The following is a 288358-nucleotide window of genomic DNA, read 5'->3' as shown; positions in this document are numbered from 1 at the left end:
TTCGCTCACCCATATATTTAAGTATGCTCTCGTTGCGTCGAATGGGTTTGCGATGGTCAGGTTAACTCGGTGAACGTGTATATATCTGTTGAACGGTGGTATATATCTGTTTCCGGGTCATAAATATAGAACCCCTGTCACACATTATCCCCCAATATATAGCCATCCGTATAGCAACGGATTTCTACGGCTATTTGCTCTATGTTCCACTTAACCATATCTGGCATCAGCATTTCAAAGTTTCCGACATATTCTGTGTCTGGTATGCGATCGGGCACTTCCGATGACTGTGTATAGACTTCCAATGGGTCTAGTATACATTGACGATGAGTGTCCTGTAACCGCCTTTGGCCAGTTCGGCTGAATTGCCGCCTGATATCTTATATATCGTCACCTGAAACGCAATCGGCTCTAACTAACCAAAAATCCAAAATCGATTTTATTGCAGATTCTAATGTATTGCATCAAAACAAATGTCCAAAAAATAAATTAGACTCCACCGACCAAAATTATCGATTTTATTGACAAAAACCAAAAGGACCTATCTACAAAAATATTTAAATATTAAAGGTAAAAAGTCCAATTTATCCATTTTTATGTACGCCAATGTCAACTATCATAACAAATAATTCACCATTAAACAATTAGTTTATTTTATAAAAATAAATAGCGCTGATAGAAACAAATTTTTCAATTTAAATAGATTCTTGCTTCTCATGTAAATGTATGTATCAATGGGCGCAGCCTTGGTAGTTCACTTACTTACAATAAGACTGACATAACCCAAAAACATCCTTTCGATAAAAACGGATAAAAAAGGCCAATAATGTTTTATGACGATTTTCATCGGATGAGAAAAATTCTACTTTCTCATTTGAGAAACTGGAATTTGTGCCCTTTAAAAATATCAAAGAATGGTTCCTTGTTTTCGTAAGTGTACAAATTGTCGTTTTCGTTTAAATAAAATCTCTTTAGTGTTGTCATATAATTAATGCAATACTTGTATCAATTTGAATAAAAAATTGGAATTGTGTGTCGTCGCAATTTATTTCAATAAGTTTATTAACATAAAATCCAGTTCAAATTAAAATCAGGAATATCTTTAGTAAAAGGCTAAAACAGTTACAAAAATTATAAAAACAGATTAACTGAAGAAGTCAAATTCGACAAAAGAATACTCTACAGTGATAATTATTTATTTTATAAAATTTAGTTAATTACATTAAATACATCTATGTAGCTCACAAAATATTGACAGCATTTTTGAGAAACGATATCTTTTAATGAATTATACTTTTATTTTCGTTGGAACATCAGTGCCTTATTTGTTCTCCATACACACGGGGCCACTCTACTCCACATAATTTTTTTAAATCTATTATACTGCGTTTAAATGTAGATTAATATTGTATGCTTTATGATGCTATCAAATATTAAACACGACTTTAAAAATAAAAACAAATCAGGTGCAATCTTTTCATTTAAATTTCCTGTATAAAATGTTTCATTTTTTTTTTATTTACAAAAAAGTACATGAATGCATCATGTTCAATATTTATATCAGCGGAAAGGAGATTTGATTTGAAAGTAACAGGTTTATTTTTAAATGAATTTTAATTACAATCGTCAATTCATTAGTTGTTGCTTTCATTCTATTTGTATCTGCAAAAATAAAGAATTTTAATTAAATATTTTTTTATAATCCAGTCAATTCTTAACAGCCCAACAATGTAAATATAAATAGATTACAAATGAGATTGAAATGAAATGTTAATTTAATAATAAATCTATAAGAATGTGGAATAATTTCATAAAAAATATACCTTAAATTCACAGCATATTTTATTGAATCAAAATTGATTGTTTTTACAAATAATACATTCTAAAATCACAGTTTAAAAAATTAACGCACTACATCCGGCATTCCGGCATTTTAATAATTTATAATGGAATTATTGTATTAATACCTGCTATACTCGTATAGTATCAGTATGTACTATATTTGTTATGTATGTATGTATGTATGTATGTATTTTAACATCTGTCGTATCTTTTGTTTTTAAACAACAATTAAATACACGTTTATGTTATTGTTTATTTTTTATTATTTGTATCTTTATTAAAGTGTCACAATCGATATTAATATGATAATGTGGAGTACAATATACATTATTGTATTTGGATTTAATGTATTTTTTTATACTGGTCTTGGAATTGCAAAATGAGTCATCATCTTCGTTGGGGATAAAATGTGAGAATATTTATGTACATACATACATATGTATGTATGTTTGAGAGTAAGTCGATATTTCAAAAGAAACAAGAAAAGTACGTTTTACCAAACAACATACAGAAAGTCCAACGACATTTAGTTAATGGGGATATCCCCAGTCATAATAAATAGAAACAGACTTCAACAAACAACAACAAAAAAAGAATGCATGGATGTCTTGTCTGAAACTGATACACACTGTGACGTAGTTAATTTTTCCGCTAACTTAATGCAATATCGTCACATCTAAAAATTTAATTTTTTGAAGCGTAATATCTACAAAATGTAAAGTAAAGTTATTGTTTTTATAAATAATAAAGGCCTGCACAAGACAACAATAATCCGACAATTTGTTAAAAAAATATCGTGTGCGCCGTCACGAAATTTTTCAATATTAATATACCTATGAGTTGAAACTTTAAAATGCAATATTTCCAAATTGTGGTACAGGCAAATCCCGGTATAACGAATGATATAATGTCAGGCCCTTTCGTTAAATCGAAATATTCGTTATATCGGAATTATTTTTTCTAGTAAATTTCTTTATTTAATGGACAAAAAACCATTCAAATTAATGTATGAAATTATTACTTCAAATTTTATTTCAAACAACTAATAACAACGCACACGTTTTTCCATTTTGAACATCTGAACGGATTGAAAAATTTGATTTTAGTTTTCTAACAACTTTAATTTCCTTCTATTTCCTTAATCTTATTTTATTATCTAGAAGATAGAATTAAACTCTTTTGAGGAAAAACTGAACTTGAGAATCGATAACTGAGTCTCATGCTGATAATTTCAAAACCCTGGAATATTGCTATTGGGGTATCGAAATAATTTATTTTGCTGTAAAATTTTATTATTTCAATGTATCCCTTTTAAACACTATTCAAGCTAAATTTACCATTAAATTCACATCTAACAGATTTATGCTTTTTAGATTATAATGTAAGGAATTTTGATCGATAGGTCAGATATGTAATATAACTAAAATTAGGAATAAGGCCGACTTCTTTCATTTTTACATTATATTCTAATTGCTCAATCAAGTTTTTGATATTAACAATATAAATATTTGATATTAACAATATAAATATAAAATCAAAAGCTGGATTTTTTTAGGTATTTTTTCTTTTTATTCGTTATATCGAGTATAAAATTTCTTAAACGTTCGCTATATAAGGTAGTTAATGTTAAAAATTTGGCTATTCGTTATATCGGATTTTCGTTAAAGTGAGATTCGTTATACCGGAATTTGCCTGTATTTAGAATTTAAAAAACTAGCGACCAATTTTTTCCCCGCCTATGACTTCTACTTTTAGATTTCATACATGTAATTTTGGATTTAACATACAAAATACGTTCAAAATAATAATAATTAATACAAAGTTGTATTTTTTACTTAGGACGATTTCACTTTAAGTTGTAGATATATAATTTTTCATTAGATATAGAATAACAGTTGTGGATACCAAACAAGTGTTGTTATTTTCCTATTAATTGTTCTATTAGATTATAATATTTACTACTGTAGTAATATTCTGTGTTAGAATAAACTTTTCCTTTTTGTATTACGTCTTTGTTATAGGAAAATTTCTGTAATCCAAAATATTTCCAATCTCATTCAGGATAAAAATGTTTCGTTCCAAGACCATTATGTCTCGGGTCAGTTTTCCCGTTTTTCCTACTGAGCGCGTCCCCGGGTGGCGGATAGGGGCTGGTGATGGACCATCTGTCCTCCCCCAGTTTTAGTTTCACTCTAGCTGAGGAAGGGAAGATTGTCCACCACCTAGGAATATTATATTCCCCACAGACCAAAAAACTGGAAAAAACAAACATGGAAAATAAAAAGATAAAAGTTACGGTGCAGGGCCTAAATAACCTAGTACCGGCGACAAGTGTTGATCTACTCGCGAGTCACGTGTCGTCGTCATGCAATCGTGAGCAAAATACTACTACGGAAGTGGGTACCTTGGCCTCCGTGACGAACAATGCATCAAGTTTACAGTATGCCATTGGCAAAAACATAGGAGTGAAAGAAAAGGATGTACTCGGAGAGAGCTCTAAGCTACCTCAGCCTTTAAATATAGGTGAGGGTTCCGACTCTGAATCCTCAGATGATAACAACAACACCATTATAGCAAATCCCAAGAAGGATGAAGAAGAGCAAATGGTGAAAGAGGTAAGTGATAGCATAGCTAAGCTACCTATTACTAAAAAAAAAAACTATTCCAGTAGACCAGCAGAGTAAGATAGAAGATCTGGTGAACAATAAGATAGTGGACCACGCAATCGCTTCAAAGGGCAAACAACCAATAGAGAGCGTGAGCTGCGAGTTCAGCATGGGCGTGATGTTGATGAGGTTGGCATCCCACCCTAAAGAACTTGGTGGAAAGCATCCCTCCTCCCTGGGACGGCGCTAAGCTGGGACTGGCAAGAATCGACAAGAATTCCATGGCTAATCTTGCCAAGAATAAAGGTATGGTTTACTTCGCCTCTAAAGCTGTCATATTCAAAATTGGGAAGGTGCCGATTGGAAGGGCTGTTACGGTAAGCCCCGAATAGGACGCTAAAAACCCTAAGATCACAGCATCAGTAGCCACTACTGACAAGGTTGAGGAGTCAAATACTAAAATCGACTAACTCCTATGGGCTGACCCTGATGAGAGCAAGACGAAAAATCTTCTCAAAATGAGCAAGTCTGAAGTTAGTATGATGATGATTCAGATGAATGTAGAGCACGTGAAGATGACAGTGAAACTCAGGAGCACTTTCTTTGCCACTGCCAGGCATTCGTCGAAGTTAGATCCAAGTATCTTGGAAGTGATGTTATTCTGGAAATAACATTCCTGACTAACACTGATTGGAAGATTCTTAGGAATTACGTCCAGGAAACTGAGTTTCTGAACACTGAAAAATAATTCATTCAGTGAATTTGTTTTTTCTTCGTGAAAAGGAGCACACAACAGGCCCGATAGTGGCCTAGGTGTATTTCTTCGGATTTGATGTAGTATACATCCTCCTATCAACCTAACCTAAACTAAGACCATTATGTCATCGTTATTAATACTCCCCTGTAATTCCCAAACATTTTAAATTATTCCAAAAACATGTCAATTAGAATAAAACAATTTTTGTTTTTTTTTTCAACTTTTGTTTTTATTATTTTATCATAATGTTTGCTTCTTATTCTAGCATTTGCATTTATTATAACTTTCTCTGGTAATTGTTTAAAATATTTGTATTACTATAATTAAATTTTTTTAAGTTCATTTTATATTTTCAATTTTGTAATTCAATTGTTTATAGGAATTTGTGGTAAATTAAATGATTCGTATTCATTTTTCCCATATTTGTAACATATAATTTAATTTTTATTTATTTATATAAATTAGTGTCAGTATATAGTATAAATATTTACAATAAGTTTTCATCTTTTTATTAATATTTCAATTTAAATGTTTCTTTATTTTATAATTTATAAAAAAGAATGAAAAAAATGTTACAGTTTATATAATAGGTAATAATAATATTAATAAAATAAAAACATAGTTATATCTTTTTTAAAAGATACATTTTACGTTAAAGCCGAATAACAAAATGCTTTTGTTTAATCACCGACTTTAATGTCACGTGCTAAACAAAAAGTATTTATTAATTAATTATTATTTATAAGTCAGAGCAAAACATTTAACAAATTTTTTTTACATTCATGAATTCATTGATTTGTTTTTACTTTAACATTATATTCTGTTTAAAAAAGTTTTGATAGTGTTTTTTTAGTTTTTATTTTGGATTCAAATTTTCCACCAGGAAAATATTTTAATAAACGTTTTCTTAGAGCTTGCAACTGTAAAATAAAACATAATATTAAACATACAATATATTTTATATTTATAAAAATCGAAAAAGTGATCAGCTTATCAAAAATTAAAAAAAAAATTATGAAAGGATCTGAATTAAGATTAAAAAATCTATTAGATGTATATAATTTTTTAATATTGTTTTACTATGCGCAGTGGATCTGAGCGAAAGGTACAATATCAATTGTTACAGATTGACAGACATAACGTTTGTGGAACAATATCAGTATGATGGTGGAATCGTTGGCTTTATTGCCATGCCATGAAATTATTCACGTTTACTATAATTTTTAATAAAAACTTATTAAATTTCATCTTAAAATGAATTAAATTTTGCAAACCACTGTGAAATGTTTTTCCACGTTTGTTGCATTTTTATCTTAAAAACGAAAAAAATTTGTTTAATATTAGTTTCGTATTAAGTGAATAAAATAATTTTGTTTTAACTGTATTTGACATTTTGCTACGCAATGTTGTCTGTCTATTTATATACCTATTTTCGAGAAGGTAAACTGATGGCCAAAGTAGGCATTTTGATGTTAAAGTATTGTATTGCAATACAGGAGAAACATTTTATTAAGTTTATCATCTAAACTTATCGCGTGATCTTTCCAAACTACTGTGGTTTCATTAGTTAAAGAATTCTATTATCGAAACTACCGCTACAGAAATCGAAAGTAATTGTTTTTGTTTCTCCCTCTTATATTTCTTTTAATATATTTAAACCTTTGTTGTAAGGTTTTTTGTTTTTATTTTTTATATTATGATTTTTTTTAAGATGTTATTTGTTGTTGCTTATATTATTTTAACTTTTTATTTTTTTTTTTCACTCTTAATATTCTGTGTTGAAGTAAGTTTTTTATTATGGCTTAGATTAAGTTTTCTTTCTAAACCCGATGTTGAAAATAAAAAAGGTTTAACATTAACTTTGTGTGTGTGCAACAAATACATTTAACGTTTCAAATTTGTGTTTATACCATTTTATATTTTCATTAATGGCTACTAATTTATTTAACAAAGACTTCTTTCTGTTTTTGCTTTTATTTATTTTTCTTGCATCATTATCATGTTTAACAATTTCAATAGTAAATTTTAAATATGTATGTCTTAAGTATGTAATATGTAATTTTTAACACTTGTTTGTTTAACTATGTTTGTTTCAAAATTATGTATGTTTTTGCTTAAAAGTATTTGTATTCCTTTAAAATATTATTATTAAATAAATATATGTATAAATATTTATTTTAGTATGAATGTATTCACGAGTATTTATATATATATATATATTCCGTTATACGAATATATATGTATGTATATAGTGGATACCGTTGCTTCTTATAACATTTATGCATGTTTAATCTCTGGCGTTAATTTGGTTCATCGGTGCATAGCTAGTGTTTGGATACGAAAATCTTTCTCTCTTATATTTGATTTTCTCTACATATAATAGTAGTTTCTATTTAAATATCAAGGACACTCACTGAGTGTGTTCGTGTGTGAATAAGAGTTAGTGACAGAGAAAGAGAGCTGTTCGAGAAACAAGTTTTTAATCCTTTTTCAAAACTGTTACACTTAAAACTGTAAATACAATTAAGTAAAAATTTCAATTAAACAGAAAGTTTTACTCAGGCGATGACATTTATTTTGTAATTTAATTAATTATTATTGATTGTAAGCGAAAATATAAAGTATGACAAATTCGTTGGTTGTTGAAATGATAAATTAATACATTTAATGTTAAAAATTTTTGCAAAACAAAAAGTAAATTGTATAAAAATTATATATTTACTTAAAATTCAAATTATAAACAAATATGCATAGCAACATGATCCAGCAACAATTATTGACAAAGATTTTATGTCAATTATCTCAAATTGATTACAGTAGATGAACATGATCGATTTGTTAGAAACAGTAAAACAATATAGATGCTGCTGGACTTAATTTAAATGCAAATGTGATATTAAAGTACATATGTATGTATGTAAGTATGTATATAAATTGAATTGATATACATTCTATTTTGACTGGGGTCACATAAAAATGTAATTGATGCAGACATCCAGCAAAAAAATACTAAGCAAACTCCCATTAGTACATAATAAATTCATTTCACTCTTTTGATAGTTATATTCATTCCATTATCATATACATTTTATATGTATGTATATAGAGCTTGCTCGTACATAAAGCTTGAATATTTATGCAGCGAGATACATATACATATATTCATTGTTAAGTACACATATGAAAGGTTGAAACTATGAACCTAATTTTTGCAATTATTCGAAAATGGGAAATTTTGTGAAATTGATATTTCGAATATCGAAAACGACAAATGCAAATTCCTGTGTAATTTATATTCACCCATATTCTGCATTTCGATTACGTATACGCATTCAGTTACGCTACGATAGAAAAATAGTATTCCAACTAAAGACTGAATCTTAAAAAAAATCAATTCCATTTCGTTTCAACACTTTACGATTGTGTGTATTCTGCATTACGATCGTAGATACGTTTTTGTAAGTTGTTGTTTATGTGACGGAGAGTCGAATCGAAATGCAGAATACCAAAGTTGCCAAACGGAGAAATATTCGATTCGAATTGAAATGCAGAATGTTAAAAATTTTAGATGTTAATCCTCATTGAATATGACAACAACACTCCTAATTTGTGAAATTGAGAAAAATGTAAAAAAACTACAGCAAGGGCACTTGTAATAAGGAGTATTGCATATAATAATCTGATATATGTAAGATATCTGTTATTACTAGAACTATCTCAACTTGGATCCTCACTGTTATAAATTAATTGACATTGCTACATAAATCAAAATTATACCTTAAAGAAATAGGCAATGATCACCAATAATAAACACCTGATCAAGCCATTAAAGAGCCGAAAACAAAAGTTTAAAATATTATAGCGTTTAATAAGCTACGTTATTTTAAATATCTCACTTCTTTAAGAAAATTTGTAAAAAGGTCTTTGGTTTGGATTGTGGTTGTGCGAATATTATAAATTTTATTTATCTTTTGAATTAAACACAAATTATTTCCTTAGGCCTTTTAATGATTTTAAGATCAGATTGACACCGGACATATCAGAAACATCTTAGAATTATTTTACCTATTTTCCTTAAAGTCGGAAAATTTTAATTAAATAAAACTTAATTTTTCTAAAACTGTATCTCAAAAGTTTTAAGGCACTGGAATTACGTAACATTATCTTCCCTCGGTATACTCCAAAGCTAATTAATTGATGTAATTATTTAAATTTTAAGAAATTATAAACAACTTATAGTCAGTCCATTCGTCAGTTTTCTTTACTTCAAATTGAAATTAAGTATACACCGAAATCTATTTTTTTCCACTGAATAAAATTTTCATCTACATCATTTTTATTTATCCTTTTTATATAAATAAAATATTTTAATATGTTTTTATTCACATTTTTTGAAAGCATATCAATTCAATTTGAAAAAAAAAATAAATAAAAAATTACACATAATTTTTGTTGTTTTTCTATATTTGATTCTCAACATTTATAATGTTTAACGAAAACAAATAATTTTATTTCCAATTACTAATAAATACTATTTAAAAATGTAAAAATTTATTGCCATAAAAATATAAAATAAAACAATTTAACTAAATTATTCGACGTTGTGATTTTTAATTATTAAATTTCAAACGTCTTTGTATAAAAAAACTGTGGGTTGGTTTGATAAATTTATATCCTTCTTAAAAACAAAAAAATATTGAACTTTTTCATGGTCATTTAGTTTTTAAAGAAAATAAACTAAAAAAAACAAATAAAAAAATCTAAAAATGTAGAACGTATTTCTGTTCTGTTCCTTTTCATTTTTGTTATTAATGTTATATACAAAATGTTATATGTATATATTGTAGTTGTATATTTAATATGTATGTCAGCTAACAACGGGCAGAAGTAGGAGGAGGAGTAAATGAGTGAGTTTAGAAGCTTTTTAATAAAATTTTAGTAGTCATCATTATAATCATCATCGTCATCATTCGATTCATTCGATTCTCCAAATAGTAGGCTCATACTACTTTGATGATGTATCTGAAATATTGAGCAACGTAGAAAAGAAAGAAGAGGGGATACTAAAACTTCAGGAACTATTTCATTTTAAAAACATTTTTTAATGAATGAAACCAAAACTAATCTCTAATCGCTATTACTTAACAAAATATGGTGGTAGTAGTGGTAGTAAATAAATAATATTATGTACAATCATATCCCTGATGTTGGTAATAAAATATATGTATATTTTCATATGTATATATTTATAATACTGACAACATTATAAGTATTAAGGAAAATATGTATGGAAACGATTAAAAATCCGTCTAAAACCATATTTTCAGTTTTTATTAAAATCCATAACCAAATTAAAAAAATCCAAACCAAAAACAAAAATAAATAAAAAAATTAATGACTTAATACCATAACCAACACAACAAATATGTATATAGAAAATGTAATATCCTTTAACTATTAAAATAATCATCATCATTATAATTGTTATCATTATGTTACACCTTTGTTATGAACAAGTTCTTTCGACATATACAATATTGGCTAAAACGAAACAATTTTTTTCTCTAAATTTATTGTTATTTCAACGCCTCCATACTATACTATTCTAAGCCGACAGACTTTGAACATTGTTGATGTATTTGTGATTCTATGTTATATATTCTTTACTCCGGCCATAACTCCGGCAATCTATTCAAAAGTTATAATAAAATATATACAAAAGTTATATAAAAAATTATTCATAGCATACATTGATTTAATGAAAGAAAATGTACATCGTTCATCTACTATAAAACTGACATAATCTAAAAAAAGTCGTTTCGAGAAAAACGACTTTGATTGAATATTGACATTTACTATTTTATAAATAAATTTTAAACAAATCAAGGGATTTGAAAAATTAAACCAGATTCCGATAGTAGAGGTTAATATATTTCTCATCTAAATTGAAATTTAATATTTATTTATTTATAAGAGACCTAGTAAATGACCTATATATATACTTCTGTAGGTTATAATTATAGGTATAAAAAGTTTGAGAGTTGCTCCTGAAAACATGGTTTCTCGACTTAGAACAGTTTCGTTGAGAGGCGTCAATTTAACACATTTTCGAAAAAGTCACAATTTACGATTATTTTTTTATTAAACTTATCAACTTATTTTAATTTAACCGACAATAAATTTTAAAGTAATTATTTCTACATTGAATTTCGAAATTTTATAGATCGAAGCGTTTTTCGATATCAACAATCTATGGTTCTATTGTTGGCATGAAACTTTCGTATTTTGCAATCAAAAGCAGAAATAAATAAACTTGTGGAGAGTTTTTTGTTTTTAGCCAATATTGGAGTTTATGTGGGAAACACAGAATGAGGAAACATTTTAAATGTGATTTACGTTTGATGAATTTGTATGTTGTGTGTATGATGATAGCTTTTTATAATTCACTGATCACTGAGTTTTTTTTTTTTTTTGCTCCAAAGAAAACAAGTTATTTTTGTTTTGTGTAACGATTATGAATGAGTATTTTACATTTTTGCGAGTATGTGTTTAAAACATTTAAAAATTATTTATATTTTTTTGATAGCTTTTTAATTTTTTTTGCATTTTTGTTTTTTAAACTTAAATATTAAACTAAATTGCATAGTACACTGGGCCATAGGTAAAAGACAACGAGTTTTTAATGTTTGTCTTTTTATTTATCTAAGGCCAGCGATTCATAACTTCTAGTGAATGGAAAAGTGTAAGAATAAGACAGAGAGAGAAGGAAAGAGATGATGAAAGTGCTTATAAGTATGTACAGTGTCTCTCATAAGTATTCGAATTTAGGTAAACTATGAAAAGAAACCAAATTTAATAATATATTTTGTGTGGAAAATAAATAAATAAATTTGTTATATTGTCTAGATAGTCCTTAGTTTTGATATCACGCCCCTTAAAACTTGAAAACTTTACATTTACTTAAATTAGTTGTGCTTTTTAAAAAAAAGTCCATGAAACTACTTCACAAAAGTATGCGAATTTTCCTGTATTTCATATTTGATCATATTATACGATACACAAATTTTAGAATCGCATGGTTTTATGCTTAATATTGTTTTAAGGGGTTACTATCAACCGCATGGATATATTTTTGACCCATTTGGTCCACAATTTTGGGGGATTTGTACCCTCTTTTCATGTAATATCATTAAAATGGTGATTTTTGGCTATACTTGTAATGTTTTCACCCTTTTTCCAGAGATAAAACCAAAATTTAATGTTGGAATTTAATAGAACCCAAAAATAATATTTTTTGTTATAAGGATCTGTACTTAAACGTTCCAAGATGTATTTTTGGTATCGTTTTTCAGTTTCTAATTGAATTATCTGGATCATAAGTCCCTTTTCGTACCTCTAGGGACGATATTTTTCGACAAAGTTGTCTAGTGTATATTCATGTACATATTGGCACTAATGTATTTTAAATTTCCAATATATTATAGCGGTATACAACCCCAAAACATGCCTTAACAAAACGTCATCCTATATAGTAGATTTCAGTTTTTACTACTCGTAACTTTCACGCTTATGTTGCCCGTTACAATAACACTGTAAGTCCTAAATTTTGGTTTTAATTTGATCATAGTAAATAATATTTAAACACATATCAACATTTTTCATGTGATCATAATGATATCGTGCCATGCAGCATGGAGGCCATTGGTATATAAAAATAATGATTTTACTATTTTGAATGGTGCTTCTTCGAGGCATGTTTTGGAGTTGTACACTTCCACAACACTTTGAAAACTTAAAATGTATAAAAGCTGATATCTAAAAGAATATATACCAGAAAACTTTCCTCGAAAATAGTTGATCCTAGTATTATAAAAATGGACTTAAGTTCCAATATATTGAATTAGAGACAGAAGAATGATCCGAATAATTTATCTTGGAACGTTTAAATACAGATTCTTGTAACAAAAAATATTATTTTTAGATACCCCAAGGGGTCTTTTAAGTCCCAATATCAAATTTTTATTTTATCTCTGGAAAAAAGGAGAAAAATTTACAATTATGGCCAAAAATCGCTATTTTAATGATATTACATGAAAAGAGGGTACAAATTCCCCAAAATTGTGGACCAAATGGGCCAAAAATATATCCTTTCCGTGGATAGTAACCCCTTAAAACAATATTACGCATAAAAACCATTCGATTCTAAAATTTGTGTTGCGTATAATATGATCAAATATGAAATACAGGAAAAATTCGTATACTTTTGTGAGGCAATTTCATGGACTTTTTTTAAAAAAGCACAATTAATTTAAGTCAATGCAAATTTTTCAAATTTTAAAAAGCGTGATATCAAACATAAGGACTATCTAGACAATATAACAAATTAATTTATTTATTTTGCACACAAAATATATTATTAAATTTGGTTTCTTTTTATTGTTTACCCAAATTCGAATAATTATGAGAGACACTGTATGTATGTATATATATAAAAAATATAAAATGTAAATGTAATATATGTATTGTATGAATAATGTTAATGAATGTTTTGTATGAATTAATGAATTTCATAGGTAAGTAAAATGAATGATCGTTTTTTGTTTGTTATAGCCATGTATACATTAAAATAATATTTATTGTTTGTTTTGTGTTTGTAAAAAACATTAACAATTTACTATACCTTGCTGGAATATTGCGCTTTTTGTGTTGTACTACTGCCACTGTTATTAGAGTTAGAGTGGTTTTGTCCAGCAATTGAACCATTTGTTGCATTTGAAGCAACTACTCCGGCAGTCATTAAACTGCTGCTACCACCACCGTTTGATTTCGAAGAAGAATCGTGATTGCGTTTCTTATCCTTGTCTCTCTCGCGGTCCTTTTCGCGGTCGCGATCTTTTTTCTTGCTACTGCTGCTGCTACTATGCGTCGTTGTTGAGAGGTTGGAGTGTGATCCTGCGGCGCCGTAAGAAGAATATGCCATAGATTGGTTATGGGCATATGATGGATGCGTTGTCGCTGCCAAACCGCCGCCCATGTCTGTTGAGCCACTGCTATAGCTCTCCAGTTTATCCTTGGATATTTTGATTTTTAAAACCGGAGGAGCATGCGATGGAGCTGAATCTGTATTTGTTTGGCCGGAAGAACCTGTATTAAGATCTCCCATTATACGATCTTTAGGTATTTTTATTTTAAACCCAATTGGTTCTCCAGCAGCCTCCAGCTTTTCTTTAGAAATTTTTATTTTAACGTGTTCCGCAACTCCAGCAGCACTTGAATTTGCGTTGTCGTTGTTGTCCCGATCACGCTCCTTATCTTTATGGCGGTCTTTATCTTTTTTGTGTTTCTTTCTTTCTTCCCGATCTTTCGACTTGTCCTTTTCTTTGTGTTTATGTTTGTCCTTTTTCTTCTTCTTTTCCGACTTACTACCCGACGTGCCATGATCATCGGTCTCCATGGCGGAAACATCGGAATTGCCGGACAGAACATTATTGCTAATCGATGTTATAGAGGTGTTATGTTGACTTGTTGATGAGGTAGTGGCAGAGGGTTCAAACAATTCGGCAGGTGGCTGTAAACTTGGTGTGACAATGGAAGGTGTGCTACATAGACTCTCCTTTAACAGATTTCGTACTAGATCTGGATTGGTTTCTATGCCGTTCACAACCTGATGCTTACCATTGTCATTGCCGGCAGTCGTATCAATCTTTCGTATTTTGCTGTCACGCATTAATAAATCGTCTTCTTGCTTAATGGTGACCGTTTCGTTGGGACGTTTAATACCGCCAATCGTACCCATATTACTTGTACCAGCAAGTTCGTTAAGGCCTGTTAATGAATTTGATAATGACGAATCAAGTTTTTTGGGAATTGTAGTTTTAGGAATTTGTTGCTGTTGCTGCGTTGAGGCATGACCAACAGCCGACCGTCCGTTATCTTGATTAGACGAATTAGAGCGATTCTTTTCCTTCTTGGAAGGAGTGTCTCGTTCGCTTTTTATCTTTGGAGGACTACTTTCCTTATTACTTATGGAGCTAGAAGGTATTTTATAGCCGCTGGCTGCATAAGCCTCAGGATTTTGTGTCAAATTTCCGGAACTATTCATGTAGTTGTTAAGACCGCCGCCCGGTACCGGTGGTGGTTGCACCTGTTGGACAATTTGTTGCTCCTGTTGTTGCCCTTGCGGCTTATCATTCCATTCAGGGCTAAACAATGAATTGACAGCTTTGGGCGCATGTTGAGCTTGTTGTTGTTGATGGTATTGGTTTGCAGGATGTTGTGGGGGTTCTTCGGAATGATGTAGAGGTTCAATTTTACTATAATTATTGCTAATAAGAGAGGAGGCGACGTGTGACTGTTGTTGCAGATCATGAGCTCCACTTAAACTGCCATACGATTGATCTGCAGGTAGTGGTTGTGGCTGTTTGTGGTGGTGGGACGCATTTTGCGACTGTTGTTGCATATGGACGGAAATTTGTTGTTTGGATTGTTCATGCTTAAGACTGCTATTATTATTGTTATTGCTGCTATTACTACTACCGTGGCGTGATCCCTGCTGTTGCTGTTGATGAAAGTTGAGTAGAGGTGCTGCAGGACCGTTTGTGGCAGATGGAGGAGGTGGAGGATTGTTATAACCACTTCGCGATGTATGCATTAAGTTACGTGTTATATCATGCATTGTATCAAGTTTAGACGATAATTGACTGCTACTACTGTTTCCTGGCGGCAATTGTAAATTGTTGCCACCATATTGCGAAGACACTGAAGATGGAAACATTTTGTTACTGCTACTGTTGCTGTTACTTTGTTTATTAGCTTGATCTGCAACCAAGCGACCTGAATGATCTTTGGAGGACATCGAACGGCTTCCGTCTTGTTTTTGAGGCAGTTTATGTGGGATAACATGCGGCGGCATGTTGTGACCCGATGATGGTGGTGGCACTGCCATGTTACGCTCTCTTGACTTGTGGTAATTAACCTCCATGGGATGACCCTGTGATGAAGACTGTCTTAGGGGTGGACCACCTGGCAGGCTATTCGACATCGACGACCTAGAAGAGGAGCTGGATGATTTATTGGATGAGGGTGCCATCATCGATGAGGTGTGCTCGCGAGGTGGTCTACTAGGGACCATATTGCTGCCACCGTAAGGCTGTGCTGATTGTTGCTGCTGCTTGCTGTGTCCGGAACTAAGCTTGTGGTCTTTAAAATCAAAACCGTTAAAATCTGTTTAAAAATAAAACAAAAAAATTTAAATTATTACCGGGTACATCGCCAGGTGAATAGCCGATTTTGGCGGGATGATGTGAAGACGAGGATGATGAAGAACTGTGGTGAGAACGGTGTTGACTGGATGAATGTAAATCGGGTTTGCGCATTTGTTGGGGTTGGTGAGGCGGCGGTGGTAACATGGGTTGTGATATACTTCCACTTTGTTGTTGCGACATCGCTTCGCCTGCGGCCGATCCTTGACTCGAGTACTGGGACGAAGATGATTGGGACTGGCTACCTGTATTTACTCCTGTCTCAGCTGGATGATACATTTTCATATTCATCATGTCCGATACCTTCCAATCTTGATCGGCCTTTTTATCTTTAACTTGTCCCTGGCGATTACTGGCTCCTTGAGCCAGTGCCTTAATTGAATTCAATTTCGATTTAAGGCGAGCCGGACTCTTTTCATAAATGGCAATAAATTCATCGGTTAATTTTTTTAGTAGATCCATCGTCACCGTCTCATCCACATAATGGAACCAGTGTTTTCCCTCTGTGGATTGGGGAATCTAACGAAAGGAATGGGACAAAAGTTTTATTGTTACTATAATTTGTCCCAAACGCTATGAAAGATAATAGAAACAGTTCAAGTGAAAAATAATTTACCTCCCAACGCGACCATTTACAAGCCAAATAAATGCAAAAACATGCCACAACCGAGGGTTTGTATTGCAAGCACATCGAAGTCAAATGCAGACTGTTGGAGGCCAAAAAGTAAGAAGTTTGAGCCAAATCCTTGCAAGCTAAAATTTTAAAAGGACATTATAAGTAAAGTGAAGCTGTTATTACAGCATTTAATATGAAAAGTAAATTTAATTACCCTTAACCAATTGACATGTTTTCACAACATGAGTGTGTGGATGATCGATGGCAACGTCGAAGCCCAATGTCTGTAGTAAAACATTTTCATTGAATACCAAATCTTGGGCCTGCTCAAGATAGTAGGTATCTGTGGTGGAGGTAGTTGGCTGATTGAGGCACTTGTTTGCTGCCTTTATAACGTGTTCCAACTTGCGTGGTTGCTCTTCGACCTTTGCGGCCAAAAAGAGACTGGCTGCCGCAATGCCGTTCCGATGAAAATGTGTAAAAGAATGAAATGCATAAAAACGATGCATATACACAATGGCAGTGTTAATGCATAATTGAGAGCTATAAGAGAGTAGAAGGGAATAATAATAATAATGGTTGCCAATAATAAGAAACTTTCAAATTTTTACTCACACTTGAAGTCTTTGACCCATTTCCTGTATAAGATACGCAGTCATCTGGCGGTAGGACAGTTCTTGATCTGGTGAAATTCCAGCTTTACGGCTTGGAGAATTGGCTAATTCTTCGGATGAAAAATACCACATAGAATCCTTGTCCCTGTCGCCACCATTAATGCGAGCAGGTGAAGGACTTGGTATGCCACTCATGGTGCTTGTGGTATTGAAATGAAAGTGGGAAAAGCTTACCAGAAAGTAAACAAAAGAGATGCTACCAACAAAGAATATTTCGGGGAAGGAAAACTAAGAGCAATTGGACCGGATTACTGCCAACATTTAAAACATAACTTTTGAATACAATTTCGTTTGTTTTTGTATTATTAGTTTGTTTGTTTTTCTATGTATTTTCAATTTCTTTCCTATGTGTAATATTCAATAATATTGGCAGGCAGGCATACGTTCAAAAGTACAGGTATGCTGGCGGTCGTCTACTATTACGACGTTTAATTCGCGTTTTTGCTGCTGCTATTTCACTGACAATGAACAGTGCAGTGTCTGCCGCTTTCTTTTCTCTGATGCTGCTACTTCGACTTCTGCTGCTACGAAATTTTTGCGTCGACGCCACTTAACACTACACTACATTTGTATCCCAAGTCAGTCAGATGTGGTTTTTTGTTTTCTTTGTCAAAACAATGACAAATATTTTCACCAATTTGACGGAATTTTTCGACACAATATTCAGTGTAATTTTTTTCTAAAGGATTTTTATTTGGTAGAAAAGACGATGCTTACTCCACGAATTTTAGGAAATTTCCGAAATTTTTTCAGTTTGCCATGAAGCCACGAGTATTTCGAAACGTACACATACACACGCTCGCACACACTTCACAGAAAAATGGAAATGAATTTTTCTTCTTCGTTCACAGAAATCACTTTACACATTTACCGCCTCAAAAACTCCACAAATTATGCAATAGGAGATCTCAAATGAGGACGCAACATTTAGATAAAGTATAATAACACATTTATTTTTGTTTTTCGTGCAAAATATATGCACCAATTGTGATATTTTTCCAGAAAAAAATCTAAAAATTAACACTTCACAGAAAAAATGTATTCACTCACGGGAATGGCCGAACGACAAAGCACAGTGATGTAAACAATGCGTAGTAATGGCAGAGTTGCATTCAATAAAAACACTTATATGCAGAGTTGCTAAAAGTTCAGTAGCTCAAACAAAAAAATAAATAAGTGGTAATAAGATTTGAATTTTTTGTCACGCGTTTTTAAAAGTGAACATTAGATGTTCATATAATGGTGCTTATAGCTTAACGTATCTAATATATATGTTATTATCTTATTTTTTCTGTTTCACACATCTATTATGGTACAATTTTGAGATTTTCTATCAATATTTATTTGATACTTTGGAAATACATTTTTGGAAGTTGCGACTTAACTTGAATTCTACAAAAGAGCAATACGAACTAAATTCACCAATTCTTGCAATGTAATATTTTTGAGACAAAATATGACAAATGTATATTTTATTATCCACGAAAATTAAAAAATCCCAATTTATGATCTTTACGTGGAATTAGGAAACACTGATAAAGCATTTTGGTGCTTCAGGTAAGAAATAAAATGCATATGTTTTTCTTGAAGAAAATTATAAAATACTTAAAACCATATGTGTAATTCTAATCAGGTACATAAATAACATCTTGCTGTAATAAAAAATGTTATTGGCAAATCATACTTATATACAGGTATAAATTTAATAACTTAAAGATCAATCAGTTATGAAATCCGAGTGCAAATCGGACTATTTTTCTTAAGTCCACTTGGGTTACTTCGACAAAGGATTCCACGAAAATCAATAGTCTGTTAGTTTCGAAGAAATATGCTCACTTTCTCAAGGATAACAAATAAAAACATATACATACAGTTGACTAAGTGAGGTGAATTTCTTATTTGTTGAAATGATGTGGCAACCCTACATATATAGAGAGACAACAACAAAACAAATGTCAAATGTATGTCATTGATATAAAAACTAGAAGAAGCATTTATAAATGGTGGTGTAGATTTTTGTTATTTTGCTGATGAAAATATAAAATTTCTTATTTGTAAATTAAATATTCTATCGGAAAATATGTCGAAACAATTGCCACGACAATGTGGACGCGGCGGTGTAGCTAATTGTGGTGGTAACAGTATTGTTGATAAAGATTTACGTGATCAATTACATCAGGAAATTGAAAATAAATCCAAGTCATGTTCCAATCCGACCTATGAATGTACAATACCACGCATTGAAGGCTACGACTATTGTATGCGACACATTTTAAGAGATCCTCGGGGAAACTTCCGCCAGTGTTCATATACCTATTTCAATGGAAAGAAATGCCCAAATGCTCTGCCAAAACATGACTTGAAAAAGGATCCTAATATGACTACGTTATGCTTCGAGCACAATCGACAGGTACAGTTGCAAAAGACGCATGCCACTGTTGGTAAACTGAAGCAAGTGGATACTAATGAAGTGCTATTAAATAGTCTATCACATCATTTACATGTAGAAGAAGTGGTTGGTAAAAATTCTGCAAATAGTGAACAAGATGAAGAAATTGATGTGGTATCACCACATGTAACACCATTTGGTAATTGAAATTGTTTAATTTTTTATTACATTTGCATGTACATATTTTATTGTTGTTTTAATTTTTAGTAAACAATGACCAAATTCATAATCTGAGTGATATTGTCAGGACTATGCGGAAACGTCGACGTATTTTAGACTATGCATCAGACAGTACATCCGATGAAGAAGTTATTTGCATGAATAACACGTCACGAGGGCATGAGTGTAACGAATCCGACAATGAAAGTGTTGACTCTCAAGATGATGATTTACTCAAACATGCTGGCATTTACACGCGACAAGAGGCCATTCGTCTATCGGAGGCTAAACTTACCAAACTTCAAGGCCTTTACATAGATCAAATAAATCGCTTACATCATATTTTACGTGAAAAAAGGCGTCGGTATTTACATGCTATTCGACGGGAACGAGAACATTTATGCAGCATTCATGAGCAATTAAAAGAGACACCCAGAGAACGTGCCCTCTACGAACAATTAAAGGCTTTAAACTCGTACCATAGAAGACATGGCGTAGAAGCGGTCCTTTATAAAAAATTCAAAGAAAAACGTAGTAGAGCGGGCGATTCGAGTTCTGTTTCAAAACATTCGGGTTTCACGAAGTGTATTTTTACCGAAGGCGGTGTTAAATGCGGTGATCGCTCATTGCCATGTTGTAAATACTGTCGCAAACATATTTTGGAAGACAAGAAGCAAATACTTTTCAAAGCTTGCGAAAAAGAGAAATCGGGTGTGGTTTGTCAGGAAGCCATACCTTGTATTTTCGATGATTCAACATGCATATTACATTTAACAATACCACATCAACGCCAATACGTACAAAAGGTATGGACATATTGTTTTAATTTTATTCCACATTAAAATTTTAATCCACTTTAAATCTTCGAAGTATATGCGATTTTCAAAAAAATTAGTATGGAAAAATTTGGATATCAAATAATTCCAGTAACTTCCCAATTGTTTTGTTTGTGAACACTATTGTAACCCTACTGATATACATATGTATATATGTTTATAATTAAATTCTATAAAATTTATCGTCACCTACAGTTTTTTGAGATTATGTGGCACTGTAGATCATATATTATGTTAAATGTTGGCATATTCTAAAAAATTTTTTGCAAACTGTGGTTCCCTTAAAGGATCAATCTAAGGTTCTGCTTTCAATATGCAGCCTGTTTTCCAAAGGATTCTTGACTATTTTCATGAAAACAGCGCCAAATCTATAGAAATCCCTGTCAAAATCTTATGAATATTTCGGCTTTTTCACTTAAGCGCCAGGAAATTCGCAATAGAGAAATAAAATTTGACGTTTAAGCAATGGAAACTCGCATTTCAGATCTATTGGTTACATTTACAGTTAGTGTGAGCCAACGGAAAGCTCCAATTAAAGAAATACTAAAAATTCATTAAATTTTTGAAGTATGGTTTTTTTTGATATGTGTTTGGTTTTATGGTGAAGTGTTAGGAATCTTAAAAAATTGGGCGGAATATTGAGAACAATCTCCTATATAGACACTTTAGGGGAAATAGTATCGTGTAAACCACACTGAACACAGGACGATGACCTAAAGCAAAATATTTATATAACCATTTAGTAACTTGAGCATCACTGTATTAACTGTTTGCAATGACCCCAACAATAAACAGGCCGAAATCGAACCGAAAATGTTTCGAATAAGAAAAATATTACAAAATAATGAGATTTCTAGTGTCACATAACCTAAAAAGCATTGCGTGGCAATAAATGAAGAATGAGCTAAAATTGACACATCTTAGACATAAACTTTTAATTATAGCAAAAGTACAGACTTTTTGTTTAGAACATATTACACTTATATGTATATAAAAGAGTACCGTTACTGACTGACTGATTCATCATCGCACAGCCCAAACTGCTGAACCTAGAATCATGAAATTTTGACAGTACATGCGTTTTTCGTTATGTAGATCCACCAAGGAGGGATTTTTGGAAATTTGTACATTTTGTGGCAAAAAGGGAAAAAAAGGGTAAAACAGGTTTTCGTAATTAAAATAAGCAGATGGGTGTCTGGTACTTTTTTGAAATTCGTACTTTTAAGAGGTGAAAATGTGTAACAAAGGTGATTTTGGTACCTTCTTTGGCCCTTTATAACTTTTTAACAAATATATCTTCCAAAATTATGAGACACCTGTTTCGTACTTTTTTAAAATTCAGTCCTTTTTGCGTGTAAAAGGAAGAAAACTGCATTTTTGGTACTTTTTTTAGCACATTAAGAAAACTTTTTCGATTTATTGAAGTATTCCTATTGAATTACGGACTAACTCTATAATATTTATTGAAACAAAATTTTGCTATTTCACTGGGGAAAAAAGTACCAAAAAGGGGGGAAAAACAGGAAAATTAATTTTATTCAAACTCAAGACAATTTTTATAAAATTTGAAAAAGTAGTATATCGTTATATACTACTATAATATACTATAATGGTTAACCGGAGCACTTGACACACGGTCCTTATTAAATGAGAATTTAATTGTACTTTTTCGTTTTTCCGATGGTACTTTTTGATATTTTTACGATTTTGAACATAGAAATATAAAATATAAAATGTAGGGACCTTAGTGAATGACAATCTACTGAAACGGACTTTTGGTACGTTTTCTTCCATCAAATTATATATTTTAAATTGTATATAATATTGAACACAAAAACACAAAAATTTTAATTAAATGAGAATCTATAATAGGTATTTTATAGTACATTTTGTTTAAATAGTACTTTCAAAATTTTCTATAATGTGGAAGCTAAACGAATGAAACTAAAAATAAAAGCTTCTTCCTGAATGCGAATTTATTCACGTAATATTGAACGTAAAAAAATTAAACATTAAAAAATGTTTAATCAATTTTAATTTTCTATAATAGTAAACAAAATTTTGTATGTATTTAATTTTGATTAGGGTAGCGAAGCACCCAGGGTATGCTAGTAATTCATAAAATGATGAGTGAATGTTGTTTATACCCTACACCACTTTAGTGGGGAGGGTATATTGGATTTGTGCTGATGTTTGTAACATACAAAAATATTCGTCCTAGACCCACCTTAAAATATACCAATCGGCTTAGAATCGTTTTCTGAGTCGATTAAGCTTTGTCCGTCCGTCTGGCTGGCTGTCCATGAAAACCTTGTGCGCAAGGTACAGGTCGCAATTTTCAAGATAATTGGATGAAATTTGGCACGCACGTTTTATTTGACCCAAGGACGAAGCCTATTGAAAATGGTTAAAATCGGTCCATTATTTCACCTAGCCCCCATAGAACAGAACCCCCCGAAAAGGGCTTTTGAGCTCATAATTATGTTAAATATACAGATATATCGATAAAATACGGCACAACTAAGTTTTATAGAAGTCTTGATGACCCTGCCAAATTTCATAAAGATCGGGCCCCATTTGACCCTAGCTCCCATACAAAGTCCTCTTCAGAAAATTACTTGAATGTCCCAAATTAACTTATAAACACAAATATCGCGATGAAATTCAGCACAATAAAATATTATGTAAATATAAATATATTCACAAAATTTTATCGGGCTTGGTCCATATTTGCCCGTAGCCCCCATATAAAGCCTCTTTCAGAAAATTACTTTTTCATCCATAAATTGCTTAAATGTATCGGAACAAGGGAATATTGAAGATAAATGCTTTATTATGAAAAATAAATCACATTTAATATTCATAACTGGTGTAAGGTATCATATGGTCGGCCACGCCCGACTATACTTTCTTACTTGTTTTATATCCAAAATGGGCAATATCCCTACCAAATTTTATGAAGATCGGTCCATAATTGACCCTACCCCTTATAAGGTCCCCTTGAGAAAATGACCTTAACGCTCATTACTGGCTTAAAATTACGAGCATAGTGATGAAATTGGACATACATAAGTTTCAATGTAGCTAAAATTTCTCTATCAAGTTTTATGTGGATCGGTCTATAGTTGAACCTACCCCCACCCCCCATATAAGGACCCATTCAAAAAATGAGTTTAACGCTCATTACGGGCTTAAAACTACTATTATAGCAATGAAATTTGACATAAGTATTTTATGATCCAAAACCTCTCTACCAAATTTTATGTTGATCGGTCCATAATTGACCCTACCCCCATATAAAGTCCCCTTCAGAAAAAGACTAACACTCATTACTGGCTTAAAAATACGACTAAAGTGATGATAAGTTTCGATGGAGCCAAAATCTCTCTATCAAGTTTTATGTGGATCGGTCCATAGTTGACCCTACCAATGAAATTAAGTTTCTTACGAGCCAGATCCTCTCTACTGACTTTTATGAGAATTTGCTACCCTTCAGAAATTGACTTTAAAGCTCATTACTGGCTTAAAAATACTAGAAAAGCGATGAAATTCGACACACATACATATGTTTTATACGAGTTAAGATCTCTCTACCAAATTTATTGAGGATCGGTAGATCGGTTTGAAAAGTTATGAAATTTGATATAAGAAACTTTATAGGAACGTAAATCTTGCTATCGAATTTCATGCGAAAAGTGTCGGGAAGTGATATTCGATGTAAAATGTTTTGATCTAAAAAAATGTATAAAAAACTTTATGAAAAACGGTCAATAATTAACCCTATCTCTCATATAAGGTCCTCTTCAGTTAATTTGATGAGTAATATCACCCTGATGTTTATAGGGGAGCATTCCTTTTAAGGCATACGGTTTGATGGTGGGTATATAGCCGAATATAACACTCTCACTTGTTCGCTTTTATAAGTGATCTTTTGTGAAGGTATAAAAGGTATTGAGATGTTCCCGCTTGCTTATCTTCCGTTGTACTTGTAACAACGAGTAAGAAATTATCTACACTATAAAATCCTAACTTTAGTTATTGGCAAGTTGTAATAATGGAACTGAAAGTACTTAAAATTCATGAAAATATTGTAATTATTCATAAAAAGTTTAGGTTCAGTTTGGAAAATGCATACATATAATGAAAAACATAAATTGTGATAAGAGATTAGTTTTTTAGAATCATTATGATAATTTTCAACAAATGTAGATACATATGTACATATAAAACAAAACAAATCAAAATAAAATATTTTATTGGTCACTTATAGAAATACGAATCGGAAACTGAAGAAGATGAAATTGTTGATGTTAAAACCGAAACAGTCGAGAAACCCTTGTTGGATATAAAATCATCACCCATACTAAATAATGAGATCAACGCTGTAGCTCAAGGAAGCCAAGCAACCGTGACAAAGTGAATGATGTATTTTTCTTTTTCAAAAACAAACACTTTGTTGATTTTAAATTTAATAAATTTTTTACAAATAAAACTAAAAACCTAAATCTTGTTTCAATTTTCATTTAACGTTAGCTGCGAGAAAATTTGAACTCAATAAAATAAAAGTCATTTATATTTTTTAAGAATCTCTTATACATATTAATGTATTTTATATTTTGTATTATTAAAGACATATAACAAAACTTATAGATATAATTTTCTAGACATTTCTTAAGCTAATATTTTGTTTATTTTTTATGATTTTATAGATACAAATTTTATAAACGCGGTTTTGTCATTTAAATGTATTTTTTCTTAAAAATTAAGACTAATGAGGTTTTTGGGGTCACTTTTGTTTTTCATTTTTTATTTTGTATTGAAACCATTTAAAACTAATTTTAATTATAAAAGGATTAATAAATTACTTTCTACTTGATTTTTATACAATATTAAATTTAATAATAACTTTTATATAAACATTTGTTGCAATCTAGGTTATAAAAAGATGACTAACTATTAATGTGATGGGTATTTAATTTAGGATATAAACAAATTTCTTGTAAAACATTTCATAAAGGAATTGAAGGATTTTAATTTCCCAAGAAAAAAACTTTTTACGTCTGTAATTTTACATTTACAAATACATAATGTGTATGTAATGTATACTACAGTTTTAACGTGTGTTTCAGTTCAGTAGAATGAAATGTTATGGCCCAAACGGACGATATACATTTGAGACAATAGTGCGATAATTATAACTTTTATTGTAACATTTCGAAGAAAAAACATCTTTGCAAAGCAAGGAACTAATAATATTGAAATTGCTGATTTTTAAAAAGTTCAAAAGGGCTAATTGAGTTTAATAATTACCTCATTTTCTAAAATAAAATCGAAATATTTGGAAAAATTGGCTAATGATAAATACAATGCTTTAAAATCTCTTTGTTTTATGAACGCATTGGTTTTATGTCACATTAATCTCTTACAAATTTTATAATTTTTTCTGTTCATATATAATTTTCCGTTTTCGTTTAAATTAAATTTTTTATATTAAGTATGAGGTCCAAATGTTGTATTTTTTAGAATGTTTTGTATTACTTTTGGTTTTCTAAATATATTTTTTTCAATCTTTTCAATCTTTAATCGCCATTAAATTATGAAATTTATAATCGTATTTTAATTGACGTTAAAATATTTGAAACATAAAAACGATTTTTTCCTTTTCATTTTGAGGTTAATTTTTTTGTTAAGGTATTTTGAGGTTATGTTTTGTAATAATAATATGTATATCTTTTTTATAAAATATTAATCTTATTTTTCGTTGTACTTATATTTTTATATTTATTTAATAACTTTATGGTTGTACATATATTTTCTTTCTGTAAGTACTTTTTTCGAAAGGGAATTGTCTGTGTGTAAATATAAATTCTTAGTATATATCGTTAAAAATACTTAATTTTTAGATGTTTAGTAAATAAAAATCTCTTAACATTCTAAATTTACTAGTTTAAAAAGACATGGTGTATTTTGCTAAGGAAACCTCCAATCTGAGACTTCACACACAATTTTGTGTATCCTAAATAAACGCATCGACATTTTTCTAAATAATTAATTTAGCTAAATTTTATTTTAATTAATGTATGTATGTATATGTATGTATGTATGTGAACGTTCATAACATTTAGAAATTATACTTACTTGCTAATAAGAAATAAATCAATAACACTGTGCTTCTATACCGATTTGACGATTTCAGAAGGAATGACATGAAAAGTGAAATAATAAATTTGAAATATATTTATTTCAAAAGTTCTCTTTCTAACTATTTTTGGTTTTAAATTTATAAAATGTATGTATGTATATAAATTGGAAACTGAGTATAGAAACTCTTAGATAATATTTTAAATTACAATTCAAATCAAAAATAAGGGTTAAAATCTCTACCAAGTAAATTATTTTGTTGTCCAGCGAAATTTTACGAAAATGTGTAGAGATTTATAGAAAATAAATTAGAATTGTAGAAATTTAATATCAATATATTTATAATAAGAAAAAACATAATTACTGCTTACTATAGGCTTCACTCATGGTCTTTAAAGTTTTAAATTAAATTTTTCAGTTTAATTCTTTCTTTTACTTTTTTGACATAAAGCAAGCTCAGTTTAATATTACGCGACAACTCAAAATTATATATTTTAAAATTTTTTGCTAAAAAAAGTAAAACAATATAAAGTAGAAAGAATAATATTTTTAATTTGTTGTTAAAAAGTTAAGACATCGATGTTTGCTTAAAAAAATAAAAAATTATTTAAAGATTTTCTAATAAAAACAAAAATTCCTTTAGGGTTTGTATAATTTTGCTAAAATTGTTCAATATCTCTCACTCTCTTTTTTCGTCCAATTTTCTATTCTATTTAATAAAAAAAATATATATAAAATAAAAGAAAACCAAATTTATTTTTTAAATAATATAAAGTACTTTTTATTACACAATTTAAAATATATAAACATTTTATTTTTTATTGTTTTTTTTTTTTAATTAAATATAAAGAAAATAATAAAACAAAATAATAAAAAAGAAACTAAAACCAAATCACTATAAAAATATATAAAAAAACAAACAAAAAAATTAAGAAATAAATTTTTGAACATTTTTTTATTTTCATTTTATATGTATGTATGTATGTATGTATAAAAAAGAATAGACTTAAGATTCTTAACAGATTGCACTTTACATAAATAATTTATGTTTTCTTTTTCGGTTTTTTGTTTTCTTCATTTCATTTAATTATTTTTATTGAGTGTAAATTGGGCAGTGTAGGGCAGTTGTTTTCTTTTATTTCATTCAATGTACAAACATTTGATTAAATTTACTATTAATTATTTTATTTTAAAAACAAAATTATGATGTATAGAAAAGTTCTTAAAAACAATTTATTCGAAAGGAAAATTTTGAATTTTGTAAAAAATACAAGAAATTAACAAAGAGGCAGTGCTAAAATTAAGTTCAGGAATTTCAAAATATAAAATGATCTGAAAGCTTTCCAAAATATGTATAAAAAAGTCTTTGAATTTCGTCTTATAGGAAACTTAGAAAGAGAAGTATTAAAACAATTTTGCTTGTTTAAAAACTAATATTGCTATAAAAAATAAAAACTTAATAGAAATTAATTATTGCCATCATGCTTATACCAAAAAAGAGTACGTTCATATTATGTAATTTTGTTATTTAAACAAATTAAGAGAAAATATTTCAATAATACAAATTTTAGATGTATAAATTATTTCTATGACATAAAGGCTTCATATTCAACAATTGCAAACCGTTTTTATTTTATATCCAGTTAAAAAGCATTAATAGCGAAACTTTAGAAAACGCATTTAAATATTTCATGATTAAAAATGAATTATTTAAAAAATTAAATAAAATTTTGAACAATTTTTATAAAAATCAATTATTTATTTACAAAAATTTTGGAATAAATAAATTTAACATTAAAAAAATCCAAAAGAAAGAAAAAATATAGAATTTAAACAAGTTCCATATACGCATTGATAATCATGAAATTTTAACCTTTATTTTTGTAAAAAATTTGGGTATATGAAATATTAACAATTTTTCCAGTTGAATGCATTATTAGAAAAATTATTGTTAAGTATATGAAGATAATTTTTAAATTAAATTGAAGCCTTTTTAATATAGAATTTATGGTTTTTATTGTTGTTTCTCAATTATAATATGGAATTAAAATTTCTGTTAAATATTTGTATTTAAAATATCACATCAACTATATAAAATGAGAGATCATTTAGTTTAATCAAATAAGTTTGTTTCAACAGTATAAAGTAAAATATTAGGAAGATAGTTTTTTATTTTTTTATTTGTCCAAATAATCATAATGTATGTACTATTTTATTTTATCTAAAATTTTGACAAGATTTTTGAAGTTATTAATTTTTAATGCATATTGTGCATAATTTTCGTGCTGCTTTTTAATCAAAGAAATAGGAAAGAAATTGAAATTAAAAGTTTTTGAAATCTTGTTTAAAAAATAAATAACATTTTATAATCTCCTGTTATCTTTTCCATTCGTGTAAAACTTTTGCTGAAGACATTTGGAAGACATTTAGTATTTTTGAATATTTTTTTTTCTTAATTTGTTAAATTAACAAAATAAAAAAATGACATACTCCTTTCCATTTGGTTTATAAAAAAATTTAGTTAAATATTGCATTTTGTTTTTTCTTTTTCTAAAATTGATTTGTTAAACAAATACGATTTACATAATTAAAAAAATTAAAAAAAAATTAATCAACATTTGAAATATATCAAATTTTTTACTTTTAAATAAAAATAAGCAACAAAAACAAATAAAAATTTACAAAATATTATTAATAAAAATAATTACATGATTAAAATTATGATTTATAATTTTAATCATTCATCATCCGCATCATTCAATCAATTATTCAATATTAACATATTACACTCAGAAAACTTAGAAACTATAACTTAAAATTAACCAGAAAAATAAAATACAAAATGGGGGGAGGGGGAGTAAAAATATTTATATAAATTTAAACTAACAATATAATAGAATATTTATACTATTTTATAGTAATAATAATAATAATATAATATAATAATAATTCTTAAACATTATTAACAATTACAATACAATAATCATAAAATTTTTAAAAATAAAAAACTGTATGAAATTATAATTCCAAAATTGCATTATAATCCCTTATATTGGTTGCTCTTACAAATTAAATTAAATGTTCATTACATTTTATTGTTTATGAAAAAATTTACACTCTTTATTACTATGTATTTATTTATTTATAGTTGTTTTGTTAATTATTTCTTTTTTAAATAGTAAACAATAGCATAGCACAGTTTACAAAACAAACAAAAAAAAGTAATTTATATTTATAATAGCAAATTTAAATTTAGAAGGAGAATTAAATTTTTTATACTTTTTTAAAGTTATTAACACATATAGTTTTCCATTATTACAAATTGTTTCTTAAAAAATAAAAAAAAAACTTTTTACATTTTTAACTCTAACTTTAACAACGTTGAGATTTGTTGTTTCCCAATTTCATTTTTGGCCATACGTTTTGTTATAGAATTGTATTTTCTTTTATTTTCTAAGCTTAGCTTTTGAAATTATAATGTTTTTTAACATACAAAGTGGAAATTTTTAAATTTTCATTTTATTCGTATTAGGGGAGTACCCCTGTAATTTCAAATTTATCCAAATGTTTTTGTTTTGGTAGTTTTTTTTGTATGTGTTTGTTGTTGTGTTGTTAGGAAAATAATCCGATTTCGATCTACACTCATGTACAGCATGTTGCAAAGATTAATTTCAACTTTTGGAGAAAAATAATTTCGCTTGAGCTTTTTTGAGTTTGAGTTGCACAAAGCGCAAGTATTTTTCTAGAGTGCAGCACCATCCAGTGTTTTAACCCATTATAGGAGAATAGCTAAAAGAGGGATAAATTAAAAAAAGTTTATTATTTATAACAAATTAATTATATTTATGTATAGTTATTAAGCTTTGTTTCAAAAATTGTTTAAACATAATTACTTCTGTGTAAATATTACATTAATCATATCCTACCTCGTATGAGTAATATTATTTGCAACAGTTAACACTCATACGTCAGTATTTGTGACTTGTTTTCGATCTAAATATGAATCTGTTTTTTTTTTTCTATCGATCTTAAGAAATAAACTATTTTTTAATTATACTATAACTTACCTATTTTGGGGATCGTATTTAATGATTGGTTACAATTAGAGAATTTGATTTGTTTTATTGTTATTCACCAATTTGTGGAGTAACAATTTTATTCAATCATCAAATGGTCCGATACACTTTAATTTGCTTGGTCTCCTTTCTATTTTTTGTCGATCTGTTTTCTTTCTTTTATTTTTTGGTTTGTTTCATTCTCGTTTAAACACCATTACAATCAATTTCCACAATGTCTTTGGGTACATCAACAAATTGATAAACTAAACGTTGACCATCCACTTTTGCCAATATGCCTCTTTGATAGTAGTAGCGTAGAGCTCGTCCCATTGTCTCGTAGTTCATGTCGGGTTTATTCTTATGCATGCCCCAGAGGCGTGAAACGGCCTTCGAATCGACCAGCTTAAAAACACCTTTCTCACGATTTGTCCACTTTATGAAACGTGGACAGTACTCGCGATCTTGCAGGAGTTTAAGTAGAAACTCCCACAGATAGGTAGTGGAACCTTCTCGACTGCGTCGTTTAACGCCCATTTCGATTTTGGGTTTGCGGGGCTTTTTAACTTTACGCTGTTGGAAACCGCCCAACTCTAGCATGTAGGAGAGATCATAGTTAACACTCGATGTGGCCGGTTGTATAACACTTTGTTGATGCGTCAACACGCCATTCGTGTTCAGAACGCCATTACTGGTCGAGCCGACCGTTGGATTGGAGACGGAGGAATGCTGCTGGTGCGTATGCAAAGCATGTTGTTGATGTGGATGTAGGGAATGATGTGAAGCCAAACCGACGTTTGTACGAGGCGGAGATGGAGTTGTAAAGTAGGGTGCACCTGTATAGGAACCATTGCTGGTCAGACCATTTGGCGCCGTAGAACTGCAGGAAACATTGTTATTACCAACTGGGCCATTACTGGAAGTATTGCCGCCATTTGTGGATAAAGGTAAATAGTAATTTTCGGGCACTATATGTATAGGTTGGGGAGAGAGAACAGAGAGAGAAAGAGAAATAAGGGAGGGAAATTAAATGTATTTTTATTTCAATTACACGTGTACTTAATTCGATGTTCAATGCTAATTATTGTCTTGGACTTTTTGTGGGATCAAAAACATCAGTTGATTTATAGGATGCAAAAAATCGAGTCATGAATTTGGAAGAAAACTCCAAAGCGAAAATTTTCTTATTATACATAGTGGTAGACCAGAATTTTAGATAGCTAAGTGAAAATTGGCTCATACATAGCTACCCCTTAAAAAGTATATGTACATACAATCATATACATTGCTACATATGTTTATGGACCCGAGAGTGATTCTTAGATAATGATTGATAAAAAATAGCATTAATTATTAAGAAAACAGAATGCACTACTATAGTTGATCTTTATCTGGAATTTACTTAAAACAATTAAATGTGTAAATTATGGTATTTGAAAAAGCATATAAAAATATGTGTCTTCTTATCTGTGTTAAAACTAACATTTATTCCTGGCTTACTCTAATACGGCACGAATGTACTTTTTGCATTGCAATAGACATTTTAGAGTCCCCAAATAATGTAGAGAAGATGCTAAGCGTCACTTTATTGACTCAAACTAATTTCCCAAATTCAAAGAGTCAATTGAAAAGGTAAGTTTAGGCACTGATTTCGGACTTGGTAAATTATAAAATGCGCGTACTATTTAGGAAATTAGCACACAAATTTTATAATTTATAATACCTTTTTTCAAAAGAACTTTTCAACTATTGATTTCTTAATATGTTTATGTCGTTTAAGTGAATAAAGGTACAAATAAACGATTATACGAACATACATTTAGGTAACACTAATATACATAGGTATTTAAGTAAAAATTTTATTCTGCTCGTAGTTTTACAAGCTTTTCTGTTTTTATTTACTCTCGTTCGTATGTTATATGCATTCATGTATATATGTTGGCGTTTGTACATACATACTACATACGAACATTTCTCGTTTAGTTGGTTTACATCCGGCGTCAAAATTAACGAGGAATGTTACAAAATATACTGCAATAAAAACAAAAGTGTTTTTGCAATTCTCGTGCACAACAGCAACAACAACAACAACACATACTTATTTAAAATTAAAAACAAAAAAATAATAATAAACATGTTAGTATTACTCTCGCTTAAACAAGAATGCATATAAAAAATTATACTAATATGTATAGCAAACAAGAGAGTGTGAGCAGGAAAAATTATTTCTTTAATGAATAAATAACAAACACTACAACTACACAAATAATCTGGAATACTCGTACGCCAGCATTAAGCTTCATAATTTTCTACAAATGGGAAAGGGGGTTAAGGGAACAAACGCATCGTTGGTAAAATACAAAGCACCAACACATGTACTTGCACTCGTTTCCATTCAAACAGAGAGTTTTTAAATGAGAACTACTCCAAAAAGAAATAAAGAAAAGAAACCGCCATACAAATGCAGTTTTTACTTGGAGCCCCTGTATTGTGTGAATTATAAATTTTACTCACTCGCTCTTTTTGTCGTATTTCATACTCTTTTAGTGGATTTTGTGCTCCAACACCATTAAACAAAATACTATCCATGTGCATACGGAGATGCATGTGGTTGTGACCTTCAGAATTTGTGCAAAGGCAATGTGTCGATGACCACAGATTCATACATTCATACGTAAATATGTATAAAAACAAAAACAACGACAATAACAATACTATACATACCGACGTATGTATGTTTCGTTCAATAATAATAAAAAACAGCGAACAACAACAATACGAGTACAAACATTAAGTGCAGTAAAGTCGTTCATTTTGACGTACACATTCACATGTACAAACATACAAACATATTTGATCATTTTTGCATTGTTTACATGCAAACATATGTATGTACATATCCGCACACACTCTCAAGCACACATGCATAAACATTTATATTTAACTCTAGAATTTCTACATAAAGAAAATAATATAAAAATGATGCTAAATAAATACGTATACGTACATGTGTATGTACGTTCATTAGATGCTTTTAATACTCGTTAAACATTTGTTTGTTTGTCTGCCTGTCCGACTGTCTTTCCGTCCGTTAGTCCATTTGTTTGTTAGTTTCTTTGTCTTTTTCCTTTTTCTTTTTTCATTTTAATCGTATTAGTTTAGTGAGACATTAGTGAAGTTTATTTGTTTTTGTTGTTAGTTTTGCCCAGTACGCGACTAAAGGGTGGGAGAAGACTTAATCATCAATTCAATACCATTGTAGTATTGTATTCCGTTTGCTTTAGTCATTTCAAAAGATATGTATTTTGTTTTTCTTTAAGAAAATTTAAACGTAAATACTTATTTTAAGGAAACCCCAATATACTTAAATGACTCAACTTTCAAGAACATAATTCTAAATTTGTTCTAATATTTATTAGCTATTTTTTACTATACATATCTACATATTTCTATTAAAGTATGTATAATTTTTAATACATAATATATAAAAATCCGTTTTTTCAAAATTTGTTTTAATAATAGCTTATTTATTTAGTAAGAACTTTTTGAATATGGTGTCTCGAAATATGTATTTAAAAATTTGTTTTAAATAATTTAAATTGAATTCCAAATTATGTATGTTAATTCTAATAAATTTTGTCATATGTATCTTATATAAATTTAAAAACTAATTTTAATTTAACATGTATGTATATGTATACAAATATTCATGTTTCGCATAGATTTGTTTAAATTAACTTAAGTTTGTTCAACATTATTTGAAAATAGCTGGATTTTTATATGAACCGTTAATTTTGAAAGTGGTATGAGTTCGCTTTCCAAAACAAAAAAAGGGTTAAGGTTGCAGTTTGGTATTAGTAAATGGTAAATACTTTTTATTAAAAATAATAAATTAAAACAAGTAAGAGTGTTATATTCGGCTGTGCCGAATCTCATATACCCACCATCAAACGTATGCCGTAAAAGGAATCTTCCCCTGTAAACATCAGGGCTATGTTTGAAATATGGCTTAAGTCAATTATCTCTTTTGAGCTAACAAAATACATATTAATTTTAATTTAATTTAATTTAATTTTTTAAACTGTGAACATAAGAGTAATTTTCTGTACCCATAAAATGTTGTATATAGATATTGTTTTGTATGTAAATAAGGAAAACTTTTATTTTAAAAAGCTAAACCCTTTCCTGAAGAGAACCTTATATAGGGGCTAGGGTCAGTTATAGAATAATCCCAATTAATTTCAGAATGAAGAATTATGTTCCTAAGTAAAAACATTTTAATATCGATTTTCATCGCTGTACTCGTAGTTTTCTGAAATTTCCTTATCAAATTTTCTGAAGAGGACCTTATATGAGGGGTAGGGTCAATTATGGACCGATCCTCATAACATTTTGTAGACCGATTTTGGTTCATATAAAATTTGTTTACCTTGAATATTATCGCTGTACTCGTATTTTTATACCAGTAATTTGCGTTAAAGTAATTTTCTGAAGGCGGCTTATATGAGGGGTAGGATGAGTTACCAACACATTTCACATGAAATTCGGTAGCAAGATTACCGTTCGTATAAAAGTTTCTTATGTTCATAACTGTATTCGTATTTTTAAAGCCAGCAATGATCATTTAAGTAATTTTCTGAAGGGGACCATATTACTAAATAAGGTAGAGATATTTTGGCTATTATAGAACTTATGTGTGTCGAATTTCATCGTTTTACTCTTATTTCTAAGCCAGTTAAAGTAATTTTCTGAAGGGGACCTTATATGGGGGTAGGGTCAATCATATGTCAATTCTCATAGCGGACAGTAGAGAGGATTTGGCTAGTTAGGACCAATTATGGACCGATGTACATAAAATTTGGAAGAGAGATTTTGGCTCGCGAGGAAATACTTGTGTCGAATTTCATCGCTAAACTCGTATTTTTAAGCCAGTAATGAGCGTTAAAGTAATATATGGGGGATAGGGTCCATTATGAGCCGATTCTCATAAAAGGCAGTAAAGAGGTGTTCTCTCGTAAGAAATTTCTTATGTCAAATTTCATCGCTATACTGAGGGGGACCTTACATGGGGCATAGGGTCACTTATAAGCCGATCTTCAAAAAAATGGTAGAGAGATTTTGGGTCGCATAAAACTTATCTGTGTCGAATTTCATCGCTATATTCGTATTTTTAAGCCAGTAATGAGCGTTATAGACATTTTTTTTAAGGGGACCTTATATGGGAGGTAGGGCCAATTATAGACCGATCCTCATAAAATTTGGTGGAGAAATTTTGGCCCATATGACGAATTTCATCGCTATTCTCGTATTTTTGAAACAGTTATGGGGGCTATCCAAAAACGTGGGCCGATATTGCCCATATTCAATACCAAACAAACCAATAGAGAATATTTATCCAAAATTTCAGCTGTTTAGCTCCTCCCGTAGGGTCCCTATCGTGATTTCAACAGACAGATGGACGGACATGGCTTGATCGACTTAGAATTTAATAAGGACCCAGAATATATATAACAAGTTATAACAAGGGAATTAAAAAAAATATTAAAGGGATTAAACAAAATAAAAATATTGAGAAAAACGATTTTAAAGTTTTGAAAAATTCTAAATTTATATAAAATTCGTATAAGTAGGCCTTATAATTTTCGCTATGGGTAATTTCACGATTATATTAAACAAATAGTTTAGAAAATATACGATGTCAAATTTAATGCTTGTTGAAAATAATCTTAAAAAATGTGATCTTTGAACTTTGATAAAAACTAAACCGTAATAAATTTGGAAATTTTGAGAACTTTAAACTTCGTATTTATACAAAAAATGTATGTACCAAGTTTCATTAAAATCGGAAAATTCTTAAAACGCCCCTATATAAAATAATTACATGTGTAAATATATTAAAATTTTATGAACATATTTTTGGTAAGGGTAGCCAATATGGTAATGCAATTAACACATAAAATTAATTTTCAATATCGAGTGGCTTATCATGTTAAGAATATTATATTCGGCTGTTCCGATGATGTTTTATACCCACAACCAGATCATAGCTTTAAATAAAAAATACTGACTGAGTTTTATAAGAACCCACTCTTGATTTCTTCGTAATGTTACAAACGGAGTGACAAAATTAAAATTGGACCCCTCTTTGAGGTGGTGGATATAAACAAGTAATTTAAAAATTTTAATATTGCGGTAATTTTATTGCATTTTTATAGATATACTACAGATGTATACGTATAGGTAGATATATACTATGTATTTATATTATATCATTTTTTTTTACTTTTCTTTTTGAAATACCAACAGGATTTATGTACAACTCAGTATATGTATATATTATTAATTAAATTTTTCGATTAATATTGTTAGTAATAAATTTCGAAATGTAGACTGGTTTTAACCCGTATTTTGTATTTGTTTTATGTACACGTGTTTGGAAATTAATTATTTATTCATTATTATTATTTTTTGAGTAAAAATTAAAAGAAATGTTCTGTATTTATATTTTTTCGGCCTAGTATTTGTCAATATTAAACATTTATATAAACCTTGACCCAAACCTTGTCCAAAAACAATATTTTTACATTTTAAATTATATACAAAGGTTTTCTTCAATAAGGTTTTACTCACTTCCAACACCACGATTCCAAATATTCCTTATTTGAGAATTTTGATAAAGATTCGGATGTAGAAATGTGCCCGATGTTAAATGGTTTGTATGCGTATTACAATGTGGTGGCAAACCCAGACGAGCCTTAAGCTCATCACTGCACGGTTGGCCACCTGAACTAGAGCTATCGACATCGGAAACCCCACTATCGGCCGGACTTGGAGGAAATGAACCTGTTATTTACACAAGTGAAAAAGATAAAAGAGAAAGAACGGGAAAAACAAATAAGGGTTTTTGGTGGTTTAAATATGGGTTTTTGAATTTGATTTTGTTTTTTTTTTCTTGAGCACATTAAGTATTTTTTAAAAACACACATACAACAAATGAAGACGGAAACACGATTTATTTAAACTACCTGTTGTTCCTGCACCATAACTCCTGTGATGTGTTGTATGCAGTGAGCCACCGCTTAGTAAATTATGCAAGAGTGGCCGGTGTGGTATATTCAATGACTGTAAATTGGTATTGGGTCCTGTTAAGCTGCCATGTTGCAAATTGACGGCACCAAGTTGCGACTGTTGTTGTTGTTGCTGCTGTTGATGTTGCGGTGAGGTCAAAACATTTTGTTCTGATTTAATATTAATGACAGTGGTTGATCCCGTGAACGATGTTTGATTTGTGGTCTGCTGTTGTGTTGTCACATGTGGCTGTTGTTGTTGCTGTTGTGGATGAGGCGTTTGTTGTTGATGATGTGGAGGCAGGTGTTGCAAATGAGGTCCCGGACTTGTTGATTGTTTGATAATAGGAATTTCTGTATCTGAAATTAAATAAATTGGAAGGGAATTGTTATTTACATTTACATATCATAAATTTGTATGGTATTTCAACATTTTAGGTCATTTACTAAGGCCTAATAGTCTCCAATGGTTTAAAGGATTCTTGATTACATCTCTTCGTAAAGCCAACACCCTAAATTGGACTTTTAACTAACTACTATTGTTATAAACTACACAAATATTTAATATTTATTTAAAGAAACATTTACAACCAAAAATAGATAAAAAAGTTCCATAATAGAAAACCCTTACCAATATTTGGTTTAAAGCTATTTTATATAAAATTTAAATAAATTTAGTTTTTCTTAAAATAAAAAACAAATTTTTTGTGGTTTAATTATTATTTTTAAATTTAAAAAACCTCATGACTAATTTCGATTTCATTTTCATTTCACTAGTGACTTTCTTTTACAGTTTATTGTTGTTGCAACAACAATTTTTACTTTTGCTTTTCACCGCATGCAACAACGATGGATGGATGGACGTATGGCAAGCGATGCAGTGAAGCGACACTGCAACGGAAAAATGTTTCTTTAGTTTTTTTTCTGAATAAAAGTAAAAGTGCATTTTCACTGATTTCTTTGGCTTGGCAGATGCATAAAAATGAATAACAAAAACATAGCTATTCAAAGGTAAAACTCAAAAACATTGTAATAGAATCAAATAAAAAGAAACAACAACAAATCAACCAACCAGTCAGCCAGCCAGCCAGCCAGCCAAACAACTCGTCATTTTCAATTTCAACAGTCAGGTTGTATGTTGCATGTACTGACGAGTACGGCTATAAACATTGTTGGAAAGGCTTTTTTTTCTTCGTTATTTGCTGCTGTTTCATGTGCGAAATAAAAGTTTGCAATAAAGTTTTTTAACTCATTCAGCCCCTTCAATGATTTGTATACACAAACACATAAATTACATACATATGTACGTACATACATATTTACACATACACAACACCCTCTCTTAAATGCCCTCTTTTGTGCGAGTCCTCTCTTTCCCCTTCTTAACCTAAAAATATTTGAAATGTATTTTCGCTGATGTTGGTGTTGTTGTTAGTAGAGCTTTACAAGCAACTACAACAACAGCGGATGCTTGTTATTGCAGCGATAGTGTACAAGTACCAACTACAAATGCAATAACAGGCAGCCGCAAGTACGCGAGTGTAAAACAAATTGCTGTAAAACGCTTTTTTAACTCTCCATTTTTACATGTATGTATGTGTATGAACACAAGTAGCGAGCCTCCCCAAAATACTCCACCACACTGCCGATCCCATCATGTGGTTTAATTACAAAAACAACTATAAAACAACAACTATAAAAACAACAATTGGCCGAGAGAGAGGAAGAGAAATCAGGTCAAGGCTCGCTGTCGTAGTCGGCATAGTGTGCACACGAGTCTAAGGTATAAGTTTGTTTGTATGTTTGTTCGTATTTAGCAGCAACAGCAGTAATTCACTCGTTTTCTTACAATTTATGCTTTGTTGGTTGCATTATTATTGCATGTTGATTGCTATTGTTGTTGTTCATGTTAGTTTAGGCACATATTTCTTGTTGTAGTTGTTGTTAGTTTGCTTGTTTGCTATTCTTGCTTTGCCAGTTAGTTTGGTTTAGTTTAGTTTATGTTTTCATTAAAAGTCTCCAAATAAAATCAAATCAAATGAAAAAGATTTAAATAAATTCAACAAAATTAAAATGCATGTTAGGAATTTTTTACTTAATGCATTTGTTTTAATGTAAATTCAACAATATACATACATTTGTATTTTTATGTATTTTTAATCCCAATGTTTATGTAAATTTCTTAATGTTGTTTGTTGGGGATTTTTTATGAGTGTTAATTAAAAACCATTGAAATTAATAAAAAATTAACTAAATTTATATTTTTACATACTAAATTATTTCAAAACTTAAAAAAGTAACTTTTAAATGTTAATGCGATATACGTATTGTCAAATATTTAACTACTTTCAAAAGGTTAAAAATGGTGTCCATTAAATGTGCACGAAAGTGTAAAAATATGATGTTACGAGACTCAAGAATTTTTCATACTTCTTCCATATCTTCTCATTCAAAGTTCGCCTAATAAGGACCTGTTGATGTTTATAACTATTTTATAACTCCATGATTCATAATATAATTCTAATATTTCAAACCACATATTTAACATGTTAATAAAATAATAAATTAATACAAACATATTATTGTTAAGAACACAATTTATATAAGAGAAATCATTTTTGGAATAACAATATCTAGATATTGCTAAATCAATATAAATTGATTATCAGTTTTTTTTTAATTCTTCATCTTATGGTATAAATATTATGTTTGTGGATTTTTTGATATGACTGTTAAACAAAAATTCGTGATATTTTATACAAAAAAAAAAAAAAAAAGATTTTAGCTTGAAACCAAAAAACACCTTCTACAATTCACATTTTATTAGTTATTTACTTTTAAAAATGTGCAGCACGTACATTTTTTCAATAGTTTCAATTTAATTATATTTCATAATAGATTACAATCATTCATATAAAATACAAGTATCTTTGACAAAAACAAAAAAACAAACAAAACAATGCACATTATTGTTTTTTTTTGCAATTCTTTTTGTTCACTTGTTGGTAATTTTACCCAAAATACTGTCACGTGTTAGTCATGATTTCTTAGAAAAATTTTGCTGTTTTTTAATGGATGGATGTTTTTTATGTAGTTGGTGGCGTTGCTTACCCTTGAAGTTGTTTGTAAACAATTAACCTTTATTTAAAATAATAATAAATAAAAATTAAAAAAGAAAAAAAAAAAAAAATAACACAATTACAAAAAAATTTGCAAATTTGTATAATTTTAATTTACTAATATTTTCGGTTTTAAATTTAGTCACATAAATAATTACAAGCATTGTATATGACAACATATAGATGTGATCTTGATAATACATATATTCGATTTTATAAACAATTTTGAAAAAATATAAAATTTTGAAGATTTGCGTTCTACAAAGATTAGAGAGTTAAACTTAAACCCCTAATCCTAAGTATAGATAATTCACAAGGAACCTGTACCGAATACAAAACATTGGTTTGAAGCGAACATTGGCCGAAAAAACGACCAGAATTCATTTAATCATTTTTAAAGCTCAATAAGGCAACCTAGTTACTACTATCTGCTATATAAATCTTGTAATATATTCCTTCAAACTGATGATTTTTAAACAATTTTTAGATTTCGTGTTAGACAAAATTTTTAATTTTAACTAACATTTAAACTTTTGGTGTATATTACACACTCTCTACACTATCTTAAGAAAAAAAAAACTAACATCTGTTAAATTATTGCAAATTTCCGACAATAATAAAACTAAAAACAAACAAAAAAACAATCGCTTAAAATTAATCAAAACCAAATTTAAAGAAAACATAAAAAAATGAACGGAATAAAATGAATTTTTTATTATTATTATTTATACTCATATAAATAAATAATTTTTTGTTTTTAGCTTGGACTTGAAATTTGTTAAAAAAAACACTACGAAAGAAAGAAAAAATATAAACTGTTATGTATACAATTTGCGGTTAAGCCGGTTACATCATATCCACACACAGTTTGGATAGTAGGTCAATGAATAATACGTATAAAACAGAAAAAAAGAAACAAAACAAAAAAAATATATTTTATTTATTTTGTTTATTTTGGCTATTTTAGGGTTTAGTAGTTTTTTGTGAGTGTGAAGTAACCAGAGAGCACGCGCAGAAACTTTAAACTCATTTTTGGCTTAAACCGAAAAATATACGACGAAGAAAAAAGTGGCGCAACATATTGACACATAATTTTTATTTAGTGGAAAGAGCGGAAATGAGCAGAGTAAAATAGTTCGCTGGTTTAACATTTATTTAGGCAATAAATTAAGCCGAACTTTGCTTTAAACCGAGTCACAACAACTCAACTAGTTGGTTGTTTATAAAAAGATAATGAAGGAGAATAGTTCCAGTTTTTCAGTAAAAAGAAAAGGTGCTAATTTTAATAAATATGTATTTTATGTTTAATTCCATTACAAATTTAATGGTACATACTAAATAGATTTGTTTTTCTTATGCCACGCCCTTTTATTAGAGGTGTAACAGGAAGTTTTGTTGAGGCTCTACTCTTTTTGCATAACGACAGTTAATGTAGAAAACATCTAGTTGTTTTTGTTTTAAAAGATTGTGTTCTCTTTTTTAGCTTTGATTTTTATTTTTAAACTTGTAGTTAGAAAACTATCAAAGGGCATTATCGAAGCAACAAGTTCATAATACTTAAAATACAAAATTCATTCAATTTCAATATTGAAATTCAACTCAAATTTCAGTATTTTCGGGTATTTTACACTTATGTACATATGTATGTATATACATACATACATATTTTATATACTGATGTTGATCACCACACTCTTAATTTTTGGTTGCTGTTGATATTTCACTTGACTTTAAAATTTAAACCATTCCATACCACTTAATTTATTAAAGTTAAGTTTTATTTTGGTTGTTTTGGCTGTTTTGGTTATTATGCAATTCTACCTCAACATATCAACAAAACAAAATAATATGGTAAAAAAATATACACACTCTCAAACGACAAAAAAATAACATCAATAATAAATTAAAATTTTGAAAACAAAAATAAAAGAAACAACAATTTTTAAATATAGACTACTTTGGTATATTGACCTGCCATTAGACTTGAAAAAATCGCAACAAAAAAAAAAAAAAAAAAAAAAAAACGAAACGAAAAAACCGTTAACTTTTGAAACATGCTACAATAAAAAGCAACAGTAAAAAACACATACACTCTTAATCGAAAACGTCAAAGTGAATTTCAAATTATCAAACTATTTTGATGGTTAAAAAACTTGATTTTAGTCGTTACTCTTTGAATGGCAAATATTTGCCAAATTTTTTGGTTTGTTTATTGTTTAAAGGTATAAACAGAAAAGAGAAAGAAATAATCAAAGACACAGATACACACGTCCAATAAAAAAGTTCAATGATATTGATCTATATTTTGATTCATTATAATCAAATAATAACTCTTTTGCTCTTTGTTTGTTTTCAATTTATTTATTGTTATTATTCATTTGCTTTTGACTAGGGATGCCAAACGGGACTGGCTTTTACAAATCCCGGGATTCGGGATTTTGAAAATTGCAATCCCGGGATCCCGGGATATTTCGGGATCCCGGGATTTTTCGGGATCCCGGGATTTTTCGGTATTTCGGGATTTTACGGGATTTCGGGATTACATGAATTTAATTATTTTATATATGAAAATCTTTAAATCATCATATTTGTAAAGAAAATTGTTTAATTTTGTGGAAATTTAACAGACAGAAGATATATTTAAATTAAAACAATCCAATTAATTCCAATTTTTAAATAAAAACTTTCAGAATTGAATAATTTCTGAAACTTTTTAAATACATACTTACTTCCTAAATAAAAATAAATATCAAGTTCCGAAATTAGACATAAGCACTTTTTAAAACCTCATACTGTTCCATGTGAACTAATAATTATAACAGATACCAATTCAATTATTCGAACATCAATTTAGAACCTATTCTTTGAAAAATATTTGGAATTTTACTCAAAATACATATTAGTTTTGGAACATATTATTATATTCGTAGTATTAATTTAAAATTTTAGGTGCATTCAGAACAAGGTAATTTACCTTTACCGGTATCATTCAGATTTGTAGAAAGTTAGAAATGTAAAATCCTCTAGTATTAAAAAATAAAGTTTGTATTCGACTGTGCCGAAATTAAATACCCACCATCAAAATATTGTAATGTATTGATATTAATATCAGCATCAATGTGATTTTCAGAGGAGGTCCAATTAGGTTTTTTTGTGTCAATTTTGTTCCAAATTTGCAGCCCAAATAGAATGAGTCTTCTAACTCGTGTTTTCAGCTTACAGACACAGAATGTGTATACTTTTTGGGTCGGTCTACGACCAACATTGCAATGTGCTAACAAGTAAAAAGTTATAGTTGGGCGAAGCCTACCATACCCTACACCAGTTATAAAAATAAAATGTGATTTATTTTACACGGACGGACAGACGGACGGACATAGCTAAATCGACTCAGAAAATGATTCTGAGCCGATTGGTATACTTTAAGGTATAGGACCAATATTATTGTGTGTAACAAACATCAGCACAAACCCAATATACCCTCCCCACTAAAGTGGTGTAAGGTATAAAAACGAAGTGAATAAATAAATTTATATGTGCTATGTGTATGGACTCATACCACTTTAAAAAATAAAAGGTTCAAATATGTATAAAATTAGCTCTGCGGAATTTTGTTTTGCATGAGTCAAAAATAAAATAAGATCGTAATTTTCAAATTAATGAAAATTATGGCTCAAAAAAAGAAAATAAAAACAGTTTTTTGAAACAAATCCTAATCCCGAAAAAATCCCGGGATTTATTTTCCAAATCCCGGGATTCAGGATTTGCCAATCCCGAAAAATCCCGGGATTTTCGGGATTTCGGGATTGGCATCCCTACTTTTGACTAATCTAATATTTTTTGCCTATAAGTAAATAATCACACATTCTCACGAACATTTTGTTACGCACATTGCAAGTGTTTTTAAAATTGGTTAACGAAATTTTACAATTGTGCAATAATTTGCCCAATTATTGATTTTTTCAATTTATTTTAATAATGGCAAATATTATAAATTTATTTGCAAATTAACCCTTAAAGGTATAAATACATTTTTTGGGGGTAAAATTAAAAATCTAATAATAGTAATAAATTTTGCAACGCTCCACCTTTTTAGTTCTAATGCCGTTACCACTCAAATATTGCAACCAGAAATATGCAATGTCATAGTTGGTTTCCATTTAAAATTATTTTTTCTATGTACAATTTAATGTCAGTTGGATCAGCAGGAAACTCATGTAGCAACATTTTGATTGTGTCTTCTATATTTTGTTAAGCCATTATAACCATTAAACCAATCTTATAGTTCTCTTCCGATATCGTTAAAATAGCGTAAACAAACAAAATTGGCCAAAATACCGTTACAGCATCCTTTATACATTTTCGAATCGTTTGCATACCTTGACTTTTTATTAAAAAGAAGGAAACGGAAATACATATATGTATGTAAATAAACACATTTGAAAATGAAAAAAAAAAATATAAACAAAAAATAACCATAGTATTGTTTACCATTCCAAATTTAGACAAGCAATAGAAATCTATAAATAAATCAATTCAAATATACTTAATAAGAAAAACAAGGAAGAAATTATATTCGGGCGAGGCCGGCCATATAATACCCTACACCTTTTACATAAATAAAAAGTTTTGATAATAAAGCATTTAAGTTGAATTTTACCTTGCCTCAGATATACTTAAACCATTTATTGTTGAATAAAATTGTGGTCATTTAAGTGAAATTTTGATATAGGGGCTATAGTCAAATGAGACCCTATAATTATAAAATTCATGAGAGTCATCAAGGCTAGTATAGAACTTGGTTTTGCAGCCTTTTGTCGAGTATATTAAATATAATTATGAACTTAAAAAAATAAAAAATATAAAATGAAAAAAATTCGTCGGGTTCAGTTGTATGGGGGCTAGGTGAAACAATGGACCAATGTTAACCATTTTCAATAGGAATTGTCACCGGTACCATAGAATTGTGTCAAATTTCATTGAATTATCTTCAAAATTGCGACCTGTAGTTTGATTAAAAAGCCCTATTCAGGGGTTCAGTTGTATGGGGGCTAGGTGAAATAATGGATCGATCTTCCATTTTCAATAGGTTTCGTCCCTGGGACTATAGAAGATCATGTATCAAATTTCATTGAATTATGTTCAAAATTGCGACCTGAAGTTTGATTACAAGGTTTACATGGACAGACGGACGAAATAGCTAAATCGACTCAGAAAATGATTCTAAGCCGATTGGTTTACTTTAAGGTAGGTATAGGACCAATATTATTGTGCGTCACAAACATCAGCACAAACAAAATATACCCTCCCTACTAAAGTGGTGTAGGGTATACTAATTATAACATACACTCAACAATTAAGAAGCAGTTGTATACGAATTTAATTACTGGAACAGAATCAAATTAAGTATTAGAATTCAAGAAATTGTGCTTCTTCTTTTGTATATACAAATTTTTTTGATACATATCGCTCATTTACTACAAGACTGGTATAATCTAAAAAAGTCGTTTTGAGAAAAATAGCTTTGAATATTTAATAACTTTTATATAAATATATTATATACATACATACATACATATGTAGATACTAAAGTGAGAAAAATTGATAGGTATTTAGTTTAAAATACTAATAAATAGATAATGCTTTACTTTTCAGCAAATGAGGGATTTCCAAAACGTTAAAATTACATAAATTTCCTTTTATTTACTACTGCTATTTTCTTATCCCCAGCTGTATAATTATTCACTTTTAAATATTTGCTTTTAATGACGTACATATACATACGTTTGTGTCAATTAAATTTGTTTAAATATGACCGTTTCTTTCCTTTATTTATAATAATTACAAAAAAATAAAAAATAATAATAAATAAATATTTTAAAACTCAAGTTAAAAAAAAATTAGGAATTAAAAACACAATTCCTGTTTTTTTGTTAAATTTTTTATCTTCATACATATTTTTTGTGTGGTGACGTTGATTGTTTTAGTTGTTTATAATAAATTAATATAAATATTACGATATATAGTATAGATGGGTTATAGTATAAATCCCGACAATGAAAAGAAATTTCGTGAATTTATATATTTTACGTTATTAAATAAGTTAATGTACATATTTATGTACATACATACATATGTATGTATATGCAAAAAATATATAATTTTATTATTCCTACTCATCAGTAAATTTATTTTTTTTGTTGATTTTTTTGCCCAGAAAACAGAAATTGTTTCGTATTTAAAGCCTGTCTACCAAATGACAACAACAATACAAACAAATTTATTCCGTATTGTCAGACATACAAACCAACAGAACTGACAGGCTGACAGACAAACGGACAGACCGAAAAAAATTAAAACAACTAACCAACCAACCAAGTCAGTAATTTTCTGTGGTTGTTGCTGTTGTTCTTCTGGTAAAATAACAACAACAACAGCAGCAGCAATTTTATTTTTATTATTATTTATATTGTTGTTGTACATGAGTTATAAATACACTGAGGTGTGAGTGTATGTAGTATCTGTGTGTGTTAAAGCATTTTGGAAATTTAGTCTCAAGTTCAAGGCCTTACGGATAACGTATAAACGAATAAACAAACACACATACCATACATTCGTACTTGCTTACGAACCGAATACACAAATATTTGCAAAGTCAATGTGTGTATGTTTGCGTGTGTTCCTCCGTCTATGGGAGAGTGTACACAAACAAACATACATATTTGTATATAAATACATTTTTATTATGTTAAATACGGACGATATTGTCATACAACAACAGCAGGCTGCCAACAATCAGCAGCAGTCAGTGTTTTAAATATTTGCACTCTTCTGCAAGATTAATTGACTAACTAACTCCAAGTTCTAATAAACATTTATATATCCACCGTTAGTACCAACTATTGAAAGCACAAGAGGCCCCAAACGAAAGGAGCCATAGATAAAATTTTCCAAAAAAAATTCTGTAAAATTGACAATGATTTCATTCTTTAACAACTCTGTGCTGAGTTAAAAACAGGCATTCATTTTGCGCATTTATTTGTTTTTGTTGTTTTTTGATTGCGATAAATTGGGAAATGGGGAGAGCTTTTTTCGTTTAGTTTGGGGATACAGAGCGGAAAGTGGGAATAAGTATTTTTGTTTAATTTTTGTGTGTTTGTAGGTTTAAGAGTATTTTGTGTTACACTTTCCTCTTTTTATCAATGATGTTTGCTGCTGTTCTTTTATTTTAATATAATTTATATATTGTTCTTGTTGTTTATTTTTGCTTCTTATAGGGAAGAACCCTCTTTGTTTATTATGGAAATAGCAATAAAAACAACAACAACAAGTATAGAATTTACGAATACAAAATAAAAAATTGTGATGTATGAAGTCCCTCATTTTATTTGCAGATTATTGTTGTTATTCGCATACAAATCAAATGGATGTACATATATGTGATTATGTGTGTGTGTATATATACGCTGGGTGTAATTTATAGCACTTCCTGATAAACACAATGAGACAAATTATATAGAAATTGTATATAAAGTATATGTACATACATTTAAGAATTTCTTTTTTGTTGTTTTATTTTTTGTTTAATAAAGATAAATTTATGACTTTGTGTCTGATTGTTTGTCAGCCCGTCTGGTTTTTAGTATGTAACCTGTGTGTAATTATTGCACATTTTCATTTACTCTGGGTTTTTGTGTCATTTGTTAATTTTTGTTTTTTTTTTTTTGCGGGGGAATTTAAAATAACAATACGAATATTAATTTAACAATATTAAATTTGCTGTAAAATTGTTTTTGACAAAAAAACCTTCTATTAATTAATAACATTCAATTTAAATTTTATATTAAATTATTGCCAAATATTAATCATGTTCCTATGTACATTTATAACGCAAAATATTTATGTATAAGAAAAATACAATGGAAAAATAAAATCAAAATGATTTTTGTTTTTGTTAATAAAAATTAAAATTTTAAAAATAAGTTATATTTTTATAATTTTGAGCTTAATTATTCCAAAAATATTTGCAATGATAATTGTTTGTATAAAACAGGAAATATGCAGTATGTTGTTAAGATAAAAATATAATTTTATTTAATTTATAATAAAAATAGGATATTTTATTAATTTCTTTTGGGTAAAAGTAGTATTTTTTGCTCAAAAGAAAGCATAGGCTGATGTTAGAGTGCCTGCTATAAGCGATGCTAAGCTTTGCGCTACAAACTTTTGCTTGTGTTTTCTCGCATCAAGCATTGCTTGCAGCGGCCACTCTGACATCAGCCTGAGACCTTGGAAATTCTCTATCTTTTAAAAAAGTGACCACAGAAAATGGTCTAAGCTTTCTTTTGAGCAAAAAAAAAAAAAAAAAAATGCCATAAAAACGTCCATTTTGGAAAAATAGGGGAAAAATAAGTTCCAAATATTGAAAAAAAAATTATTCTAATTTTTAAACAAGTAAGAAAGTATAGTCGGGCGTGGCCGACCATATGATACCCTACACCAGTTATGAATATTAAATGTGATTTATTTTTCATAATAAAGCATTTATCTTCAATATTCCCTTGTTCCGATACATTTAAGCAATTTATGGATGAAAATCTAATTTTCTGAAAGAGGCTTTATATGGGGGCTAGGGGCAAATATGGACCAAGCCCGATAAAATTTTGTGAATATATTTATATTTACATAATATTTTATTGTGCTAAATTTCATCGCGATATTTGTGTTTATAAGTTAATTTGGGACATTCAAGTAATTTTCTGAAGGGGACTTTGTATGGGAGCTAGGGTCAAATGGGGCCCGATCTTTATGAAATTTGGCAGGGTCATCCAGACTTCTATAAAACTTAGTTGTGCCGCATTTTATCGATATATCTGTAAATTTAACAAAATTATGAGCTCAAAAGCCCTTTTCGGGGGGTTCTGTTCTATGGGGGCTAGGTGAAATAATGGACCGATTTCAACCATTTTCAATAGGCTTCATCCTTGGGTCAAATAAAACGTGCGTGCCAAATTTCATCCAATTATCTTGAAAATTGCGACCTGTACCTTGCGCACAAGGTTTACATGGACAGCCAGCCAGCCAGCCAGCCTGCCAGACGGACGGACGGACGGACGGACGGACATAGCTTAATCGACTCAGAAAACGATTCTAAGCCGATTGGTATACTTTAAGGTGGGTCTAGGACGAATATTTTTGTATGTTACAAACATCAGCACAAATCCAATATACCCTCCCCACTAAAGTGGTGTAGGGTATAAAAACGAAGAAATAGCTATCTGAACTCCTTTGTACAATTGCTAGGACCAATAGGTGAAACGTTACTCTCATTTGAATAAATCCATGTATGACCAAAATGTCCTACTTTGACCCCCGTTAAGTCCGGCAGTTCTTGACCGATAGAGCTGGCCTACTATCCAATAGTACTAACCATAGTTTTAAAAGTTTAGTCTCTTGACACGAAATTGCACATACATACATATTTAAGTAAAAAAATTTTTGACCAAGCTAAATTTTAAAATCTTAATTTTCCTTTGAAATTTTAAAGTCCTTTCAAATGAAGAATGAGAAACTAAAAATATGTATATTTTCCAACGTATATGGTAATTAAGTATAGTTAAATCTTTTTTCTAATTTTCTTTAAAATCGTAGATATTGTTTACAAAATGCTCTCTATTCCTATATTTTCAAAAAGTAGAAGATCTAATTTTTATAATTTTCTTTGCTTTTACTCTATAGATGAATTTAACCAAATACAATGATCGTATTATTCATACGCCTCCTTACATTTTACATTCGAGATTTGGTTGCTTATTGTTTTTATTTTTGTTGTAGTTGTTTTGTTTCTGTTCCCGTTTTTTGTCAATGTCATTTAATTTGTGTGTGTATTTTATTTTGTCAGTGAAAGTGAATTGTTTTTGTTCTTTTTCTAATCTATTCATTTACTCTCTTTTTTCAGTTTTTTTGTACATTGTTTTTGTATTTTCTATATTTTGTTTTACTTTGTGGTAAAAGTACTTAGTTTTTGTTGTTGTTGTTTGTGTTTGGTATTCGCTTTGTTTTGTTTGAGAGTATGTATGGTATTGTGTATTGTAAGGCATCGTTATAGTTCTCTTGTTGTAAAATTTACATACATACATTCTTACATTGCTGTTGTTTTTGCCTTCACTTACATTGTACTCAAACAAACACACATACATACATGCATAGTCTAGCAATGAGCTTAATTCACTATAGAAAGACAGCAGCAGCAGAAAAAAAGAAAGAAAAACAAAATATTATAAAAAATATTCAACAATTCCCAACCTACCTCAAGTTATTCTATGTTGTGTTTTTGTTTTTTTCTTTATTTTTTAGACGTATGTATGTATGTATGTACTTTATTATTAGTTTTTTTCTCTGCTTCTTGTTTTTGCCTTCTCTTTGTTTTCTGTGTGTGACTCTGCCTATACAAGTTTTTTTGTTAATATTTTCTCCTTTAGTGCTGGCTTAGATTTAGTGTTTATTTTTTAATTTTTAGATCTTTTCAAATTTAGTTTTGTAAATGAAAATAATGTTTAGTTTGGTTTAGTTTAGTCTGTTAGGCCATTTCCGTAGTCTTACATATGTCTGTGTTAGTCATGGTAATAAAATTAAGTCTCCTTTCCTAAAATAAACTGTGTATGTACTATGTTATGAACTAGAAACATCAGCAACATTTATGTAGATTCTCTTGACATCATTTTTAAACATTTTCTGCTTTCATTCTGTTTAGTTTACATCACTCTGTATAAAAAATTATGTACAGTAATTTAGAGCAAAACATTTTAAATGTTGCTGATGTATGTATGTAATGTGTGTGCTCAATCAAATGGAGGAGTTCATGGGAATCCATAAATTGTATTTAGGACATAAAGTAGTTTTTAAAATAAAGGCAAGGATATGATACAGATTTCAAAAAATAAGATTTCAAGAATAAACTAATTTTTATAGTATTTATTAGCATTAACATGTTCTCTATGCTAGGATATGGTTGTACTCTTTTCTGGAATTGAAAAACAATAATTAGTTTTAGAAAATGCGCCACCGTGTTTTTTTAAGCCACCGTTAGCTATAAAATGCCTTTTCAGTTTACTAAAGTTACTGAAATAATCTTAAATAGGGTTACCGAAATCGGATAGGGTCTTGTTCAAAATATTTTAAAATGAAACTGTCAAGTATAGTCGTACACTCAAAAAAGGAATTGAGTTATCCGTACTCAAATTATCCGGAGCTGCTTCAGAACCAAAAAAGGCCTAATTAAGGCCTTTTTTCAGATAAAGATTATGAATGTAAAATATTGAATTAATCCAAAAATGTGCATGATTTGAGTTCGATTAGTTCTTGATTTTAAAATCCAGAACACTTCAGCAAAAACTTCATTACAAAAAAACAAAAATTAAATATTAAGTATATTTTAGGCTAAAGATGAGAAAAATATAATTAAATTTAGAATGTTATTCTACTTCCTGAGTAGAGATACATTTTTCAGTTTTTAAGATAATATAATAATTTTAAGAATTTAGTTTCGCCGATTGTAGAATCATAAAAGCGTTTAGAATTTCAAGTTGTTTATATCATCAAAATGGTGAGATCTACATACATACATAAATATGAGATCATTCATTACTTTTAACAGCTATAAACAATATTTTTGTTGTGAAATAACAAAAATTTGCCTATGAACTTTAAGTGTCTTAAATTCTTAAAAAAAAACTCCATAACTAAAGTCAGCCAAAGACATTTTTCCCACAATTCTTACGAAAATAAAACTGTTTGTATGTCTGTTTATATTAGTGGACATGCAACTAAAACTATGTATGCATATTTTTTATATTTCGTTTTGTTAAACAAAGTTTGGAAAAGTTTAAATGTTACCAACCATACCAACAACAAGTGATAGTGAGGAAATGTCGTCAGTGGAAAAACATTTTAAAAATAAGTAATAAAAAAACTAAAGAGCTGAGTATCAAAACTAAACAGTGTTCATATTTATCACGAAGCAATACAGAGAGTAACTCACGAAAGAGAAAGAAAAAAGAACTAAAAAAAATACAAAAACTTGTGCTGAAAATCAAGCTTAAACAAAAAATTGTTTGTAGTTGTTGGTGATAAAAGACAAACAAATAATAAAAAGGGAGAAAAAATCACTAGAAGAGAAAGATGAAAGGAAAACTATTAGACCCTACAAAAAAGAGTTCTACCCATACTTAAAAGAAAATTAACTTAAATACATACACAAACTTACATACATATATACGGAAATGAGCATAAGAAGAGAATTAAATGGTGGAAAAAATCACCAAAGAGGCAACCAAAATAAAATGTTGAGTCAACCAGTTTTGCGCGCCCATTAAAATTTATAAAGGAAAAAATTAAAATTTTCATCAAAATTTTCTGTTGTTTTGATTTCTGAAATTACTCTGAAAAAGCTCTTCAATAGATTTTGTTGTTAGTTAATCTCTGCTAGAAGTGTTATTTTTGGTCTGTATGTTTGTAAGCACGTGTGTGTGTGTATGTGTAATTGTTTTTGTATATAGACCATAAAATGTGTGAGCGTTTTTTTGAGCAAAATGCCTTCTTTTTATTGCGGGCTTCTTGTTGTTGGTTTTGTTGAAATTTTGTTTTGCTTTTGAAATTTATGGCAAATATACCGGGGTACTACTACTGCTAACTGCCTTTAAAATCAATAAAATTGTTGAGGTGGGTTAGGAAACTGTTACGCAGCTAAGCAAAAAATAAAATAGAAAAATAAAACACCGAAAAAGTCATTTAAACGCACACATTTATAAAAATATATACATACATACCCAGTCAATGAAAATAGAGAGATAGTTTATTTGGGTTGAATTGTATTTTTGGTATAGACAGTAAGTAATACTTATAATAATGCATCCATCCACTTTTAATTTCAGCGGAAATTACAAATTCTTGTTAAAAAGGAATTTATTTGCGATTGCAAAAAATAAATAATTGTGAAAGCGAAATGCGTATTTGACAATAACGAATTTGTAACACTCTAAGTAATAAAACAATCAAATACTATGGATTGATAATCAGTCAATTTATAGTATTTGAACCCCTAATGGAATTCATGATATCATATGTTGATAACATGACCTCAATATTCGAGGCAACATAGGAATTTCGATAGTGAAGCGGCACTTCTCTCACTAAATTCTTATACTACCATTCCCCTATTAGTTAGACAATGCAAGAAAGATCTGTGAAGGCTGGGTCGACTGTCTGACATTACCCTTGTTTGGGTCCCTGCGCATAGGGACTACTATGGAGCTTGCCAGAACGGGATCTGCTGTTGATATCTTCATCGGCGTATTGTGGCCCTTCTTCAATGAGAAACGCACAACCGAAGTAGACGGGATATATCGAGATTGATAGCAGTAATAACAGGACACTTGGTGCTGTGCATACATACAAGTCGGCTGAGGCTCCGCTTCAATGAACACTGTCGCAGTTGCAAAGACAGGAAAAAGGAAGAAACGGTCTTCCATCTTCACTGCGAATGCCCTGCTCTATCCGATAAAAGAACCGTTTTCTTGGCAGTCACTTCATATCTAATCTTGGTCAGATATCTGGATCTTAATGATATCCAGAGATTTCTCACTGCTACAGTATGGATCTAATACTATACAATACTACATCTGACGAGTGGAGTGGTCCGGTCAAAACCGAGTCTCTTCGACTCTACTTGACTGTTCGCGCGCAGTGAACTACCACTTTAACCAACCATGATAAATGAATCGATTACTTTGTTCCTAAATTGTTTTTCTTTGGAGTATGAGTTTTAATTTCCTTTTATAGTTGTAGTTGTTGTTGATGATTGTTTTTTCGTTTCGCTCTTTGCAGGTAATAGTAATTTGTTCGGCGTTCTATATATTCAAAATATGGTAATGTGTGTTTATTGTTATTGCAATTTCACAAGAATTTCCTTTTTTTGTGCTTTAAGGGAAATTTCTCATTCGGTTGCAGTATGTTGTTGTTTTATTGCCATAAAATACCGGAAATTGTAAAACTGAAGTTGATTAAAAAGTGCATGTATGTTTAAACTACTGTTGCCAACAATGACAGCAGCAACTACAACAACAAAACAACTATGACTACCTCTGGTTTAAATGCATCAAGATGTTGTTGTGTTTGTTGTTGGGTGAGAATGTTGATGGCCTAAATTATGGCATCACATGACATATAATGTTTGCCTTGTATTACCAACTGCATTTACACATGCACATACACACACATACAAATATAAGTAAACTCTGACACAACACTTTTTCACATGCATACATACATATACATACATATGTACATATGTATCTGAATGTGTATTAACATGGCACATGTCATGCAATGCCTTCCTTCCGCATTGACCCAGATTTTATATAAAAAGCACTTTTTTGCTCTTTATGTACAACTTTTTTCATTATTGTTGTTGATGTTGTTGTTTTTATAGTTCAGGTCGGTCATTGTAAAAAAGTGTATAAGAAAAAAGGATTGAAAATATGTTGCTGTAAGGGTTGCATGTAGGTGAACTTTTAAGTATGTTGCAGCAGCAATCAGAAAAATAAAGAAACCAAAAAAAAAAAACTTAAAAAAAACTATGTTAACAAATTTAACCTAATGATGATGACGATGTGGATTTCTATTTTATTAGATCAAAAAATAAAAATATGTATATTGCGTATACGTAATGAAATTATACATACGTAATGTATGACTGATTTGGATTATTTACAAAAAAAGTAAGAACTTTATGATAAATATTTCTCAACCAGCCCTTTGTATGACCTGTTTATAATTCTACAATAAATTTTCCACTAATATATGAGAAATATATTAATTTTTTAAGTTGTACTAGAAGTTCATTCTGTAAAATTTGTCTATATAAAAATAAATTACTAAAATTTATTTTTTTAGGAAAAACATTAAAAGTTTGATATTTTTACTAAAGATAGAGTAATAATATTTAAGTTTTAAAGAGTTTCGAACATCTCATTAAATATTTAAAAAGGATTCCAAAATTTTCATAAATTTCTATGAAATTTTTGTGGATATTTAATTTTTTGATTTGGTTACATTTAATTTTCTACTCACAATATCTTTTCATTAATGATTTTTTGTAGGCCGCTTTACGTTCTTCAGGTTTTAAACGTCTGCTTGCTTCATGGTGGTGATGATGATGAGAATGATCATTGACACCTGAACCAGAATCATCTGATTCCGTACCCGAATAGGTGCGTGCACGATTTCTGGCAAGTTTTGTGGGTAAAGATAAATCCAAAGGGACTTCGTCATCGAAATCTTCATCATCACTGTGATAGTGATCGGAGGGAGGTTGTTCCTCCATTTGTTTGTCGAGATTTTCCGATGATGATCGTTCTTGGGAAAGGGAGTCTTCTTCCTCCCGACTCGTAATAACAGAACGTCTATTTTGCTGCTCCATTTCATTGCTGTTGTTATCCTTCTGATGAGGATGATGGGGCTGTGGCGACGGCTGTTGGTGATGATCGTTAAGCACGTTAAGACGAGAGGCGGGAGGATGTTGTCGAAGATGGTTGTAAAGTACGGTAAATTGTTGACGACAATCTTGACTGTTGGCTGTTGTCGTGGGTGAGTGTTGGGGAGAGGGTGTCTGTTGATTTAAGGAATTTGCCGATAAAGCTGGCGACGAAGAGGGAGTGGGATTAGAGGGCGAAGTTGTCGATTGTTGTTGACGATATTCATGGTCATGGCTTAACCTCTCCTCTAACTCCTCATCCTGATCTTCCTCTTGTGGTGATCCTTTATGTATGGCACTTGTCGTTTGATTAATGGTGGCTGCTGTTCGCTGTGTTTCCAAATCATCTTCTTCCTCAAACATTTGACTTTGTGTTTGAGACCATTCCGGAGTTTCAACTTTGTTTTGCAGAGGAGAACAAGGGGATCGATTACTGCTGCTACGTTGTGTCGCATCCATGTTGCACGGAATTTTTTGCATATTTAGATCTCTATCATCGCCGGGTGAGGATAAGGGCGAAGAGGCTGTAGTGGGATGTGATGATATCGAGGCTGTGGGTGATGCTAAGGGTGATTGCAGATTATTTGCGGGCGGTGAAGGTGACGGTGATTGGGTGGTAGGATTTACAAATGTATGAGCATTTGCTGCCACCAAATGTTGCACCATAATCATGTTGATTGAGTTGTTGCTGTTGCAGGGTTTGTTTTTTATTTTTCACCAAAAATTTTTAGTTTTATATTTCTGTTAATTATTTAATCATGTTCAAAAATTTCCACTAATTTTGGTATAAATTTAACATATTAATTTTTTTATTTATATTTCTTTAATTTTTTGGTAACCTGAGACCACTTTTAAAATTTTCAATTTTAATTTAAGTTTTAATTAAATTGTTGTTGTTAAATTTTTTTTAAATAATATATTGAGGTAACTTTTATTTTGTACATTTAATTAAACGGACGATATAATTTTGTTCCAAAGTAGGGAGTTTATATTTTGAAATTTTTAATGAAATCCAAAAAGTTTTTTTAATGTTTTGTTAAAGTAATTAATAAAAATTCGTCAAATTTAAATCTTTATAACCATCTTTTGTTGTTTTGTGGAATGACACATTAATTTTTTAATTTTTGTCAACTTTTTTTATACAATGTTGAACAAATTGATTTTTATTAAATATTATTTTTTAAAACCAAAACACAGTAACTGTTTTATCCGTTTCCGTTAGATTCATTTTATTTAGATATTTTATGTATATAAATATTTTTAAAAACGTTGTTTAAATATATAGATTTATTTATTTTTTGTTTAATTTTAATACAATATTTTTCTTTCTGTTGTTTGTTTGAAATATTTTGTTGTATTAATTTTTTTGTTGGTTTTCGCTTCGAACGTTTCAACACAAACGTCGTTTATCTCTTACGGTATCAGCGAAACTGAAATTTTTAGTTTTTGAAATAAGTTGATTACGGTTGAAGTGGCTGCGACTCGATATAATTTTTTGTGTTTTTATTTTTTCTGTTGCTGTTTTTTCTTTAGCTTTATGTGTTGTACATATATTTGTTTTTGTTTTTGAATTGTTCGTGTTGTTGTTTGGCAGTGAGTACGTATAAGCATGCGCTGCCGTTGTTGTAGCTGTTGTTAGTGTTATTATTGCTACTGCTGTTGCTTATGGTGTTGTTGATGGTGCTGGTGCTTTAGCAGTTTTACTAACTGCCTAACTGATAGACTGGTTGGTTGGTTCGATTTGGCTTATTGTTTATCTTGGTTTGTTGTTGAGGCCCATACATTCGCTGCCTCAAGTTGCCAAAATAATGTTTATTTTGTTTGCTGTTAATGATTTAAGGGCGCGGGAGGATGTTTTTCCATCGCTTTCGTTCTTACTCCAATATCCACTTTTTAACTTTTTGCCAACAACAACATTAACATTAACGTACGTTCATAAAGCTTATTGTTGTTATACTCATGTGATTTAGCGTCGAATTTGTTTAACAAACCGTCGTGTATGTAAAAGTGATGACGACTGTTTGGCTGCAAACACACAACAAACACGAAAGAAGACGAAATATACAACGTTTCACAGCTCCCAATGAATATCGCAGTTGTAGAAGTAGAAAAATACACAAAAAACATTTAGCAACAACACCAGCCATCCATCCATCTAGTCAGCAATCATACCGTAAAAACAATGTTGTTTGCCTGCTTCTCATACCCGAAAAACAACACCAACCATACAAACAATACGAAAAGAGAAAAATAGATAACACACAGATACTCTACTACAGATACATAATTACTCATTCGTTCACTCACATGCACCTAAACATTTTTCTCTTTCTCTTTTAACGTTTTGCCCCACTCCCACAGATAGATCCCAACACTTCTTTTTTATATTTACAAAATAATTTTCACTCTCACTTATAATTGTTTATAATTTTTTTCTTACTATGTGTGTGAGTAAAATATTCTCTCTCATGCGCATTTGCATTCAAATCTTGTGTGCTAATAACAAAACAACAAACAAATAATTTTTTATTGTTGCCAAAATAAACGGTGTATAAAAATACATACTCATACAAGAAATACATACATACCTATCTACATAAAATTAAAAAAATCAAAACAAAAACTTTGTTTTTGCTGTATTTAAACGCAAGCGTTAAATATTGTTCAACACGACCCAGACCCACTGCATGGAGTGTCTAATTCTGGTACGCATTATTTTAGGGTTTGTTGGTCGCTCGGTTGGCACATTTAAAGAAATAAACAAAACATTTTTTGGCCTACCATGTGTAAAGGCCAGATTCTTAATTGTTTTAATATATATACATCCGCTATTGATGGTTTACCCTCTTTTTCCAAATGTTCATATGGATTTAAATGTTGCCAGTGTAATATTTGATATTTCTTGTATATAATTCATATAGGAGAAGTCGTGCCCCCTACAACACGTACAACATTTGAGGATTCTTGTTCCTATATTTTCTCATGTAATAAATGTAATTCATATGGGAGGTACCATGTCCCTCTTGCTGGTCCTGTTATTTTTTCGCAAATTGTTCACATGGATTTCAGTGTTGATCGTGCAAAATTTGAGGATATATAATGGTTTCCTAGATATACGAATTTTTGTATTTAATTCATATGGGAGGGACCACGCTTCCGTAATCGGACAATTTATTAACAAATGTTTTCACGAATGTCAAAATTGTTCGTAAAAAATTTGAGCTTTCTGGTTCGAAAAGTTCTCCCGATATACGAATTTTTGTATTTAATTCATATCCCCCTTTTTCTATTCCGCCAATATTTGTCTTTAATATTCATATTGATATCAAAGTGGTGCCGACAAAATTTTAGCACCCCAAATTTTATAGTTTTCCACTAACTTTATATGGGGGATGACAAGCCCATTATTTCTTATCCGCCAATTATTGCACAAAATTTTCATATTGACACTTAAGTTTATCGTACAAAATTTGGAAACTGTAGCTGTTATAGTTTTCCAAATTTACATACGTCATTTAGTATTGGCTAGCAATATAGGCGTGGGATGTGCCACACCCACTATTGCTAGATCGTCCATTTTTCCCCCAGAATTCATATATGTGTCAAAGTTGTTCGCTCAAAATTTGAGGACTCTAGTTGTACCAGTTTCCGAGATATACTACTTTTAATAGTTATTTAGTAAGAGGTTGTGGCACCTCGCCCACTTGGAAATTCAAAATAAAAGGTAGCCTATTTTTCCTTCTATGCATGAGAAAATTTGAAGAAAATCGGTTTAGTCGTTTAGACGGCTATAGACTTCAAACAAACACACATTAATTTTTATATATACATACATATAGATAATAGTACAGTGGACGTCCACTAGTACGAATTATATAGTGTCAGGCCCTTTCGTAATACCGAAAAATTCGTATTATTGAACAACACATTTTGTATGTTTAAATTCAAATAATACACATAAAATATTGGATTTTATTTATTTTTGTTTTATTTTTCATAAAAATTACATAACGGAACAAAATATAATAAATGTGTATTATTTTAAATAAATTTCTTGTACATAAACAGGCATAAAAGGGACATATTTACGTATATGAATTGTTAATTTTGAAAGTATCGTGAGTCCAATGGTTGAAATGAGATATATGTAGAAGGTTTTAAATTTTAATGTTTTTAAAAAGATGTGTGCCAAAGACAATTTGCAATTTACATATGTGTTCTAAAATGTGTTAAAAAGTTCAGATTACATAAAACTTTTATTAGAAACTTGAATGGAATATACCACAATTCTCTAATTTATAATTTTCTCTTAAAAATTAGAATAGTTATCCTTAAACCCATTGTTTGGAATGTGGAGTCACACTACTTTCAAAATTAACAGTTCATACATATGTATATAAATATCATTTTACTTATTAAAAAATCCATCATTTAACATCGATGTTTATTACTTTGTAAAATGATTCCTACGGCTTTTTCAATAACAGCGCTTTTGAGGCTTCAATATTGTTCTCAGCAGAGTTATTGTCGGGAACTAATAAAATACTTTCCTCATTGGCGTTATCATCCAATTTAATTTCTTCTCTTGGGTCATCAAAATTCCAATAAAATAAATTAATAACACTAAATAATTGTTGATTTGTAAATACACATGCAGTAAATTGTGTGTATAGGATTTTTAAAAATACAAAACACTTGTAATAAATACAAAAAAACTTCAAAATTACTGAGCTTAAGGTGAATGATACCGAAATAATAAAATAAAAACTTCATTCATACGTAAATACAACCAAAATTCCCATAAAAAATGCGTTATTCGTACTATCGAACAGAAAAATTGTGACTTTATTCGTACTATAGAGTAGACAATGCAACAATTTTGCCATTCGTATTATTGGACATTCGTAATAAAGAGTATACGTACTATTGGACGTCCACTGTATATGTAAATATTTATTTAATAAGAGAAACGATTTCTCCATTTATTTTGCAAAACATATGATTATAATTTTGAATTAAAATAAACAATTGAGGTTATAAATCATAGTTTTTTAAATCACATTTATTATATTTATCCTATAGGATCTTCAGAATGCCTGCAATACCCACAAAGTCTACATATTGGAAAAAAAATATATGTATATAATTTCCCTACTCTAACAATAATAAACACAGAAAAAGGGAAAACAATTCACAAAGTAGAACATTCATATTTATTTCCACAAATATAAAAAAACGACAAGAAAAACTACATGAAAATTGCAACAACAGTATCGTTAAAATAGAGAAATCTAATTTCTGTTTTTACTGCAACAAGAGAATTCTCTCTAATAATTGTTTTAGAAAAATAAAAACTCACTCATAAATCCACAACTATGAGGAGAATAACAACAATTTTTACAAAGGTTACGAGAATGCAAAGTACAATGCAAACACACTGAAAATTACAAGTTATACCCATACAAGCAAATAATGTGTATGAATGTATGCATGTGTGTTCGTCTGTGTGTGTACATAATAGATGATGGGCTGGCTGCATTTGAGGATTTAATGGCGAGGAGTGCTTTTTACAGGGGGAAGGCCATCTCAGTGGTCGACGTCGTCGTAACTTTTAGATGTTGTAGCCACAAATTTTCACTTTCCTTTCGGTACATTCTATACAGTTGTGTGAAACTATTACTATCAACATTAAAATTTAACAAATACAGATACAAATATTCGAGACTACGTCTATTACCAAACACAAACCATATGGATGGATAGATGGATTATAACGACGAGTAGGTAATATAAAGTAGAATAGAGAAAAACAAAAACAACAACCTTAACTCACTAAAATGATGTTAATAATGTTGTATTGGTATTTGTGTAGGTTCACAAACCAACATTCATACAATATGTATGTATGCATATATAATATATTCATAGAGGAGCACTTTATTAATGTAGAAGTATTTTATTTGGGAATTGGATTCTATGATGAAGGCAAATATATAGGCGAATATTATAATGATGATGTGATATGTGTTGTACTGTGCAATTGCTGTCTTCCTATAACAGCACGGCACAGTTAACAACATCCAAATAATAATCCCCCCGTCCGCGCCACAGAAACAAAACTTAAATGTAAGAGGGAACTCTAGGAAATCAACTTGTGTAACGTGAGGCGGCATCACTTCATGCTATGGGAATGTTAATAAAAGAGGAGCCCAACAGGAGAGTTAGAGAGAACGAGCAGAGAAAAACAAACCAAGAAACAAAAAAGTAACACAGAAAGAGACTTCACTTCCTTTTTGTAGCAGCATGAGTTTTGGGGGTCAACATTTAAACACAATCGTCGTATAACGAATTTTGTTGAAAAAGCAAACAAGTAAAAATATAATAAAGAAAAAAGTTAAATGTCTGCAAAAGAAGACTTGTTTTAATAGACTACACACACAGTGGGTCCCAAGTCGCCTAGCCTATTTATAACTAATAGAAACACTTAATTACAACTTGTTAACTGCATCTATTTAAATGTAATACGCAATTTTCAAAAAATTCTGCGCAATTCAAGTTGAAAGGAAAATATTCGTAAAACAAATCTGAAGGGCTTCGCCTTGAGGTCATAAATAGGTCACCACTGATCCCGTGTATGCCAATTGGTTTATCCGAGAATCAATCAGAATCAATCTCTAGCCCACAGTGTCTATCGGAATCACGGATTATAATCAATTTGAAGAAAATTAAAAAAAATTAGTGGACATATGTATATTAGGGATATAACTAATTTGGCGAAATTTTTGGCATACCACCACGTGATAGCCAATGTTGTATAAGTAGTGAAAATAATTTTTTTATGTCATTTGGAAGCAAAAACATCACGCACCAACACCGATTTCTAATATAAACCAAATTTTTTGTTCAAGTTTTCATTTTTTTTACTTTTAAATACTGGTATTTACACCGATATGATGTGACAAAAGCAGACTTTTCGGTAGAAATATGTATATACATACAATTGGGTTGACATTTTGATGTTTTTGCAAATATAAAATTTTACATCCCCTAATCAAAAAGTCCATAAAAAATAATAAGATACACAACACTCCCGCGCCAAACGAGTTGAAATTTGTTGATCGTATTTGTTTTGATCATATCTTTGGTACTTATAGACCGATTTTACTGGTTTTACACAGAGAAATTTCTAAGAGCATATCTAATAAAATAATCCAATATTTGGATTCCAAGGACATATTGGGCCCTCAAAAAATTGATTTTAGTAAACAGACGAACAGACATTTGGTGCGTGAACTTTTTTAATAATCGCGAAAAAATAATACCGTGGTTTGTCATATCTTTTAAAGCTCTATTCGACTTAGCTATGCCAACTTGCATATTTGCAAAATATGTCAATAATTATATCCCTAATGTATATACATAAGTGTTTAGAGAAATATTCCCAACAAATTTGATAACCACTTATGAATTTTTATAAAATTATACATTAATAAGTAGGACTATGTAGATTATGTCCTCTATTGTTATGTCCGATACTACTATAGTATGATGCGTATGATGTGTACTTATCTTGAAGTAAAGTAACAATTGACTCATTTGATAAGTCTATAAATTTTCAGATTTGTAATAGTAATAATAATGTGTATTATTTTAATAAAACTGGTCCCATTCTGATATTTTTATATATTGTTGCTGTCACTATAAGTTAATTTTAGTGTATGTATTATAAAAAAGGTCCCAGAGTTATCCATTAGCTCAAGGACTTTTTAATTAATAAAAAAATACAAAAACAATATCTTTAAATTTTGATTATGCAAAGTATGAGTGTACTAAATTATACATATTGAAAATCGGAGAATGTAATGTTTAACATTGGCCTAAAATAGTTGTTAGTTTTTCATCATTCAGTAAAACTGCTATCAATTTTCATAAAACACTTTTTTTACAAATACCCACTGTTCAAAGTATGTAAGTCAGACATTTACACAAACATAAAAAAGCAAACAAAAACAATAACAATAAAGAACAAAAAACATCAAACCTAAACCAAACTAACTACATTATGCCAATTCATTCCTCCTCGTTCATAGTAGGTTCCTTTCTTGTGTCCCCTTGTGTCTTTTTGTTGTTTTCCTTGTAAAAATAGAAAAGAAGGAAGACTGTGTTTTTGTGTAACGTAGACAAATAAACATAAATACAACCAGATACGTATTTATCTTTTCTATGCAGTATGAGAAGTAACAACAACGACGACTATGATGATGATGTTGGTGAGGGGGGTAGTGGTTTTGATGTACATAGGTGCTACATACTGTCGGCATGTAGGAGCAGGGAGGTGGATGTTGTCTGTAAGAATGTATGTTTGTTGGCTGTATTAGTAAATAGTCTTTATAACTCATTCCATATTAAAAGTGGCTGCTGGTTGCAAGTATGTACATATGATTATTAATATGAAGACCCTACAATATTACTGAGACGTGGTGTGCATTATGGTGTAGCCTTCCTGGCTGCCACTTCCTCTCTGGATAGATTTTAAAGCATAATTCTCCCTGGCTGTCATCATCATTCCTTCATGTAATAAGAAAACATCGACATTTGACAATTTTTAACAGTAAGAGTGTGTTTGAATAGTAGGGTGCACATAGGGTGTATGTAGGTAAGGTGTATGTTTATAATTTTTTATGTAAGTATGTAAGTAAGTGTGTAAGCTTAGTCGAAATGTCGATGAACAGACAACACCTTTTGCTCTTTCTACATATTTCCTCTTTGCAACAAACAATCAAACAGCAAGGCAGACACACAAACGGACGGATAGTGTATAGAGTGTGTTGGTGCAGCAGCAGCAAGTGCGCAAAGGTTTATGATGATGGTTTCTTTTTGGGTTTCATTGTTGTTATTTTGTTTCGCTTTTGTTTGTGTTTAAATATACGAGTATAAAAATTGTGTATTTTTTCGGTTATTGCTGCTGACTTCTAGATATTTTTGTTGTTTTTGTATATTTTATTTCGTTTTTGTTGGTTGCTGGTTGGTTTGTTTATATACATATACAAAAATTAAGTGAATCATGAACGAGACAACATTCAACACAGTGAATGACCTGAAAACGATCTAACACGCGCCATCCTCTGACTGACATCTTTCCAAAATCAAAAAAAAAAAAAAAAAAAAAAAAACAAAAATTCTAAAAAAATAAACATCTAAAAAACTCTTGTTGCTTTCATACTCTTGTTGTCGTTGCTGCTGTTGTTGGTTCAGTTCATGCTGTTGATGATGCATTCGAATAATGAATCGAAATTTAAACTCTCACATATAATAAATACATATTTTGTTTATACTTTTTTGAGTGCTGCTATAAAAAAACAATTTTATTCTTATATGCGAAACTACGTTTTATTTTATTTGACAAATTTTTTTAAGCTTAAAATAAATAAAATTGAATAAAAAGAATTGAATGAAACAAAAACAAGATTAAAGCCACCCATACACAAAGACGAGAAATTTGTTTCCCTAAACAATATTTTGAAGATTATTATTTTTCCATAAACGAAACAAATTCTTTAGAATTCGATTGGCTTAAAAAATTTTAAGTATAAATATAAAAGATTTACATACATTTTTTTCACATTATCGTGGTATACATACATACTTACATATATTATAAGATTTACATGTAATGGAAAATCTTTTGTCATTTAAGGACAACAATTAAGAAGGTTTTGGTCAATTATGGATCTTTAGTCGCACTATTTAGTTCTTATAAGGATTTGCTTATTGAGCTTTCTATATAATTTCGGAAGAGGATCTAATGTTCTAATTATTTATATTGAATTTTTATAATATTGGTATCAATACAAATTTTATGGGCATTGAACAAATCTTTGGACGGCGAATTTGCTTAATTACTATACAGAATTTTAGAATTTTAGAATTTTAGGGGATTTGTTGAGGAATGATAGGAGGAAGTCTTTGTATGAAAGAATATTGTTAAACCGACTGAAGGAATTTCAAAGGGTGTAGGTCATTCTACAGTAGTTTTGAAATATTTTCCAAGATATTGCTTTATAAGAACTGCCTTTAACAATTCTACACATGTTTCTACATTAAAAATCAGTTTAAAACAGTATATGTATGTAGTTGTTAATTTGTTGACACAATTTCGAAATTAAGGCATTAAATTAAATATTGATGAATAATTATTTTTTTTCGAACATAAATAGGGCTGGACATAAAAAAGAGTTGAGACAACAAAAATGTCATTAAAAATAAAACAAATTGTGACAACGAAATTATTTTAAACATGAAATTGGAGAAGTTTGTTATCTATATTGAAATTATGTTTGTAGACATAATTGTTGACTTTCATAAATAAACGGAAGCATTTTTACAATTTTCAAAACCTCAATTTAAAATTATTTTGTTGGCCTGTGCAGTTTTTGCTTTTGTTGTTGCTTAAGCCCTTGAAAAGAAATTTAATCCACTTTTACATTGTTTACATTTTTCACTTTTCCCATTGTCTGTTAAGCTGGTTTAATTTTTGTCTCTGCTGTTCGTATAATGTATGTAGAAATTTACACAACTTTGCATTTTTTGGTTTAAGAAAAAACTACGCTTAATGTATGTATGTATGTACAATAGGGTGGCCCTGTATGTATGGAAAATATGTTCTTACCGAAAATGAAACCTAAGTTTCTTCTAAGATAGGTTTTCTGAAAAATTTTGTCCTGGGGTTGATATTTTTTGAACTGGGTCAAACTAAAAAAATAATATTTTTATTGTTTTCCAGTGTTTATCTAATTTAATTTTGAAAAACAGAATGACACGGAATTGAATTCTTTCAAAAGCCTTTTAAATTATATAAAATTTTTGTAAGAAATATGAAAAAATTATATTTTTATGTTATGAACCAGCTCATCAATAATTGAAATCGCATTTCAAAACGATGTAAATTTGTAGAATGAACTCAATCGGCGGAACATTACCAATTTACATTTTGGTTCACCCTAATGTACATACATATGTATATGGAAAAATTGACTGAAATTTTTGTTAACTTAAGGTTTTTTTCTGTTAAAGTTAATTATTATCTGCATACACATACACTACTAACATGTACACATACATATACGATAAAGGTAAAAATAATAAATTTAACCACCAAAAAAAAACAAAAAAAGAATTAAAAATACAATTTAAAGATTCAATGTCATTGCTACAGTAGTCGCGCGACTTTACCATTGACATTGCGAAAATTTTACAAACAAATGAAAAAATTGTCTGATTTGCAGAAATAAAACTTTACTTGAAAAAGTCTAAAGAACGCGAATAACCTTTTGAAAGAAGTTAGTATGTATTCACATTTAAATAAACACTTTTTCTTATTAAAACAATAATTGCAATGTGCGTTTTTTTTTTTTTTTTTTTTAAATTCTAATAAAGAAAAGCTCAGATAAAATAAAATTATATAAAATTTGTAATCATTCAAATGATTTTTATTGACGTCAAACTGCGGGTACTTAATATTAAATGTATGAAATAATTGTTATCACTCATACGTCATGATGTTTTTTCCTGTGCGACAGGAAACCAAATTGATAGAGGAGAAAATTTAATTTTTGTCTGTTTTATGGAGTGTTAATTCATTTATGGACCGAACTTTTTTGAAATAAATAGAGATATTTGTTTTTTGGAGCAACATATTTATATTTATAAATAGGATATTTTTTAATGCTGATATATTTGATTTATTATCTTATTATTAACTTATTATCTCAAGAAGGGTACCTATTGAGTGATACCTTTAGTATATTGGATTCATTATTGAGTTTGTCTATAATTCAAAACCGGAGATTCAATTTAATGGAGATAACCCCAAAAAGTAAAGTAATGATATGAATACTTTACTTTTGGGGTTATCTCCATTAAATTAAATCTCGGCAAAAGAGGAAACCCACCAATTCAAAGTTTTTACTGACAATTTTATACACAAATCTGTAAAGCAAATAAATTTCTCCTTAATTTTATTTCGTAGTTTAAGGAGATATGCAATAACAACAAAAAGAAAAAAACTTTAAATGTGTAAGAAAAAATATTATCTTTGCGTGTATCTCTATCTAACTAAACGTTTGAAATATTTTCGAAATACACTGCAAATACACAGATACATACATATATACATGTTGCTATTGTTAGCAACAACAACAATGACAATATCACCATCATCATCATACTCAAACAAAGTCGAAAAAATATGAAGAAAATTGTTGAAAAAGGCATAGATTTTCATTTCATTTTCATTTCAAAAGAAAAACTATATTTATAGGTTAGTTATACCATCGTTTCAGAAAGCAGAAAATGAAAAAGAAAAAAAACTTTTAACCACAACTGGTTTATAATAGTAATCGTATGAATGTATAGTTGTTGCTATTGTTTTGTTGTTGCTAGTTACAAATCGTGTTGTTGCTGCTATTGCTGTTGTTGATGATGGTGGTGATGTTGTTGTTATTGTTGGTGCTGCTGTTGATTAACTGGATATTATAATAATGGCTTGTTGTTTTTCTCTTTTCGTTTTCATTTGACCGACTTACTAACTATCGAACGCACGAACTGTCTGTCCATCCGCCAGTCTACGGCACTAGTGAGACACTGCACTTGCACTTTCTATTTGCATTTATGGGCATTGAGTTTATTTGTTTGTGTGTTCGTTGGTTCACTCGCTCGTTTGTTATTTGATTTAAATGTTTGTGGAAAAACTTTCGTTTTTCATTTTCATTTTTTTTCTTCTGCTTGTATTTATTATTTTTAATAGTTTTTCTTCGAATACTGGTACAGCAATAACAACAACTATTTAATTTTAAATATGAAATTAAACCATTTCTACATACATACATATATTTCGGCTTATTGATAAGATCTGTATCGCTTTTCATTTCTAAACATTACTTACTAAAATGTGGTTTCATTTAGTTTAGATGTGGGCGTTTATTTAAATTGAATTTCTTTAGAAACTAATTTTAACATAGCTGAGGTAAGAATTTTTTTTTTGGTTGTCAATAGCATTTCAATGAAGTATATGGGCAATTTCGTGTCAAGTGACCCAATTTTTAAAATCGATGTCTTCCAATTTGAATGAAATTTGCTCAAAGTTTAGTACGATTGGATAGTAAGCCAGACACAATTTTTCAGCTCTATCTGCTATGTCAAGAACTGCCGGACTTAGAAGGAGTCAAATTTGGACATTTTGGTCATACAGGGTTTTATTCAAATGAGTGTAACTTTTCATCTATTGGTCCTAGCAAAAACTGTGCAAAGGAGTTCAGATACCTATTTCATCATTGTATTAAGTTCGGCAGTTCTTGACTGATAGTGCTGACAATTGGTGTCTGGCCTACTATCCAATAGTACTAACCTTGATGTAAATTACAACAAAATCGATTTTTTGTGTTGGGTCACTTGACATTAAAGAAGGGTCACAAGCAAAAAAAAAAATACTTAAGTAAGGGTCGTTTTAAAATATATAATTAAAATCGAAAAACTTGTCAAATCATGCTTTTTAGAAATCTAAACCGTAACGAATATTGAAATTTTGGAGAAAGTTTGTGTGAACCGAATTTCATTTCAAAATTTTATTTTGCAGTATTTTTATGAAACTTTATCTAATTTTATCATAGTCAGATCCTTGTCCTTTTGAATCTTGACAGAATATAAGTGTGACTAACAATTAAACTTTTATATAAATTGCCAGCAAAAACAGTTTAATGACTTATACTTACTCAATAACATACTTTTCAATGGCTACAAAATACCGTCTGCATTACTTAGAAGGACTCTACTAATGACTTACAAATAATTAAATATGTAAGTACTTACTTTTCAGCCTTGACATATTGTTTTCGAATTTTATTTTTACACAAACGAAAACTAATATATGACGCAGTGGAGGTATCGTCATGGGCAATTTTTTTTTCTCACAAACAAAACTACTTATTTAAGATATTATTTGCATGCGATCGTAATCGCCTCTCTATTTGCAAGCGAACGTGTTAAGTACTTGCCTCCAATATCATCACCGTATTAAAATAAAGTTTTAAAATGAAAAAAAACCCTTACTTGTCTATGTAAGTTTTTGCTGGGTTGTTTATAAAAATGTACATTTCATCTAGAATATAATATTTCGCTTTAACCTAAAAAACATATCTGGCCTAAAAAATATAGGTCTTAAAAAATATTTTCCGAAATGGTGTAATCAATTGAACAATCATTGTTACTTGCACATGCCCCTACATCATCAACAGATTTTTTCATATTTTTTTTTAAATTTTTTTGTTGCGTTTCAAATGAAAACGAAAAAACATGTATTTTTAACATGCAACATAAGCTCAGCATTTTTCTTTTTCATTCATTTTTTAATAAAAAAATGAAAATAATAATGAAAAAAAAATAGTTGAGAAAAATGTTTGAAATAAAAAATTACTTCGTTAGGTTAAGTTGTTGCATTTTTTTGTAATAAAAGCTTCTTCTAAGCAATTTTTCTTATTTTTTATTCGTATGAGCGACAGTCTCACATATAAAGAAAATCCACTTACTTGGCCAACATTACTTTTCAACTATAAATGGGTAATAACGTGTTTTAGCTGATTTTTTTTTTGTTGCAAATTGTTGTTGTTGCATTCGAAATTATACATTATGTTGTCGTAGGATATAAAACATACATACGTTCACACATTTTATACATAAATTTATGTGTGAGTAATGTTTGCATTTATGTATGTATCTGTGTGTGTTGGCATATTTGTCGTTTTTTTTTTTATTTTTTTTATTTATGGGGTTTTCTTTCTGTGTGTTTTAAACACGCATCGCTTCATAATGAAAGTGAATTGAATTGGCGTTAAACTTGTGGTAAAATGCAGAAAAAAAGACACATAAAAACAAAATTAAATTTTGCAACAACCATGTTTGATGAGTGATTGGTTCGATCCTTATGGAAAGAAAATAAAAGTGAAATGAAATATTATATCGAGATTTACAGAAAATTTTTGTATAAGTGACTAAAAAGACGATAGCTAGATAGCTAAATGAAAATTGACACATAGCTTCTCCATAGCATAATTAGTAAGGGATTAAAAGTTACCGAAAATATAGTTTGCGCTAAGCGAGATATTGGTGGTCAAAAATCTGTTTTTGGTGAATATCTTGCTTAATATATAGAGAATTGAATTCACGCTTTATCTCAAAATCGCTCTATGACCCATAGTGTCTATCAATAATTTCAGTCATATTTATGAATAGAATTAGAAACCGTATGCCGTAAAAGAAATGCTCCCCAATAAACATCAGGGAATGTGGCTTAAGTTAATTATGGACCGATCAATTTTGAATTAATAAAATATTTTTTTAATTAACAAAATATTTACTTTTCTGAAGGGGACATAATATAAGGGAGGATAGGGTCAAGTATGGACCGACCCACATAAAACCTGTTAGCGAGATTTTGATTCGCAAGAAATTTACTTATGTCGAATTTCATCACTATACACGTATTTTTAAGCCAATAATGAGCTGTAGGTTCATTTATATGTCGATTCTCATAAGAGTTAGTAGAGAGGTTTTGGCACGAAAGAATGTTACTTATGTCGAATTTCATCGCTATACTCGAAGAGGACCTTATATGGGGGTAGGGTAATTTATAAGCCGATCCTCCAAAAAATTGGTAGAGAGGGTACCTTATATAGGGGTTAGGGTCAATTATGGACTGATCCACATAGAATTTGGTAGAGAGATTTTGGCTCGCATAAAACTGTATCGAATCTCATCTCATTATTCGTTATTGTATGCCAGTAATGATCGTTAAAGTCATTTCTGAAGGGGACCTTATATGGGGGGTGGGTTATTAAACTTAGACTTTATTTTTAAATATTTGTAAGAATTTTTGAATTTTCAAAAGAGTTTCTATACAATAATATTGAAAACAAATTAAAATCGCTTGCCTACCACTATTTTTTTTTTTTTTTTTCAAATTACATTAATAATTATGACCATTACACTATGTGCCAGAAAGTGATGCTGTAATAAGGGATGTAATATTTGAAAGAAAAATTGCCATAAATCAAAAAACTATTAATAATAAAATCATTAACTGAATTCTACAAACATGACATAACAAACGCTATTTACATGTATAAATTTGTTATTTTGGAAATTTTAGTAACTCATACCTTTTTATAGCTGTTCGAATTACACATTTTTAGTATTAAAACTATGATCAAAATATTTACCTAAAAAGAGAAAAATAAAATTGATAAAATTAGTTAAATTATTCTAAAAAATTAAATATTAAATACCAAAGAACTGATTCAGAACAAATGTTGAAAAAAAAAAAACAAATTTTAGATGATATATTTGTTTAATAAAGCTTTGATAACAAAACTCAACAAAATTGAGCTTTATCGGCGGCTTTTGATTAAATATTTATACTAAAAACATTTTAGTATAAATAATATACTAATTAAACATGATGTATCCCTCTTCATTTCATTTGAGTTATATTTTTAAGGAATTTCTAATTTTTAGAGAAATTTTATAAGAAATGGGATTTATTGTTATGCTGGAATAGTGAAATTTCAAACAATTGTATTCGTATAAGAATTGAGGCAACAGTCCAATTTCAACTTCGGGTATCGGAATAAAGGGTTACCGATAGGTAATGACGAAGATAACTATGCACAATACAAAATAGAATTCGAAGCAGCGGCGCATATTTGATCGGTGTAAATCAGGTGGGGATTAAAAAAAAATTAAAAAATCCGAGACACTTGCATGCTTTTCACGACACTTGAAAATGCATTTATACTAGAGGGCATCACACTGTATTCTCAGGTGATGATAGATTGTAACCATGTTTTGCCTCATGGCCACAATCTACAAAGGACTTGGCCTATAATTAATAAATAAGAATGGCAACACTATCTAGATTGGCGAAAGAGTATCTAGATAGTATTGGATATTTAACAAAGAAGTCAGTCGTTCACGAAAATATGCTACTTTTTTATAAACATTTTTTTTCGAAGGCAATCGAGGTTTTTAGAATTACTCAACCTTTAAATATCTAGATTGATTCAAAACATTTTACTCTTAAAAATTACAAAACACACCCACTTTTGTTTCTGTTGAAAAGAAAACAACCAAATTGTTTAATTTAAAAACAAAATCCTTACATATTTATTTCAGAATTGTATATATGCATGTACATTAAAAAGGTCAATGTTCTAACAAAAACTGTCTGCCCACTCCATTCTAAAAATATTTATTTAATATTATTAAAATTTCTTTCTTCTCCTTCTGCAAAACAGCACGTAATAAGTATTATTCATAGAAATAAAATAGTAGAAAAACAACAACAACAAGTTTTAAAACCAGCTAAAACGGAAATTTAACTATTAAAGGATTATTAAAAGTGAAACTTTTTTTATAATTTTCAGTAAAAGTGAAATAAAAAATGCAAAAAATAAGAAAAAATAATAAAATCATCTCATGCATGGGATACAAACGAACACTTATGTATGTGCACCACAAACACATGTACACATGCAGAAAGAAAAGAAGAAAAAAAAAATAGAAAAATATAGTTTTCATTTTCAATGGGAAGCACTTGGCCATGAGCCCAATTAACTTGGTTGCATACAGACAGAGATACATACACAAATATTAAATGTATGTTAAACATATAAACAAACAAACAAACCACTGCTGCACAATAACAAACAGCAACAACAACAACGGACTTTGCAAAGTATTTTAAATCATACATGATCTAGTGTGCTGCATGCCTCAATGTATCACTATATCAAGAGGTATCGTAAAAATATAATTTGATTTGATTAAAATGTATGTATGTAAAAGAGTCTGCTGCAAGCCGGTTGCAAACTCTTTTTTTACATAAAAACATATGTATTTTTACACTATACTATATATGTTTATAAATATTTATATAGAAAATGAAATTATTTCACAAAAATAATAAAAACTAATAATAACAGTTGATAGAGAGCAACGCAGCAAAATACGAAAGAAAAATATTAAAATAAAAAAGTGAAAAAAAGTTTCGTTTTCAATTTCTATTACAAGAAAATTTTTCCAAGAAAGTTTCACCGATTATAAAGCATATATGCAACACTATCAACAACATCATGCAATAATTACCACCACAGACTGTATTACGCTGCAGCAGTTTTTGTTGCTGCTGCAAACCAAATAACAGCAATAGTAAAACAACAAACACAAAAAATGCAATAGTAAAGCAGCATTACTGCATCCAATAACATGCAGACCTGACGAAGAATTAATTGTAATTAAAATGATTTTTTTTAAAGAGGAGCTCCTATGGAGAGTTAATTTTAGACTGAACTGTACTGAATTTGAAACAGTCATTAATTTCCTAAAACAAAGCATTTCTATCTTTATAACAGGGCCCAAAGAATACACAAAACTAGTTCATACTTAATTTGATCGCTAAACTTATATTTCATATTTCGTGTCAAGTGACCCAACTTTTAAAATCGATGTCTTCTGATTTTGATGAAATTTGCTCCTTTGGATAATTGTTGCTAGAACCAATAGGTGAATAGTTACACTAATTTCAATAAAAACCTGTATGATCAAAATGTCCAACTTTGACCCCCTCTAAGTCCGGCAGTTCTTGACCGATAGATGAAAATTTGTTTCTGGCCTAATATTCAATAGTACTAACCTTGGTGCATGTATCATCAAAATCGATTTTTTGAGTTGGGTCATTTGACAAGAAATTGCCTATATACATATATATAACCCAATGAATTCGATTCTCAAAAAGTTTTCATGAAGAAATCTTTATATTTTGTCGAAAAAAATACCAAACGTCAAGTTTGAATTCTTTAAAACACTGATTTATAGTAGCAAAAAAAGCCATGCCAATGGAAAAAATCATCAATGACAGCATTATTCGTTGTTTGTAATTTGTTTTTGTTGTTTTTGTTTGTAATAGCAGCAGCAAGTAATGGTCGTTGTCAGTAGTCAGACGCTGTCGTCTTAAGTATTAAAGCAGAAGTTTGAAGTATTCAATAATATTACAAAAATGGAAAGCAACGAGAGGGAAAGTGCTTTCTGTTGTATGGCTGGTTTCTTGTACTCGTATGATCATAATGATGGTAAGATGGAAACTGCAACAACTATTCATGCATGTATGCATGAGCATGATGAAGATGGTGGTATTTTTTTATAAAGAAAATTTCATTTTCATTTCAACAAATAGTATTAAGTAAAAAAATAGAAAAACTATGTTTGTAGTAGCAAAAACAGAAAATTATTGCATTTCATAAAAAAAGACTAGACAATGAACATGATGGTAAATACAATCAATGCTACATTGAGTCATTCCTAAAATCAGTAAGTTGTAATCGACTGAATGAATGAATGAATGACTAACTAAAAATGTAAGTGTTTCAAAATTCAATTCAAAAGACACATAAAAAGATGCTTAAATATAAATACCATGATTAGATAGTTGTCTTAGCTGATAATGGTGTTGCTTCGACTCCTTAGTGTCCCTGGGAGAAAATGCAATTGGTAAGAAATAACCGCCTCAAAAAATTATATGTTTAGTATGTCATCCAAAGAAAAACACACACATACTCACTTGCAAACAGAAAATTCAAATAACAATTGTTAAACCATCTACTTAAAATAAATATATATAGTTAAAAAATAGAAAAAAAAAAAAATACAAATAACATTAACAACAACATCAACTAATAGACATGGTGACACTGAACATACAAAGCTGTTAGTATAAGGTTGAATGAGGTTGTTGCTGCCTCTCAACTGGTTCGCATGACAACGACGTCAAATAATTGGTTGACAAAACAACCGACGGCCAGTCAGCCAATCTGCCACATACACGTAGAACGTTGTGACAATATTATGCTACTAGTATTCATATGTACATGTATGTATGTATGCACATCGTACGTATAAAGACGTAACAATAAAACGTATCTAATAGTGAACATTTGCCGTACACACTGAACAGCAACTCACCGCCACCACTGTCATTTAGACAGCCATTCAGTCATTCTGTCAATCATTAGAAAAAAAATGCAATGTAAATAGCAATTTTAGTCAATAACACCACACTACAGTGCACCAAACTACCGATAGACAACACACTCAACAGAATCATTTCGTATTGAATTGTATTGAATCGATACTGTGGTTTTTAAAGAACTGATCATGTTTGTGACTTTTTCTCTATTAATTTTAATACTTTTACTTTTTTTGGGGAAAATTATAAAACTAAATTCTTTAAATGATTTAAATTATTGATTCAATTTTGTAAATTTCAATACCATTCGAAATGAAATATGCCTTAAATATTATTTGAATCAAATCTTGCAAAATTATGCTCTTATAAATATATTATGCACAAAAATGCTCTAACAAATATATGCAATTCCAAAATTCTTAAATTATGCTGACGCGTGTAAATATCTTATCCATGAGTCCATAAGATGTACCATATAAAAAACATGCATTTGCATATCTTGGTTTCCTTGATCATGACCTTCTCTGGTTTGTTCGTAGTTAATCGATAAACTCAGGAACTACGGCGCCTGATAGGACAATTCTTCAATATATTACAGGGATCGTGAGAAGTGTTCCTGTAAAGTTTTAAATTTATCCGACAGATGGCGTCGAAGTTTTATTTTTTAGTCAATTAAACCACGAAACCGATTATTTGAGGACTATATAGATATTTACGTGTAGAATCCACATGTCTAATCAAGGGCCTGTAACGCGGACAGGGGGCCACTAGCATACAAATAAAATAAATCTTTTCGCTGTATTCAATATTGTTGACTCAGTTAAAGACAAATAGAGTAACCATAATCGGCACCAAATAATCCTGATTGGTTTTTGTCATTTTCGAATAAGGTTGTCTATTGTATTATAGAGAAGAAAGCTAAATTTCTCCATACTTAAAAAAATAATAATGGATTAATAAAGTTGCCTTTCGAAAGTCAAAGGATAATTATGGTAAAGGATATTTATGCTTTTATTTATTTTAAAATGTAATTCTACAAATATTACCACTGTTCTATAAAACTACTGACTATAGAAAGACAATTGCATTGGACATGGTTTGCATTTAACGTACAATACATGTACTTTTTATTAGAAATACAAATATACATATGCATATATCGCATGTATATATGTGCAGACACACAGACATTTACATAAATATAAACAAAAAAACACACACTACAGAAACAACAGCAATAGAAAAAATGATAGTGCAACTAACTACGAGCAAAAATCGTTGATTGTCGTTTTTATGCGTTAAATGCAAAAATATTCGCGCGGTTGGCATTCAAACACAAAACGGAGTCAAAGTTCTGAGAGAAGGCGACAGATAGCACGTCACTTGACTTAAATGGGGACATGGACATCAAGCTTTATGAGATTCCCGCTGCACCGCAACACCGAACACCACACCATGCAATTGTTTACATCATCGCTCTAAGCATTAGTTGTTTGTTTGTTTGTCTTTCAGTCAGTCCGTCCGTCCGTCAGATGTTATTGTTATTATTATTTTACTGGTGTTGTAGTTGTTGTTGATTTTTGTTGTGCTATTTTGTATGCATATTGATAAGTGTGTGTGTGTACTAGAGAAGAAACAAAGTAAATAAATACACAAACGAATAGACAAATAAAATTCTAATGCCAGTCAGTCAGTGTAAATGCACTTCTGCCCCTGCCATTGCTTTTTTTTTTTTTTTGTAATTGCACTCGACACTGCAGCAATTTATATTTTTCACTTTGTTGTTGTGATTATAAATACGTTTGTTGTTGTACGCAAAAATACTATTAGAAAACAAGAACAACAAATCACAAATGCACAGCTAAACGAATGTACCGATAATCATACTTTATGCATATGAATACGTTATTTAAAATTAAAATTTTCTTATTTTTTAAATTATACAAAATTCTTAAATTTTATATATTTTTCGCTTCGCGTTTGTCATTGTAGGCCACACACATAGAATATATTTTATAATGGTGTGTTGTTATTTTTGAAGAAAATACAGGGTGTTGTTGTTTTTTAGGTTAAATAACTTACATTACGATATTGCCTAAAATGACGTAGACCTATGTTTGAAAGTGGCCTTTAAAATATTTTAAAAATTTAATTGAAAGTCTCCTTATTTTATAAAATATCAAATAAAAATAAATCCTAACTTCGATAATTCATAGTTAATAGCTTACTTAAAAAACAACGTTTCGAGAAAAAGGACTTTAAATTTAAACGAAATTTTAATATTTCTGAAAGAAGAAATAAATATATTTCTCATCTGAATTAAAAAAAAAAAAAAAATATGTGGATGATTTTCAAACGGTTATATTTTTTGATACTCAGTTGAAGAAACTTAAGAGTAAATATAATACATATAAAATTATATGTATTTTTATACCATCAAAATAGTGGGGATGTTGAAATAATTATTGAAAAGTTAAAAAAGTCTAATGGCCAATATCTCAAACTCCGGTTATCGCTTTACCGGTTGATATACTGCCGATTAAAATTATTTTTGTTAGAAAACTATCAATTTATCGTTAGGATAAAAAATAATCAAACATAGAGAAAATGGGGGTAAATGTACATATATTCAGATTTAAGCTTGTTAGTTAGTTTGAAGGAATAAAGGTCTGAAGGAATAAATCTAGACTATTATCGAGCCTGTGGCGCGCTTATTACTAGAGTGTCTAGTGGAGATCGTAACCGTGATCTCCAGACTTATTAGAACACTACTAAACCAGATTATCGATTTGGAATTTTGTATAAAAAAACTGAGAGTAAATATTTTATCAAACCTAATTTTAAAATTTATAGAGATGAATAGTGTCTGATCTTGAAAATATTCTATTATAATTTGTAGTGTACACAAAACATAAATCTATTATAATTTGCATGTATTCCTAGAATCCTTTTGTTATTTCCTATTCTTTAATACCCAGTATATAAATTAAGCATAAAAATAAGTACATACATGTGTATGTGCAAAAAATCTAAACCAAAAAATAAAAAATACTAACAGTGTTCTAGACTGTAAATTGTCGATATTTCTCATAGTTGTTGCATGTTCAACATCCACTTCCACTTTATTTATCGTATGAATGTACATATTTTCAAAATACAACAAAAACATAGATTCGCATATATATATATGTACACATACATATACATCAATATTCTATTCACACTATAGAAAACAGCATTTTGTAATAATAACAAGAACAACAAAGACTATTACACTCTATGTATTGGTATTTATAAGCGAGGAAGGAGAACAAACAAATAAATGAAACGAGTTGCTAATAATAATAATGGCAAAATAGACAAGCAACAACAACAACGATTGCAATAAATACAACGATTGCAGCAGCAGCAACAACAATATTAGCACGAAAAATTTCCTTTTCTAGGTCTAGGCCAGGCGCACAATTACATTCTAAAATATAAATAAAAAACTAAACAGAATAACAGCAGCAACAACTACAACAAATTATACAAATAAATAAATATAGAAAAAATAAACTTTAAACGTACAAAATAAAAATAAAACGTTCTTATGTTCGTTCATTCGTTAAGTTCTACAACATTCGCAATGTAATTTTTATTTATTTTTTTTTTTTTTCAATTTAGTTCGTCCACAGAAGTTGCAGAACTTTAAAAGAACGTACGTTCTTATTTTTATGCTATTTTCATATAAGTAAGAAAGATGATCCGGATTATTGCGACTTTTATAAGAGGCAATCTAAAATTTATGCTTGAATCAATCGGTGAATCCAGATGTGACAGCTTTTATTATAAAAAACAGGTAAAAGAAAAGTAAATTTTACTATTAATATTCATGGCATTTACTATACTAGCGTATGAGTATTACTAATATTAAGTAATATTCATAACTCATACGTTTAAGTGTTTGAAAATATCATTATGTCCTATACCACTATATTGGTATGTATGCGTTTGTATTGATATATAAATTAAGCTTAGAACAATTTTCTGAGTCGACTTAACAATATTCGTATGTCGGTTTTTCGTCCTTACATGTAAACAATGTAATAAATCTACAAGTCGCAATTAATAAAACGAAATTTTGGTGTACGTATTACAAACAAATGTTAAACATATAATTTCAGAAAGCCCGATATCGATTAGTCATTGGAGGCAATTTGACTCTGAGATTTTGGTTAGTTTAAACTAGGACCGTATCCTACAAATGCGATAAACTATAAAAGCGAAACAAACAAATGTTCTATAAGCAGTTCGGATAGGATTTAGATAAATTTAAAAACATGTTATAACCACTGAAATTAAAGAAATTGATGTCCCTTATTCCAGCTTTAAATGAATGAATGAATTGATACTTTAGAAAACCTGCATACAACGCATTTAAAAACAACTAAATTTATTTATAAATATCTAAGTATGCAAGTATGTACGTTTGTCCGTCCTTTCGTCTATTTGTATGTTCGAATACAATAATAAACAAATGCAATGCTAAAAGTTGAGTGTTCTAGCCGCCTTCATTTGGCTTCACGTTTCTCGTTTCAGACGCCTCTGCATTCTAGTCTCTATATCAATCTTTCTGAATATTTTCCACAGTGTGTCTATGTGTGAGTTTGTTTGTGTTTAGTGCGTGTAGATAGAATGTTATAGAATGTTTGTAGTATGCCACACATTCACACGTACCTCTGATATACGAACGTACAAAATAAATTCTATTATAGTTGTGCTGCTGCTTGTTGCGGTTTTTATTGCTGCTGTTGTTTTTGTTGTTGCAGTTGCATTCAATTAGCGACAACAAGTTTCCTTTTTAAATGTTTCTTTTTCCTTCAATTTTTATCAAATAAATAAGCGACGACAACAGCAACAACTGCAATATTCTACATGTTGTATGTGAATTGTTGTGTTGTTTCGTTCGGTTCAACAACATTTCAAGTTGAACTGGCATACAACTGACTAAACTTTTTTTATTATTTTTTTTGCAGCAACAGTAGTAGTTTAAGTTAAATAATATAAAAAAATACTCGTAATATAAAAAGCAAACTAAGTAAGTATGTGAATAAGTACGTTTATGTACATACGAGTACTAAATAGTGTTTGTACTTGATGTTCGAAACCCCAAGCCCCCCTCTTGCTGCTTCCCACCCTAGTTGTGTTTTTTTTTATTCTAGATTGGTGTGTCTCTATTAAAATGTACTACTATTTAATAAAGTAATCATGTGTACATTTGTACATATGTGGGTATATGTATGCTAGTATATACATACATACATACATTAATAGAAGTGTTTGTAAATGGATACTCTATCAAAATGTAGAGGGTCAAGATTAAGATTACTTTCAATTAAGATTGGTTTTAAATATCATTGTTAATTTTTCAATAAATCATTTTTCCATGTTAAATAAAACCCATTGATTTGTAAAATTCATTGAAGAATTCAAGGTTGCAATTGAAATTGGAAAACAAAAGTTAGATTTTGGCAGAACGTTTTTTTGGTTTAACTAATTGTGTAAATAAAGGATATCAATTTGAAAATGAACATTAAATGCTTCAAGTTACCACAGCTAAAATGTAATTTTAATTCATTCAAAGGGACTGTTTCTCAAAAATGTTATAAAGGCTTTATTATTTGGAGAGTGTTGTTGTTGTTGTTTTCATCAGCAAATTTCTTGTGTATAAAAACCAACAACAACACATAATAATGAAGCTGCATATTCGTGTAGTATCCCAGGAGTTCGACAAAGAGTCAATGCATCCGATAGTAATTTCCACAAACGTCTAACCACTTGGATGAATCTAATTCGTCTTTCGTCACGGATGTACTCTTTGTAAACGAGGGTGAAAATAATCGTCACTTTAGTGTCCCCATTGTAAATGAGAGAGTGGGCTCTTAAAAAACAAACTTAATATATTTGTCCGTCTCCTCGTAATCTATGGGGTGACGATTGACTTCATCGTAGGACAAGCACATGGTAAAATAGCTAGTCACCTGGACAATCGTTGACTAGGGTTAAATAGGTAGTTCGGGACTGTCCGACCGAACTTTTGGAAATCTTTGTGTTTTGCTTTGTATGTAAATATACGAAAATTGTACTTTAAATACTGAAAATTTTTTGGAACTAACCTAATTTGCACATTTTCTCTTCATTGTACAAAATTCATAGCATACAATAACTAAAAACAAATTATGTATTTTGTCTTTAAGGCCTGAGGGAAGATTTTGAAAAAGTTAAAGTTTCTGTTTTTTGTTTTTTTAATTTAAAAAATAAGTTAAAATTATTTTAATTATACACTAACTTCCGCTATAAATAATAGTAATCAAAGAAAATATACAAACATACAACAATTTGCAACCTGCTAAACAAATACAAATCAATACCAAACAAATAAAACTATAGAACTGTGCGCTTTCTATATAGAATAATAAATATTGTATATAAAATATTTTATAAATATAAATTTATATATGTATGTACTAAGTATAATTTAATTTATCCCAGTTTATAAACATTTGATGGCATCAGCAAATATTTTATATTGTTTTTATGGATTGAAACAAACAAACAAATAATAATAAATGATTATAAGTTAATGCAATTCAACTGTCATTTTGTCATTCCCTCCGGTAGTCCGCTGGAAATATCATATAACATCATTCAACTGTAGTTACATTTAACATTGAAGATCGTTTCATTAAAACACATTTAATTCATGCAAACGAATGTACAAATACGTTCAACAAAACGTCTTAAATAAAATAAACATAAACTCAACATTGTTTTTGAATGTTTGTTGTTGTCTTTCTGGATTTTCTTATATTTTATTTGTATAATTTAGATATTTAAAAAATATATTATATATTTTTTATAATTTTGTTTTTCTGTACGTATTAATAATAATTAATTAATTTAATCACAATTAATATATATAATCACAAAAATTTAGTTCGTACGCTGTTGTATTGTTGTGTCTTTCACAAAGTTAGGAATTCGATTCAGAGTCCTGAAGTTTTAGTCTCTGATATACATAAATTGATAAAATTTATTTACAATAAAGTCTATGAATCCAAAAATATTTTTGTTTAAAAATTAATAAAAATTAAAACAAATTTTGATAATGAATAAAAATATTTAATGGGAAACAATTCAATACCAGAAGATGTTATTGTGCAAAACAATAGTAAACACTTCTCCAAATTTTCGCTCATCTTCAAACAAAAAACGACAACATCAACACAAAGAGAATATTGTTAAAGTCATACAGTGAAAACAAGGAAAAAGAACAACAACAATTGCATATTAATTCTTCTTAATTTCTTTCATAATTCAACAACTTTTTGTCACTTTGACATTATGTAAAAGTGACGAAATGTCGCTGTCGTAGTCGCCGTAATATTGTTACAGTCACTGTCGTTGTCGTTATCGTCATTGCTGTCATTGTCGTTCAGTTACGCGCGCCACATTGAATCAGGGGTGGGGGCGTGCGAGGGACCAAGAGGGAGACCCAAAGAATATAATTTCATATACAACGGAGGTAAAGATTTGACTGTTTGTTTTCTGGTTGCGTTATTAAACTACCAGTATAACTAATAAATGCATGGATGTTTGTATGTATGTATTAAGTATGTGTAGATGTTTGTTTGTATGTATACCCATCAATCGTATTATGTATGTATGTAAGAGTATCGTCACGCGAGTGCACCGAACTAATTCAAGGCTGCATACCACACGAACACAGTATCTATGTGTAGGCCTTCTCAGTCCCCTTGTATTGGTGAGCGAATTTAATGTACTCTTGCTTTTGTTTGTGTTTTTGTATGTTCCACAATTATGTCTTTATCGTTATGTGCATGTAGTTGCACTCTCACTATCGTTCACTCACTCACTTAGACACTCCTCTCACCTCACGATTTCATTTCAATTGAAATATTTTATCTAGATGCATTTGTGAGTGTGCAATTTCATATGTTCAAACGAACGAACGGTAGTAGCATCCGTATATCGAAATGCTTTCATATTCGTTTAATTTTTATTCTGCTTTTTTTTTGCTTTTCGCACATGATTTTCTGTGGTTGTATGTATATTGGTGAGTATTTTTTTGTTTTTACTTTTACTACAAGAAAAGTTGATGAGTACGAGTAGATTTTTCATTCACTACTTTGGAGCTCTTTCAGTTTTATAGCTTATTCTCTAAGCATCTGCTTGCACTTAAACTAGTCTTAACGCAGCAACTGTTCGGTAAAGATGTTATAACTTCTTTGCTGTTTTAACGGTTTTTAAGACCTTTATGCAGTATGTGCTCAACGTATTTCTCATGAGTTTTTTTTTGATGTTAGGGGATTTGGTTTAATGTAAAGAAAACATAGAGACAAAAAATAACTTGTCCTTTATTTAACTTTTACTATTAGGTTGCAATGTTTTTTAGAAAACAATTTTTTAATATGATTTCCTTAGGGCAGATGTAAGAATAAAGGTTTCTTCTTGTAAAAGTAAAATGAGTTTATTTAGAAAATCGTATGATATGTATTTGGATCTTTGTTTGGTCTACGGAAATTATTTAAGTTTAGAATGAACAAAAAGAACTTATTAAGTTTACAATAAAACGAGACAATATGTATTTTGCTTATTAAAGAAATACCTATTACCCTGGAAAATAAGGGTTTTGCTGCGAAATTTTAGATAGTAAATATGATATTAAAAGTCACCATAAATATTGTGTGCGTTAAACGAGTAATTGGCGGTCAATGGTCACAAAAATCAGTTATTTACGAATATCCCACTTGTTATGCGTCGTACGCGTTTTGACTCTATTATAATTTCTATAGGGAATTAAATTTCTACCTTTTAGTTACAGACTATTTTTGCACATACTTAGTTGTTTTAAATTTTTTCAAATCACAATATTTTTAACTCTGATACAGATATGTCACATTTTTTTCTAATATTAGCTAAAGATACATAATTAATTTCTCCTACATCCGGCAACACTTTCTGACCCATAGTGCATAGTCCGAAATTTTCGAAAGGGCCAGAGTTCATAATTATGAATATAATTCTAAAAAGTAATCGTCAATCAATCAATTTTTGTCGATTAATCGCTCGAATAAATGAAAAATGCCAAATTTCAAATAACAAAAGTGTTATATTCGGCGAAATTCATATACCATTAAACCGTATACCGTAATATAAATGCTCCCCTATATACATCAGGGAATATGGACAAATATGGACCTCATTTGAATTAACAAAATATTCGTTTTTAAAAACAAAATATTGTTGTTCCGTGAACATACATACATATATGGGCAGTAGGGTCAATTATGGACCGATTGTTAAATTTTATAGGAAGATTTTGGTTTGTATAATACTTATTTGTTTCTAATTTCATCGCCCTACTCGTATTTTCGACTCAGTCATGAGCGTTAGAGTAATTTTATGAAGGCGACCTTATATGGTCAATAATGGACCTCTCATAAAATTTTGTACATAGATTTTTATTTGTATAGAACTTGTTTATGTCGAATTTCATCGCTATACTTGTATTTATTCCCTACACAACTATTATGCGTTTGTGCTGATGTTTGTAGCATCCAAAAATATTGGTCCTACACCCACCTTACAGTATACCAATCAGCTCAGAATCACTTTCTCAGAACATTTAGCTATATCCGTCTGTCCGTTTGTCTACTTTGTTTAAGGACTGATATATCCAAATCCCAAATATGTCTGGATTCTCTCTCCGGTGCTGTTGCCATTTCAACTTATGATGGATTCCTGAACTCGTTAAGTATCTCTTACTCTTCGCGTAGTAGGGCGCCAGTATATGTTGGGGAATTTTCAGGTTGACACTTGGTAGTTGCCTGAACTGATGTAATTAGTGAACGATCGGGAAAGAATCCTCTGTCCGACAGAACTCTAGTACTGATTTAGTAGACCTTTTACTTCAGGGAAGTTCTCGGGGCTGTTGCCATCTCAACAGGATTCATATTATTTCATGCTACGCGACATATGGTTGAGGTCCGTTCCCTCAACTTGTCGGATCCTGGGAGGGATCCTGATTTATTGGCTGGATATTTCGGACTACCAAATACGTCTCTAGGTGCTGTTGCCGAATCAACAGAGCCATCTCAGTAGGGTAGTTGTGTGGGCTTTAAGAGGTTAAGGAATGCACTGGAATGGGTCATTAGTTGATGGGGATTGCATTTTAAATAATGCAATCTTGCATGATATCATAAGGGTGTCACCTTCCGCTAAACCGGAAGATTGATTTCACCTGATGTTGGGGTTTGTCGCCCCTTCTATTGACTTTAGACCAGTGGTTGCTTTTTCCTTGACGGGTTTTGCATTGGGATTGATCCCATGCTGCCTGTCATTCCGCAACGGGGCTACTATGGGAAGAGATTAAATAGCTCGAGTTCTTCAGCAAAGTGCTTGTACATAGACCGGCTCAGCCATGTACAAAAATTGCTACCTGAGTTCTTCATAGAAGGATTCAGGGGCGCGTGTTAGACCGTCTCTAGTCTACCCAGAGGATGAAAAAGACCACCGTGAAATAAGGCCGTCAAGACAGGTGTTCACGTTAAGCACTCGACATTCGTGTCCGTTTGTCTGTGTGTCTATGTAAACCTTGTGTGCAAGATAATTTGATGAAATTTGGCAGTTACTCTTCTTTTGACCCATGGACAAAGCCTATTTGTAGGCTGTACTCGCGTTTTTATTTAACTTATTTGCTTTAAAGTAATTTTCCGAAGGGACCTTATGGGGGTAGGGTCAAATATTTACAGATCCACATAAAATTTGGCAGAGAGATATTGGTTCGCAAGAAACTTACTTGTGTCAAATTTCATCGCTATACTCGTATTTTTAAGCCAGTAATGAGCGTTAAAGTAATTTTCCGAAGTGGACCTTATATGGGGGATAGGGTCAATCATATGCCGATTCTCATAAAAGTTAGTAAAGAGTTTTTGGCTCGTAAGAAACTTACTTATGTCTAATTTCATAGCTATATTCTTACTTTTAAGCCAGTCCTTATATGGGTAATTTATGTGCCGATCCTCAAAAAAATTGGTAGGGATTTTGTCTCGCATAAACTTATGTGAGTCGAATTTCATCGCAATATTCGTAATTTTATGCCAGTAATAAGCGTTATACTCATTTTCTGAAGGGACCTTATAATGAGGGTAGGTTAAATTCCATAAAATTTGGAAGAGAGATTTTGGCTCATATGAAACTTATTTATGTTAAATTTCATCGTTATACTCGTATTTTTAAAACAGTTATGCCCGTTAAAGCTGTTTTTCGATGGTCCACTTGTAGGGGGGCTATTCGAAAACGTGGACCCATATTTTCAATACCAAACAAACAAATGGAATGACAAAATCAATATACCCCATTTCAGATTCTTGAACAGTCATAGAAATAACGACATCGCCTTTATTTCTACAACCAGTTTTGAGGGATATTGTTGCGTTTAGTAAGTTCTTCGGCAATAGTTATACACTAGTTCATTGGAACGTATGATTTCTGGAACTAGTTGAATAAATCTAAATGAAATTAATTAATTATATAAGGATTTCATATGAAAAGAAATAATTTCTAATATTCGAAAAAAAATTTACATAGAACACAACTCAAATAAGTTTAAAATTAACTGACTTAACTGGAAGAGTAACTACCAGTTAAACGATAACTGTGTTGAAAATGCGGGTTAAACAAATAAAAATTAATTATACATAGGTCAAAATTGAGAAAAAAATAAAAAATTGCTGATAACTAATTTGGTCAATTAGGTATCCCTGTGACAAAAGTAATTTTAAATTCGTATCAACATTGCAAAGTAAATTTTTGTTTCAATTCTCCGATTTTTCCTCTGTTCCATTCACTTGACATTGGTGGTGCAAATGTTGTTTACTTTTTTTGGCAGTAACTTTAAATATTCTAATAAAAAATAATCAATTTGGCGCAGAAAAGAAAATTGATTATTTTTCGTCTGCGCAAAAAATGCACGGCTGTCAATGTATTTGTGTTTCTTTCTTGTTTCTACAATAGTTTTAGATAGATTGAGAGATATGTACTTAAGGCGCTGCTTGTTTTGCTATACAACAAATAAATATCGTTGATACCCATACAACAGCAACACCAACAGAAACAACAACTCGACGACAACAACATACCAAACGTACATATAGCGTTTTGTATTTTTAACAACATTTAATTGATGTCAAGGTGTACCGCATAATTTAAAGTGCGTTTTGATTATTAAATACAAACTTATGGCAGCTCAAAAACTCTCGGTGCAACAATATGAAAATACACAAAAACAACACTAACAGCAGCAGCAATAAATGCATAAAAAACATTAACAAGATAGATAGACACACGACCAGACGGATGAATACATAGACGGGTGGTAGTGCACATAGACAAAAAAATATAATGATATAAAAAATCAATGCACTAAAAACACTAACACAACAACCATCATCAGCTTTTGGCAGTTAAAAATACCAGCAATACTGACAAGCACCAACCAATAGCTACTCCACTACCTCCACAGCAGCCTGGCTTTTGTCTATAATGTAAATAAAATCAACCATTTATGATTAAATTTGCTGATTAATCTGCAAATGTCTCAAAAACGAACGCACTCACACACTCACTCACTCACTTACAGACATAAACGACTGCTATCAATTAATCGTCTGTCCTCTCGAACAGAGACCTTTTGCCTCGAAAAAGTCTTAATAATTATTACGAGAACGAAAAACAAAAATGAACATTAGAAATACCAAAACACCGAACCTAAATTGTGTGAAACCATTATTTGCAATAGAATTCAGAGAACAAGATAAAGGAGAAGAGCGGTGCACGGTGAAGTGTGTAGTTTTGCATTGTAACTGCATACACATCAACGCACTTTCATGACAATTTCAAACTGTGCCATGCATGTATTCATATATACATATGTATGTATGTGTCTGTACGAGTTAGATGCATTTATATGTAAAATATCATGGTAATGACTTTTTGTTTACCTTCAAATTGGCGGCAAACATAGAAAAAATACTCGTATAGTCACTGAACGCACATTTGACTGTACATGAACTTAAAAAAATTACAATTCTAAATATTTATTTATTTTATTTTTTCATTCTTCGAAAATGTTGTTTTTCTCTAATAATTGTAACGTGGGTTAATCGAGAAGTACATATTAACATTAATAGATGGGATTATAGCAAAAATATAAATAAATATTATCTTTGTGAATAATCTTCTGTATAAATTTTCAATCATAATACACTAAATTTCAAACCTTTGGTCTTAATTTAATTTTTTACATAGAATTATTTAATGCAAATAATTTAAATTATTTTTTAATATCATATTAAATTATTATTTAATATCATATTATTTCACCGAAATGTTTTTCCGGACTATAGGCCCTATTGTGAGCTCCCTTTCATGGAAAATGTTTGTTGGTAAAACAAAAATCTTATATACATATTATTCACTGATGTTCAGCTGAGTTTCCAGGACGTAATTCCCAAGAATTCTTCAATCAGTATTCGTGAGGGATGTTATATCCCGAATAATATCACTCCCAAGATATTTGGATCTAATTTCGGCGATCCAAATCCGATTACAAAGCTTTTATATGCCATTAAATGCGCCTCTCAAAGACCTTTTACAAGATATCAATATTTCTTATCATTTCTTAACGTGAAATATGAAACAAGTAAGAGTATTATATTCGGCTTTGCCGAATCTTATATGTCATAAAAGGACTGCTCCCTTATAAACATCTCAGTGATATTTAGAATAGGGCTTCAGTCAATTATGGATCGAAGTCTTTCGAATTAACAAAATATTAATTTTTAAATACAAATAAATTTTGTCCAATTTTTATAACCATAAACTGGATTTCTCTAAGAGGTATTATATAGTGGTTAATGACCGATCATCATAATATATGGTAGATAGCTTTTGTTTCCCGAACGGTACCTTACCAGTTACCGACCCATATCTTACGTCGAATTTCATAACCGTAGGAACCTTAGACGGAGGGTAGGGTCAATTATGGACCGATCCTCATAAAATCTTGTAGATCTTGCTTGTGTCAAATTTTATAGCTGTACTCGGATTTATTAGCCAGTAATGAGCATTTAAGTCATTTTTAAAGGGTACCTTATATGGGGGATAGTGTTAATTATGAACCGATCCTCATAAAATTTGACAGGGAGTTTTGGTGCTATGTGTTACAAATAGAATGACAAAATCAATATACCCCATATCTTTTCTGAGAGTGGAATACAAACTGTAAAAAAGGAACCCAGCATAAACATTTTGAGAAGCGGTATCTTAGAATGAAATGTAAAACTGTTACACAATACACTGAAATGTTACACTTACATAGAGTGATAATCGGAATTTTTGTACACATACTTCTATTCTACTATTTTCTAGACAATTTTTTTTCTTTTTGTCTTCCATAGTAATCCGCGGATAGAATAACTTCTAACATAAATGTTTTTTTTAATATTTACACCATACTCCCTTAAATGCGACAAAGTATGTGAAAATAAAACAGAAAAACTTGAGACCAAAATTTTATTCTTGGTCGTATACCGTTTCGATAGATAAGGTATTGCATTTTGAAGTTGTAATAAACGTTAAACTTATTTTCTAATGGAGATTGCTGGTTGCAAACATATTCAAGGCTGTTTTAACTTTATATCGAGGACCACTTGTATAGAGTATAGATATCACGGGCCAATAATGCCCACTTTCAACACCAAATATTTCTGATCAATAATATTTTGGAAACATTTCATCTTCCAAGGACCTTTTAATTTGGATTTTTCTATCATTTTTACTTTTTTACACTTTTATTTTTTAATTTAAAATTAAAAGAATTTTCAATTAATTTAAGTTACTTAAATATCTACCCACGTTTGTATGTAAATCACCAAATACTTTAGACGTGTGTGTTTTTATGGTGTTCTTTATTTTATTAGTTTAAATTTAATGTTTATATTTGTTGCATTTAATACAACAGCAACAACAACAGATAAATTACCACCAACAAGCACACATACAACAACATCAAAAATTAAATGCTGCCGCACCATGAGTATGTCAATCGATCCGGTTTTTCCATTAATATTTATCATCAAAAATCGTTTGTAATTAAATACTTTTAATCCTAGATTTTAAATAACCGATGTTGTAGTTGTTGTTAGTGCTTGTGCTAGTGATTGTTGTTGGTTGTTTGAAAAAAGTAGGCCTAAATTGTTTAATATGGTGAATGCATGCAATTTGTTTGTCAATGACTTTTTTGTTTGCCATTTGTTAGAATTTTGTTGTAGTAGTTGTTTGTTCTTAATGGTATATCCGGTTCATATTGAAGGTCTTGGGTTGCTATAGTTGTTGTGTTTGTCTCAATTTACAAGTAAATGTTGCTCATACGCACTGGTTTTACAAGCAATTTATTAATCAATGTGGGGTTTTTCTTGGCTTTAGTTTTTGGCTTTTTCAATATGACTGTGATTAATGCTAAATAAATGACCTTGAATATTTAATCTTTGAAATTAAAATGGCAAAATTATTGTGCTACTAAAATGATTGATTTGTTGGTGTTGCTGGATAGTAGTATTATATTTATTAAGAATACATAAATACATATGTACGGTGGCCCCAAAATGGAAGTTGCTGATGTTCCCAACGAAAATTAATATTTAGTTCATTCTAAGATACTATTTCTCAAAATTTTTGTCCTGTCAATATTTGCTGAGCTGGATTAAAGGATAAAAAGGTAATTGTTTAAGGTTTTTATGATTTTTATGATATTTCAGTCAAATAAACCATATACAAATTTAGTATCATATGAAAGGTCTTTGGTAGACGATTTCAATGGCTTAACACAATTTTTTATTATTTTATTACAAATGTCGTAATTTTTCGGAAAATCTTTAAGTTTTTCAAATTTTTACGTAGAATGTCCTGTCAATATTTGCTGAGCTGGATTAAAGGATAAAAAGGTAATTGTTTAAGGTTTTTATGATTTTTATGATATTTCAGTCAAATAAACCATATACAAATTTAGTATCATATGAAAGGTCTTTGGTAGACGATTTCAATGGCTTAACACAATTTTTTATTATTTTATTACAAATGTCGTAATTTTTCGGAAAATCTTTAAGTTTTTCAAATTTTTACGTAGAATTTTTTTAATTAATTCAATTAATTGAAGTTATTACATTACACTATGCGACAAAAATAAATACCTGGGAAGTGATATTATTTTTCTAAAAGGTGGATCCGAGAACAAGAATATGTTTTTGAAATTTGCCAAACACCTCCAAAATCTTGAGTAACTGGTAAAAAACCGGGTTTTCGTAGCTTTAGGCACTTATAAGTCAGTAACTTAGTTAAATCTGAACCGATTTTAAGCATAAGCTGAGGCCTTTATAATAACATATATTATGTTTAAGTAACCTGGAGAGATATATGTGAATTTCATCAGCATTAATTTTAGTTTTGCACCTTTCAGAAAAATAGTATCACTTCCCAGGTATTTCAATTTTCGTTTATTTTATCTCACTGTGTTATATATAAACCTTCTAAAATTTCACCGAAATGGTTTTTTCTATTTTTTCGAGATTTGTTAGCTTTTGTATTTTATTTTAATATTTTAAACTCTATATTGTCCCAGGTATTCTGCTAGCTATAATGTCCTTAAAATGTACATCAGCATATGTATAATTGCATTAGCTTTACAATGGTATATAACATTAATTGATTTTAATCTACTATCAATGAAATATTAACACAATTTATTCCAAATAAATACTTATTTGTTATGTTTGCTTTGCAAATAACGGCTTCTATGTTATTGTTGACATTATTTTGCAATGTTTTGGTAGCGTACATAGGCTTAGATAAATTTAAATAAAATTTGATCTAGATGGAATTTTGAAAAACGGAAAAAACCATTTCGGTAAAATTTATTGAGGATTATTGTGTATTAATTTCATCGAATTGTATTAAATTCATCTATGTTAAAATATAAAAAAATGTTTAAATTTTACGAAAAATTAGAATATTTCGATTACTTTTACTAATATGCCGTTGAAAGCGTCTCTCAAGGGCTTTTCTTATGATACCAAATTTTTATAACTTTTCTTTTAAAGAAATATGGAAAAAATCACAAAAACATCAAAATAGGACTTCTTTATCCTTTGATACAGCTCATATTGACCCCAGAACAAAAATTTTGAGAAACGCTATCTTATAATCAATTAAATTTTAATTGTAGTCGGGAACATCGACACCTTATTTTTCCTCCATACAAACGCGGCCACCATAATATACATGTGTTGTTATTTTTAAGAACCGAAAAAATTATTTTGCTTAGCTTGTCTTATTACACATAAGTACAATGATTTTTTTAATAAAATAAGTAGTTGATTGTGTTATATATATATACATTAGGGTTGGTCGAAATACCTCCTAGGATCGAATCAACTTAGTGAAATTATTTATGTATCTGAAAGTCAAATTTAAATATGAAAAATGTCATTCAATTATTTTTAGGTTTATTGCCAATTTTCTAACCAAATTATGAAAATCTATCTATCTATCTATCTATCTATCTATCTATCTATCTATCTATCTATCTATCTATCTATCTATCTATCTATCTATCTATCTATCTATCTATCTATCTATCTATCTATCTATCTATCTATCTATCTATCTATCTATCTATCTATCTATCTATCTATCTATCTATCTATCTATCTATCTATCTATCTATCTATCTATCTATCTATCTATCTATCTATCTATCTATCTATCTATCTATCTATCTATCTATCTATCTATCTATCTATCTATCTATCTATCTATCTATCTATCTATCTATCTATCTATCTATCTATCTATCTATCTATCTATCTATCTATCTATCTATCTATCTATCTATCTATCTATCTATCTATCTATCTATCTATCTATCTATCTATCTATCTATCTATCTATCTATCTATCTATCTATCTATCTAAATAAAATAACTATGGTGCCTGCTAGGACAATATTTCTAATATATGTTTCAGCGATCGTAAAAAGTGTTCCTGTTAAGTTTTAAATTTGTCCGATAGATGACTTCGAAGTTTTGTTAGTCAATTACACCCAAACTGTAGAGTCCACATGACTAATCAAGGGCCTGCAAGTGGACCGGGCGCCACTAGTTAAATATACAAAATTAGCTTTTATAGTTTTTTAAATTGATTCATTTATGAATGCACAGCTCAAACGCTTTTAGCTAAAAAGTTGAATATTGGATTACAGTCTGAACTCTCTCATTTTTGGAAATTGGAATATGTAGGTAGAAAACTATGCGCTCAATTAAAATTTAACGCACAGAATTGATGAATTTTAAAATTTGGTTACGGCTCTAAATTTATAATTAAAAGGCAATTAAACAATTTAAATGAAATAAAAGGAAATAATGTAGATTTATTTCAAACAACAAATCGATGTTTCATAAAAATAGGACCAAGTGAGAAGCAATTGGATGATTTACTTAATAAAGCCATTAAAACTACTTGCAGGGTTTTATTATATAAATATTTGTTTTAAAAATAGAATTAATCGATTTTGTTTTAAAGTAAAATTTTTTAAATGACAACCATACAACTATGTTTGTTTGCATTTAAGCATTTGTCTCCCAGAAATTAAAAATATATACATATTTTTGTCTGCTTCCATAGAGAGACTGTTTGATTTATTGCCACATCCTAGGCGTCAATATCAGTAACGAAAATACTTGAATATAAATGTTTACTAAGTAAAAGTAAATTGATTTATTAGTTGTTCGTCATCGCAACTATTTTATGTAACTAATTATACCACAATCAATAACTTGTTAAAACAACATCACTCATACCATCTGTTGGCCAACCCGGCTAACTGGCCGGTCAACCAGCCAGCTAACTATTCATTGAGCTTAGCTAGTAGACAGTCAGTGAAGACATGAAATAAATAAATACAAAAAATAAAATTGCCAACAAAATCTGGCTGTTTTATTTATTTTCTTAAAGCTCAACTGACTGCCAGCCTGCTGACTTTAAATGTCTTATCAAATATAATTTTCACTTGAAAACCTGCTGCCATTAAAAACAGAAAAAGTTGTTAAAAAAGGTTTTTTGTTGTTAAATGTGTGTGAAAGAAAACTTTTCTCGAGACGGGCGGTAAGACATTTCCATTTTTCACATAAATGTGTGAGTTTAAATGTATATGTACATATGTATGTATATGTATTTGATGTTTTTCCATTTTTTTCATCATCAATTTTGGTTGTTTGTCTAGTTTTATTATTACTTTTTTTCCAAATGTTGTTGACTACATTTTCAAGTTCAAGGTTAGACACAAAATTTTTTATTTTTATTTTCTGTTTTGTTCGAGTAGAAAGAAGTACATAAATGCTTGTTTATATACAAAATATGGAGAAAAAACCAAACCAAAACCTTAACGCACACACACTCCAGAACATATTAAAAGTATTACGCACCCTAAAAGCCCACACCAGATTTGGTAGACTACTTATATACACGCATACACTTAAACTCGAAATGATTCACAGACACGCAAAAAATTCATACAAAAAAACTTTTTCCGTTACATTCCCTCTTAGTTCTTGTATATTTACTGGCACATGTACATAGCTGATTTGTGTCTATATGTGTTTTGTCTTCTTGTATAGAAGAAAATTTTTGGTAGGTGTATATTTGAGTTTTATATAAATGACATTCAATTTTTATTCGAGGTCTCAGGATGTCTGACGAACTCATACTGCGGTCACACACCCACATACACTTACACAAATACGGCCTAGTAGCCTGCTTAACTCCTAGTCTGTCTATAGTCAAGAGCCAACAGTTGCTGGAAGCAGAGGCTGCAGTAGCAGCACAACGACAGCAGCCAGTAGAAGGAAAAAATAAGGCCATTAATACAAATGAACGATTTCAAGGACAAAAGCATTATTTAACTAACGAACTTTTGCCTAAACAAGGCTGGCTGGATGGCTGACTAGATGACTGCTCCTCGCACTCCAACCACCACCAAATGTCGTCTACATACGGAAAACCGTTACAGAAAACAAACTTTTTTAATGATGCCTTCTTCCTTTTTATTTTTTACTCTTCCCTTCGGCTCCTTCGACCGTATACGCACCATATTGCCTTTAGAGATCCCGAAATTTCTGTCGCTGCATGTAAATGGGTTTGTTGGCAGCCTTCTTTTTTCAAACGCTTTTTCAACAAAGGCAATATCCTTTTGACCTTGAAAGTATATTTCCATACTGTAGAATTTATTGACCCGACGACTAAGCCTGCAGATGGATGCGGGTAGGGTAATGTGTGTGTGCGTGTGCTTCGTCTGAGACTATGGAGATTGTTTTTGTTGCTGTTGGTGTTTATGTCGTTGTTAGGTTTTTTTGTAGTTGTTGTTATTGCTATTGTTGTAGTTGCTGTTTTCCGTTATTTTTGTTGATTTGGTTTTAGTTGATGGCTGATTATATGGAAGATGTTATTTGTGTTTACGTATGCCTGTGTATGTCGCCTGTATAGATGAATGGATAGCTGACTGACTGTTTTACTGGGAAGGTGTATGATTTTCTGTAATATTTGCAGAGTAGTATAGAATACAGTTAAAGAAATTTGTGTAGATTAGTAAAAACGTTGTAATCACTTTTACAATCTATGAAAGGTTCTTTTTAAATAATTATGTTGTTACACCTCTGATTGAGCAGGTATCGAAAGTGATATAATATTGTTTAAAATGGTTAACAAAATTATTTAAACAACAACAAAACTATTTTCCCAAATTTGATCTTTCTGGATCGCTTTACTTAGATTCTACTACATTTTAATTATTTTTGGATTTCTCTCCGCGAACTGAAAGTATTTGATTAGTGTACAAAAACACTTAATGAGTTTAACTGCCACCGGCAGTAATACCGGCATTGATCGAAAACATTGTTCGGAATCTAAACCAATAGTCAATTTTAAATTGCATTTAATCGGTTGCCAACTTTCATGTATAGGTAACAAGCAGAGGCAACATGCATTTCAAAAGAAAATTATTCGGAAGGTTTTTCTTGCATTATGTCTTGGAAAATTATTGAACCTGTCATTTCGAAAAGGATATTAGTACATCAATACAAAATAATACTTACCCACCAAAATAGTATCCCATAGTAAATAAACATTGTTTGAATCTGTATATACATATTTTCTATATAGCGAAATAGTAAAATTACAATATTTTGAAAAACGTAAAAACCGGATAAGCCGGTTAACCGAAAATATTGTTAAGTTAACCGAAATAAATGAATTAAACAGGTTAATATACACTAACCATATATGTGATCTTAAAATGTGTAAGTTTTTACATGTTTGAGGCAAATTTTTCAGTGTTAAGCGACTATTTCTTTAACTGTATTCAAACAATATAAGTACAAAAAATGAACGAAATGCGCAAATCCCCTACTTAGTCGTTTTCATACTTTTATAAAGTTCTGTTCATGTATTTTCTTTCCTTTTTACAAAAAAAAAAAAATCAAATATATTTGTAATGGGTGTAGAGAGTTGAATGTATGAAAAATATAACTGTTGTAAGCAATAATAAATATAAAAAGAAAGGAAGGATATGTCTGCTTCCACAAAACAATTTTTACAAAAAAAGTAAAAAAGAAAGACATAAAATTTGTCTCTAGAAATGTTTGATTCTATAGACTCCCTCCGATACAAACACGCGTACAAATTTAAGGATTTGTGATTTGTATTGCGTAGAACAAGAAGCTCCTCTACATGCTGCTACACTTTTCATATTCGGATATTTATTTTCTTGTTGCTGCAGGTGGTGGGTAAGATCCTTTTAGGGCTCATATACAATGAAATATTCTCTTACTCTAAATTATATTTTCCAAATACATGGAGAAAGAAACGAGAAGTGAATATACACGCATGGAAAAGGTGTGGAATTTATTTTCAGTTGCAGAGAACGAAAGAGAAAGATCATTGTACTTTTGGTGGCCTTCGAAAGGTTATTCCTTTGGACATGTTATGGGTATTGGAAATTTCTGTTTCATTTCTTCTACTGGTTTCTGATTAAGGCAGACATTTTTTATTCGTACAAAAAATGGCATTTATATAAAATTACGACTCATACCTTCAAACAGATGCTCTGCATGTAAAATAAAATGAAACGTGTACAAATCTAATAACTTTTAAATTATTTATAAAACATATTTTTAAAGTTTTTGGCTATGAAAATAATTCCAGAAAAATCATTTATTAATATTCCTTAGGCTTTACAATTTCACAACTTTTTGATTTATATATGTAATTGCATAATAATGTTTTAAATTGAAATGGGCGACATTTCTGTTATAATTTCAAGAAATTTTCAACTTTTACGTTAATTTTTAATAATTTATAATAATTTCCATGGCGTTGGGATGTTATTAGAAATCAATTGTACTGTGAAAATGAAACGTTTCATTACACGATTCTTATATTTATTGATACAAATGTAGACTCGAAATTTGTTTTTAAAGGTATCAATTTTTGAAATATATGGATAACTATCTTGGCGCGATGGTGTGGCTTAAATGTTGCCTGAGGATCTTCTTTCTCAAATAGACTCTGCACTAGCAATGTCTTCTCGAGAGGAGACGAACTTAAAAGCCTTCACGATCAAAGGTTATCCGCTCTTTTCTAATCCTAAGTACCTTTGAAATAACTTTTCCCAATTATTCCATTCCCCTCTTGTAATGTTAAGGTGGTTGGTAGAAGTGCCAAGAACCTGAATGACAAATTAGTGGTAAAAGAAGATTAGTCAAACAGCTCCCATCCAATGCTACGACAAGTAATTCCTAGTCTAGTCCATGTTCGTCATCACTGCATGGTTCGTCCTTCCCATTACGTGCATACTCGTGGAACCAAAATATGAACCTTAATCACATCAATCAACCTAAATAAAACAAGTTAGAGTGCTATATTCGGCTGAGCCGAATCTTAAATACCCTCCACCAGCTACTTTTATATTAATACTTTTGTAATTGATCAAATATTTGTAGAAATAAGTTTTCTCATGTCTTAAATAGAAAAAATCCCAAGATTTAAACAGCTTAAATCTATTACAATTCCAAGATTTATTGAACATTACAAACGCCATTTTCTTTATATATATTTTTATAGCGCTTAGCGATATTTAATAATTTGCATGTATGCGTGTGTGAAAGATTTAAGGATTTTCCAAATACATATATATAATATTTCATAGTAAAATTTTTGTATATAAGAGCAATACTTGTACCAAATTTTATATGGATATCTTAATTTAGTAATGAAATTTGTGCGTTTAAGTGATTTTCGGGAGGGGACCTTGTATGGGAGCTATGACCAATTATGGACCGATCGGAAAAAAAATTCATAACAATATTTCTGTATGTGAGAGCAATACTTGTACCAAATTTTATATGGATATCTGAATTTAGTAATGAAATTTGTGCGTTTAAGTGATTTTCGGGAGGGGACCTTGTATGGGAGCTATGTCCAATTATGGACCGATCGGAAAAAAAATTCATAACAATATTTCTGTATGTGAGAGCAATACTTGTACCAAATTTTATATGGATATCTTAATTTAGTAATGAAATTTGTGCGTTTAAGTGATTTTCGGGAGGGGACCTTGTATGGGAGCTATGACCAATTATGAACCGATCGGAAAAAAATGTCGTAATAATATTTCTGTATATAAAAGCAATACTTGTACCAAATTTTATATGGATATCTTCATTTACTAATGAGTTATGTGGTTTTAAGTGATTTTCGGGAGGGGACCTTGTATGGGAGCTATGACCAATTATGGACCGATCGGAAAAAAAATTCATAACAATATTTCTGTATGTGAGAGCAATACTTGTACCAAATTTTATATGGATATCTTAACTTAGTAAAGAAATTTGTGCGTTTAAGTGATTTTCGGGAGGGGACCTTGTATGGGAGCTATGTCCAATTATGGACCGATCGAAAAAAGTTTTTCTCTGGATCAATTCTGTTGACATAAGATTTTAATTTGTAAAATTTTGTGAAGATATCGACATTGTGACGGAAGTTATTAACAAAAAACTAATTTTCCGGGAATATGTACTTTTGTATGGGAGGTATATGAAATTGTGGACGATTCTTACAATTTTCAGCAAGAATCAAGATCTTATACAGAAACGAATGTGTGGTGATTTTCATGGAAGTACCTTGCATAGTTTTCGAGAAAATTACATAAAAATGTGTAAAAAATGCTTATTTTTTTCGAGGTTGTTTTAAATTTTGATTCATAACTTTTCCCGGTGTGAACCGATTTTGCTCATTTTCAATACCAAACTGCTTAGGATAACAATGAATATTTTCGGTGAATTTGGTTGATTTACTTTGCTTCGTTTTAACGTGAGCGTGTTTTATACAGACAGACAGACAGACGGACAGACGGACATAGCTAAATCGACTCAGAATTTGATAAGGACCCAGAATATATATACTTTGTTGGGTCTCAGATGAATATTTCTCAGTGTTACAAACGGAATGACAAACTTATATATACCCTCTATCACCACTGATGGTGGTGGAGGGTATAAAAAGTGAGAGTGTTATATTCGGCTTTGCCAAATCTCATAAAACCACCATCAAACCGTGTGCAATAAAAGGAATGCTCCCTAACATCATGATCACTCATCAAATTTACAAACCGTTTTTCATAAAACTTTTTAGATCGATTTTGGTTCATATAAACATGTTTACATCGAATATCATCGCTATACTCGCATTTTTATGTCAGTAATTAGCGTTAAAGTAATTTTCTGGAGGCAGGCTTATATGGGCGGGTAGGGTAAGTAACCGACACTTTCCGCATGAAATTCGGTAGGAAGATTTAAGTTCCTATACAATTTTCTTTTATCAAATTTCATAACTGTACACATATTTTTAAGCCAGAGATGATCGTTATAGTCATTTTCTGAAGGGGATTCCATATACGGGTAGGGCCAATTATGGACCGATCCTCAATAAATTTGGCAGAGTGATTTTAACTTGTGTCGAATTTCATCGCTTTGCTCGTATTTTTAAGCCAGTAATGAGCTTTATAGTCATTATCTTAAGAGGAGCTATATGGGGATCAATCATATGCCGATTGTCATAAAAATCAGTAGAGAGGTTTTGACTCATAAAAAACTTACTTATATTGAATTTTATGCTCAATGCTCTTACCTTTAAGCCAGAAATGAGCGTGAGAGTAATTTTCTGAAGGTAGGGTCAATTTTGAACCGATCCACATAAAATTTGGTAGAGAGATTTTGGCTCGTAAAAGACTTATTTATGTCAAATTTCAGCGCTATAATCGTATTTTGAATCAAGTAATGAGCGTTAATGTTATTTTCTGATTTTCTGATCAATCATATGGCGTTTGTCATAAAAGTCAGTAGAAAGGTTTTGACTCATAAAAAACTTACTTATGTTGAATTTTATCTCAATGCTCTTACTTTTAAGCCAGTAATGAGCGTGAGAGTAATTTTCTGAAGGGGACCTTATACGGGGGTAGGGTAAATTTTGAACCGATCCACATAAAATCTGGTAGAGGGATTTTGGCTAGTAAGACACTTATGTCAAATTTCATCGCTTTGAAGTCATTTTCTGAAGGGGACCTTATATGGGGGGTAGGGTCAATTATGGACTGATCCTCATAAAAATTAGTGGAGATTTTGGCTCATATGAAACTTATTTATATTGAATTTCATCGCTATAGTAACACTTTTCAATATATATATATACAGTGGACGTCCAATAGTACGTATACTCTTTATTACGAATATTCAATAATACGAATGGCAAAATTGTTGCATTGTCTACTCTATAGTACGAATAAAGTCACAATTTTTCTGTTCGATAGTACGAATAACGCATTTTTTATGGGAATTTTGGTTTTATTTACGTATGAATGAAGTTTTTATTATGTTTTTATTTTATTATTTCGGTATCATTCACCTTAAGCTCAGTAATTTTGAAGTTTTTTTCTATTTATTACAAGTGTTTTGTATTTTTAAAAATCCTATACACACAATTTACTGCATGTATATTTACAAATCAACAATTATTTAGTGTTATTAATTTATTTTATTGGAATTTTGATGACCCAAGAGAAGAAATTAAATTGGATGATAACGCCAATGAGGAAAGTATTTTATTAGTTCCCGACAATAACTCTGCTGAGAACAATATTGAAGCCTCAAAAGCGCTGTTATTGAAAAAGCCGTAAGAATAATTTTACAATGTAATAAACATCGATGTTAAATGATGGATTTTTTAATAAGTAAAATGATATTTATATACATATGTATGTATGAACTGTTAATTTTGAAAGTAGTGTGACTCCACATTCCAAACAATGGGTTTAAGGAAAACTATTCTAATTTTTAAGAGAAAATTATAAATTAGAGAATTGTGGTATATTCCATTCAAGTTTCTAATAAAAGTTTTATGTAATCTGAACATTTTAATACATTTTAGAACACATATGTAAATTCCAAATTGTCTTTGGCACAAATCTTTTTAAAAACATTAAAATTTAAAACCTTCTACATATATCTCATTTCAACCATTGGACTCACGATACTTTCAAAATTAACAATTCATATACGTAAATATGTCCCTTTTATGCCTGTTTATGTACAAGAAATTTATTTAAAATAATACACATTTATTATATTTTGTTCCGTTATGTAATTTTTCATGAAAAATAAAACAAAAATAAATAAAATCCAATATTTTATGTGTATTATTTGAATTTAAACATACAAAATGTGTTGTTCAATAATACGAATTTTTCGGTATTACGAAAGGGCCTGACACTATATAATTCGTATATATATATATATATATATATATATATATATATATATATATATATATATATATATATATATATATATATATATATATATATTGGAAAACGTGGAGCGATATGGCAATAACAAACTCTATAACTCATTCCGTTCGGATTCTATCGTGTTCTCAACATAAAGATAGATGGACGGACATGGGAAACTTTGGTCGCATCGTTAGGAAATAATCATAAAAAGCAAGCCTCAAGCAGAAGCCAAGACCTACGACCTATTGACAAAAAAAGAGTACGGAGTAAAAATCAGGAAAAGATCCTCAAAATATACCATATATATGGGGAATTTCATGTCAAGTGACCCAACTTTAAAAAACGATGTCTTCCGATTTGGATGAAATTTGCATCAAGGGTAGTACTATGGGGTAGTAGGCCGGACACACTAAGTAATCACAAAGCTCTTAATGGCCTGTTTTCTTTTGAGCCTAAGTTTTCTTTTGAGCAAAAAAATACTACAAAAACGACAATTTTGAAAAAATAAGAAAAAAATATATTAAAAAAAAATTTTAAAAATATTTAAAAAATTATTTTTTTTTTTATTATTTTTTTTTTTTTTTTTTTTGAAAAAATTAAGAAATAGCTATCTGAACATCTTTGGACAGTTTTTACTAGGACCAATAGGAAAAAGTTACTCTTATTTAAATAAAATCCTGTATGGCCAAAATGTCCAACTTTGACCCCCTCTGACTCCTGCAGTTCATATGTATATAAATATCCTAAGATTGCTAAGAATGCTGCAAATGGTACCCTACATGACCGAGACGAGAAAGATCGCATCAAATATCAAGCTGTGGTAGATGAATATCAAAAGCTTTTGGATGTAGCCCAAAATACAGAGAGATCCAACCGATCTCAGACAGAGGAAGGTAAATCGCTAATAAATGGAAAGGAAGCCAACATAAAAGCCGCTCATGGGCCCTCCACAATTGCCAGATGATCATCTCATCATGACCCTGGCAAACTTCAAAGGAGATTCATGTCATTAGCCCCAGAACAGGGTGCCATCAAATACAAATTAACCGAGGAAGTTATGGATGACTTTGCTTCGTTTTGACTCCACTGAGATTCACAGGGGATACAGGGTTATCAAACGTCTTGAAGAATTCTCAAATGTATTCCTTGATAAGTTAGGCTAATCCCAGCTGAAGAAATTGTAATGAGGCCTCGCGCAAGAATTTGGTTACCAAAAACGACAACCGAAGCACCGAAAATGTTGGAATGTTTGAAGCTATAAAATCCCACCCAACATACACATGGATGACTGGTCCATCATCCGTATCCAAGGCGATGGCCATACATACGTGAGTCAATATTCAATTTCATTAATACAACTCACAAACTAAGTATACATATGTAATTCTGTTAAGACACTAACATTCATCTTTTCGAGTTCGGACAACTATAGTGGGTGGGAAGAAGTACTAGATATTGCACTCAATAACGACAGATATTAGTTGATAGGTGGGGGGAATTCAAAAAAAGTCATTCTCAGGCCACAATTGAATTATCTTTGATAGGACACTTGGTCGGAATCATCTGAAGAATCTCTTGACATCCTACTGAATACACATTTCCCGGGCTGCAAGAATGCTGTCGCAGAAATTGCTTTTGAAAGCCGGACTCTATCGGGAATCAATAGTGATATAATCTCTCATGACAGCATTTCTTGGGCGATTGATAGCTTTCCCCATTCAAATAGTAATTTTCCAAAGATGTTACAAATTGCAAAGGAATATATCATCCCTTGGCTTTATAGAATATTTACGCTCAGCCACTCTCTCAACCATGTTATTGTCAATTGGAAAAAGGTTAAGGTCGTTTTCATTCCCAAAGACAATTAGTATTTCATCTTTTCAGCTCAAAACGCTGGAAACACTTATCGACTTGCATACTAAACTAGAAGGCTTAACTCAGCTTTCAACTAGCTATACAATCAGCTATACAAAGTTCAGAGATCAGCATGTATGGGAATAACAGGTGCTCTGAGATCTAGTCCTTCAGAAGCCCTGAATACTATATTGCACGTTCTACCCATAGATCTGCATGTAACTAATCCGGAAATTGGGGATCAATAACATATGGACATGCTAAGATTTTAAGCCTACTACCTCTAATCTTGAACCAAACATCCGACTATATTATCCCAAACACGGACTTTGATAGAGTTTTCAAAGTCAGAGTTCCTTCTAGGAGCGAGTGGTGTACCGAGTGAAAATATGGCAGGAATCTTTACGGATGGTTCTTAAATGAACTGCGGTGTTGGTCTGGTGTCTTTTGTGAAGTTAAAATAAACAATTTTATCTGATAATCAAGCGGCGCTTCCCTCACTAAACTCTTATTCTAACATTTCACTATTACTCAGACAATACAAGAAAGATCTGTCAAAGCTGGGTAGCCTATCTGATATTACCCTTGTTTGGGTCGATTCGCATAGGGATTATTATTGAAATAAACAAGCAGATAGTACCAACTCCGAGTGAATCGATTCTTTCATCGAGTGAATCAAGAGTTTACCTAACGAGATTCACGCGATTATCACATGTGATAAATTCGCTTATTTTGCTTAATTCACTCGTTTATCCCACGAGAGTGCGTGGGCGTTATTTAAAGTTAAAAATACGTATATGAACTATTTGTTTATATGTAAATACAACTGATACTTCATGCCCACCACAGTCCATAAAATTCTTATGGATGGAAAGGACATAACATAACCAGCAGAACTTTCTGTAGTAGAACTGCATGAATACTGATGTTTTGCATCGCTTGCTTGCACCATCTGATGCTTATATAAGTAGTATAAGACGTCAACCTCGTAAACATCTTTTGGAACTAGATGATGTAGTAAAAGAAATGATAATTGACGAATAGAAAGTTTAAATATTTTTGAATCACTTTGTTTATACTCCAATAAAAATATTCAGAAATTTGTACAAAAGTATCCGAAAGGACAAATCGATTTCAACCCTATTTTATCATATTTATTGAGAAAACCTCGATTTAAATCCATGTGTCGTATGGACTCATACGCACAATTCGGAACAAATACTTGTTGTCTGAAATAGAACGCACTTGTGTATATGAAAATGCGATCAGTGCGTAGGGTTTTCTCTAGATATTTCTTAAGCAGTCGAATGACGAATAAATTGGTTTAAAGTGACTTTTTTCATTTTAGATTTATTTTTTTAAGTATGTACATATGTAAGCATAATATAACAATATTGGTTGTATCATGGAATGTAAGCACTTTTATCGTTAACGGTTTATATTTTATAAATTAACCCATTAGATCCCAACCATCTTAAAATCAATAAATTTAAAATTTTTGTACTTTTCTACATAAAATTAGCATTGCTAATTTTTCCATTAGATTAATTATGAAATGAAATTCTCTGTGAATTACCGTATTCAGTGCACTTTTTCTACACTTTATTGATATTTGTGCTAAAATAAATAATAAATTAATTAAAATTCAACTGGGATGTACTCTTCACTGACGCAACTGTCATGCAATTCCCATTCACCAAAAATGTTGTCTAGTAGATCCTCAAATAATTAACTGTATACATCAATTCCTTTTTCATCAATTTCTTGGAAATATTAAAAAAAATAATGAAAAAAATTAAATGTGAAATGATTTTATTATAACGATAATCAGTAGCACCTACAAGGCTTCTAAAATATTTACCGAAAAGGACATAAACATCCTTAAAAGATAATTAAGATACATATATGAAAAAATAGGCATGGGTTCAAATTGTGCCTAAGCGAGTACACCAACATTTAAGCTTATAAAAATAAATTGAAATACTAATTTTTATTTTTTTTCAACAAAATCCCAATGTTATGATCTGTTTACTTTATTTTTCAGTAAAAAGTTAGACATCAAATTACAATGAATGGTTCGAGAAATCGTTGACAAAAAATTATTTAAAATTTACCGTTATGTTTTTATGACTTTATAATTCGATAAATTTACTCTTTAGATTCTAAAGTAATGTTCCAAATATCTAATTTTACAAAAAAAAAAAAACTCAGTAATATGGATAATGTAGCATTTTAAACCGATTATTTTGTTTTCGTACTCGCTTCGTACTCGCTTGGGTACAGTGGGAACGAATGGGTTAATTAAAGTTTTCTAGATTTATAAAATGTTGCCTATATTTGTCAGTACGAAAGCTTTTCCCCTCAGTATTTCATTAATAAAAGCTTTAGTGAAGTACTGTTAATACAACATACCTAAATGTATGCTATACTTTTTATACTTTGTTAGTGGTTAACCATTTTTTATCAAAGACATAAACCTTTATGGAATGAAAAACAGCTTTTTAACAATTCTTTTCAAACTGTTAATAAATTCCAATGAATTTTAGAAAAAAAGAAAAAAATTATAGAAAAAATAATAATTTTAAATAAAAAAAATTTTTTTGAAATTTTAGAATTTAATAAAAATTATAAAATTCTAAAAAAAAACTATATTTTAAAAATATAAAAAAAAAAACAAAAAAAGTTTGTTTCCACGTTGTGGAAACTTTTTTTCGATAAATATAAAATTATCAATAAATGTGGAGACTTTTCGATATTTTTGTCTTATAAAAATTATCGTTTTTGGAGAAAAATTAATTTGATATTTAAATTTTTTATTAAAGACACAAACCAAACAAAAACCAACAAAGGTGAATCGATTACAAGGTGCTATTAATTGTCATATTTAATTTTTTTTAAATCAGTTAGAAAATTTCCTTCAGTTTACATTAGGAGTAAGCAGCGTTGCCACTTTGGTCCAATTGGACCAAAATTGGTAGTTTCAAATCTCTGAAATGACTTTTGGTTGTTTGGTTGGTAGGTTTAAATTTTGGTCCAAATTTGGTAGGATGAGATAATTTTGATCTCATGCATATGAATTTTTAAACATTTCTGACCTTGTTATGGCAAAGTAATAAGAATTTCAATAAATACGTCAATCTTAAGTTTATCCTTGTTAAGTTTATATTGTTTGTTCTAAGAAAATATTAAGTTTCTATGTATTTCAACATTTCTGATTCATGAAGTTAGTTAGTTTGAAATGAGGATGTTACATAAAATCCGAAGGAATACTTCTAGGCCTGCATCGGTACCGTTGTGAACTTCCTAACCAATGCTTCAGCTATAACATAAACCACTAACCTACTGGGGGTCACACTAATTCATTTTTTTTTTTCTAAGAAGCCAGATTCATGAATGAATATATAATTTGGGGTCTACTACCTTACAAACGGAATCACAAAATTAATATACCCCAATCTTTTTTGATGGGTATAACAATGTTAGGGTATATTGATTTTGTGATTCCGTTTGTAAGGATATATTTTTTCTAGCTTCTTATTAGATTCTAAGACGATATAGCCATGTCCGCCCGTCTGTCTGTTGAAACAATTTTTTAAGAACCGAAATCTATGTCGATTGGTCCACAATTGATCCTATTTCAGCCATATAGCCCCTTTTCAGGAAAATAATTTTATTATCAATAAATAGCAAATTAGTTAACCGTAGTATAATAAAAGGATTTATCCATAAAGTCCTCAATTTATACGATAGATGCTGATGGTGGATATACATTTATGATTCGTCATAGCCGAATATAATACTATTACTATTTTCTCGGGAATGATTTTGGTACAAATTTTGTCGAAAACAGCAATTATGTATTTCATAACTAATTACGTAAAAGTAAACCATTGATTCTTTGGAACAAATCATTGTATGATATTACATATTAGTTTTAAAAATAATGAAACTCTAAACAAAAGCAATTGTCCCTAAGGAAAAATTTGGTAGTTTTTGGAACGTTTTGGTAGTTTTTTGTCGGAACTTCGGTAAGAAAAATAAATTGTGAGTGGGAGTAAGTACAAAATTTCTAGTGATATGAGGGTACGTACGTCAATTCTTTAGTAAAAAAAGTGTACAAATTAAAAAATAAGAAATCGTCTTGTCGACTTTACCACCCTATAACTCGTCATTAGTGATGGTACTCTAATTTATTATAACTCATAATTTTGTCTAAAGATCTAAACAAATTGTGGAAGAACACACTTAATCAAAATTTGGAGATACGCTCCTACAGTACTTCAAACAAGGACAAATTTTTGGTTTGTCACAATAATTTTTTTTAAAAGTTTTCACTGCTCCTAGCTTTTTAAAACTATAACCATTTAAAATGTCGAATTCGCAAAATCTATGAGCCAAAGTAGCATAAACTCAAATTTATACAAATTATTGAAATAATTTAATTACCCAAAAAACACTTGCTGATTTAAGTCAGTCGCTGAGTTAAAATAATTTAAAATTATGGAAATACTCATATGTATCCTCTAGTTTTAAAAGTATAGTTTAAAGGTTATGACGTTTTTAAAGCAACGCATAAGAAATTGGCGTTACAAAGACAAATGACAAAAATTATACAGAAGTCCAACTTACCTTTGAAGTCAGCTATTGTTTTGTCGTTTTTATTGAGTATTAAACTTTTCGACATCAACTTTTCCGCCAGCAGTGGGTTCGCTGCAATCAGGTAGCGTGATGAGCTGTCATCGAATATATTGGTACTGTCGTTGTTGCTATTGTTATTATTATTGTTACTTAAATTAGAGTTGCTATTGCTGTTGTTGGTATTTTGGTTAAGAAATGTACTACTATTGGCCTGCTCCTGGGTAGAAGAAGCTGCAGTGGGTTCCAATGTTAGCGAATTTGTACCTACAGAACCCAAAGCAGAATTTTCACCCGGCAGCTGTATCGCATTTCCCGAGATTAAATTATTGCCGGAGGTAGTGACATTGCCACCACCACCCCCATTAACCATGCCATTTACGACACCGCCAACTCCACCGCTGCCATTGACTAATGCAACGAATGTATCATGTTGACTTCGTCCCACAACATCACTGGTAACATCACTGATATTGTTGTTCTCCTCCTGTGAGTCATAAAAATGGAAAACAAACAAAAAGTACAATTAGTTTGAGACCTACAAATAATAATAATAAGAATAACAATGGATTGTAATTGTTGCAAATATTCAACAATAAAAAAGGAAAATACTTTACTTTCACTTCAACTGTTGCTAAATCGGATAGAAGACTCTCAATTTCAAAATTGCTCTCTGATAGTTGACGAAACAAGTCATCGGAGGAATCATTGTTGCACAATGAGGGCTCCAAGGCATTTAACTCTGCTGTTGTGCTTTCGGCAAGTTGAGTACTTTCGCTAACATTTTCATTAGATTCGTTAACTTCATCCTGTTTGGTGGAAATCCATCATAGACATAACAGACGCACACACAAACACATAAAAAGGAAAGGAAAAATAATCAATGTTTTATTTTTTAAAATTTGTTCATTTAAATGATATAGGCATATAGTAATATATAGACGGGACTGAATCAATTGTCAAACAAAAATTTGTATTCTCTTCACACAGACGAGTTTTGAGAGAATTAAACACACTTTTGCCAACAAATTGTTTATGTTTTTAATTAATATATAAAAAATAATAAGATTCATAAGTCCTTATATTTTATCAAAGGTTTATATACCAATTTTACAAACAACATTTTTATTTTATAAAAGGTTTATAAAACAAAATTTTCATACAAAATCTAATTTATAAACCGTTTATAAAATAAATATTTTGTTTGTGAATAAGGGGATTAGGGTATTATTCATAATTATTTAAGAATCAAATTTTCACACATATTTATACCCTACACCACTTTAGTGGAGTGGGTATTATGCGTGCTGATGTGCTGATGTTTGTAACACTCAAAAATTTTGCTCCTACACCCACCTTAAAGTATACCAATAGGCTCAGAATCCCTTTATGTCTGTCCGTCCGTCTGTTTGTCCATTTAAACCTTGTGCGCACGATACAGGACGCAATTTTTAAGATAATTTGATAAAATTTGGCACATACTCATCTTTTGCCCCAAGGATGAACGCTATGGAAAATTGGTCCATTATTTCGCCTAGCCCCCATACAACCGTACCCCCAGAATAGGGCTTTTGAGTTTATAATTATGTTTAATGCTGTAGGACCTATACAAAAATCTGCAAATCTTGATTTTATATAAGTTTAAATGATGCTTCCGATTTTCGTAATGATCGGGCCTCATTTGATCCTAGCATACAAAGACCCCTTCAGATTTTTTCTAGTTTTTCTATAAACTTTTGATAAATTATTATGAGTAAGTTCCTCAAGAAGTAGTTTACACTTCCCCCTAAGGGAGAAAATTATACATAAGTTTTGAGAACTTCCTAAAATTTTTTTCTTCTTTATAATCATTTATCAAAGGTTTATAATTACTAAAATTTGATTTTCAAACCATTGGTGAATTATTATCAAGCTAAGGGTTTTCATGCACTGAAAATGTGAAAAATATTAGGCAAAATATTTTTGTGAAATTTAATTACAACAATTACACTGGCCTGGACAAGGGTTAATGCAAAAATTTTAAGGTTTTGTATATGGGCAATTTCATGTCAATGACCCAACTCAAAAAATCGATTTTGATGAAATTTGCACCAAGGTTAGTACTAAGTAACCACAAGGCTCTTAAAGGAAATGGTCTCAGCTGTCTTTTGAGTAATAAAAAAAAACAACAAAAACGGCCATTTTGAAAAAATAGGGGAAAATTAAGTTCCAAATATTGAAAAAATCTTAATCGTGAGTTAAAAAATCTTTTTTTTATAGATATCGCACTCGTATCCCATTATGGGACTATAAAGCCCTTAAAGAAAATTGTTTTTCTTTGAGCAAAAAAAAAGGACCATGAAATGAATCTGGCCTACTATCCAATAGTACTAACCAAGTTGCAAATATCATCCAAATCGGAAAACATCGATTTTAAAAGTTGGGTCACTCATTTTAATATATGCAATTCTATTATAATTTTTTCTAAAGGAAGATTACATTTCAGTCCAGTATTTCGTATAAAATACATTTTTAGGGCAAATTTTTATTTTATATTTAAAATATGATTCAATTAAAATAATGGCACCTTGGTGTTGATTTTTATCTTAACAACCTATATATTTAAGCCTTTTTATGGAGAAAAATTTCTTTTTGAAGGTGGTTACAAAATTACAACACTTTTTTAATACCGTAGTGCAAGAAATTTAAATGTAGTTTCAATGATTCTTAAACATTTTTAATTTTCATATCTGAAATGTATGAAGTGATGGGAAAAAATAAAAAAAAATTATAAAAAACTAGTAATAGTTCTATGTATATTCACCATGTGATATGTTAAAAAAATCAGCCAGTATGAATTTTATTAAAAAATGCCAGTTGTAAAACGAAATAGTACCAGAAAGTCCACTTTTATAGATTTTCATTCAATCAGGATGCTACGAGTGTGCATAAAAACCAAAAAGTACCAGTCATAGAACGAAAATTCTTTCTTACCGGTATTCATTAAATTAGGGCTCTTAATGTTCAATTTTCCTGGTTCAATATTATAAAAACCTTTTGAAGAACGAAAAAGTACCAAAAAATCCCATTTTATAAATTCCTATTTACTCCGGGCTCTACATGCTTGTTTTTACGTTTCCAGGATCAATATTATCAAAAATTAAAAAAAAAAAAATTTGGAAGAATGAAAAAGTACTAAAAAGTCGCATTTTATATGTTCTCACTTAATCCGGGTCTACATTCTTAATTTCCTGTTTCTAGGATCAATATAATAGAAAATTCAAAAAGTACCTTTGGGGAGATGAAAAAGTACCAAAAGTCGCGTTTTATATGTTCTCACTTAATGCGGGCCGGGCCCTACACGCTTAATTTCATATGTCTAGGTTCAATATTATATAAAATTCCAAATGTATCTTTTGAAGGATCTATCATTTCTAATTTACTCCTGTACCTACATGTTTCAAACGTCTCTTTTTACCCAAGGACGAAGCCTTTTAAAATCGGATCATTATTTCACCTAGCCCCCATACAACCGTACCTCCCGAATATAGCTTTTGAGCCCATAATTATGTTAAATGTTTTAGTATATTAACAAAAATAAACAAAACTTTGTTTTATATAAGTCAAAATAATACTGCCGATTTTCGTAAGGATAGGGCCTCATTTGATACTAGCCCCCATACAAAGTCCCTTTCAAAAAATGACTTGAAGCTCAATAATTCACTTATAAATATAAACAATAATAAACATTACGATGAAATTCTGTATAAATTTCTCTATGAAAATTCATAAGGATAGGTCCATGTTTGCCCTTAGGCCCATATAACCTCTCTTCTATAAAATCACTTTTTTGTCAACAAATTGTTAAAATTTTTCGTAATTAAGGTGAAAATAATCCAATTTTTAAACATACAAACTGGTATAGGGTATCAATGGTTGGCCATGACCGACCATATGTTACATAAAATTAAGCATATAGAGTCCAGAGTAAATGAGAACCTATAAAAAGGGACTTTTTGGTAATATTATGTTCTTCAACTTATAAAATTTCAATTTATTTAATATTTCCTACTCTATCATTACTTTAGCAACAGCAAGAAACAACAAGAACGCCAAACGAAACAAAACACAGAATGGACGGGTTTTGCTGAATTTAAATAGGGAACTTCTCGAAAGCATGTCTGACAGAATTATTGAAGATTTGGATCCCGAAGATATCTGGGGTCTTCAGAAAATTAATTTCACAGACAGACAGACAGACATGGCCTAATCGACTCCGCTACCTATAAAGATTCGGAATATATATACTTTATAGGGTCGGAAAATTATAGTGTGGAAAATACAAACGGAATGACAAACTTATATATACCCTTCCCCGAAGGTGAAGGGTATAATGAAGTGGAGTTTTTGGTACCTTTTCGTCATTCAAATTGTACTTTATTTGATTTTCTGAATAATTGAACATATAGGACACTGATAATATTTATAAGAGCAAACTGTTTTGTACTTTTTCGGTCTTCAACTCGTACTTTTTGAAACCTTTTTAATATTAAACCTAGAAACATAAAATTAAATACAGATCTTCCTGATTGAATAAAAACCTATAACTTTCTTTTCATTTTTCCAATTTTTTTCTTTTTTTTGTAATAAAATACATACGGACTGTTTTTTTAAATACAATATGGTGATGGGTATATAATATTGGCACATTTTTGTATCTATATAATTAATAGGCAAGACGATTTTTTGTGACCCCTTTTACTCTTACAGTATACATCTGATCTTGGCAAAAAATATATCATTTTAAAGGTATTTGTTCACAGATGTGCACAATATATATATTAATGAGATCGGTTCAGAATTTTAGGAGCTATAAACGTTTAAAGTTGTTACTAATACATAGAAACAATAGTCACAAGTACGTATTCTTGAAATTAAAAACAAACAAACAAAGCAAGAAACAAAACAAAAAAGTAAACAACACGGCTTTTTGAAAAAAGAGAGGAGAGTGCAGAAACGTTTAACTTCTCTGTTGCTGTTTTCTTTTTGTATTTTGCATGATGTTTTGTTTTTGTCGTTTTTAATAAGATTTTTGTAAACAAATAAGTATGCAAACAGGCTCAGGTAATGCGAAAATAGGATTTTATTGTTTTATATTTTTATGTAAAGTGCTAAATTGTGAATGAGATAATGATCTATTTTGTTATAACATCGTTACGATTGTTACCAAATCGAATATTTCTATAAGAAGTAGGACTTCAGTTTTATATTCAGAGTTTTCGATTGAAGGTTTTTCGTTATTTAAACTTTTCAAAATAATTAAATTGAAGGACTTTCCTGAGGAAACAACGAACTGGGAATATAAAAACATGTGCAAATAATGCTTGGGGACACCTCAAGATATGCCAAAAAATGTACTGATATTGGTGTTTGACCTGGAAAAATATTGGTAGGACATCAGTACCGGAATTCAGTAATATCGTAAAGTAATGACAAATATCGGTTACATTAACGAATTTTCAATTCCCTAACTTTTTAACGACCGTAGAATATTTTAAAGACAAAGATCGGAAAACTATAAGAATGTCAATAGTTATGTATTGGAATATTTTTAAATTATAAAATTATTAACGTGAACTTTTTATTGGTCGTTACATTATTCGATTATGTTTAACGAAAAAAATCGGTGAAATAAAATACTGAATTGCGATACATAATTATTAGTTTTGATTGATTTGGAAGATTTAAATGATGGATTAACGAAAATCGGTGAAATAAAATACTGAATTGCGATACATAATTATTAGTTTTGATTGATTTGGAAGATTTAAATGATGGATTAACGAATTGATTCACTGTCAGTAAGTAATAAAAAAGCCTGTATAAAATATAAGTAAATTTTAGTTCGTCATGCCGGTACATGATATACCGCAATAAATGGATAGGTATATCGCTTATATGCAGGTTTAGCACAGCGAGGATTTGATGATATTCTTCTTTTTTGGGTTATTCTAACCAATTAGGAAATGGTAGTGTAAAGTGAAAACTGTAAGTTGAATAGGTGATGGTTATATGCTATATAAAAATAGATAAAACTGCTAGATGAAACTGCTAAATATAAATCATGTCTTTTGGGATGAAGAGTGTTTAACCGTACTTAGCAATTTATCGTTTATTTAATAAATGTAGGTCTGCTGAAGTCTTTGTCGAGTGTTATAGGGGAGAATTTATACAGCATATACTTGATGGAAGGACTACTAATGACATCCAAATAAAATTTATTTATAATTAGATAAGACATTATTTATTTTAAATATTTTTATTGATTTGACAAATTATTTAGAACATATCCACTCTGTAGTTTGAACAGGGGATAATAAGTCGATAGAAGAAATGTTCGTTATTTTTTATTTTTAAAATATTTGAAATACTTTTGTAAAACAAGTTGTATAACTAATTTTGACAATTGAGGTTTTAAACTTCTGATGGGACTTTTACTAAAACCCATCACATTTTCTAAAAGAAAACATTAATCAAAGCAAATTATACACTTTGATAATATCAATAAAGTTATTTTTTACCATAGATTTAAACTACAATAATATGGTTTTATTTTACACATTTATACAATTTTTCCAGCATTGGTTCTGGTCGAATTTCGACCGCTGGGCGAACTCTAGTTAAAATAAAACATTGTTTGTTTTGTTGCAAATATATGTATGTATGTATATGTATGTGGTACATATTTAAAAAAATTTAATACTCACCTGCATGCATGTTGCAATATCTAAGCCACCCACAATACGACCATCGTTATCCGGACACCAAAGTAGTGCGTCATCAATAAATGGCATCGCTGATAAGGCAAAGCCACTAAGAACTTCGTTCACCAGTGCCAGCGTGTTTTTGTCACCGGTGATGGGAAAAGAAAAAATTTTAAAGCTGGAGACGGCGACACACACCCAACTCTTTGGAGTGTGTATGACCGTGTACGATTAAAGTCTTTTTGTTTCGAAAAAGGGAAATTCCTTTTTTGTTGGAAAATTTTAATTGTTTTGTTTAGGCACTTGTTTGTTTTTATTTTACATTATAAAATTTAAAAATTACTTTTTTAAAGCCAATCAGTTGTTGTTTTTTTAATATAAATTCATATTAAAAAATGGACGTATTTAGTTAATTTATAATAATTGTTTGGTTTTTGTTGAATTGTATAAAAAATTTTGTTTAACTACTTTTTACTACTATATCTAATATTTTATAAAAGTTAAATATATTGAAAAAACACACAATATTTGTTTATTTTTTTATTATTTGAATAAAATTTGGATTAAGGCAACCAGTTGGTGTATAAAAAAGTGATGATAAGTCTGCAAAAAAATCAAAATAAAAAAAAAAAAAAAAAAAATACAGAAAAAGAATTAATAACATTTTAATAATAAATATAAATAATGTTTATTCATAGTTTTTTCTTATATATTAAAATATTTTTGGACAAAAAATCATAATTAAAAACACAAAGCTCGTGTCTTAATTTAAATTGCTGAATAAAAACAATAAATTTAAAGATGGCGAATATTAGTCAGTTTCCGGTTAACGCATTAAATACATCAAAATAAAATTTGATTTATCCGAAAATTTAAATCTTATTTGTTTTTTATATAAAACTTTACATAAAATTTCAGGGTCGGTTTAAATGTTTTATAATTCATTTATTAAATTTTTTTTTTAAATAATTTTATAACTAACAGGTTGATAGATAAATATGTAGAGATTTCGAACAGAATTAAGAAAAAAAAAAAAACTATTTAAATGTTGTTATTTTAAATTACAGAATTTTATTTATAAATTATGAAATATTAATTAAACAAAAATCCTAAAATCAAATTCAAATACAGTGGACGTCCAATAGTACGTATACTCTTTATTACGAATATCCAATAATACGAATGGCAAAATTGTTGCATTGTCTACTCTATAGTACGAATAAAGTCACAATTTTTCTGTTCGATAGTACGAATAACGCATTTTTTATGGGAATTTTGCTTTTATTTACGTATGAATGAAGTTTTTATTATGTTTTTATTTTATTATTTCGGTATCATTCACCTTAAGCTCAGTAATTTTGAAGTTTTTTTTGTATTTATTACAAGTGTTTTGTATTTTTAAAAATCCTATACACACAATTTACTGCATGTATATTTACAAATCAACAATTATTTAGTGTTATTAATTTATTTTATTGGAATTTTGATGACCCAAGAGAAGAAATTAAATTGGATGATAACGCCAATGAGGAAAGTATTTTATTAGTTCCCGACAATAACTCTGCTGAGAACAATATTGAAGCCTCAAAAGTGCTGTTATTGAAAAAGCCGTAAGAATCATTTTACAATGTAATAAACATCGATGTTAAATGATGGATTTTTTAATAAGTAAAATTATATTTATATACATATGTATGTATGAACTGTTAATTTTGAAAGTAGTGTGACATTCCAAACAATGGGTTTAAGGATAACTATTCTAATTTTTAAGAGAAAATTATAAATTAGAGAATTGTGGTATATTCCATTCAAGTTTCTATTAAAAGTTTTATGTAATCTGAACATTTTAATACATTTTAGAACACATATGTAAATTGCAAATTGTCTTTGGCACACATCTTTTTAAAAACATTGAAATTTAAAAACTTCTACATATATCTCATTTCAACCATTGGACTCACGATACTTTCAAAATTAACAATTCATATACGTAAATATGTCCCTTTTATGATTGTTTATGTACAAGAAATTTATTTAAAATAATACACATTTATTATATTTTGTTCCGTTATGTAATTTTTCATGAAAAATATAACAAAAATAAATAAAATCCAATATTTTATGTGTATTATTTGAATTTAAACATACATACAAAATGTGTTGTTCAATAATACGAATTTTTCGGTATTACGAAAGGGCCTGACACTATATAATTCGTACTAGTGGACGTCCACTGTACATATAGTAATAAAACACCGTTATCCATAAGATATTTTAATATGTACAAATCAAACCATACGAATAGATCACATCATACCAGGTTAAAAAAAAGTAAAAACTATAAAACATTAACGAAAAATGAAAATAACATTTTTAGTGGTTCCTTTCTTCTTCCGGTTAATTATCATTATCAACACCATTAACAACAACAACATCATCATCGTAATACTACACTATAAACATCGGCAACAACACCAAACAACCAACTAACAACAACTACAACATCTGCAACAACAATGCAATAAAGTTCAATAACATCAAATCAAATAACATCTGTTGTTGTTGTTGCTGTTGTTGTGCATGCTGCTGTTGAGTTAGACAAAAGAAAGAAAAATTAATATTGACTACAACTAACACATACCGACCGACAGACCGACCGACTGGTGCTGGTTGCATTTTACTCTCCCAATAATACACACGATACTTACTCGAAATTCAGTGTTTAGAAATGGTACTTAATATTAGTACTATTGTTAGAGTAGTTGCATGGGGATATAATTTGGTATCTTTTAGATGTATTTTCTATATAATACTTATGTTAAATAAGATATTACTTTTGGTCTTTTAAAAGTGTCTCTTTGGTTATTAATTTATTAGTATTTGAGATGGCTCAGACTATAGAATCCCTTAAGGTAATATTTTTAATTATTTCGTACTATTTGAAAATTATTATTGTGTCCCTGGCGTAAAATCCTATTGCAAATTTTCTTACTTTCATTTCTATTGTTTTATGTGCAGTATTTTATACGAATAAAATGGATAAACTCGAAAAAACCCACGTACCACAATTTGCGAAAAAATAAAAGTAATAATCAAATTTACTTTACACTCATACTCACTCAACACCAACATCATAATCATAATCATTAAAAATTGTAATATATGTATATGATGACGACAAATGCTGGCTTTTTTTTAAATAAGTATGAAACATTTGAATATTGAAGAAATGAAATAACTAGTAACAATTTCAATTATAACATGCCATTCACAAACAGATACAGTGTGAGTTAGTATAAATATATTTATACTGATACATACAAGTCAATTAGATCCCCCTGCTCATCTAAGTGTTAATTTATCGATGAAGTTATAGATCGACCGAACTAAATAACTGACTAGCTAAATATCTAAAAATAATGATGAAGCAAATATTGACGATGGTGACTGTTGACGACATTACCAATGAGGATGATCATAATGATGATACTTGTATGATCATAGAGTTCATCATGATTACCGTTGTCATTATTATGAAAAATATGTATGTATGCATGATGGATACTTAATTCCACAGTCAATTAAAAGTTGTAAACACTGTTTCTGTCGTTATTTAATTTTATACAAATATTTTTAAAGTACTCAGCAACTCAATTCAGCAAAAAAATAACTTCCAAAGAAGCATAAAAGCATTTACTTACTTTACTTATAGTCATTTTTTGAATCGGACCTTATATGGATTGAGGAATTATTTTTTTCTGATCTGATCTTGATGAAATTAAGCGGGGAGATTTTAGTTCCCATTAAACTTGTTTATGTAGAATTTCGTTGCAATACGGGTATTTTGTGGCAAGTTATGGGGCTGGGGTCAATTATTGACCGATCCTCATAAAATTTGAAAGAGATTTTAGTTTTTGTAAAACATGCATATGTCAAATTTCGTTACTATACTGGCATTTTGAGGCAAGTTATGAGCATTATAGTAATTTTATTAGGGGGCCTTATATGGAGCCTAGGTGAAATCTAGGACCAATATTGCTCATTTTCAATTCCAAACAAACTGCAACTTGTCCCTTTTAGACTCTATCGTGCTTACAACAGACAGACATACAGACGGCCATGACTAGATCGTCTTTGAATCTAATAAGGGCCCAGAATATATTTGTATTTATGGTTCTTAGACGAATATTTCGTAATGACAAAAACAATATACCCCCGTCTTTTTTGATGGTGTGTATAAAAATGGAAAAACTGGTGGGTAGCTCTAATAGTGGTTCGTTCATCCCAGAATTATTTAATTAGAGTGATTGATGTTAATAAACCTTAAATTACTTATAACGAATTTTATAATTCCTCTGACATTAATTATTTGCGATAAACTAATTTTATATAGGTGGATTTAGAAAGAGACTACGTCCAATTATTAAGGCAACAAATTAAACTTGAATTTCATTACAATAAAATTTATACCTTCCTAGTTTCTGATTATACCTTCCTAGATACGTAAAATTTCACAATTACTATAAAATAATACTTGGATATTAAAGTGCAATTTCGGGTGCAAATTTTTATGTGGAATCATGGACCAGTTTTTATTTTTGTGTAAGAAATCTGTCTAAGGAAGGAAACGGAAAAAACTAGTTGATACAAGTTCTAGTTCCAACACTTGCCATGAAGTGGAAGTTCTCTATAATACAACAACACCCTAAGATAATATCAATTACAGACAATAGAATAAAAAAATATTTAAAGAACTCGGAGGTTGAGGCCTCATGATCTTAGAACCCATGTTATTTATATCCTAAGAAACAGTGTATTAGAAAATAAAACTTCAATAGAAATGAGCAAAAAAGTGCAAACCCCAAAACTAAAACAAAAATAGAAAATGAAAAGAAAAGAAAATCTGCTGCTGTAATGTTTGCGAACCAGATACACCAGAAGGAAAATAGGAAAAAAGTGGAAAATATAAAACAACTGCAATAACAACATGAAAATATTTTACATAACATGTTATTGAACTATGAAAAATAAAAACAAAATTGAAATAAGATAGAAAAAAAGCCAACGACAACGGCAACTACTTTGCCACCACTTTTTGTTTTTAAAGTTATTTTTTTCTATTTTAGACATTGTGCTGTGCCACAGTTGCTGCCGCTTCCAAATGGAAAATGCAACATAAAGTTTTTTCTGCTTTCTGACTTCATACTCACTCGTACTAGTATAAAAATGCATTTTTGTAATTTATTTAATTTTATTTTTTATATTCGTTGTTGTTGCTGTTTTTCCTTCGTCATACGTTTTAGTATTATTTTTCTAATGTGCATATTTTTCTATTACTTGTTGTCGTTGTTGTTATTGCTGCCTGCTTGCTGCCAACCAGCCAGCAACTGAATGCAACAATTGCTATGGTTGTTGTACTTGTTTGTTGTGTTTTTTCCTTCTTCTTCTTTTTTTTTGCTTTTCAAAAAGTAACTTCACTTTAGCAGCGAACCACAGCCAAATTCATTATAAGTGAAAGTCGAAGCGCGACTACAGTTCGTTAACATTGAACTACGTGAGTGCGCCAATAGATTACTACATAGCAACAACAACAACTGCAACAATAACAATAGCATTAGAAGCAATATTTGCAAATGCACATTTTGCACAAACACACACACATTTAAACAAATATGCAATGTTAAATTAAAAAAAAAAAACAACTAAACAATCAAATTGTACAAAATGCACTCACTAGAGTAGAGTATAAAATATGATGATGATGATCGTGTTCATAATGATTATGACGATCATTAGTATGATGTTATGTGTTTGAGGGAAACAAAGTGGATAGACGTGTTTTAAATCGCTCTCACAGGAAAATAACATTGTGAATATAAATTCTTAATAAAAATATAAAAAAGATAAGTAACAGCGAATGGACGCTAATTAAATACATACTTATTTATTTTTAATATTAAAAATACATTTAAATTAAATAAATTGTCGTTTTTGTTAATGCAATTATTAACAAAACAATTTATAAAAAAGCAAAAAGTATACAAAAAGAAAAAAATAACAACAAAACCTTAAATAGAGTGTAGTGTGTGTTATTGTGCATGAGTTTCTCTAACTCTCCAACAAGTGAAAGGAGGCTCAGTAGCAATGGAAAAAATGCATACTTTGTTATGAGCTCTCCATGCAACAACAACAATAATTATGACCCAAAAAATCATAAAAACTATTTAAGTGTAAGAACAACAACAAACGAGAGATCTCCTCTCTCAAGTGCGCCAAAACAGAACAATTGTGTAGATAATAGCGCAAAAGAAAAAATAAATAAACAAACAACAGATTCAAAAACAACAACAAACGAGAGATCTCCTCTCTCAAGTGCGCCAAAACAAGACAATTGTGTGGAAGACAAAGCAAAAGAAAAAATAGATAATCAAACAACTGATTCAATGGTTGATGTAAATAGTAATGCTAATGTGAACAATATCACAAATAGTACCAATAACAATATTAACACTGTGAAAACCATTAATGATAAGGAGGGTCACTCAAGCCCAATGTCAAAGAATACTGGTGCCATACCAAAAAATACTCCAAATTTATTGAGCTCGCATAAAACGCAAAAGATCCAAACGGGAATGGACCGTTATGTCACTTATGCAAAACGTAAGTCCAGCCCTAGGACTTCAAAATTGGAACCAAATCCAAAACAAGCGAAAACAAATTCCGTAAGTCAAAATCGTTTTGCACTGCTTGATAACCAAGAAAGTGAAAAAGTACCATCCATGACTTTAAAAGACCAAAAGCCACCTCCCCTCTATTTGCGCGAACCTACCACCAATCTATTGGTAAATAAGTTGTCCCAACTTGTAGGCAAAGAAAATTTCCATGTAGTCTCTCTACGGAAAGGAAACATTCAGGAAACAAAAATACAGACTTATTCAGAAAAGTCTTTTAGAACAATAGTTGATAGTTTTGATTCTGAGAAAAGAAATTATTACACGTATCAACTAAAAAGTGCAAAGGGTTTGACAGTAGTTATCAAAGGTGTAGACAGCTCTGTACCAACTGATGACATTAAAAAGGCGCTAGAGTCTGAAGGTTATGAAGTGAAGTCCATTCACAATATATTTAACAAGGACAAAATTCCCCAACCAATGTTTAGAGTTGAAATTACTTTTAACTCTTCACAATTGAAAAAAAAGGGTGATACTCATCCAATATACAGTTTAAGATATCTTCTCAATCGCAAAATAACTGTAGAGGAACCCATTAAGCGCAGAGGTCCTCCTCAATGCCTAAATTGCCAAGAGTTCGGTCACACCAGAACTTTCTGCAAATTACCATCTGTTTGTGTGAGATGCGGAGACATCCATAAGAGTCAAGATTGTCCTTACCCAAAAACAGATAACAATAAAAGAAAATGCAGTAACTGTGGTCAAAATCACACTGCTAACTATCGCGGATGTCCAGTATATCTACACATCCAACAATCAAATAAGGCCAGAAGACCTTTATATGCTCAATATAAAGCTTCTAACTTCCCAAGCCTTCCTAATACTTCTAGTGCTCAATATAGAAGTATCACAAATAAAAGCAATCAGAATAAATCGTATGCCCATACGACAAAAGAGGGTTCCGTTACCCAAATGAATGCAAATCAAACTTCTAGTGCCCAATATAGAAGTCTTACAAATAAGAATAATGAGAATTTGCAATCAAACAATGAAAATAATGCCCCATTATTTTCATATGCACATGCATTAAAAGAGGGTGTGCCTGCACCCGAAACAAATTCTCAAAGCTCTATTGAGAATCTAATTCAAACCATGAACAGTTTCATGGCAAATATGCAAAATATGTTTCAACAATTAATGCAGAATCAAAGCATGCTCATGCAGATCCTGCTAAATAAAAAATGAATTCTCTAAGAATTTGTTTTTGGAATGCTAACGGCCTTAGCCAACACAAGAATGAAGTAGAACAATTCCTGCTACTTCAGGAAATTGACGTACTACTCGTCTCTGAAACACACTTTACCCTAAAGAATTGTTTCAGAATTAATGGATACTACACTTATGATACAAAACATCCAAGTGGCAGAGCCCTTGGTGGAACAGCCATTTTAGTGAGAAAAAATATTAGACATTTCCCAATGCCAGAATACAAAAAGGACCATATCCAGGCCACCTCTATAAATATACCTGATAGTCGAGTTACAATATCTTCAATATATTGTCCTCCTAGGTATAATGTTAATCGAGAGCAGTTTCTCGAATACTTTAAAACTCTTGGCCCAAGATTCATAGCAGCTGGTGATTATAATGCAAAACATACATTTTGGGGCTCTCGCCTCATTACTCCCAAAGGCAGACAATTGCTAGAAGCAATATCGTACAACAGACTAGATGCCATATCTAGTGGCCAACCTACCTATTGGCCTACAGACCTCAATAAGATTCCCGATCTAATTGACTTTGCTGTAATCAAAAATATAAAACGAGAATTTATTTCAGTGATCCCTTCATTGGACCTCTCGTCAGACCACTCGCCTACAATTTTAACGTTATTAGAAACCCCAAATAAATTGGAAAACTATTGTTCTTGTTTCCCTAACAAGAAAACGAACTGGTTAAAGTATAAAATGTATGTTAGCTCACACCTGCCACAAAACATTTCATTGAAGAATGACCATGAAATACAATTCGCTGTCGATATATTTACGGATATCTTACAAGATGCTGTCAAAGTGTCTACACCCCCAGTCACCTTGGGAGACTTCAAAAAATCGAAATGTCCTAGGAACATTGAGTCTCTTATTAAAGAAAAGAGAACACTCAGACGTCAATGGCAACAATCACGATCTCCAAACATAAAGGTTAAACTTAATCAGTGCCAAAGAAGACTTCACATCGCTTTAAAGGATAATAAGGAATCTAATCTGAGAAATTATCTCAAAAACTTAGACCCTACTAAGAAAACAGAATATAGTCTCTGGAAAGCTGTTAAAAATATGCAGTGCCCTATTGCATATGAGTCACCTATACGCCTCCAGAATGGTCAATGGGCAAGAAATACGTCAGAAAAAATTGAAGCATTTGCCAATCACTTGGAGAATGTGTTTACTCAAAATGATACAGATTCTTCTATTAGTGCTAACATTATAAATAATGTGGTTCCACACCCAATAAAATTCCGGTTCTCTACCGTGAAGATGACAATCAAAGGTCTAAAGGCAGGAAAATCACCTGGTATAGATAAAATTACTACCACGATGATAAGTAACCTGCCCAATTCAGCACTGAGAATTATTTTGTTCATCTTTAACTCGATGCTACGTATTGGATACTTCCCTAACTCATGGAAAGTATCCGAGATTGTTATGATACCAAAACCGGGGAAAGATGTCACTCAAGTGACATCATACCGTCCCATTAGCCTGTTGTCTTTATTCTCAAAACTTTTTGAAAAGTTATTGCTTGAAAGCCTTTTAGTACACTTTAACGATAATCGCATTATTCCTGGCCATCAGTTTGGTTTCAGAAGAAAGCACAGCACTATCGAACAGGTACATCGAATAACAACTCTTATTCGGAAGGCCTTCGAGAGCAAGCAATATTGCTCTGCATTATTCATAGATATTTCTCAAGCTTTTGATAAAGTCTGGCACGATGGACTAATACACAAAATTATCACATTACTACCTGCGAATGTTCACAAACTGCTTAAAAATTACATATATGAAAGATCTTTTCAAATCAGATCTAAAGATGTGATCTCTTCACGTCGAAAAATATCTGCTGGAGTACCCCAGGGGAGTATTCTAGGTCCGCTCCTATATATTTTATATACTGCAGATATGCCAACGAGCGCACTGACTCACACATCTACATTTGCGGATGATACCGCTTTTGTAAGCATGCATGCAAACCCTTCAATAGCTTCTGAACAACTCCAGTTTCACATCGGCGAATTGGAAAAATGGCTGGACAAATGGAAAATAAAAGTCAATGCTACAAAATGTACTCACGTTACATTTACTTTAAGAAGGGAAAATTGTCCTCCCGTGCAGATAAACAATATAAAAATTCCTGAACAAAGCCATGTGAGATATCTTGGTATCCACCTTGATCGCCGCTTAACATGGACTCACCACATTGAAGCCAAGGTTACACAAATAAAATTAAAGTCAGCTCAATTGTACTGGCTAATTGGACCACGGTCTGCTCTAGACTTGGAGTACAAAGTGCTTTTGTACAAAACAGTTATAAAACCGATATGGCTATACGGCATTCAACTGTGGGGAACAGCCTCCTCATCTAATGTTGAAAAATTACAAAGAAAGCAGTCAGCACTGTTAAGGTCAATAACAGGTGCCCCGTGGTACATTCGCAATAGTAATATTCATAGGGATCTCAATGTCCCCATAATACGCGAGGAGATCAAACTCTCTTGTTTAACCTACCTGTCGAAACTAATGGATCACCCAAATCCCCTTGCCAGGGAGTTGCTGTCATTTGAGGGTCATAGACGACTGAGAAGAACGGAAACATTGGATTTTGCCAGATAATCAAATTATCGAGAACTTTTGTTGAAATTGCAGTGGCAATAACGACGTTAGTTATAGTTTAGGTTAAGATTTCAATACTTATTGTAAATTTCTATGTAAGAAAGATTCAATAAATAATAAGTAAAATGAAAAAAAAAAAAAAAAAAAAAAAAAAAAAAATTAGTATGATGTTGGATAATTATAATTGTATGTGTGGTTGTTGTTATTGCTTTTATTGTTATTATTGAATTTATTTGTATGTGGAGTCATCGTCATCACATCGGCAGGAGCAACCAACAACACAACAAACTCATTTTGCAAATATCATCATAATACAACCAATGAGCTGTAGTACCCGAGTTAATATTAAACAATAACAACAAATAATAAATTAAAAGATGTATTGGATTTTGTATGTTTGTTTCTTTTTCTACACAATAACATGGACTTCAAGGTACCCTTCTTCATGCACAAAGGAAAGAAGTAGGTGACTGATGTTACTTTATGTGAAGTGGATCTGATCTGTTCTTGTCATTTTTAAATAGGTAAAAAAATTCTTTAATATTTATTTAAAACTAACTGGACCCGGTCTGAGCTAAAATGTCATCAACAAATGCCAGCAAATTCTATGAATAACTTTTTGCAAATTGATCCAAATGTCTTTCAAAATCAGCGCACACCTCGCGACCCATAGAATGCATTCCCACGCTTTAGAAAATACACCGAGGCACGTAAACTTAATTTCAGGCCATAGAATACAGTGGTATTAAAAGGATCAGGAAAATCAGTAAACTTCATTGTCAATTTAAAGCAAACTGAGTGAAACCCAGTTTTAAATTTTCAAAGGAAATGAAGCGATCAAAGCACTGATTAAATATTGACTACAAGAACTTGTTTATTTCATTTGAGAACAAAATTCTGAAATTGTTATTAATATTTAATAAATAATTGTAATCGATTAACAAATCAAAATTTCTGTTGACGTAATAAAGTAGGGTATGCAAACAAATTTGCAATGGCATTAGAGCGCAATGCCAATAGCATTTAAGGCAGCAAACGGCAAACAGCAAATGCAACATCAATAACAACAACAAGCGGCTGCTGGTATTGCTGTTGCAGCAACAACAGCATCAGCGGTCGCACAGCAATGCCATCAACCATGTGTAGTGAGTGGTTTTTCCACCAAAAACACAAAAAGTAGAAATAAAAAATCAACGCAACAACAACAGAAAACCTATTGCAGAAAATTGCAATGTCTTCAATGACTGACTGGGAAACGAGTTTTAGTTTCGTTATTCAATAGATGACGATGATGATGACGGTGGTGGTGCACACTCGTACAATGCAACACACAATTTATTATTTGTTGTTGGTGTTGTCTTTTTGTTGTAGATATTTTATTAAATATCAGACAGACTACGTTAGACAACTACAAATGCAGAAAAAAAAAACAACAATCATATGTCTTATGTTTAATAAAATAAGTAAGCATTAGAAGAGTAATATAGAGTTTATATATACATACATATACAACATGCAAACTTACAAACATACACATGTATAATATTTATTTTCTTTACTTCTTAATATGCATATGTATTTACCATGTGTGTGTATGAATGTATAAATTTCTTTATATTATGCAGTAAGTAAGTAATATATATGCATCCATAAAATCATGCAACAAAAACGAATCTGAAAAAACATACATATTAATAAAAACAACAACATTACATGAACTAGTATAATAGTTTTTGTTTTCTAATACTGGGATTCCAACAAAAGTAAAATTCAATTTGCTAACACACACTCACTGACTTCATGTCAATAAAAGAGATGAGGAGAGAAAAAATAATAAAAATAAATTTGAAATTTAAATTAAAATTAAGCAAAATATTTGCATATATTTTGCTTTTGCTTTCTTCATTTCAAATTTCAAACAATCTAAATAAAATAAATATACAAATGTACATTTATACATACATATGTATGTATGTATACATGTATTTCTGTTTACATTGAAAAATATAAATCATTGTTTCCAATAGTTTTTCGTTTATTTGTTTTTCTTTTCCTTTTGATAAAATTCATACGTAATAAATACTACAATATTTAATTAATTAAATTAAATAATACATACATATTTGTTAAAAATAAATATTCGAAATTCTCAATTTTGTATTTTTATAAAATCTCGGAATATTTAATGAATGAATTAATTACCAAACTGTAGATATCTTGCATTTCCGGATATAAATAATTAACATTAACAATGATTTACTAAGAAGGTTTTCAATACAAAAAACGTTTTTGAATATGGGAGTTAGAGCTTAAATGGGGTTTATTTAGATTTTCTTCTTTCGATACTTTTTAAAAAACCGGTTTGGAATATTGCAAATTTAAAACATAAACCGGTTGGCATTTTTTAAAATAAAAAAACGTAAACCGTTTTTTTAGTTTAATAATAATAAGCAAGAGTGTTACATTCGACCCAATCTCATATAGCCAGCATCAAATCCACTTACATAGGGACTAGGTGATATCGTAGACCCATTGCCTATTTCAAATGTCAAATAAACCTTTAGTGAAAAATATTTGTGGAAAATTTAAGATCCTTCCGTTCGGAAATTATCGTTTTTACCACAAGCTGATGGAGGTACATCAGGCTTGCTATACTAATGTACATTATACAATATTGGGGAGAAAATAAGGTTTAAATATTTTAAATAAAATACAAAACATGTCGAGTTTTTAAAAAACAGAAAAAACCGTTTCAGTGAAATTATGTATATAAGGATCAGGCAAGGAAAATTCAGTACTTTCATAGTCTAGTCGTCTAGTCTAGTCGTCTATAGTCTAGTCGTCTATAGTCTAGTCGTCTATAGTCTATAGTCTAGTCGAATATAGTCTAGTCGTCTATAGTCTAGTCGTCTATAGTCTAGTCGTCTATAGTCTAGTCGTCTATAGTCTAGTCGTCTATAGTCTAGTCGTCTATAGTCTAGTCGTCTATAGTCTAGTCGTCCATAGTCTAGTCGTCTATAGTCTAGTCGTCTATAGTCTAGTCGTCTATAGTCTAGTCGTCTATAGTCTAGTCTATAGTCCAGTCGTCTATAGTCCAGTCATCTATAGTCTATAGACTAGTCTATAGTCTAGTCGTCTATAGTCTAGTCGTCTATAGTCTAGTCGTCTATAGTCTAGTCGTCTATAGTCTAGTCGTCTATAGTCTAGTCGTCTATAGTCTAGTCGTCTATAGTCTAGTCGTCTATAGTCTAGTCGTCTATAGTCTAGTCGTCTATAGTCTAGTCGTCTATAGTCTAGTCGTCTATAGTCTAGTCGTCTATAGTCTAGTCGTCTATAGTCTAGTCGTCTATAGTCTAGTCGTCTATAGTCTAGTCGTCTATAGTCTAGTCGTCTATAGTCTAGTCGTCTATAGTCTAGTCGTCTATAGTCTAGTCGTCTATAGTCTAGTCGTCTATAGTCTAGTCGTCTATAGTCTAGTCGTCTATAGTCTAGTCGTCTATAGTCTAGTCGTCTATAGTCTAGTCGTCTATAGTCTAGTCGTCTATAGTCTAGTCGTCTATAGTCTAGTCGTCTATAGTCTAGTCGTCTATAGTCTAGTCGTCTATAGTCTAGTCGTCTATAGTCTAGTCGTCTATAGTCTAGTCGTCTATAGTCTAGTCGTCTATAGTCTAGTCGTCTATAGTCTAGTCGTCTATAGTCTAGTCGTCTATAGTCTAGTCGTCTATAGTCTAGTCGTCTATAGTCTAGTCGTCTATAGTCTAGTCGTCTATAGTCTAGTCGTCTATAGTCTAGTCGTCTATAGTCTAGTCGTCTATAGTCTAGTCGTCTATAGTCTAGTCGTCTATAGTCTAGTCGTCTATAGTCTAGTCGTCTATAGTCTAGTCGTCTATAGTCTAGTCGTCTATAGTCTAGTCGTCTATAGTCTAGTCGTCTATAGTCTAGTCGTCTATAGTCTAGTCGTCTATAGTCTAGTCGTCTATAGTCTAGTCGTCTATAGTCTAGTCGTCTATAGTCTAGTCGTCTATAGTCTAGTCGTCTATAGTCTAGTCGTCTATAGTCTAGTCGTCTATAGTCTAGTCGTCTATAGTCTAGTCGTCTATAGTCTAGTCGTCTATAGTCTAGTCGTCTATAGTCTAGTCGTCTATAGTCTAGTCGTCTATAGTCTAGTCTATAGTCTAGTCTATAGTCTAGTCTATAGTCTAGTTTATAGTCTAGTCTATAGTCTAGTCTATAGTCTAGTCTATAGTCTAGTCTATATTCTAATCTATAGTCTAGTCTATAGTCTAGTCTATAGTCTAGTCTATAGTCTAGTCTATAGTCTAGTCTATATTCTAATCTATAGTCTAGTCTATAGTCTAGTCTATAGTCTAGTCTATAGTCTATAGTCTAGTCTATAGTCTAGTCTATAGTCTAGTCTATAGTCTAGTCTGTAGTCTAGTCTATAGTCTAGTCTATAGTCTAGTCTAGTCTAGTCTATAGTCTAGTCTATAGTCTAGTCTATAGTCTAGTCTATAGTCTAGTCTATAGTCTAGTCTATAGTCTAGTCTATAGTCTATAGTCTAGTCTAGTCTATAGTCTAGTCTATAGTCTAGTTTATAGTCTAGTCTTTAGTCTAGTCTATAGTCTAGTCTATAGTGTAGTCTGTAGTCTAGTCTATAGTATAGTCTATAGTCTAGTCTATAGTCTAGTCTATAGTCTAGTCTATAGTCTAGTCTATAGTCTAGTCTATAGTCTAGTCTATAGTCTAGTCTATAGTCTAGTCTATAGTCTAGTCTATAGTCTAGTCTATAGTCTAGTCTATAGTCCAGTCTATAGTCTAGTCTATAGTCTAGTCTATAGTCTAGTCTATAGTCTAGTCTATAGTCTAGTCTATAGTCTAGTCTATAGTCTAGTCTATAGTCTAGTCTATAGTCTAGTCTATAGTCTAGTCTATAGTCTAGTCTATAGTCTAGTCTATAGTCTAGTCTATAGTCTAGTCTATAGTCTAGTCTATAGTCTAGTCTATAGTCTAGTCTATAGTCTAGTCTATAGTCTAGTCTATAGTCTAGTCTATAGTCTAGTCTATAGTCTAGTCTATAGTCTAGTCTATAGTCTAGTCTATAGTCTAGTCTATAGTCTAGTCTATAGTCTAGTCTATAGTCTAGTCTATAGTCTAGTCTATAGTCTAGTCTATAGTCTAGTCTATAGTCTAGTCTATAGTCTAGTCTATAGTCTAGTCTATAGTCTAGTCTATAGTCTAGTCTATAGTCTAGTCTATAGTCTAGTCTATAGTCTAGTCTATAGTCTAGTCTATAGTCTAGTCTATAGTCTAGTCTATAGTCTAGTCTATAGTCTAGTCTATAGTCTAGTCTATAGTCTAGTCTATAGTCTAGTCTAGTCTAGTCTATAGTCTAGTCTATAGTCTAGTCTATAGTCTAGTCTATAGTCTAGTCTATAGTTTAGTTTATAGCCTAGTCTATAGCCTATTAGGCTAAGTCTAATCTATAGTCTAGTGAAATTTTTTGATGAAATTTTTAGAGGCTGTCTCGGTTTTTTGCTTATATCTCCGTTAGCATGTCTGACAGAATTATTGAAGATTTGGATCCCGAAAATATCTTGGGTCTTCAGAAACTGATTTCAACAGACACACAGAATATGTGTACTTTATAGGGTCGGAAAATTATATTGTAGAAATTACAAACGGAATGACAAACTTATATACCCTTCACACGAAGGTGAAGGGTATAAAAAGTACAAGAAAGTCCCCTTTTATAGATTTTCATTCAAAGAACGAAATCCTTTCCCTTATTTATTTATTTTTTATTTCTATTTATGTCTAAGCAAAATTCTCAAGTTTTGTTAAAATTTCCAGAGGTTGACTAGGATTTTTGCTTAGTTTTTCGTTATTTATGAACCGATTTTTCTGATTTAAAATAGAAAATTTCTCGAAAGCATCTCTGACAGAATTGTTGAAGATTTGGGTCCCGTAGATATCTCTCTATTTATAAGTACTCGGAATATGTATACTTTATAGGTCGGAAAATTTTATTATAGAAATTACAAACGGAATGACAAGGAATGAAGGGTATCATGGGTAAAAAATTTATGCTTAAAATGGCAAATCATTGCCTTAACAAATTACATTTAAAAAATTCTTTAGAATTCTTTTTTTTAGTTATTTTTTTTTTTGCAACAATTTGGAATTACTAAACAACATATGTATATTTATTTGCACAATTCTTAATCATTATTGTCACATCTTCTTTTGTTAAAATACATTTATAAAATTTGTCATTACTTGTATCTATTATTTAATTGTTAAGAATAGAAATTATTTATTATAAATATTGTTACTATTACAGATGTATGTAAGTTTGTGCTTTTTCAAATAAATATTTAAAAAAATATTTGTCACAATGTTAATTAATATAATCAACTAAGTGCAATAGTTGCAATACACATTTTCTTTGTTTCAAATTAAATTCAAAATACTCGATGATTCTAACAGAGAGAAATAATCTAAACACATTCACGCAAGTGAACAGATAAATAAACTGCATCACGGCTAGTCTGAACAAACGACAATAACGGAATTAATAATGAAATGTAACGGGTTAAATCTGAAATATATTTTTTGAGAATTTCCTAGTTACTAAAAAGGCCTAAATATAATTCTAAAATTGTGGAAAACCGGAAATCTGACTAAATGTGCAAAATTTTTTTGATATATTTTATTTTGTTTTTTTCCGATATTTTACATTTCTGCTGATGTTTATGTAAATATAGTATTGAAATTTAAAAACTTTATTGTACACTTACCTTTTTGTTGTTGTATTTTAAAATATATGTATATTGTCAGTTTTAATATAATTATAAATTTTCCACAAATGTATAATAATATTTTTATGATTTGCTGTTGTTGTTTTGTATAAGAATCATTTGTTTTTAAAGGCAGTATTTTTCATCGTTTGTTTTAAATTTTGATTTCACAGATGCGTTAAAAGATGAGTTGGAGATTATTATATAAAACTTTAAATTTAGTTAATTTTTTAACACTTCTTTACTTTAATCGCTTTCACTTTAGCATTGATATGAATAATTTAATTGTAAATAACGTTTTTATGTATATTTTGGTTAAATTAATATTTGTGAAATTTATTAAAATGTCAAACATTTTTTTAAATATTACTTTCTTTGCTCAAATTTTCATTTTGTATAAATTTCGTTCTGCATTACACTCGCGTTTAAGACACGCGATTTTTAGATTTTTATCATTTTATAGTAAAAGTTGAGCATTGATTTAAGGATTTAATTTTGCAACGTATCCGCTTAATAAATGGTGTCTTATTGGCCTTAATATCAACAAATCCCACACTTTGTCTTTGGGGACGCATTTATATCTCTTTGAATGATCATGCATCGAATTAAGTCATGTGTTCTGAAATTAGATTAAGAAAGAATTAAAATCAGAAATTAGTGAATTAAAACAATTTAATGTTAAATTAGTTTTCATTTAACCGAAGACGAAATCAAAATAATAGAAAATATTTTAAAATTAAGTTTCAGTTTTTAAAAACCGTACAAGGATTTGCTAAAAGACATAATAAATATATCGCTCATAACTCAAAAATATATGAGGACGTTGTTTTGAGAGTTTCAAAAGGGTAAATATCCGGTATTTTGCAAAAATTTTCCACAAAAAAATATTTTTATCCTGTTTAATACCGACGTATAATTAATATTTAATTATTTAAATTAATATTCTTCATACGCTCTGCATATAGCACATTAGGTTTATAACAATTTTTTTACATTTATTCATAAACGATTTTTAAAAATATCAATGTTTAATAAGAAGAATTTGGGGAAAAGAAGTGTTGAATAAACCCTTGATAACATAATTTTTTTATTTTTGTAAACAAATTCTCAATCACATTTTATCACAAATTTATTGCGAGAATTCTCAGGAAAATCGTACACAAAACTCTCGGGTATGTTTAAAAATCGAAACGATTTTGCTGAGTTTGTCTAAGATTTTTATATAGTATTGTTATGTGTTAATTTATTTTTTACAGCCATTTAAAATCCAAAAAAAATATTTTATTTGAAATATTTATCATAGATATTTTCCTTGAATTTCTCAACTCCAAGTTCACACAATTTCCTAGTTAGTTGTGATCTGTTTTCTTTTTCAAATACTTAATGCAAAAATTTCCGGAATTTTCGAGTAGTTGAGTGAGTGAGTGTATTGTAAATAAAAATTTAAGTACCTGCATTCTTTCAATAACAGTGCGTAAATATATTTTAACAATTTTGTATAAATTTAAACATATGAGTGCATGTATATATAAATAAAATTATTGAAAATGACAATGAATTCAAAGTATTAATAATACAATTTAGAAAATAACTAACGACAAAAAGGCAAATAAATATACATAGATAAATTAAAAAATATATGTATGTATATGTAATAATGAAAATAATTCCCCTGGAAACAAAAAAGTATGTACAAATGCTTACTGAAGAGCTCTTAAATTTCAAATATAATGTTATTTATAGCGCCATTTAGTCTAGATTTGAAATTTTAAAATCAATATTGTATAAAAAAATAAATTGGAACATTAATTGAATCTTTGAAAAATTAAAATATAAAACATACACATGAAAAATTAAGTGAAAGAAGGGATTTACAAAATAACCCCATAAATTTTTAAAAATTACTGTGGCATTAAACATTTCTATGTGCCTCCAATTTAGTTCCGGAAAATATGTCCAAAAGTGAGTAAACTGCAGAATTTGAGACAGAGCTTCGTATTAAAGTCCTAATTAAGCAGTTAAATTCTTTATTTTTTTAAATTATAAATTAATAATGGCGTCCAGTGACCCTATCGGATTTACTACAAAGACATTGCACTATGGTCTTAAGACTGTTAAAAAGATATTTATGGTGACTTTTAACTCCTTATTAAAGATATTAACTAGAATCTATCTAAAATTTCTCAGTAACCCCCTTATATTTTAATATTAATTTTATAATTTATTTTAAAATTAATAACAAATAAAGAAATTCATTTATTTTCAAAAAATATATTACAAATTAATTTCAAGTAGCACTGTGTAAATTGAGAGAGCAAATTTGCAAAAATCACAAACAAATCAAATATATATTTATTTTGTTTTTTTCCGAAGGTCAATCACTAAACGCATGAGTAATAATATTTCTATAAATTTTAAAGCAACGCAAAAATATTTTTTTTTTTTTGTCAAATTCCTACATGACGTACTACGGTTTCAGAGTTTCAAAATTAATAACCGATTACTACAAAATAGAAGAAGAAAATAAATTAAACCGGTTTTTTGTTTAATGTAAATTCCATTTGAAAAATCCTATTAAATCAGTTGTTTTTCATTTTAACAGAAATATAACAACAACTATAAACAAACAGAAAACAACAACGACGTTTTATTTCCTTAAACAAATTGCATTTGTTTTCAAAATCAACAACAATCAAATAAAGAAGCTTAATCGAAACATGCACTTACATATATTCACACACACATTTTATCAGCAATACAACAAAAAAAGCTCTACTCAAATACATACAAGCAAATGCCGCAAAAACAAAAGCTTTTGCCAATAAAACAAAATAAAGAAATTAACTAAATGAATGTAATATTCAGGTATGGAAAATTCAGTACTTTAGTACTTATTGATATCTAGTCCATAGTCTAGTTTATAGTCTAGTTCATAGTGTACTCTGAAGTCTAATCTATAATCTAGTCGCCTTTTGTCTAGTCGTCTATAGTCTAGTCGTCTATAGTCCAGTCATCTATAGTCTAGTCGTCTATAGTCTAGTCGTCTATAGTCTAGTCGTCTATAGTCTAGTCGTCTATAGTCTAGTCGTCTATAGTCTAGTTGTCTATAGTCTAGTTGTCTATAGTCTAGTCGTCTGTAGTCTAGTCGTCTATCAAATCGTATATAGTCTAGTCTAGACTCTAGTCTATAGTCTAGTCTATAGTCTAGTCTATAGTCTAGTCTATAGTCTAGTCTATAGTCTAGTCTATAGTCTAGTCTATAGTCTAGTGTATAGTCTAGGCTATAGTCTAGTCTATAGTCTAGTCTATAGTCTAGTCTATAGTCTAGTCTATAGTCTAGTCTATAGTCTAGTCTATAGTCTAGTCTATAGTCTAGTCTATAGTCTAGTCTATAGTCTAGTCTATAGTCTAGTCTATAGTCTAGTCTATAGTCTAGTCTATAGTCTAGTCTATAGTCTAGTCTATAGTCTAGTGTATAGTCTAGTCTATAGTCTAGTCTAAAGTCTAGTCTATAGTCTAGTGTATAGTCTAGTGTATAGTCTAGTGTATAGTCTAGGCTATAGTCTAGTCTATTGTCTAGTCTATAGTCTAGTGTATAGTCTAGTCTGTAGTCTAGTCTATAGTCTAGTCTATAGTCTAGTGTATAGTCTAGGCTATAGTCTAGTCTGTAGTCTAGTCTATAGTCTAGTCTATAGTCTAGTCTATAGTCTAGTCTAAAGTCTAGTCTATAGTCTAGTGTATAGTCTAGTGTATAGTCTAGTCTATAGTCTAGTGTATAGTCTAGTCTATAGTCTAGTGTATAGTCTAGTGTATAGTCTAGGCTATAGTCTAGTGTATAGTCTAGGCTATAGTCTAGTCTATAGTCTAGTCTATAGTCTAGTCTATAGTCTAGTCTATAGTCTAGTCTATAGTCTAGTCTATAGTCTAGTCTATAGTCTAGTCTATAGTCTAGTCTATAGTCTAGTCTATAGTCTAGTCTATAGTCTAGTCTATAGTCTAGTCTATAGTCTAGTCTATAGTCTAGTCTATAGTCTAGTCTATAGTCTAGTCTATAGTCTAGTCTATAGTCTAGTCTATAGTCTAGTCTATAGTCTAGTCTATAGTCTAGTCTATAGTCTAGTCTATAGTCTAGTCTATAGTCTAGTCTATAGTCTAGTCTATAGTCTAGTCTATAGTCTAGTCTATAGTCTAGTCTATAGTCTAGTCTATAGTCTAGTCTATAGTCTAGTCTATAGTCTAGTCTAATCTATAGTCTAGTCTATAGTCTAGTCTATAGTCTAGTCTAATCTATAGTCTAGTCTATAGTCTAGTCTATAGACTAGTCTATAGTCTAGTCTATAGTCTAGTCTATAGTCTAGTCTATAGTCTAGTCTATAGTCTAGTGTATAGTCTAGTGTATAGTCTAGTGTATAGTCTAGTCTATTGTCTAGTCTATAGTCTAGTGTATAGTCTAGTCAATAGTCTAGTCTATAGTCTAGTCTATAGTCTAGTCTATAGTCTAGTCTATAGTCTAGTCTATAGTCTAGTCTATAGTCTATTCTATAGTCTTGTCTATAGTCTAGTCTATAGTCTATTCTATAGTCTAGTCTATAGTCTAGTCTATAGTCTAGTCTATAGTCTAGTCTATAGTCTTGTCTATAGTCTAGTCTATAGTCTAGTCTATAGTCTAGTGTATAGTCTAGTCTATAGTCTAGTCTATAGTCTAGTCTATAGTCTAGTCTATAGTCTAGTCTATAGTCTAGTCTATAGTCTAGTCTATAGTCTAGTCTATAGTCTAGTCTATAGTCTAGTCTATAGTCTAGTCTATAGTCTAGTCTATAGTCTAGTCTATAGTCTAGTCTATAGTCTAGTCTGGTCTATCGGAATATTAGATTAATTAGTACTTTAAAACCTAAATAAAAAGTACTAACTTTTTAGAACTATTTTAAAATTTACATTTTCCATGTCTGGTAATAACGACAAATAAAATCACAAATAAATAGCTATAAAACTTTGAAACAAATACAACGAGTACAATTTTATATTAATAAATAATAAAATAAAGAAAATGAAATGACGTTACAACTATGTATGTATACTCTATATTGTTGTTAATTATTTTGTATGGTCATTGTTGTTATTATTATGATTATTCTTTGTAAATGGGGAGGTGTGTGTGTATCATGCGTGAAGCAAAGAGGGTTTGTCTCATTTAATTGTCTAGGCTGTTTAGGAAAGAGTGACCAGACTTGTGCGAATTATTTGATATTATTATTATGATCTGATTTTATTAATTTACAATAGATTTTTAGGAAAATATCTAAACTAAAACAAGTTTAGGTAATTTTATGCATGTTGTGATTTTCTAACTGAAATACCTTGATAATTGAGTTAAATGTGCCAAACGATAAAAGCATAATAATTACCCATTTGATATTGTTATCTCACGTGAAGAAGTTAAACGATGTTATAGTTTTTAATGGTTATTAAAAAAATAATGAATTTTTGCATTTTATGTTATGATAAAATATTAATTTGGTAACTCTGTTCTATATGTTTTAACTATTCTCTTTATTATTATTTGTTCTTGAACGCAATCTTTTAAGGAGAACACTTGCTGACAAAAGTTATTAAATTTATAAATTGTTAAAATATTGCAGCCTAAAACGATCTGAAATTGTAAAATTGTTATGGTATGCCATTAAAAAAAGTATTTAGAAAACTTAATTGAAGGGAAAGCAATTGATTTTCACACGGGTTTCTCCCGATAATAAAGAAGAAGTTTTCATTGAATTTTGCAAAACCCAAACTGATGTAAAAACTTCTTTTTAAGGTTATTTGGGCAAACTTAAGGTTAAGTTTTTTAGGAAGTAAACCTTTGCCATAAAAATATGTTTCAATGATATTAATCAGATAAAGTTGTAAAGTACTCCGCTTTCGTAAAAAATATATTAAAATAAGAAAAACATCGATCGATGTGATCAGATGAGTTCGTTTAATTTGTTATCCACTGTTTACGCTCAGAAAATCAAAACAAAACGTAACTCTTTTGAGTAGAAGAAAGATATACAATAATAATTAAAATCAAATCTCGTTAAGCAAATTGATCATCGTTATTAAATAATATTAAATTGTTATTGTTGTTTTAATTTGTGTTAGTAGTTTTTGTTCAAATGTAAGTTCGTTTGTTTGTCTTTTTGTTTGTCTAACCAAATGAGTATTTAAAATTTTGCACAAACACACACACTTTTACACACTACAATTGTAGCCATTCGTATGCATGTGTTTATGATGACCTTCTCACACTGTCATGGCTGCAAAGAAAAAGCTTTTATAAAAACAACAGTTTATTTCATGAGTACTCGCGCACACACATACGCATTTACATTTATATTAAAGTTTTTGATTTTCTTTTATAAGTAGAGTAATGTAGAGGCGGCCAATAGTGAAGAGAATTCAGATTTGAAGAAAAAACTAATCGCACAAAAGTGTAAATAGTAAATAGTAGCTAATAAATACATATGTATGTATGTATGCATCTACATATCGCTGATTTGCATCAAGAAAGTTATAACTTTAAATTTGAGCTACATTTAAATAATCCGCAGAAAATTTCTAGTGTTTTAATGAATATATGTATTTTCTCAAGAATACTAGGTAATAGGAGTATTTTGTGTCCAAAAATGTTTGGGTTAAGCAATCTTTTTTGAGTTAGGACAATTTTACTGTAAATAAGAGTTAAATACATATGATTGTAATATTGTAAAAAAAATATTTATTTCTGTGAATATACGTTTATGTAAAATACATACATTTATAAAAAAAGAACGCACCTACATAATAACTGTATGACTGTTGTAAAGCGAATATTGCAAAAGTTGTATATTTTTTGTTTCAAATATTGTTTCTAATGAATATTAAATATAAAAACAAAAAATTAGTTTTTCATTTCATTGAAAAAAATTAAATAAATTAAAAAATATATATATATATGTATTTACGTTCACTCAAGTTCGCACTTGGGATACACGGCAATAATTTAGTATATAATATAACACATATGTATGTACATGTACATATATATGTATGTATGTAGGCAATGTGCATTTATTTTTTTTTTGCATTATTGTGGGTTTGTTTGTCTGTACGTCGAAAGTGTTTTCGTTGTTGTTGTATTTTCATTAAAACAAAATTAAATTTCAAGTTCCTTATTTTAAATGACGGTGATTGATAAACGCACATTTTATTACAATATGTGTTTTTGTTTGTGCTTCTTTTTATAGAAACATTTATTTAAAAATGTTTTTTTTTGTTGTTTTTAAATTTGAGGTTAATTAATTTTGATTTTGTTACAATTTATGCTATTAGAAATTTTTTTATTTATTGTCATTTTACATAGGTTTTTTAGGTTTTAACCACCCTCAAATCCTATAAAATTAACACGAATTTCGGAAGGTGAACCTGTTTATGATTCTTTATGAATTGATCATTATGTTATTTGCAGTATAGATTTTGGGTCAGTTAAGAACCGGGCTGTTCAAATTGAAAATATTGATTGAATTTAGGAAGGTATACCTATATTATATGAATCGATAATTTTCTTATTTGTAAACACATTAATTATGGACCGATCCTAAAACAATAATTTTGGTTCATATAAAATTTGTTTTAAGCGTTAAAGTAATTTCCAAAGCTATCTTATATGGGGATAAGGCTAATTATTGACCGATCTTTATAAAATATGAAAAAAAGTTGGTTTCAATAAAACTTGTTTTGTTAAATTTTATTGCTTTCCTTCAGTGTTAATGTCATTTTTGAAAGGAGACAGCTTGGATCTAATATCCAATACAACCCCTAATTTCACTTCCCTCCATCTCTTTACTTTATTTTCTAACATCAATACGATTCACTGCATTTATAGGAGCAACCCCAGAATGGTTTATTAAAAATATTCTGGTATTTTTAAACTAATTATATCGTCATTTTCTGAGGGAGATTTTCTATTGGGTATAGGGTCTATTATGGACCGACCGATCGTTACAAAATTTTATAAAATGATTTTGCTCCTATAAAACTGCTTATGTCGAATTTCATTGCTATATATGCTTCTGAAAGCCAGTTTAGAGCGCTAAAGGCATTTTCTGGTGGGACCTTATATGGGGGGTAGGATTAATTATGGACAGATCCTAATAAAATTTGACAAAGAGATGTAGGTTCCTAAAAGACTGCTAGACTGGTATTTTTACGCCAGTTATGTATGTACGTTAAAGTAATTTTCTGAAGGGTGCCTTACATATATATGGTGTAAAGGTCAATAATGGAACGATCCTCATAAAATTTTACATCAGGGGGGTAGGGTCAATTATGGATCGATCAGTATAAAATTTTGCAAAGAGATTTAGTTTCCAATAAAACACGTTTATGCCAAATTTCACCGCTAGAGATGATTATTTTAGGCAGTTATGAGAGTTTAACTCATTTTCTGAAGGGGACTTTATTAGAGATGCCAAACGGAAACGAAAACCGGGATTTTAAAAAATGAAATCCCGGGGAATTTCGGGATTTTAAAATCCCGAATTTTTAAGTGTTTTTCCGCTATTTTATACATTATAAAGTGTTAAATAATAGAATTTTAAAAGTTTTTGGACTTAAGATGACTACACCTACTTACAAGCTGAAATATAAAAAATAAAAAGGACAATAAATCATTTAAGTTGATTTATACCTCGCCACCGATATATTTTAGCCATTTATTGTTAAAACACTATCTTTCTGAAATATGCTTGTGGGATGCCTTCATATAAGTCGATCCTCAAAAGCTGTGCTTTGTATGGGGGCTAGGATCAAAAGAAGCCCGATCATTTCAAAATTCATCAGGGTATTTAAGGCCAGTATAAAACAAAAGCACTACTCCGGAGAAACCCAATATACCATCCCCACTAAGCTGGTGTAGGGTATAAAAAGGGCAATAAATAGGCATTGATACTATTGGATATCTAATGGGTGTATTAGAATCTATAATGGAAGTCAACCTGTCAATAAGATGGCGAGATGATAATTCCCTTATTTGGGTTAGAGAACACGGGATATAACTAATAATATTGCCTTGGCAGAAACTGGAATTACTATGGCTATAATTGATAGAAACCAGTTCTGTAGTATTTCCCTACTGACCATTAAAAACCATATATCCGATATTCAGATCAAGACGGATGGTCACATGAGTACATAGGTGCAGTACAGGTGCACTATGTAGCCTCGTATGGATCCAATCTAAATATTAGGTTTAAACAAATTGTAAATTTGGAAACCATTGTAAATTTGGATATCATGGGTATTATTTTATATTTATAACATATAAGAAGCTTTTGCTCAGAAGTAAGTTTTTATCCTACTATTTAGTACCTGGGATGGAAATATTTTTATTCTAAGTACTTTGAATTAATTTGTTTTTCTTTTCACAAAATGCTTATTGGAAAGTAAGCACCTACTAAGTATATTCATATTGCAATATGAAATAGAAAAGGTTATTTTTGTCGGTAAATTATTAAGATCTTTTGATTTATTTTATATTTTTTGGGATTTAAAAATTTATTTAAAAATCCCGAATCCCGGTATTTTTAAAAATCAGTCCCGATTGGCATCCCTAGACTTTATATATGGGCGAAATCGTGGAACGATATTGCCCATTTTCAGTACCAACCAAACTGCAGCAACTAAAAATATATATGCAAAATTTGAGCTCACTAGCTACTTCCAATTGGACTCTATCGTGCTTTCAATAGACAGACGGCCGAACATGGCTAGATCGTCTTGGAATATATATTTATACTTTTATGGGTCTTAGACGAATATTTCGATGTGTTACAAACGGAAGGACAAAAAACATACCCCCATCTTTTTTGATGGTGGGTATAAAAACAACATTTAGACTCTATATTTTAAAATTTTGGTTTATCAAACAATGTGAGGAATCAATTACCAAAAATTAATCTAAAAAATGAAATATCGATTATTTCAGAGCAGGCCCATCGACTGAGTCGACATCAGCAGAAATGCATAATACCCACCCCACTATAACTAGTGGTGTAGTATATAAATAGAGAATCAACAGAACATCATCAATTTTAATGGAAAAGTTCCAGCACGGTTTCTATCATTTCAAAACCTTAAATTAAAAAACGCATAATATTCTCAATACTTATGAATTGGAAGGTGACAAACCTTGACTAGTTTAAAACAAGGCCTACTTCACTAGAATATTATTTTAAAAAGACAATTTTAGTGGAAATTTTCAGAATCAACATTTTTTTGAAAACATTAATTAAAATACACACTATTAATTTAAACAATATGAACTAAGAATATAATATTATTTCTAATAAAAATATCACATTTTATTTATACAAACATACATTTTTATTCAAGAATCAAACTGTAAATTTAGTAGTTTATTTTTAATATAAAACCGAACAACGAAAAAATATAAAATACGCAACCTTCAAAAAAGAAAAAAAAAACATCTAACTAACAAACAAAAGCCAGTATGTAGTATCTAACCAAGTTTGTATCTATGTGGATTCATGAGTTTATGTGTGAATGTGAGTCTAAATAAATGTAGTAAATATTTACGATGAATTGTAGTCATTTACAGTTGTGGTATAATTATTATTATTATTATTGTTGCTGCTGATATTTAGCTGCAATTGTTATTATTATGATAGTTGTTAGTATTGTTTTGTTTAAATAGAAAAAAACTTGCATTCACTAATACAACGAAATAAATCAACTCATATGATGCGTATCAGGAAGTTAAAATTTCAAGGATTGACTCATTGAAAGGCGAATGAATGTATGCGATCGAGACAAAAACAGAAAGAAAACATAAATAAAATAAAATCAAATAGACAGACAGAAAACAACAACTATAAAAAATCACAATAACAAATACAAAACTATTAAACGCGCATGCACGAATTATACACACAACAACAAAAATGCCGTCAAGATCAACAAAAACAAAAATATTTAATAGTAGTAGACAACAAATAGACAAACTATTTATGTATAGAAGAGTTAAATTATTGAGTTGTTGTTGCAGTTGTAGAGAAAATAAAATCGAAAACAAAAACTAAAGCTAAAACAAACAAATGAAATAGAAAAGAAAAAATAAAAAGCTTTTTTTTATTTTTTCTCTGATTTTGAAATTCTAATTTATACTTAAAGCAAAAACAATACTCAAGAAGAAACTAAAAAAAACACTTGCATTCTAATAAAACTACTAAACTTTTGTTTTTAGTTTTATTTTGTTGTGAAATTTTTAAACTGCAATAACAATATAAATTCACTCTTGGAATCCTCTCCATTTTTTGTTTTTCTCCCCTAGATATGTTGAAAAAAAGATTTATTTACGTAGTTGGAGTTTTGGAGTTAATTCAAATTAATAACTAATGTAAAAGCTTTTTCCAAAAAAAGATTATTCTTATAAATCTCTATTTGTGGAAACAGTGAATAGTGAAATGATTTTCAATATTCATTAGATCCATGCTTGTGTTGCTCTCCGCCTTAAGTGCGTGCAGTGCATTTTTTGTTTAATTTCGTTTTCATTTTCTATAATAAAAACCCATCAAGAAAAATAAAACTGAAAAATGCAGTTATTAATTATTTTTAGTTTTTTTCTTCTTTATGTTCATATTAAATTAAAATAAATACAAAAAAATAGTTGTAAAATTAACTACCATTTAGGTGCCAGTGTCAGTCATCGTAAGTTGGCACTGAGGGGAAATATCTATCACCAAATCCGAAATAAATTTGTTAATGGATGGAAACACACATGTTTTTCTTTGCCAATTGCATAAATGTATTTGAATGATAATGAAATTATTTAATCGCTTAAATCACTTTATTTGTAAAGGCAAAAAATGTTGGTCTTTATGCAATTTTTACGTTGGTCGTTTTAACGGTTGCCAACAAAAACAGTAGTTGGTTGGTTGCATGAATACGTTACAATTGTCAATGTTTAAAAAAATGTCATTTTAGGGTTAAAAACTGAATGTATTTAGACTAAAATTTAAAAGCTGGACTTTGAAGGGCTTTTAATTTTTATATAAAATGCAAAATAGGTTTTAGTTTACAATGACTGTGGCAAGAGTCCAATGGATGTTTTCTGTAAAAATGCTCAACACATTATTAAGCAAATTAAAAAAGATAGAAAATTAATACAAACATATGAATGCCCTTGCTTCGTTTTGATCGACAAATACTTATACATATATTATGTATAATTAAAAGAACAAAGATAATTTCCAACTATATTTTTGCTGCAATATTGTAAATTATTTATTACCAATTTATTTCTTTTAACATTTGAGGAAGTTTAAAAAATTTTGCCTTTGAATTATTAAATTTAATTAATTTTATGCTTGTCAGTTTAGGTGCATTAATATTCAAAATAAAGTGTGAAATATAAGTATTTAATCTAACTTAATTTATACTTTATAGTTGCTAATATTTCTATTGAAATTTTTAATAATTCCTAATTGTATTTATGTGCTCAAAACTTAAAGATTACTAACATAAATATATTCTTAATTTATATTAAAAAAGGCATTATGTTTTTTTAACTAACCTAGAGAAAAAACAGATTTTCTCTTTCCATCAACGTCTAACCAACTAGTTGGCTCAAATTCGTCTTCGCCACGAATATACTCTTTGTAAACGAGAGTAAAGACAATCGTCACTTTCCCTTTGTAAGCGAGAGAGGAAGTAGTCATCACATAACAGTCCCTACGTAATCTAGAGAGTATACACATACAAACAAACTTAAGCGAAAAAGTTATTTTTTTAATGCATTGAATCCTTTGGACTAGGTTTCTGATTGTGTATTTGGTTACTATGGAGTGACGGTTGACTTACTCCTAGAACAAGCATATGTTAAAATAGTAAGTCTTCTGGGTAGTCGATGGCTACTCATGTGGTAGGTTAAATAGGTAGTTTTGTAGCCGAACGAGATAAAATAAAATGTGTGAATAAAACGGCAAAAATCAAAATAAAGTGCCATCAGTGACATCATCACTCTCAAGATGTTTGGATCTAATTTCGGCGAAAGCCTACAATTGAAAAGAAAGAGCCGCTGCATTCTATGTACCTTCATACCATCCAGACTTGCTCATTTTGAGGAGACTTCTCATACTGCTCTCGTTAGAGTCATCGCCTGAGGATCTTTGTGGCTCTACCCACCGTTTCAATATTCCAAGAGGACTTATGGGTTTCTCTTACACATATTTTTAATTTCGCCCTCATTGCGTCAAATGGCATTGCGTTCGTCTGGATAACTACTCCGAGCTCCCTTGCTTTTAAAGGTATTATATTCGCTCTATAGTTGCTGACTACTCCCAAGTGGCCTGATACCCATATGATGTAAAACTCACCTTTGGGAGAGTATTCGGTAGGAGCTTTCATACAATCCAATGCGGTCTTTGATTTAACCTTATCATCTGATATCGCCCTAATTGCCTTCTGGCTGTCGGTAAATATGTTAAGCCCATCTTTATTTTATGTTAAGCGGCATCTTTATTTTAATGCAATTTACGCATTCTGTAATTGCTCGGACTTTTGCCTGGAACCTAGTGTTGTGATTAGACAAATGCTTCCAATGTGTCCAGTGTACATTAAAGACATATTCATTAACTGCTTTGGGCTGCCTCGCCTCATATCTTACATACATATGTTTTAATGGGTGGAGTATCAAGCAACGTTTCCAAAGCCTTGGTTGACGTAGTACTCATGGCACCTCTTATACCCAAGCAGCATGTACGCTAAACTCTCTGTAGTAGTTTGCTATTACACTTTTCGTCCAAAGAAGTCCACCATATTATTGAAGCATAAGTTAGAATCGGTCTAATTAGACTTTTATAAAGCCAATGTGTAATAGTAGGACTACGGCCCTATTTCATGAATATGGTTCTCCTACATAGCGCCCAGCACCGATGTGTTTTGTTGATCCTATCCTCTAATTTTCGGTCAAGGATTACACCTACGTTAGCACTTAACTCTGTCCGTCACCGGTATCTTCTTGTTCAGGAAACAGAGTTCAGTATACTTAGAAATATTTGTCTTTCCATATTGTATAAGTTGTCTTGAAAATTTTCATAAATATCTTACGGAAGGTCATCGTTAGATCCTAATTTTTTGTTTGGGAAATATGTATTATAAACCAAAAAAACAAGGGATATTTTGTGCTTTGTCAAAATAATTAATTGTACAATATTTGTTTTGAATGCAAGTCAAATTTCTTTGAGCAAACATTTCTAAAAAATAGATGAAACATAACAAACTAAATTGAAATGTACTAAACAGTTTGAAATTCATTGTATATAATTTCGACAATATAATTAAACAACAATATGTATGTATATTAAATAACTTTATATAAACACACACAAACAAAATTCTACGCGTTTTTTAATTTAATTTTAATTGTCATCAATTTAATTTAATTTCATTAACACGGTACAGTTTGAAAGTCACTGCTGACATATTCTCACAATTTTACTTTTTTTAAAACAAAATTTCATTGAAAATTATTAATATAAAATGAAAAATTTTGTATTTAATAATAAATGCACTGCAGTGCAAATGCAAAACAAAAAGGTCAACGACCTTTTTAAATTTCAACCATTAAACAACAATTTTGTTTTGGGAATTAAATTCACAACAAAAAACTCTCTTTCTCTTAAACACATTTTGTTGTTGCTTTCATTGTTTACAAAGAGTAAAAGTAAAATTGCAAAAAAAATTAAAAAATATTAATAAAAATAAAAAAAAATAATCCGAAACTTATTGATTAACCCATCATCATGATTATTTTAATTAAAGAGACGCATTGATTTAAAAAAGATTTTTTCCCTTATATTCCAAAAATAAAAATAAAAAAAAATTATGAAAAAAGAAAGAAAAATTATGCTAAAGTTGAATACCACATTAATAAGAATTTTTCATTTAATTTTTTTCGTTGTTGCTGTTAATATTTACAAACAAATGTTTGTTTGTATTTAAAAAGAAGAAAAAAATTCCCAAAAAAAACAGCAAAAAATATGAAAAAATAACATCAGCAACAACAATTTAAGCTGTAAAACAAAAGTGAAGCACATGTGTATAGTTGTTGTTGTTTTGTTGCACTAAAAATGCAGTTGGTTTGATTGTTTTTCATTGCACAGTGGTTTGCATTGCCGCATGTTTATAAATAATCAGAACAAATGTTATATGAACATTTTTTTTATTTTATTGGACCCATTATGAATTAGTTTTGCTTATTTTTACTAGCAAGGTGCTCGCACCTTTATCGTGTTCAGTACACGAGAAAAATTAAACATATTCTTTAAGGGCCTCAGTTCCCTACCAACGATTGGAATTCTTCATCTCAGTGCAAGATATACATACGTATGTTCAAAAAAGTTTTGCAATCTCCTCGAAATGGGTCTCAGAAGTCCTGTAATTTTGAGCTGATTACGGGGAAAAAATAGATGTCAAATTTGTCGTAATTTTTAGCTTATACAGAAAATTTTTTGTTTATCATTTGGGTTTGTCCATTTCAGAATTTTTATATTATTTTGCATTTTACAATGCCTTTCATATGCACTAAAAGTCGTTTTGCAGACTCTAACAAAAATTTTAATTAGTTTTCTCACAATATTCCCAAAATTGCGGAATTTTTGAGATCCAGAATTATTCACATACCGATAAATACAATTATATGTAAATCAATTTTTTAAAACGAGAATATTATTGAACATTAAAACTATCAAATAATAGTTTAATCATTCACCAATAATTTTATAAAAAAAAAAAAATACTTTTTTATAATAAAAATAAAAAAGAGAATTATCGAATATAATAATTTAAAATACTTCATCCCACTGTGCATCGTCAGTTATACAGAGTGTGTGTGTTGAATGTCTTTAAACAAAAATATACATATTTGTTTGTTGTACGAGAGTTCATGTTTTGTTATTATTTGCTTCTTCTTCTTGTTATTAGTGTTGTAGTTGCTGTAGTTGTTGCTGCTGATGTTATTCTCTGTATCTTTGTATATGTGTGTAATATTCACACATATTGTAAAATGTAAGAATAGATGTGTATTTGTGTTCACATTGCAATACAACTCGAATGCATCAGAAACCGACAGTGAATGTGATTGTTGAGGCAATTGAACTTTCTTAAGAAATTGCGACATACATGTATGAATTTTGTATGTTTGTAAAATGTGTACGTAAGTATGTATGTATGCATGTTTGTACGTAGTACTAGTATACACTACACTTTGAAAAGCTCTGGATTCGCAAGCAAATGTACGCCAATGACCGAGTTCGGGTGAAAGACCTTCGATAACCATCATCATCATTATTATTATCATCATCAGCATGGGTAGTCATTGCACTGTGTGTATACAACAGCAACAACAACATCAACAAATGCAGCAGCAACAACCCAACAACTCATAGCGCAACACATCCAACATTACTCTGTCTTCTGCTCTGTTCTGCGTTGCCTGCCTGCTCTGGCTCTTACTCTAAAAACAAAACACAACAAAAAACAATGAAACGAAAGAAAAAACTCTTTACAACAATACAATATACTAAATGTTGCTGTTGTAGTTCTCGCTGCTGTTGCTGTTGATGACGATGGCAATGCTGATGATGTTGATGACGCTCACGTTGCATACTAAAGCAATGACTGGATGAATAGATGGATGGATGACTGAATGAATACCTTGCTTGCCTGTTTGCTAGCCTGGCAAATGTTGAGTTTGTTGCCTGCTGCTGCAACTGTTGGATAGATGGATTGTTGGCTTGTTGTATTAGTCAGAGCATACTGCTGCATAGGTGCCAGTCTTAGTGTAGTGTATGTGTGTGTCCCTGTGTTGCGACTGAGTGTTTGAAAAGTAAAATTTAAAAACAATATTTTCCTACCAAACACCGACAACAGAAACAGCAAGTCAGCAGCAACCAGGCAAACAGCCTTTAAAGGCAGAATTATTTCATAAAGCACAAACATCATCATTACATTCAGTTAGCCAGCAAATCATTTACGTATTTCATTCCCTACAGATCGGTAAAAGAATGTTTTTTTTACCAAAATGCGAACATATTTTGGTTTTAATTTTAATATGTACAAGTATCCAAATCAAATTATAATTGAATTTGTGCCACTTTGACACAATGTTAGTTTTATAAATTATACATATCGCTCATTTGAATTTTGCCAGTCTTGTAGCAAATAAAATAAATTTATATACAAACTTTAAATTTCGTATGCAAGTGAAGAATGTATGTACCGATTTTCGTCGAATTCGGAGAGGGTCATGTTCAAAATTTCAATTTCTGTTTGGAATACATACATATTATCAAAAACTAAACTACTTACTGAACTTCTAAGTAATTATTTAACTCCCTACTTGTTAGCGTGTGTTGTAAGTACTTGCCTCCAATATCATCACCGTGTTAAAATAATGTCTTAAAATCGATTGTATAAGTAAAATTTAACATTTAAAGTTTTTGAAATTCAAGAAAGTTTTATTTTTAAAGCTGTTTTTTATAATGGTAAATTTGGAATACATTCCTTCAAATTTAGTTTTATTTTATTTACATGGTATATGATGTAGTGTGAGTCGTACTCTCAGCTACTACTACGACAACAACAGCAATAAGCACAACAAAAAAGCATTGCAACGAATAAAGAAAGATTCATTGAACTATATTTTAAACAAAAAGAGATGTTTCTTCAATTTCAAATAAAAAAACAGAGAATTAATTCCCCCTTCAAAGGCATGTGTACTTATGAACTCCCGTTTCTACAAAGATTGGAAATGGGAGAAAATAAAGTTTTGTAAACAGAGATGAGAATCAAAACAAAAAAATAACAAGACCAACAAATAAATAAAATAAAACCTTCCCTAACAACACAAATTTTACCATGTCATCGTTGTGCTGAGAATAACAAAAAGAAAAAGTGCTCATATGTACGTACTCATACATCTAAGGTCGTTGTTTTACTTTTTGCAAAATCCATACAAATTCCGAATGTATAAAGGGAATTTAAGAGTTAGTTTTAAAAACTCTTTCGCATTTAATGCTCTTAATGTGAACATTTTACTCACTAAAGCTCCCTACGACCCTCACTCCCTCCTCAAAAGTATAAAAATTCATTCATTCACTTACTAAAGGCAACTCTCGATGAGACTGAACTCTTGCGGTGCAGTTCATTTCATACACGTAGCGTGCATGCCGTAGTGTGAATTGTGGTGCCTCAGTAATGACAAAAGGTGGGTGAATGTTTGAAGATGTTGTTGTTGTTATTGCTTCAGACCAACCTTCATACATTAAAAATATGTGTGTTTTCTTCAGATGTTGGTCGTTGTCGTTTCCCTTAAACAGAGATGAGTCAAATGCGATCAGACAAAAAATAACGTTGATACTTGTAAATAAAAATAGCAACAACAACAACAACCAAAATGAAATGAAAATAAATCAAATTATTTAACCGTAAACCTGATTTCTAAAGTTCAATAACAATCTTTTTAAAGTCCAAAGCCATCATTACTTAATACTTGTATGAATTTTTTTTTTTAATTTTTTGGTTTTCATTAAGTGTTAATAAAAATACTGGTATAGTTATGTATCAGCAACTGTTTTATTTTTTTCTTATCAAGCAGATATCAACCATGATTTGGCAAATATGCAAAAATTATAGTTCAACATACTTATTACATTTAAGATAGATGTCGTATGTAAACAAGTATTTATGTAATTATATTATTAATTTTTAATTTTCAGCTCAATCCAAAATAGATAAATAATAATAATAATAGATAAATTAATAAATTGGAGACAATCAGATATAAATTATTCATATACGCATTTTCCAAATTTGTAAAACAAAGTTTAACAGGTTTAAATATAAATTTGAAAATCTTCTGATTTTAAAACTTATACTATTACATATTTCTAAAATTGGATGATATGACAAAACATCAGAGTTCTTCGATTACTTTAGATCAGAGGTAACTGAAATATAACGTTCTAAATGATTTTAAAAGTAAATTAATACTGATCTTGTTTATTTAATTTCAGTTCATGCATAAAAGCAGAATAATGTTCATGGCATGGAATCATATTTCGTCACCTGAAATGCAAAAAGGCGTAACAACCAACAATTTGAAAATAGACTTTTTGATTGAAAATGGTCCACCACATCGAAATACAAGTTGTCGCAAATTTTTAGAACTTAATGCATTGAACACATTGAAGACAGCAGACTACAAACTGCAATCTGTCAAAAATAAAATACACACGTTTATATGAAGACGATTCTTTTGACGACAGCACAGCTACACGACCACTTGACTGCTTTTGTAGCTGTAGTCGAATTAGGCTAATTTCTATTTTTGTCAACCACAAAACAGAAACAGTGTTGCTAATATAATAACAAATTTAAGTGCTTAAAAAATATAATTTTTTTTACTTTATTAAGAGAAGTTCTGATAACCATATTGGAATTAATTAATAATAGGTACGTAAATTATTACAACATATATATTTTTACTCAAAATAATAGTTTAAATTTTAAATTAAAAGAAAAGTAAAAACAAAAAACGATAAAGTGACACCACTGAATTATAAATTCATATCAACAAGAAACAGCTGTTTATTTATATTACTTTGTAGCTGTAGTCTTTAAAATAATTCAGTAGCTACTACACGACTACAACTACAGCACAGCAGCATTTGTTTTCGTGTAGTCGTGTAGCCTGCTGTCTTCAATGTGTTCAATGCATTATTGTCAAAAACACGAATTTTATTAGCATAAAATTCAAAAGGGCGCAACAACAAATTAGACATTTTCACAAGTTCTTCACAATGTTCTAAAAAGTCACATTTATATTCAAACATGTTTATTCATGTTTGGATATAATACATGGAAGAAGGAGACATATTTATAACAACAATAGTTTTAATTTTATTTAGTTTTTTGCCTCTCCTATAAAATGTTGAAAAGTGTTGTTACGCCCTTTTGCATTTCAGGTGACGATTTGCTTCTCATTACTTTAGGGGAAACTTCTGTCTTCATTTATTGTTCAAAATATTAATTCATAATTTAAGTTTTTTTAAAAGAAAAAAAAACATTAAAATGATATATTTAAGTATGGAAACCTCTATTAAAAAAAGTTTATTTGCTTTTTAAGGACATTTGGAAGCATTACAAAAGATATTTGTAACCTTTTGGAAAAAATTGTTGCCTTAAATGAAATCCAAATGAGAATATTTGTTAAAAATTTTACAATTTTAAAATACTAAACTAATTTAAATTCACTGTCAACGCCACCCAGAAAGTATGTTTTCAATATAAAATTTTAAGATAGACGAACGAAAGATATGAACTTTTTCCACCTTTATAAAGAAATTTTCTTATTCATCAAATTATTCTTATTTTGTTAGAAACAGAATAATAAAAGACAACAAACTCTTTTAATTTCAAATGTTCTCTTTCTCTTCAAAATACGAGTAGAATGAATGTTGTGGTCCGTCTGTCTTTGTACTTGTATTAGTTGTACTCATAGTACTTCTGCTCTAAACTTTTGGGCGAATTTTATTCCCAAATAAAAAATAGATTGCGGTAGGTTCAAATTTTATTTTTCTTATTTCTTTTCTTCTGTTCTTATTTAGAAACGTCGACGTAGATAGATGTTGAAAGTAAAAAAAGGAATTTATGGCAAAAGAAAAGAAATTTTATGTGAAAATGAAATTTAATTTGAATTTTATTGTGAATAGAAATAAACACAAGATGTTTTTAATATTATTAAAGGTTTTTTTTATAATATTCGTCAGTTATAATCGAAAAATTAGCAAAATCGTATTAAAATTAAATACAATAAATTTACTTCTATAAAAATCTATTTAATAAAAAATATGCAACTATTTTAATAAAACTGGTTCGAGTCGAAATATTAATAAAAAATTCCACTGAGTTCATTAAAATTATTCCATGAAGAAATTCAAAGATGTGTTAATTGAGTTCATTTGCTTTTATAATCATTTAATTACTTTAAATCATTTTATCTACAAATATCCATTGTTTTCTAAGACCTGCGTATACATAATAAAAGTTCAAAGGGCATACGTATACGTCTGGAATGACAGCAGAAAAATGTATAGCTTTTTAATAAAATATTTAGTAAAGAAAATTATCATTATATTATATAGATTACAGATTATTTACTCTGAAATAAAACAATTAAAGGTTACTTTTCTCTCAATTAAAGAATTGGTCATTAATCTATTGTTTTGTAAAATCATGCGTATACGTAATGACATTTTAGGTGCATACGTATACGTCTATATTAACATCAACACTACAAATATACTTATAGCATTGTTCTAAATACGATTCTAAGTTTAGTTATCTTAAAGAAATATTCAGCAAATTCTCAGATCTCGTTAATGGGATCAAAGATTACCGATAATTACAAATGATATTCAAAATTCAGATAAAACTTTTTTTGAAAATCTAAACAAATGATTTATTATTTTAATAGTGTTGAATCCAAAAATAAGGGCACAACATATGAAATATGAACTAAACCTTCCTTCAATACAGCTCATTAAACAAATCAATAGTACAACAATATATGTGTTTTAGTAATTTTTCTATTATTGTAAAACCATCACGTTAACACCTTTTGTGTTTATAATTAAATTAATTTTATACGATCGTAAAACAACATTATTTTATGGAAACTTTAAAACTTTTTTATTTCCCCAATGACCCTCAAAATACATATATTCTTCTTGAACTCCAACAAAAATATTAATTATAATAACAAAACTAAGAATTAACAACGAAAACAACAACTAAAAAGCAACTCCCTAAAACAAGATACTTATACATACATTTGTACGTACATATAGAAATATTACCTCATACACAATAAGACTTTTTTTGGAGGGAAAAAAATAAAATGTACTTGAAAGCGTACATCAACCGTCTAAACGCAAAAAAATTACAACATTAAAAGATACAAAAAAATCGTTTTGCTCTTTTTAAAAATTGCATATCGATCGTTAAGAAGGAAAAAAGTTGTATAAGTACATTGATCATGATGACGATGATGATTATATTGAAGGAGAATGACCTCTCCAAAAAATATTACAACAACATCAACAAAATGCCAATTGAATACACAGTCATTGTTTTTTGACGAACAACAACAACATCCACTAGACTACAACAACACCACCAAAATGTCGTTTAATATCGACAACACAACACAGCAATATTTTTATTGTTGTTATTATTGTGTATTCATTCGCATTTATTTATATTCATTCGTACTTGTAAGTACCTTAAACTTTACCTATTTGATGGTCACCCAACAACAACAGCAACAACACTACATTAAGTATAAATTTTGGAAAACAACAACGATCATACATAAATATACTTATTGGTGGTAGTGAGGTGAACACACTGATGCCTTGATTAACGGTTAGAATGTCATTTAGTAATTTGGGAAATACTTAAAAATGAAGCACTTACTTTTAATTTAAGAAACAAAGTAAATTATTGCACAACATTTGTTAATTAAATTTTGTTTCGTTTTGACTGTTTGCTAACCTGAAAACACCGTTAATATAAGAGAACTATAAAAATATATTTTAATCAAATTTAAGAAATATATATGACAGAACATACATATGGACATACATACATATGTATGTATAAAAACATTTATCTGCTTCAATCAATTTTGTAGTAGATTCGTAAGTTTAAATGCTAACTGTAGGACAACCTAGTCCTTACTAAATTCTTAGACGAGCAATGTCTGTCTGTTGAAAACACGATAGGGTTCGAACAGAAGGAGATAGAGGGTTGAAATTATTTCCTATACATAAAATTTGTTTGATATTTAAAATGGGCATACGATTAGATCTATGAAATTTGACATAAACAATATTCTGATCCTACCCACTATTTAAGGTCCCCTTCAGAAAATTACTTAAACTCTCATTAGTTACTTAAAAAATACTATTTAAATTGGAAATAAACTAGTTCTTTATAAACTAAAATTTATTTACAAAATTATAAGAAGATCGGTCCATAATAGATTCACTTCTGAAAAGACTTAAACGTTAATTACTGGCTCAAAAGTACGAGTACAGGGATACAATTTGACATAAACAAATTTGATAGGAACTGAAATCGTTTTACCGAATTTTAAGAGGATCGGTCGATATCTGGCCCAAACCTCTATAAACGGTTTCCTTCAGAAAATTACATTAAAGTTCATGACTGAATTAAAGATACGAGTACAGCGATGAAATTCGAAACAATTAATTGTTTTGTAAACCGATGAAGAAAGATCCATCTCTATCTTTATAAAATAAAGTGCTCCACAATACAGATACTTCAATCGAATCTGAGAAATCTGGCCATGCAGAATAGTTTTCGTGATATAACACTTTCTGAAAAAATTTTTTTGTTTGAACCAAAACTTTTTTATCCTGGAGCATTCTCATTAAAACGAAATAACTACCTGGGCCCAATAGCATTAAAATGATTTAGGACGCGTGAGATTTTCATGATATAACACACATGATTTTCGTGATATAACACATTCTGAAGCAATTTATTCTGTTTGAAACAAAACATTTTTATTCTAAAGGAAAAAACTACCGGTGCCCAACAACATTACCATGATTTTGGACGCGTGAGATTTTGTGTTCTTTTTTTATTGACTATAAAAATAATGTCTACCATCCTGGCCTTAGTGTACTATAGTGAATAGCTTCTGACTATGATAGTGGTTGCCTTGTTAAACATGTGTTATTTATAGTCTTCAGCATGTGTAAAAATGATTTTTATAAATCAGTTACAGTTCAAAACAAAAAGAACTTAAACACAATCGTATTAAATGTAAAATTTTGTATTTTTATTTCAGGCCTAAATTGTTATTTTTTTATTTATGTTATAATGATATTTTATTGTTTTGTTATGTTTACACTATGTTTCGGCCAGTCTTAATTCTCAGCTCAAGGTTAAGTTTAACTTCATTTTTTTTAATGTCTGTTGCTATTTTGGGCCTCTTTTTCATTTGTATGTGGGTCAGTCAGTATGGGTTTTAAAAATATTTAAATTTTTTTTCCAAAAAACCAAATTGGTTTTTAATATAAATAATATAATTATGTTATAAATATTTATAGTTATTTTTATTGTTACAAGCAATATTCATTAGGCCCATTTTTTATGATTTTTTATGCTGCATTTATGTGTGTTTTTTTAACACTCTATGGATTTTTAACGTTGCTCTCTACACCTCTTTTTATGCTGATGGTTTTTATCAAATAATAAAAGTTTATTGATTAATTGCTTTATAAGAGCTTTATAATCATTAAACTGAGGTCTCCAAACGGACAGCAAAAGCATAAATGATTGCAAAAATGATAAAATTTTGAATGCAATCAACTTGTTTTCTAAATGTTACTTTTATTTATTGCTAGACTGAAATTTAAATTTTAAATTTAGCTTTTGTGTAATAATAAATATTTATATAAAATTTGCATTAGTTTTTTTTTCAAAATAATGCTAGTTAAAATTAATAATAATGAAATTTAAAAAGTGATTAACTGTGTTTGGCAAAAACTTAAATCCACCAAAAAATTTTAAGAAGCAACAACACTCAAAACTTCCCATATTGTGCAATAGTTTATGGATACACATACACTATTTAAAGGTATACAGAGACACAACTAATGTGATTGTGTTAAATGTCTTATCATAACTATTTTCAAAAAAAATTGTTATTTTTTTTTTCATTCCTTTTGTTTTGGCTTTCGAAAATAAACTTTAAGTTAAATTCTATCTATAAGTTTTCAATTTTAGCTTTTAGTTCCGTAGCGTCGAACTAAACAAGTGAATCAGTCGTCAAATAGACCGACAATTAGCGAGAGTGTGTCTGCCTATAATAAAGAGAGGGAACAAAAATAGCAGTAACAACACAAACAAATTGTGGTAAAAGACTTGACTGACGCGACTTCGTCGTCATTAGTTAACTTTGTCGTATTTGCTGGTATTGTTGTTGCTGTCTTCATCGTTAGTCGTTCGTCGTTATAGTTGTAGTTTTATATGCTCGAGTATGGATGTATGAATGTATGTATGTGTTTGTATGATGTCTGTTAATTGTTATGTGTATCAAGCTTTGGCGAGGTCATTAAAGTTTTTGTGAGTCTAAATCAAGGTGAGTCACCTTGGCCTTATTTTTCAATTTTTTTTTTTTAAATTTCGTCGGTTTTATATTATTATTTCTTTTTCGGCTATCGACGGGTATTTTTCTACATGAGTATGAAGCACCACACACAAGTATACACATAAACATTCAGTCAGAAATTTATAGTAGTAGAGTGGAGTGGAGTAGAGTAAAGTAAATTGGTAGATTTGTTTTGAGCATAGTCATGTCCGTCCGTTCAGTTAATGAAATGAAACTTAAAGAGTTTTAAGCGACTGCTGCTGGCTAAAACTTGGCGGCTTGATTGGTTGGTTGGTTGTTTGTTGCTGGTTCCACTGGATGGCTGACTGCCTGGCTGTATTGTTTTGTTAACTCTGCTTGCTGCTAGCTAAGTATTTTAGATTGCTGGCATTGTGGAAGGTCATGATTTTTTGTTTTTGTTTTTGTTTCTTTGTAGATTTTTTTGGATAGTATTTATGATGTTATTTTAAATGCTGTATTTAGCTTAAAGGCATTTAAAATTTCTTGTTTTAATTTAATATCAACAAAATTCTTAATTTATTTATATTTTTTTAAAAGAGCCATTTTATGTTTTTGGAAAAATTTCTAGATTTTTTTATGTTTTTCAAGATTTTTTTTATTGTCTGTTTAACCCTAGTACTTCCTGCAGTTCATTAACGTACTTTTGATTTATGTTTTGGTATATTATTTATTAGAATGTAAGTTCTGTGCAAATGACCGATTTATATCGTTATAAAAATGTGAGATAAAATAAATATATGCTAAACATATCTACATATTGTATGTATTGTGGATACGATTCGATTACAGATTAAATTTTAAAACTCAAAATTTAAACGTTTATTAAATTTTATTTTTTACGCTTATTTAATAAGATTTCATTATATATTATCGGCTGATCTATACTATAAAACCAAGGAACTACAATACCTAAGATTATAAGATTATATAAGTAAAAATTATATGAGTGCCCTCATTTGAAATTTAACACAGTTATATTTATAGTATTCCAATAATGTGTCCTTTAGTGTCTTTAATGACTTTTAGACCTCACTATCATAACAAGTAGTTTTTGAAAGGAAGCTTAAGGGTTAAATACAAATGTGTAAAATGCAATTTGCCGATATATTCTGAGGTTATTCTCAATGTTCGTTTTGCGTATTCTATAGTAGAACACTGAAATTAAAAAAAATAAAAGAATCAACAAAAAATACTGCAAAATTTTGTTGCTAAATCGCCCCCTTCTAACACCAGTCGCCTCCTAACATTTATACAAATATTCCTATTACCTTCTACTACTACCTCAATATATTTTACTTTGTGTTTTTGTTTTTTTTTTAATATTATTTTCTTTATTATATATTTCTACTCATTCATATTCGTATTTCGTATTTGTTTATATATTTATAACATAGATACAAAACACACACATTCACGTACATATACATACACATGAGTGTATGCGAACTATTACAACAACAACATCAATACAATACCATCTATTAGTGAGCTTCAATAGCAGGCCAGGGTCACGAGAGAAAAATGGACACAAAAACCTCTAGTAGCTTTGCTAAAATCGACAAAAAACTATAAAAACGCCTAGCGCTAGCCATTCGAAATCCATATGTATGAATGTACGTACAACTGACTACTCGTACTACTAGCTAGCATACACTCATAGATTCATACTTATCTAGCTTGTTTAGCCTCTAATAGACTCGACAAGTGTTCGTTTGTGTGTTTGGTTTACAAACGCAAAGTCGGAAGAAAAATATACAATGTCTACTGAAATTGTTTAGCGTTTATGCTGTGAGACGACGACAACAAGCATTTTCTGCCGCTCTCTTTATAGAGCTTTATCAAAAACAACAATAACAATATCAAAAACATGGTAATATTGATAGAAAAAGAGAGGATTTAAATGAATGGATTGATTGATTAATTTGTTCTAAATTACTTATTCTGAAAATGATCAAAATACCACCCATAGAATATTGACTCTGAAATTTTGACTAGCTATTTTGGCAGGCTCGAGTGCTTTAATGATCAGTAGGAAGGAATGTAGTAGGAATTGACACTGATTTAAGGTTCAAAATTTTTTAAGATTAAAGTTAAAAACTAGGGCCCAATTACCACATTCGTAATAGTGGAAATTGATCGTAATTTTTAGTGCATTTTACTATGATTATATAGATATTTCTTAACGATACGTAAGCTCACTCCATTTCGATTGAGGTAATACGGGACCTCGAGACAAAACACCCAGGTGAAAATACATTTCGATATAGAAATGGGCCATCATCAGAAAAAGGCTATCAATTTTATTCACTATAATTCAGCCTCTGTTCCTTTGAAATTTTTAGAATCTTAATTATGAAAAAGAAAGATGTCATTCTCTTATATAATGTATATGGCATTTTAACAGTTTTTCGTTGTTTTTTTGTCGTCATTGTTGTTGTTCTAATACAATACAAATACATATTTGTATGAATTTATTTTTATTGTTGTTGCTATTCCTAACAAGCTTGCGTTAGAGAGAAGAACGATGAACATTGCCTCGAGTGTATATTATCGCATTTTACTTGAAATTGTATTTATTTGTTACACTTGTAGAAATAATTTTATAAAAAAAAACAAAACAATTGTCATTTGTTTCAATAAAACAATAAAAAAGAAAATAACTCATACGCTAGTAAGAAAACAAAAAAAAAAAAAAAAAAAAAAGATAAGAAAAGTATTGAGTGTCTGTGATTTTCAATATTAAAATAGATTTGAAATTCAATTTCAACGTCATAAATATGTGTGATGTAGTTAAAATGTATATGTATTTGTTATCAAACTAGCCTCGACCTTCACTGACCTCATTACTGTGTGTGTGTGTATGTATCAAGCTGTGGTGCATAAACGAAGGGTTTTTCTTTAAATATTAACGCACACATACAGATTTTGTTGTTATTTTTTTATAAATTATTTTTTTAAATAATCACGCCCCTTTTTTAAACAAAAATTTTGTTATATTTATTTAAATATATTTCAGCAAGTACAAAGATTATCTAGTAAATTGTAAAAAATAACACAAAGGGTTTTCATTTAAATGTTCAAAACCTTCGTAAACTGTGCAACCTGTGCATGTTTCCATTCGCGCAATTGAATTGTATGAAAATTGATTTGCACAACCCTTATAAGTTTGAGCAACTATTTAGACTGGCAAACTTGAGCAAACTCATTGTGCATTTAATAAATCGGCTCACTATTGTTCACTTTTGAATTTATGGACTTGAATATTCACATTTTTAACATATTTTGTAAAATTTTTTGTTAAAATAATTTATTTTTTATTTTTGATTTCGTTTGACATAGTTGTAAAATTTTCATAAATATTGTAATTGAACAGAATTTGAACAGGGGTTTCATGAAACAAGTCGAATAAACTTGCCCACTTGCACAAATGGGAAACTTAAGCGTTTAAATGAAAACCCTTACAATATTTTAAATTTATTTTGGATTTAGAAAAAATTAAAAAAGGCGATGGCAGAATTTCCAGATAAATTTTAAAAGTTATTTTTAAAAAATATTGTTTTTTTAATAATCGAACAAAAATGGTTTTGTTAAAAATACTCTAAACTACAAGTATGTATCTTTCTTTTATTTAACTTGTTTTTTTAGTTTGTAACATGATTTTCGACCAGTTGGCGTCGTAGCCCGATTTGGTTGAAATTTGCCACACATAAAGACAAGACAATACATTGCTATGTTCGAGTTATGTTAGTATGCTGTTCAAAATTTTAAGTGAATTTTTAAACCAAGTTTGAAACAAATTCAAGGTAAATCCGATCCAAATGTTACATTCAGCATTAAAATTAAAAGTTATTTATATTCTCTATTTCTTAAAATCCTTTGTTTTGAAAAGCTTTAACAACATGAAAATTCTTTGCTGCTTACACCTTATATTAATAATAGGACTAATAAAGAGAGCACATGTGTGTGTGCCCATTTAGTTATCATAAGTTCCAAAAGATGTTAAAGTCTAAAAACTTATTTTAGACTTAGAACAATCTTGAAATTTTAATTAATCATCCCTTTTGAATACTATTCGTTGTTATTACTTTTACACAAATTCAAATTTTCTGCAAAAAGTCACAATTTAAACAGTTTGCACGTACGATTGTGAAGCAGTGATCATTTATTTATGCAAGATCAAGCAAAAATATGAATGAACTTGAGGCAAAAGTACGTTTCAATTTTAAAATTTTAATTAAATGAAAGTATTCTGTTTTTTTTATTTTTTACTGAATCAGCACTTTCATTTTCTATGTTTTATTTAAGTGGAATAGAAAGAAAATCACAAAATTGTCATGTAAATTTAGAATTGATTTTTTTCTCGGTGTAGTACAGTTTAGAGCTTTTCATTATTGTTGTTGTGTAAAACCTTGAAAATAAAACACAAGTTAACTGTAGTTTTTAGTTTTTTTACATTGTTGTTGTATTTTAGTTTGGCATTGTAAAAACACGTAAAGATAAACATTTTCATTTTGAATATTCTGTTGAATTTAAATGAATGTGTCTGTGTGTAAGTGAGCATTTAACAAATATTGTTATTAATATTTATTGTTATTATTATGTTTAGTTTTAGTTAAACAAAAAACTTTACAAAATTATTTAAAATAGAATATAAGAGGTAAAAATGCACACACCAATTAAAAAACACATTTCAAATGTCAAAAAAAAAAAAAAACTAAAATGTATGAAAATTTTTTAAATTTATAACAAGTTAAAAAACAAATAACAAAACAAAGTAACAAATGGTCTTAGTCTGTCCGACAGACTTTATTGTGTTTATTTATTAAAATAACTTTAGGCATTTGAAAAGCTTGATTTTTTGTTAATTATATTTTTAGAAAAAAAGTATTTAATTCAAATTATGGTGTGCGTTTTTTTAGTTTTGGTGTGTGTAGCAAAAAGCAAAAAAAATAACAACAACAATCTCATCGAGCAAGTGCAGTCAGTTATAGTCAATGTCTAGGTCATTATAAAATGACGACGTTCACGTTCATGTTCAGTTTCATGTATGTTTATGTCAATGTTTTTTTTTTTTTTTTTCGTTACAAACAATATGTAAGTTTTCTTAAAAAAAATTCAAAAAAATATACACAAAAATAACAACAACGAGTACATACACTGACCAATGTGTAACAGTTTTGAAAGGAAAGTTTATTGGGCTTATTAAAGGGTTTGTAACAGATTAATACAATAGCATTAAGTAAATAATTCTTTAGTTAAAGTTTGAAGTTAAAAAGTTCCACCTTTCTCAATTCGTCGTTAGGGAAAATAAAATGTAGAAGACCTTTTTAAAAATTTGCTAAATTTTAAAAAGAAATCGTTTTGAATAATCTCTCTCATAAGTGGTAAAAATGTTTTTATACAAAAAATCAAACAGAAGTGTTATATTATAGACTATAGTTTAGTCTAGTCTATAGTCTAGTCTATAGTCTAGTCTATAGTCTAGTCTATAGTCTAGTCTATAGTCTAGTCTATAGTCTAGTCTATAGTCTAGTCTATAGTCTAGTCTATAGTCTAGTCTATAGTCTAGTCTATAGTCTAGTCTATAGTCTAGTCTATAGTCTAGTCTATAGTCTAGTCTATAGTCTAGTCTATAGTCTAGTCTATAGTCTAGTCTATAGTCTAGTCTAGTAGTCTATAGTCTAGTCTATAGTCTAGTCTATAGTCTAGTCTATAGTCTAGTCTATAGTCTAGTCTATAGTCTAGTCTATAGTCTAGTCTATAGTCTAGTCTATAGTCTAGTCTATAGTCTAGTCTATAGTCTAGTCTATAGTCTAGTCTATAGTCTAGTCTATAGTCTAGTCTAGTAGTCTATAGTCTAGTATAGTCTATAGTCTAGTCTATAGTCTAGTCTATAGTCTAGTCTATAGTCTAGTCTATAGTCTAGTCTATAGTCTAGTCTATAGTCTAGTCTATAGTCTAGTCTATAGTCTAGTCTATAGTCTAGTCTATAGTCTAGTCTATAGTCTAGTCTATAGTCTAGTCTATAGTCTAGTCTATAGTCTAGTCTATAGTCTAGTCTATAGTCTAGTCTATAGTCTAGTCTATAGTCTAGTCTATAGTCTAGTCTATAGTCTAGTCTATAGTCTAGTCTATAGTCTAGTCTATAGTCTAGTCTATAGTCTAGTCTATAGTCTAGTCTATAGTCTAGTCTATAGTCTAGTCTATAGTCTAGTCTATAGTCTAGTCTATAGTCTAGTCTATAGTCTAGTCTATAGTCTAGTCTATAGTCTAGTCTATAGTCTAGTCTATAGTCTAGTCTATAGTCTAGTCTATAGTCTAGTCTATAGTCTAGTCTATAGTCTAGTCTATAGTCTAGTCTATAGTCTAGTCTATAGTCTAGTCTATAGTCTAGTCTATAGTCTAGTCTATAGTCTAGTCTATAGTCTAGTCTATAGTCTAGTCTATAGTCTAGTCTATAGTCTAGTCTATAGTCTAGTCTATAGTCTAGTCTATAGTCTAGTCTATAGTCTAGTCTATAGTCTAGTCTATAGTCTAGTCTATAGTCTAGTCTATAGTCTAGTCTATAGTCTAGTCTATAGTCTAGTCTATAGTCTAGTCTATAGTCTAGTCTATAGTCTAGTCTATAGTCTAGTCTATAGTCTAGTCTATAGTCTAGTCTATAGTCTAGTCTATAGTCTAGTCTATAGTCTAGTCTATAGTCTAGTCTATAGTAGTCTATAGTCTAGTCTATAGTCTAGTCTATAGTCTAGTCTATAGTCTAGTCTATAGTCTAGTCTATAGTCTAGTCTATAGTCTAGTCTATAGTCTAGTCTATAGTCTAGTCTATAGTCTAGTCTATAGTCTAGTCTATAGTCTAGTCTATAGTCTAGTCTATAGTCTAGTCTATAGTCTAGTCTATAGTCTAGTCTATAGTCTAGTCTATAGTCTAGTCTATAGTCTAGTCTATAGTCTAGTCTATAGTCTAGTCTATAGTCTAGTCTATAGTCTAGTCTATAGTCTATAGTCTATAGTCTAGTCTATAGTCTAGTCTATAGTCTAGTCTATAGTCTAGTCTATAGTCTAGTCTATAGTCTAGTCTATAGTCTAGTCTATAGTCTAGTCTATAGTCTAGTCTATAGTCTATAGTCTAGTCTATAGTCTATAGTCTAGTCTATAGTCTAGTCTATAGTCTAGTCTATAGTCTAGTCTAGTCTAGTCTATAGTCTAGTCTATAGTCTAGTCTATAGTCTAGTCTATAGTCAAGTCTATAGTCTAGTCTATAGTCTAGTCTATAGTCTAGTCTATAGTCTAGTCTATAGTCTATTTTTTGAAGTGATATATCTCGAGATCTATATATCTTATTGGCTTGAAATTTGGACTATGCCTTCAGAGTAATGTTTTCTATACATTTTCCAAGAATTAGTTAGATATATATATCAAACCGAATTATGACCGATTTTCTATTTTTACCTCGTGTATCAATACTCAACATACCCCGGTGTGTATACAAATTATATGTCAGTTATCGGACAGAAACTAAGTTTCATTATAAATTTTATGTTTTATTATTAGAATTATATATATTCTTGTATCTTATCAAAATAAATTTTACTAAACAAAAAATTTCGTTTCAAATACAGAGTCATGTGTCTTTATTCATAAATTTAAATGTGATATATTTGTGGATCATGTAACATTAACAAATATGGGCCGATTTTGATGAAATAATTTTTTTTATTGTATATGACTTAGTAAAGTAAAATTATGCTGATTATAATAATTTTATTCTCATATAAACAAAAATATTTAAGTTTAAATTTTAAAATTTTTATTTTTGACCATGACTTTATTGCAAAAAAGTTCCCTACTTACGAAAGCAAAAACAATTTCTTTAATGCTAATCGATTTTATACACCTTAATAAATAATATATAAAAAGTTTTGTTCAATTATCTTTCCCGGTCACTGAGTAATATCTACTTAAAGTCAAAATTTTACAAAGTCAAATTCTGCATAATGTACATTATACGTTATGAAGGCGTTTTTCTTTAGGTTTTTTGCATATGATATTTTTGTTAATAGGAAAGCAATAAGAAAACTTTAACAAAAATTGCTAAAATTTAATGGTTTATGATCAAAAACTATTTAATTTATATATACAGACGTTTTATTAAATTAGTTTTAATAATTATCTGAATTATACACTAGAAATGTATAAAAAGATGAAATAGCCATATAAATTGTATGACATACCCGGGTATGTTGGGTATTGATGTACGTAATTTTGCTCGGGTATAGACTAGACAGTTAAACAGCTTAAAATCGATATTTAAAGCCGCATAACATCACTTTGAAACTTTGAGGCATACAACTTTGGCTATAAACTGTTACTTAGCATTTAGCACATATAATTATGAAATACTCAGTAATAAATTAAAATATTTAACTTATTAATTAAATAAATCGTATAAAATCGTTAGTAATATTAAAAAATAATAAATAAAATAACGTGGAATATTTATAGTGTTTGTTGCATTTTCAAAGACACCATGTAAATTTACATTTTTAACCTTAAGACAGCTGACTTGAAAGCGGAAATAATTGTAACAGCCGTTGATTTTTTTAACGTTGTAATTTAGCTTGATGTTGTACTTAATGTTTGTTTCTTTATTTGTAAACTTTGCAATACAATCACCATAAATATGTATAAAAAAGAGCTTAACAAAACTTTTGCATTACCAATCAAAATAATCCCAATTGAATATTCGAAATATTGAAAATCAACAACTAATCAATGGGGTCAGTCAGCACAAATCACCACCACTCATCGTACGAATAACTATTGTAAAACTATCCGTATAAAATAAAAATATTACATACAAACATATACAGAAAATATGACCCCCATCATCATACTTTTGTAACGATTTGGACAAATATTGCAAAATATTGCTGATGTCCATTATTTACTAAATAGTATTTTAAACATGTGTATTATACTTGTTATACGTTGCGGTATAAAAAACCAAATACAAACAGTTAAGTTTAATTTTGCTTTTAGATTTACAAAAGTATATTTAATTAAACGCTTACTTAGGGAAAATATTAACCCAGTTTATTATTGGTTAATTTGTTGGGTGGTTTTAAACTTCTTGTTTTATTATAAAAAAAAAAAAAACAAAACAAACTTCTGGAGTATTGTTTATTCAACGTAATACTTAATTGCAATTAATAAATATGTATTTATTATTACACTTAAAAGTCAATGACCTTTTCAGCAAGTAAAAGTTGTGTAAAATTGAATGGTTATTTTAATGAAATTAAAAATTTTACCTTTTTTTAATTTCAGTTAAAATTATATGTAAAGCTATGGTCAGTCCAGTTTAAGAACTATTTGTATTGTTAAGCAAGTGAATTATACAATTAAATCATATTTTATTTCTGAAATATTAAAATTTTATCAATAACTACTTAAATTTTTCCAAATTCTATTTTGTTGATATGTATAACATTTAAGGTAGAGGGAGGAACAAATCAAAGATAAAAATTGCTAAATACATTTATATAGCATCCTAATTGAAACCAAAAATATAACAAAATTATTATTAGAACCTGCATTGTGGACTAAGTTTAGATAAATAAAAATGGGCTGTTACAAAGGAAAGGAATCTCGTGATCATGACAAAGCAGAAAAAAAAACAAGACAAATAAATGAACAAAAAAAAATTTAACTATGAAAAATCGAATTTCACCACTTATTACTGTGACAAACCTTGACTTGAGGGTTTTCATTCAAATAAAAAGAAAATTAGTACAATTTTGCAGGTTTTGTAAACCGTTAGTAGTATCTAAAAAAATTAAAAAAAAAAAATAACGGAAAAGATCTTTTTATTTCTTTATTTGTCCAAATTATATTCTAACCGAATTTAACAAGCAGGGTGACGATGACTATACGCCCGTTGTAGTGTAGCAGACTAGAGTCTCTGGTGGGAATCGAACCCACAACCCCCAAACTGACAGGCTAGCACACTGAATGCACATTAAACATAAATTGTGTGAAATATTTTTTAAATTTTAAAAAATATTTAAATATTTCGGGTTTTCATATAAACGTTCAAAGGCATCCCAAACCGTACATTTTCGATTTTACATTGACTTTGTCACAAATTGTATGGGACTTTACTCCCACAAAACTGATACATTTGATAACCTATTTAAACTGATCATTTTAAACTAAATTTTCTCTTCTAAATAATACAGATAACCATTTGTGCAAGTTTGAACGTGTTTCATGAATCCACTTATTATTTTCGATTTGGAGTTGTGCAAAATGTATCTAATTATACAAGTTCTAAGATTTATTAGATCTTATTCATTAATCATATATCAAAGGCTTATAGACCATTCAAAAAGAAGAAGATTGATCGGAATCATCATATCGCTCATTTACTACAATACTGGTATAATGTTTAATGACATTTTACTATTTTTCAAATAACTTTTAATGAAGTCAGGGGATTTTAAAAATTAAACCAGATTCAGATAGTGTTTCTCATCTAATTAGAAGTTAAATTTGTATTTACATTCCTAATATACATGGAAACATGAGTTTTAGTTTTTATACCCTACACCACTTTAGTGGGGAGGGTATATTGGATTTGTGCTGATGTTTGTAACATATAAAAAGTATACCAATCGGCTTAGAATCATTTTCTGAGTCGATTAAGCTATGTCCGTCCGTCCGTCCGTCCGTCTGGCTGGCTGGCTGGCTGGCTGTCCATGTAAACCTTGTGCGCAAGCTACAGGTCGCAATTTTCAAGATAATTGGATGAAATTTGGCACGCACGTTTTATTTGACCCAAGGACGAAGCCTATTGAAAATGGTTAAAATCGGTCCATTATTTCACCTAGCCCCCATAGAAAAGGGCTTCTGAGCTCATAATTATGTTAAATATACAGATATATCGATAAAATACGGCATAACTAAGTTTTATAGAAGTCTTGATAACCCTGCCAAATTTCATAAAGAGCGGGCCCCATTTGACCCTAGCTCCCATACAAAGTCCCCTTCAGAAAATAACTTGAATGTCCCAAATTAACTTATAAACACAAATATCGCGATGAAATTCAGCACAATAAAATATTATGTAAATATAAATATATTCACAAAATTTTATCGGGCTTGGTCCATATTTGCCCTAGCCCCCATATAAAGCTTCTTTCAGAAAATTAGTTTTTCATCCATAAATTGCTTAAATGTATCGGAACAAGGGAATATTGAAGATAAATGCGATATTATGAAAAATAAATCACATTTAATATTCATAACTGGTGTAGGGTATCATATGGTCGGCCACGCCCGACTATACTTTCTTACTTGTTACTATTACAACAAATAATTGGTCTCACACCGAAAATATTTGAAATTTGTTAAAATTATGTATGTGTACGAAAGACTTTAGTAGTACGCATGTTTTCGAGTCCCCAGTTCAAAAAACTCAAATTTCGGATCATATCAATCTTATAGTAAATGACCGATAAATGAGAATAAAATTCACCAACTTTCTGACACCCAAGATTAACTGCATCAATATAAAGGTTAGTAACAAAAAAAACATTTTCAAAATGAAGATATTTAATAAATTTTATATTTAATTTGAATTCAACAAAACAAAAAAATCTTCTTCAGTTCTTAAATTTATTAAAGTTTAAAATATTTAATTTAATTCAATAATTGAACATACCTCTTGCAACTCATTGAAATCCTTAATATATAAAAAGCATGATGTGCGAATCAAATACAATTTGAAATAAAATTAGTGTTGACAACCTCTTGTGTTTTGCTGTTTCTGTGTTGCCAACAGAATCAGTTTTCAGTTGTCAGGTATCAAAGAAATTGTCGTGATTTTGTTTTTTATTTGGAGGAGTGAGTGTTTGAATTATTATTATTTTTTATAAGATATTTTATTAATCCACTTAAATCACTGGTTTTATTGAAATGATTATTAATAAGATTTCATACTTGTATTGTTGTAAACAATATTTTTGGTTTGGTTAGTTGTTGTAATTTTCTTTCATTTTTTCAATTTCAATTTTCATTTTATTGTATTGAATAATTTCACATTTTATTTTCATTATGTATATTCATACATCAAAACAAACACACAGAGTGAGTGAGTGAACGTATACGGTACGATCGTATACTCCTTCCTACCGTTGACCCCGGTTTTTTATATATTTTTTATTATTGTTGTTGTATTGATATCGCGTGCAATCTTACGTTTATTGACCTTGGTATGAGAGCAAGTATGATGTATCAATGAACGAACGAACAAACGAACGTAATCATAATTATCATCGTCGTAATCATTGCTTGTATAAAAAAAACAAAAACAACGGGCAAGTTTCGTTGCAGCTAAACTCGTCTGGTTTCGTGTTGTTTGATCGCTTGCAGTTGAAATGCAAAAACAAAAAGTAAAGCAACAACAACACTATTGCTATAACAAACTCTACTGTAAAATATCCGTGTTTGATCTAATGCAAGTTGCAGTGATAGTTGGTAGAGTGTGTAAAAAAGTTGTGTGGTGTTGGATTGACGTTGGCTTGAGTTGTTGGATGGATGTTTGTTGGTTGGTTGCTTGATTTGTTATTATTTTTTTTTATTTGGGGATAACGTAACTTTTTACAATTACCGCATACTGCCCAAAAATAAATCGACTATTTGTTGCAAAATTTCACAAATATCATTCATTCATTTATGTTAAAAAATCTAAATACCGATTAAACGAAATAGTTAATTTTGAGCAATAAATTGGCGAAAAAATGTTTCCCCAAAAAATTTAAGACTCACTTTTTTATAATTTGTGTTATTTTAAAATTATTTTTTATTAAAAAAACCTTGAAATTTTAATCATTTTCTATATAAAAAATATCACTACATTTGCTATTCACAGACTTTTAAATATTTTTTATTTGGTAATAAGGCAGTTAAGAGAGGATTTAAGGCAGATTTTTTAGAAATAAGTTTAAGGTTATTTTGTTTATTTTTTATTATATTTGGCCTTTAAAGTAAATTTTCATAAATTCGTGATTTTACTTTATGTTTGTTTTATTTTCTTTTTTTTTTTTCTTCAAAAATCACTAACGGCTTAAAACCCGAAAAAATGTCAAAACGCGTTTAAATGTCCGCTAAACGAGTAGGCAACTCGCCTAATATTTTCAAAATTGTCCACTTCACTTGTACAATTCAAAAAAGTTTTCTTCAAAATAAAACCGAAAATTACGCTTTTAAACAAACTTGGCGCCTTTGCCGATTCAAAGAAGACGTACAAAAAATTAAACAGACGTCGTTCTTTTAAAATTGCATTTGTTTTCAAACACACTTTACACGTTTTGCTCAAGTTATTGTACAACCGTTCGATACAATAGTCCGATATAGACTAAACATGAAATGTTGAAAATTGCTCACAATGAGCTCCCCACATCTACATCCACAAAGCAAACCACATCATCAAGTTCATAAAAATCATTATTACGTAGTAAACCAACTACGGGAGCACTTTTTCTCCAAATGTTTATTTTATTATTTTTTAATCTCTTTTATTCTTCGCATGCTTTTTATTCTCTCAGCCCCAAATATATTCGTTATGTACAAACAGCCCCAACAAGTCAATTTTGTGCTTTATGCATATTCTGTTGGTGTTTTTTTTTTTTTATTTCATAAATTTCATGTTTTTATATGCAAGTTTTTATTTTTATGGAAATAATTTCAGACTAAATAGGTATAAAGGGCCCCTGGCAACACATAACATAAAATTTACTACCCAATTACGTAAATTTCAATTATAAATTCGAAATAGAAACCAAAACTTAAAAAATATTCACAAACCACAATTTCCACAGTTTCCGATTTTTGCTGTTTAGCGTATCAGACTAACGGAAGTTCTGAAAAAATTGACAACACTGATTGGGGAGCTCATCCCTCTCTTGCTTAATTTAAAGCTCTTTTATATTAAAAGCTTATTCTCTTAAGTTTTTCCTCCAACTTATATGCTCAACAGTATATGCTCATCATAAATTTGTTTAATACATATTTTTGATTTTGAGTACAATATTTTTAAATTTTGTTTATATCAAGGAATTATGTACATATTTATCGACATCTCAGGCTCCAAAAACGTCAAACATCTCAGCGTAACAATAAAAATAACTGTTCTTTTCTTCTACTTTTGAATTTAAATGTTAAATTTGGAAAGTCCTTTTTCTATTTCATATTAAAAAACACAAATTGTTCACTTTCTTGAAAACTGTGAGCTACAAAATATCCGCATTACTAAATTCATTCAATAATTCCTTGTGGTAAGTAAGTATTGGTAATTCTAACTAAAATGCAGGCCAAAAATCTAAAAAATAACAAATCGAGGCCCTCTAAGGATGATTGGGAAAATTGTGAACCGAATTCTGAGTTACTGATGTTTTCGTATAAACTTTAGTGTATATGGTATCATTTGAACTAGTGGGCGTAGCACTACAAAAATATTTACGAGTAACTGTAGTATCAATATAAATATTTAGGACAGAAATGGGCGTACGAGCAATACTGGACGTGGCACCTCTCATATGAACTACAGTTAAACCTTCCGCGAGTAATGTGAAACTGGCAACGTCAACTGACATCTTTCGTAAGCCGATTTTGAACAATTTATTTATTTTTTTTATTTTTATTCATTTATTTTGTAATATTAAGCCTTCGCGGCCAAAAATAACAATATTACATAGTAATAATAAAAACCTGAGATCAATAAGTAGTAATACATATAATTAAATATAATTCAGTATTAAACAGATGATTAATCCTCCCCAGCCGTAAATAATACATATATTAATAATTAATTTAAAATTAAATGCAAATAAAAAGTCTCAATCAGCAACAAAACATATACATATCAATATATAATACACTAGGTGGCATCCTGGCATATCAATAATAATGTCAAACATTTTGACATTTATATGTACATATACATTTTATTATTTCCTTCTAACTTCCCTGTATCCGGTTGCGAATACAAAACATAATGTGATTGAAATAAGAAAAAAAAAATATAAAAACAAGTTAGATTGCTATATTCGGCTATGCCGAATCTTAAATACCCTCCACCAGCAAACTACTTTCTATTGAAACCCATCTAACTATATAATTTTTAGATAACTTGCCAAAATATTTGTCGAACTAATTTTGATTAGTTCTAGCAAAATGTATATTAATACGCCAGTTCGAAAACATTTTAATAGAATGATGTATCTATACACAGAATATGGGAGTTGTGACCAATTATGGACTGATCAGGAAACAATTTCGTATAATGATTTATATGCAGAAAAAGATCAGGTCTAATTTTACTCCAATAGCTTTATTAATCAATGAAATATGTGCGTTTAGGTGACTTTAGGAAGTGGACTTTATATAGGAGCTATGAGCAATTAAGGGCCTATCCGGAAAAATTTCGCAGAGTGATTCATATGTGCACAAATCATATTTTATCAAGATATCTTTATTTGATAATTAAATATGTGCGTTTAAGGGACCTATTACCAAATATGGACCGATCCAGAAAAAATTTGGTACAATGTTTTATATGCCTATCCGCAAAAAATTTTGTAGAGTAATTTATGTAAAGACAAAACATATTTGTGTCGAATTTTCTCAAATTAACTTTATTTGACAATGAAATATGTGTGTTTAAGTGACTCTCAGAAGTGGACCTTATATAGAAGCTATGACCAATAATGGACCGATCCGAGAAAAAAGTGGTAGAATGATTCATATGTACACAAAACTTATTCAAGTCGAATTTTATCCCGATAGCTTTAGAATTCAATGAAAATATGCTTGTAACTGATTTGGACCTTATATGGGAACTATGACCAATTATGGGTCTATTCGGAAAAAATTTCATAGAGTCATTCATGTTTAGGTAAAACATATTTGTGTCGAATTTTATCAATACAGCTTTACTTGGCATTGAAATATGTGCTTTTAAGTGATTTTCGGAAGTGGGCCTTATATGGGATCTATGACCAATTATGGACTGATCCGTAAAAAATTTTGTAGAATGATTTGTATGTATACAAAACAGATTTGTGTCGAATTTTACCCTGATAGCTTTATAATTCAATGAAATATATGCGTTTAAGTGATTTTCGGAAGTGGACCTTATATGGGAGCTATGACCAATTATGGGCCTATCCGGAAAAAATTTCGTAGAGTGATTTATATTTCGACTAAACATATTTGTGTCGAATTTCATCAAAATAGCTTTAGTTGGCAATGAAATATGAGCTTTTAAATGATTTTCGGAAGTGGGCTTTATATGGGAGATATGACCAATAATGGACCGATCCGTAAAAAATTTTGTAGAATGATTTGTATTTACACAAAACATATCCAACTCGAATTTTATCACAATAGCTTTATTCATTAATGAAATATGTTCGTTTAGGTGATTTTCGGAATAGGACCTTATATGGGAGCTATGACCAATTGTGGACCGACTGAGATCTACGTTGAGAGTATGATTTCTGTTCATATTGTATTTACATGTACAAAATTTCGTGTTGATAGCGATATATTTGAAGGAGTTATTAACGAAAATCTAATTTCCGGGAATATATACCTTTGTATGGGGGCTATTAGAAATATTGGATCTATTGTAAAGATTTTGAATATAATTGATCACTACTCTGAAAAAATAACGTATGACAAAATTCATTGAAATATCTTTGGTAGTTTCTGAGAAAACTTCAAAAGAATTATGAAAAAAACGTAATTTTTTTCGAGGTAGTCTGAAATTTTTACTCATAACTTCTTACGTTGTGAACCGATTTTGCTGATTTTCAATACCAAACTGCTTAGGATAATAATAAATATTTTGGGTGAATTTGGTTTATTTCCTTTGCTTAGTTTTAACGTGAGCGTGTTTTACACAGACAGACAGACAGACGGACATAGCTAAATCGACTCAGAATTTGATAAGGACCCAGAATATATATACTTTGTTGGGTCTTAGATGAATATTTCTTGGTGTTACACACGGAACGACAAACTTATATATACCCTCTATCACCACTGATGGTGGTGGAGGGTATAATAAAATAAAATGTTCGTGTCGAATATAAAATTCTGTGGCAAAAAAGAAAAAAGTACATATCTCAAGTTATTCAAAAGTCATCTGCTTCAAATCGATGTACCCAAGTCAACATCCTGTAAATTTCTATAAAAATCAGATCTTTAGAACTTTATTTAGTGAACTATATAGTTTTGTATTGAAATTAAAAGTTTAAAACATTCTCCTGAAAAAACACTTTTGTCTTTTTTCCACAGAGTAATCGCTACAGATTAATTAAACTTTAACAAAATTATTGAAAATGAGGTTTAGTATTTAAAATAATTTTTCGGTTTTTGTCAGTGTTGTATTTTATTTAAACCATGATACAACCATATTTTTATTATGATTTAAACGAAATACGTTATTTGATTGTGAAAAAAGACGTAATGAAAAAGGTAATATATTCCACTATCTTGCAATTCTAATCACATAAGATCTTTCAAAAAAGGAAGAATTAATTCTCGGTATATAAATTTGTGGGTTTCTTAGTGATCGCGTAAATACAAAAGAATTATAAAGAGAAAGTGGCTTTCTACATTTGACAATATTATGAAACAGTATAATATTCCGGTATTTTACGAAATTATCAAAGGTACAACCAAGAAAACTATAAACAAAGCGTGAAACATGTTCGCGTCGCTTTAAATTATAAACAAAACGAACTACAGAATTAACCAAGCGTTTAATTCTGGATAAGTGTGCAGAACAAGTACCAGAAACAATTTCCAATCCATACAAAATCTGTGACATCAATAGTGAATGAGCTAATTTATACTTTATATGTGTAGGTAAATATAAATTAACTGAGTATATTCGGCGTAGGATACCCAGAATCCTAGAGCTGATGAGGTCAATGTGTGCGCAAAAAGAAAGCTTGGGATCTAAAATTAGACCAAGACACTTAAAATGGTCAATAAAGACCACATCCAAATTATCAAAGGTAATATTTAGATTAGGAAAAAACCGAGTTGTAGGACCAAACATAATGGCGTTAGTTTTAAAGGGATTCACAGTTAATGAATTACTAGAAGCCCATTGAAGGACACGTTCTAAGCTAAAATTAATGTTATTCTGCAAAACGTCTACAAAATCAATACTACTCCTAAAAAGCAAAAATATGTCATCAGCATATAGAAAATAATTTAATCACCTGACGGTATTTAAGAGTGGTAGTTTTCCACGGATGACCACTATCTGTTCCACGCTTTTTCTCAAGTGAAATCGTGATTCAAAGTGATTTACGCCAAATTATTCACTCAAAAGAGCGAACCAATATCCAGCATGGATTCTTATCCTCTAGAGGTTTAATAATAGTCCTTTTTTATTAGATGATAATTATTATAGTAATTAATTTGAAATACCTACAATAAGTTAGGGAAAAACTGGCGGACTAGCAATGATGTTCGAGGTACCTCCCCGGGGAAGTAAATATAAAAATTAGAATATCTGGAAAACTAAAACAGCTGTAGTCTTAATTTTTTTAAGAGGAAGGTATGTTTAGAATATGTAATTTGCAATTATATTATAATGGACAAATAAATAAAATTTAATTATTTATGAATAGATTAGTACATATAACGCAAAAAAAATCGTGTTTTAGGAAAATTGGCCTTTAAGCTCTTATTCGGCTCCATAATTCAATTATACATATATGTATGTAATTACTTTTACATTTTGAAACAAATTAAACTGTGCACATTAGAGTGTTCCGAGACCACTTTTTTGGAGGTATTATTATTATTTTTCCAAAATTATACTGAGATCAGGATTGATAGGGAACTGAGGACCGATCGAAAAAAAAGATTTTTTTATTTTTCTCGTGTTCTGTACATACACATCGATTGAGAGGTATTCCTACATGAAATTCCTAAAAAGGCTGTTCCTCGGGACACTCTAATGTACATCTCTCAGGATTTTAATTCGTATTTTTTAATTAACGCTTTTTTCCTTTTGTAACATTTTAATTTATCAACGTCATAAAGCAAAACTTTTTGTCGTTTATTGTGTATTCTTCGTTTCGTTTTCTCAATGTTTCGCTTCTTTGTTTTCAAAACAAATGGCTACAGCTGATCTAGAGGAATGCGTGAGAATAGACACGAAACAACTAACAACATACATATTTTGTTGTTGCTATTGAAAGTGCGTATTGATTTTTTAGTTGTAAAAAGTAAAATTCGTAAAAGAAAACTCAATATACTGAATACATACAATAAAAACAATATTAAATTGTAAGACGAACAAAAAGAAAACAGCTTAAATATGTTGATTAAACAAGTTTTTAAAGAATTTCCATGAAAATTACAATAAATGTAATTCAATTGTTTATTACGTTTTCGATTTTACAACAAGTGAATGAAAAACAAAACGAGAAGTGTTTTCTTTTTTTCATTGCCCAAAAAATTAGAATGTTGATCAATGACCCACATAGTTTGAGGAAAATAATTTGCTGGACTTGACCTAATTTATGGATAAAATTGTTATCAAAACCAGGAAATTGTTAAAAATATACTATTAGATACGTCTTGAAAGTGATACCAAAAGGGAGCAGCATTTTATTCGTTTATAATGGGAGGCTCTGTTAGTCAAATATTTCGTTCGGGCTCTGCCTTGTTATCACATCGTGATGGTCACAAGGTTTCAAAGGCTACTGAAGAAAAAATTAAAACTTTATTCGAAATTCTTCGAGCTAATCCCAAAATATCAATACAACCATTAGAGAGCTTACTCTTGGAAATTCCGAAGGTTTGTTGCATTGTTTATACATATGTATTTGCCTTAATTGGTTTGGTTTCGTTGTTTGTAATATTGATTTTTTCTCTTTCGATTTCATTTTGCAGAATGAAAATATTTTGGTCATACACGATGATTGTGGCTTTAATATTCTACAACGCAGTGTGGGTCTTAATCACATCGAATTAACCAAATGGTTATTGCAACGTCATCGCCCTGATTTGAATCGTAGTCCATGTTCTCTACCCTTGCATATTGCCTGTCTGAAAGGGCACGAGTCATGTGTGGAATTGTTACTGAAATATGGTGCCCGCATTGAATGTGATTCTCGCATGTGTTTTCCCGGTTGCCATAGTCCAAATTGTGAACTTTTTCAGTACAATACCAGTCACTATGAAGATGTCGAATATCGCGACCGTTTCGATAATTCCAAACTACAAAATGCCATTTGTTATGCCATTGATGGTGACCAGATAAATGTACTTAATATTTTAGTTCAAAAATTAGATGATCCGTGGGTGAGATTAAAACGTTTAATATACTTAGACTTTATTTCTGCTTAAAGCTAAAAATATGATAGATTAAATATCATTACATTTACAGATCCCTTTTAGATCAAAAAAACCTGTATTTCATTTGCTTCATATGGCATGCGAACGTGGTGCCTGGAATTGTGTGCAACAGTTAGTAGTAACTCGATCAGACGAAATAAATCTCATCAAAGATGAATACTATCCCATACATCATGCAATATTACATGAACTGCGCTTTTTAGAGCTGCTTATACACCATGGAGCAGTAACGACAGTACGAACATGTACCCAACAATTTACACTTCTACACATGGGTAAACAAATTTACTTAATATTTCTTATGAGATAGCTACATAAAATAATTGTATGTTTTCGTTTTACAGTCATATTTATTGCCCGAAAATCAGCTGAAGATACACTTAGCATTTTAAGACTTTTATTGGAACGTGGATGTAAAGAGCTTATAAATGAACCTGACGTTTTAGGAAATACTCCGCTACATTCATTAATAGTACGCTATGCTTTGGAGGAGGCCAGGTAGGTTTTCTTAGCGATTTTCGAAAATTATATTATAAATCTAAAATATATTTCTTGTTTTTTAGATACGGCTATGATAAATGGAGTAAATGGGATGTTTTACATTTAGTACGTTTTCTTTTGCAACATGGTGCTAAAAACTCCATTAATCAGGCGGGCAATAGTGCTTTAGCTTGTGTTTTTCGACACATCCGTGATATGGAAGTATGTTTTGAACTCTTAAGTATGCTAATTAAGGAAGATGGTAAGTTATTATTACAAACTGTCCATGTTATTAAAATTTAACAAATGAAATTAATTTTTAGGTGATCCAAATATTGTGGGTCGTGATGGTTCAGTACCTATTATGGTCTTATTGATACCTTTAATTAACACCGATACTTTACAACATTATACTCACTCAATGAAGGCAAGTAAACCTAATTGAATGCGTATTTTTGAAAAAAACCTATTTGAGAGGATAATATGATATTTAAATTGTTGAGGAGAACTTTTTCAAAACTGATAAAGTAAATATTACAGCCATAACCAAAATTAAGCCATATCACTACGTAGTAGCACTACGTACTACTTCCGCGCAAATTGATTTTCTAAAACCTTTCATGAACAATTTTACATGAATTCTACATGTTTGGGTACTAAATTTGAAAGAAGGTTAAACCGCAGCCCTGTCGTTGCTTGTAAATATTGTGGGTTAAACAATGAGACTTTTTAAAATAAAAAAATTTCCGATTTTGTATTAAAAAATTTTAAATTCGCCGCAGCAACTTTTTTAACGCTTGGAAAAAAGTGAATTACTTTTTCAACGTTCTTAATAATACTATATGAAATAGATAGGTCCGATTTGAAATTTTCAAACATTTTATAAAAATTATAAGCCACGTTTCAAATTATTCATTTTTCATCTTTTATATTTGCAGGTCTGTTTCGTTAATTGCATTCGTATATTACTACAACACGGTGCCAACCCAAATTGTTCGTATCATCATAACTTGACACCATTACAAGTTTTAGTATTTACTGTTAGTGAAAATTTTACCTTGAGCTGTGACACACTAAGACGCACAAATTTTGATTTTATTAAAAATATTTTACTCTTGCTACTGCAACATGGTCTAGACTGCAATCAAACATATCAAAACATTCTACAGGCTGTAATGGACATGGTACGAAACGTTAGAGATTGTCAAGATATGCTACGCATACACGAGCTAGCTTTAACGCTCATGCAATACGGTGCTGACCCGAATATAGTATTAAGTAGTAAGACCACTGGTGGCGCCATATATTCCAATGAAATAGCCAGATTTGGTGATGCCTTAGGTTTGACGGGTTCCTCAGGGGACAGCGTAAACGGTGGTGGTAGTGGTTCTGGTGGAGTTGTTGGTAGTGGTGTTGTTGGAGGGGGTGGAGTTAGTGGCGTAGATTCGGTAGGAGTTACACGTCAATCTTTGAGTGATACAACATTTCGCAATTCATTTCGTACAAATTCCCGCTATTTATTATTTTATTATATTGTGTTGATCACAAAAAAAGAATTTATACTTAATGATCCCGACTTGAATTTCACTCGTATAATACATTTGTTTTACGCTACAATGCAACATGATGCACTTTACAATTGCCTCAAATCATTGCACAATTTTTATGTGGCCCAAGTGCCCAGCAAAAAGACCGAGCAGCTAATAGCTGTCATTTCATCTTTGTATCGCAAACCTCGCAGTCTAAAACAATTATCACGTCTTGCCATTTATGAATCTTTGGATAGGAAACTTGCACAAAATATAAATAAACTCAAATTGCCCGGTCTACTGAAAGACTATGTCTTGAATTTTGAACTGTAATTTAGAGAATAGTTTAGATTGTTTAACTAAAAGAAAATTTAAAGAACAAAAATAAAACAGCCTTAGGGTAGGAAAAACATAGTCAAACAAAAAACTGATACCTGTTAATAGCAAGAGTAATAGAGAATAGGAAACACTAAAGCCACATAAATTCAAAGAAATTTCTAAATTTGGAGTAGACTTGACTAGATACTCTTTGCAAAATAATAAATATTTACAAATAGGAATGATTAAAAGTCCATATAAAACCAACAACAAACTGCTAATCGAACTCTGAGAAAATAATTAAATATTAATCTCTTTTATATTTAATGATTTTTAAATAAGGGAAATGAAATTGCTCAATTATTATTCAGAATTCTACTCTAATGCCGACTCCATTCATAATTTCAAGTTTCGCGTTCAGGAACTAATTATTATTTTCAAAGTTATATTCAGCCTACCATGGTTCTAAATATGTTTTATGTAGTCATGAGACATTTTAAAAGAATTTTTGTAAGAATAAGGAAACTAATGAAAAGCTTAAACCAAACAAATAACAATCTGAATATAATTAATAATGAAATAGTATTTAAGAAGTCGCTAAAAAATCTTTTTTTAATAGTTTACAATTAATTTTATGAACTTTTTGCATTAGTACTAAATTAGGGGGGGAATCGATAATTTGTAAGTACATATGTAATTAATATTTATGTAGACTGCATACAAAATATGTATTTAAGTGTTAATTTATATACATAAATGCATTTGTATGTATTTAAATCAGGGCAATTTGTAATTTAAAAGTTGTATGTGCCATGTTGAGCAATTTAAACTGATAAATAAATATACACAATATATCTGAATAGCTATTTATAGATTAATAAAAATAAAAAAACAGGAAAAATATAAAATGAATCAAGTTAACATTATAATGTTTTCTCAATTAATTAGTTTAAATTCAAATTGTTTTTCGAGCACTTATTTAAAATTTAAAACAATCGTGAAATAATCTCACAATTATTTACCAGAACACATACATACAAACATAAATACGTATTGCCAAAAAAAATCATAGAAAAATAAATTCATCATTACAACTTTAAAATCTACCAAAATATTGTTATTATTGTTCCTGTTAAACGAAAAAAAATACAAATTATACTAATTACAATACATAAATAAAATCTTAAAAAACTCACTCATAAAATATTAATTTATGAATATCCATACATTTATTAATAATATGTTTATTGAACTTTAAGAAATGCATTGTAATATTGTTAATTTCTTTTTATCTTTAACAAAATTTGACTTTTATAAAAATTTCAAATAATAAAACTGCTGTAGATAAAATTCCGAAACATAAAATAAAAATTAAAGAAATTAATATTATTCAAAGTATGTATATTTTCAGATCAGAACTGTTATTCAACTGATACTACTCGTGAACTGTTGCTTTTTTGGATATTGTAGCATTGGTTTATGTTATTTTATGGTAGTTATAGTTATGTCACAGAATACCATTCCAAAAAAGTCTTCAAAGTCTTCTTTATAGAAATATAATGCTATTATATATATAATAGCATCAGAACGCTTACGACGAATAATAATATAGATATCCACAACAAAATTACTTTTATAACCCTTGACCGGCAATATCTCTTAGAGCACACGATATTAATTTATGATAGATATCCCAGCAAAAAAATTTTGAAGTTGTTAAAGAAGAAGGGATATTTTCATGATTTCTTTAGTAAGTATTCTATTTAATACGTTTTAAATACATGCCTAAATTCTAATAAATTTGTCATCAGTGAAGGCATGAAAAATGAACCCAAATTCACTCATGTAACTCCACTATAGGAATTGTAATATTTTACTGTAATTTGGTATTCTCTTAGGAGATTTAACGAAAACGTGCATTTCATACAATAAAGATTAAAAATTACATTAATTTTTTATTAGATTTTTGTTAAAATTAGTAATATTAAGTCCATTAAAATTAGTAATATTAAGTCCATTAATAAGAGAAGGAAAAAAACCAAGGCTGCTTAACGGATTTTAAAACACAATGGGTATTTTTCCTCTGCATGAATTTAAATCCAATCAAAATCAGTTAGTTATGTTTTATCTTATTCTATTTTTATCAATATCACGCAAAAAAATTATTTAAATATTGATAATTAAATCGAAATACCATTAATGCATTTTTAAATAAATATAGTGCACCAATGAAAATTCGCTTGAGAATCATCGAATATTCATTGGTTATAAGAACTCATTTAAATGACGAACCATTTTTGCAAATACGAACCCATGCATGCCAATGACACGCTAATGTTAAAATCATGCATGTTTCCCCTAAATATGAACCAGTTCATTATCAGTTCAACCCATGCATTTACTACTTTTTTTGCACGTCTTTTTTTGCTGGGATATAGCACCAGTTTATAGTAAAGATTTTAAATAAAAATTAAGAAATAAGAATAAATAAAAAATGTTCAATTCCTCTTTAAAACATATCTATCGTAATAAACTTCTCCAAAAGGGGGTCAAATTTGTTTCCACATTAACAAAATGCAACCCTGTTTTAAAACAGTTTAAATAGCCGTAGTTAGGCAACCCGTTATTAGGTATTTAAAACATATAAACAAAAAAAAAACAAAATATTCTGTATAATACAAAATATTCTGTATAAATAACTAAAAAAAGCTTAAGATTTATGAAGCCGAAAGCAATCATTAAAAGAACGTAATTTTAAACACATATAACACAACAATTAAAAAATATTAAAAATAAAGGAGATAATCTGCGATAATGTATAGTCGTAAATTGGATCGAATGTATCATCCACCATCAAATCTGGATAGATACGATAATGAGGAATACATGAAGAATCCCTTATTGAAATTTCGTTTGGCCGACGTATACGAAAGACGACATCATATATTTCTGAAGTATCGAGCGGCAGAGGTTAAAATGAAATTATCACGTAAACGCTTACCATCTGAATCCGACATAAGATATCTGCCAGAATCCCATTATGTGGACAACTTGCGGAGGTGTGTACGAAAAATTGTGGTTCCAAAAATGTTAACAAAAACCGAAAAACAAATACTAAGCTATGCACCGAAAATTTTAAAGCAAAAACTACCGGATCTAGTAAAATCGTATATGAAGGATGTTCACGATGAGTTTGATCGTTTAATGAAAATTTATAGCATGAAAAGTATTTTGGTTAAACCAGAATTGCCTGGCGAGGACCCAGCTGAGTTTGATTTACCAAAAGCCGACTTTAGGTTTTCGCTACCTGGGAAGACAGAAAATTACTCGAAATTTGTTCAAAACCGAAAGAGAATAAAACAGCGTTTACTAATTCTGCACATCCCCGTAAGATGTGTGTTAAATTCAAGCGAATTGGAATTTCCCGAACTGTTAATTGTATTCGATCCGTTACAATTGAAAATGACGCAAGCTGCCTCGGTACAAATGGGTTTGGGTGAAAGGGAATGTATTTCTCACAAAACATTGCTAAAATATTGTCGCACATCGTTGGACAATAACAACACCTACTTAAGGTGGACTTGGTATCCAAAGTTTATATGCAGTATACGACGAATGTATAAAAAGCGGGTTATTAGTTCTAAGTTATGGCCTCCGACATTTCTATGTATAGAGGGTCTCATTAACCGACAGCTTAATAATTTAAAACAAAGAACTCTAACGGAACTGCTAAAAGTGTGTGCAAATGATCGTAAAATACCCATGTTGCGCTTGAATTTGGTATGTTACGATGAAGATAACAGCATTGATATAAGTCCAAGCATTGAGGAAATACTAGAAGTATATGAGACAATAGCGAGAGAGATAGCCGATGTAGGTAATCGAATGGAACCCATACAACCTCAAATTGATGCTTCAACAGTTAGCCAGGCTGCCGAGTATTTGCGCATAAATCTGAATCTAAATTATCTTAATGAATATATAGAACAACTAAAAGCAGTTATCGTAAAAACATATCAACCGATACAACAATATTTGGTGAAGTACCAAAGAAAGTATTACAATCTCTACAGTCAAACTGTAATGGATGATTTGAACGAGTTCTTATCTGAGCCGCGTGCATTTGAAGAATATTTCACTAAAATTGACACCTACTTTGAATATATTAACTTGTTGCGTAGCGAACCACGGCAGGACTTCTTCGTTTTGGCCATTATAAACAATGAGCCAGCCATAAAACGTCTTCGTCAAATAGCGGATGGGTTAATTTCCCGCATAACGACCGCAATTACCAAACAACATATAAAAACTGAATTAGATATTTGTGATGAATTTCAATATATTAAGGATAGAGCTTTAGAAATACCGAAAACCACCGAAGAGCTTTTGGCGGCTGCAGAATACATGATTTTTGTCAAGAAAGAGAAACTCTTCGAATTAAGAAATCGCATACAATATTGCCTGAAAATAGGCACCAATTTGGTTGAATTGTGTGAGATGTCTCCATATCATTTTGATTTGACCATCACCACCATTAGTTGGTTGTATGACATCAATGAAATCTGTGATTATAATGCCTCTCAGCAGGAGAATTACAAGTGTCTATTTGAAGAGCATTTGCAGGAAGTCGTTAAGAAACTAAATGAAGATATCGAAGAACTAATACCAAAAATTACAATCATTAATGACATGAGTGATCCGAAAAAGTTTAAAGAATATTATATAATGCTGCAGAATTTTATAGATCAATTAAAAATATTCGATGACTACGTGGCCTGGATTAATAAGGAGGAAAAGCTGTTCAAAATTCCACAAACACTATATCCAACGTTGGATGTTTTGAAGACATTTGTTTATCCGTTTGCAACATTAATGAAGTAATTATATAAATAATTTTAGCCATAAGAATGTTCTATGTTTGAAACTTTGCATTTTCTTACTTTCATTTCAGGTTATGCATTAATTGGATGCGTTACCATAGCGTGTGGCTGGATGGGCCATTTGAATATTTGGAACCAAAATTTGTGGAACTTACAACCGATAATTATCTTAAAGAATTCCAAAAGAATCAAAAGTACTACAGGCAAAAAATCAAACAGGATCTAATCGATAATCCAATTTGTAAATTTAAGGTGTGTGTTCAATCAATCAATTATCAATACAATATCGTTGTATTTCACTGATTTTATTATATTTAGGGTCAAACGGAAGATCCTGACCCCGAGAATCATCCGGTTCCCTTGAGACTTTGTAACAAAATGATACAATCAATTAAAGATTTTACCATAGGCGTGTTTATAGTGAATAACATGTGTAATCCAGCCCTTAGAAAACGGCATTGGAAAGAAATGTCGGAAATAGCTGGATTCGATATAACTCCGGATGCTGGAACGACTTTGAGGAAAATCTTAAACTATAAATTAGATTCAAAATTGGATCAGTTTGAAATAATAAGTGTAGGGGCTAATAAAGAGTTGCAACTATGGAATGCCTTACAGTCCATGATTCACGAGTGGGATAACAAGATCTTTCCAACGGGACCATACAAGGAGACAGGAGTACAGATCTTATCTAATCTGGATGATATACAAGCTCTTCTGGATGACCACATACTGAAAACATTGTCAATGCGTGGCTCAGCTTTCATGAAGCCTTGTGAAACCGAAGTTTTGGCTTGGTATGATAAAATAAAAAGAGTAAATGAAACATTAGACCAGTGGGGAAAAGTACAAGCTAATTTCCTATATTTGTTGCCCATATTCTCTTCAAAAGACATAGTAGCTCAAATGCCTGAAGAGGGAAGGCTATTCTTAATTGTGGAACAAACATTTACACGTAATATGGGCATGATATTGAGACAACCCTTAGTTATGGAAACAGCTCCTGCATCTGGTTTACTTGAATCTCTCATCAAAGCTGTAGAACTTTTAGATGATATTACCAATGGCGTTAACAATTACTTGGAAAAGAAAAGATTATACTTTCCTCGTTTCTTCTTCTTGTCGAATGACGAAATGTTGGAGATTTTATCGGAAACCAAAGATCCTTTAAGAGTTTTACCTCACTTAAGTAAATGTTTTGAAGGTATCAATAGCTTGGAATTTGATGAAAAGAAAAATGTCATGTCTATGATTAGTGGAGATATGGAAATTGTTCCATTCGTGGATCAGGTGTCTACAGCTGCTGCAGGTGGCAGTGTAGAAAAATGGCTTCTGGGTGTGGAATATGAAATGTTAAAGGCTGTTCGAGAACAAATGGGAATGTCATTTGAGCACTATCCCAAAGTCGAGAGATATGAATGGGTATTGCATTGGCCACAAATGGTGGCCTTGTGTGTATCACAAATCTATTGGGCTGCCAATGTTCATATTAATTTAAGAAAGTCCGTGACTGATTACCAGGCAATGAACAATTTTTTTGCCGAACTAACCTCCGATTTGCATCAGATTGTGAGTTTAGTCAGATCTACCGAAATAAGCAATTTAAATCGCATCACCATTAAGTCTTTAATAGTCATTGATGTTCATGCCAAAGATGTGGTCGAGGAACTTATACGTTTGAAAATAAACAGTGAGTATGATTTCCAATGGATGTCCCAGTTACGTTACTATTGGGAGGAGGGAGACAGTTGGGTAAGAATCATTAATGCTACAGTACCATATGCCAATGAATATTTGGGCAACTCAGATCGTTTGGTTATAACACCCTTGACTGATCGTTGTTATCGCACATTGGTGGGAGCTTATCAGTTACATTTAAATGGAGCCCCCGAAGGACCAGCTGGCACTGGTAAAACAGAAACCACCAAGGATCTTGCGAAAGCTTTGGCAGTTCAATGCAAAGTATTTAATTGTTCCGACGGCCTGGATTACAAAGCAATGGGTAAATTTTTTAAAGGTTTAGCTTCCAGTGGAGCCTGGGCCTGTTTTGATGAATTTAATCGTATCGAACTAGAAGTTCTTTCTGTGGTGGCCCAACAAATATTATTAATCGTCCAAGCTGTACGTGCCAATGCCGTAAAATTCGTATTTGAAAATACCGAATTAACGTTAAACCCTTCATGTTATGTGTGCATTACTATGAATCCAGGCTATGCAGGACGTTCCGAATTACCAGACAATTTAAAGGTACTATTTCGATCTGTTGCAATGATGGTTCCGGATTATGCAATGATTGGAGAAATCTCTCTTTATTCCTATGGTTTCGTGGATGCCCGTAAATTGGCAGTTAAAATTGTGACTACCTACCGTTTATGCTCTGAACAATTATCTATGCAAAATCATTATGATTATGGAATGAGAGCGGTAAAGACAGTACTCTCTGCCTGTGGCAATATAAAAAAACAATTTCCCAATGAACTGGAAGATATTTTGCTGTTACGATCTTTAATAGATGTTAATTTACCTAAATTCATGTCTTTTGATATTCCACTTTTTGAAGGAATAATCTCAGACATTTTCCCTGGCATTAACTTACCGACCATCGATTATTCACTTATCGAGGCGGAATTTAAGAAATTTTGTAAGGAAATGGTTTTGGAACCAACAGATAGTTTCCTCACCAAAGTTATACAGACATATGAAATGATGATAGTGCGACATGGTTTTATGTTGGTCGGAGAGCCTTTGGCTGGCAAATCAAAAACTTTGGACATATTGGCAAAAATTTTGTCGTCTTTAAAGATCAAGGATCCTGAAAAGAGTCCTTATTTTCAACATGTACAAATGGGTATAATGAATCCAAAATCAATAACAATGAATCAGTTGTATGGTTCGTTTGACCCAGTTTCATATGAGTGGACGGATGGCTTAGTTGCTCGCATATTTAGAGATTTTGCCATGACTCCAACACCAGATAGAAAATGGGTAGGTTTAACTCTACTAAAATCAATTGAATTATTTACCTACAACTTCAAATTTACAGGTAATATTTGATGGTCCTGTGGATGCAGTTTGGATTGAAAATATGAATACTGTACTTGACGACAATAAGAAACTGTGTTTAACATCGGGCGAGGTCATAACCATGACTAAAGAAATGTCTATGATTTTCGAAGTTATGGATTTGGCACAAGCTTCACCGGCCACTGTGTCACGCTGTGGCATGATATACATGGAGCCCACCACATTAGGGTGGCAAGCTTTTGCAAACACTTGGCTTCAGAAATCCGACAACAGATGGGCTGATGAGGAGTCTATACCATACATTAAAGCTTTATTTAATTGGTTGTTGGACCCGGTAAGACAATTAAAAATTGTAAAATAATATTTAATTTCACTTTTTCGAAAATCTTTATAGTGTCAAGAATTTGTTCGGAAAAATTGTACACAATACTTAAAACCAGGAGAATATAATTGTCTTACAACCACCTTTGATATATTTGAAATGTGCCTTAACGAGGCAATCGATGAAAATCCCGAGGACTATCAAAAATATTTACCAATGTATTTTCAGGCAGCCATAATATTTTCCTTAATTTGGGGAGTGGCTGGTATTCTAGACTCAAGGTCCAGGGAAAAGTTTGATGCATTCTTAAGAAAGGTATAACCGAAATTTTATAAAATAAATTTTAAAAACATAATTGTTTTAAATACCAGCATTGGGCGGATGAAGAAAATATTCCCGCAAACGTTGGAAAATTGGAAATAGCAATACCAGTTGAGGGGCTGTTAGTGGACTATATATATATTTTTAAGCAACGCGGAGCTTGGCGCTCCTGGCCAGATATTGCTAAACGTATGGAAGTGGAGGAAACCTCTTTGGGAGTTCAAGTTCCAACCGTGGACACCGCTCGTTACATGCACTTATTAAAAATGCATATTGATGTAAGTTATTATGCAAAATTAGATTTTGCAATTAAAATATAATTTTCAATTTTTTTTAATCTAAGAAGTATTTTACAATTACATATGTATATTTTTAAATTAAAGCATAAAAAGAAAATATTATTGGTAGGCCCTACAGGAACCGGAAAAAGTGTATATGTACAAAACTATCTTATGAATCGACTGAATAGTGAAACCAATGAATCCGCATTTATGACTTTCACTGTTATGATTACCGCCAATCAAACTCAAGAATTATTAATTTCCAAGGTAAGATTCAAGTACACATTGATACTCTATATTAAAAAAGTGCTAAATCAATTAAGTCTAGTTTTTAGAAATGCAAAAACTATTTAACAAGGTTCAGAAATATTCATGAATGAATACTTAAATTGATACATTCATAGTAAACAGACATGAATGAAATTTGCAATTTTCCGACCCTATAATATATATATATATATATATATATATATATATATATATATATATATATATATATATATATATATATATATATATATATATATATATACATATCTGTGTATCCTGGATCTTTATAGATAGCCATGTCTGTGTCTGTCTGTGTGTATGTTGAAATTAATTTTCAGAAACCCCAGATATCTGCGAGATCCAAATCTTCAACATTTCTATCAGACATACATTCGAGAAGAACGCTATTTAAAATCAATAACGGAGATATGAGCAACCTCTGAAAATGTTATCAAAAGTTGAGATTTTTGAAGCATGCTGAGCAGAAAATATAAACAAACAACAATAACACACATAAAGCAATGAAAGAATAACACATTATTATTGGCTAGAAACATGACTTTTTGGCACTTTTTAGTTCTTCAAAAGGTGTGATATATAAGATTTGGCACAGCAGAATATAGAACTCTTACGTGTTTTATGAAGCTATATAATTCAACCCAGTAAGTCCATTAAGCTGCATTTACATCATCTTAGTAAAACTCAATTGCTAAATTTTTAATTGCAACGGAAGAATATTATAAATCTTATAAACGATTTATGAAATTATTTTTTCAGTATGATCATCTTGTTAATATACAAGTTATAACTTATTTTCCTTTTTTGGCTTAAAATTTATATCAGACGTGGATTATGCATTGATGTATCCTTCTCCCTTAAAAACTCACTTTGGTCCAAGATTTAGTTAGCGCTTTATGGATATAGGGTGTCGATATGTATTTATAAAAATCCGATATCTTCAAATAAGCATTTCTTTCTAGTTACAAAAGTGGAAACGAGGTATTTATGGTGCACCTAAAGGCAAAAATACTGTACTTTTTGTAGATGATATGAATATGCCTATAAAAGAGGAATATGGAGCCCAACCTCCTTTAGAACTTCTACGGCAATATTTCGATTATGGCCATGTTTACGATCTTAAAGATAGTACCAAAATATTTATACACAATGTGATATTTGTCAGTGCTTGTGGTTTACCAGGTGGAAGTCGACAAGATGTTTATCCTCGATTTTTGAATCACTTTAATATTTTTTCAATAGACACATTTAGTGATGACACCATGAATCGTATTTTTGTTAATGTTCTATTGAATGGTTTTCGTAAGACGGGGCATGGCAACGATGTGTTTGTGGTGGTCAATCAAATCGTTTCGGCCACCCAACAAATTTACAAAATGGTTCAAAATGAGATGAGAGCTACGCCAGCCAAAAGTCATTATATATTTAATCTAAGAGACATATCACGCGTTGTAACGGGCTGTTCTCTTTTACGTAAGGAGTCTGTCAATGATAAGAAGGTGTTTGTTCGTTTATGGTATCACGAAGCCTTGAGAGTATTCTATGATCGATTAGTGGACGATGGCGATCGAAAATGGATGTTTAACAAATTAAATGAATGCGTGAAAGCAAATTTCAAAGAAAAATTAGAAACTGTATTTGACAATTATTGCAATGAAGCAGCCGACTCCGGTGAGGCTTTATTTACTTTGGATATTGCAAGTCGTGTATTCTTCGGTGTGTATTTTGACGAGGATAGTGTGGCCGATGAGAGAAGATACGAAGAAGTTCCCACCATGGCTGCCCTTTATAAATTAGCCATGACAAGTTTGGATGACTACAACTCCACCAGAAGATCAAAAATGGATATCACATTATTTACCTTTGCTCTACAACATTTGAATCGTATATGCCGCATTATTTCCATCGGAGGAGCCAGTGCACTTCTCATTGGCCTTGGCGGTTCAGGTCGGCAGTCTCTAACGAAGTTAGCCACCAACATGGTGCAAACTTCCTTCTTTCAACCAGAAATAACTAAAAACTATGGCGCCAATGATTGGCATGATGATTTGAAAAGTGTTTTAAAAGAAGCCGGTGGCTTGGACAAACACACTGTGTTTTTAATGACTGAAAATCAAATAAAAATGGAATTGTTTTTACAGGATATAGACTGTTTACTGAATCAAGGCGAAGTGCCCAATATCTATGCCATTGATGAAAAACAGGAAATTTTAGAAATGGTCCGTTTAGCAGCTCAGGGAGGCAATCGCAATATAGATATATCTCCATTACAAGTCTTTTCATTTTTTGTTAACCGTTGTAAAAAGAAATTACATATTGTATTATGTCTGTCTCCAATAGGAGATTCTTTGAGAACACGAGTACGTTTATATCCTTCGCTTGTGAATTGTTGCACCATAGATTGGTATCAAAGTTGGCCGGAAGAGGCTTTGCAAATGGTAGCAAAAATATCATTAGAAAATGTTAATGTTCCCTCCGAGGAAGTAAAACAGGCCATAGTGGAGACTACGCAATATTTCCACACAACTGCGTCGTCAGTATGTTCTGACTTCTGTCAAGCCACCGGTCGATATATATATTTGACCAATGCTTCCTTTTTGGAACTGATACAATCTTTTCAAAAGGTAATTGGGCGCAAACAGCAAGAAGTAATGGACGCAAAAATGCGTTATATAGGAGGTTTAGACACGTTGGCTTCTGCAGCTGACGCTATTTCTATAATGCAAAAAGAATTGAATGATTTGCAACCAAAGCTGTTATCTATGGCGGAAAATTCACGCAAGATGTTACTGGAAATCAACACAGAGAGTGTGGCCGCACAGGCAGCAGCAGAACAAGTGAAAAAAGATGAAATAGTGGCGGGCATACAAGCGGAGGCGGCTCAAGAGTTGAAAAGCGAATGTGAAAAAGATTTAGCCCAAGCCATTCCTGTTCTGGAAGAAGCATTACAGGCTCTCAATACACTTAAACCGGCAGATATTACTCTGGTCAAGTCTATGAAAAATCCTCCATCAGTCATTAAATTAGTAATGGCTGCTGTTTGTGTTATAAAGGGTATACCACCAGACCGTATAGCGGATCCTGCTACTGGAAAAATGGTTAATGATTATTGGGGACCCAGTAAACGAATATTGGGCGATTTAAATTTTCTCCAAGCCCTTAAAGATTTTGACAAAGATAATATAAATCCCGAAATAATGAAAAAGATACGTAAAGATTTTATACCTCACAAAGATTTCAATCCAAAAATTGTTGCTAAAGCTTCGAGTGCGGCCAAGGGTCTATGTCAATGGATTATTGCTATGGATCTTTATGACAATGTGGCAAAAATTGTGGCCCCAAAAAAAGCCAAGTTAATAGCAGCCGAAAAAGAATATGCCGATACTATGACATTTTTAAATGAAAAGCGAGAACTGACTGCTGCTTTGGAGGCTAAGGTAGCCAAACTCAATGAGGATTTAGACAAGGCAAATCAGGAAATGAGAAGAACACAAGATGAAGCTGATCTTTGTGAAAGTAGACTCAGTCGTGCTAAATCCTTGATAGATGGTTTGGGCGGAGAAAAATCCAGATGGACAAAAGCAGCTGAAGATTTACAAAGCCTTTACGATCATTTGCCAGGAGACATTCTAATATCATGTGGAGTGATAGCGTATCTCTCAGCCGTTAACTATAAATATCGTTCTATGTGTGTGGAAGACTGGTATCAGAAGTGTGTTAATCACAAAATTCCCCTTTCTGAAAATTACAGTATTACCAAAGCTTTAGGTTTAGACATCACCATACAAAATTGGAATATCAATGGTTTACCCAACGATGTCTTTTCCACTGAAAATGCTATTATTTCAGCCAATTCAAGTCGTTACAGTCTGTTCATAGACCCCCAGGGGCAGGCCAACAACTGGATTAAAAATACCGAACGTAAAAATCGTTTAAGTGCAGTCAAATTTAATCAGGCTAATTACATGAAAATCATAGCCGAGTCCATGGAATATGGTTATCCGGTTATAATAGAAAATGTACTAGAGGAACTAGAGGTACCATTAGATCCCATACTATTGCATAAAACATTTACGCAAGGCGGTCATCAGTTTATAAGCTTAGGCGATAACATTGTACCGCTTCATAAAAACTTTCGTCTGTACATGACTTGTAACTTAAGAAATCCTCACTTTCTACCAGAAACATTCAACAAGGTCACTATTATAAACTTTGCTCTAACTCAGAGCGCCCTAGAGGACCAGTTGCTCAGTATAGTAGTGGCCAAAGAAAGGCCAGATTTACAAGAATTACGTATGAATTTGACAGATGAAGCTGCCAAGAACAAAGCAGCCTTAGTGGATGCTGAAAATATGATATTAAAAACATTAACATGCTCCGAAGGGGATATTTTGGAAAATGAAGGTGCTATTCAAATTTTGGGAGAATCTAAAACTTTGTCGATTGATATTGTGGCCAAACAAGAAGCCTCTAAGGAAACATCTACCAAAATAGAAGCATTTAGACTTAACTACAAACCGGTAGCCATACACTCCTCTATACTCTATTATTCTATAACTGATTTGCCCAACATCGATCCCATGTACCAATTTTCACTAAACTGGTATATAAATTTGTATATGTATTCCATAGAAACTGCCAACAAGTCCAAAGAACTACCCAGGCGTATAAAATTTCTAGTAGATGCAGTGACTAGAAATCTATACAACAACGTTTGCAGATCAATATTTGACAAAGATAAATTACTATTTTCCTTCATATTATGTTGTCGCATCTTGCTGGGCAATAATCAAATAGAAATGCGTCATATGGTACATTTGTTAACATCAGCCAAAGAATCAGGACATGTTCCCAAAAATCCAGACCCCTCTTGGATTACTGAAACCATATGGGCAAACGTACTACGTTTAGAAGAGTTACCGGAACTTAAAGGCTTAGTAAAGTTTTTCCAAAGCAATCTTGGTGCCTGGAAGAAAATATATGATCATGCAGAACCTGAATTACAACCCCTTCCAGAACCTTGGCACAACAAGACTACCCGTTTTGAAAAAATTATTATATTAAAATCTTTACGACCTGATAAGGTATTTCTGGCCATACGTCACTTCATAGCAGCCGAAATGGGCTCACAATTTGTTACTCCCCCAGACTTCGATATAAGTAAATCATTTATGGAGTCAACGGCTTTAACTCCTTTAATTTTTATACTTTCTCCTGGTGCTGATCCCCTAGGGTCTCTATTGTCATTTGCGGAAAGGACTGGCTATGATGAGACTTTCCAAAGTATTTCTTTAGGACAGGGACAGGGTCCAATAGCTCAGAATCTCATAAAAGTAGCTCAGGAGTTGGGCTATTGGGTGTGTTTACAGAATTGCCATTTGGCAGCTTCGTGGATGCCCAAATTGGAATTTTTATGGGAAAATATGGATACGTTTAATACCTCGCGTAAGCAAAGCACAAATAAATATGTAAACAACCATAATGTTAATTATAACTTTATACTTTGTAGCCGGATTTCGATTATGGCTAACTAGCTATCCCACGCCTCAATTTCCCGTTGCCTTACTGCAAAATGGTGTCAAGATGACAAATGAGCCGCCCACCGGCTTAAAGGAAAATATTATGCGTTCGTATAACTCGGAGCCGATAAACGATCAATCATTCTATACGGGTGTCCCGAAACAAGATCGTGCTTTTACTCGCCTGCTTTTTGGTATATGTTTCTTTCATGCGGTTGTCCAAGAGCGGCGCAAATACGGACCTTTGGGTTGGAATATTGCATACGGATTTAACGAATCTGATTTGCAAATATCAGTTTTGCAATTAAGGGTAAGTCTTCTAGAATAAATTACAAAACAATGTTTAAAATTGTCTACCCATATTTAAATAGATGTTGCTAAATCAATACGAGCATGTGCCATATGATGCCATATCATACTTAACAGCAGAGTGTAATTATGGAGGTCGAGTTACAGACACTTGGGATCGTCGTGCTATTGTCACAATTCTGGCCGATTATGTTAATTCCGAGGTGGTATCAAACAACCGCTATAAATTTGCTATAGAAGATAGATTCATTGTCCCTCGTAAAACCGAACATCGTGAGATTTTACGATATGTCGATGAAAACTATCCCAGCTTGGCGGCGCCCGATGTGTACGGCCTCCATGCTAACTCGGGCATAACACGAGACTTACAAACTACCAAAACTTTATTGGATTCAATGATTTTAATATTGGGCAGTGAAGTTACTTCAGGTGGCGGCATAGGCCAAAGTGCCGAACAATTGTTATTGGATACCGTTAAAGAAATTGTAGCCGAGATGCCGCAAAATATGGATATTGAAGCAGCCAAAAAGAAGTATCCCGTGGAGTATAGTGAATCTATGAATACAGTGATCACACAGGAAATGGAACGATTTTTGAAGTTGCAATTAGAAATTCGAGCTTCATGTCGTGATGTGGAGAATGCAGTTCACGGTATTATTGTAATGACCCCTGAGTTGGAAGCCGTTATAACCGCTATCAAGTTAAATCGAATACCAGCGAAATGGATGAAGAAATCATATCCTAGTTTAAAGCCATTAGCATCTTATATTCAGGATTTATTTAAGAGAATCAACTGGTTGCATCATTGGTAAGTAATTGTTATAAGCTCTTGATGTTTTTACGACACTTGACGAATTTTAATATAACGATTTTAAAGGCATCATCATAGCAAACCGCCCACATTTTGGATATCGGGCTTCTTCTTTACACAAGCTTTCTTGACAGGAGCTATGCAGAATTTTGCAAGAAAATATAAAATACCAATTGATACTCTAACATTTGATCATGAAGTCCTCAATGAAACCTAGTAAGTTTTGCTTCATGGGGATAGACATAGTCAGAAGTTGTAAATATAATCAATTGAAATATCTTTTTAGCAAAGACAGAGCTCCCGAAGATGGTGTGTACATAAATGGTTTATTCCTAGAGGGGGCACGCTGGAATTGGGAGGAAAATATACTAGATGAACAATTGCCTAAAGTCTTGATTTACTCAATGCCAGCCATTTACCTCAAACCGACAATAATTAGTGAGCTACAAGAAGGCAACCGCTATAAAAGCCCTTTATACAAGACGGCCGAACGTAAAGGCACTCTTTCGACTACGGGTCACTCTACAAATTATGTTATACCCTTGCTGCTGAACACTAAACTTAAAGCATCGCATTGGGTTAAACGCAGTGTGGCTTTAATATGCCAAACAAATGATTAAAATTTATATTTTCAAACAACTGTTTATATATTATATTTACGATAACATTTATTTTCATTCATTAACTTGTATAATGTTCATCATAAATAAATACATATATATTTTCGATTAACAAATAACTGATTTTAAAACTATAAACATAAGATTTTTAATTTTCTTTTATTTTCTTTCTGCAATTAACAAAGTTAAAAATTTCATTGCTATCCTCAAAAGTTTACAAGATTAAAAGATAATATATTATCATGGACAAATGAGCTTCTTACAAAGAAAAGAAAACAAAGCTATATAAGGATACAAATACAAAACAAAAATAAAAGAAAAATGTATGAATAAAAAGATAAATCTCAAACATAAATGCTGCAACAGCTGAAAATAAGAAAATTCTTTACATTTCAATCGAAAAAAAAACACATTTTTTGAAAATAAAGCAATTTCGGGAATAATTTTAACAAAAAAAAAACAACGCTCAAACACCCAGTCTCATTTTCACTAAATTCTTACAATGGTTTTAAATCATTATATCGACTGCGAGGGAACAACAAATTTATTGGGTACCACAGGCAAAATGTCGAAGATTCGAAACATCATCATCATCATCGTCACCTGAATCGGTATGTATATCCGGTACCGAAGAATCATCACTACTTAAATTATCACTGTCTGAATCATTTCCATCACGATTTCGATTGCGGCGATTGGCACCATGACGACTTAAAATTTGTCTTATGAAAAATTGCATCTGACCATCATCAAAATCAATACCGTCGTTTAAAGCAGTACGCCGTATATTACGTCTTACACAACTAGTGAGCTTGGTCAAATCAGGTGGATGCTAAAAGTATAAGAGACGGTGGAATATGTGTATGTGTAGTGATGTGTAATTATAATATGTAATTGTAAAAGTCTTAATCCAAACTGAAACAAAAAAGACCAAAATCGTATCGTAACAAAACAAAATACAATTTTAAATCTTTTTAGTAACCAAAACTATTTATAAATCATTGATTTCTAACAATTTGTAAACGTTTAAAGTTAAACTTCAGTGGATAAGTAGATAATTTATTTAGATATTTACCTTTTCTCCATTTGGAGTCCAGATTTTTATATTGTGATCAAGGCCAGATGTGGCCAAAATAGGTGTATTAGGATGAGGTTCCAAGCAATTGACCTGAATTAATAATTTTTTATATTTTTGTTTTCCTTAAAACACTTAAATATATTTAACACATATATACATAAATACATACGTATTTACACAAATACCATAACGAAAAATACAAACGAAAAAATTAAAAATTAAAATGTACATATGGATATGTATTTTTTAGTGTGCAATTTAATATAAACATATGCAATTGTTATAAAAGCATTAAATGAACATAAAATAACAAATCAATAAAATTAAGAGCAACATTAATAAACTTTATTTTAGTACTTTCATTTTACCATTAGTACAGCATTATACCATTCATAAAACTGTATATATTTAGTATTTTTATTTAAAATTACTATTTCAGAATATAAGCTGTAAATTTATCTACAAACTTGAAATTTCAGAAAATCAATTGAAATTTCTAAAATATAATTAGAATTTTCTGAAATTAAATAGTAATTTCTGAAATACAATTAAAAATGGTGTAGTACTGGAACAGCCCAAATATTTACAACTATAAGTTAGAGAACTAAAAGCAGATAAATAAACAGGAAGGATTGTTATATTCGGATGTGCGGAATCGTTCACTATATTAATATTTATATAATAATCACAATCGGGAATGTCAAATGAGGCAAGGAAAACATTTTCGTCGTATTTTTCAGCAAGCACATCTTCCACCGCTACGTGCAATCGTAAGCTTTGTTGTGTCTTGTATATTTTGCTCATATCTCCGTTATATATGAACCATAAATATCAAAAAATGTATATCACGAAGAAATCTAGAAATTTTTTAACAAACATGCAGACATATATATATATTGTTCTCAGTGCGATTAGATAAATATACTTTTCGGGATTTTATAAATGAAAAGTTATTCAATTATATGGATCAAAATAAAAAGTATACTGATAATATATTCTTTATAGGATCGCACTTGTGTATATAACACAGTTATATACAAGGAGTTTTTAAAAGCGAAATTTTTTATCAATACTCTCTGACACATTTTGTGATATTGCAGTTTAATAAAATGCCAGATGTGTAATGTTTGAATTTATATTTTAAGTGAAATTAAGTATATGTAAAGCATTGTTAATAATTATACGCAAAAGCAAAATATAAAATATATAGTAATAAAAATATTTTTTGTAATAAAATAAAATAAAAATATGCCCAAAATTCCATCAATAAAATGAGTAATAAGTAATGTATGTGTTTGCCAATCTATCTAAGTTAGTGAGCCACGTACTTATTATTCTTAATGTTTTTATGCATGCAGTAATATTTATTTTCTCACTTACCACACCAGCTGTATCACCTGGCATAAAATTAAGTATGGCTTCAGTGTTTTTATCCCAATAAAATATATTACCGCAGTCACTGCCACTTATAACGTATTCACAATTTGGACCAAAAAAATTTACACCTTTTATGGTTTTCTGATTGCTGCAAAAAAATAATAAGAAAATTTCAATAATTATCTTGGTTTAATTTTAATTTATTTTCACTTACAAATGGCCCTTGTACGAGTGTAAATATTCTCCAGAAACATAATTTTTATTATCGAATAAATAAATATTATCTTCACTATAGGTGGCCAATATTTCGGTACCGGTATTATTATATACACAACAAGTCACATTAGGGAAATGAGTCTAGGATAAAAAAAATACAAAACAAAAAATTAATACAAATGTTAATTTTCATTAAAACTCTTTAGGAAAAAGACAAAATTAAAAATGGATACTCACTCCTAGTATATGTTCTGGTGACATTGTGTGAACCGGTTCTCGCATTGATCTCTTATCGTAAACGCGCACATATTGATCGCTACCACTGACACAAATTTCGGGAGCAAATGGGTGATGCGAAATACTAAACAGACGAACTTTTCGTGTTTTTTTTTTTGTCGAAAATACTTTTAACATATCAACTTTCGGAACATCCTCCCTTAAATCTTTACTGCAAATACAAGCGTCTTCACCAACACTTATAATTTCCGATGGATTGTCCGGGCAAATGACTAGTTTATGTACAGCTCCGGAGTGCGAATAAAGATGTGACACCTGTACCTTGCCACCAGATGGCGGTACAATTGAACGTCTGACTTTTCCATCACGCCCTGCCGATATGATATCAATGCACGAAGAGGAAGGTAAAAATTTCGATTGAAAGATGTTGGCACTATGACCTGATTTCCAAACATGTTTCGTTTTATTGGCCGCCCAATCCCAAACAATAAGGCGTGCATCATCCGAACCTGTTACCAACAAATCGCCGTTTTTATTGAAATTAACACAGTTGACACAACCATTATGTTTGCGCAAGACATGTGAGATTTTCATGCGTTCAACAATGTGACGTGAGGCATAAAAGCGATTTTTAAACCCGTAAGAGAAACCATTGCGCAAAGAAGTTTTGCCATCACCACTTAAACCATGTTCACGACGCATCAGTTCATAACTGCCGCACCAAGTATAAGGAGGTTTTTGTTTATTCAACACTTTGTTAACTTCTTCGTCTTTCTCCTTAAGACGATTCGAGTCGGCTGAATCATTTGAGGCAAAATCAGGACTTAAACGATCTGCAAATAATGACGGTTCAAAATCGGTATCATCGTCATCGCTGTCAGATGTACTATCACTTGACGAGCTACTACTTGAAGAATCGGGGAAGTTAGGTAACTAAAAAATACGTAAAAAAAATCATTCGTATGCTAATATATAAGGTTATATAAACAATAATAAATATAGTTAAAAGAAATCCAGTGTAGGTTAACCAATAATACAATAGTATTTTCGAATATTCTTACCTTTCAACAATTTTAAGCTTTAACAAGTAGGAAAGTATAGCGGACATGGCGGACTATATGTTACCCTACACCATGGGTATATTTTAAAAATAATTTATTTTTCATAAAGAAACATTTATGTTGAATTTTAACTTAATTCCGATGTATTTAAGCAATTTATTGATAAAAAACTAAATTTCTAAAAGAGGCTTTATATAGGAGTCAAATATGGGCCGATCCTCAACAAATTGGGAAGGGGATGTAATTTTATATAAAGGTTAGTTGTGCAGAATTTCATCGCGATACTAATGGTCCGATCATTATAAAAATTGGCATGGTCATTTATGCCAATATAGAAGTATATTTGACGTAGTTATGAGTTAAAAACCCTAAATCGGAAGGTAAGGTTGTATGAGGGCTAGGTGAATTAATGGACCGATTTCAACCATTTTTAATAGGCATCGTCCTTGTGGCAAATTGTATGGTCCAAATTTTATCAAAATATCTTGAAAAGCGATATTCTTGAAGTTTTCAGTGTATGTTTTCCAATATCTGGAAGGAACTATAGGCTACTTTTTTTTTTGAAATTGCAAGTGGGAGGAATGCCACTCCCACTTCTTCAAAAGTCGAAAATCTCGAAACACAGTACAAATAGAGACCTCAAATTTTTTATGAACAATTTTGACATCGATATGATTATTTGGTGGAAAAATTAAAAAAATTTTTTATATTTTGATTGTTGAGCCATTGTTGGCAAAATATGTATTAAATAAAATATGTATGAGAATTACTATTTAAATGCATATAATAGAATCTGCATAAACAGTCAAATAAAGTATTGAAATCAGGAAAATAGTAAAAATTGGTATTTAAAGTCCCTATACCTAACGAAGAATCAACTACTAATTACAAAAATCTCCAATTAAAAAATATTTATTATAAATGTACTCACAGACATATAAGGCGAAGGCGGTGAAGGTTCTTCAACTGCATTATTATTGGCAGGTGATACAGGATCTTCGGCAGCATTGACTGATTCCTGGCTTTCGTCCTGTTGCGGTTCTTCAGGCTGAGTCTCTGCTTGATGTTTGGGTGACGAACTGGAAGAGGAAGATGAAGATCGATCAGCCACACGATAATTACGGGATCGATTACGTTTATGACGTTTTATCAGGTTTGTGGACGTAGTAGGTTTGTCGAGATCAACTCCCGAACTTGTATTAGCGGAAATTTGTTCAACCTTTTCCACAATTTGTGCCGAGTTATCTGCTTTGCTATTTTCGCCACTTAACATTTGTTGATCTTTGTCTGGTTTGGAATCAACTATAGTGGCCATTGTGTTTTCATCGTCATTATCAAATCTGAGAACGCCATCTCCAGTTAAATCGGCATCTCCACATGAAGAGTCCTCCATTTTTAAACTCAAACCACTATCACTATTGTTATTGATGTGGTTGTTGCTGCTACTATTGTTGTTGCTGCTACTACAGCATGCACTCATATTCTGTTGTCGCTGTTCTTGTTGTTGTATATCATGTGGACTAACGAACACAAGACAATAATAATTGCAATAACAAAATCAAATAAAAGAAACAGCAGTAGTCAGAAAGAAAAGCAAAATAAAAATTTAGTATAAAATTAAATCGATATATTATCCAAACATCTGTTAATAGAATAACTGCATAACACCTCACCTCTGTTGTCCACTGTCACTGCTGGAAAAAACATCCTTTTCTTCTTTGATTTCTTCATCAGAACGACTCCGTTTGGGTGCCGATTCTTCATGAAAATCGGCTGCTTCCTCCATTTCGATTTGCTTAAAAGTTTTTTTTGCAAATCTGTTTTTCTTTCTTTTCTTTTACGTGCCAATATTTCTATGCAATCTACCTCATTCCAATTAGTTTTCTTATTAAATATTGGCTTTTCCTTTTTCTAAAAACCAAATATTTTAATATTTCTGCAAATTTTGAATATTGTTACAAAAGCTTTGCTGACTTTTCAAAACGTTTGTTTTTTTTATTAAATTAAAAGAATTTACTTTTGTAAAAAATCACTGTTGATAACCAGAGCCCTGCGCTGACAAATATTAAAGTCGGCGGCTGAGACTAAAAAGGTCGGCGGCGGCTTAAAATGGAATTAAGCCGGCTAAGTTTTCAGTTATTTTTAAATTTTCAATGATTTTAAATAAATAAAAGCGGAATCCGAGATTAAAAAATGGGATTTTGAAAGCAATTATTTTAAAAATCATAGATATCTTAATTTTTAACAACTTTCCATGGTAGTGGTTTCGTCACATTTCTATAAAGATCTTTATATATTTCTTATACGACAATAGTAGAGACCTACACGGTATTATAAGTTCCCAATATTGACTGATAAAAAATAATATGTATATAATTTGTATTTTTGCTACTACTTACAATTTTGTAATCTAGTACTAATTGTTTGTTATTTTAATTGATAATTTATTTACTTTTTTAATAAGTAAATAATAAATAATATTCTAATCCCCTTATTCACAAACAACATTTTTATTTTATAAAAGGTTTATAAAACAAAATTTCCATACAAAATACCGTTTATAAAATAAAAATTTTGTTTGTGAATAATTTTTCAATTCATGTATAATTTTTAATAAATTTTATCTTATAATACATATTTACTTTACATGAAGAGATTTTTGGGCATGTGGGATTGTCTTTTTGTAAGGTAAATTAAAAAAAAACACGGTGGCAACATGTACATTTTTTGACAGAAGTACAGTAGTTTCCCGGTTTAACGAAAGATATAATGTCAGACCCATTCGTAAAAACGAAAAATTCGTTAAACCGAATAACAACTTTTCTATGATTTAATGATAAAAATACGGTAATGGAAGGTAGGAAGTCTATTATTTAAATCTTTTTGAATGCACCCATAAAGTTTTTGACAATTTCAATGCATTTTTATGCAGTGTGCAAAAGATAGAAATTAGTTTTTTTGTTAAATTTGCAATCAAACCAAAATTAAAGCTTTTATGAAAAATTTTATTACAATTAGGAAAAAAACAATATTTTTTGTTTAATGATGTTAAAGTTGTTTCATTTCGAAAATGAATTAATTCTTCTCTTATAAAAGAATAGGGATTTGATGCCCATTTTAATCGATGTGAAATTCTAAGTATTTTATGGTAATTTTCATTACAAACAATTCCATTTCTCACTTTATTAGTAAAATAATCATAATATTCCCTTAAATAAAGAATTTTATATTAAAATGTATTTAATAAATTTAATTTATATTTCCGAAAATATTTTTTAAATGTTATTTTCATTCCTATTCCCGGATTTTTGTATTTGTAGATTTTGTACCCATTGAATTGGGCATTGAACTTACATAAAATCTTAATATGTTATTGCTTTTGGTTTATAAAGAAGTTTAGTTATCATTCCGTATTATTTTCACCTCTTTTTATAGAAATTTTTTTAGAAATTCGTTATATCGAGTACTAAATTTACTCATTCGTTCGTAATATAAGGTACTCAATGGAAACAATTTGCCCGTTCGTTAAATCGCGAATTAGCTAAACTGAGTATTCGTTAAACCGGGAAACCAGTGTATCTACTTTTGTTGTTTTTGTAGAATTGACTTCACCTTATAAGTCCACCTTGATTCTGTCCAAAGTAAATTTATAAAGTAGACTCAATTGAACAGCTGACTATTTTTTTAAACTTGCTATTTGTGGACTTACTTGTCAAAAATGTTTATATTGCCATATTTGTTTTCATTTTAACGCTTGCTTTTGTACAAATTTCTGAGTAATTTGTTGTATTTAATGTGAAAAAGTGTATTTTAAGTGTATAATATTTTTAAAAATGTTCTAATTTTTAAAAAATAAAGAAAACTCTGTAACTTTTAATATAAATAACAACATATTTTTGGAAAGTACAACAATAATGCCATATTTTCCATTAATTATTGGTTAATTTTTGTAAACAAATTTTGACAAATGAGTATTTCGAACAAAAACAAATTGCCTGTGGTTTTTGTAGACGTTTGTTGTACAACAACTCGTGTCGCTACTTTATTAATTTACTTTGATTCTGTCTTTAGATTTTTGCACACAACAAATTTGGCGCGAAAAAATTTTAGCAGCAGAATTTCTTTTCGCAGTCGGCAGATAGGACGTCAACACGGAAATAGTGTTGACGTCCTATCTGCCGACTGCGAAATTTCATTTTGCGGCGAATTCATGAAATTTTTTATATATGTAGTTTGACAGCGTCGGGTTTGAGAGAGAATTTTTTTTATATGGAGTTTGACAGCTTCGGGCTAAATTTCCATGTACAAAAAAACAATCAGCTGTTGAAATGACTTCACCTTAGTAGTTTCGCCATGCTATTTCCCATTTAAATACACATATTTGATGACCTGGTCTCTTACGGTTTGTCAAGCGATCAATGTATTTTGGTGCCGGATGGTTGACGCTGCCGAAGCTTCAAACAAAGCTTCTTTGACGTTAGCAGCCCACGGCTGGGAGGCGCGTAAGTTCGATATTTAATGAGCGGCTTATTATTATAAATTTTATATTGTAAAATTTCGTAAAATTAGCGAAAATATTCTGTAAAAATACGGCTTTGACATTTTGTTCGACGGCTAGGCTTATTCGGCGCCGAACAGGCGCAGGTCTCTGTTGATAACACACAAAAATTAAAATTAAAACATAAACAATAATTGAACAGGGTGCTTCGTAAAATTCAGTAAACCAGTAAATTATCGCAGCTGCTGTTAAAAAGGCGAATTTGGCCCGTGCTGTCAATGTTTGTTATTGATTAAATTAAAAACTTAAAAATAACAGTTTGAAATAAACATTTTTATTTTATTTAAATTTCAGTCTATGTTCATTGACAAATATTAAATTTGTATGCTTATTTTTCACAAAATTCGCCTTTTCAATTGTTTTTTACATTCAGGGTATCAAATGCAACAACAAAATACATGATAATTTTGTTGTTGCAGAATTGCTACCACCTCGAAATCTATATCGAACGTGTAAATACATATGTATGTACAGTGTCGGTCAAAACATATTGGTCACAAGTAGCATGTTTCATGTTTATAGTATAAAATAAAGAAAAAAATGCATTCCTACAGCTATGTCGATCTGTCTGTCCATATGTATGATGAAATCAAATTTCTGAAGGCCAATCAATTTTCGAATAAACATGCTTTCGAGAAAATTCCTATTTAAAATCAGCATCAGGCTAATTAGCAATAGTAATTCACAGCGCGAAATATAAATTCAGAATTTCCATTAGAACATCACATTACATATGTACATACAAACGACGGCATCCCATTACAAAACATCTTTTATTTATATGACTCAGACTTTCCATCGCCAAATTTTAACGGTCGTTTTTTAATTTTATAAATTTTTCTTTCTCATTATAAATTTTATTTACTTTAAGACTGACATAACGCAAAAATATAGTTTCGAGAATAATGGCTTTAGCCGAAAACAATAAACATTATTGAAAATAGAATTATATTACTTCGTAAGCAAATTTTAAAGAAATGAAGGGATTTGAAAAACTAAACCAGATTCAGATAGTAGAGGATAAATAATATGTTTATCATCTAAATTGAAATTTTATTATTATTATTATTATTATTATTATTATTATTTTCTTGCTTTCACGAATATTAGATATATTTGAAATTTGATAAATCTATTTGAAAGACTTTAGTATGACGCATGTTAAAAAAAGAATCTTGGCTTATGCCAGTCTTGTAGTAAATGAGCGATTTGTGCTAATATGTGTACATATATATACATACATATGTATGTATGTACAATATGGTTGAGCGTATTTTTTGTCTTTTTTAAACCACAAAACAACATACTCAGTCAAGTAAAACGATTATAAGACACTTTTCTACGTACTTTTTGAAAACTTGAATTACCAATACGGGAAAAAAAAACACTAACATAACTATGCCGAATCTAATGCACCCTTTACCATAGAACATTCAAATATTTCGAAAAATGGAAACAAAGTTTATTCGTTTAATACTAAATTTTTACATTCTACAATTTCGAAGTTAAAACTTTTAATAATAATTTCAAAATGTTTGCTATAAATATATTTTTTAAATAAACTTTTTATTTAATTTATAATAATACATGTGTTTAATACATAATTGTATTAGAATCATTTGGAAAATTTTGGTTATTAAAGGATCCATTCTTATTAAGAGCCGTACAATCTCACCAGTACAATAAATTCAATATACCAACTTCGTCTTATACATAAAGCTTACTCTAAACCTTACCAAAGAGACAGAGCAAAGAAAATTAAATAAAAACGAAAAATCTTAATGACTTTTTGTCGGTCTGTCTCAACCTGACGACTTTAGTTACATACTCTCTTTATATCTACCATTCGCTAGTTATCGGTTAAGTGAGTAAGTAAACTTGGTTTTTTTACTTAAAGACCCGATTGTCTTGCAAATGCTACTACATAGGTACTTCAAAGACTTAATAAGAACAACATGAAAAAAATTGTGGCTTATTGAATGAATATGATGAGTGTGTTTGTTTGTTGGCTGACTTACTGGCCAGCAGCAAGTATTAGAGCGAGCCAACCAACAGTGGCTGGCTGAAATACACAAAACTTCAGTTTGTGGTTAAAGAGCAACGGTGACACTTGGTTAAAAACGTCGTAACGCAAAAACAAGCAGATTTTTTATAGAAATTTAATGATATCTTCTAAGAAAAATAAAAATAGTTTATTAAAAAAAACTTGATTTTTAATTTGGAAACTATTAAATAAAACTACCTCAAAAGTAAGTTTTTGGAAAAAAAAAAAATAAATAAATAGTAAAGAGCGCATGAGTACCTTATATATTTTATGCGTTCATTCAACAGACATCATTTTTTAAAGTATTTCCTCCTTTTCGACATAAAGTGTTGTATGTGGATCAGTTTCTAGTAAATAGATATGAATGTATGTATGTGTGTATGTAGTTGTTTGTGCGATCATTCAAAATCCATAGTGAAACGGAAAGTTTTAATATTTATACGAAGAAAAAAACATTAACGAAAAGCCAAAGATGTGTATTTTTTCGTTCCAACATGGTTGGTACTCAAACAGTCGTTCCATTAATTAAAAAAATAAAAGTAAAATGAAAAAAAAAAAAAAAATGAAATAATGTTTATGAGTTGAATTGAGTTTATTCCGGTTTTGAACACGATCATTTTGTGTGAATACTCTAAACAGTGTAGTCAGACTGCAAATTTCAAATTGTGGTCTCAACTTGTTTTTGTTTCTGTTTTTAAAAAAATATATTATTTGAAATACATCTGTGCAATTTTCTATTGCAATCATTATATTTACATATACAAAATATTGTGAAAAATCTTAAAAATCTATTGCAATATTTAAAATATTTATTTCATGCCGTAAAATAAAAAGTGTTAATATTTACAACAAACAAATAATATTGTTAAAATTAATATTGTTAAAATTTTTCTTTTATTTATTTTTTAATTGTATATTTTTATTTTTAGTACTTTTAAATTTTACTATAATTTCGAGGCGTGGCTAAAAGACCAGTTTTTTAAATTTTAAATCGTATGCATTTCAATTAATCTGTTTGCAGTTACTAGTACAAACGGCAAAAAGCACATCAAAACTTTAAAGTTCGTTTTTGTTTAACTGCGGTTTCTGTGCTTGGAATATTAATTAAAGTTGAATGTGAAGTTTAGAAAAGGTAAAAAATAAAAAAAAAACAAATAATTAGTACAAATTTCCAAAAATATTTATAAAGAATATAAATATTTTGACTGAAACTACAATATCAGGTCTGTCACACATTCCGATTAGAATGTTTCAATCCATAGTTATTATTCTGATCGTTAATGTTTTACTTTAGATTCCAATTAATGTATATAGTTAATTCACAATATAATATTTTTTATTTAATTTTAAATTTAAATCTAAAAAATTAAATAATTAAAAAATTTAATAAAAATAAATTTCAATTCCACTTTAAAAGTTAAAAATGGCTTCATTTCGAAAAAAAGCGGTCGTTTTACTTTTTCTGGGGAAGCAAAATAAGGAAATAATTCCATTTTGGATCGGAATAGAATTCTGTGACAGGCCTGTATGTCATTTGTTTAAATGTTGCCTTAGCTGGAGCATTTCTGCAGGGGCTCTAGGAAAAAAATATTTCGAATATTATTATTATTATCTCAAAACTGTCCCTATTTTTTAATTGTAGTAACAATGCAATGATAAAAATTATTTAAATTTAACATGCTCAACTAGAATTTATTGTACATACATTGTATTTATGTACATACATATGTACATATTCCTATTTTGTTGTTTATTCGTTGCAAATTCATTAGCCCCAGTTAATAATCTATTGTTTACTTGTGTTTAATTGTTATCGACGAGTTTTCATTATAAGAAGAATTTGCATTACTGTTAATTTAAAATCTTAAAGTTTTAATAACAGCCCCCAATAAAAACTTAATTCTTGTTTCAATAAGCTATGTATACAGAAACAATTTAATCTCTGCAGCTATAAACTGTGTGTATTTATTTAATCAAATTTGAAACATTTTTGTAAAATCACAAAATCTCGCAAACAATTACATACATATTTATTCATCAATGTAGGTACTACTTGCATTAATTTCTTTTAAAATATTTCATTTATATTATATTGTGGTTCATTTAAATATTGATTACTGTAAGTGTTATTTTTGCGTTTTATATTTCCAGATGACCTGGCACCACATTTGCACAGGAAACAGGTTGTTTATCATATTTTTAGTGGTTTCCTCAGTTTGTATAATGAATACCAAAGCAAAAACCGGTAAATGATACTTACTGTTAATGTATTACATATTATAACCAAAAAAAAAAAAAAATAAAACCTAAGGGTGTTAAAATATGATACAATACATATCCAGGCTCTAAGTTTATCCTTTGTTTCTTTATTCTATAGGGCCCATGCATGGAAAAAATGTAGTTTGTTACATTTCAACGTGGGCCGTTTATCGTCCTGGTCAAGGTGCTTATTCTATAGATAATTTCGATCCCAGTCTTTGTACCCATGTTGTGTATGCCTTTGCTGGTCTCGATCCCCAACAAGCGGCCATTAAGTCTTTGGGTAAGTGAAACTATTTACTTTAATAAAATTTAATTTTTATTAATGTAATATCCTTACAGATCCTTGGCAAGATTTAAAAGAAGAATATGGCAAAGGCGGCTATGAACGTTTAACGGGTCTCAAGCGCACTCATCCCCATCTAAAAGTTAGTTTAGCCATTGGTGGCTGGAATGAAGGCTCCAAAAACTATTCAAACATGGTAGCCGATCCCATTTCAAGAGGGAAATTCGTAAAACAAGTCACCTCTTTTATACGAAAATACAATTTTGATGGCCTCGATTTAGATTGGGAATATCCCACACAACGTGGTGGTGCACCTCATGATCGTGAGAATTTTGTTTTACTTTGCAAGGAATTGCGGGAACAATTTAATCCCCATGGTCTATTGCTCACTTCTGCCATTGGAGCTTCGAAAAAAGTCATAGATGAGGCGTATAATGTGCGACAGATTTCTCTTTATTTGGATTTCTTGCACATTATGTGTTATGATTATCATGGCAGTTGGGATCGAAAAATAGGTTATAATGCTCCTCTAACAGCACCAAATGGTGATGTACTGAGTGTGGTAAGTGAACTGGGATAAAAATCAGTGTTTTTATTTATTTTGTCTTTCAATATCTTAACCCAGATATACATACATAAATGAAATATGCTGATTCGTCTTGCTATTATTACAAAATGTTTAATGCTTTCGATTTCCAATGTAATCATAAATTTAGGCTTAATTTATTTAATTTATAAACATACATATGTGCATATATTTTTTATTTTAGCAATACACAATTGATTACTTGTTGAAATTGGGAGCTCCTGCTGAGAAAATTGTTATGGGTGTTCCCTTCTATGGTCGTACATTTAGAACTCCTTTAGATGGAAATCTCGACGACGACACTGATGGTACTGCTTTCCAAGGACCCTTTACGCGAGAAGACGGCTTCTTGGGCTACAATGAAATTTGCAGAATTTTAAGTAATAAAACCTCAGGTTGGACTACGATGTGGGATCCCGAAACATCACAAGCTTTAGCACGTTCCGAAAAAGATGTTTTTACTGGTCTTATAGAAGTTGTTACTTTCGATAACTCTCGCTCCATAGCAAACAAAGTCAAATTTGCAATTGAAAGAAAACTAGGCGGTATTATGGTGTGGTCTATTGATACCGACGACTTTTTGGGAGAGTGCGAAACTGAAACCGACATATATGAAGACTTCAGACACTTTAAACATTTAGATCTGGCCATGCCTCATCGTCTAAGTAATAATTATCCTCTATTAAGAACAATTAATGAAGCAGTGCCTTTAGCTATAGAAGAAACTAAGCATAAACATGATCATCCTCTTCATCCTGACCGTGACGAGGATCAAGAACCAAATATAGAAGATAATGAAATACCACATGGCTCGGTTGAGGATCATAAGGGAGATAGTAATGGAGCTTGTAGTAATAACTTATTATATCCATTTTATATTACCGTTGTATTTGGACTTCTGTCATTAGTTTTATGAAAAAAATGCAACTATAAAAAATTTGCTCAACTATTATAATTAATTAGAAATCGTAAGAATAAAACTTTCTGTTTAGTTTGTTTTCAAAATTTTATAAAAATATGTATAAAATAAGAATTAAAAATTGTATTAAATAAAATATAGAAACACACCAAAATTCTAACCATATTTTGTCCTTTTACAGGTACCTGAATTTTTCACATTTTAACTTTTAGTCTTCGATAAATTTTACAGAAGTTCTGAATATTGACCGTCTCCTCCTCTACACTCATACTTTTTGTTACATAAAAATGTATTCATTTTACAAATTTAGGACTACGACTAAATGAACCCTTTTGGATTTTAGCAGCAAATCTAACTATCTATCCAATAAGATATAAAACACAGAAATCGGTTAAAAATTCTAAAAGTTATTAAAAATTCGTCAGAGTATTAAGTGTCACAAAACACTTAAATTCATAGCTTCCCTTATCGTATATTGGACATCAGTCTAATATACATACATTTGTGTATATATAACTGCAATAGAAGCCCCCTTTTATAGATTTACATACTTGTTTCAAGGTTTAGTATTGAAAATCATTGAAAGTTCCCTTTCATAGATTTTCATTCAATAAAGACCCTATAAGATTGATTTTATGATTCTAGTCTCAATATTACAGGAAATTGAAAAAATATCAGTTGAAAAACAAAAAAGTACCAGAAAGTACCTATTTATAGATTTTCATTACATCAGGATGATCCATGTTAATTTTTCAACCAGAAATCCCTCTCATACAGACTTTTATACTATCAGGAAGCTGTGTGTCCAATTTTATGTTTTTAGGTTCATGTTTCAAGGTTCAATATTTTAAAAAACTCAAAAAGTCAGGTGAAGACCTTCTATATTTTTTTTTTATCTGAACAATGGTGCCTTTGTTTCAGATTTTAGTCATTTATTCCTAAATATAATTGCTGAAATTTATAACAAGTAAATCGTAACTGGAAATTCAGATTTTTTCACTTCTCGAAACTTTAAAAATAAAACATACTAGAGATGGTTATTAAATATTTTTATATTTTCATTTGGAAGAATATTAAACAATTGTTACTAATTATATTTATAATCTTCATAAACATTTATAAACGTATGCACATATTAAAGCCAACATGTATTTTTATCATTCTCTATATAATTTAGAATGTCCTTATTACACATAGTACCTCCCGCTTAGTGCAAAAATCTAACATCTCGAGAAATATATATGTATATGTAGATTCGATTAAAATTACTTTATTTGTAATATCATTACCGCGTTTTATCTAAGGAAATTTAGTTTAAGAATTGTTTTTAACAGCCACTTTAAAAGTGTTAAATTTGAGTTTCAGCGATCTTGCACTAAATGAGCGATATGTGTGTTATATTTACTATTTATTTTACAATACATTAATAATACTCTATTGTTATTATTTCTGTGGTCACAAGCAATAACAACCAAAGTCGTAAATTGTAGATTGGCATATAACATATGCAGAATTCATTATGTTTTCATTGAATTATTTGAGAAAACTTTTTTAGAAAATAATGGGACTTTTTAGAATAAATAAGTATGATGGCAAACTAAATTCGTTTTCAAGTCAACTTAGCGGTTATCGATTATGATCACAGATTTATTGTACGGATATAGATTGTTTAACTACATTACAGTTAAATACATAAATACTATACATTATTGAATATAATAAGTAAATTTTTAAATATACATGTATATGTATGTATGTAGATGTATATGTATGTATGTAGATGTAACATTTATGTAACTAAATGAATAAATGGAAAATATATGTATGTAAATATATAAATGTATGAATACGAATATATGTATATAGATTAAAAACTATATAAATCGGATAAGTGTGCATTTAAGACAATTTTTAATTTTTTTTAAGACAATTTAATCCTATTAAATACAAATATTTGAAAGTTCTGAGTTCATAAAATAAACGCTGATTTTTTAGAATACTTTAATAATACATAATTAAATATTAAATGTAAAAATGATTTCGAATGGCAGTAAAGTTGAAGTGAACTTTTTATTTCGTAATGCGAGTAAAGTTAGCTACGCTAGATAACAACAATTCAAAGTAAATTATAACGTAATAAGTAAGTGCTGTACTAAACAACGTAAAATATCGTAATTAATTATAAAATTTTTAACAAAAAATTTACATTTGACCTAAACAAAAACATTTTTTTTTTTCTTTAATTCAACTAAAATGACAGGTAAGCAAAACAAATTCTCCAAGTTTACCACAAATACGTTATCTAACGTTTACCAGTGATACGTTATCTAACGTAGCTCCATTTAATTTTTATTTGAGTGATTTTTGTAGATTTTAATTTTAAACGAAAACCTCATTTCATAATTTATGGCGTTCTCCGTTGCTATTATCTGATGACCAATCCCTATCGCTGTTGTCTTTGCGTTCTCTAGCCGAGTGCTTAATGTGGGTCTTGGGTTTGTTGGTTGTACGACCAATATTACGGCTAACTTGATGACCAGTTTGTTGGTCATCTATCACCTCATAGTGAGCTTCTGTTAGATTTTTGGTTGAGCGGCGGTGGGCTTCTAAACTTTGCGATTCTGATGAAAATGGATACGAGGCTACAAAATTCGTTGGAGTAGTGGCACCCTGAGAGCTGGCTTCAACAAAATCTTGTAGTTGATTGATCTTATTGCTGCATGGCGTTAACGGTGAGAGATCAGTAAATTCAGTCTTGGCCTCTGAATCCACAGAACACATACTTTGTCGCGATGTATCCTTGGGAATTTGAGCATGATTCAGTTGCTGATTATCCTTATTAGCAGTGGTTGTTAACATTTTGAGATTTTCAACAAAACCGTCATTAACGGCATGGGGATTTTGTGGGAATGGAAGACGACTACGTATAGAATTTTCACGCTGACCAAAGCGTTGAGCCAAATAGTCTTCATTATTGCTGCTGCTACAGTTGTTGAGCTGATGTTGAGCATTGACAGCGTGTGTATGATGATGATGGTTGTGTGAGTGTCCGTGAACATGATGTTGTTGATTTGGTGGTATCAAAGTTCTTTGTGAAGCTCTGGTATCTTCATAGTAATGATCATTTTTCACCGACATGTTGCAGCAACTGCTTACATCCGCAAAATAAACTTCAGATTCGGCGGGATCACTGGAAGACTGTATTTGTTGATCTGCATTCTGCGCCGTATTCGTTGATTCGCAACTATTTTGGAAGCCATTATTCTCAACTCCACACTTATTACGTTGAACAGATGTTAGAGAGTCTTCTCCTAAACTTTGTGGTTCATGATATTCTTGTTCGTCTTCCCCCTGACCAACATTTGCAAAAACTTGTTGAACATTAATACGCTGAGAACTCTGCGAATTGGGTCCAATACTTTTGTTTCCAGGATCTAAACGTTTCTTTATTTTGCGTGTGGGCAGAGTATTTGAAAATCGATCCCTCTCTCTTACATTTGCACCACAATCGCTGTCAGAAGGAGTATTTTCATATTCTCCTTTAGACTTAAAATTACCTACACTACCCATCACAGAATTAGTAGATCGCGGTATTGATGATTGTTGGCAACAGTTTGATGCTGCTGGTTGTTCCATGAACTGACCATGAGCTGGCTCATTGGTATTTGAATTAATAATATTATTTACATTTGGTTGACCAGTGGCAGTGTTCAAATGATGTGGCGGTTGAATATATTGGTAGTAACCGCGTCTAGCTGGACTATTGGGATCACTGTAGGGTGGTGGAGGACCCCATACACCGTACGGCAAATTATTGGGAATAACATTAAATTGACCTGGATTTGCATTTGCCACCTCCTCTGTTATGTTATTTACTGGCATGTTGGTGCTATTAGAGAACCCATACTGTGAGTCGGGACTTGAGGGAGTCTGTCGAAAGCGTGAATTGGGATCTGGTGAGCTACGTTGCCACCAACGATTCCAGCTCCAACCAGTCCCTCTACTGCGAGAAGTGGAAAGTTCATGACTACGACATGTGGTTGCCATTCCTGTCAGATCGTCACCTCCCGGATTAGGAGAATAAAAGTTTCCCGGAGGTTGAGTAGACCAAAATCGTGGTTCTGTACTCTCATCCCAGGGATATGTGGATGCCTGCAGTGGAACCTGTCGGTGAGCGTGGCATTGTTCACAGCATCTACAACCATGAGGAGCTGCAACAGCAGCCATGTTCTGTGGAGGCATTTGTGGACGAGTATACAATGATCGACAACGCAGTTCCAACTGCTCCCAATACATTTTCTTGCGTTCATGGCTAAAAATCCGAACATATGTGAATTATAAAATTACTTTTAGCTAGGTAAAGCGACCTAAACTTACCTTAACAATTGATAGACCAACATACAACTGAAAACCGCCACTAATACACCCGCTACAGATAAACCAAATATTGCTCTAAGGCAAGAGTATAAAGAGCCATGTACCACACCACAATCCGATAAAGAGTCGAAAACCAAACGAACTCCTTCTGAAAAATATTTTAGAAGTGAGAGACGTTCCAAATAAATACAAAACTTAAGTTCTCACCTTTATCCACTCGATCCACTTGAGACTCTATTAAATCCGAGTAACATGTACACGTACGAGTCTTTTGAGCATATTCGCATTCTCGTAGAGCCTGTAAGCGGCTCATGTGTAATACTGTCGTTGTCACCGTCACCAAAGCACATGTTAAAGCCGAAATTAATCCACAAGCACCAGACAATTTTATCTAAATATAAAGATTAAATGAATTTTATTATATTCTGTCTATGTAACGTTATCGGTTTTTAATACTCACCAAATAACTATAACGATTACGCCTTCTTGCCAAACTCATGACGCATAGGCCAGTAAGAATAAGCTAAACACAATTTAAATGAATATTAATAAATCAATGAAGACTTTTAATGATATAAACTTACCAAGGTGGCGGGAACAAAAGTCGGAACGGTCTCAAAATTACCCACAGTAATGGTATAAGAATGCAATAGGAAATATACTCCTAAAAATAAAAGTCCCAAAATGCACGAAAATCCTCCACATACCAAGCACCATATTACATATTTTTTTATAACCATTCCAGGACGGGCTCGTGCTGTAAATAATATATAAGCAAGAAGATTAGATTAATTACAAAATGTTTCGAGTTAAACGGTTAAATATATATTGATGCTAACTCAGTGGATAGCCACCATGTCCCTCTCGTACTAGTCCCCTGTGAGGATTTTGTTGTGGCATCCAGTTGCAAGTTGATGGTGGCATACTGTATTGCATAAATTGCATTACAGGATAACCGTGCATTTTGAATTATACTTTTTTTATCAACTTCAATATGTTTATTTGGCACTTAGATTTTATTAAAATCCATTGATGTTTTCTATAAAATTTCTCTAAATTTTGTATATTCTAAGAATTGCAATTCCGTGTTTCTCTTCTAATTTTTCATCTTTATAATTCGCTATGGACTTTGTATCTATCCCCATACGCTTTTGTTTAAAAAATTCCTTTACAATTATTTGCAAATCTCTATCTCTTGACTTCAAAAGCTTTTTGATATCCTTATTCAACTACCCACATCTTTTGGAAAAGCTTTTTAAAAATTTATTTTGTGTACATAATACTTTATAAAGTTTGCCTTTATAGCTAATATTATGGCTAATTAAAAGCAGCTTTCGAAAGTACACATCTGTTTTCAATTCAAACGCTTATTGCGCATGTTTTGTGTTTTTCAAAACGGATTATCGGTATTCAAAGTAAATATTAATATTAGTTTTTTGAAAATCTTCATTAATTTATAGTTTTGAAAATATTCGCAAAGGTATCAAAACAGTATAATGAGTTATGCATAGCTTACCATTTGGAGAGCCCGCTACCGTTTTCGGTCTAGGTGGCGGTCTGGGTGGTAAAGGAGGTCTTAAATCCGAAGAACCTCCATTAGGTATTCCGTTTGTTTCTTTCAGACATGCCTCTGTTATGGCCTCTGCATCACCATCACTATAGATATCAATGTTATTGGCATTGTGATAGTTTAATTCATCAGTGTTGGAATTCTTTCCAGGAGATTTTCTACAGATAAAGCAAGGAGTAATTATCGAAACCTTTTAGCAAAACCCAATGTAAGACTTACACTTTATTATTTTGATTTCGTTCACAACGTTTTACCGTCGTACTATTGTTATCAGATTCACTAACTGTGATTTCATCTGCGGTCAACATGGCTTCCGACAAGACAAATTGTTGCTTATGAGACAGATGTGTACTGTGGTGGCGATGGTCTTTACGTTTATTACGTTTCTCTTCTGTTCCCTCCCCCACCTCATCGTCATCATCATCGTCGTTTTCAACACACGTACATTCTAAATCACAATCACAACTAGAGGTTCTTTTCAACTTTGTCTTACCGCCCGAAGCACAATCAAATATATTTTCCGTTAGGGATTCGGACATCTTTAAAGCCTGATAGGAATGATTTAGTAAAGAGGTTTCCGATTGTGATTTTTTTGGTAAATCTGGATTGTGAGTCAGGGCTTGTGAGGTGGTAGAGGAAGAATTGGTTTTGGTGTTCGTAGAGGTATTTTCGTTGCTACTACTGCTGTTGCTGCCACTAGCCTGTCGATGTACAATAACATTAACCATTTGTGAATCCACACTACTCTGATGAGAATGATGTGCTACATGATTTTTCTGTTGTTGTTGTTGCTGCTGTTGTTGCAGCTGTAATTGTTGGGCTTGATTACCACAGGAACAGCTGCATTGGCATGATGTTGTTGCGGACATAAGAGCGGCAGGAGGATTTGCATACTGATGTTGTTGTTGCAACTGAAATTGTTGCTGTTGTTGTGGAGGCAACTGTTGATAATATTGTATATAATGATACTGATGTGACGGCGGGTAAATAACATTGTCTATAGAACTGGTTAGGGAAGGATTCATTGAAGTTCTTTTTATAGAATTTGGCACATTAATGGGTTTTCTCTCCGCCACACTAACATTATCCAATTCCATCTTGTGTGAACTTTTATTTATTATTCGCCTGTTTTTTCCACTGGCTGCTCTCCGTACTCGATCTCATAAACAAGAAGTAGTTATTCCTGGTTCTTTGGATTGAGCAAAAAATTATAGTTCAACACGCACATTAACGCATAACAAATGCTCATACATAAATTAAATTTGTTGTATGTGTGTATGTGCATAAATATTCATTAATTCCATTTATTTTGTTAAATGATAAAACATTTCCTGGAGTTTAACATTAATATGCCTAGTTAGTTAATAAATTAATAAATATTAGATGAGTGAGTGTGTGAACTCTTTCTTTCCTTCTTTCAATCTTTCTTTGGTACATAAAGGGGCACTAAAATATCTATAGTATAAACCAATTTACACGAGTATCTCAACCTTAACAAGATGTGTGTATTTAAGTGAAGCAGTTATTGTTTGTAGTAGAGTAGATTGAGTTTGGAGTTACTCGTATTATTATTGGGTTTGGGTTCTTTTAAATTTTAAGTTTTTTTTTTTTTTTTCAATTTTATGTCCAAGAGGCTGTTAAACCGGTTTCTCCCTTTTTATACGACTTGTTGTTTATAAATCCATACATTTTTTGGTCGGTTGTTTTTTTCGTTGCTTCTTAAAAATACAAGTTTTTACTTTTTGTTTAAAAATTCTTTCAATAATTAAATTTTGTATATTTTTTATTTTCTATTACTTAAATTGTGTTTTGTTGCAATTTTTTATTTTTGAAGTAATTGTGCACTTTGTATCTTTATTTATGTACATTTTTATAATTTATTTTGGATCCATGAAATACTTGCACAATACCAATAACAACAATAATATTACACACATACAAAACAAAACCTTCAGCATAAAAATATATTTATTATTTAAATACATTTAAATTAGTTATACAAGTATTTCCGCTTATTCCGCAATGTCAACTTATGCACAACTATTAAACAACTAATTTCCACACGTACAGATACAAAGATCCCTCAAAACAATTCAGATATCCCGAGTTAAATTTCTTAAACTGAAAACTCTCTTCAGTATCTTTTAGATACAATTCTTTAAACGCTCATTCCTATTCACAATGTGTACATTCTTCAAACTCTCACAAAATCAAAAATCAGTGTCAATTTAGCGTTTTTATTAAGAAGTTGTTAAAAGTAAAATACTAAAAAATTTTCTGCTTTCTTCGATATTCAATCTAATAAAGGCAATTTTTTCAGAATATCTAAATGTCGCTGTTTTTAGACAGGTCATACTTTGTGCTTTAAAATAAAAACTCTTCTTAGGGCTATGTACCCAGCTAGCATTTTTTGAAATTTTTGATCACATTCGAGTCATTCATGACTCTTCTGCACGATTAAAATGATCATATATGCCCTCATTTTCTGATCATAAATGATGTCGTCGGGAGAAAATGGTACCCTACCCGCGGCTCTTCTAAACGAGTCTTTTATGAGCCCCACTTCTGATCAGTTCTGACTCATTTTTTAATCTTTTTTGAGTCATTAATGAGCCGACTTACTGGTCGTTTTAGAATTATTTTCGAATCATATTATAGTCATTTTTGAGTCTTTTCTGAGTAATTTTTATGTTTGTTACAGACAAATACAATACAACAGAAAACGCTTTTTGAACTTCCGACTGCACGAAATGTAACTACAAAATAAAATTATAAACAATCAAATTGCGAATACCTGGAAGACCTATTTGTGATTGCTGTACATTTTGTTATTATTTTTCAAATAAATCAGATTTTAAACATTAATTGGAGTTATTTAGACTTAGTTTACTGATTAGTCATCCAACTATCTTCCGTAGAAGATCATTAAACATATAAAATTATTATAATTAAAGCATAATATAATTTCAATTTCCTTGACAGAAAATCGACTTTAAAAATATCACTCAAATTGAAATACTTATACATTTATTATTGTTTGTCAAATAATCAGTTTTCAATCGTATATCGGGATAATTTTCGAATCATTTTTTAAGCGCTCGACTTATTAATCATGTCTTCCAAATGCTAGCTGGGTATGTACTTTTTCCTTAACCTTTATTATAGATTCTTAAATCCTTTTTTAAAAACTTTCAGTATTTTCAGCGTTTTTCTTAAACATCAGGTTGTCACCACCTAATTTTTCTTCTCTCTCTCTCTCTCTTTCTCGTTTTATAAATACATATGTATCTGAATAAACTCACCTTTATTTACCTCAGGTCGATCGGTTGACTCTTTTAGTTTTGTTTTCAGCAATAAAAATAATTTAATTTGTGTTTCGATTTTCTTTTATTTCAAACTCCAGTCTCATTCATAGTCATCAACATCAAACAGTTTACTCACAATGTTCCGGTCTTTTTCTGTGCATCTTTTGGATATCTTTGATACTACAATTAATTGTGTATGGTTTTAGTTATTTTGTTTTTAAGGGAAACCTTTTAAAATCCAATCTTTTGTTTTGATTTTACACGTAACTGCTCTTTAGTTTTAGTCCAGGTGCCAGGTACTAAATGTATTTAAGGAATTAAAGGTTGATCTCTCGGTTGTAAAACAACCTGTGTATTTTTCTGTATTTTTGTAAGATATACATATGTATGTATACAACTTAAGGCTCATACTCCTTCTTCTGATTCCACGAATATGAATGCATTAGGATTTTTGTTAACTTACCTGCACAAATTTTAAATTTTTACTTGTTACGTGTGACTTTAATTTTGTTCCAAAAATAATTTCAATACATTTGTATGTATGTAATATCCTACATACTTATGTAGTATATACATATGTATGTATATACAAATTTAAATAATTTAAAACGTTTAGTTAATTTTAAATAGGTTTCAGTTTTAATTTTAATGAATTTAACATGTTCACGTATGTAGGTATGTACATTAGGGTGACACCGGTAAGATAAAGCTTCTCAAAATGTTTGTTCTGGGGACAATATTTGGTGAGCTGGGTCAAAGGATAAAAAAGGTCCTTTTTTAAAGTTTTTACAATAATGTAAACAAAAACATTCAAAATATAATTTACAAAGAAGGCGCGACAGCAAATACAATATTTTTTATGTGAAATCGTGTAACTGTTTCCACAACTTCTATTTTGGGGCCACCCTAATATATACATAGGTATGTAGGTGGTATACATACATTAGTTTATTATTCTTATGAGTTCGTTTAGGACCTTTTTAGTATATCCATAATGTTTTGTACGGGTTTTAATTATAGTTTGGTATGGAATATTGATTAGTGCGTGCAAAGTTTAGTTTTAAGGTGTTAAATATATGTATTTAATACAACCAAATGTTGAGATTTGTTATCTTTATACAGATTATATAAATTTATAACTGGTTAGTTCCGACGAAAATTGTGAAAGTATTCGAGAAAAAAGTGGCAAAATTGAACGAACCCGTGGCCAAAATGTGGTTTCGAGTAAATGTTTAAAACTAAGATTATTATATTACAATTCCTAAAAATAAAACTCATTTTAAATTAATCAATCATAAAAATACATTATATTTATTATTTATTTAAACAACAAAATTCGTTATTCTTTTTCATTATTTTATTTAACTACATAATTTATGTTTTTTTAATAAAATTAAACGGCTACAATTCAAAATCAGCTAAAAGCTTTGTATTCTTTTTTTATTTCGCTGTTCATTTCGTATGAACAGCTGTTTTTGGAACATTAACGCGTTTTTTGGAACAGTAACGCGTTTTTTTAATTTAAATATTTTTTTTTGTTTTCAAATAAAAGGATAAAATTGAGTTGTTAATAAACTTTGAAATTCAAATTGATACATAAAATATTGTTATTGAGCTTTTTTGCTTTAAATTATAACTATAGCTCTAGTTTTAATAGATTTAATCTAATTATTTACGTGCTGTCAATTTAATCAATTTGCAATAGTTTAAGATAAGTTTAGTTATTGAAAAATACATTTTTGCGCAAATAATATTGAAATTTTTTAAGATTTGCAAACGATTTTTGGGATTTTTTGCCAATTCTAAACTTTTTTTGAAAGTTGTATAAACAATATCCAGATCATTTGGATTCCCAAAAGTGTTCGAAAATGTGTTCGAAAAAAATATATATTTTTATTATAAGAATTCATAATTTAAATTTTGTATTTAAACCCTTTAGAAACTTTTAAATTTATTATGAAGGAGGTATTTAGTTAGAACAATTAAGGGACACACATACATATTTCAAATAGATACATTTTTTATTTCAATATTTCAAAGAGCATTCATGTTTTCTTTAATAACTTTTTTTTGGCAATTTTTTTACAAATTCTGGCAAAATACTTTAATATAAAATTAAACTTCTTTTGTTTTAGTTTAATACTTAGCTAAATACCTTTTTGTGTTTTTTAAATAAAATAATTGAATATAATTTATGTTTAAAAGCTAAAAATACTGTAAATTTTGAATAATTTTTAGATAATTTTTGTTTTTCCGTTTCATAAATTCTTGGACGTAAATTTTGTAAATAATTTTGGATTTTTTGTTTGTTTCTTGTTTTTTTTTATAATAAAAACGTTCATTTAATTGGCATTTATATCTTCATTATAATTATGAGGAGTCTCGGTCTCATTCAACAGTTGGGACCAATTTGCATTAAGCTTAACAATTTCCAAATCCTTGTGTAACTGTTGTAAAGCAGGATTATCACTAATTAACTGAGGACTGGCGGTATTTAATACCGTTAATATGTTTTCCAATTGATTGGCATAGATGCGTAAACGTTCATTTAAGGGATGTATTACATTGTTGTGATTTTTGTGGGAGGACTGAAATTGAAATATAAATAGAAATAAATATGTATATTAAAAGAGATTTTATGGTTAAGTTAATAAGTTTAATGACAAGTTTAGTTACATACATTTAATTCTAAAATGTTTGCCATACATTGTTGTATTCTATTGTCTTTTAGTTGACCATCTGCTTGCCACATTTTGAGCAAATTTATAATGCCTCCAATCTCATCCTGATTATCAACAATTTCCGATTGTAACGATAAATTCAAATTGGGGAATTGGGGCAATTCAGTGCTGGGTGATAGTTTGCGATAGTTACTACACAACGTGCTCAAATTACAGATGTCCTCGGTTAAACGCTAATTTGTATGAAGGTATTTGTTTGTTTTATTTAAATATTAACTTTATTTATTTACTTTTAATTAACGAAATAGGGATTTCTTCTGTGTGTTTTTTGTTTTAATGAAATATTTAATACATACGATTACGACAAGTTATAGAATTATCATTTATTTGTTGTTTTCATTCATGATGGTGAGACAGACGATGAATGGTGATAAGTTGTGATGGCAAAATGTTTTTTGATGATCATGAATTTTGTTTATGGTTTATACATATTTTTATAATGGAATGATTGATTGATTGCATTACAAAGATTTTTAAGATTTATTGAATGATTGGTTTAATGATTTATAGTACAAAAAAAGAGGTTTCATTCATTTTAGTTTCGGTAATAAGTTATTTATGATGCGGGGATTTTAGGGTGATAAGTAAGTATGTACTACTACTACTACTGCGTTATAAAGTTTTTAAGTAATTTCAGCTAAAACATAAATAATAAAACACATACTACAACATTTAACAACATTATTTTATCATATTATTATTTACTAGGTAATTATTTAAATTAAAACATTTTTAACAAAATGATAAAAAGCAATAATGTTATAAATCATACGAAAGTAATGATAAATAAATATAAACAAAAGCCTAAAATCTTAATGGATGTCTGTAAAGCTATATTAAGTGCCGCAAATTTCATTATCGCTTTAATTGTTTGAATACTTGGAAAGTTGAAATCTCAATTCTTTTTTGGAAAAATACTTACATGTTCACAATGCTGTTTTTTTATTTAAGGTCGACGATTTTTGAGTTTTTTTTTTAATTTATCTTGAACGTTTGCATTAATTTTCACAAAAATTTCTTAAATTAACAATTTTCAGAAAGAACATTAATATTTTATATATTATTTTTCCTCTCTGTAAGGTGTATTTTTAAGAAAATTGTATTAATCAAGAAAATGCAGAAACAATTTTTGAACCTAGTTTAAACCATAATACTGTAGTTTGTAAGTAAGAATTGTTCACATAGTTGACGAAAATACATTAGATCAATTTTGTAATTGAAAGTTTTTATACAACTTTAGACAACTCTTCTTATTTATTGCAAAATAAAACTTAAAATCTTGTTAAACTAACGGGAACTAAAAATTTGTTTTATTTTATATTTAATTCATAAAATTCTTAACAAAAATAAAATATTTCGAACTGGCAGTTTTTACAGCTATTCATAGAATTCTATATTTTAAAATAAATATCATTTTTAAAAAAGTAATAATAAAACAAAAAAAAAAATAAATTTGTATTTTGTTTTTATTAAAAATCAAAAATAATATTTAAAATATGGTATATAAGTGCATAGAGTATAAAAAGAAATGTACAATAAAAATTTTAAATTACAATGGAAAAATACAATAGTTTTAAATAACAAAATTTTAATTATAAAAAAAAAAAATTAAATAATAAATACTCGCATAAAACAAAATTATTTAAGAGAATTGATAAGTGAATAAAAATATGAGACCAAATAGTAGAAATCAAATAAGAGAGGATACAAAAATATGCAAAAAATATTTTATTGTAAATATGTAATTCTAAATACATTTTCAAAAAACATACAGTTAACCGCAATAATAATGATACTAAAAATTTGTATAGCGTAAAAATCGTATAAACGAAAGGAACAAAGGGATGGTGTGTGAGTGTTTTTAACTTAAAATTAAATATATGTGCAATTTCATGTCAAGTGGCCCAACTCAAAATCGGCCCAACAAAAAATAGATTTTGATGAAATTTGCGCCAAGATTAGTACTATTGAATAGTATGACAGACACAAATTTTAAGATCTATCGGTCAAGAACTGCCGGACTTAGATGGGGTAAAAGTTGGACATTTTGATCATACAGAATTTTATTAAAATGAGTGTAACTTTTCACCTATTGATGATAGCAGAAATTGTCCAAAGGAGTACGGATAGCTTTCTTCATTATTTTCAATTTTTTTTTAATTTAATTTTTTTAAATGGACCCTTTTTTGCTCAAAAGAAGCTTAGACAATTTCTATATAGGACTTTATAGTCCTATAATGGGATTCGAGTAGGATATCTATCAAAAACAATATTTTTAACTTTAGAATAACATTTTTTTCAATATTTGGCACTTAATTTTCCCACATTTTTTCAAAATGGACGTTTTTATTGTTTTTTTTTTAAATTAAAAAAAAAAAAAACAATTAAAAAATATTTTTGAAAACAATGAAGTAATAGTTATCTGAACTCCTTTGGACAATTTCTGCTAGGACCATTAGGTAAAAAGTTACACTGATTGGAATAAAACCCTGTATGGCCAAAATGTTCAACTTACACCCCCTCTAAGTCCGGCAGTTCTTCACCGATAGAGCTTAAAATTTGTGTCTGGCCTACTATCCAATAGTACTAACCTTGGTGCAAATTTCATCCAATCCAATCGGAAGACATCGATTTTTAAAGTTGGGTCACTTGACACGAAATTGCCCATATGTATGTATGCCTATGTATGTTTGTAATTATGCATGTATATGTTTGGATATGGATAAAGTATTATTTGTTTTATACAATAATTGTAAGGGAGTCTAATACTACTTGTAATTTCTAATGAAATGTTTAAAATCTTACATCAATTTCATTACGATGACGTTGGATTTCTGCTTTGGTATTTGATAAATCGTTATTCTTTAACATTAACTCTTGGGTGGCATCCATTAGCTCATCTTGTAGTTTAACATTAACATCTTGCAAGTCTTTAATTTTTTCCAACATGTCTTCTTTGTTTTGTTGTAATTTATTTCTAAAGAAAAAAATAACTTGAGCTCTTAGCTGCATAACTCACAAATATTTTATAATTTAACAACTTACTTATCCATGATTAACTGTTGAATACAGTTGTCATTGTCCAATTGTATGAGACGCAAAACCTTTAATAATTTAGTAACTAAACTGTCTACTTCTATGACCTGGTCAACTACGGCTTGAGTAACCGAATATTCAACTAAGGAGGGCATTTCAGCCACTGAATCATGGCAACTCATTTCTTCCGTACAACTTGGTTGGTCACTATCATTGAGAAGGAAATAAAGAAAATATTCTCAATTCTGAAATGTTTTGACATGGATTTACTACTTACTTTAATTGGAAATTCATTTTGTGCACTCCTAACACATTTACTTGTGATTCCATATTCTGTCGATTGACAATGGCTTGTGAAAGGTTTTGCAAAGATTCATCATTTGTTGTTACATTAAGAATTTCTGAGGGTATTTCTATTTGTGATATCATTCCCGTACAAGATGATACCATGTTATGGGAGTGTGAATCTGGCATGGGCACATCTTCCAAAACATTGTCCATCATTAGACAAGGTTCTGTTTCAGAATCCAACATTTCTGTAGAATCTGAATCGTCTGTGGGATGAAAAAAAATACATATTGTTATACGAGGTTATCGTCATTAAAGTATAGTTTTGATTACACCATTACTTACCTCCATTATTCTCATTAATATTTTGTTGATGATTATTATTGTGACTATTCATATTTAATTGATTATGCTGATGCGGTTGATGATGATGGTGTAGACCACCGTTGCCTCCACCAGCACTGTGTCGTTTATTATGTCTTACTAGCAGTCGTTTGCCCGAGTGGGTTGTGGCATTTCGTATGGCACTAATAACAGCCGCTATAAATGATTGATTTCTTTGTGGTGACAAAGAACCATCACTGGCCGAATTCAATTGGAACTGTGTGTGATGGTGATGATGGTTATGATTTTGAGCCTGTGCAAAATTAAGTGTTTGTGGATGTTGCTGCGTTTGTGTAACTTCATGACCATTGAGGGTTAATTTCACGGATGATGTTTCACAATCCAATGAATTTTCACCACTGGCACTGACATTTGTTTGTGTATCATTTTGAAAACCAATATCCTAAAAAAACAAGGATTAAATATTAATAAATGCGATTTTGTAAGATATTTGTTTACAAGTGATATATAAAAGTAATAAGCCAAACATTTTAGTTTTGTTGTTTTCTGTTAATAAACTTTTTTGCTCAACTAACTACACCAATTGATTGTCTGAATTGATGATTAAATATATATTTTATGGGAATAATATTATGTAGATATTAAGTATATTATTGCCTTCTACGCTTATTCATGAATATATGCATGCTTTTTAAATTGAATACTTTTTTGTTTCACTATATCAATTTTTTTTCTAATTTCAAGCTTAAAAGTCCTTTAAAGAAAATGATCAAATTGTTAAAAAGCCAACCCACCCTACTTAATTTTAATAGACAGTGTCAGTGTAAGACTTGTTCATCTTCACTGCTGCTTTGCTGTGGAAAATGTAATGGAACAAACAAAGATTTCATTATTTTAAACACAATTAATTTCAAGACTTTAACAATCTTTATTACTACTACTATGAAAATATATGTATTTATATATGAATCGAATGATCTGATTAATGATATATGATAGACTCTGTTATATAGAAAAATTTATCTAGCATCTTGTTTAATAATATTTAAATTACTAAATTTGGACAAGATACGTTATTTTGCGTTGTTTTGTAAATAAATAATCTATCCTTATTGTATTAAATATTAATATAATGGAAAAGGTTTAGACATAATATTTTATTTTCCGTATGAAAACGGCATATGTACATACATTGTTTTTACCTGGTTGGAATATGAATTACGAATATGAAAAATAAGTAACATTTCGGTTTAACGATCTCTCGAAACAATTAATAAAAAATGTATATTAATTGAAAACTTTTAACGAAAAATTTCAATCTTCTTTAGATGACTGGTCAACGAATTATAATAGTCTCTGTTATATGAAAATAGTTACATACCGTAATGAATTCATATTTTATCAGTTATTAAGAGATTTAAATGCTTAGCGAAAAATTGTCTATCATCTAGATCCTTCATACTTTACCATATAGCATAGAAATATTATTTAGAGCATAAATACTTTAGATTTCCAACATACCTCCAAATCTTGTTCGGATATATTGTATGAGAACACTAACTGCTCTACCAAATTATCCAAACGTGCATGTAAACCAGATAAAGCAGCTGTAGCTCCTGAAACTGAGGCATTTTGTTGCATAATCAGTTCCTTTGATTTTGATTCCAAGGCAGCATATTTAGTTTGTAACATCCGATTTTCTTGTCTAGGGAGGAAGATAACGGAAGGTTAAATTAATTACACTGTACTTAATTTTGTATTCTTAATAAACGAGATTCATGCATAATACACTCACCTTCTCTGTTCATTTAACCGCACCAAATGTCTGCATTCGTCCCTTAACACCTTTACTTCCTCATCTTTGCTGGATAATTGCTGTTGACATTGTTGATATTCCGTTTCCAGATCCTTGAGAGCATCACACATGGCAGCCTTTTCGTGTTGCAAGAAATCTTGCAACTCACTAGATTCTTGTTCAATGGCAGCCTTTTCCTGCATTAAGCATTCTTGTTGCATGAGAGATCTCTCCATTTCTGCCTGAAGAGATCGACATAATTTTCTCAGTTGACCAACTTCCTGCTGACGTTCAATTAGCTCATGGCCGGACATTTGTATCTGTGATTCTAACATAAGAAGACTATCTTGATTTGATTCTCCCTCATCGGAAGTGGGAGTTCCGGCATCCAATATTTTGCCATTCCCCGCTATGCGTGCCAGGTTTAGAAGACCCATAACCTTTTCGGTGTTCATGTGTAATTCCCTTTGCATGGCTAATTTTTCTTCTCTTTCCCTCTTGAGTTTTACCGTAAGATCTTGCTCGCGCTGGGCTAAGTGTCGCACTTCATCTCGTAAACGTTCCATTTCTTGATCTCTTATCTCAGCGTGGGTTTCTTGATCCTTCTGTTCCACCGATTCTACAGAACGGGCGGAAAGAACAACACCAGCAAAAGCTTTTTCAATATCGCTATTAGTTAATGCAGTTTGAGAGCCCGTTTCGTGATATATTCTAGTTTTGCAAGAAGGCGTTTGAGGCTTTCTTAGGGAAGATGTTTTGGATAAGCTTAAGGATGAGGTCATGGTTTTATGTTGTGTAGGCGTGCTGTTGGAACTGGTGGCATAGGAAGTAGCCAAACTTTTACGTGAAGTCATAATGACCGATGAAGTCATTCGGGATTCTCTAGTAATGGAACTACTTCTTGAACTACGTCCTGTAAGATCTTCCACTGATTTTTGTTTACGCCTGCGGGGTAAGGTACCATACGGACTGGATGATGATGACTTAATTTCCATGCTAGCCATCATGCTAGAACGCATTTTCACAGAAGACAAATCAGGAGTAACGGACAAACCTCTTCTGGCCGTCGTAGATCTGGAGTTAGTAACTCCGGGCCACCGTCCATCATCGGGAGTTGATGGTGTACGAGCCCTGCTTAAAGAAGGTGTACGCTGTATTAAACGTTGCATACTCATCGAAGTCGTGCGACTCAATTGGCTGGGTAAAGTTTCGGGTTTTTGGGGTTTTCCTTGTGGAGTACGAGGTTGGGTACTGCGATAAGGAGTCAAGCAATTGTTGTTGATCTTCGAATTATTGTGCATTTTATCACTTAAACGTTCTCGTACCTGTTGAGCTGTACCCTGAGTGGGTCGAGGCAACGAAACAGCTCGTTTTAAGCCACTTAAACGTGGCCTGTTCTGTTGTTGGGCTGGAGTTGAAACAACCGTTACTTCCTTCGAGGAACTCTTACTCTTCATAATGAGACTTTCGTGCATTGACGGTTCAAACATGGCCACTTTTTTCTTAACATTATTGTGATTATTTACTCTACGCACGGCCATGGTAGTATGCCCTGCTATGGAGCTACTTTCACTGCCATTCTCGCTGCAACATTCATAATTATTCGAAGAACGACAACCATTTATATTGGTACCCGCCAAAATGTGTGGTTGTTTCGAATCATATACATCCGAACTGCAGCTAATCATGCTCGAATTACAAGACAAATTTATACCCTGGGTGGTGTCATCCATACCACCTTGTGTACTGCTCGCATAACCACCACTCTGATTACTTAATGCCCGTTGTAATGTGACATTGACGTTGTTTGTAATTTCCACGCCACTATCGCTGCCATCACAATAGTTTTGACCATTGCTAACATTAAGGGTAGGTTCTACTTCATCTTCGGCATCTGCATGGATTTTTAGACCATTCATTTTTGAGTCTAAAATATCCTCATAGATTGCAGAGCAGGGTCGATCCAGTTTTTGTTTCTGTTGGGATTCATTATCGCGATAAGTAGAAGATAAGTTGTTGTCTATGGAAGTGTTAGAATCGTTGTGTGTTGAGGATGTTGAGTTCAAATCCTGTTCCGGATTAAAAAGAATAGCAGACATATTTAAGATTTTGCTCTTTTTTTTTCTCCTCAATCAGTTCAATTCATTTTTCAGATCTGCAAAACAGAAAATTTTAAAATGTTATGAGAAGGAAATGGTTTAATTTATTTCTTAAATAAGAAAATACGAAATTAACAGTTGGCAATAATGCAAAATTTTCCTAAGTGAAATAATATAATTCTGGAATTGTTGTTGTAGGTCAGTTTTTTATACAAATGTGATTATTTATTCTGCACCAAATGCTGGCAAAACTTGCTGACTGTGTACTGAGTACATTTTCTGTGTGTGTGTAATATTTAAAATAAAAATGATAAAAATTCAAAATAAACAAAAAATGTCTGTTTGTATAATAGAAAAATTAAAACAAAACTCACGCACTTTTTACTAAAGTCAAACATATTCCGATGTGCTTTTTATAGATCTTTATTCATAGAAATTATATAGACATGATCATAAAAAATGTAAACTAGGAAGCCCTCAAAAATCTTGGCAGGAATATGAATCTGTTTGTCTCTGTTTCTCATTTTGATGGTGTTAATGCATTTATGCAGAACAAATATGTAAGTTTTGGTTTTTACGGTCAAGTTACATACAAAGATGATTGGGCCAATAGTTTTTAACACATTTGTTTATCTATTAGAAAAACTATTACAAACAATTCGAACAAAGCAGCAACAACCGCAAAACAGGTCCTTAAGTACACAAACGCAAAAAAAACATTAACAACGAATGAACTACATTCGCTTTTGACACCCTATCACAATTATGTAGCAGCAGTAGTACTGGTAATGGTAATGGTAGACAAATGACATGACCTAGATCAACTTTGTTCAATTTTTAATAGATTTACATTTACAATTCTATTATACTTAGAGAATGTAAAGTATCAGTCTAGGTATACTGAAATCCATATCCAAATTGTATTTACACGTTATCAACGGCAATAGCGGTATCTGTTGCCAATCTTAGCATATTGCATTACTGTAGAGTGTTTTAAGGTCGATTTTGATCAATACAAATGGGCTCTTTGATGCCTGTAGTTTTTCATCATTTAATTGTTGTTTGTTGTTGTATTTGTATTCGAATGACATGAGGTATAAATTCATACATGTTAAACTTAAAACATTTGTGGGTTATTTTATGTAGGTACATCGTACCTCTACATACATGTATGTTTGTAGTTTTTTAATTTATTTTATTTTTTGGTGTGACTATTGCAATTTTACTAGCGTGATTTTTTACTTTTTTTATTTATAACAATTATGTACATACATATGTATGTATGTATGTATGTATGACTACAAAAAAATGAAAACGTGAAAAGAAGCAAAAACAAATTAAATCAGGTTGTTTAATGAATTGAGTTCATGAAAAGATTATTATTTATTTTGTCTTTTTATGCGATCCAAACAAAGACATTAAATGCATACAATAGAATTGGATTTTTGGTTAATATTCATTTATTTATATGCATGTACTTACAAATGTTATTTGCCAATATGTAATATGACGTTAAAATTAACGGGGACACTTGTTGCAATTATAATTTTTTATATGATTAATTATATCCCACAGCACTTTTGTAGTGATAATATTATGCGTTTGTAATAAACAATAATCTCCTACACCCAATTTAAAGTATTCATATGTATTTATGTAACTATAGAATTAACTCGTATGTACTAATATAAAGTCGGATGCTGCCGATCATACTTTCTTACTTGTTTTTATTTTTATACCCAACATCAAAAGCTTGAAGGATTGATTTTGCCATTCCGTTTGTAACACATCGAAATATCGATCGTAGATCTAAAAGTATATAACTATGTGTGTATTTATTTTGATGCCTTATAAGCTTCTAAGACGATCCACAGTGGTATAGGAAAAAAAAAAGAGGGAAATAATTCGGTAACTTCTAAACGGTTAATCCGATTTTAATGAAATTTGGTATGCACAAAGAGGAGGTGTTGTCGAGTTTAGGTTTTGAATTTGGACCCTATAGGCCAACCAGGGGCCCGGCGGGGGGTCCTCAAATTAGGACACCTCGGCTATGTTAAATTTTTAAAACGATCCTATTTCTTCATTTGAGTTCCGATTTAAAAAAAATTTCGTATATAGAATCTCCTCATCGAGCACTATAAAAAATGTCGTCGTAGCAGTAAATTATCTCTTATAGTTTAGGAGATATTCGCATTTGAATATTAAAATTTTAAAATTTTTACCGTCCTTACTTTAGTTTTTTTGATAATAGCAGGTCCAAATATTTCCGATTTTCGCCATTTTTTTTTATTTGCTTAACAACAAGTTTATATACCAAGCAGTGAAAGAATTATGTAAAAATCATGACTGAGTCCAAAGTTATAGGCATTTAAATTTAAAAAATTAAAAAAAGGCGATTTTTTGTCATTTTTTTGGGAAAAAAGTATCTTTTTCTTTTTAAGTTATCTAAAAAGTTTCTAAGAAGATGTATATAGAATTTATACTTTTTGGAAAGCTGACTTTACATAAAATACGATAAATGAAACAAAACCTAAAAATTTTTGATACCGAGGGGACCAGGTCCATCCAAAAAAACCCTATTTTTTTTGGAAAATTAAATTTTGAGCAAAAATTCTCAAATCGCATAGTCGATATCAAATTATAGTGACCTGTTTTATATGACCCAATAAGTTCTTAATCATTTTGTAACGGGTTTCGATAACCCCGCCCCTGGTATGGATATAATAGGCAAAAAACCAAAAAATCCCATTTTTGGGATTTTTTAAAACTTTTTTGGGAATTCCGGGATTTCTAATAAGAAAATTCGAAATTTTTATTTAATTTTGGATTTTGAGTAAAAAAATCTACCTAACTGTAAAATTTCATCAAAAAATATTCATAAATAAAATTTTTATTGCAATTTGAAAAATTTGTATCTTCGCAAAAACTGAATAAAAAACATTTTTTAATTTTTTTTTAAAAAAGTATTCCGCGAATTTTTTAATTTTCAAAAATTATATACAGTTTTGAAAAATAGACAAAATTACCTTTCCATTGATATATAACATGCCTACCTAATGTTTTTTAAGTGACAAATTAATTAGGGAAAACTCAACATCTTTTAGAAAATTTACCTAGCACTATTATTTTCATCCATATATGTAACAAATTTAAGAGTTAACCTTATGGATGAAAATAATAGTGCTAGGCAAATTTTCTAAAAGATGTTGAGTTTTCCCTAATTAATTTGTCACTTAAAAAACATTAGGTAGGCATGTTATATATCAATGGAAAGGTAATTTTGTCTATTTTTCAAAACTGTATATAATTTTTGAAAATTAAAAAATTCGCGGAATACTTTTTTTAAAAAAAATTAAAAAATGTTTTTTATTCAGTTTTTGCGAAGATACAAATTTTTCAAATTGCAATAAAAATTTTATTTATGAATATTTTTTGATGAAATTTTACAGTTAGGTAGATTTTTTTACTCAAAATCCAAAATTAAATAAAAATTTCGAATTTTCTTATTAGAAATCCCGGAATTCCCAAAAAAGTTTTAAAAAATCCCAAAAATGGGATTTTTTGGTTTTTTGCCTATTATATCCATACCAGGGGCGGGGTTATCGAAACCCGTTACAAAATGATTAAGAACTTATTGGGTCATATAAAACAGGTCACTATAATTTGATATCGACTATGCGATTTGAGAATTTTTGCTCAAAATTTAATTTTCCATAAAAAATAGGGTTTTTTTGGATGGACCTGGTCCCCTCGGTATCAAAAATTTTTAGGTTTTGTTTCATTTATCGTATTTTATGTAAAGTCAGCTTTCCAAAAAGTATAAATTCTATATACATCTTCTTAGAAACTTTTTAGATAACTTAAAAAGAAAAAGATACTTTTTTCCCAAAAAAATGACAAAAAATCGCCTTTTTTTAATTTTTTAAATTTAAATGCCTATAACTTTGGACTCAGTCATGATTTTTACATAATTCTTTCACTGCTTGGTATATAAACTTGTTGTTAAGCAAATAAAAAAAAAATGGCGAAAATCGGAAATATTTGGACCTGCTATTATCAAAAAAACTAAAGTAAGGACGGTAAAAATTTTAAAATTTTAATATTCAAATGCGAATATCTCCTAAACTATAAGAGATAATTTACTGCTACGACGACATTTTTTATAGTGCTCGATGAGGAGATTCTATATACGAAATTTTTTTTAAATCGGAACTCAAATGAAGAAATAGGATCGTTTTAAAAATTTAACATAGCCGAGGTGTCCTTATTTGAGGACCCCCCGCCGGGCCCCTGGTTGGCCTATAAGGTCCAAATTCAAAACCTAAACTCGACAACACCTCCTCTTTGTGCATACCAAATTTCATTAAAATCGGATTAACCGTTTAGAAGTTACCGAATTATTTCCCTCTTTTTTTTTTCCTATACCACTGTGCGATCTAGCCGTGACCGTCCGTCTGTCTTCCTGTTGAAAAGACAATAGTCCCTAAACTGGAGGAGCTAGAGTGCTAAAATTGAAGATTGCATGGTATTTAAAATGGGCTAAAACAGTCTACATTTGACCATAGCCTCCCTATAAGGTCCTCTTCAGAAAATTACTTTTACATATACTATCCCAAAATCACCCAGATGGTCATATTAATAAAAATAAAGTAAATTAACCACTTTTCCGTATTCGGTTTTCCTAAAATCACCCAGATGCTCATTATACTATTGATATTATGACAAGGTTTTAATGGTAGGTATAAACGATTCGACATAGTATCTTACTTACGAATGAAAGTGATATAAGTTGTAAATATACAATATTTTATCAATATATTTGAAACCATCAAAAATATTTTTAAACTGCAAAAATTTTGTAAAATTCCTAAAAATTATAAATCGATTAAAATCTGTAATTAATATATAAACTTTATAACATTTGGGGATTTTAATAAATATTAACAATTGTAAATGGTTAAGATTGAATTTAAAAGAATTTGTATGTTCAAAAATCGATTTACTTGTGATTGTATTTTGATTACATTTACAAGAATGTTTACCTACATACGTAATCTTAAATCAAATTTTCCAAATCTTTCAAAAATATGTATGTATTATTTCAATTATATTGTTAATGCAACAAGAAGAAACATTAAAAAAACTTCATATTGGGTTATGACAAAGAACAAAATAAAGTTCTAGTTAATTTAAAATAAATACCAATTGTATAATTTTTTTTTGCAAATTTACATACATTACAAATAAATTCTCACGACAATATGCCATACTACCTATTTTAAATTCTCATTACAACAAAAAATTAAAATATTTTTTTTTTAATAAAAATAAATATTTTCTAAGAATCAACAAAATAAAGTTTTACGAAAAAATACAAAAACTCCAATTTATATAAAAAATCGTTAAAAGGCCTTTCAAAATAGTGTTCGTATGTAAGTACTGAAGCAACTTGTTGCATGTGTTGCACAAACTACCCACATAATAAACATTCATACATGTATACAAATATTAAACTAAATAAATTGTAATTAAATTAAATTGAAAAATCTACGACTACAATATCAACTACATATGTACATACATATATACATTGATTCTAGCAATATGTCGTCACCTAAAATATAAACATCTCTAACTAACAAAAAATTCAAAATTGCCTTTTCATTGATTCTGATTGATTCGCATCAAAATTAATGACCAAAAAAATTGACTCTAACTATCTACAAAAACAGTTCTGTGTATATAAAGTCTAACAGAGTTACTACAGGTGTTATAATGTCCAGTGTCATAATGTCCATGGACGTTATGACACATGGACGTGTCTTAGTGTCCATGGATGTTATGACAATTTCAAAAGTGTCTTTGTGTTTTTAAAACAGAAACGTATTGAAAAAATTGTTTATATTTTAAGAACGGAAGAAGAACATATTTTTTTGGTGTATGTTGCATTTTGGATTCCTTTTTAAAAATTTCCTGGATAGCCGGTCTTCGGTTGGGCTATTGCTCTAGAACCTTGTGACACTTTTGACATTGCCACACGCCATTGAAACTACATCCATATGTATACAATATACCGCTTTAAATAGTTTTTTTGCTTCTTCAATATTAGTTAGAGCCCTTTGCGTTTTAGGTGACGATATGTGCATATGAATGTAAGTAAAAAAAGTAATAAAACAACATGGAATGAAATAAAACAAAAATTATAAACGAAATAATCAACCAACCTATATGTATGCAACACGCCTATTACTAAAAACGGCCTCTCTAAAATTTTAACAAAAAACAACATTTCCAACATAAAAAGAATCAAGGGGACATTTTAAATGGCAAATCGACTACAAATACAAACAAAAAAATAAGTAGGAAAAAAAGAAGTTGTTTTTAATGTTTGCTGCTCCCCAAATTGAGGCAAATTTCTGTATGTGCAGCAAATTTAACACAATAAAAACAACAACAACAACAAAGTACCACGTACATTTCGAACAAAATAAAAACATGTACTCGTACTACACATTTCATTAAGCACATTGTAAATCTAATGATTTTCCGCCCAACCGGCAAAATTTATAGAGATTTATTTATACTACTTAGAACTATGAATATTAGGGTTGGCCTCAAAATATTTTCAGTTTTCATTTCTAATTGGTAATGTTTACTTCTAGTTTTTAATATTTATAAAAATGTATCTTAATATAATAATAAAGGTAAAAAGTCCATTAAACAATTTGTTATTTTATAAAAATAAATCGCGCTGATAGAAACAAACTTTTCAATTTAAATAGTTTTTTGCTTCTCCTGTTAAATTTTAAAAATGTTTGATAGGGCCGTTTGCGTTTTAGGTGACGATATGTATGTATGTACCTACACAAACATAAAATAAAAGTGGGATGGACAGTAAAATATCTTTAACGTCACTTTTCGAAAAAAGTATAAATGAAATTAAACAACCATATTCTAGCAAAATTATATAACATTTTACTTGTGTCTGTCTGCATCACTTTCATAAAAAAAATCTAAATATTTTTTTATACGAATTTTTCAATTTGACTTGTACTCCTCATATTTTATTTTATGAATCCAATAAACAGACATGCATGAATTTAGCTTTTTTTATTGTATGTATGTATGTATGTATTTAGAACTGAAGTTGTACGTATTTCCGCCTTATGGTTGATGTATGAGAAGAAATACACTACAATATAACCAATAATACTACATACACACACTGTCATTCGTACATTCCGTTTAGTACGTTTGTGCTATTGGACTTTTACGCCCTTTTCCACACATTTACCCCATCTTGGCTGTTTAAACCTCCAGTTGTGTGTAGGTCTTTGCATTTCTTATATTTTTTTTATTTTTTTATTTCTATTATTACTTTTGCGGTTATTTATTATTTCAATTTCTGCACACAAAATTTAATTTATAAAAAATAAAGCCTGATAAAAACAAACTAAACATATAGCGCTCTAACCGCGAAAAGGTTTACATACAACAAACATATACGATTCGCGTTTTTCTTTCAGCGAAACTCGATATTTAAGGTTGCCAATTACCGTTACATTTTCAAAGCAAAAACATGTTTTACTTTATGGAACTTATGTAATAAGTATCTCCTGCAAAGTTTTGTTTTTAAGATTTATTTATAAAAAAATTTATATTTTTCCTTTAACTATAATTTAAGAATTTCACAAAAATTCAATTTCATAGATATAAAAGCATCAGAAGAATTAATTCCCAATTTCGTTTCTCGAATTATCGTATGATGGTAATCTTTAAAGGCATTTCATTCTTAAAGATATCCATCTAGTTGAATTAATTCCCGTATTTATTAATTCCTACGGATTGTTTAATTTTCTTTTGAATGAAAAAAATAGATAATACAGACATATATGTCAGTCAAATTCTAAAAACTAATACACTTTCAGATAATACAGATCATTGTTCAAAACTAATCGATTCTATCTTTAGTTTCAAGCTCTCAATTTTGGATCTCTGTGAATTTAGTTCAAATTTGTATATATTTATCCAACGATTTGGATATTAAGTAAGAAATAAATTTTTCAAAAAGGAAAAAAGTGGTGTTAGCCGCATTTGCTTCTTATACATACCTTTCATTTGAGAAAAGAAAACTTGCATGCGTAAAAAGCACTCACTAGTAAGTAAAAAGGTGAGTTAGTAAATTTAATGTCGTGAATATGCTATAAACGTCAGTCGTATTGTCTTGTGACAATAACAGGGCTTAAGATTTAAAGCAATTGTTGTTTATACTACATAAATACATATGTATACATTCATATGCTATTCCGTGCATGGCAATTACTTTATTTTTTATGTTTGAGATTTACTTAAAGTAACATTCGTGGCTGCATATACATATGTACGTACTTATACTTACATACATATGTACACACTTATGTATGTATATGTACATGCCAGCTAGACAGACATGAAATGATCGGACGTATGAACGGACTTACATACTGGCATAGAATTCGAAGTGGGTCGGTTGTTTTGGTAGCGGCTTTATTTTACTTATATCTAAATATTTTCTTGCTGTTGCCATTGTAAATTAACCAAAATTTATGGAACAGCAACAAAAACAACAAAAAATAAAAAATCATACTGTTTGTGATGCAGAAAAACAAGTCTCCAGCAATGACTTTCAAGTTCATGGATACGACGTTTCTTTATGAAAAGAAAAACTTTTCAAAAAAAAGAGAGAGTGTAGGTCTGATAAAAAATAAAATACAAACAAAAAAATAAACGTACATATGTATGTGTTTACGTATGTATGTATGTATATATATGTGTTTAACTACTTATTTTAAACTGAACACAATGAAATGTACTTCATTTATTATTTTTTATTTTAGCAGACTTAATTAAAAAATAATTTGTTCTTAAATAAAAAAATATAAATCCTTTGCCTACGTCATAGAATGGAGTTATGTAGGTATATGGAAAGGATATCATATAATTTAGTTGTTAATGAAACAAACATGGGTTGGTTCAAAAATCCATCAAATATTTATAGGTTTGTATTAAAGTGTAAGGCGTCAATTTTATTACCCACGTCACTTGGGTAGATATGAGTGGGATGGAAGGTACAATTTTGCAAATGACGTTTAATTTCATTGTCAGATTTTTTTCTAATGTTAAGAACAAAAAGAGAGCTACATTTGGCACTAACGGTCTTTAATAACTGAAAGTACTGAGAATAATTAGGCTTCCAAATAAATCTTGCAAAAACCTTTAACACACTGCAAAAATAAACGAACTGTTCCATATAATACACAGTTTTTTAAACGAATAAACCCAACTTTTAAAATCGATGTCTTCTGATTTGGATGAAATGTTCACCACGGTTAGTACTATAGTAGGCCAGACACAAACTTTCAGCTCTATCGGTTAAGAATTGTCAGAGTTAGAGGGGGTCAAAGATGAACATTTTTGGTCATATAGTTTTTTGTGTTTGGCCTACTATCCAATAGTACCTACTAACCTTGGTGCAAATTTCATCAAAATCGATTTTTCGAGTTGGATCACTTGAATTTGCCCATATGTACATTGCTATACTAAGCAATTCTGAATTTAATAAGGACCCAGTTGGATTTATTTATGCATTTACCAACGAAATAACGCAATATCGAAATTTATAATGAAAGGAAAGCATAAAAACACATTTTTAGTTAATAAAAGTAGTTTTAAGTTATAATTAAATCCAAAACTATAAAATATAAAGAAAAGTCTTATATTATATAAATAAATCAAAGAGTTGCAACCATGTTCATTGCATTAAACAATTTATTAAAAAAATTTTATAATTTTAAACAAATTGAAAAAGAAGGGATACATTACTATTAATGTACATACATACGTAGTATGTATGTATGTATGTCTGTACGTAGATAAACTCGTATTTTTACCATTTTATGGTCTATTAGTTTCATTGATTGCCTTTTTTACCAATTTTCTGTTTAAGTTTTTCTTTATTTGTGAATGATTTAATGTATAAATATTTGAATTTTTAATTTCCTGCTTTTATTATTTTTATACATTTAGTGGACAAATGTTAAAATGGCATTTAAAATAAATTTCAAAAAGAATTTAGTTTTGTTTTTGTTTTTAACAATTTCAACAATTTGTGTTAATAACTAGTCCCGCTAAAGCTAAAGAACTTCATGCTTCATTACCAGCCAAATACGCGTATTTGAAACAAACAAAATATCAACAATCAAAAGAAAAGGTATGATCAGTGACTACCAACTGACAATCAACAGACAGTCATAGTTTTAAAATATTTCGAAGTTATGAAAAAACACATATACTTTGTATAATACAAATAATTAACGAAATTGTTGTTTAAATACGTATTCATCACAATGGGACGAGGTAGCAGTAGTAAATACTTGCTCAAATATTTTCAGCATTTTTTTATTGTTTTTATTTTCGTAACACAACTAGTTAATAAAGTAAAAATAAGTTAATAAATATATTACAACAATTTAATAGAAAAATAGATAATAGAAACTTAAAACTCGCGCCACATGCAACTACACACTCACACTCGTGTTGTGAAAGCCAATATTCATTTAACGTATGTTTGTAGGTTATGATGATGATGACGATGAGTAAAACAAACAAAACACAAATCAACTTCTTTTGTGTGGTTTCCTTTAAGTTCTTTTTAACGTATGCCCTGCCCTCCCCTCGTTTTTATGATTCGCTTAATCAAATGTTAAAAAAAAAATTGCAAACTTATCATGCACACACGTACTAACTTATGTACATACAGAAAATCCTGATACAAATTATAAAATATGTTCTTAAATATTTTCGAAACAGGTTTCAAAAATTTCCTCATTATGAACTAAAGGTCTTTTTCCAGTAATAAGCTCAAAATTAGAGAATTTTCGAAATCAATTTCGATAAAATTATACAAATTATACTGAGATATGTACGTATGTTTACAAAAAACTTGTCACTTTTGAAATTATTAGTTCATACAAATCATGTTGAAAAAATTTATATTTTTGGTTTCCCTGGAAATAATGTAAGTGTGTTTATTTTTGCCATTTCATGCTCCAAAGAATTGTGGTGTATCGCTAGATATTTATTCCTTTATAAAGTTTTAGGTAACTGACTATTAACGTAAACATCTCGATATATTTTGCGCTTTTTGTGTAAATGGATTTTAATTTTTTGTTTATTTGAAACACTTTGTTTTTGTTGCTTTCTGTTTATCTTTCTCACTCTTTCTCTGTGTATTTTTTGCTAAGAAAATATATTTTGTTATGGACTTGATTGGAGAACAGCGACCAAATATAAATTTAATTTAGACTTGTCTTTAATTAAAAACTAAACACATACATATGTATGTATGTACGTACTTACACAGTAACAACAACAAAAAACAATAATAATAATGAAAAAAAATTATAATGCTGACAGAGCTTCTTCTGTGGACAATCTCAAATTCATTGTCATTTTGTTATTGTTCTGTTTTAGTTTATTGTTTAAATTTTTTATGTTGGTAAAGTAGACCCACATATACACACAGAACTAAATATGTATGTAAATACAAATTCAAATATGGTACTAAATGTTGACACTTTTAATGTACATATGTATGTACGTCGTAGCTGACTAAATTTCCAAGGCGATATTAAAGAAGATGAAAATAAAACAATATTTATTTATTTATTTTTAATTTAGCTACAAACATTTTTGTATAAAAGTTTAAAAGTGTTTATTTTAAATCTAAATAAAGTTTACCATACATTTTAATCCCTTCTTTTTTGAGTGCATCTTTTAAATTAACAAATTGTTGCAGTCTCCAGAATTCGTTAAAAATGTATGAAACATCCGGGCAACAAGAAAAATCGAGTTCATTTGGCTCTTAAAAAGCAAAGTGTTAGATTTGAATTGTACGTGCTTATTTTAGATATTTTTGTCTTCCATTTTCCCATTTTGTGGTTCAATGATATTTGACAATTTCGGTTTGTCTAGCCAATTTCAAAAAATTAATAATCCAATAATAAATATTTGATTTAAACATGTGTTAAATTTAAAGTTAAAGATTTAATCCATTGTGAATTACTGAAGAATTTTTGAAACTATAATTTAGTTTATTTGATGTAAATATTACGTCAACTTTTAGATATGTATGTATTAGTTTGTTTTGAATTTTTGAAAAAGAATTAGAGCCGATTTTATAGTTTCATTAAATTTCCTTAAAACATCAAATTTTTCAAATAGGTATTAGCATCATATTTACATGACAATTGAATATTTGTCAATAATCAATAAAATTTAAATTTAATTTAATTTAGTTTTATTTATTTATTGTAAAATTTTTTTATTAAGAAACCTCCTAACAGTTAAATGCGTCCTAATCTTTTGTTGTTGTTTAACTTCAGTTATAATATGTTTAAAAATATGTACATACATATGTACATACGTATGTATCTTCATTAGGGTATGATCATTTTTTACAAAATTGCAAACTTATTAATAATAAAAATCGTGTTCGCGGGTCATTTTGACAAAAAAATCATTCGCACCAGATGTCTGTCCGTCAGTTTATTTAAAGTAGTTTTTATCTTCCAAATCCTGTAAAAACGGTCCAAAGACATAGAAGATATGATCAAAATGCCGTAAAAAGTACAGAATAAATTTTGATGCGAAAACTTATTTGAAAGCAGAGAAGAAGTAAGATTGTGTTTCTTATACATACATACATATGTATGTATTTGCTTAAAATTAAATATGTATTTGCAAAAAAATGTTATTGCCCTAATGTACTATAACAACATACATACATATTATGTATGTTTATTTATTTAATTTTCCTTTTCTAACCAACATTACAAATAATATGGTAGATTTTAAACCATAACAACATATTTTCTTTAATATATTTTAAGTATTTCATACATACACATACATAAATGTATATAAATAAAAATAATTTTTGTGTTAATCTTTAATAACTGTTAAATAATAGAAATTCAATCCTTTAACAACTGTACGAGTAACATGATCACGCAAACTTTTGACGTTAATACTCATACTGACGTTTTCAATTGTACAACAATATGTATTTCTTTAAATATGTAAGTTATAGACAATAGACAACACGACGTCTTAATATGAGCACAGGAAAACAAAATTTATCATTGTTAACCTAAGGCAAAGTTTTAAAACAAATTGGTTTCTGATTATCATAATTTTAATTAAAGAAATTGAATAAAGTCTTTAATACCCTAAATTTTCCTAATCAAGTGCATTTTAAAACTTCCAGTTCTGTAATATCCAAAAATAAACGACTTTTTTAGCTTAGTTCTGATATCGTTATCTTGAATTACCAGGTCCCATAATATGTATAAAAACTTTCCCAATATCTCCTTACAAATAACCAATAACTTTATCTACTATTTTTATATTAGTCTACATTCCTCAAGAGTATATCCTATTTGAGAATTACATTTCTGTTTCTATAATAACCAGGGAAACCAAAATAAGCAAATGCATTTTTATGGTGTGTCGTATGGACTCATTACAGACCAATTTTATAATTTTGGCATTGATTTTTAGTGTATATTTTTGCATATTTTACCTATAAGAGCATAATTTTGCATGATTTAACTTTAGTAGCATGTATAAGGCATTTTTTCCGAGTTTTTAAGGCATATTTTGATGTTTTACAATTTTTAAATAAATTGTTTAGTTTGAAAACGGCAAAAAATTTATTTAAATAGTTTTTTATTCGATAAAGCATTCTATATTGGGACATGAAACCGATAACTTTGGATTTCATGAGACCAAGTTTTTGTTTTTTAGAGGATAATTTTTGTTTGCCTGATAACAACACAACTCAACAATATTATATCGGTTCACTGAGGTGAATTCTTTTAATGAAAGTTTTGCCGGAAGCTGTCAAACTCCATATCAAAATAATTCTCTCTCAAAACGAACGCTGTTAAACTCCATACATAAAAAATAACTTTTTTTAGATAAAAATTCAACAATATAAAATTTAGGACTTTTTTTTAGGAATTTAGGACGGCCTAGATAAAGAAATCTGTATAGGACAAAATAGTTGTAAACTAGTGTTATTAGTTATTTTGGTTCCAACTCAATTAAATTTGATTTGTATCTTAAGAAAATCACAAAAAATACAATTGCGAAATAGATGTAAATGGGAAATTTTCAATTCAGATTTCAGATTTTCAATTTATAGGTTTTTTAACAAATTTGTTGTAGAAAATGTTAAACGAAAATTCCACTTATATAGAAAATTTAATTTAACTATTGTTACTTTAATTTAGGGCATAGCGATGCATCGCCAGAAAATTTTAAATTTTAAATTAAACAAGAATAATTTATGTGTAAACTTTGGACATTATTAGTTTAAGGACTTATTCCCGAAAAATTTAACAAACATCAAAAACTAGAGCTAACCAGAAATTTCAATTTGTGTTGTGTTTACAAAATATAATTTATTTAAAAATTGAACTTAAATAAAATTTTATAAATTTTTTTATGCATACTGGAAATCCCTCAGATGAAATAATTTTCATCTAACAGACCTGCTCAACAATGTAAATAAAACAAATCCCTGAAATATTTTATTAGTTGTATATACTATATATGAATAATTTAATTTTTATAACAAAAGAAGTAAATATGGTATACAAACATTGATTAATATTTTGTCTAAAATAAATAAATTATGTATATTGATGTATGTATGGAAATATGGTTATGTGTTCGAGTAGGGGCATATTAAGATACTCATCAAACGTGTTTTAATTTTTGCAATTTAGTAAACTTTTTGATTAGCAGTTGTTTCGGTTTTTATTGTGTATTTTTATTTATATTTTCACGTTTAAATCAGACCAAAGATAAGCGAAATGTTTATTTGTGTTAATTTTTTTATTTAAGCAAATATGTACATACATATGTACGTATAAAGAATATAAAAATGGGGTAAAAAACCATGTCAGTTTTATCACTGTTATTGTATATAATTTTATAATGACTTGGAATTGCAATCAAAAACCTAACTATTTTTACGTTTTAGGTGATTGATATACGTATGAAAAATTATTTTAAAGGGAAATAAATGAGCTGTTTGCCATTACTTATAAGTAGACAACATGACATCCCTTGATAAGATATACATAAGTAAGCTATTGAATAATTTCAAAAAAAAAAAAAAATGTTGAGGGATGAATGAAAAATAAAAGTAGGCAGGTGAATGAATACAAATACATTCTTGGCTTGAAAATGAGACACAGTGGGTGTCCTTCTTTTTTTAAACTTCTGGATCTAACATTACTTCAAAGATTAAGTTAAATAATATAAAGTAGCACAAGTAAAACAGATGTTTTTTAATTTGCTTCAAAAATGGCTAAAACTGAAATTCTGTGTAGGCAGTAGCAATTGAGAACATATTTTTTCACTTTCAACAACCAGAATCATATAAATTATGGCGTCACAAAAGCGCCAGTCTGGCTTAATAAAACAAATGTGAAAAGGGATTTTTTGTTCTCAACAAGTTGTTCATAATTGTTTTAATAACTTTTTAACTAAAAATTTTGACATAGGTATTACCCACTGTATTTTATCACAAATGCACTTTTCCAAAAAAAATTTATCGATTTTTCTTTCTATATATTTTATTTATACAGCACTATAATTACAATTCCAATTAATTGCAACTCACCCTAAAACACAGGGATAAAATTCTTCCTTTCTTGCGTATTTTTATTCTTTATTTCTTTATGCTCTATGACACGTTTGTTATTAAATGTATTCCCCTAAGGACTAAAAATCTTTGATGCTGAATATTGACATGAGGGTCGTACGATGTTTGAAACGAAAATGTGCGAAAATTTTTAACAATAGAGAAGAACCGCTATTTAAAAAGTAAACAACTATAAAATACATACAATACAATAAATAATCAGCACATATGTATATACATTAAACAATTAAAATACGTACACACAGTCACTGTTACTTAAAACAAAACAAGAACAATGAAGAGCGAGAGAGAGAGAGAGAAAGAAAAATGACAGCTGGCGTAAAATATGTATGTATTAATAAAAGGACCTAAAACTGAAAGACTGTTGCTGATCCTGAACTTGATCCTGTTTTTGTTAGTCTAATACAAATTCGCTTAAAACATATACAAAGGCACTCTTTTAAATAATCTACTAACACATTGGAAGGGATAAACAACTACACAAACAAATACATAAATGTGTACATACATACATACATACATACAGAGATAAATAGTCAATAATTTTTGAGTTACACACATTCGTAAATATGTCCATACATGCATTAATTTTATTGCGAATATCTTACATCTTCTCTTTTGTATTATTAATTTGTTTGTTATTCCTTTTATTGATGTTGTTGTTTCTTTCGCCTTCTTCCAAAGCTTGAAAATGCTTCTTAACTTTGATGTTGTTGTACTCATAAAAGAAAAAATCTTGATGGGAAAAATCAATTTTGTCTTTGGACAAAATTTTACTTTAATTCTATTCACTTGTTCTCTTGCTTTTTTTTTTTTGCAAAATTTAACATTTATATTTAATTAATTTATTCGCTTTGCTAAGGCATAAATTCACACTAAAACACATTGACGATTATAAATAAAATATTTAGATAAACAACACCTTTATGCACTTCCGCAAAAATAAGAAAATATTTATACATAAAAATAATTAAGACAATTATATACTGTTATTGCTTTTCCGTCGTTTATGTATTTTCACATGTCTAACGCAACGGCCAACTCAAAACTGAAAATTATTAAAAAGAAGTAACAGAAAGAAGAAAACAGAAGTTGAAATCTATCTCATCCACTTTGCAATACAAAATAAATGTGGTGAATTTACATAGAAACATCCTAAATATTTTTACTATAACTTTGGTGATGTTAAGTAAAAATAATTTTATAACAATTACCAATCAAAGATAAATGTTATTAGCTGTAATAAACAAAAACACTTTATACAAAAACAATCTATAAACAAATTGTTTTCTAGTCATTTAATTTAAACAAAATCTACTACATTTTGAAACAACTAATAAATGTGTCGTACTAAGTGTGGTGAACTAGTAGGTAAAAATTCAACACTTTCAACATGATGCCAGACCGGTAATTTATGTTTCTTATATGTTTGAAACTTCATCATATCAGCACAATGATGTTAGTATGTTAGTTTTATATAGATACATATGTATCATTCAATAGTTTCAGTTCAAAAAAAATTCGGTAAAAACCTCTCTAACCACGAAATACATGGTACAAAATAACTTTTACACATTTTCTAAAAAGTGTACACAGTCTGGCAATGTTAATAAGTTCATCACGTTTGGTGAAGTACAGAAGATACACACCACAATTTATTTTCAGCTTTGCGTACACAAATCCAACAGATACAAGATACTTTTTATATTCGAATGTATGAGTGAGTATGTTTAGGTTATATTAATGGTTACGTTAAACGTATTTCGACTGGAAGGTTGGCATCTTCTGTAATCACGCTTCTGTGAAGTCGGAATGTGGAATGGTCTGAGGCTGGGGGTTCTGTGTGGTGGAATTCCTCATGTTGACGGAACGTCCGCACTAAGCTTGCCGTCAATATGGGTACCATGGAGGAGTCCAAGGTATTCAGGTTGGCTAAGGAGGGGTGTACCGGGCCAGGGGTGAAAACCAGCAGCCAAGAGTCCCCGCGGTAAGCAGTAGTGGGATAGCGTACCGGAGTGTGGAGCCATCGCCAGCCCAGCCAATATGATTGGACGACATTCTTTTTGTAAAAAATTTATACTTTTTTTGTAAAATATTAACAAATAAGCTTTAATTATTAATTATATATATGTGAAATTTCTCTGGTTCGATTCCCAGCCACGTCGTTAGAAAAACTTCTTTAAAATGTTAAAAGACGTAATTATTCAACATTTAGTTTGTTTACTAAAAATTACACAGGCCAACAAACGTCGAAAAAGTATTTTCCCTCGAGATATACATATTAACCCCAAGTTAAAACAGCTATCTATGAATGCCAAAAAAGACGATTGTAAGGAAACTTGATGTGATGGAGAAATTTCGATGCCAGTTTCGGTTCAGAGCAACTCATTCCCTTAGAAAAGTAGGATCTATGGGCTAAACATTTGTTAGTCTGTGTTATAAATCTCTTTGAAATATGTATCTGAATAAAATACGCAACCATACATATTTGTTTAGTTTTTTTAAATAACATTTTTATTTAACAACAATTTGTTTATCACATTTAATAACACGATTTATTTGGATCACACGGAGCCTCCGTCACTGTGGGCTGACACGAGAAAATATAGTTTAAAGGACATTTTGGCGCCGGTGTTGGTTCTTCACTACTTTCTCCAAATGAACGTCCGCGGAAACCACCAAAAGATTGTGGACCACCAAAGCCATGATGTGAATGATGATGGGGCGATGAGAATGGATGCTTGAACCCACCGAAACCAAATGAAGGTAGACCGCCACTAAAGGCTGTATTTTGATTAATAGTCACCTGTTGCACCACCGCCGATTGTTGCTGACGTGTAGGTCGTTTAACATCAATCTGTTGTGGTTGTTGCTGAGTAACCGAGAACGGGCGTATAAAGTGATGTATTCCATTTGAATATAAAGTGGCTGGTATTAAATGGAAAGTAGGTTGTGGGCTTCGTCCACATCTTGTTACTTGTAATGGTTGATTTGCAGGTATTGTTGGAACAGCGGAATAGCAGCTGCAGTACACTTGGATGTCAATTAATGAAATTAAAAAAATACTAACTAATAATGAAAGCCAAATAAATGACATGTTTCTTTGATTTATTTTTAGTTTGCTAAATGAAACTCAAGAAATTACTAATTTGTAAACACTAAAAACCGTTCTTTATTAAGTTTTTGGTTAAAGTGCTTCGTAATGAAATTCAATAAAAGAAACCTTCAGTTCAAAATTGTTACAAAGAAAACAGTCAAAATAGACAAAAATAAAGTTATACTTTTACATCCGCATTGACCCAATTTTGCGGCATCAAGTTCAAATCGGTTTTGTTTATCAATTTAATCGTCAATTGCACAAATCAACATAAATTATGTAATTAAAAAATAAATACTGCTTGCATTTGCAAATCATACGTACATATGGGGAATTTCATGTCTAGTCGATTTTGACGGAATTTGCACTAAGGTCTATTGGTCAAGAACTGCCGGACTTAGAGGGGGTAAAAGTTGGACATTTTGGTCATACAGAGTTTTATTCAAATGAGTGTAACTTTTCACCTATTGGTCCTAGCAAAAATTGTCCAAAAAAATTTTAAAAAATTAAAAAATTTGTAATGAATGAAGAAATAGCTATCTGAACTCCTTTGGACAATTTCACCTAGGACCAATAGGTGAAAAGTTACACTCATTTAAATAAAACCCTGTATGACCAAAATATCCAACTTTGATCCCCCTCTGACTCCGGCAGTTCTTGACCAATAGAGCTAAAAATTTGTGTCTGGCCTACTATCCCATAGTACTAACCTTGGTGCAAATTTCATTCAAATCGGAAGACATCGATTTTTAAAGTTGGGTCAGTTGACACGAATTCCCCATATTTCGATATTCATATTTTATATCTTGTTGGAAAAATACTTTTCTCTGGAAGATAAGATTTGAACGAAATGTTAAGAAAATATAATTTTAATGTTACAATTTTTAAAGATATTAAATAAAGTCCTATTATTTACCTTATTGTACACTTTTCAATCGATTTCCGGCACGGGTTCCCGTAATCCGAATTCGGTAAAATTTTACACCAGTAAGTTTTATTTAATTAAATTTAAATAAAAAATTTTATATTCAAAACTAGAAGCCTATAAATCTAAAAAAAAATTGTCTTATATATCAAAAAAAATTATTCATACTTACATATTTGCATATGTATGTAAATATATACAGAAATATGAATATGTACATTGTACACAGTATACATACATACTCTAAAAAAATTTATTAAAAATATACCTATAATATGCTTTCCTTAGTCAGGATTTGAACCTGGACATAAAAAGTATTTTTTAATGTTAACTAATATATTTAATATACATACATTCATAAATATTTTTTTTAACAATTTGATAAAAAAAAATGCTAAAAAAGATTGTCGTCCAATCATATTGGCTGGGCTGGCGATGGCTCCACACTCCGGTACGCTATCCCACTACTGCTTACCGCGGGGACTCTTGGCTGCTGGTTTTCACCCCTGGCCCGGTACACCCCTCCTTAGCCAACCTGAATACCTTGGACTCCTCCATGGCACCCATATTGACGGCAAGCTTAGTGCGGACGTTCCGTCAACATGAGGAAATCCACCACACAGAACTCCCAGCCTCAGACCATTCCACAATCCGACTTCACAGAAGCGTGATTACAGAAGATGCCAACCTTCCAGTCGAAATAATGTCATTCGAATTTCAATATAAAAAAATAATAAAATGGACTACAGTTATTGTTGAATACAAATTAATTACAATACGTGCATAAATATTATATTTATTTACATACATACATACAAATGTATGTTTATAAATAATACTCTTACAACTATTGTTTACTTTTTGCCATACTCCTAACCTACCTTACAATCTTATGTTGGTCTTTTACTTACACCACTTCGACTGGAAGGTTGGCATCTTCTGTAATCACGCTTCTGTGAGGTCGGAATGTGGAATGGTCTGAGGCTGGGGGTTCTGTGTGGTGGAATTCCTCATGTTGACGGAACGTCCGCACTAAGCTTGCCGTCAATATGGGTGCCATGGAGGAGTCCAAGGTATTCAGGTTGGCTAAGGAGGGGTGTACCGGGCCAGGGGTGAAAACCAGCAGCCAAGAGTCCCCGCGGTAAGCAGTAGTGGGATAGCGTACCGGAGTGTGGAGCCATCGCCAGCCCATCCAATATGATTGGACGATATTCTTTTGCATACAAATACATATGATTAAGAAAGCTACATACGATTCACACAATTGATGCATAGTTTATACAAAATTTATGTGAAACAATATGTCTGTTCAATAACTAAAAGTTGTTACTAATTTTCACAAAAATATTTGAAATTTGTATTGAAATACAAAAACAATTTGTGATAATTTGTAACAATTTTTTGTTAATGAACAGACATAATATGTATGTAGGAATAATTTTTTAAATACATACATTAATATTTTATATTTTTTTAAAATAATAAACTAATTTTAATTTACATTCTATTCATGTAAAAATAGTCTGCAAAAAATATATGCATGCATAGTATGTATGTATGTAGATACATACATACATATGTATGTATGCTTTGCCTACAGTACGAAAAGTGTCAATTTGCACCTTTCACTAGTTATATTACCGCATTTCCAACTAACTAGTTACCTCTGGTAAATAAAGTGGTCGATTTTACGCCTAAACGTTCACTACATTTCACCATTATAATCAATAGTTCACATTTGATAAATTTTCGCATGATGTTTATGAAAATAACAACTGATAGGTGTTTTATAGCTTCATGTTTCTGTCTGATTTGTATTACCTATGTCCTTTACAGTCTGGAGTGTTATTTGCCATATAGTTCCTGTATGACATATTGATTGGTTCTGTGAGTTCATTTTTGGGATTGTTTATGATTTCTACATATACTTTTCTTTATTTTAACCTGTTTTGCTTCTTTGAATTACATTTGTTTGATTGCAAATTATGTAGGAATTTATTTATGATCAATGCGGTACATTTTAATTGTCCTATCGTTATTTTATATAGTATATTATCTTTTTAAAAAAAATTAGGTGTAATTTTATTTATATATAATTATGTATTTTGTATTGGAGGAATTATTGTGAAGTAGAAATTTGTAACCGCTTATGGCCTATAGGCTAGGTTATTGAATATTGTTAAATAAAAAAAAAAAAAAAAAATAAAAAAAAAATAAAAAATAAATAAATCCTAGAAAAATTATATGTTTTAAAAATGTCACTTTGATAGCCACATGTAATGCTCAAGTAACCTCATGCCACATTTTCGACGAAATGTAATACCGAAAGTGACCGTTTGCATTTAATGAAGCAGAAAATGCAAAAATTGTTACAAAATGTGCATGTTATTCATAACAACCATTAGAGCTTTGTATGAAGAAGAGATCAGTGGTGAGAGCTTCTAACTACAAAACGATAAACCCCAAGTTCAACCCCAGTTTCAGAATTAATTTTTTCTTTTTATTTTTTGTTTTTGTTTGAGGATTTGAACTAGTGATATTAATGATAAATTCACCAGTAAATAACATTGCTAGTGGGTTGAAAATTCACTAGTTGTAGTTCTTAGTGGCTGTTAATATCGCCGTTGTCGAACTAGTTCGTCGTACTGCAGGGTTCTTAAGCAAAAATGATAACTATTTTTATGCAAAAAGATTGTCGTCCAATCATATTGGCTGGGCTGGCGATGGCTCCACACTCCGGTACGCTATCCCACTACTGCTTACCGCGGGGACTCTTGGCTGCTGGTTTTCACCCCTGGCCCGGTACACCCCTCCTTAGCCAACCTGAATACCTTGGACTCCTCCATGGTACCCATATTGACGGCAAGCTTAGTGCGGACGTTCCGTCAACATGAGGAAATCCACCACACAGAACTCCCAGCCTCAGACCATTCCACAATCCGACTTCACAGAAGCGTGATTACAGAAGATGCCAACCTTCCAGTCGAAATAATGTCATTCGAATTTCAATATAAAAAAATAATAAAATGGAACTACAGTTATTGTTGAATACAAATTAATTTTACCATAGGTGCATACAAATGTATGTTATAAATAACACTCTTACAACTATTGTTTACTTCTTACCATACTCTTAACCTACATCACAATCTTATGTTGGTCTTTTACTTACACCACTTCGACTGGAAGGTTGGCATCTTCTGTAATCACGCTTCTGTGAAGTCGGATTGTGGAATGGTCTGAGGCTGGGGGTTCTGTGTGGTGGATTTCCTCATGTTGACGGAACGTCCGCACTAAGCTTGCCGTCAATATGGGTACCATGGAGGAGTCCAAGGTATTCAGGTTGGCTAAGGAGGGGTGTACCGGGCCAGGGGTGAAAACCAGCAGCCAAGAGTCCCCGCGGTAAGCAGTAGTGGGATAGCGTACCGGAGTGTGGAGCCATCGCCAGCCCATCCAATATGATTGGACTTCAATCTTTTTTAAAAATTTGCTTTTTTGTAAAACCTTTAAATTACAAAAAACAAAATAAAATTGCCCTTTATAATTTTACATTTCCAGGTTCGATTCCCACTCGGACCAAATTTTGTTTAGTTTGTTTTTGTAATTTATTATTTCCATTAATTTATTTTTAATTTAGGAAAAATTTTAATATCATACGTACAATACGTAACTAAATATTTTGTGCTTCCTAAAAGATTGGCTTCTTTGTTGAACTGAGTACTGAGTAAAATGTATATTTGGGTTGATTTTTTATTAAAACGATGTTTATTGGATTATGCCACTTCGATGGTAAATGAGCGATATACATTTGTATGAAAAAGGCATGACATTTTAAACTAAGATTATTGTATTTCAACCCAGAAAAAATAAAACGAAGTACTTCCAAAAGAATAACATTTATCACCACTTCAAAAGTGACACTAAGTGATTTTTTACCTTCTGAGGAAGTAAAGTTTAAAGACTTCCGACGAAGCGAAAAAATTTCTATTTTTTCAATGTTGAAGATATATTTTACTTCCGAATAATTTCCAAAACCAGAGCATAAAAATTACTTCTTGAAAATAACTTCAGAAGTAATGAATTTGGAATCAAATAAAAAGGAAATCCCTCCTATAACAAGCCTGAGTTAAAATCATCACTTCTTCAGGTCTTTTTCAGTACTTCCATGGAGTAAATTCTTCTTATTTTTCGCTTCTTTTGAAGTTATTTTTTTCTGGGGATTTTACACTCAGACAAAAAAATAACAACTTACGAAAAAGCAGCTACGATCGATCGTAATACAGAATACACACTGAAACGAAATGGAATTGTTTCTTACGAAATGTTTTGCTTACGATTCCGTTTTTTGTAATGAATAAAATACCCTGATAAATAAAAATGCACGATTTAAAACTAAATATTTTTATATATTTATTATTTCGCTTTTTGCTTCATGTCCATCTAAAGCATTAATATTATGTTAAATTTAAAAATAAAATCCTTTAGGATCGTATGTATATTTTGTTTCATTTAAAATTAAAAGAACATAATGTTAAATAAACACAATATGTAAACAAAAATGGAAGTGTATGAATGTTTAAAAGTGAGTATGTTTTTGTTTAGTGTGTAGGTGCATAGAGCAAGGCAACTAGGAAAAACCAAACAATAGAATGTCAAATATCACACATACTGAGGTTATTCCACAACAAAAGGTCCATGAAACGATCGGTACAGAAAAATTATCAAATATGTACGATTTGTAGTTTGAAATCATTTTATCGTATTAGAGACTTAGGATTTGCCAGCATAGGTTTCTCTCTACGCCTTGTTCTATGGGTATGGGTGTTTTATGGGTATATATATATATTAAATATTCGTCTAAGCGTTAACTGAAATTTAACTAAACTAACTTAAGTTAAATACAAACGATGATAATCATTGGCACCAAAGGCACAATTACACTTGGGACATTTACGCTGCCTTGTCTCGTAACGCGTACGCAAACAGTCATAACAAAAGACATGGAAACATTTGGACAGAACGGCATCTTTGCGTTTAACTTTGCAGGAGGGGCATGTGAGGGTCTCCTTATATTCTCGGATCTCTTCGAGCATAACTTCATCAATGGTCGTACCAGCCATCTCAATTTTCTTCATGCGTTCTGCCTTGCGTTTGAATTGTGCCAACTCTTCTTGCAACCGTTTGGTTTTATAAGCTTCGGCTTCCAAGGAACTGGTCTTCTCTGCAACCACCTGTTGAGCCTCCTTCATTTGGGCATGATATTTTTCCAAATGTAACTTAAGATCGGCTGCAGATTGAGCAGATTCAATTGCTTTGCGTTTATGCATTTCCATTGCTTGCTGCCGCAGCGCAAGTTCTTTTTCTATAGCTGCTACCGTGGCCTGTAAACTCCTCTCCTTCTCTTCGAGTTTACGCAAAACTATATGCATTGCTTCAATTTGCGTATCCCGTGTAGCCATTTGGTCTTCTAATATTTGTTTCTCCTCTCTTAGTAGTTTGTGCATTTGATTAGCTTTAATACGTTCAGACATCAATTTAAAATTGGCGTCGTCTTTTTCCCGCAACTGTTGTATAAGCCTTGAATTTTGCTCTTGCATGTCTTCGAAAGCTTGACCAGTAACTTCCATTTCATTAAGCAAGGCCTCTTCCTCATGAGAACCTACAAAAGGTCGTGCATAATTCGGACCACCAGGTCCCCAGTTATCGGTTGGCTTTTGGCTAGCCACTTGCTTTTGTAATTCATATTTTTGTTCTTCCAATTGTTTTATTTTACGAAGTGCTTCTTCGTCGGCAAGTTTTTTACGCTCTTCCCTTTTACTTTCTTGAAGTTTCTTCAATTGTTGGCGAAGTTCTTCTATTTCCGATCGTAATTTCTTTTCTGTGGCCATCAACTGGACCTTGTCCCTTTGGTCTTTGGACACACCTTTATACATGTCCAACAGAAGTTTCATTTCTTTTTGATCATTGAGCGCTTTTCTAAAATGTAATAAAAAATTGAAATTATATTTATATATTTGTAAGAAATTACAAAATACTTAAACATATATTTACATATTTGTCATAGTACTTACTTTAATTGTGCTTTTAAGTCGCGAACTATTTCTGACTCTTGAACTTTAACATCCTTTGCTTTCTGGGCATCCTTAGCGTCTTTTTCTTGTTTAACTGTCGTTGTAGCTGTGGAAGCTGTACCAGTTGGTGTAGAACCCGCAGTATTACAACCAGATTGATTTTCTTTTTTATCCGGTCCTCCCGGAGACGTGTGTTCTTTTTTGATACCTTCTTTTTGATCTTTATTAAAATCGTCATCCATAGTCTCATCTTCTGATTTAATAGCCGCGCCCTCTTCTTTTATAACAGCACTGCCTTCTGCACCAGCGCCACTTGCACTCGCAGAATTGCCCGGATTTCCTGGAAATTCTTCTTTAATGTTACCTCCAACTTCCTGCTTAATATCTTCACCGTTTCCTCCCTGTCCTGGTGTATTTTGTAATTTGGTACCCTCCAGTTTGGCTGTTGCTTCCTCTAATTCTCGGCGCAATTTAACGTTATCTGCCGAGGCATCCTTGTATTTACGTTTATAACGCTGTACCTCTCCCTTCAGTTGTCCGTTGTGGTTTTGCAGAGAAGTTATCAAATGTCTCATTTCTCTATTTATGGGAGCAGTCTGCTCGTTTGCCGCCATATTTTGCTCAAACTCAATGCGTAAAGCCTCATACTCTTTCCGTATTTGAGCTAGCACATCCTCCATTTGAATCATTTCACTTCGCACCTTCTTTTGAGCAATCAATTCTTCACTTTCCATTACTTCGATTTGACGTAAATGTTGATTCTTGCTTGTTTGTAGTTGATTTCTTGTTTCATCCAACATTGTTTTAATTTGCATTGATTCGTTATACAAAACCGAAAACTGCGATTGCAAACATTTATACTCAGTTGTTTCAACAATTACTGACTCGGGGAGTTGACGAATCTGCAAAAAATAGCATATACATTTGAATATCAATAAAAATCTCTTATTGAATGGAACTTTTCTAGAGAAGTATTATTCTAACGATCATAATTTGATATAATCAATTAATATTTATACAATAATAATACATAAAAAATCACAAATAATTATAAAAATAGTTGACCAAAAAACTTTAATTTTCAACTTACGTCCATTTTAAGTTTTTCTACTTCTTTTAAGGTTTCTCTATGCGTAGCATGTAGTTTATCCAATTCTTGTAAACGATTGTTGGCCAAATCTCGGTTTTCTTCAAGTTCTTTTTGCAGATCTTCCACCTGATGACTACTTACATGAGCGTGTCCCGAGCCCTTAGAACTTGATGAGCTCTTATTGGGGTCGCCATGCATTTGATGATATGCCTTCAATTTTTCTATTGCTTCAGCCAAATGATTTTCAAGTTTGTCATTTCGACAATGGATTTTTTCCAAGTCATATTGCAGCTCATCAATTTGATTCTTGAGTTCAGCATTTTCTGTCTCTTTTGCAGTCAATGCGTCCTGATATTCTTTCATTTTCAGTGACATTGTGTGGAATTTTTCATGAAGCGATGTATTAAGGTTTTGTAAATTACAATTTTCGGTCATAATTTCAATGTGAGTTTGTTTTAGAGTCTCTTCTATATTGGGTATATTATTTGCAGTATTGGAATCTGTTTGCGATTCATCACCCGTTTCCGATGTGGACGAGGCAGTGCCCGTAGTTGCCGGTTCACCCTTCAAAGACATTGTAATTTTTTCATTTCTCTGCATAATTCTGTCAATAACTTGTACAATCTTGGCTACTGCCCTCTTAGATACTTGTACTCGATTAGCTAGTTTATCGTCTAATTCTTCTTTGTCCCAAGTGGACAATTGTGTTAAAAAAGAGGTCGTTACTTCATTCTCGTTACGATTCTCTAATTCATCCGCAGTCTCTGCATCGAACCTTTGCAGAAGCACACGTATATCCTCATTTAATTGGTTCCAGTATCGATTAACCACATTGAGAACTGCATCGTCTTGAGTTTGACGTTTCTCCAATTGTTCTATACGATGCCTAAGCTCGGCCTCTGTGCGCATTCTCTGCTCAATGCGTTGAGCTAATTTTTTATTTTGAAATTCTAATACTTTGATGTCCATTTCCTCTAAAGTAGAGACGGGTCCAATTAGATGAGGCTCAAAGTGAACTTTCTTAATGGGTGGTTGCCCGAGATTAGTGTTGGCAGTGGCGCTACCCGAACTGCCAACACCGCTGTTGTCGTCAGCAGCACGTTTAGACATTCTTCTGAAATTTAATTAAAATACAATCGCTATTGGTTCAGTTAAAATGTAACAAGTGTGTACAACGTTAAAATCGAATTTATTCAAGTTCTGAATAAAAAATCTAATCTGGTAGCAAAATTTGTCAAATTGGAAAAGCCTTGCAACGATTTTATGTTTTTTCCGATATCGAAATAAATATTTAATGTTTTTATGAGAAATATATTATGTTTGTGATATATTACTAAATAATGATACTTACATCCTATTTTGTGATTATTTTCCTTAAAAATTTATTAAAAAGACTTTACAAAAATATTCTCCACGAATATCAGAAAAAAATGCCGTAAAAAATATGTATGTGTGCGTTGTTTTGACAACTACCAGTAGTGCTAACTTTACAAAAATAATCGCTAAATGCGAGGCAATATATTAGTGTTATCTTTCCAGCGATTAATCGATAAGTTGAAAATGTTTAAATTTAATGCGATAACTTTATGCGATGACGATATGTTGAATAGTAAAATTATACCAAGTTCACACGGAGCAGTTGAATTACTTAATTCGGCCTCTGAATGACAATAGCCAGTTAACCCGTTTCTACGACACATTCGTAATTCGTTTTGACAGTTCATCGCCATGTTGTTTTTATCATTCATTATTTTGTCATTTTTTGGAATATTTGTGTGTGTGTGTGTGTGATACAAAAATACGTTTATTACATTATTTCAACAGTTTAAGTTGTATATTTTCTATTTATTTGCATTTTTTGTAATTTAATTTTTTATTTGTCTCCAACCAATGAAAACAGTTTGTTATACTAAATACCCGATACAAATTAAAGATGACACTCATTCATTCGTAATTCAGTTTGAATTACGTACAGCTTGTGTAATTCGCAGCTGAAATTTTGTATGGCAAATCATGTCATTCATTGAATGATGAATGAGAGCGTGAATTACGAATAATTGTACTGTGTGAACGGGGTATTACTTAATTCGGCCTTTGAATTACATAGACAATTAACCTTTTTCAACGACACATTCGTATTGTTTAGTTCTTTAGAACTGTGTTTATTAGTTATGGCCATCACAACCAACAAAATTGATTTAATGGGTTGGAACCAGATTCATGTTGATATAGAGTTTATATTGTTTCAAATAACATACAATACAAAATTTTTAAATTTTACGAAAAAATAATTAATATTTATAATAATTTGTGTTACCCTGTTGTTTAGATTTATCCGTTACGTTAACTGTCACATCCGCAAACGTTTAGAGTCGCTAGATTTTCTTCTGTTGCTTTGTGGCAACGGTTATTTGAAATGCTATTAAAAATTTAATACCTATAATATCGAAAAGTATTTATGAAGGGACTATTTCATAAATTTTGCAGGTCGATTTTTATTAGATAATTAATGGAAATCGAAACTTTGATCGATTTTTTTAATTTGTTCTGACGACAAGATGAATTACTTAATTCGCAAATTCCAACGAAAGAAAACAAAAAGTTGATTATGTTAAATACTGGATAAACATTAGAGATGACACACCTTAGTATTTTCTAATTCGCATTTGAAACTTTTTATGGCGAATCATGTAATTCGGTTGGTAATTAGGAAGAATTCTACATAAGAATCTTATATTAATCTGATAACATTATGAAGATAATAATCGTTATTTTGTGAGTGAGTACCAAATGTTAAAGTTTATTTTAAAATTTAAAAAAGTTTCTACAAATACATAAACATTTTGCAAAATTCCAAAAAATTAAAAATGGTAGTGTAATAAATCTGGTGATAAAATGTTTTAATATGCTGTTTCTTTGAAGTGCAGTGATTTGAAAATTTGTGATTATGTTGAGTAAATTTCAACAATTCTGTTTAAAATGATGAATATTTCAACGCTTGACGTATAGTCATGCAATCGACTTCATCAATTTTTATGGAATTCGATTTGATGTTTATTTCCTCTTCTTGCATTACTTGGACATGTAACAAATAACGCAAAGAAGCCTTATTCTCCTGTATCTTTTGATTTAATTTACACATCGAAGCTTTCAAAGCATTAAGCTCGTGATAGAGAGCGTCTTGCACTTCGTCGCATGTTAATTCTAGACCAGGACGCGTTGCACGGTTGCTTAAACGTGTCAAGCACAATTGTTGAGCTCGTTGTTTATCGGCCAAACCTTTTTCCAAAGCATTTATGTTAGATTGTACCTCGTTGATATGATTCATAGTGTCACTGTGCTTATTTTCCAAACATTTTTTAACATGTCGCAATTCGCAAATTCGATGTTCGAAAGCTTCATTAGTGCGATCAGTTTGGTTCTCCATATCTTCGCAAACTTGTTTTAGTAATAGATCAATATAGGCTCTAAGTTGTGCGGCGGAATTTAATTCCTTTGCGTTACACTCTAGATTTTTATAAGTTGTATGCTGCCATTCACCTAATGAATATTGGCTGAAAAGAAAAATGCATGTACCTATTTAGAACTTTATTCTATTTTTTAATTGAAATTGATACAACATTTACATATTTATAAGTAAAAAAGCAAATGGAATTTCATTTTACAAAGCTATGGTAGTGGGAAAAATGTTCTTAAACAAGATACAAAAAAATCTAATCTAAAATAAACTTACCAATGATGGTGGGCTAAATCACCGCCTCGTAAATTTTGTGAATCTCTTAGAGTCAAGTTCTTTTCGTCGATCAAGAGAGATTTATCCTTTTGCGCCAAATCTTTATCTAACAAATACATTGTTGCACGTAATTTACGCAACTGTTCATTTGTTTCCTTCAAAGCTTTATCCATTAGGCATTGACACCCTTTGATAACTTTTAGTTCACGACGTAAATTGCGATCTACTTCATCTTCACATAGATCTACACCTAAACGACCCTCTCGTATAACTAAACAACGTTGGCAAATTGCTAAGGACTTTTCCTTTAGGAATCCGATGGCATTGATGACACGACAACGATAAGTGTTCAGAGCTTCATCCTCCAACAATGCGGTTTTCTTCTGTTTATTTAGTTCGTCGCAAAGAAAGCGTATTTCGCTGGCTCTCTCGCGTAAATGGTGTTCAACTTCACGTTGCCAATTACGAGTTGTATCATTAACATCGTCGACTACCCGGCGAGATTCCCTTTAAATAAAATTCAAATTATTTGACATTTATGAAATTCTTGATAAGCTTACTCCACAATACGTTCGGCCATCCTTTCTTGGTCACAGGTTATTCGAAATTTCATTTTATTATTATAATCCCAATCTTCATCAGAATATTTTGGTGGCAATCTGGACATTGGACCCATGTTTTTACCACACAGATGTAGGCCAGTAATACGCTTACTTCTCATATTGGATAACATAATTGTCAAATATGAAATTCTCCTCTAATTAAGTTAAATTTTCGATTATAAGTATATTCCGTTTTTTCTTTAAAACGTCTTGCTGTCTGTATTGAAAATTCATAACATAATATTTTATAACTGTTACGATTTTTATTTATTTTTTTTAGTATTACCATAACTACGGTAAAAGTCGTAGGAGTTCAGCATTATACATAAATATTGTCATTTACATTAACCTCTTATTTTTGGAACACAAAACTTCTTCTTGCTAATTACATATATTTTTTGTATCTATGGCACATTTCCTATATTAATGTCATAGATAAAATTGCGTAAACATAGTTCCTCTTTATGATATTATATATACATACATACATACACATGTTATATATGTATGTATGTCAAAAGTAATGTTTTTGTCTGCAATGGGTTATTGTATTGATCATACAACATACATATGTACGTATTTTTATTCGTTGCCTAGATGGATTATTCGTTTGTTAAATGTACGTTTATACATCCATATGTATGTAATTAGGTTTAGTAGTAGTTATGTGAAAGCATACATATCGTCGTAGGAAAACCAATAAATCGTAATTGATTTTGATATTTTTTTTATTTTTACCCGTTTCTGCCCAAGACTGCTTATCATTAGAAATTTTATATTTTTTAAGAATAGAATATGATTTTCCGACTAGCTTATTATACATACATATGTATGTATGTACATTAAGCTTCGCGCGACGTTTTGTAATTGTGATATCATAACTTTTTTGAAAGTTTTTTAATCTGTAATAACATTGGCGTACTTATTTTGTTAAAATTCCGCGGCCAAAACACTAATTTTGGGCGATATTTTTTAATAGTCCGAAAACTGCTGAACATATGTATTTCAAACCTGACTTTAGTATACGATTCTAAGATATATAAACTTAATTTGACAGAATTTGGATGCACTATAAATGCATAAGAGCAAAAGAAAAAGTTCAATTAAAAAAAAAAAAACATTCAATGCCCTGAAAAAATAGTGTTAAAATTTTTAATTTATTATATTCCATTTAGGAGTTATGATGTTAAAAATGTTAACTAGTGAGTTAATAATTTTCCATCAAACAATGGTTTTTGCGTTCTAAAGTTTAAAATCTGAAAATTTAAAGTATAATCACATCTAATGATAGAATTTTTGTTTTTGCACCATTGGTTAAAGCTTTCATTTGAGCAAAAAAAATACAACAAAAACGTCGATTTTGAAAAAATAGGGAAAAATATTGAAAAAAATCTTATTCTTAAGTTAAAAAATATTTTTTTGATAGATATCCCAATTGCATCCCATTATGGGTCTATAAAGCCCTTAAAGGAAATTGTCTTAAAATTAAAAAAAAAAAATATTTTTAAAACGAAAAATTAAAAAAAAAAATTAAGAGTTAAATTTTTTTTGAAACAATGAAGAACTCCTTTGACAATTCTTGACCTATAGTACTAATCTTGGTGTTGGATAATAGCTGTCTGGTATTGGATAATAGCTGTCTGGCCTATTATCAAACAGTACTAACCTTGGTGCAAATTTCATCCAAATCTACTTTTTGAGTTGGGTCACTTGACACGAAATTGCCCATATATTAAATGAAAAGTGTTCGAAAATTGGTGCCTTTAAATTAAAGTCAGCAGAATACCAGACGTTTTAAATAAAATTAAAACAAATCGTCTCAGAAGGTATTTTAGTGCTTTCGATTTTAACCGATTATAGCAACTTGTGAGTCCATTCCTTGTAATTCAACTGCATTCAGACTGTTAATTAACTATTTGAACAAGAAATAAGAAAATGGTAAATTATGAAAATCGACTGTGGCAATTGCTAATATTTTAGTTTTTTTTTTTTTGTTTTGCGATGAAAATCCAATAAACGATTGTCAACTAAAAAAAACATATCGATTTCCATAGCATACCCGAAAATTTTTACAATTTAAGTGATTTCAACATGGTGTATATCTTATTATTTTTATATATCGTTATATTATATTAAACTTACAATTATACTGAAACTTACAAACCTTAATTACATATTTGTTAAATTTTACATACATACATATTTTTTCTTCTTTTAATAATTTTTAAATTAGGAAATATGTTGTCTTGTATGTAGCATTATAAAAGCCACATGTTATCAGTAAGTTTTGTTTAATCAAAATCCCAGACAAATACCAGCATCTAAATTAATATGAATTCTAATTCGTTATGAGAGTGGACATACATACATATTATGTATTCATATAAACAAATAATGCATTTATATGTATGTATTTAATATTTAAATATTATATCTGTTGTGGACACACCACATTAAATTGTTAATAATATTTTGATAATGAAATTGGGGGATTTGAAGAATTTTAAGTTTGTATCCTTTTTAAATTTGACCCTTAACACACATTAAACATTATTGGTTAATACATTAATTAATTAATGACTATTTCTTTTTTATATTTGTTAGAAAATTAAGTTATAATAATTATTATTATCCATATATTTTATTTGCGAAATACAATATGTACTGTATGTAATTTTTATTTTTTAATGTGGAAGATTTTGAGTTATTTTTTTTTTAAATTTTGTGAGTTTTGAGTGTGTTGAACATTATATGTATTTATTTTTCTTTTTTAATAATAACAGTTTTTTAGTTTGTTGATTTGCTATGCATTTTGTTCGCTTGTAATTAATTCATTATCTAAACTTTTTGGTTTTTATAAATTGGTGTTCCTAGAATAGAGTTTCTGTTTTGCTTTTGTAGTTATTTTTCCATTTTCATATACATATATTATCAGGCAGTGTAAATTATATTTTCATTTTCTATTTCCTTTGTTTTCATATGTTTGTTAAGTTTTATTATTATCAGTTTTATGTTACTTTGTCAGTTCCTTTTTATATGATTTTCAAAAATTATATGTAGATTGAAACTTAAGTTTAGCATACAAGAAAATAAAAATATATTTACTTTATTTAAATAATAAATTTAAAAACTAAGAAAAAAATATATATTTTTTGTTTTATTCTAAATTCAGCTATTTACTTTTTATTTTTATCTGAGGTAATTTTTTATATTTTTTAGTTATGGTTCGTTCCTTTAAGGTTTTTGTTTTCAAGTCCCGGGCTTTATTTATTTCTTATTTTATTTTGAGTTTTAATAGATTTTAAACATTTATAAAAATAAACCTAGTTTTCAGTCGTTTGAAACATAAAGATACATATTCATTTTAAGTAATATGGTATTTTTATTTGCTGAAAAAACAATTAGTAAAAAAATCGAAATAAATTAAAATATTTTTTATAATTTTGTAGTGTTATGTATTACCTACCAAAAGCTTTCTTTAAAAGAACTTAAGAAAGAAGCTTACTTAGCAAAAATGTAATTCTAAGCTGCATTAATTTTAAGGAATACATTATGGAAGCATATAACCCATAATTCGTACGTCTTCAAAAATTAGTACCTATGCTTCCATAAATTTATTTTTTATATCCTTCACCTTCGTGAAATACGTTTGTCATTAAGTTTGTAATTTATGCAATATAATTTTTCGACCCTACAACGTTTCTATATACTTGGTCCTTATAGATAACGGAGTCGATTAATCTATGCCCATCTGTATGTCTGTTGAAATCAATTTTCTGAAGACCCCAGTAGTCTTCGGGATCCAAATCTTCAATATTTCTCTAACACATGCTTTGAGAAGTTTCCTATTTAAAATCAACAAAATCGGTCCATATATAAAGGAAATATGTATGAGTAAAAATCCGATACAATCTCTGAAAAACACAATTGAAATGAAATTCAGAATTTTTTAATTAAAGAAAAACCAAATAGATTTACAAAAACAAATAACTTCTTAAATTCACTATGGTGAAGGGTATATAAGATTCGGCACTGCCGAATATAAGACTTTTGTTGATTTTAGTCATTGATTTTTGTGGCGTATGACAAATTATTTATTTATCTCCATTTATTATTTACACTCTACATATTTAAATTTATCCAAATTTTCTTGTTAAACATTCCCTGCATATATATGTATAAATTTTGAAAGACTTATATAGGAAATGATATTATTCAGTTATGGCAATATTAAGCAGAACATGTTTACACAATAAAATTATTTTAAGAACTTCGGTCTCAAGAGGATATATGCATGTGAATTAACAAATCGAAACCCGAAATTCACTTCACTTTTTTATGAGAGTAACTTCTACAGCGATAGAAATTACAAAATGATCTTTCCAAAGTAACCGATTGACTAACAGAGGGCCTATACATATTATTATATTCGTATAGGCAACAAATAACCATCAAAATTGGCAGATTTCCAGCTGTATCGCAAAGTAATATAAACATTACATATTATTATAAGAACATAAATGGGAAGATGAATATAATGCCGGAGGCTTTATTCCGTTTGTGGGTGCGGAAATAATTTGAAATTTGTATGTTAAATAAATTGTATTTCAAAAATCCTTGTCTTTCAAATGGAAATACGGATAAAGCCCCAGATTTCATATTTTTCAAATAAAAAGTCAATTCTCAATTTTTTCTGTTTTTAATAATAACAAACAATAATAAGTAAAGTAATTATATTTTTCATAAAAAAATAAACTAAACGTAAATTAAGAAAAGAAAAAGAAAATCTTGAAACAATTTTCGATTTTTAACATTTTAGAACACAGGTTTCATTAATTTTGAACAATAATTTTGTTTAATAATATTATCTTATATTTTTTTTTTTGTTTTTTTTTTTCTTTTTTTGTTTTATGACTTAAGATTTAATTGAAAATGTAAAAATAATAATAAACAAAATATTTGAATTGTTTTACTATTATTTTTTTACTATAAATATTCACTTAACATACACTGATGAAATTACGGCTGTTCTTTACTTTCTTTAGAATATTATAAGTTTAATAGAAATTTATTTATATTTTGTTTTGTTTCTTGTGGTTTTTAATTTATGAAATTTTACTATAGATTTTTATTATTTGTTATATTATATGTAGGATATATGTATGTATATGCAGTTTATAATGGATTTATTTTATTATACACATGTGATATTTATTTATTTATTGTTTTTAATAATTATTTTTTAAACAGCAGTTTAGGAGCTTTAAATATTTCTTCTATAATATAAAATGTCATAGGTGTTTTATGGGAATTTTCAATTTTTTTATTTTTTTCTCTATGTTATTATTTTTTTCTTTCGTATAAATTATTTTATGTATGTTTACTTAAAAGGCGCAAGCACCTTGTTAATTTCTTTTTTAACTTGGTCTATTTCTTTTTATTTTAATTACACCATTTTCCATTTCTAGAATATCAACGACAGACAAGCATATTCTAGAAAAGTTTACTTGAAATTCAGCACAAGGTAAAGATTTTATATCCAAATTTTAAACTTGGTAAATACTTTAATTTTTTCAGATAATTGTTAGAATTAATTAAAAAAATTAAATGTGAAATGTTTTCATTTTGTAGGTATTAAAAACTGTACATTCATGATCTTCTATTAAAGGTAATACAAAGCTTGTTGTTTGCTGTAATGTTAGCAACAAAGTCGCGCTGAAAGCAATTTCTAACAAATACAAATAGATTTTTCTTTGGCATTGTAAAAATTAGCTTGAATTGAAGTCCAATTTGATTTTTTTTTGCAATAGAAAATGGTGTAAAGTTTAATTTTTTTCTTTCTGTATTTTTTTATCAACACACCGCCGCATTACATTTACCATAACCAATTTCGGTTTACATATTTTTTACTTTTTAATTTCTACTTCATTAAAAAACAAAAATAACATTAACATTAATTTTTGTATTATTAAATGTAATCAATCAATCATCAATTATCATTATCTTATAAATTTTTAATATGTTTTTCTTTATTTTTCCTTTTGTTTCATTCTGTTTTTATTTTATAATCATCCGATTTTATGTTGTTTGTTTAATATATGTGTAGTTAACATTACTTTTAGTATTTATATAGTCAGCATTTCAAACGCCTTTAACCATTGCCTTTGATGAATTTTTGATGGCTTTTGGAGGAGCAGTTACAGCTGCTTTTATGTACGCACTACGACATAGGTAAACCTTGCACGTCCATCATTTCGTCCTGGGGCGAGGGACGTGGTGGGAAAGCTTGCAAATGTGGCGGCGTAGCTCGTGCGTAAATTCCTCTCGGAGCTAAGGGATATTGTAATCGATAGGAACCATCATGTGCTTGTCTTGGTGTACGTCTAGGTGAACGGGCTGGCATACGGTTAGCTCTTTGCATTTCCTCTAGAATTGATGGCGCTACATATGTGAAACCCTGGAAGTAAATCAATTTAAACATGTATTAAACTTTCTCTTTACTCTTCATAATTCTCTTCTCTTCAAATTGTTAATTATTATTTCGTTCTCTTAAAATCAATACATTCTCTAACAATTCTCACCGCTCTTAATATTTACACACAGAATTTCATCGACGAGCATGCCCACTTTTTTACCTTGAAGATTTTAAACACAATTTGTTGTTTTACATTAATAGTACAAGGTTTAACGCATGAATAAAATGGTATGATGGCGTGTATAAGCTATTAACAAAATTTATTGAACTTCGGATTATAGGAAAATAATTAAACTAATTTTCTTATAATTATAAAACAGCATTAGAACACTATAACACTAACTATCTGTCACAGCATTCCATTCCTATCGAAAGTGGAATTATTTCTGTACTTTGCTTCATCAGAAAAAGTAAAACTGTAATAAAGTTATTTACTATAATTCTATTCTCAGTCGTAATGGAATTTAATTTGTTGTTTTTTATAACCCTTTTACAAATAACAATAATAATAATTAAAATGTTAAAAAAAGTGATTTCAAAGATTTGAAAAATTATGGATATTTATACTTTTTTCTGAGACCATCATATTGTAGATACATATACACGTACATATGCAAATTTACGTAATCTAGATACATTAACACACAATGTAAATGGCTGCAACATCTTCAATGAAAATGAAAATACTAGAGAGTTTAAGTCAAAATATCAAAATAAAAGAATCTTTTAGTTTGTCATGCAAAGAGAAAATGAATATTGAACTCAAAATATATGTTTATATGTATATTTATTATTAATCTACACAAATTTCTCAAATAGATGGCACGAGTTAAAAGAAAACTACGAAAAATCTCTTTCTTAAATATATTTTTAAACGTAAAGACAAGGTAATATAGTTGGTTTGTCGGTTCATGGTTAATAAGGCTGATCCAAAAGTTTAGTCAGGCGTATGTATTCAAGGTGGTCGGCACGCAAGCGCACAAGATTTACAAAAACGTACAACAAATAACTGATTAATTTATTAACACAAAATATATATTAAACAAACAAAACAGAGCGAAGAAAGCTGCAAAAAGTTTATGTCAAGTGTAAACACTCGATTTAAAATTAATTTGTCTTTTGTTAAGTGCGGTATTCAAACGAATACTTTAAAGGCCCATAATAAATAAAAAATATGGTTAACGCAAGCATGCGCTTTGCAATAAAAGAGAAATAATTCTAAAGAGAAGAGAGTTTAGTTAAATAGTGTTCCTACCATTTATAAGAAAGTACTATCGGTTTATGCTAGATTGAAAACGAAGCGAATACAAAGCAATACTGAATTGTTAATTTCATATGTTAAAAAAAATATATGTATATATAAAAAAGAGGTCGCGCCGTCTTAAACGTGAGTTTAAGAACACGTTATAATTAACAAAGAAAAAATACAAAGCAATCAATATAACTTTCCAAAAATAGGAACGCGTTTATTAGAATTTTAACAACATAAAAATGCAACATACAACTACTGCACGACGAACAAACGTGTTGGGATGAAAGTGCAATTTCTTGAAAAGATATTAAAAATATAAAATAAAAGAAAAAAGAAAAAGATAATCAAATTAACACATGAAATACAAACGGGCTTTACCACTTTGCAAGACTCGCGCGGCGATTGATATCAAATTGAATTCAACCACTTAATAAATGAATGAATGAGTGAGTGACTTTCGTAAATTAAAAATAAACAAAAGCTTCGCGACATAACGAAATTTCTTGGCTAAAGTAAACATTATTAAATTAAATACATATAGTGAATGAATAACATTATTACAGTGTTATGTAATAGAAGCAATACGAATTATAACAATAAAAACTTAAACTGATCACAATCATCTTCATAAAAAGCAGCAAGAAGATTGTAAAAAAGCTAATAAACAATACATTAAAAAACACACACACATAAACGCGAAAAAAACCCTCTAGAAGCAGTAGTTTCTATTGGTCAATTAAACTTATTTTATACTTTTAACGTTGTTAGCGTAAACTAAATGTAGTACATGCACCTGCCTCAAATACGATCATTGTATATTAAACTATTTACTAGGATGTCAAATAAATATACTGAAAAATATAATTATAATTTTCAACTGCAGCACTTTCTAGTACTTTCATATGAACAGCAAAAGCAACATAAACAACCTCCTCCTAAATGTCGTTACAATCGTGGAATAAGTGGTAAAAGTAGAGGCAGTAATAGTGGCATTTGTTGGATTTTATGCAGTGTACTTGTACAATTACTTTATGCCACTGAAAGTGTGGCTCAAAATGTTGCTGTTGTTGCACCACCAGTAAACAACATTCCATCTGCAGATTTCGTTGTAACATCTTCAATAGATGCCACTGAAGTTGTTGCTACTGTTACTGCTAAAACCTTTACTCAAAATAAGTCAAGAGTTAATAAACGTAGCCACCATTCAACATTCTCAGACTTGGACAAAGAAGTAGGTATGACTGGTATCTAATCTTTGCTTATTTATTGTACATTTATATCAACCGACGTTTACTACTTACTATATTCTATATTTATCAAAAGAAAAACGTTCCCCTTTATGCAAGTAACTGACTAATAATCAACACACAGCAGCTACTTACACTACAACAAATATAACCATCACCTTATGAAAAAAGCTACAAACAATATACATACATATAACCAAAATGTTAATACAAAGACATACTAGTATGTAGCGTCGTTGTCTGTGTGAAAGTGAAATTTGTAGTATTTTTTATGTGTATAAAAATTTTATTATTTCGGGTTTTTAATATACGATTTAGTAAGTATGTATGTGTTCGTAAGTATGTAGATGCATATATTAAATTTGTTATAGTTTTGAGCCTAAAAGTTTCATAAAAACTATTTTTTTTTTGTCCTTATTATTTTATGACAAATAAAGACAAACCATATCTATTTTTGACAAGTGACACTTGGCCAATAAATGCAAAACTTAATTCAACAAGCTGCAACTATTAAAAGCGTAGAAGCAAATTCCAGGGATCGAAAATAATGATCTAAATAAATTGTTTTTGTTATTCAAATATTACTGTCTACCAAGTAATGATTGTAGTTATCCCAAAATTTTACAACGTTTCTCATATTTTTGAACTATATCAAAGTATAAATAGGTCCTTTTGTGAGTTTTTCATGATTTTTTCATACTTCTGGCAAATAAATTCAATACCAATATCGTTTTGTAAAAATAGGAGTACTTGAAAAATAATTTTGTCATTCTGTTCCATTCAGAGAATACAATATTTGGGAAAAAATACATGACAAAAAACGAAAGTGTTTTAAAAGTAACTGTAAAAAGATACGAAAATGAGAGAATGGTTTTATGTTTAAATGTTTTAAACCATATATTGTCTTAGCTATATTTATCTAACGTACAAAATATGTATATTAAAATTAGAACTATTTTTGGGGCGATAAAATACCACATTTGTTACAAATAACAATCGCCTCTATATAAAAATTTGAAAAATTGTTACGCAAGTAATATTTAAACAAAACTTCGCGTTTGGTGCGGCAACTTATTTAATGATCGCGAAAAATAATGTCATATTTCGTAACATCTGTTCACACTCTACAAGATCTTGCTATAGTATTTTTTATATTTGCAAAAATTGCAAAATGGTATCACCCTAATGTATACGTAGTATACGCGCAATTTCATTAGCTTTACGTTGGTATGTAACACTTTATTGTTTCATTCTATAAAAAATATTTTTTTTTAGTTAAACTAAAGTATTAATGACGGTTTGTATTTTGTTGTTTACATTATTACCCAATGCTTCGATAGTGTATATATGTAGGCTTCGATAAATTCAAACAAAATTCGATCTAGTTTGAATTGACAAACGGAAAAAACTATGAGGATTACTATTGCTATATAAAATTTATTGGTATAAAAAATCTGAAATTTTTTGAAAAATTATAAAATTTATATTACATTTGCTGTTACACAAAAATTTCAGATATGCATTTGTAAGCGTCTCTCAAGATCCTTTATGATATCAAAATTTTATACTTCTTCCAAAGGAAAGATATGAAAAACATATGAAAATCACAAAAAGGGCCTTTTTATCCTTTGATATAGCTCATCAAATATTGACATCAGGACAAACATTTTGACAAATTTATCTTTGTTTTGCATTGTCAATGAAATCAAAACTGTCCAAATTTCACTCGAAAAACATTGAAGATTAATAAAAATCGTTCATCTACAATTTAAAATATATTTTTTAATTTTTTTTATTAAAATTTTCCTTTTTTACAAAAATCTTAAAAGATCTTTCTTGAGATTTCTTCAATAATAAAGTTCTGATTAGGTGTTGCAAGTAATATCATATTTTTCCAATAAAGATACATTATTATGTAAACACTTATTATTATTGCAATTTTTATTTATGTAATTTGTATTATCATATACAAGGAATAATAAAATGACAACTAACATATTTTTTCAATTACTTATGTTTTAAGTTATGACGGTCATCTATAAAGTTCACGAAATGTACATAAATTTAAATCTTATTTTCAAAGACATTTTTTATTAAATTGGGTTTTTTCATTTATGTAAAGTTAAAGTTATGCAAAACATAAAAATACAGGTTTTTAGCAAAGCTACCACTTCATTTTGGTATAATAAAGCTTTTCATTTACAATTTCAGCTTGAGTAAATAATATATCTTTACGAAATTAAAAATTTACTGACTCAATACTTATTTCATAAGTATTAAAATAAACATTAAGAAACATTTTTTTATTTTAAAGAAGAAACAAATAGATTGTTAATGGTCACCCAATTATCATCTACACAATTTAAAACAAATGCAAAATATATTGTTCCAATTTCATGTAAAATCATACATATCTTATGTCAAACCCATCATCAATTTATGCGCGGAATACTAAATGCAATTGAGTCAAAAACAACAACGATTAAATTAATTATATGTGAATAAAATTTTAATGAAATAAGTATGTAATTCCCTAAAATGTATATGCACTGACTGTATAATAGCTAGATAAATAGCTCCATAATTCATTAACATAATTTAGATGATAAACTTGTTGAATTTCATTGTGAGACTGACAGAAACAAGACTTTATGTATGTACATTACGTATGTATGGAGAAAAAATAATTCACTGATGTTCCCACCAAAGGATAAAAAGGACATTTTCATTTTGTTAAAATTTAAAAAAACCTATTTTGGCGGTTCTGTTACAATTTTACTGTAGAAGTTCCTTTAGGAGATAAATATAGTCACTGGACGGACTTCGACAGTTATATAATATTGTAAAAACAAAAAAAATATTTATATATTTAAGACTAAGTTTAAAGGACTAAAACGGGATAAGTGTGGGTCCAATGACTATAAAAATCACATTAAGTGAGAGCTGATTGCAATATTCATATAACAACAACAAATTGTATTTATTTTAAATATTTAGATTTACTATGAAAAAAGATCTAGTATCTTATCGCCACAACAATTTAGCCAAGACATCTCCCGGCTATTGGATTATATTAAAAGCCAAAAATATCTCAAACAGGTGGTCACATATAGAATGTGTAATGATTGATTTTGTAATGAACTTTAAAACTTCACATTGAATTTAATTTTTGCGAATTAACAAAAAACCGTTGTTTACAATAAACAACTATAAAAAGCCGGAGTAAATATAAAAAGATATTAAATATATTACCAGGACAAGTGACAAAGTGACCAATATAAACTGAAGTAATGTTTCTAGCAGTATTACAAAAAGTAATCTGGGGTAAATCTATATGATACTTGAAATCAGTAGTTAGGGATAACAAAATTATTAAAGTATAAACTACACATTGAAACACATAAAAAGTCCAATTCATAACAATTCAAAAAGCAACCAACAGTACTTTCCTGTATTAATATTCTCCTTTGACCAAAAAAAAATTCAAATAATTTTTGAAAATTATAATCCTCACACTAGATACTGAAACGTTAACAATCTTTTATACATTTTCAGTGGAACGTTTAATAAAACAATGGGCCCCCGTAGTATGGTTGGCTCCAGAAGAGAAATTTATGCCCCTTGGTGTGGAAGAATTTTTAGCACATGTCCATCCTGAAAGTAAAGACAATTCTTTCACGCCTGGAATGCCATTCGGAGATAATTCTGAAAAATCATTCTTAGTTACAAACACAGAAATAGGTAAGAGATATATATACTAGTGAATAATAAATAATAGATATATTCGAAACTAAAAACGATTTTAAAATGGACAAAGGTTCCCATTTAAAATTAATTCATTTAACAAACACTTTGGCTACTTTAAAATAGATATTTATATACAAAATAAAAGGGATACATTTTAAGCAAGAAATAAAATTATTTTATTTTTTGTTTATCAATTTTATGTATTAAATCATTAATCAGGGTTGTTGTGGAATCTGATTGAGGTCAGAATCAGAATTGAAATCGACAAAAAGTTGTTGTTGGTGTCACAGAAGCAGATGTTATCGGTTTTATGTTCGAATCGGAATTATTGTCAGAATTTCGTGTCACAGAATCTGTTTTTATCGATTTTTTGTCAGAAATAATCTGATCAGTTGGCAGGTGTCAGATTTGTATTTTGTTTGTTTTGTTTTATATAGTTAAATGGAATTGAAACAGAATGTTAAATTATTTTTTATAAATATACAAGACAAAGATGTTCTTTTTTATAACACAAATAGCTGAAAACAGGAATAGCTCGGGTTTTGCTAGTTTATTATATTTTGCAAAACATCTGATTCGAATATGGGTTTTGTTAATTTTCGAATGAAAGGAAAATCAAGTCGATTTCATGACTCCAATTCAAATCAGAATCGATTTTTAATTCTGATAAATGACAGTTCTGACTTGGATTCTGCAACAATCCTGAATATTTCCTTTTGATTGCGAATAATGGCAGTCATTTATTAGTTTGCTAGTAAATTCCTTTAATTTTTAAATCGTATTGTAACAAATACTAATTCAAACGATAAAATATTCAATTATATAATTAATAATATATGTATGTGTAGATAAACTGTTAGAGAATGAAACATCATTTATACATGGACGAAATCCTAATATAACTCCCGTGCCTATATACGCTGTGGTGACATTATGTAATCAAGATAAAATTGATCCTGCAAAACAGCAACCAATAGAAATTTTGCCATCTGTACAGTCAATGCTCTCAATACCATCGTCTTTTCAAGCTAATTATTCGCCACAATTATCAGTACCTGTTCTGCAGCATGGTTTTGTGCCAACATCTTTGGAATTAACGAAACCGACTAGAGGACCCTATATTCCAATTACTTTGGGACCCCAAAATGACGGTGAAAAGGCTATAAGGCGTTCTTCACGGTTTTATCCCATGTTCCATAAAGCTAAACGCAGTTTATCAAATACTCCTATTACACCATCAGATTCTGTACCACCATATGAATTGGTAATGAGAGAATCTGTGCAGAATATTCCTGTCGAGCGAAAAATTCCAATCCCTACCTCGAGTCCTATCAAGTCAGATGTGGAAGAATCCGAAAAAATCAATAATTTTATAGCAAATTTAGCTGATAATGTTAAATTTAGTATACCACTAAATGAACAGGAAAATGTACTGGAAAATGAAAATGGTCAACAAATGAATGGATTTGGTAACACTCCAGGCACAATCGTTCCTTCATTTCATGTAACCTATTGGATGTTTTATCCATACAGTCAGGGTAAAAATATGTGCACCTTAAGCTTAGGTCCTTTTGGCCGTATACCATTTCCAGCTGTATATGGATATTGTTTAGGACGAAAAAAAGATATTGGTAGCCATATAGGAGATTGGGAACACATGACTTTATATTTCACTGGATCTGCTGAGCCTGAAGCAATGTATGTTTCGGCCCATGATGCTGGAGCCTATTATGCCTACAATCGCTTGACAGGGTCCTTTGAATTTAAAAGACAAGAGACGCGCAAGGGAATTTTACAGAGGCCTAATTTTCCAAAAACAGTAACTACGTTTAACGATCATCCAGTGCTATTTGCAGCTAAAGTATGTATTCTAATTTTGACACATGCATCATTTTATCGTTTTTGTACAAATTATTACTTTAACGATTTGATTTTTTTAGGGTTCTCATGGTTTATGGACAGCGCCAGGTAAACATCGTTTTGTTAAAGTTGCGAGATTGTATGATATTAATGGTTTTGGTACACCGTGGAATACGTGGAAACATGTTGAAATAACATATGAAAACTTAAAATCATACGGTAATTATTCTATAATAATATTTTGATAAACCTTAAACCTTTAAAAATATTTTCGTTTCAGGTCGCGCTTTGACACCTTCGTGGCTATCGTTTAAGGGTAAATGGGGAAATCCCAAAAGTAAATGTCATCCTTTAAGACGAATTGGTCTAAATTTTTGTGAATTTTCGGATGGGCCCACTGGTATTCCACTTAAGGAGCCACATTTTCAATGTGGTGCTACATATAGGCGTCGATAGAGAATGACAATTTTACATGATTTAGACAACACACATTATGCAGTATTCTATGTTTATTATTTTATGGTGGTAATACATACATATTTATTTTAGAAACATTTTGTTATATAAAGTTAAATAATTGATTTATATCCTGTTTATATTATTTTATCAATCGAATCGTTCATTTCAAATCAAAAAATGTTCCTTCAAAATATCTGTATAATAATATACATATATCATGATTTAAAATATTATATCAAGATATATAGTATGTATATGTATGTAGTATTACTGCATATTCCCATGACTTAGAGATTTTAGAAATTGGAACATTACTTCGAATTTTGGAACATAATATTTTTGATCGTGTGTCAATGAAAACTTTCAATTTAGTCAGGATTACCTATTACACTATAAGTATGTGAAAATGACACAGAAAAACGCCGATACACGTAAACTTAATTTTGGGTATTAGAATTTAGTGGGATACAACGTTTTCAAAAGTTAGGTCAAAATAAGGAGAGGAAGTTTTCAAAAGTTTAAATTTTACTTACAGTGTTATTATTGCATATATTAGCGTAGGTATAATTGTATTTTTATTAGAAGTACTACATTCAATTCTAATGCTGACATCTATAACAAGTGATAGCCCGGTATGTGATGGAACTCAACCGATTTTTGGTTGATTTGATTCAGAAAATATTTTAAGAGCTTAAACAATTTTTCGAAAATTGCTTTGAATTTTCGAATTTTATTTCGATTTTTTCCAACATAATCATACAATTTGTTTTAAATTTTTTGAATTTCTCTCACTTACTTTATATATTTTTGAGAATATTCTTTATTTTTCTCTTCTTTTACTACTTTTGCTTGAAATGTATTCTAACATTGTATTGTCAAATGAGTACTAATGGGCTACGGGAACTGGTTAAAAAATGACACCATTGAAATCACAATGAGTAAAACAAAAATTCAAAACATTATGCTAAACAGCAACGAGTTGCTGCAACATAGTGGAGTACTCGTTGTAGGTAGGGAGTGCGTTAGTCATTTATTGCATTAATAAATACCAATTTTTATCTACTCCAAAATCCGATTTAAAAAAATGTATGGTTTTGATTTTAAATTTGTTATACAAACAACAATTTAAATATTGTGTGTTTCGTCGACGTTAGTAGCGTAATCCACTATTATATCCGAGGCATTAGTAAGGTTCTTATAGGCGCACAGTGTCAGATTTTGCAAATTTACCCAGCAAAAAATAATTGATGTCATACTTTACAAACTACATCTTAATCACATCTTAAAATGCGATTTCATATTTTTCACTTTTATAAACCAAATATTTCCTTACAAATGAAACCCCAGTTAAAAGTGAGGAAAGAGATGTGGAAAAGTCATTACAAATAACATATTTGAAGTACATCAAGATTTCGTGAAAGAGTAGTGAAATTTACATAAGCGTGTCATTAAGAGAATGTGTTTTATTTTTGACATCCAAATATCGGATTTTTACTGCTTCTAAAAATAAGATCAGATGTAGTTCAAAGCTGACAAAAATGAACAACATCCCTCCAATGACACGCTAATGTAAAATTCATAGGTTTTACACCCGAATTTGAAGCACTTCGGGTTACTAGTTGTGATGAAAATTCTACATCTTTTTCCACACTTTTTTTGCTGGGTAGTTAGACAAAACTCAAAAAATGTTTGATAATTTTTTGCATTAATGAAATGTGACCCAAAACAGAATAACGGTACTGAATATAGAATGCCCTATTTTGCCCATTTTAACACCCTGAAAGGTTGGCAGTCGCTAAAGTACTTTACTAATACATATATTTAAAAATTTTGAGAGTTAAAACACAAATATTTCCACGTTAGAATTAAAAATTAACATTAGTTTTACCCGTTTTTCCCCCTTTTTTGCGACTTTCTGATCCTAGATAAAAAAGTGACGTTTTCATAGCATTATGTTCAATAATTTTAAAATTTAGAATTGCAAAATCTGACACTGTGAGGCGAAGAGAAAATTAGGTATATCAGCAAATAAATCCGCCACTTTTTTTTATCGATTATTCGATTGAATTTAATTTTTTAAGGAGATAAGTACCCTTGTATAATAAAAACAAAAAAAGTGTATTACTCACTTGGAAAATTAAATTGACACTTTCGCTAAGAGTTGTTTCATCTGGTGAATCTACAGGAATTTGTCTAGTAAATCTAGTATCAAATTGAGATACATCATCTTCACTGCGCTATAGAAATCATTTAAAATCAAACAAATTAGAATTTATAACAGAATCGAATGTGTGTAAAGTTATTTACCAATAGAGGTTTAATTGGTGGATCCAAACGTCTAGCAAGTACATCGTCCCAATTTACATGCTTAAAGAAGGGATGAGCCTGAACTGCTGCAGCATCTTCAGGGCCGCTACCTAAACGTTGGGACTCTTGTCGTTTCATTAACCGACGCACCAAATCTCTAGCTTCAGGTGTTAAATAAGCAGGCAAATTAAGTTTAGCTTTTAAAATAGTCTCTATTGTTTTTTTACGATCTTCTGCAGTGAAGGGTGGCTAGGATTTTAAAGGATAACTTATTATTTTGTTCAATAGATTTTATACGCACAACATTACTTACCACACCAGTCAACATGTCAAACATTAAAGCACCCAAGGACCACCAATCTACTGCTTTACCATGACCACGGCGTGTAAGAATTTCTGGAGCCCTATAAAAGTTAACAATTTTTATTAATGTTGTTCCACAGATTCGATTATTTTGTCTTACATATATTCTATGGTGCCACAGAAAGTATGTGTAACTATGCCTTCCTGTATATGTTCCTTGCACAAACCAAAATCTGTTAGTTTTACATGACCTTGAGCATCTAGCAAAATATTTTCTGGTTTTAAGTCACGATATATGATGCCTAATTTATGTAAATGACCCAGAGCCATTATAATTTCACTTAAATAAAAGCTATATTGATATCGAAAATAAATTAAATTAGTTATATTTAAATATTGCATTAGTTTAATTTGATCTTACCATGTTGTATCTTCTAGGAAAATACCTTCGCGTTCTAAATGCATAAATAATTCGCCACCACTTAAATATTCTAAAATCAAATATAATTTACCGTCCGTTTGAAAGGCATAAACTAATTCTACAATGAATGGATGTTTTACAGCTTCTAATATATTACGTTCAGCACGAGTGTGTGCTGTATCTTTTTGATTTGTGACTATTGAGGCTTTTTTCAAAACTTTCATGGCAAAATATTTATTAGCATCACGACCAGAAGTTTTGCGCACCTTAAATAAAAAAAACCAAAAAAAGCATTTGTAATTAATTTCATATTACGTATAAAGTACATTTGCAGAAACACATACCTGAAATACTTTGCCATAACCACCTTTGCCTAAAACTTTCTTCAATTCAAAATCTTTGGACCCAACTTAATTTTGCCAGGGTTTACATTTTCTTCTGATAATTGTATAGTTTCTTGTCCTTCCGCCCTAAAAAAGAGAAAATATTTTAAAATTGGAGTTCAATTTACAACAAAATAGGATTTTATTTGTTTCCATAGATTTGATACCAAACATTTTTTTATTTCAAATTAGTAGAAAAGACTCACGATTACACAGCAACAGGATTCTTTTTCAGTAGCAAAAAATATTGCAGAGGGTACTCTTTGCAAAAGGAAATGGGCACATAGCTTCTTATAGCTACCAAAAATTGCCCCGATATTGTACTTTGTAAATATGTTGAATTTAAAGGAGCCATAATACCATTTGTTATATTTCAATATTTCGCCCTAAGACCTATACAAGCGTGAATTTAGAAACACAACTTATCGTTTACAATTGAACTACAAATATCCCAGCAAAAAATAATTCATGTCATACTTTACAAACGACATCTTAATCACATCTAAAAAAGCGATTGCATATTTTTTGCTTTTATAAACCATACATATCCTTACAAATGAAAACACAGTTAAAGTGAGGAAAGAGATGTAGAAAAGTCACTTCAAACAACATATTTGAAGTACTTCAAATTTTGATGAAAAACCAATGAAATTTACATAAGCGTGTCATTGAAAGAATGTGGATTATTTTGACATACAAATATTGAATTTTTACAGCTTCTAAAGATAAGATTAGATGTAGTTTAAAGTTGTCAAAAATGAACAACATGCCTCTAATGACACGCTAATGAAAATTCATAGCTTTTTCACCTGAATTTTAAACACTTCGGGTTACTAGTTATGATGAAAATTCTACATCTTTTTCCACACATTTTTTTGCTGGGATTAGAATCGTTTTAAAATTAGTTTTTTGTCAATAAATCTCTTTAATATCTATTTATTAAATTAAAATCCGATGTATGAAGGTGCTCCATTTAAAAAAATTCAATTGTTTTATAAAATTCTATACACTGCGCTTCATGACATGAGATATTTACTCTTACATTTGAATTTCTTTATTAATGCCATCTAAGTCCAGAAAAATATTGGAAAAATCTAGGACGTCAAATTTTTATAATTATTAATTAAAAAAGGAAATGTTTAAAAAGCGTTATTTGGAGGAAAGGAGAAAATGCTAAAAGCGATATTTGGAGGAAAGGATGATGAAAAATTAAATCCCTAGAATAATTTCATGAGGATTGGTCCACAATTAACTTTACGTATTTGTCAATAAATCATTTCAAAATACATATTATTCGACTAAATTGAGGCTCTCAAATATTAATATCAATATGTATTATAAGATGTATTCTGAAATAAATGAATAAATATAGGGTTTTCAGTATTTTGCACATGTTTAGGTTTGTGGGTATAGCACTGTGCAATAATTGAAGAACAAAATGTTTTATTACTTACTCCTGTTGTAAATTTATGCTTAATTCTGGTTCCAAGTCAACCTAAAAAGGAACAAAAAAATATGTATTAGCAATTATATATCATTATAATAACATTTTAAGTACATTTTTTAAATTTCTTCAAATGTCCACAAAAATGGACTCGTCCGACAAAAATTTCAGTGACAAAAAACAATAGGCACTATCTAAAAAAACATTTAAATACTAAAAATAAAAGTTCAACTTATCCACTTTTATATACGCCATTGTCAACTATTTTAGCAAATGATAGTTTTTTCTTTTAAAAGTTTGTTTATTTCAGGGACGTAACGGTTATAAGAAATATGACGAAAAGGAAAAAATAACAATTATTTTCGGTCCATAGTTTATTTAATAAATAAATTTCGTTGATAGAAACAAACGTTTAATAGTTTTCTGCCGTTTGCGTTTTAGGTGACGATATGTATATTAGGGTTATAACTTTTAAAAATATCAAAAATATCATAACAAGACTTTGTAGGGCATGAACACACATATGTTACGGAATATATTACTTTTTGTAATCATGAAAAAAGTTCCCGCACCAAATGCGATGAATTTTTATACGAATATTACTTTTTCTAAATTAGAAAATAAATAATTTTGCCAACAATTTTGCATTTTTGTTACATAATCTTAAAGAAAATTTGTTCATTACACCCTAATACGGAATTTTTATTAAATCGCTATATATTGCATATTTAGATAATAGTATACATCTATGTACATTAGACCGACTCACAAAAAATAGTGCTTGAGTTACCCCCGTCAAAATATTCGCTGTTATGTAATATGATGTTACCCAAAATATTTTGGGGTTAGTGTTGTCCATTCGTGAGCTGGACAGTTTTCAGAAAATATCCAATGGACACGATTTTTTATGTTCAATTCAAAATTTACCCAGCTTCAAAAAATCTTTGTTTTGTTTTATGATGGTTCCCAAAATATTTTTTAGTCTAACGATGGACGTTCGTGAGCTGGACCGGTTACAAAAAATACCTTTTTTAAATTTGGTCCAGCTCACAAACGGACATCGCTAGACTTAAAATATTTTGGGAATCAACATAAAACAAAGCAAGGTAAATTTTGAGAGGGGTAACAAAAACACGTTTATGCTTTCCATACAGAGTGAGTCGGTCTAATGTACATATATTGAAATATAATTAAAATTATTTTAGTAAAAATAACTAACAAAAGAATTAGAAGTTGCTTTGGGTGCGGAAATTGCTTTCGCCAAATTGTCCTTAAAAATATATATTTATTATCAGGAGAGTATTGGCTAAATGGTAACGCAGTGGTATATTGGCGCCCCAATTCCCCTAATCTATCTGTCTGTCTATCTATGTACCTATCTATATATCTATCTATCTATCTATCATATCTATCTATCTATCTATCTATCTATCTATCTAATCTATCTATCTATCTATCTATCTATCTATCTATCTCTATCTATCTATCTATCTATCTATCTATCTATCTATCTATCTATCTATCTATCTATCTATCTATCTAATCTATCTATCTAATCTATCTATCTATCTATCTATCTATCTATCTATCTACTATCTATCTATCTATCTATCTATCTATCTATCTATCTATCTATCTATCTATCTATCTATCTATCTATCTATCTATCTATCTACATAAATAAATAATACATAAATACAATATTGTTTGTTCATAAATTTTATGTTAAATTTTATTTTAATATCATTATATACAAACAATAAGTTAACTTTTTAATTTATTACGGTCAAAACATTCTCGGAACAAGTAGAACATATGAACAAAATTCAACCCACTGACTGCTGTTAGGCCCTTTTATTTTTAAAAGAATTCGAATCAATTTTAGAACCTCAATATTTAAAATTTGGAAGTGTTGCAAACTTGCAACGCCCTGTTATATTTTTGGGTGACGATAAGGAACAAATAACGGCTTTTTCTATTTATAAACCTATCTTTCTAGACGTGTTTATATTCAAACCCTTAACTTTGTTTGAATATTAGAGTGTAATTATAAAACGATAACAAATTTATGTTTTACCTTTTGAAATAATTACTTTTTAATGATTTACAACAGGTATTATTTTGAAATATTGATAAGTTAAGTAAAAAACAAGTAAGAGTGCTATATTCGGCAGTGCCGAATCTTATATACCCTTCACCATAGTGTATTTAAAAAATATCAATTTTATAAAATTTTAATTTATTTCATTTTCCCTACTATATCATTATTATAGCAATAGCAAAACACACAAAAAACAAAATACACAAAGCAGGCAAACCAGTAGCCATCCAAACATACGAAACGAATACACAAAAAAACAAAAACAAAATACACAACGTAATGAAACCAACAGACATCCAAACATACGAAACCGAATACACCAAGAAACAAAAACATATACACAAGGCAATGAAACAAACAGCCATCGAAACATACGAAACGAAATAATCAAAAAAACAAAAACAAAATACACAACGCAATGAATAAGCAGTGTTGTTGTTGCTTATTTTTTATGAAATTTTTAGAGGTTGTCTCGGATTTTTGCTTATATCTCCGTTGTTTATGGACGGATTTTGCTGATTTTTAATAGTAAACTTCTCGAAAGCATGTCTGATAGAATTATTGAAGATTTGGATCCCGAAGATATCTGGGGTCTTCAGAAAACTGATTTCAACAGACAGACAGACGGACATGGCTTAATCGACTCCGCTATCTATAAGGATTCAGAGTATATATATTTTATACTATATATTTGGAAATTACAAACGGAATGACAAACTTATATGTATATACCCTTCCTTACGAAGGTGAAGGGTATAAAAATTAATGAAATCTTGTGGTTATATTGGCATTACGAAATTGTTAGTATGTATTTTTAATACATATTTATGTATAAATAGTATATACATGTATATAAAGATAAACAAAAAACTTAATTAACATATTCATCATAATTTATAGCGTTCGTAATCTAAATACGATTACTCTACAAACTAATAACATCAACAATAGTCCCTATGAAAAAGGCCACAACAATTTCAATAATACAAATCAATATAATACATAAGGTGGTACATAATAATAACATAACGTCGGTAGCATTTATAAATCTGCGTCCATATGAGTTCGCACATACCAATTGATCAAAATTAATAACCTGTTGAAAATAAAAACTAATATAAAAAAGATCAACTTTGATAATATCTAAATGAATATTGTAATCATATATAATAGAATATACTTGGAGCTACTAAAGTCAGTTCAAAACTATGTACATAGATTTTTTTATATAATCTTTATTACAGACCATATGTTAATATTACGATGTGATTTATTGTCTAGCTACAATGCATATTATAATGAATATCAATATTGAATGTTGTATATAAAGTTAATAACAAATACACTTTATGCTAAAATGTTCATAATTTTAATATTGATTGGTTATTATGGCAAACAACATTTTATACATACAGTGTCTCTCATAAGTATTCGAATTTAGGTAAACTATGAAAAGAAACCAAATTTAATAATATATTTTGTGTGGGAAATAAATAAATAAATTTGTTATATTGTCTAGATAGTCTTTAGTTTTGATATCACGCCCCTTAAAACTTGAAAACTTTACATTTACTTAAATTAGTTATGCTTTTTTAAAAAAAGTCCATGAAACTACTTCACAAAAGTATGCGAATTTTTCCT

General features: G+C 30.1%; 15 protein-coding genes across 24 annotated transcripts; 6 read left to right on the top strand and 9 right to left on the bottom strand.

The window, feature by feature from the left end:
- The first annotated feature begins 4032 nt into the window (after window positions 1-4032).
- LOC119602579 lies at window positions 4033-5040 on the top strand. Its single transcript, XM_037954168.1, has 2 exons — window positions 4033-4457; window positions 4511-5040. The coding sequence occupies exons 1-2, from the start codon at window positions 4113-4115 to the stop codon at window positions 4511-4513; spliced, it is 348 nt and encodes a 115-aa protein (XP_037810096.1). The 5' UTR covers window positions 4033-4112; the 3' UTR covers window positions 4514-5040.
- Window positions 5041-5412: 372 nt separating this feature from the next.
- Window positions 5413-18831, bottom strand: LOC119602577 (cyclin-T). Of its 3 annotated transcripts, none has more exons than XM_037954165.1 (6): window positions 17698-18831; window positions 17297-17625; window positions 17083-17219; window positions 16466-16985; window positions 13886-16404; window positions 5413-6125 (listed from the first exon to the last, which is right to left on the bottom strand). In XM_037954165.1, exons 1-6 carry the CDS (start codon window positions 17889-17891, stop codon window positions 6030-6032), a joined length of 3795 nt encoding a protein of 1264 aa, XP_037810093.1. In that variant the 5' UTR covers window positions 17892-18831; the 3' UTR covers window positions 5413-6029. The 3 variants fall into 3 exon arrangements, with proteins under 3 accessions (XP_037810093.1, XP_037810095.1, XP_037810094.1); XM_037954167.1 differs by lacking the exon at window positions 5413-6125 and adding an exon at window positions 6885-7716 and having other exon boundaries at window positions 17698-18830; XM_037954166.1 differs by lacking the exon at window positions 5413-6125 and adding an exon at window positions 9652-10227 and having other exon boundaries at window positions 17698-18830.
- An 875-nt stretch (window positions 18832-19706) lies between these two features.
- LOC119602586 (KAT8 regulatory NSL complex subunit 2) lies at window positions 19707-25699 on the top strand. Its single transcript, XM_037954176.1, has 3 exons — window positions 19707-20344; window positions 20413-21170; window positions 25471-25699. Exons 1-3 carry the CDS (start codon window positions 19837-19839, stop codon window positions 25618-25620), a joined length of 1416 nt encoding a protein of 471 aa, XP_037810104.1. The 5' UTR covers window positions 19707-19836; the 3' UTR covers window positions 25621-25699.
- Window positions 25700-28320: 2621 nt separating this feature from the next.
- On the bottom strand, window positions 28321-59334 carry LOC119602566 (ecdysone-induced protein 74EF). The gene is made up of 5 exons (XM_037954147.1): window positions 56712-59334; window positions 38422-38823; window positions 38027-38239; window positions 31409-32364; window positions 28321-31130 (listed from the first exon to the last, which is right to left on the bottom strand). Exons 1-4 carry the CDS (start codon window positions 57784-57786, stop codon window positions 31604-31606), a joined length of 2451 nt encoding a protein of 816 aa, XP_037810075.1. The 5' UTR covers window positions 57787-59334; the 3' UTR covers window positions 28321-31130; window positions 31409-31603.
- Window positions 59335-73270: 13936 nt separating this feature from the next.
- On the bottom strand, window positions 73271-173502 carry LOC119602567 (ecdysone-induced protein 74EF-like). The gene is made up of 6 exons (XM_037954148.1): window positions 171821-173502; window positions 134796-135414; window positions 117437-118036; window positions 111308-111499; window positions 110685-111177; window positions 73271-73385 (listed from the first exon to the last, which is right to left on the bottom strand). The coding sequence occupies exons 3-6, from the start codon at window positions 117521-117523 to the stop codon at window positions 73345-73347; spliced, it is 813 nt and encodes a 270-aa protein (XP_037810076.1). The 5' UTR covers window positions 117524-118036; window positions 134796-135414; window positions 171821-173502; the 3' UTR covers window positions 73271-73344.
- Window positions 173503-179362: 5860 nt separating this feature from the next.
- On the top strand, window positions 179363-184203 carry LOC119602585. Its single transcript, XM_037954175.1, has 7 exons — window positions 179363-179986; window positions 180082-180492; window positions 180578-180821; window positions 180891-181044; window positions 181110-181288; window positions 181350-181453; window positions 181965-184203. Exons 1-7 carry the CDS (start codon window positions 179810-179812, stop codon window positions 182886-182888), a joined length of 2193 nt encoding a protein of 730 aa, XP_037810103.1. The 5' UTR covers window positions 179363-179809; the 3' UTR covers window positions 182889-184203.
- Window positions 184204-185443: 1240 nt separating this feature from the next.
- On the top strand, window positions 185444-199380 carry LOC119602569 (dynein heavy chain 12, axonemal). Its single transcript, XM_037954150.1, has 12 exons — window positions 185444-187750; window positions 187825-188005; window positions 188072-190738; window positions 190797-191111; window positions 191172-191414; window positions 191471-191698; window positions 191804-191968; window positions 192952-197434; window positions 197499-197818; window positions 197880-198625; window positions 198695-198844; window positions 198915-199380. Exons 1-12 carry the CDS (start codon window positions 185688-185690, stop codon window positions 199246-199248), a joined length of 11895 nt encoding a protein of 3964 aa, XP_037810078.1. The 5' UTR covers window positions 185444-185687; the 3' UTR covers window positions 199249-199380.
- LOC119602570 (DDB1- and CUL4-associated factor 8) lies at window positions 199278-205282 on the bottom strand. Its single transcript, XM_037954151.1, has 7 exons — window positions 204891-205282; window positions 204149-204737; window positions 202157-203089; window positions 201918-202060; window positions 201707-201851; window positions 200324-200416; window positions 199278-200080 (listed from the first exon to the last, which is right to left on the bottom strand). Exons 1-7 carry the CDS (start codon window positions 205001-205003, stop codon window positions 199793-199795), a joined length of 2304 nt encoding a protein of 767 aa, XP_037810079.1. The 5' UTR covers window positions 205004-205282; the 3' UTR covers window positions 199278-199792.
- A 4497-nt stretch (window positions 205283-209779) lies between these two features.
- Window positions 209780-214033, top strand: LOC119602574 (probable chitinase 2). 3 transcript variants are annotated; one of them, XM_037954160.1, is made up of 6 exons: window positions 210447-210654; window positions 210749-210951; window positions 211971-212064; window positions 212197-212361; window positions 212421-212926; window positions 213135-214032. In XM_037954160.1, exons 3-6 carry the CDS (start codon window positions 211971-211973, stop codon window positions 213864-213866), a joined length of 1497 nt encoding a protein of 498 aa, XP_037810088.1. In that variant the 5' UTR covers window positions 210447-210654; window positions 210749-210951; the 3' UTR covers window positions 213867-214032. The 3 variants fall into 3 exon arrangements, with proteins under 3 accessions (XP_037810085.1, XP_037810088.1, XP_037810087.1); XM_037954157.1 differs by lacking the exons at window positions 210447-210654; window positions 210749-210951 and adding an exon at window positions 209780-210024 and having other exon boundaries at window positions 213135-214033; XM_037954159.1 differs by lacking the exon at window positions 210447-210654 and having other exon boundaries at window positions 210738-210951; window positions 213135-214033.
- Window positions 214034-215886: 1853 nt separating this feature from the next.
- On the bottom strand, window positions 215887-221848 carry LOC119602572. 4 transcript variants are annotated; one of them, XM_037954153.1, is made up of 7 exons: window positions 220036-221848; window positions 219763-219974; window positions 218831-219003; window positions 218707-218769; window positions 218454-218637; window positions 218247-218394; window positions 215887-218181 (listed from the first exon to the last, which is right to left on the bottom strand). In XM_037954153.1, exons 1-7 carry the CDS (start codon window positions 220911-220913, stop codon window positions 216267-216269), a joined length of 3573 nt encoding a protein of 1190 aa, XP_037810081.1. In that variant the 5' UTR covers window positions 220914-221848; the 3' UTR covers window positions 215887-216266. The 4 variants fall into 4 exon arrangements, with proteins under 4 accessions (XP_037810081.1, XP_037810082.1, XP_037810083.1 ...); XM_037954154.1 differs by having other exon boundaries at window positions 218247-218391; XM_037954155.1 differs by lacking the exons at window positions 219763-219974; window positions 220036-221848 and adding an exon at window positions 219086-219418.
- A 3437-nt stretch (window positions 221849-225285) lies between these two features.
- Window positions 225286-250431, bottom strand: LOC119602576 (sporulation-specific protein 15). 3 transcript variants are annotated; one of them, XM_037954164.1, is made up of 9 exons: window positions 250415-250431; window positions 231327-233481; window positions 231053-231236; window positions 229532-229973; window positions 229176-229452; window positions 228908-229105; window positions 228668-228839; window positions 225802-226035; window positions 225286-225709 (listed from the first exon to the last, which is right to left on the bottom strand). In XM_037954164.1, exons 2-9 carry the CDS (start codon window positions 233423-233425, stop codon window positions 225464-225466), a joined length of 3852 nt encoding a protein of 1283 aa, XP_037810092.1. In that variant the 5' UTR covers window positions 233426-233481; window positions 250415-250431; the 3' UTR covers window positions 225286-225463. The 3 variants fall into 3 exon arrangements, with proteins under 3 accessions (XP_037810092.1, XP_037810091.1, XP_037810090.1); XM_037954163.1 differs by lacking the exon at window positions 250415-250431 and adding an exon at window positions 249159-249297 and having other exon boundaries at window positions 225287-225709; XM_037954162.1 differs by lacking the exon at window positions 250415-250431 and adding an exon at window positions 249809-250233 and having other exon boundaries at window positions 225289-225709.
- A 7176-nt stretch (window positions 250432-257607) lies between these two features.
- Window positions 257608-261890, bottom strand: LOC119602575 (E3 ubiquitin-protein ligase Bre1). Its single transcript, XM_037954161.1, has 4 exons — window positions 261735-261890; window positions 260384-261497; window positions 259294-260195; window positions 257608-259198 (listed from the first exon to the last, which is right to left on the bottom strand). Exons 2-4 carry the CDS (start codon window positions 261491-261493, stop codon window positions 258112-258114), a joined length of 3099 nt encoding a protein of 1032 aa, XP_037810089.1. The 5' UTR covers window positions 261494-261497; window positions 261735-261890; the 3' UTR covers window positions 257608-258111.
- A 1272-nt stretch (window positions 261891-263162) lies between these two features.
- On the bottom strand, window positions 263163-264936 carry LOC119602584 (tektin-1). Its single transcript, XM_037954174.1, has 3 exons — window positions 264677-264936; window positions 264117-264623; window positions 263163-263937 (listed from the first exon to the last, which is right to left on the bottom strand). The coding sequence occupies exons 1-3, from the start codon at window positions 264847-264849 to the stop codon at window positions 263358-263360; spliced, it is 1260 nt and encodes a 419-aa protein (XP_037810102.1). The 5' UTR covers window positions 264850-264936; the 3' UTR covers window positions 263163-263357.
- Window positions 264937-269992: 5056 nt separating this feature from the next.
- On the bottom strand, window positions 269993-284667 carry LOC119602571 (ribosomal protein S6 kinase beta-1; the record flags this gene model as incomplete). The annotated part of the gene is given in 9 exon segments (XM_037954152.1): window positions 269993-271175; window positions 281888-281995; window positions 282066-282314; window positions 282379-282469; window positions 282529-282720; window positions 282790-283055; window positions 283134-283189; window positions 283192-283259; window positions 284627-284667. Coding segments are annotated over 9 exon segments (1308 nt in total), but the record flags the coding sequence as incomplete, so codon positions are not given.
- LOC119602568 lies at window positions 272133-279882 on the top strand. Its single transcript, XM_037954149.1, has 5 exons — window positions 272133-273680; window positions 277248-277433; window positions 278288-279300; window positions 279380-279518; window positions 279580-279882. Exons 1-5 carry the CDS (start codon window positions 273233-273235, stop codon window positions 279753-279755), a joined length of 1962 nt encoding a protein of 653 aa, XP_037810077.1. The 5' UTR covers window positions 272133-273232; the 3' UTR covers window positions 279756-279882.
- Window positions 284668-288358: the final 3691 nt, after the last annotated feature.

The sequence above is a fragment of the Lucilia sericata genome, unplaced genomic scaffold (assembly GCF_015586225.1).
Source record: "Lucilia sericata isolate MDLA Ls3-8-SP2 unplaced genomic scaffold, ASM1558622v1 Contig000242F_arrow, whole genome shotgun sequence".
NCBI classification, from domain to species: domain Eukaryota; kingdom Metazoa; phylum Arthropoda; class Insecta; order Diptera; family Calliphoridae; genus Lucilia; species Lucilia sericata.
The sequence above is the reverse complement of the archived record's forward strand: the minus strand, read 5'-3'. Positions and strand labels throughout refer to the sequence as shown.

What these genes read in the sequence shown, in the direction of transcription:
- LOC119602576 (XM_037954164.1), bottom strand. Translation starts at nt 233,425, where the DNA reads ATGTCTGCTATTCTTTTTAATCCGGAACAGGATTTGAACTCAACATCC. An exon ending in CGGTTAAATGAACAGAGAAG is followed by an intron (nt 231,237 to 231,326) that starts GTGAGTGTATTA and finishes CTTCCTCCCTAG; the next exon opens with ACAAGAAAATCGGATGTTAC. An exon ending in TATTAATGAGAATAATGGAG is followed by an intron (nt 229,453 to 229,531) that starts GTAAGTAATGGT and finishes TTCATCCCACAG; the next exon opens with ACGATTCAGATTCTACAGAA.
- LOC119602566 (XM_037954147.1), bottom strand. Translation starts at nt 57,786, where the DNA reads ATGATTATGGTGCAACATTTGGTGGCAGCAAATGCTCATACATTTGTA. An exon ending in ATCATTAATGAAAAGATATT is followed by an intron (nt 38,824 to 56,711) that starts GTGAGTAGAAAA and finishes ATTTAATTTCAG; the next exon opens with ATACAGAAATTCCTATTATC. An exon ending in TTATGGTGCAGGAACAACAG is followed by an intron (nt 38,240 to 38,421) that starts GTAGTTTAAATA and finishes TGTAAATAACAG; the next exon opens with GTTCATTTCCTCCAAGTCCG.
- LOC119602579 (XM_037954168.1), top strand. Translation starts at nt 4,113, where the DNA reads ATGGAAAATAAAAAGATAAAAGTTACGGTGCAGGGCCTAAATAACCTA.
- LOC119602570 (XM_037954151.1), bottom strand. Translation starts at nt 205,003, where the DNA reads ATGGAGGAAGCAGCCGATTTTCATGAAGAATCGGCACCCAAACGGAGT. An exon ending in CGCCTTCGCCTTATATGTCT is followed by an intron (nt 203,090 to 204,148) that starts GTGAGTACATTT and finishes CGTATTTTTTAG; the next exon opens with TTACCTAACTTCCCCGATTC. An exon ending in CACTCGTACAAGGGCCATTT is followed by an intron (nt 201,852 to 201,917) that starts GTAAGTGAAAAT and finishes ATTTTTTTGCAG; the next exon opens with CAATCAGAAAACCATAAAAG.
- LOC119602586 (XM_037954176.1), top strand. Translation starts at nt 19,837, where the DNA reads ATGTCGAAACAATTGCCACGACAATGTGGACGCGGCGGTGTAGCTAAT. An exon ending in ACCACATGTAACACCATTTG is followed by an intron (nt 20,345 to 20,412) that starts GTAATTGAAATT and finishes TTTAATTTTTAG; the next exon opens with TAAACAATGACCAAATTCAT. An exon ending in AACGCCAATACGTACAAAAG is followed by an intron (nt 21,171 to 25,470) that starts GTATGGACATAT and finishes GGTCACTTATAG; the next exon opens with AAATACGAATCGGAAACTGA.
- LOC119602577 (XM_037954165.1), bottom strand. Translation starts at nt 17,891, where the DNA reads ATGAGTGGCATACCAAGTCCTTCACCTGCTCGCATTAATGGTGGCGAC. An exon ending in ATGGGTCAAAGACTTCAAGT is followed by an intron (nt 17,626 to 17,697) that starts GTGAGTAAAAAT and finishes ACTCTCTTATAG; the next exon opens with CTCTCAATTATGCATTAACA. An exon ending in TTCACCTGGCGATGTACCCG is followed by an intron (nt 16,405 to 16,465) that starts GTAATAATTTAA and finishes TTGATTTTAAAG; the next exon opens with ACCACAAGCTTAGTTCCGGA.
- LOC119602567 (XM_037954148.1), bottom strand. Translation starts at nt 117,523, where the DNA reads ATGCCATTTATTGATGACGCACTACTTTGGTGTCCGGATAACGATGGT. An exon ending in ATATTGCAACATGCATGCAG is followed by an intron (nt 111,500 to 117,436) that starts GTGAGTATTAAA and finishes TCCACCAAACAG; the next exon opens with GATGAAGTTAACGAATCTAA. An exon ending in AACAATAGCTGACTTCAAAG is followed by an intron (nt 73,386 to 110,684) that starts GTAAGTTGGACT and finishes TTCTCTTTTTAG; the next exon opens with GTAAATATTTTGATCATAGT.
- LOC119602572 (XM_037954153.1), bottom strand. Translation starts at nt 220,913, where the DNA reads ATGGAATTGGATAATGTTAGTGTGGCGGAGAGAAAACCCATTAATGTG. An exon ending in GTAATCGTTATAGTTATTTG is followed by an intron (nt 218,638 to 218,706) that starts GTGAGTATTAAA and finishes CTTTATATTTAG; the next exon opens with ATAAAATTGTCTGGTGCTTG. An exon ending in AGTGGATCGAGTGGATAAAG is followed by an intron (nt 218,395 to 218,453) that starts GTGAGAACTTAA and finishes AATATTTTTCAG; the next exon opens with AAGGAGTTCGTTTGGTTTTC.
- LOC119602569 (XM_037954150.1), top strand. Translation starts at nt 185,688, where the DNA reads ATGTATAGTCGTAAATTGGATCGAATGTATCATCCACCATCAAATCTG. An exon ending in CAACACCAGATAGAAAATGG is followed by an intron (nt 190,739 to 190,796) that starts GTAGGTTTAACT and finishes TCAAATTTACAG; the next exon opens with GTAATATTTGATGGTCCTGT. An exon ending in ATCAACTGGTTGCATCATTG is followed by an intron (nt 198,626 to 198,694) that starts GTAAGTAATTGT and finishes ACGATTTTAAAG; the next exon opens with GCATCATCATAGCAAACCGC.
- LOC119602585 (XM_037954175.1), top strand. Translation starts at nt 179,810, where the DNA reads ATGGGAGGCTCTGTTAGTCAAATATTTCGTTCGGGCTCTGCCTTGTTA. An exon ending in TACTCTTGGAAATTCCGAAG is followed by an intron (nt 179,987 to 180,081) that starts GTTTGTTGCATT and finishes TTCATTTTGCAG; the next exon opens with AATGAAAATATTTTGGTCAT. An exon ending in ATTATACTCACTCAATGAAG is followed by an intron (nt 181,454 to 181,964) that starts GCAAGTAAACCT and finishes TTATATTTGCAG; the next exon opens with GTCTGTTTCGTTAATTGCAT.
- LOC119602584 (XM_037954174.1), bottom strand. Translation starts at nt 264,849, where the DNA reads ATGTTATCCAATATGAGAAGTAAGCGTATTACTGGCCTACATCTGTGT. An exon ending in ATGGCCGAACGTATTGTGGA is followed by an intron (nt 264,624 to 264,676) that starts GTAAGCTTATCA and finishes TTTTATTTAAAG; the next exon opens with GGAATCTCGCCGGGTAGTCG. An exon ending in GATTTAGCCCACCATCATTG is followed by an intron (nt 263,938 to 264,116) that starts GTAAGTTTATTT and finishes TTTTCTTTTCAG; the next exon opens with CCAATATTCATTAGGTGAAT.
- LOC119602574 (XM_037954157.1), top strand. Translation starts at nt 211,971, where the DNA reads ATGACCTGGCACCACATTTGCACAGGAAACAGGTTGTTTATCATATTT. An exon ending in GAATACCAAAGCAAAAACCG is followed by an intron (nt 212,065 to 212,196) that starts GTAAATGATACT and finishes TTTATTCTATAG; the next exon opens with GGCCCATGCATGGAAAAAAT. An exon ending in ATGGTGATGTACTGAGTGTG is followed by an intron (nt 212,927 to 213,134) that starts GTAAGTGAACTG and finishes TTTTTATTTTAG; the next exon opens with CAATACACAATTGATTACTT.
- LOC119602568 (XM_037954149.1), top strand. Translation starts at nt 273,233, where the DNA reads ATGCACCTGCCTCAAATACGATCATTGTATATTAAACTATTTACTAGG. An exon ending in AGACTTGGACAAAGAAGTAG is followed by an intron (nt 273,681 to 277,247) that starts GTATGACTGGTA and finishes ATACATTTTCAG; the next exon opens with TGGAACGTTTAATAAAACAA. An exon ending in TGAAAACTTAAAATCATACG is followed by an intron (nt 279,519 to 279,579) that starts GTAATTATTCTA and finishes TTTTCGTTTCAG; the next exon opens with GTCGCGCTTTGACACCTTCG.
- LOC119602575 (XM_037954161.1), bottom strand. Translation starts at nt 261,493, where the DNA reads ATGTCTAAACGTGCTGCTGACGACAACAGCGGTGTTGGCAGTTCGGGT. An exon ending in TAGAAAAACTTAAAATGGAC is followed by an intron (nt 260,196 to 260,383) that starts GTAAGTTGAAAA and finishes TATTTTTTGCAG; the next exon opens with ATTCGTCAACTCCCCGAGTC. An exon ending in GACTTAAAAGCACAATTAAA is followed by an intron (nt 259,199 to 259,293) that starts GTAAGTACTATG and finishes ATTACATTTTAG; the next exon opens with AAAAGCGCTCAATGATCAAA.